This window comes from Mobula birostris, chromosome 9, assembly GCF_030028105.1.
Source record: "Mobula birostris isolate sMobBir1 chromosome 9, sMobBir1.hap1, whole genome shotgun sequence".
Classification (NCBI taxonomy): domain Eukaryota; kingdom Metazoa; phylum Chordata; class Chondrichthyes; order Myliobatiformes; family Myliobatidae; genus Mobula; species Mobula birostris.
This window is the reverse complement of record NC_092378.1, coordinates 146834790-147123147: the sequence shown is the minus strand read 5'-3', so window position 1 is coordinate 147123147 and position 288358 is coordinate 146834790. Positions and strand designations below refer to the sequence as shown.

Sequence of the window (288358 nt, the reverse complement as noted above, 5' to 3'; positions counted from 1 at the left end):
CATCAATGTGTATAGTCACATCCTCAAAAAATTCAATCAGGCTCGTAAGGCACAATCTGCCCTTGACAAAGCCATCCTGACAATTTGCTAATCATATTATACCTCTCCAAATGTTCACAAATTCTCCCTCTCAGGATCTTCTACATCAACTTACCAGCCACTGAAGTAAGACTCACTGGTCTATAATTCTCTGGGCTATCTTACTCCTTTTCTTGAATAAGGGAACAACATATGCAACCTTCCAATCCTCCAGAAACTCTCCTGTCCCTACTGATGATGCAAAGGTCATTAGCACATCCTCTTTCTTGTCTACATGCTCAAGTTTTTCAGTCCACTGCAAATCATCCCTACATTTGCCAAGGTCCTTTTCCATAGTGAGTACTATTGCAAAGTATTCATTAAGTACCTTTGCTATCTCCTCCGGTTCCATACACACTTTTTCCACTGTCACACTTGATTGGTCCTATTCTCTCACATCTTATCCTTTTGCTCTTTACATACTTATAGAATACTTTGGGGTTTTCCTTAATCCAGCTCACCAAGGCCTTCTATTGGCCCCTTCTGGCTCTCCTAATTTCATTCTTAAGCTCCCTCCTGCTCACCTTATAATTTTCTAAATCTCTATCATTACCTAGTTTTTTGAACCTTTCATTAGCTTTTCTTTCCTTGACTAGATTTTCAACAGCCTTTGTACACCATGGTTCCTGTACCCTACCTCACTGAGGTACACCATGACTGGGGAAAGTCCGTCTGTCCCCCTCAAAACCAAACATTGTTTCGTTTGGTTGTATATCTGTTTTCAGATGGTTCTGAAAAGGGTCGACTCGTTGCGTGTTGCTCTGATGGGAATCATCAAATATTCCCATTCAGGACCACTGCAGCTGATATCCGCAGTCAAAGCCATACATACTGCAGAAAGCAACATCGTCTCAAGACAGTTCAAAAATTATCGAAACTCAGAAATGACAGATACCAGACTGTAGGCTGAAGTCGCAAGTGCAGTTCCCCTTTAAGAAATAGGAAGCGAGGGAAGTGTGCTGGGCTGCAGGTAAGCTCGAAATGCACAGGCTTCAGACCCCCACTCCGACAGTCCTGTGAGCGGATGTTCAGTCTCTGGAAAATAAAACTGAAGACATCACAGCAAAATTGCTGTACCAGACAGATACTGGGGACCACTGTGCTTCATGGAAACATAGTTACCCCCGCCATTTCAGATGCAGCACAGTAGTTCGATGGCTTCACCATTAACCATAAAGACAGGACAGCTCAGACTTTTAAAGACAGAGATGGAGTATACTTTATGATTAACTGCACAGACATGGCAGTTCTGTCTCAGTACTGCTCAACTAATCTAGAACATCTAGCAGTCATATGTGGTCCTTTTTATCTGTCAAGGAAGTGTTCTGCCACCATCCTTGTCTGTCTGTTTGTCTAGGTACCATATCTGATGCGGTCGTTGGTGACCATGGTTTTCCAGACAGATCTATCCTTCGTTCTTTGGATAATTTCCATTTCCTCAATGTGTAGCCACCTGGCTAGGTTTTTGATGTACCTAAGCCAAGGTCTTCCTCTAGGTTTGCTCCCCTCGATCGTTCCAGAGAGTATGAGTTTTTCCAGTTCACCTTTCTGCATGATGTGTCCTAGGAATCTGAGTTGTCTTTCTCTCATGGTTGGTATGAGTGATCTAACTGCTTGGGCTCTTCTGAGAACTTCTTCATTTGATGTGTGTGTGGTCCATGATATTTTTAACATTTTCTGGTAGAACCATAATTCAACTGCTGCTCGTCTCTTTTCCATTGCTGGGGAAATAGTCCAACATTCACTTCCATAAGTCAGGATAGAATAAACGTAGCACTGCAGTATTCTGTTTTTGGCGTACATACTCATCTTTCTGTCTGTTAATATGGTCTTCATTTTTTGGAAAGCTTCTTTCGCCATTGCTATTCTGTATTTGATCCGTGTCGCAACTGCCATCACTTGTTATTAGGCTGCCAAGATATCTGAATTTGTTGACTTGTTTGATGCTTGCATTTCCGATCTTGATCACACATGGTGGGATGTTTATCTTTCTGGAGATGACAATACTTTCTGTCCTCCTGGTGTTGATTGAGAGGCCTCTGCGATCACTTTCTGCTGCCACTATAGTGAGTAGTTCTTGAAGTTTTGTTTCTGAGTCAACTATTAACGTCATGGTCCCGTCCGGCAATGCCCCATCTTGCTATTATCTCCTTGATTAGGTCTTAATCCCCTCGTTTGATTTCCAATTATTCCCAGTTTTCATTAATTACAGCACAACTGCTTTCCATCAGCGAACTGAGGATAAGAACCCTGGCGTCACTGTCATGCTTCGCCAGTTCGTTGGTCCATTCCAGTGTGTGTAAACCTCGTTTCCTGATTCCTTCAGACTGTTGGTTCTAAGCTCCGCACCATTCCCTGGATCACCTACATAAACCTGTCTCCGTGTAAAGATTCTCCTGAATACCTGTTCCACGTTCGCGGCTGCGCTAACGCCTCACGACCCTGTCTCCGTGCCTGTGTCCTGCTCTTTGGTTCGTCCCCAGCCACGTGCTTGCAACAGAACGACCTGGCCAGAATGAACCCAGCGGACACGGACCCCGTGCAACAAGCCCTCGCCAGCCAGGGCTACCTACTGGGCGCCCACGACCAACTGCTCAGAGAGGTCACGAAAAACCTTCTTGCGCTGTCCATCAATGTAAGGAAGGACAGTGCGCCGGTCACCGGGTATCCGCTTCCCTTACTCCGTCCCTTCCAAGAGCCCCGTCTGACCAAACCACACAGCCTGGGATGGTTATGCCCCTTCGAGAGCCGTACGTACCCGAACCGGAACCCTACGCTGGGGACCAAGGGTACTGCCGGGCCGCCTTCTTACAATACTCTTTGGTCTTTGAGTAACAGCCACTTATGTACACCTCGGACATATCAAAAATTGCGTACATCATGGGGCTGTTACGAGGGGATGACTTGGCATAGCCCACCGCGATCTGGGACAACCGACCAGAGGTCTGTTCCTCTTTCTCCTCCTTCGTCTCCGAAATGAGGAAGGTCTTTGAACAGCCCATTCACGGTAAGGACACCACTAAGCGCTTGCTCACTCGCTGTCAGGGTTCGCGAAGCGTAGCAAAACACTCCATCGAGTTCCGAACATTAGCGAACGACTCTGGGTGGAATGACGAGGCACAACGGGAAGTGTTTCGGCAGGACCTCTCAGATAAGATAAAAGATGAATGGGCAGCGAGGGATGACGCGGACAGCCTGGACTCTCTGATCTCTCTAGTCAGCAGGCTCGATAATCGACTTCAAGAGCGTCTGAGAGAGAAGACCAGTCGCCCCATTCCTCGGGTCATCCCATGTTAACCTTAACATCTTGAGCCAGCCTCCCTTCCCCGGCCGCTCCAAGTATAGCTCCTGCTCCGACCGTCCCCACTATCCTGGGGGAGGAACCGATGCAGCTGGGATGGAAAAGTCTCTCCGCTGCCGAACGACTTCGGAGGGAGAGCTGGGAATGTTACCATTGCGGCCAGCCTAGACATTTCCGGGATACCTGTCCTCTGCGGCCAAAGGGAGGGCTCACCAGTAGAACGGGGGACCCTGGTGAGCCGGACGACACTCCATTCAATCCCCCAGACACGGATGCAGATCCCGGCTACCGTGAACTATCAACAGCAGTCCCTGTCCCTATCCGCCTTGGTGGATTCTGGTGCCGAGGGAAATCTGCTGGACGAGACCATAGTCTCCCGGGCCGGAATACCTAGGGAGCCATTAAGCACCTTTCTGGAGGCCCAGGCGCTGGATGGAAAACTGCTGGCTTGGGTTACCACTGTACGCACCCCTGACCTTCATTCTGTCCGGAAACCATCGAGAGGAGGTAGGATTTAATCTCATCCACTCTCCTCAAGCTCCTGTAGTTCTAGGATATCCCTGGCTGAACCACAACAACCCCTACATCGACTGGTGTACCGGGAGGATAGCCAGTTGAAGCCCGTGTTGCCACGCCACCAGTCTGCGGTCGGCCCCATCACCTAGGGAGGCTACCGCGACCTCGCCTGCCTTGGAACCCCTCGACTTGTCCGGAGTCCCTGCAGAATACCATGACCTGGGACATGTATTTGGCAAACAACGGGCTCTTTCCCTACCTCCGTACCGACAGTATGATTGCGCTATCGACCTTCTCCCGGGGGCGTCGTTATCTATCAGTTGTCTGTATAACTTGTCCTGACCGGAGAGAGCGGCCATGGAGAAATACATTCGTGAGTCCCTCGCGGTGGGCATTATTCGACCTTCATCCTTCCCGGTGGGCGCCGGTTTCTTCTTTGTAGAGCAAAATGACGGGTCGCTTTGTCCCTGTATTGATTAGAGGCCTAAACAATATAACAGTTAAAAATAAGTACTCACTGCCCCTCATTAACTCGGCATTTGAATCACTTCGCGGAGCCACCACCTCCTTGAAGTTGCACCTTCGAGGCACCTACCATCTAGTCAGGATGAGGGAGGGAGAGGAGTGGAAGACGGCCTTTAATACACCATTGGGCCATTTCGAATACGTGGTCATGCCGTTCGGCCTCGCTAATGCCCCCGCCGTTTCTCAATCCCTAATAAATGATGTGTTGAGGGACTTTATTAACCGCTTCGTGTTCGTCTACCTAGATGATACCTTATTATTGTCTATCAGCCTCCAGAAACACATTCACCATGTCCGTCTAGTCCTCCAGAGACTGCGGGAGAACAAGTTATTTGTGAAGGCGGAGAAGTGTGAGTTCCAGGTTCGCTCGGTCAGCTTCCTGGACAACATCGAGTGCGGGCAAGTGAGGGCAGATCCCGAGACAATCCGGGCGGTGGAAGAATGGCCCAGACCCACGACCCGCAAACAACTTCAGCGGTTTTGGGGACTTGCAAACTTTTACCGCCGATTCATCAGGGATTACAGTCGGGTGGCGGCGCCCCTCACCCGACTTTCTTCTCCCACAACACCTTTTCTTTGGGACTCCGAGGCCGATTCCGCTTTCACGGAACTGAAGAGACATTTCACGACAGCGCCCATCCTGGTCCAACTGGACCCACCCCTCAATTCGTTGTTGAGGTTGACGCCTCCGTCTCTGGGGTGGGAGCAGTCCTGTTCCAACGATCGAGTCCGGTCGAGAAGCTTCATCTTTGTGCCGCCTTTCCTCGCCGGCTGTCCCCCGCCGAGTTGAACTACGACGTGGGGAATCGGGAACTACTGGCGGTCAAGCTAGCATTGGAGGAGTGGAGGCACTGGCTGGAGGGGGCGGAACACCGGTTTCTTGTTTGGACTGATCATAAGAACCTGGGATTTATTCAGACCGCCAAACGTTTGAACTCCCGGCAGGCCCGTTGGTATTATTTTTTGGATGATTCAAGTTTTCTCTCACATACCGTCCAGGGTCCAAGAACGGGAAACCTGACGCGCTCACCCGCCAATACAATTCCAAGGAGGACACTTCCAGTCCAAAGACTATCCTCCCACAATCCTGTGTGGCGGCAACTCTCACCTGGGAAATTGAGTCCATAGTAAAGGAAACCCAAAGGCATGACCGTGACCCCGGCAAAGGACCCGCCGATCACCTTTTTGCGCCTGATTCCGTCAGATCTCAGGTTCTCCAGTGAGGGCGCACATCTCAGTTCGCTTGCCACCCCGGGATTGATCGGACCCTGGCTCTCCTGAAAAGACACTTTTAGTGGCCTTCCATGAAGGCGGATACCCGTTCCTATGTCTTTGGGAGGACACGCACGCCCGACCCTGAGGATTGCCGATCGACACCGGACTCCGCCTGAGTATCGACCTGGGCAGAAGGTGTGGCTCTCATCCAAAGTCATTGCTCTCAAAAACGAGCCAAAGAAACTCGCCCTCGCTTCCTGGGACCTTTCGACGTCGGAAGTATCATCCACTCCACAGCAGTCCGACTTAAACTACCAAGATCTATGCATATCCACCCTACTTTTCAGGTTTCCCAATTAAAACCTCTTTCCGTCAGCCCCTTGTGTCCTCTGATCGAAACCCCTTCACCTGCCCGGATCATCAACAACCATCCGGCATACACCGTCCGGCGGCTTCTAGATGTGCGCCGTCGTGGCAGGGGCCTCCAATACCCGGTCGACTGGGAAGGGTACGTCCCGCTCTTTCATCCTGGACCCCTCCCTCATCCAAGACTTCCATCGGGACCATCCGGACAAGCCTAGACGCTCGCCTGGAGGCTCCCATTGAGGGGTTGTAGTATCATGGTCCCGTCCGGCATTGCCCTATCTTGCTATTATCTCCTTCATGAGGTCTTAATCCCCTCGTCTGATTTCCAATTATTCCCACTTTTAAGGTGACCTTTCCATCTTCAGATCTTTTATTTTCTCAAGAGCCCTAGCCTAATTACAGCAACATCACACACTTCTGGCCTAGAGACTCTCGGATCTCTGCCATACTGCTAGTGCCTTCCACAGTGAAGACTGATGCAAAATACTCAATCAGTTCATTCACCATTTCCTTTTCCCAAAATCACAGGACTTCCTCTCAGCATCATCTTCTAGCGGTCCAATATCTAATCTCGCCTCTCCCCTCACACTTCATAAAGCTGAAGAAACTTCTGGTATCCCCTTTAATATTATTGCCTACTTTACCTTTGTACTCCACTTTCCCTTCATATGACTTTTCAGTTGCCTCCTATTAGCTCTAAAATGCTTCCCACTCATCTGACTTCCCATGAATTGTTGCTCTATTATATGCCCTCTTTGGCTTTTACGACGAGTTTGCCTTCTTTTGGAAGGCACAGTTATGTCATTCTGCCTTTAGAATATTTCTTCCTCTTTGGGATGTATATCTCCTGCACCTTCTGAATTGCCCCCAGATATTACAGCCATTGTTGTTCAGCTTTCATCCCTGATGGTGTTCCTTTCTGATCACTTTTGGATAGTTCCTCTCTCGTACCTCTGTAATTCTCTTTACTCCACTGATACATCCGACTTTAGCTTCTCCTCAAATATCAGGGTGATTTCTATCATAGTATCACTTCTCTCCTCAGGGTTCCTTTACCTTAAGCCAATATATTGCACAACACCCAATCTAGAATAGCTGATCCCGTAGTGGGCTCAACCATGAGCTATTCTAAAAGGCCATCTCATACACAATCTAGAAAATCTCCCTCTTGGGATCCAGCACCAGTCTAATTTTCCTAATCTACCTGCATATTGAAATACCTCCTGACTATCACAATATTTACCTTCTGATATATATTTTCCATTTTCCATTGTAATTTGCAGACAACATCTTTACTACTGTTTAGGGGTCTGTATATATTTCCCATCAGTCTTTTTATCCTTGCAGATCCTTAGCTCTACCCACAATAATGCAACACTTTGCTGTCCTATGTCACCCCTTTCGAACGATTTGATAACATATATTAACACACCACGCCATTCCCTCTTCCTACCAGCCTGTCCTTTAAATACAACATGTACCTGTGATGGTCCGGTCCTTGAAGTCCATGGTCCGGTCCTTGAAGTCCATAGTCCGGTTCACGGTCCGGTCCATCGACCTTGCTCCAGGTTTTCCTAACTATCCTGTTTCTGGCTTGTTGAGCTCTAATTGAGTCAGCTGATGCTCATAGGGGCTGGCTGCATATATACCTCCAGAAACCAGGGTGTGGCTTCTGGAGTGTTCTTGTCCTGACTCCTTGTATCCCTTGCTCTGCCTTCTGTTTCCTCGCCTGAAGCCCTGTCTTGTCTTGCCGGTAACTCTCGCCTCGTTTCACCTGCAGTCTTGTCCTGGAGCCACCCTGTACCTAGCTCCTTTCCTGTCCCTTGCCTCCGCCCAGATAAGCCAGAACGTCATGCTGTTACCTAGGGTTGGTTCTGTCCCTTGCCTCTGTCGGGTGGTGATCTGCGCCCTGCCCAGGAGGAGCCTGCCAAGCCTCGCCTCAAGTCTCCTGCCTCCTGCCAAGCCTTGACTCAGGTCTCCTGCCTGCAGCCTCGCGCCTCAAGTCTCCTGCCTGCAGCCTCGCGCCTCAAGTCTCCTGCCTCCTGCCTCCAGCCTCGCCTCAAGTCTCCTGCCTCCAGCCTCCAGCCTCGCCTCAAGTCTCCTGCCTCCAGCCTCCAGCCTCGCCTCAAGTCTCCTGCCTCCAGCCTCGCCTCGTCTCCAGCCTCCAGCCTCGCCTCAAGTCTCGCCTCAAGTCTCCTGCCTCCAGCCTCCAGCCTCGCAAGTCTCCTGCCTCCAGCCTCCAGCCTCGCCTCAAGTCTCCTGCCTCCAGCCTCCAGCCTCGCCTCAAGTCTCCTGCCTCCAGCCTCCAGCCTCGCCTCAAGTCTCCTGCCTCCAGCCTCCAGCCTCGCCTCAAGTCTCCTGCCTCCAGCCTCGCCTCAAGTCTCCTGCCTCCAGCCTCCAGCCTCGCCTCAAGTCTCCTGCCTCCAGCCTCCAGCCTCGCCTCAAGTCTCCTGCCTCCAGCCTCCAGCCTCGCCTCAAGTCTCCTGCCTCCAGTCTCCAGCCTCGCCTCAAGTCTCCTGCCTCCAGCCTCCAGCCTCGCCTCAAGTCTCCTGCCTCCAGCCTCCAGCCTCGCCTCAAGTCTCCTGCCTCCAGCCTCCAGCCTCGCCTCAAGTCTCCTGCCTCCAGCCTCCAGCCTCGCCTCAAGTCTCCTGCCTCCAGCCTCCAGCCTCGCCTCAAGTCTCCTGCCTCCAGCCTCCAGCCTCGCCTCAAGTCTCCTGCCTCCAGCCTCCAGCCTCGCCTCAAGTCTCCTGCCTCCAGCCTCCAGCCTCGCCTCAAGTCTCCTGCCTCCAGCCTCCAGCCTCGCCTCAAGTCTCCTGCCTCCAGCCTCCAGCCTCGCCTCAAGTCTCCTGCCTCCAGCCTCCAGCCTCGCCTCAAGTCTCCTGCCTCCAGCCTCCAGCCTCTTGCCAAGCGAAGTCTCTAGCCTCTAGCCTCAATCCTGAAGACACTAGCCTCCTGCCTCCTGCCAAGCCTCAAGCCTGAAGACTCCAGCCTCCTGCCAAGCCTCGCCTCTAGCCTCAAGCCTGAAGACTCCAGCCTCCTGCCTCCTGCCAAGCCTCGACCTTGTCCAGTCTCTGGCTCGGAGTCCAAGCCCGGGCTCCTAGCTCTCTTGTCCAGTCCTGTTCCAGGTTCCTGGTTTTCGTGTCCATGCCCTTGCCATCGCCCTGTTTCCTGGTCCTGTCCCTAGTACTTCAGTGTCTGTGTCTTGCACTTGGGTCCGTTCCCAGCCACCGCCCTATGATAGAACGATCCAGCCAATCATGGAGCCAGCGACACAGACACTGTCGTCTTCCTCTTGCGACCCGGGGTTCCCTTCTGTTAAATACCGTCCCACCCGCCATAGTCGTCCATAGTCTGGATTCCCCGTTTGGTAGCCAGGAGTCTCCAGTAGAGGGTGGGGCGGGGGGTACTGTCATGGTCCATGAAGTCCGTGTACGGGGTCTTTCTTTTGTTACATTTAAAATGGCGAATTTGTAATGTTAATCTGGGGAATGCGGCTTTGTTGTGCTTTAACGCTGAAGAGAGTTTGCGCTAGCAGTTATTTATTTTAAATTGAGATAGCAGCCTTCTATTAGCCAATGGGTTGTTATGTATCGTTTTGTTTTCGGATACCATGCTGTATGATATGACTGTGGACTGAGTTTTGGCGGGGAGTCGGAGGAGAGACGAGGAGGACGGCGGACGTGCGGAGAGGCTCCGGTCGATCACTCAGGGTGGTCCCGAGCCGTGAGTCGACGGAATTTGGGTGGTCGTCTGAAGTCGAATTGAGCTCCAACGGTAGCGCGCGAAGAACTTGGACTTTGATAAGTGTTAGCGCCTTTTTTTTCATTACTTTCCTCTCTGTATCAAATGTATATTAATCTCATAGAATTAGTAATATCTATAAACTGTATTTGTTAAAATTTACTGGGTGTGCTGGCTGATGATTGATGTTTGTAATTGATTCGGGCGGCGACCAACCCTGTGGGGAGTGTTGAGGCGGGTGCTGGGCTGGATTTCCCCTAGACATACATGATCCAATATAACGGAACGTTACAAGTGGGGGCTACCGTCCTGGATTTGGACTTTTCGGGAAAGTTGTACTTGTCGTTGCGGTAAGTGGTGTGAAGATGGATCGAGATAAGATTGTAAGTTGGTGTGAATTGGAGGAGGTACTGGTGAATCATGCGTGTGTGGTAAACCGGGTTGATTATCGCATTCCGGTAGAGATACTGGTGCGAGGGTTGAGTTTGATTAAAGGTATCGGGCAGGTAGAACTTGTAGCTGGAAGGGGTGGGAAAGAACTGGAGGCTAGCTGGATGTTGGTCCGGACGAGTGCCGACGTCATGACGTTGGAACTACCAGCGACAGTCCACGTCCCGGGGGAGGCAGGGCCGTGGGGTCTCCACACCCTCACCGGGACGCAAGTGAGGAGGTGCCGGAGGAGGAGGAGCTAGATGAGGCCCCCGGCCGGGTGCCCGTAGCAAGGGGTGGAGGTGTGGAGTGGGAAGGTTTGGCCAGGCCCCGCCCCCATGGGCGGGATGAGACTGCCGAGTTAACGGCTGCCATTACCTCCCTGGCGAGAAGGGTTGAGGGGCCCCGCCCGAAGCTGAGAAATTTCTCGGGAGCCAGGCCCACCCCGGAAGGGGAGGATGACTATGATACCTGGGTTGAAGATACATCCCAACTGTTAGAGGTGTGGCCAGTTTCGGATGAGGAAAAGAGACAGCGATTGGTGGAAAGCTTAAGGGGCGGGGCGGCCCGCGTGGTCCGCGATCTGAGAGCCGCACGCCCCTTGGCTTCCCTATCGGAGTGTTTGGACGCTTTGGAGGAAGTGTTTGGACTGTCAGGAGATCCCTGGCGGCATTTAGCGGAGTTTCAACGGATGGGGCAGAGAAGAGGGGAAAAGCTCTCAGACTGTGCTTTCAGGCTGGAAGGAAAGCTTACGGGGTTGCTGTGATGAGGGGTAGTGAGGGAGGACGAAGTGGCGGAGTGAAGGATGAGCCAGATATGTAGTGGTTCCCGGGAGGATGACAGGGTGGCTTGGAGTGTACGGCAGTCATTTAAGCGGAGCCCCCCTCCCTCATTCGGACAGCTGATCCGAGAGGTACGGGCCGAAGAGTGTGCTTTGGGCCGACCAGGGGGCTCGGACCCTCAGGGACGGTCTTCAGCGGTTCAGGAGGTGGTAGTCGGGGTGAGACCAGAGAAATCCAAGGGGTCTCCGGGGAGCCGTATCGGGAGGAGAGAGGCGGCGAGTAGTGGGTGCTATAACTGTGGGAGAGAGGGGCATTTCTGCCGGGAATGTGAGTGGCCGGGGGCGTGCTACCGCTGTGGGGAAGCTGGCCACTTGCGGAAGGATTGTGAGAGACGAGATGCGCCGAGGGGGGACGGCCCCCGGGCTACCAAGAAGGGAGAGGTGTCGGAAAACTTAGGAGAGGCTCAGTGAGGGAACGGACTGGAGTCTCGGGAGGAACACGTTCCCAGAAAACCGCTATGGAACCCCAGAAAGAACAAGCACAAATTCCTGATGGACTGGTGGGACCCCGTTTCAGCGTGTCCCTACGGATAGAGGGAATCTTTGCGAAAGCCATCCTTGACACCGGGTCGCAGGTTACCTTACTGTACCGGTCGTTCTACAACAAATATCTGAAACATTTGGCAGTAACTCCGTTTAACTCATTGGAGATTTGGGGCATAAGTGATGGTGATTACCCGTACGATGGATACTTGTCAGTGAGATTGGAATTTTCGGAGGGAGATGTGGGAGTATCGGAAGCCTTTGAGACGCTGGTGTTGGTTTGTCCGGACCCGGTGGAGACCGGTGGTGCTGCCTTGTTGGCGGGGACTAACTCCCCTCTGGTGCGACGGCTCTTGAGAGCCTGTAAGAAGAAGGGGGGTGAGAACTTTCTGGAGACCCTCTCGGTACACCCCGTGTTCCGAGCGGTGTACGAAGGAGTGAGTGACCCCCAGGGGCTGGATCCTGAATGCAAACGACGGACGGTGTGGTGCAATCAGGCGAGGCCTAAGGTGATACGGCCAGGGGAGGCGGCATTAGTGATGGGGACCCCCAGATTCCCTAGATTACCGCCGGGCGAGGCCCTGCTAGTAGACGCCCCCGACAACCTGGAAAGGGAGTCCCGGTTCCCGGCTGGGGCGCTCAGCTGTACAGGCACGGCGGATGGGGGTGATGGTAAGGAACATAACGGAGAGGGAGATCACCTTTAAGCGCGGGATACCCCTCGCGCACTTGTTCCCGGTGACGGTGATGTCCAGCGCCCCCGTGAAACCCACTGGAGGAGAACTATTGGGAAACGGGGGGCGGCTGACCGAGGAGGCCTTTAATTTTGAAAACTCCCCTGTACCGCCGGCGTATAAGAGCAGGCTGGTGGAGAAGATGCTGAAGTTAAGGGGTGTTTTTCCTCAGGACGAGTTTGATGTAGGATGTTCCAAGAGCACTCGGCACACTATCCGGGTGACAAATGACACCCCGTTTAGGGAGAGGTCGCGGCAGTTGGCCCCAGCAGATGTGGAAGATGTGCAGCAGCACTTGTGGCCGTTGAAAGACGCAGGGATTATCGCGGAGACCCGAAGCCCCTATGCGTCCCCCATAGTGGTGGCAAGGAAGAAAAATGGGAAGGTACGCATGTGCGTGGAGTATAGGACCCTGAACCGCCGCACTGTTCCCGACCAATATACGGTCCCGAGGGTGGAAGATGCCTTGGCTTCTCTGAGTGGTGCACAGTGGTTCAGTGTGCGGAGTGGGTATTACCAGATTCCGATGAGCGAGACTGATAAGGGGAAGACAGCCTTTATCTGTCCCCTGGGGTTTTTCCAGTTCGAACGAATGCCCCAAGGCATCTCGGGGGCCCCAGCCACCTTCCAGAGGAAAGTGGGGGATAGAGGAGGTATTGGTGTACCTGGACGACCTGATAGTGTTTGGATCTACGTTGGAGGAACATGAGGAGCGGCTGCTGAAGGTGCTGAGTCGGCTGAAGGAGGAAGGATTAAAACTTTCCCTGGATAAATGTCAGTTCTGCAAGACGTCAGTCAGTTATGTCGGCCACATAATCTCGCGAAATGGAGTGGCTACCGATCCGGGTAAGATAGCCGCAGTCACCACCTGGCCGAGACCTCAGAAGGTGAGCGCCTTACGCTGGTTTTTGGGGTTTTGCGGATATTACCGGCGGTTCGTGAAAGGATATGCGAAAATGAGTCATCCATTGAACCAGCTGCTGTGTGGCTATCCACCTGTGGGGAGGAGGAGGAAGGGAGACCGAGGGTCGGAGGTAGGAGGATACTTGAACCCGGGAGAGCCTTTTGGATTGAGGTGAGATGCTCAATGCGAGGAGGCGTTCCAATCTCTAAAAAGGGCGCTGACACAGGCCCCAGTGTTGGCTTTTGCTGATCCCCGGAAGCCGTATGTTCTACACACAGATGCCAGTCACGACGGTCTGGGGGCTGTTCTGTACCAGGAACAGGGAAACGGATTGAGGCCGGTGGCGTTTGTCAGTCGGAGTTTGTCGCCATCTGAGAGAAACTATCCCACTCACAAGGTGGAGTTCTTGGCGTTGAAATGGGCGGTGGTGGACAAGTTGAGTGACTACCTATATGGGGCCCAGTTTGAGGTGAGAACTGATAACAACCCCCTCACTTATATCCTGACCTCGGCGAAGCTGGATGCTACTGGGCACCGGTGGTTAGCAGCCTTGTCTGCCCATGAGTTCAGCCTGAAGTACCGCCCGGGGAGTCGGAACATCGATGCAGATGCCCTGTCTCGTCGGGCGCACGACGAGTCGGGCATGGCCGAGGAGTGGAAGAGTGTCCCTGCCCAGGGAGTAAAGGCTATGTGTCAAGTTGGGAGCGACGGGGAAGTAGGAGCACAGATGGGAACGGATCGGGCAGTAGATCAACTGGGGGCTGACGATGACGCGCTACCCACTGTTTACTGTAATGTGACTGCTCTGAGGAACAGGCAGCTGCCGGAGTTGAGTCCCCAGGAAGTAGAGGCGGCTCAGCGTGATGACCCAAGCATTGGCACTATCTGGTAGGCGGTTAGCCAGGGTGATATGGGGCAGGTGGAGAAGGCGAAACATGCCTCCGTTCCCCTACTACTGAAGAAGTGGCCCCGGTTGAAGCTGAAGAACCACGTCCTGTACTGGGTCACGTCGCCTCCGGACCACCCCCGGCGCTGGCAGCTGGTCATGCCTGAGAAGTATCGGAAGACTGTGCTCCAGGCTCTACATGATGATTCCGGGCACTTAGGGGTAGAAAGAACCTATGGATTAGTCAAGGACCGGTTTTACTGGCCCCGGATGAGGGGGGAGGTGGAAGAATACTGTAAGACCTGTAGCCGTTGCGTCAGGAGGAAGACCTTGCCTGCGCAGGCGGCCCCGTTATCCCACTTGCAGAGTGCAGGACCCATGGACCTGGTGTGTATGGATTTCCTGTCTATTGAGCCAGACATCAGCAATACCGCGAATGTCTTGGTCCTCACGGATCACTGCACTAGATATGCGCAGGCTTTTCCTACTAAGGATCAGAAAGCGACTACAGTGGCGAAGGTGTTACGGGAGAAGTACTTTGTTCATTATGGCCTTCCCCGGCGGATCCACAGTGATCAGGGACGGGACTTCAAGAGCAGGCTTATACATGAATTGCAGGATATGCTTGGGGTTGAGAAATCCAGAACCACCCCCTATCACCCGCAGGGTGATCCTCAACCCGAGAGGTTTAACCGGACCCTGCTGGACATGCTCGGCACCTTGGAGATTGGACAGAAGAGTAAGTGGAGTCGGCACATTGCCCATTTGGTTCATTGTTGCAATTGTACTCGCAATGATGCTACGGGGTACTCGCCCTACTATCTGATGTTCGGACGGGAAGCGAGGTTGCCCATTGACGAAGGGTCTCGGCCTGAAACGTCGACTGCACCTCTTCCTACAGATGCTGCTTGGCCTGCTGCGTTCACCAGCAACTTTGATGTGTGTTGCCCATTGATCTGTGTTTTGGGACTGAAGCGGGGGAAATACCTTCGAAGCCATGTCTGAAGTACGTGTCCGATATGAGGAGAGAGTTGAAAAAGGCGTACGAGGTTGGCTGAGGCGGCAGCCACCAAGCAGAACCAGCGGAATAAAAGGAGGTATGAGCAGAAGGTAAAGTTCGTCCAGCTATTGCCGGGTGACCGAGTCCTTATCCGGAATTTAGGACTACAGGGTAAGCACAAGTTGGCGGACCGTTGGGCAGCCACCCCATATGTGGTGGAGAGTCAGATGCCGAATCTCCCGGTTTACCGGGTGAGACCTGAGGGCGGGCAGGGTCCTGTCAAGGTACTCCATCGGAACCACCTGTTGCCTCTGGGTCGAGAGGTGAAGATGGACCCAGAGCCCGAATGGGAGTTTACTCCTAGTACGAGGATTCTGCGAGGGCGTGGAGCGAGGGAAGAGCCCGTTGCGAAGAAAACGGGGCGGGTCCCCACCTCGGGAAGGGATACGTCGTTGGACGTGTGGTACCTGCTTCTGTTCGCTGATTCCCTGGTGCAGGGAGAAAAGACTCCTGGCCCTTCCATCACTGAGTGAGGGGAACCAAGGGAGGGTGTTGCAGAGCCGCCTGTATTACAGCCAGGATTGGGGGAGGAGAGGGTGGAGTCAGAACCCGAGCCAGAGGGCTCACAGGGGCAGAAGGATCCCGGTGAAGGGGAAGGTCCGACAGATAGGCCCGAGGTGTCAACAGGGGTGTCTCAACAGGGGGAGTCCGCAGAGGAAGTACAGAGGCCTCAGAGGAGTAGGCATCCCCCGGAAAGACTAACTTATATAGCGCCAGGAGAGCAGGGTGTGATCTCTACTGCCCTGCAAAGTTATGTCACTGCTTTATGCACCTGGGTTGGGTTTTGTGTTTTACAAGAAGCACTGGTGAACTCTGTTAACGTCATGAGGGCATGACTTTTTGTGGTGGGGGGAGAGTGCACAGGGTCTTTCTTTTGTTACATTTAAAATGGCGACTTTGTTATGTTAATCTGGGGAATGCGGCTTTGTTGTGCTTTAACGCTGAAGAGAGTTTGCGCTAGCAGTTTGTTTTACTTTAAATTGAGATAGCAGCCTTCTATTAGCCAATGGGTTGTTATGTATCGTTTTGTTTTCGGATACTATGCTGTATGATATGACTGTGGACTGAGTTTTGGCGGGGAGTCGGAGGAGAGACGAGGAGGTCCGCGGACGTGTGGAGAGGCTCCGGTCGATCACTCAGGGTGGTCCCGAGCCGTGAGTCGACAGAATTCGGGTGGTCGTCTGAAGTCGACTGAGCTCCAACGGTAGCGCGCGAAGAACTTGGACTTTGATAAGTGTTGGCGCCTTTTTTTTCATTACTTTCCTCTCTGTATCAAATGTATATTAATGTCATAGAATTAGTAATATCTATAAAGTGTATTTGTTAAAATTTACTGGGTGGGCTGGCTGATGATTGATGTTTGTGATTGATTCGGACGGCGACCAACCCTGTGGGGAGTGTTGAGGCGGGTGCTGGGCTGGATTTCCCCTAGACATACACGAGCCAATATAACGGAACGTTACATCCGTATTCCGGTTCACGGTCCAGTCCATCGACCCATGCTCCAGGTTTTCCTAACTATCCTGTTTCTGGCTTGTTGAGCTCTAATTGAGTCAGCTGATGCTCGTAGGGGCTGGCTGCATATATACCTCCAGAAACCAGGGTGTGGCTTCTGGAGTGTGCTTGTCCTTACTCCTTGTATCCCTTGCTCTGCCTTGTTTCCTCGCCTGAAGCCCTACCTTGTCTTGCCGGTAACTCTCGCCTCACCTGAAGTTCTCGTCTTGCCTTGCATTGCCTGAAGCCTAGACTTGCCTTGCCTTGTCTTGCTGGTAACTCTCGCCTCGTCTCGCCTGCAGTGTTGTCTTGGAGCCACCCTGTATCTATCTCCTATCCTGTCCCTTTCCTCCGCCCAGGTAAGCCAGACCGTCTTGCCGTTCCCTGGGGTTGGTTCTGTCCCTTCCTGTCCCTTGCCTCCGCCCAAGTAAGCCAAGCTGTCTTGCCATTACCTGGGGTTGATTCTGTCCCTTGCCTCTGTCGGGTGGTGATCAGCGCCCTGCCCAGGAGGAGCCTGCCAAGCCTCGCCCCACGTCTCCAGCCTCCCCGGCCGCGCCTCGCCCCACGTCTCCAGCCTCCCCGGCCGCGCCTCGCCCCACGTCTCCAGCCTCCCCGGCCGCGCCTCGCCCCACGTCTCCAGCCTCCCCGGCCGCGCCTCGCCCCACGTCTCCAGCCTCCCCGGCCGCGCCTCGCCCCACGTCTCCAGCCTCCCCGGCCGCGCCTCGCCCCACGTCTCCAGCCTCCCCGGCCGCGCCTCGCCCCACGTCTCCAGCCTCCCCGGCCGCGCCTCGCCCCACGTCTCCAGCCTCCCCGGCCGCGCCTCGCCCCACGTCTCCAGCCTCCCCGGCCGCGCCTCGCCCCACGTCTCCAGCCTCCCCGGCCGCGCCTCGCCCCACGTCTCCAGCCTCCCCGGCCGCGCCTCGCCCCACGTCTCCAGCCTCCCCGGCCGCGCCTCGCCCCACGTCTCCAGCCTCCCCGGCCGCGCCTCGCCCCACGTCTCCAGCCTCCCCGGCCGCGCCTCGCCCCACGTCTCCAGCCTCCCCGGCCGCGCCTCGCCCCACGTCTCCAGCCTCCCCGGCCGCGCCTCGCCCCACGTCTCCAGCCTCCCCGGCCGCGCCTCGCCCCACGTCTCCAGCCTCCCCGGCCGCGCCTCGCCCCACGTCTCCAGCCTCCCCGGCCGCGCCTCGCCCCACGTCTCCAGCCTCCCCGGCCGCGCCTCGCCCCACGTCTCCAGCCTCCCCGGCCGCGCCTCGCCCCACGTCTCCAGCCTCCCCGGCCGCGCCTCGCCCCACGTCTCCAGCCTCCCCGGCCGCGCCTCGCCCCACGTCTCCAGCCTCCCCGGCCGCGCCTCGCCCCACGTCTCCAGCCTCCCCGGCCGCGCCTCGCCCCACGTCTCCAGCCTCCCCGGCCGCGCCTCGCCCCACGTCTCCAGCCTCCCCGGCCGCGCCTCGCCCCACGTCTCCAGCCTCCCCGGCCGCGCCTCGCCCCACGTCTCCAGCCTCCCCGGCCGCGCCTCGCCCCACGTCTCCAGCCTCCCCGGCCGCGCCTCGCCCCACGTCTCCAGCCTCCCCGGCCGCGCCTCGCCCCACGTCTCCAGCCTCCCCGGCCGCGCCTCGCCCCACGTCTCCAGCCTCACCGGCCGCGCCTCGCCCCACGTCTCCAGCCTCACCGGCCGCGCCTCGCCCCACGTCTCCAGCCTCACCGGCCGCGCCTCGCCCCACGTCTCCAGCCTCACCGGCCGCGCCTCGCCCCACGTCTCCAGCCTCACCGGCCGCGCCTCGCCCCACGTCTCCAGCCTCACCGGCCGCGCCTCGCCCCACGTCTCCAGCCTCACCGGCCGCGCCTCGCCCCACGTCTCCAGCCTCCGCTGTAGCAACGAGCGTAGCCACGCCTCCCGCATGCGGGTTAACGTCTCTCCAGTTGCAGAACTAGGCATTACACTGGGTGCGATTCGCTCGGTTTTTGCCCTGGAATCCTGGTCCTGATTGCTGGACGAAGTCGTAAATCAAAAGGTGCCGGGCGATGTCGTTCGCCGGTGTTTTCTCACTGGATACTGTGACTTTGGTACTCCTCTGCGCCCTCACCGTGTTGATTATCGCTTATTTTCGCAATGGGTCTAAATCTCACGTAGAGCTCAACTTCCCCCCGGGACCCACTCCTCTTCCTATCATCGGGAACCTACACCTCCTGGGTCTAAAGAAGTCCCACGTAACTCTCATGGAGGTAAGAGCAGTCGCGATCGAGACCAGCAAAGGCTGGACACTGTGTACCTGTCCTACCGAGTGCCTGGGAGTGTCGTTAGCAATTCAATTCAGTATTCCGGGAAACACGGCAGGAAAGTTACACGCAACACACATTAAAAAAAGTGCTGGTGAACGCAGCAGACCAGGCAGCATCTATTGGAAGAGGTACAGGACTGACGAAGGGTCTCGGCCCGATATATCGACTGCACCTCCTACTATAGATGCTGCCTGGCCTTCGCGTTCACCAGTGATTTTTATGTGTGTTGCTTGAAATTCCAGCATCTTCAGATATCCTTGTGTTTGCGAGGAAAGTTACATAATTCTTTCGCAACTTCCAAAACAACTACCAGTTGGAAATTCCCCTCCAAGTCACTCCCCTTCCTGACTTGGAAGCATATCGCCGTCCCATCATTGTCGCTGGGTCAAAATCATGCAATTCCCATCCTAATAGCACTGTGGGTGTCCCTACACCTCAGGGACTGCAGCGCTTCAAGAAGGCAGCTCAGCGGCACCTTCTCAAGGGCAACTAGGGATGGGCAATAAATGCTGTCTTAGCTGGCGATGTCCACATCCCAAACATTAATAAATAAATAAACTCTTGTTGTAGATACTACCTGTTCTAGATAAAGCTAGTCAGTGTTTCGACAATAGGTCTTCTCGTATTTTTTCTGTAATAGATAAATATTTACAAGAAAAAAACCGTGCAACATCTTAGTCAATGCGTTAAGTCGTGTCAAAATATATTTTTAAATATTGGTATTGTTGTTATTTATGTGCTCCCCCCGGGATGGTATGCTTCCACAATAATTGGGTGGCTTTCTCGCCCGACCCGGCCACTCTCTATCCAGTAGCGGAAGAAGCACAGCTCCAATGCCATACTTAAATTGATTGACGACACCACTGTTATTAGCTGAATCTGAGGTGGTGATGAATCTGCATATATCTGGGAGATTGAAAATCTGGCTAAGTGTGACCTCGACAACAATCTCAGCAAGTTCAAAGAGCTGATTATTGATTTCAGGAGGAAACCAGAGATCCACGAACCAGGTCTTATCGGGGGATCAGAGGTGGCGAGGATCTGCAAATTTAAATTCCTCGCTGTGTTAGATATGTGTGTGTACATTTTATTAGTTTGTCTTTTGTATTTGTAAAGTGTGCTGCCTTTTGCACAACGCCTGTTTGCCCTGTTGGGCATGGTCCTTCTGAGTCGATGTTATGGTTCTTGGATTTACTGTGCCCGAAAGAAAGCAAATCTCAGGGTTGTAAATGGTGATATATATACTTTCAACTTAGAGCTATACTGTAGCTCTTCCCCACCGAGCCTTTGCGGTAGTCACGCCTAGCGTCCTTCAGCACGTACTCCCGCAGGCAGGAATGTGCCAGTCGGTAAGATTCCCCTGCGGACATCTCGATGTGCTGACAGACCAAAGGGCGTCTGGCATCAAGTTGATCTTTCAGCAACACATGTGTCCAGGGGAATAACCCACAGATCAGAAAGTCAAGGTGAACTGTGACGCAGGCTCATGCATCTTTCCCCGCACAAGTGACCAATAGCTAATCAACCTAAGCTCTTCTTCCCATACAATGTCCATGTCCCTCAATTTTTTTCACATTCATGTGCCTATCTTAACGTCTCTTAAAAGTCCCTAATATATCTACCTCCATCATCATCCCAGACAGACCATTACAGGTATCCACTACACCCTGTGTAAAAATTTTGCCTCTCACTTCTTTGAAATTAGCCTACTTCACCTTAAATGCATGTCATCTGGTATTAGAGCTTTCAACTGGAAGAGAAAGATATTGTCTGTCCACTCTATCTGTGCCTCTGATAATCTTATAAAGCTCTATCACGTCTCCCTGCAGCCTCTGGCTCGACAGAGAAAGCAACCCAAATCTGTCCTACCACTCATGATAGTCATGGTCCGGTCCGTGAAATCTGCATTCCAGTTCACAGTCCGGTTCATGTTCCTTATTCCAGGTTTTCCCCAGTTTCTGTTCAAGCAGCTGATTCTCGTTTGTGCTGGCTTCATAAATAGCTTCAGGATTCAGCCTCTGGTGACTGGATTGTTCTGTCATAATAGGTGGCGCTGGTGGTGGACCCAAATGCAAGACACAGACACTGAAGAACAAGGAACAGGACTAGGATGCAGGACCTGGGCTAGGACATGGTTGCAATTTTTTCTTGTAAATATTCAGGTAGTACAGAAAAAAATCCTTGGAGAAGACCTCCTATTGTCGAAACACTGACTAGCTTTATCTGCAACAGGTAGTATCTGCAACAAGAGTTTTTTTTACTTATTAATGTTTGGGATGTGGATATCACCAGCTAAGACAGCATTTATTGCCCATCCCTAGTTACCCTTGAGAAGGTGGCACTGAGCTGCCTTCTTGAAGCGCTGCAGTCCCTGAGGTGTAGGTACACCCACAGTGCTATTACGATTGGAATTGCATGATTTTGACTCGCAAACACGACGTATCGGGCCGAGACCCTTAATCAGTCCTGTACCTCTTCCTATAGATGCAGTCTGGCCTGCTGCGTTCACCAGCATTTTTATGTGTGTTGCTTGAAATTCCAGCATCTGCAGATTTCCTCGTTGTTTTGAACTGTCTCTGTGTCCACGACTGCACTAGGCAGGTCTGGCAGTTTGCCGCTACCTAGTGTTGGGAACCATCTGTACCCATGCCTTCACGGGGTAGGTCTGGCCATTTCCCGCTACCTAGTTTTGGGAACCGTCTGTGTTCATGCCTTCACTAGGAAGGTCCGGCCGTGTGCCGCTACCTTGTGTTGCCAACTGTCTCGTCGTATTCTGCATTCTGTGTAATGAGTCCCGGCCCTCCATCCTGTACCCAATTAGGGGTCCCAGGTCTTTCTTCTGTGTATGAGTCCCGGCCCTACTTCTTGATTCCAAGGACGTTTCCCGGCTCTGTGTTCCATGTTCCTGTCTCACCCTTGACCAAGGCTCTGCGTTCCTGTCTCTCCCTGACCAAGTTAAGGCTTCGGGGTCTTGTCCAGTCCTAGCCACAATCCAAGAAGCTTGTCCTGTCCAAGCCATGACTTTGTGTTCTCGTCTTGTCCATGTGTCTCACCTAGCCCAGGGGTACCTTGCCCAGCCTGGTGCTGGGGTTCCCTCGTCCTGTGCTGGGGTTCCCTTGTCTTGTTCAGGATCCTCACGTCCAGTCCTGTTGACACTCCTTGCCCTATAGCCACGTCTTATCCTCGCCTACTTCTGGCGTCTGAGCCCGAGTCAAGCCCCAGGTTCTGGGTCCTTGCCTAGTCTCTGGCTCTGAGTCCATACCCAAGCCTCGAAGAACCCAAGCCTTCAGGGACCCCAGCCATATCCAGTCTTGTAGCCATGTCATGTCCTTGCCAGGTTCTGGTGTCTGAGCCCGAGGCAAGACCCAGGTTCTAGGTCGTTGTCCAGTCTCTGGCTCAGAGTCCAAGCCCAGGCTCTTAGTTCATACTTCCTTATCTGGGTTCCCTGTTTCTTGTCCATGTCCTAGCCCAGGTCCAGCATCCTAGTCCTGTTCCTTGTTGTTCAGTGTCTGTGTCTTGCACTTCGGTCCACCACCAGCCCCCCCATTATGATAATGATAGCACATGCTCTCTAATCAGGCAACCTTCTGGTAAACCTCGTCTGCACCCTCTCCAAAGGCTCAACATCCTTCCAATAATGAGGCAAGCAGAACTGAATGCAATACAGCCTAACTAGAGTTTTATAAAGCTGCAAATTAACTTCCAGAACTTTGAACTCAATGCCTCGACTTATAAAGGCAAGCATGCCATCTGCCATCTCAACCATCCTGTAGACCTATGTCGCCACTTTCAGGAAGCAATGAACTTGCACCCCAAGATCCTTCTTCTCATCAATACCAATAAGGGTCTTGCCATTCATAGTGTACTCTCTCCTTGCAATTGAAATGTAAAGAAATAATGAAGGTTCCGGTTCTGGTGAAGAAGATGGTGCCAGCATACAACGTGACCAATGGCGTTGTCCTTCAGACAGTTCACAAAACTATTTCTTTTACTACTTCTAGCAAATATGATTATTTTATAAAGCTATGTGCAATTGGAACCAGTGATTTACATTTTGATGGCGTCTTTTTGGGTCGATTAAGCAATCTGCTGCTTTTTCATCTCTGAAGGAGGTCGGTGCGTTTGCAGTGTATGGCCTGGATGCCAAGAAACAGCACGGAGAGTTTAAAAAGGCAGGTTGCTACCAACGGCTGTCTTTTGGATCGGGACTACAGAGCATCGTGGGACCTGAATTCTGAAGGTTTTTTAAAAACTTCTTCGAGTGCAAGGAGGACGAGACTGCGCAGGCGCGTGACGTCAACAGGACAGTGTGGAGAGTTTACAAAGGAGACCACCCTATACAGCGGGCAGCGGAGTGACTGGGAGCAGAGTGTAGGGCTTTGACGGTAAACGGGAAGAGGCGAGAGCGAAGCACCAACTCTTTTTTTTCTCCCCACTCTCTTTCCCCCCCCCCCCCCACTTCGCGAATCGGCCCGGACAGACAGGAACAGCAGGGCTCTCACAGCTAACGGTTTAAAAAGTTCATCTGTTTAGCGAGGTAAGTGGGTGAGTAGAATTATTGTTCCTGTTGAATTCCTGTAGAATTAGACAGCATGCCTGCAGAGTTAGTGCTTTGTTCAGGGTGTCAGATGTGGGAATCCTGGGAGACCTCCAGCCTCCCTGATGGCCACATCTGCGCCAGATGCACCAAGATGCAGCTCCTCAGAGACCGTGTTAGGGATCTGGAGCTGCAGCTTGATGACCTACTGCTTATCAGGGAAAGTGAAGAGCTGATAGACAGGAGCTACAGGGAGGTAGTCATCCCTAGGCAACAGGGGTCAGAGAACTGTGTCACTGTCAAGAGAGGGAAGGGAAATGCCTGGATAGAGGAGAGCACACCTGTGGCTGTCCCCCTCAGCAACAAATATCTTGTTCTGGATGCTGTTGAGAGGGATGGCCTGACAGGAGACACCCACGGTGACCGGGTCTCTGGCACTGAGCCTGGCGCTGTTGTGCAGGACAGAAGGAGGGAGAAGAGAAATCTGGTAGTCGTAGGGGATTCCATAGTCAGGGGAATGGACAGGAGATTCTGTGAGCCTGATAGAGATACCTGCATGGTGTGTTGCCTCCCAGGTGCAGGGTACAGGATGTCTCGGATCGGATCCTGAATATTCTGAAGGGGGAAGGTGAGCAGCCAGTTGTCTTGGTACATGTTGGTATCAATGACATAGAAAGGACAAAGGAGGAGGTCCTGAAGAGAGATTTCCAGAAGTTAGGAAGGAAGCTGAGAAGCAGGACCTCCAGGGTAGTAATCTCGGGATTGCTGCCCGTACCCCATGCTAGCAAGGGCAAGAATAGTAGGATCAGGCAGATGAATGCATGGCTGAGAGACTGGTGCAGGGGACAGGGCTTCAGATTCTTGGATAATTGGGATCTTTTCTGGGGGAAGTATGACCGGTTCAAGAAGGACAGGTTACACCTGAACCCGAAGGGGACCAATATCCTGGCGGGAAAGTTTAATAGAGCTGTTAGGGAGGTTTAAACTAATTTGGCCAAGTCATTGGGTGTATTTAAGGCAGAGATTGATAGGCATCTGAGTAGCCAGGGCATCAAAGGTTATGGTGAGAAGGCGGGAGAGTGGGACTAAATGGGAGAATGGATCAGCTCATGATAAAATGGCGGAGCAGACTCAATGGGCCGAATGGCTGACTTCTGCTCCTTTGTCTTATGGTCTAAACCTGCAGACATGGTACGAGCCTATGATCGACTCCATTTCTGGCAGCTTACAGAGGACCCCGCAGTTCATGTTATATGTATTTCTGGTTTCTGGTTACTTCTCTTGTTTGTGATTTGCCTCCTTTCTTATTGCTATTTTGTGTGATTTTCATCAGGATAGACTGTCTCTGTGGCTTGCAAGCAATGAACTACACAGTGCTACATGGAACTAAACTGAACTTTCCTGAACTGTCTCAAGGATGCTGTGGTTTTCATCTTTCATATTCTGTGTTTTTCCCTTGTTCTTTGCCATTTGATCTTTTGTTCTGCATGGGGTGTTTAATGCTTTCTTTGACCGGGTTCCATGGTGTTTCCTTCTTTCGTGGCTGTCTGTGGGAATACAAATCTCAGGGTTGTATACTGTATACATACTTTGATAATAAATGTACTTTGAACTTTGAACTTTAAAGATTGTAAACATTTGAAATATAAATGTTATAAACTTCGTCAAAAATAAAAAGCCCGGGTATTTCAGGTTTAAGAGGATAGAAATACTCAGAGCCCATGAAGGATATAGAGGTGGCAGAAGTCAGCTGAAGCAGGGAATTTGGAAGAGCAAAGGAGTCACAGAATATCCTTGTTTTAAATCTAATTATAAATACTTTGGGTTGCCATGGTTCATATATCACAGGTCAGGGAATCGGAGTTCAGAGTTCAGTTCCGACACTGTCTATAAGGAGTTTGTATGTCCTCCCCGTGAGGAGCGTGGGATTACTCAGGATGCTCTGCTTTTCTTCCACAGCCCAAAGATGTACAGGTCAGGGCATTCATTGGTCATTACAGATTGTCCTGTGATGAGGCTTGGGTTAACTAGGAGCGTTGCTGAGCAGTGAGGCTTGTTGCACCAGAAGGGCTTGCTCTGCGCTGTATCTCTTAAAAAAAAAAAAAAAAAAAAAAAAAAAAAAAAAAAAAAATGAACAAACAAACAGACAAACAAATAAATAAAATGAAGACCTTCAACTACCCTGAATGGTGGGAGCAAATATAGAGGAGAGTTAGGAATGGATGACGTACACTCAGTGGACACTTTGCCTGGTACAGGAGTGGGACCCAGTGTGATCTTCTGCTGCTGTAGCCCATCCACTTCAAGGTTCAACATGCTGTGCATTCAGAGATGCTTTTCTGCTCACCACTGTTGTAATATGTGGTTATCTGAGTTATTGTCATCTTCTTGTCAGCTTGAATAAGTTTGGCCATTGTCCTCTGTCCTCTCGCATTAACAGTTTGTTTTTATCCACAGAACTGCCACTCACTGGGAGTTTTGTTCACTGTTTGCACCTGCTGTAAACCCTACAGACCTTTGTGCATGAAAATCCCAGAAAATCAGCAGCTTCTGAGATACTCAAACCACCCTGTCTAGTGCCAACAATTATTGCACGGTGAAAGTCACTTATTTCTTCCCCATTCTGATGTTTGGACTGAACAACAAATGTATCTCTTGACTATGTCTGCATGCATTTATGCACTGAGTTGCTGCCACATGATTGGCTGATTAGATGTTTGCATTAATGAGGTGCCTGTGTGTACTTAATATAGTAGCCACTGAGTGTCGTTCCTGGGCTGTACACTAGTGGCCATTTCTGATGAAGTGATAATATAACTGAATATAAAAAACAAGGATTTAATTGTTTAGTTAATTAATTGATGATATAAGTGTGTTCCTCCTATTTCAGCTGTCTGAGAAATATGGTCCAATCTTCACCATCAAGCTTGGAATGATAAGAGTTGTGGTTCTGGCTGGCTACGAGACAGTGAAGGATGCTCTTATCAACCATCCAGATCAGTTTGCAGGAAGAGCCCACATACCGATATTTGATGATTTAACACAGGGTTTCGGTAACTATCGACATCATTATTATCAAACCAATTTACATTTGGTTGCATCCTCATTCTGCTCAATTCAGTTCTTGTTGGAGGCTTGTTACTCTGAAGTGTAAAGCTTGCAATGGTCTCAGACACAACATGAACACACAAGATTATGTAGGTACTGAAACTCCAGAGTAATACACACAAAATACTAGAGGAACTCAGCGGGGCAGGCAGCTCCTACAGAGAGGAATAAAGAGTCAATATTTCAAGCCAAGGCCCTTAATTGTGACCGGAAAGAAAGGGGGCAGAAGCCAAAATAAGAAGCTGGAGTGAGGGGAAGGAGTACAAGATGGAAGGTGACAGGTGAAGTCAATTGAGGGGAAGGTGGGTGGATGGGGAAAAGTGCAGTTGAAGTGAGAAGCTGGGGGGGTAAAAGTGAAAGCAGGTGAGGGGGAGATTTGGTAGGTCGAGGAGAGGTAGGGTGGATGATATGAGAAGCTGGGAGCATCTTCAAATGTCTTTTCAATCATTTGCAAACTCTGCTCAATATGATCTCATTATATCCAGGTAATTTATCCCTGCGGAAATTTTCATTGGTGTACAAAGGGAGTGTGGTACTATTGGGGGGGTGAAATGAGTCACCAAGCTGGACTTCCATCTGGGCACTATAAAAGATTGTGTGGCCATATCTTAAAGAATTTGTTCTACCTGTTATCTTTGCCAGTGTTCATCCCAGTAACAACACATATGCAGGTTATTGGGGTCATAGGCTACCATAATTTACCCTTCGTATAGGCATGTGATTGGACAGTCATGACCTAGAAAGTTATATGGCAATGTAAGGACACAGGTTGTTTCTTGGTGTTTGGTGTAAGTATGTTGTATTGTAGGCCATGAACTAATTAAATATAAAAGAAAACATCTAACTGCAATGAGTCAAAGACAATGGAAAAAGACAAACCAGATGTCTTTGTTCTAGCCATGTGGTAGAAGCAATAGATGCTGCCATTTTGTGAGACTGTTCTGCAACCTCCATTTTGTGAACTGGTTCTGCTCAGATGAGGCTGAATCAAACCACTTAGAAGTGAACAAATAAAGCACCTACTGATAATCTGCTGAACTCGAGATCATTTCCAAATAAGACATTGTTTGTGAGATGCTCATATATAACACCTTTCAGCCTTGTATTCATCAACCGGTCACAGAGGCTCCATGCAGTGGGTTATGCCCCTCAACAGTCTCCAAAGCTATTATTGAGGGTAAAGGTCACAGGGGTACTCTGTGGCTGCCCACTTCCCTTCCTTCTCCTGGCAGTCACCCAGGTACTGTACTCCTGAATCCAAGGGGTGACCAGCTTCCTGCAGCTCCTATCTATGACTCCCATACGAGTCAAAGGTCAGCAAGCTGAAGCTGCGGCTCCAGTTCCTTAACATATTCTATCAGGAGCTTCAACTCAGTGCACCTGGGTGCAGCTATGGTTATCCAGGAGTGGGATGGACTCCCAGAATTCCCACATGTCACACACAGAACAAAACACAGCCCCGGAGCCATTCTTGCCGCACTAACTGGGCCCTAAAAAATCCGGAATGAAGAATAAAGAAATAGGAAAAAAAAACTTATCAGCCTGATAACACATAAGTCCAATGAGCCAATGGCACTCCAACACTGGCCCACTCATACAATGACCACTCTGCTTGCTCCTACCTTATTATTCACCTTCCTAACGAATCCCATTCACTGATCGGATGCAACCAGCTCCGAAATCTGCCATGAAGCTCTACTGTTTCATAAGCTTCAGCCACATACCAAAATGATATCACTGCTTCCTCGCGTGCTCCTCCTCACTGGTTGGGTGCAGTTTTGGGAGGGAGGGAAGAATAAAATTCATGACTTAAACTGTTGGCCTAGGTTACCATTGTTTGTTTAATTAATTATTTGTTGAGCTACATTGTGGAACAGGCTTTTCCGGCCCACGTGATCACAGAGAGAAGTTATAAACTCCTTACAGGCAATGGTGGGAAATAAACCCCGGTCACCTGTTCTGCAAAGCCTTGTGCTAACCATTACACTGCCATGCTGCCCCATTGATACTTGTGTTCAGCAGTTAAAATAAAAGCTCCAAATTAATTAAAAGTTGAGTACTGAATTGCCTAATGTGAGTCTGGTAGCGATAGGCCACCACTATAACTCCATTAGATAGAAAGCACATTTCCTCGTTTTTGATCAGTTTTCATTTGGGTAGCAGGTTGCATTGACAACTTGTCTGAATAATTATAGGCATCATTTTGAGTAACGGGGAATCGTGGAGGCAAATGCGAAGGTTCACCATGTCCACCCTACGGGACTTTGGAATGGGCAAGAAAACTATTGAAGATAAAATCATTGAAGAAGCCCATTTCCTGATAAAAATGTTTGAATCCCATAAAGGTAAGTCCAAGTGAGTAAACTTAAAAAGCATAGAACATAGAACACTGCAGTAAAGGCCCTTCAGCCCACAATACTGTGTTGTCCTTTTCACCTACTGTAAGATTATTAATCTAAACCTTCCCTCTGATATAGCTCTCCATTTTTGATCGTCCATGCTCCTATCTAAGATTTTCCTAAATGTCTCTGATATATCTGCACCACCAGCAATTTTCATGCACTCACCACTCTCTGTGTGAACACTTACTAACATCTCCTCTGTACTTCCATCAATCACCTTAAATTTATCCCCCCTCATATTAGCCATTTCCACACTGGGACAAAGTCTCTGGCTGTGCACTCAATCAACATCTCTTGTAAACCTCCATCAAGTCACCTCCCATCTTCCTTCACTCCAAAAACAAACCCCCTAGCTCATTCAGTCTATCCGCAGTAGAATGGGAAGCAGTGTATTTCATCAGTGTATTAAAAAGTACCAGAAATTCGTATTCCAGAAAAAGCCCTTGGTGTCTCAATGTGTGTTTGCTCAGCCTTTAGCTCACTGGTTACTGACCTGACTGGTGTTTGTCTTTGTACTAAACATTACTGCCAAATTCAAGAGCTAGACATCAACGAAAAGAGTCAATTCAGGGTACTTAATAAAGAGTTGAAAGTTCAGATTTATTGCCCAAGTACATTATGTCAGCAGATAGTACTCTGAGAGTCGTTTTCCTGCAGACATTCACAATAGAAAAATGAAATACAATAGAATCAATGAAAAACAACACTCAAACAAATACTGACAAGCAACCAATGATGCAAATTGTCTAAATATAAACAGATAATAATAATAATAAATAGCCACAACTGGAAAAATAGCAGCAATGATAATATTCAATGATGATTAGTAAAAAAAAATTACTTGGTTTCATCCATGACTATTAATACATCCCAACAATTTTCTGAAATAAGTGCCCAATTTTCAGAAAATACATAAAACATATCCCTTACCTTAAGGAGAAATCACAAATGATGCCCTATTATCAAAATATCATCCTACTAATTGGTTATAAATGAAATATGAAATTGTAACATTGTGCATCTCGAATCTAATTGCCACAAAGATTTAACCACAAAATACAAGGGGAGATTGACAAGTTTGTGGCCTAAGGTAGAAGAAATCAATTTTAGAAAACCTAGCACATTTATTTTTCAGCATAGTCCCCTCCTACATTTACACACTTTGTCCAGCAGTCATGCAGCACACGGATCCCTTCTTTGTAGAAGTCGGCGTCTTCGACCTCCAGAAAGTGGTCCACAGCAGGAGTGATTGATAAGTTTGTGGCCTAATGTAGAAGCAGATGAGCTATTAACTTCAAACTTTCCGCATAATCACACAAAGACTTGAACTGCATGTGCAAGTAACAAGAGCAGTATAACTTGCCGGCTGGTGGCATAGTCGCGTCACTGCCGGACTTCGGAGGAAATGTTCCCGAGTTTGAATCCAGCCGGCTCCCTTGCACACTTTCATTTGTGCTGGGTGGAGCACCGAGCTAGCAACTCGGCCTCGTCAAAATAGGAAAGCCTGCTTAAAAAAAAAACGCGATCATGACTGCTTCCCAATGACTCCAATCAGAGTTAAGGGCTTTCTTCTTCTTCTTCACTGACTCATCATCAGTTGGATCTTACAGGCACAGGTGTATTTTTGCTGCAATCAATTGCAACACCTCGACTGCACAGAGGTCTCCAAACATAGATCTCTATTTAACTAATTATGTGACTTCTAAAACCATTTAGCTGCACCAGTGATGACTTGGTCAGTCATATTAAAAGGGGGGGGGGGGGATACTTATGTAATTAATTATTTTCTTTTTCCTATTTGTAATTAATTTAGGCCACTTTGTAAAGATCTGTTTTCACTTTGACATAAAAGAGTGTTTTGTGTTGATCAGTGTCAAAAAAGCTAAATTAAATCCACTGTGATTCAATGTTGTAAAACAATAAAACATGAAAACTTCCAAGAGGGGGGTGAATAATTTTTATTGGCACTGTACATAACATATAGAAATCAATATGTGAAAATCACCACAAATGTGCTGAATTAAAAGAGGAAACTGAAAGACTATTCAGGATACTTAATAAAGAGTCAAATGGTATTCAGCATTATCAGTAACTTGTGAATGATCTGTGTTTCTGCAGGCCAAGAATTTAATCCAACCATTAAGTTAAATGCTGCTGTGGCCAATATCATCTGTTCCATAGTTTTTGGCGATAGATTTGATTATGATGACCAAACATTCATCATTTTAGTAAAGACAATAAATGAAAGTAATGAGCTTGCTGGTTCTCCAATGGTTCAGGTAAGTAAGACCATAAGACCATAAGACATAGGAGCAGAATTAGGCCATTTGACCCATCAAGTCCGCTCTGCCATTCAATCACAGCTGATCCTTTTTCCCCTCCTCAGCCTCACTCCCCAGTCTTCTCCCCATGACCTTTGATGCCATGGTCAACCAAGAACCTATTAAGCTCTGCCTTAAATACACCCAATGGCCTGGCCTCCACAGCTGCCTGTGGTACTAAATTCCACAAATTCACCATCCTCTGGCTAAAATCTCATTGTTCACCAGAAGTGCAAATACACATTCAGTGCCATTACCTGTATATCTGCTCATTAATGGAAATATCTGATCACCCAGTCATGTGGCAGCAACTCAATGCATAAAGACATGCAGACACGATCAAAGGATTCAGCTGGTGTTCAGACCAAATGTCAGAATGGGGGAAATGTTAGCTTGACTGTGCAATGATCATTGCTGCCATAAGGGGTGAGTTCAGTACCTCAGAAACGGCTGATCTTTTGGGATCTTCACACATAACAGTTTCCAGAGTTTACAGAAAATGATGCAAAAAATAAAAAAGAAACATCTTCTGACATCAGTTCCGTGGGCAAGAATGCCTTGTTAATGAGAGAGGTCAGAGGAGGATTGGCAGACCGGTCCAAGCTGACAGGAAGGCGACAGTAACTCAAACAACCACACATAGCAACAGTGGTGTGCAGAAGAGCATCTCTGAACACACACCACATCGGACTTTGAATTGGAAGTACTGCAACAGCAGAAGACCATGAGCATACGCTTTATTAGGGACGGGAGCTGCCCAATAAAGTGGCTTCTGAGTCTATTTCAATTGTAGTGTATTTGCAAAAAGTCCCAGCAGATACTTTTGGGATTTGCAAATACCTGCCCTTCAATTCATGAACAAAGCTACTTATACAGTCGACTAGTGAGTTTGTGACAGAGAAATGTTCTCCATTGATCTATCAGTAAACCGCCATTGTGTACCATCCAGTGGTTCCACACAGTGGTCAGACATGGCCTTTGGACTCTGTGGATCTGTCCTTTCAGACATACGTTCCTGATCAGAACAACTGTGGTAATAAACGCCTGTCAACAACTGTAATTAACATCAAGGATCAACTTTATTTGCCATACACAGTAGTGTGCTAAAGTCTGACGCTCAAGTATGTAGCTACAGTGCCTAAGACTTTTGCACAGTACTGTATATTGGTTAAAGTAGAAAAGTGACTGGGAATCAGAAATAAGAGCACTTAGTTTTGTTTTAGTTCAGTAATAGTAAGTGTTATTTGAAAACTGGGAAGACATAATATACAGTACTGTGCAAAAGTCTTAGCCCTCTAGCTATAGATATGTTCCTAAGGATTTTGCACAGAACTGTACATTTGCGTATATTAGGAACTTGCTATGGTGTGTTGGTGCGACATGCAACTAAAAGAGCAGCAACATTTAACGAAATAAAGAATAAAAAATATGTAAAGAATAAAGTTAAAGTAAAAATATGAGATAAAATGTTCATAAATGCATAAACACCAGCCTGTATTTACAATTTAAACAGCATTATAAAAAGTGATTTAAGGTGTTTAAGGGGCAGTGCAGTGATAGGGGTAATAGATAGAGGAAGGTCGAGGTGGTCTACAGTAACTTTTACAGCTGATCAGATTAAGTACCTGGGTGAAGAAATGTTTCAGATGGCATGACATTTTTGTTTTACTAGCCTTATAGCACTTTGCTGAAGGGAGTTTTTGGAAAACATTATTTTGCTGAGTGGGTAGTGCCTACGATGATTTTTCTAGCACACCTAATTGAACATTTTTAATGCTTTTTTGCCATTTCTCAAATCCATGCAGGTTTTTGGTATTGATTATGAATTGCTTGTTTTGATGTTGAACTGGTTCTCACAACCAGACTGTGTAACAGTTTATACCCCCAAGCCATTAGACTCCTCAATTCCCTGAGTCTAGTCTCACACACACACACACACACACACACACACAAAACTGAACACCACTCCACTCCCCTTGCAATATTTGCTCATTTCTTTCTCAATTGCTGCTAAAACATTGTTTACATTTACATTTATATCATTTATTATTATATTGTAATTTGACCTTTCCTGTACCTATAGTCTTGTTTATTAATTAACGGGCTATCTTGCACTGTTCTGTGCACTTTATGTAGTCCCGTGTAGGTCTAAAGTCTAATTTAGTTTTGTGTTGTTTCATGTAGCACCACGGTTCTGGAGGAACGTTGTTTTGTTAGGGCTCCCCAAACTTCTTTGCACCGCGGACCTGTTTAACATTGACAATATTCTTGTGGACATGCCGACGGCGGGGGGGGGGGGGGGGGGAGTTTTAAGTTCAACAATGGGCGTGACAAGGGATGAAGAAAGGTGCAGCTGATTCATATTGTTTCATATCGCCAAATCATATTGTTTCCTCACCGCCCAGTAGCACATCTTTGCGGCCTGGTACCGGTGCGCCAGCCAGTGGTTGGGAACCAGTGTACCAGCAGTTATGATTGAGATGACAATAAAAGCAACTTCACTTGACTTGACATAAAATGGAACTTCATTGCCATTGCTCAAAACAACGAGATTACAGTGCTACACCAGCCCATGCAAAACAAATATTTACAATGAATGTGATATGGCTTAATTTGTTAAGAAAACCCATATTTACATGCAATAAGTGACTTTGATAGTCCATAACAGTCAAATGCCATTGTTAAGCTGGGGTAGAGTATTATTCAGCTGCAGAAAACCCTCGGGAAGAAGTCATTTTTCAGTCTTACTGTCTTGCCTCAGAGTTTCTGTATCTCCTACCAGATGGCAGGACATTGAACAGACAGTGTTCAGGATGGGTTGGCTCTTTAATAAGGTTATGAGCATGCCGTTGGCATTTAGAGTTGTAGATTGTCTCCAAGTCCAGTAGTTGAGTCCCAGTGATGTGCTGAGCCACACTAATCACTTGTTGGAGTGGTGTGTGATCAGTTTTACTGCAGCTTGAGTACAACACTGCAATTCCGTATGTCAGTATGCTCTCTATCGCACTTTGATAAAAGTTGGCCAGCAATGTTTGGAGCAGATTAGCTCTCCAGAAGCACCTCAGGTAGTATAGTCATTATGATAGATTCATAGAAAAGTACAGGGTCAGCAACAGGCCCTTTGGCCCATCTAGTCCATGCCGAGCCATTTAAACAGCCTACCATGTTCCTCAGTGCCCTACCATTCACCATGCAAGACCTACCCTGGTTGGTTCTACCGAAGTGCAACACCTCGCTCCTCTGTCGTTTCTCATTGGATTTTTTTCCATTTGGTCCAGATTCCCCTGCAAGCCATGGTAGTCTTCCTCACTAATCACCGTGCCTTCCCTATTATCATAGTTGTGTTGACGGACCAAGAGAGCTTCTCAGTGATGTTCATCGACAAAAACCTGAAGCTGGAATCCCTTTCCACTAGCTCACCATTTATGAATAACAGGGCTTGTTTGACAAGGACCTCTTGCCCTCCTGAAGTCAATTATCATTTTTTGTTTTCTTGATGTTGAGTGATCGGTTGTCATTCCTGCACCAATCAGACAGAGTTTCAGCACCTCCTCTCTGTTTGGTATTGCTTGTGATTAGGCCAATCACAGTCATGTCATCTACAAATTTGGTGATTGACTTTGTAGCATGAGCGGGAGTGCAGGGATAGATGAAGAGAGAGTGGAGAAGGGGATTCAGGGCACACCTCTGTGGGGCACTGGTATTCAGGGTTGGGGGTGGAGTGTTGATGTGCACTTGCCTAGTATCACCATCTGGGAAAGATTAGTGAAGAAGTTCAAGATCTAGATACAGATTGATATGCAAAGACCTACATTGTGGAGCTTGACAATGCTTGTTCGGTAGTGTTTTGTTAAAGGCTGAGTTGTAATTAACCAAAACCAGCCTGATGTAGGTGTCTTTGTGATCTTAGTGTTCCAACACAGTCTGAAGGGTGATCAAATTGGCATCTTTAGTTGACCTATTGACCTTGTAGCCAAACTGGTGCTAGTTCAAGCTAGCCGGCATGATATCCTTGATGTGGGGCATGACCAATCTTCCCAAGCACTTGGCAACTATGGGAGTGAGTGCCCCTGGTCTGTGGTCATTAGGACATGTTGCCACTGATGCCCCAGGGATTAGTATGATGGTGGCTGCTTTGAAGCATGCTGCAACTAGAGCCAGGGACAGCGAGAAGTTGTAAATATCCATCGGCATTTCCCTCTATTTCAGAACAGTACTACTGATAGCAATGTTTTTATTTACAGCTTTATAATGCTCTTCCTATATTGGGATTTCTACCCGGTTCACACAAGAAAATGCAAAAAAAGGAAAGATTGGTTTGGCGGTTTATCAAAGACTTCATAACCAAGAGCTACCAGACACTGGATGCAAATGATCCAAGGAGCTTTATTGATGTGTTCATGTTGAAACAGCAGCAGGTATGGTCATAGTTTGCATGTTACCCTTTTTATAAAATTCCAGAGTTAATGAAATATTTTGAATTCAATCCCTCGAGACTATGGTGGGTTTCAAATTCCTGTCTCTAAGCTCCTGTATTCTAAAGGGAGGATGAGGTAATCATGGCTGACATGGAAGTCAAAGACACCAGCAGCATGGAAAGTGTCAGGGGGTAGAAGTGAGCTTTAATAAAGAGAAGGCTCTTGGGAAGGTGAAAGATCTGAAGATAGATAAGTCACCTGGATCTGATGGATGGCATCTCAAGGTTCAGGAAGAGCTAACTGAGGAGTTTATGGAGGCATTACTAGTGATATTTCAAAAGTCACTAGATTCTGAAATGGTTCTGGCGGACTGAAAAATTGCAAAAATCACTCCAATATTTAAGAAGGGTGAGAGGCAAAAGACAAGAAATTATAGGCCAGTTAGCCTGAGTACAGAGGTTGGTAAGGTGCCAGAGTCCATTACTAAAAGTAAGACTGCTTAAAAAGATAAGATCCCATGGTATTAAATGATTGATACGAGCATGGATAAACAACAGGAGGCAAGGAGTGGGAATAAAAAGGGTGTTTTCTCTTTGGCTGCTGGTGACTCGTGGAGTTCCATGGGGGATGGTGTTGGGAACACTTATTTCACATTATACATCAATGATCTGGATGATGGAATTGATGGCTTTATTCCCAAATATGCATACAATATTAAGATATGTGGAGGGACATGTAGTGTTGATGAAGCTGGGAGCCTTCAGAAGGATTTGGGCATATTAGGAAAATGGGCAAAGAAGTGGCAGATGGAATACAGTGTAGGAAAATGTATGGTCATGTACTTTGTTAGAAGAAATAAAAGCATATACTCTTTTCTAAATGTGGAGAAAATTCAGAAATCAGAGGTGCAAAGTAACTTGGGAGTCCTTGTACAGGATTCCTCAAATGTTAACTTGCAGGTTGAGCTGGTAGTAAGGAAGGCCAATGCAATGTTAGCATTCACTTCTTGAGGGCTAAAGTATAAGTGCAAGAATATAATGCTGAAGTTTTATAAGGCATTGCTCAGACTGCACTTGGAGCATTGTGAGCAGTTTTATTCCATTATCCAAGAAAGGATGCTCTGGAATTGAAGAACGCTCCAGAAGACATTCACAAGAATTATTCTGAGAATGAAAGGGTTCACACATGAGGAGCATTTGATGGCTCCAGGCCTGTATTTTTTGGAAGAATGAGGGGATCTCATTGAAATCTGTTGAATATTTGGAAGTGTGAATATTGAGAGTGTGGTTGTAAAGAGGATGATTCCTGTAGTTCCTACATTGGGGGGGGGGGAGGGGTCTAGGACCGGAGGGCACAGCTTCAGAACACAAATAACAGTGATGAAGAGTAACTTATTTAACCAGAGGGTGGTGAATTTGTGGAATTCTTTACCACAGTTAGTTGTGGTTGCCACGTCATTTAGTATATTTGAAGTATAGGTTAATAGCTTCTTGATTAAGGAGAGTGTCAAAGGTTATAGAGAGAAAGTAGCAGAATGGGGTTGACACTGTTAATAAATTCATCATGATGGAATGGTGGAGAAAACTTTGTGTCAAATGGCCTAATTCTGCACATGTATCTTATGATCGTATCATCTTTTACAGGAATCAGGTAACCCAAATACATATTTCCATGAAAACAACCTCATATACACAGTAGCTGACCTGTTTGCTGCTGGAATGGAGACAACTTCGACCACCCTTCGTTGGGTTATGCTATTGATGATGAAATATCCACAGATTCAGGGTAAGAAGTATCTGATTGATGACTGTTTTCCCTCATGTGAGACTCTGTGCTCTAACCCTGCTGCTGAGTGTATTCACTATTTTCTTGTGTTCCAGAAAAAGTCCACGATGAAATCAACACCGTGATTGGTTCACAGCGGTTCCCCAGAACTGAAGATCGGAAAAATTTGCCATACACCAATGCAGTGATCCACGAAATCCAGAGATTTGCTAACATTTTGCCACTGAACCTCATGCACTCAACAACAGAGGACTTGAACTTCAAAGGATATTTCCTTCCAAAGGTATGTGAGGTGAAATGAGTGACTGATTGCCAGCAATTTTTCTTTGAAAGTGCAAATGGATTGTTTGTGTCTAAATACTTAAAATTCCTGTGTGTAATTTTATATAACACATAAAACTGACATATTCAAATTTTTGGAAGCATCAAGCATGGGTCAGGGGAGGGCAACTTGCAATAAAATGGACTTTGTTTTTTGTTCTAATTGTGTCGCACTTGTATCATTTTTTATCATGAACATTTTTGTTGTGAACATTCTATCTCTGGAAATCTCACTCCACTCTTTCAGAAGGGAGGGAGGTAAAGACAGGAAATTGTAGACCAGTTAGCCTGACCTCAGTGATTGGGAAGGTGCTTGAGTCCATTATGAAGGATGATGTTTTGCGGTACATGGAGGCCCATGATATTAGAAATGGCCAAAGTCAACATGGTTTCCTTCAGAGGAAATCTTGCCTGACAAACCTTTTGGAATTCATTGAGGAAACAACAAGCAGGATAGACTAAGGAGAGTCAGTCAATGATGTTTACTAGGATTTTCAGAAGGCCTTTCACAAGGTAGCGCACATGAGGCTTCTAAACAAGATATGATGATGGTGAAAATCTTGTGATGCTATGTGCCTGCAATGTTTCACCCATGCATACACATATTTGGACATCTGATGATAAAGCCCTCCTCACTGTTGACCGGATCTATATGGAATGCTAGCAGAAGAAAGTAGCATCCATCATCAAAGGCCCCCATCATCCAGGCCATGCACTCATCTCTCTACCACCATCAGGCAGGATGTTCAGAAGCCACAGGTCCCACACTACACAGTGCAGGAGCAGTTATTACCCTTCAGGAACCAAGCTCCTCAACTGGCGTGAATAACTTCAATCACCACTGTTCAGAACTGATTCCACAACCTACAGACTCACTTTCAAGGATTCTTTACAACTAATGTTTTCTGCATTACCTTCATCTGCAGTGTTTTTCTTCTTGTTTGTCAGACTTTCACTGTGTATAGTTTTTTCCATAAAATTCTGTTATATTTCTTTTTTCCTGTAATGTGTGCAAAAAAATGAATCTCAAGGTAGTTAATTGCAGCATATGTGCATTACAGAGCACATCAAAATGACCCCACGTCGCTAGCCAAGAAAGATGCCTTTACCAACGCAAGATGAAAGGTGTAGAAAAAACTTCGCGAGATGCAGGACAGCTGGTTCAACAAGAAGGCCGATGAAATCCAGGGCTATGCAGACAGCCACGACATAAAGCGCTTCTACGATGCACTTAAGGCTGTATACGGACCCCAGTCCTCCGGCTCCTCACCTCTCCTCAACGCAGATGAGACGCAGCTGCTGACAGAGAAGAAGCAGATTCTGGATCGGTGGGCTGAGCACATTAACAACGTCCTTAACCGCCCTGCTGACATCAACGACGAGGCCATTGCCCGCCTGCCCCAGGTAGAGATCAACAAGAACCTCGACACCCTCCCCACAGTAGATGAAGTCAGAAAGGCAGTGAGGCAACTCTCCTGTGGCAAAGTGCCAGGACCCGATGCAATCCCTGCTGAGGTATACAAAGCAGGAGACCCTGTCATGATGCAAAAGCTGACTGTTCTCTTCCAGTCCATGTGGAAAAAGGGACAGGTCCTGCAACAGCTGAAAGATGCCAGCATAGTCCACATCTACAAGAGGAAAGGCAACCGCCAGTCTTGTGACAACCACCGAGGCATCTCCCTCTTGTCCATTGCGGGGAAGATTCTGGCCCGCGTCCTGCTCAACCGCCTTCTCCAACATCTTGAGCAAGGTCTGCTCCCAGAAAGCCAGTGCGGCTTCCGTGCTGAACGTGGGACCGCGGACATGATTTTTGCTGCGTGACAACTCCAGGAAAAATGCCAGGAGCAACACAGTGACCTCTTCGTGACCTTTGTCGATCTAACCAAGGCTTTCGATACGGTCAGCAGAGAAGGCTTGTGGAAGATCATGGAGAACTTTGGCTGCCCCAGCAAGTTCATCACAATCGTCCGGCAGTTCCATGACGATATGATGGTGAAAGTTCTGGATGACGGCGATGAGTCAGAGGCCTTCCCAGTGACAAATGGCGTCAAACAAGGCTGCGTTCTTGCCCCGACTCTGTTCAGTATGGTATTCTCTGCCATGCTGACAGATGCCTTCCGTAACTACGAAGAAGGAATCCACATCAGGTACAGGACTGATGGCAGGTTGTTCAACCTTAGGCACCTGCAGGCAGTTACAAAGGTGCAAGAGACTGTCATCAGAGACTTCTTGTTTGCTGATGACTGCGCACTCAACGCCAGCACAGAGCAGGAGATGCAGCGTGAAATGGACTGCTTCTCACAAGCCTGCGACAACTTTGGACTCACTATCAGCACCAAAAAGACCAAAGTTATGTACCAGCCTGCCCCAGGAAAGCCATACCAGGAGCCGCGCATCACGGTGAAGGGCCAGAACCTCCAGGCAGTCGACAACTTCACCTACCTAGGCAGCATACTCTCTCGCGCAGTGAACATAGACTCTGAGGTCAACAACAGGATTGCCAAAGCCAGCGCCGCCTTTGGGAGACTCCGTGAGAACGTCTGGGAGCAGAGGGGACTCAGCCTTACCACCAAGCTGAAGCTCTACTGTGCAGTGGTCCTTACCACCCTCCTTTACGCCAGCGAGACCTGGACTGTCTACAGCAGGCACGCCAAACAGCTCAACCATTTTCACCTGAGCTGTCTCCGCAGACTCCTCCACATCAGGTGGCAGGACAAAGTCCCCGACACAGAAATTCTGGAACGAGCTGAGCTCTGCAGCGTCTACACCCTCCTGATTAAAAGCCCAAGCCAGATGGGCTGGACATGTGGTCAGAATGCCAGACAGCCGATTACCTAAGCAGCTGCTGTACGGAGAACTGTGTCAGGGCAAGCGCTCAGTCGGGGGGCAGAAGAAACGTTACAAAGACTGCCTCAAAGCATCCCTCAAAGGCCTGGGTGTTGACATCAACACGTGGGAGACGCTTGCCCTCGACCGTCCAGCTTGGCGCAGCAAGATCCCCACAGGAGCCCGTGCAGCTGAAGTCAGGCGCATCATCGAGATGCAACAAAAGCGTGCTGTGCGCAAGGCCCGAGCAGCATCCACTGCCACGACAGCACATACCCACTTGTGTCCCACATGTGGGTGAGCCTTCAGGGCCCTTGGCCTCATCAGTCACCTCCGGACCCACAGCCACCAATCTCCCATTTGACTTTGAAGCCATGGTCATCTTCGACTACGAAGGACGAACAACAACAACATGTGTAACACCCTGGTAAAGGTTTCACTGCTAATGCTGTAGGGCATTCATCTAATGGTCTTCCTGTAGAAGCAGAGTTAGTGTTATTGTTAAAGATAACGGGTACTTAGAAATGCTAGCCATGCAATCAGGAGAGAAGGCTGGGGGAGCAGGTTTTTTTTGTGCCTGACACCGGTGTGAGCTTTGCTTTTTGTTGGGCGGGAGGTGAAGACAGAAGACGCTGGAGAGAACCAATTGTAGGATTCAATCCGGTGGGGAGCATTTTTCAATGGAGCAAGGTGCAGGAATCTGATGAGGATCGGTGACTGTGAATTTTGGATGAGTTGAGCTCCCACCTGTGCATATTTGACTGTTTAATTATAATGGGCACTTTTTGTATTTTTTTCTTTGCTTTACTAACTCTTTAGTTAATCTTCATAAATATACTTCCTTTAATTATATGGGATACGCAGTCTGTTATTTCCTGGAAACGAGCTGTAACAGGGCAGGAAATCACACAACATTCACACAAACTGAGCCACGTGTGTGAGAGACATCCCAATCTCACGGATTTGGCAGGGTGTACACCCAAACGCACACAACCGAAGAATGGTGGGTTTGTTGGTACTGAGTCGGGAGACTGCCAGCAATGGATAAGGAGCTGTTTCCTGAGACATCCAGGAATAAAGGGGGTTCATCCTTCGATACCAAATTGACTTCGAACTTTGAACTTTTGCATTAAGGCTGAGAGATATAAATGGTATCTGAGGGAGACCTCTCTCACCCAGAGATGGTAAGAACCTGGAATAAGTGTATGTTGAACCTACTCATATATTGGAGTAAGCTTGATTAAGCAGTGATACTTTAAGAAGCTGTGTTACTCAGGACTGACAGTAGAGGTCTGAGCACCTCTGAGAGACTGGTACTGTATGCTGCCTTCAGACACAACAACATGAGTCTCAACGTGGACAAGACCAAAATGATGATTGTGGACTTCAGTGAGGTGGAATCCGACCACTTCTCACTGCAGATAAACATCTCTGCTGTAGAGTTAGGAGCACCAAGTTTCTGGGAGTGCACATAACTGACAACCCAACCTGGTCCCTCAACACCACATCAGCGTTTCCACTTCCTGAAGAGATTGAGGCCAGTAAGGCTTCTCCTCTATTCTAGTGAATTTTTACAGAAGCGCCATTGAGGTTGCCCTAACCAACTCCATCACTGTCTGCTACAGCAATTGCAAGGCATCTGACTGCAACTCCCTGCAGAGGGCTGCGAGAACTGCAGAGAAGATAGTCGGGGTCTCTCTTGCATTCATCAGAGATATTTATCAGGAGTGATATGTCTGCAGGGGTCCACGCATTGCTACTGATCCCTCTCACTTATCCAGCAATCTCTGACCTTCGACCATCAGGCAGGAGGTACAGTGGTATTAGGAGAATATCTATCTGGATCTGAAACTACTGAACACCCCGTCACAACCCAGGACTCATCACACATGAAGCGCCAGCAGCGTTATACTTTTTAACTTGTGTCATAACTGTACCTTATTATTTCTTAATTTAATCATGGAAATATAATTTGTGCTATGTGTGCGAGTTTTCTGTACTGAGTTGTGCAGCTTGGCCCAGAAGAACATTATTTCGTTTGGTTAAATGACAATAAACTGAACTTGAATTTGAAACTTCAGATAAGTGAGTGACAGAGAGGGAATTTCAGAGGTCAATGCACTGCTGGTTCCGTAAGGTTTCATAGCCAGGAAAGGTGTTGGGGATAAGCTCCCACTACCTATTAAATGCTCCCCACAGCATGCATCTCAAATAGGCTCTAACAATCAAGTCCAGCTCCTGGCCTTCAAGTGTTGCTCAGCAACTGACCCTGGTGAAAATGTTTCCACTGGCAGCAGAAAGGGAAAAGGTGGGTTTCTGGTGTTACGTACCCCGTAACTGGTTTGCCAAACCAGCAGAAATGGATCACTCAGTTGGAGTCTGGATTACTGGAACTAAGGAAGTTTTATTAAAGAAATAAACAATACAGTACTCTAATAGTAAGGATATAAATGCAACAGGTTAGCAATGAATAAACACACATGTACACAGAACTAGGATAATAGGATCAATCAAGCTCTATCGCAGTCTAGGGGTAAAATGATCAATCACAAGTGACAGAGTTCAATTTAGTTCAGTTCGCAGTAATCGTTGTTGTGCCGCTGAAGAGAGAGAGAGCGAATGCTGATATTCAAATCGGATTCAACAGACCTTTGATATTCCTCGCAGTTAGCTTTCGGACGAGCCCTTTGTAATGTCTTCTGAGGTCACCGACTGTGACCCCTCCGTTTCAGATACGATCGTTCCTCAGCGGTGAACCCGGCACCCAGGCAAGGGTGGACACACACATCAGGTTCCCGCCGACCGTATCTTTCCACCCTGTGCGTCTATGGCTGGTCCCGCGACCAGCCCTCCAAAAACTTCCACTGACTTGTGGGGGCACACCGCTTCCAGGGTCTCGTTACCTCGTGGTGTCGTGTGTGGTGTCTGTTGCCTTAGCGAACCTGTCTCTTTTTATCCCCCTGTTGGGGTATCGCCTGTCCATCACTTCAAACAGTTCAGGATCAAAGGAGCCGGTCTTGACAATCCTCAGACCAGTGTCTCCTTCCGTTAAACTCTCTCGTCTCTTCATTAATATTTCCAAATGCTGCTCCATTGTCTTACTTATCTCTCTCTCCTGAAGACAGGTGGCAGATCAACTGATGATCCCACTGGTGATAGCACAGGACAGTTAACATCTTAGTCTATGTGTACTTTTGTCACACTGGCACCTATAACCCAGCCAGTTCAAGAAGATGGGGCTCATCAGACATGCTTGGCAGCTCATCTAGGAGAAGAAAACATCGAATTTCAAACCTTCACTACCTAGGAGCTATGCCCACTCGGGGAAGGGTTGAAATCCATAAGGCAGTTATACATTGAGTTCAACACTGACTGACAACTCCTGCGATGCCACTGGTGCCAAACTGAATTGGTGTTTGTCATTCCTTTGGATTTTGTGGTGTATTGTGTAGTGAGGAGAGGCTGTTGATAGGCAAACTTGCAGTCAACAGGATGAATTGCAATGTAAAAGGTGGACAAAATCAAAAGGTGGACGGCAGAGCATCAATGGCTGAAATTTCTGGAAGCAATATGGAAGGCACAGGATATATACATCTCAAAGGGGAAGAAGCATTCTAGGGCCAAAATTACACAATCCTGGCTAACAAGAGAAGTCAAAACCAACAGAAAAGCCAAAGAAAGGACATATAATAGAGCAAAAATTACTGGTTAGAGGGTTGGGAAAGTTTTTAAAAACCAACAGAATGCAACTAAAACAAGTCGTTAGAAAGATAAAGATGGAATACAAAAGTGAGCTAGCCAATAATATTAAAGAGGATACCAAAAGATTCTTCAGATACATAAAGTGTCAAACAGAGCTGAGAGTGGATATGGGTCCCTGGAAAATTATGCTGGAGAGGTAGTAACAGTGAACAAGGAAATGGCAGAGGAACTAATTAAGTATTTTGCATCAGTCTTCACTCTGGAAGATACTGTCAGAATGGTGGAAGTTCCAGCTGTCAGGGGTCATGAACTGTGTGGTTGCCATTACGAAATGGAAGGTTCTTGGGAAACTGAAATGTCTGAAGGTAGCTAAGTCACCTGGACCAGATGGTGAACACCCCAGAGTACAGAAAAGCTGGCTGAACAGATCGTGGAGGCATTAGTAATGATCTTCCAAGAATCACTATATCATATGGTCTTATGGTCTTTGGATTGATCAGCTGTGAGGATCATGAGAGCATGCTACATGGGCAATAGCTATCCCTCCATATCATACTGTCCTGACCAGCGTATCACATAGTCAGCTAGGATACAACATCCATGGTTGACCTTGACCAATGGAGGGCCTCAGAATGCACTGAAGATGGGGACACAGTTGATCTTGGCTGATTAAAGGACATTGGAGATCTGTTAGAGGTACAAATGTACCGGAAGTGTGGAATAGTTGCCAGGTTTGTTAATTCTGTTCTAGTGAAAATACTCCCAGTGATAATTCTCGAAGGGAATAACAACCTAATTTGTAAATTACATTCTTAGGGCACACCAGTGATCCCTTTGCTAACCTCGGTGCTGTATGACAAAACTCAATGGAAATCCCCAAATGACTTCAACCCTTCCAACTTTCTGGATGCTGAAGGGAAGTTTGTGAAGAGAGATGCCTTTACTCCTTTTTCAATGGGTAAGAAGTTTAAATTACTGGATTGTAGGTTAGTGGGATTTCTCCTCTGACCTTGGCCCATTTGTCGGAAGGATTGTTTATATCCGATGGTAAAGTAAACATATGTAGATGGTGGAAAATAAGTCATAGTCATTGAGCATGGAAACAGGCCATTCTGCCCACTATTCTATGCTAACCATTGTGCACCAATCAGTATCAATCACATCTTCCAGAACTTGGAACTGCTATTTTCTATTCTATTTCAGTGATTATCCACATGTTTCCTAAATGTTGTCAACAACTCTGCTTCTGCTACTGTCTCAGGCAGTGATCCTGTCTATACCCCTCAGTTTTATAACTGCAATCAAACACTCCGTGGCCACTTTATTAGGTACACATGCTCATCAATTCAAAATTCTAATTAACCAATCATGTGGCAGCAACTCAATGCGTAGAAGCAAACAGACATGGTCAAGAGGTTCAGTGTTGTCCAGAGCAAATATCAGAATGGGGAAGAAATGTGACCTCAGTGACTTTGTCAGAGGAATGATTGTTGGCACCAGACAGGGTGGTTTGGATATCTCAGAATCGACTGACCTCCTAGGATTTCATGCACAACAGTCTCTAGCGTTTGCAAAGAATGGTGTGATAAACAAAAAGCATCAGTGACTGGCAGTTCAGTGGGAGAAAATGCCTTGTAATTAAAAGGGGTCAGAGAAGAAAGGCCAGACTGGTTTAAGCTGACAGAAAGGCAACAGTAACTCAAATAACCATGTGTTACAACACTGGTGTGCAGAATAGCACCTCTGCATGTACAACATGTTGAACCGTCAAGTGGATGGACTACAACAGCAGAAGACAATGGACATACACACAGTGGTCACTTTATTAGGTACTGGAGCTACTTAATAAAGTGGCCACAGAGTGTAGATTCATGGTGTTACATAGCACAGAAACACATCTCCTCCTATACTGCCTCACTCAAGGGAAAACCATCATAACCTTCCTCATGACCAAAGTGCTTCTTCCAGGGGACATCCCAGAGATGTCCGCAGTCCCCGCTCCAGCACCATCACATTGTGAAAGAAAAACAGGGTATTATGGAAATACTCAGTAGGTCAATCAGCGTCAATAATGGGTTATGAAAGTTAACATTTCAGCTAATGTCTTTTGGTGGAACTAGGAATACTTGGGAAGCAATGGTTGAAGTTGCAGAGAAGTGGGGATCCCTCTGGAAGATGAAGGGAATGTCCATAACAGGGTGAAGATCAAGAGAAACTAAAGATGAAGATGAGGGTGTCGCTGGCTGAGTGAGTGATAAAGACACATGGGGAAGGGAAGATAAGCTGACGAGAGGAGGTGAATAAGGACAGGGGAATATGGCCAGAATGATGGGAAACACACGATGGTTGGAAATCTGAATTGAAAGAGAAAGCAGAGAACTTACAGCAAGCCAGGCAGCATCTATAGAGAGAAAAATACTGTTACCTTGCATTCCCATTATAAAATGTTACTGTTCAGTGTCTTGGGGTGAGGGTGAATAACTCTGGTTTTTGAAAATTGACATTGTTTTGCAGGACGCAGGGCCTGTGTAGGGGAGACCCTGGCCAGGATGGAGCTTTTTCTGTTCTTTACTATCCTGATACAAAGGTTCAGGTTTCAAGTTCCGCCGAATGTTACCAATCTGGAGCTTACATCTGGTGTGGGCTTCATCTCGTTCCCGAAGTACCAGAACGTGTGTGCAGTTCGTCGCTGATGCAAACACATCATTTCATGACTTGTCTTGTTTTATCTCCTTTTCATTATTTTTGTAACCCTCTCATCAGAGCTCGTATACAAACTTAGCTCTTTAGCTCTCTGCTAATAGCCATGTGACTCAGTGATGAGAAGGCCACCTTTCATAAGTAACACACATTTAGGGTTGGTATGATTTGGTGTTCAACCAAACAGAATAGTTTGGATGTTCATAATTAAGGGACATGGGTTGTAGTGAATACTGTGTAAAATACTGCTCAGACACAATTTTTGGTAGCCAAGAATTGACAGATAATGCACTGCGTAAAATTAGAAAGAAAATATATTTATCTCATTGTCAACATTAACAAACAGTTACCAAAAAAGTAAAAGAAAAATAAAAGGGCTAATTCATCTTCAGAAAGATAAAAAGAATGGAGGATTAGCTTTACCAACCTTTAGAGTTTATTATTGGGCACTTAATATAAGAAATCTTACATTTTGGTTATATTACACTAATCATGAGGATTGCCCCGATGTGGGTTTTTTTTAGAAGCTATATTTCTCTTCTTGGATCCTCACTTCTTTTGTCTCTGAGAAAGTTAACTGATAATCTGGTAGTTAAACACACTATGAGAATTTGGATACAATTCTGAAAATACTTTGGCTTATTGAGATTTTCTCTTTTGAGTCCCATTTTTTCTGATTATATTTTTAAACCCTCTATGATTGATATGGCTTTCAAAGAATGGGATAGATTAGGTATTAAATGCTTTCAGGACTTGTTTGTAGAACGAAGTCTCTTTTCATTTGAGCAACTGTCAACTAAATGTAGTTTACCCAAAATTCATTTTTTTCAATACCTACAAATAAGAGATTTTTTACGGTCTCAAATAAGTACGTTTCCTAAAAGTCCTGATAAGAATCTACTAGCTGTAATTTTTAATTTGAAACATTTTTATAATGAATCTATATCTAATATTTATAATATGCTGTTGGGAATGATTAGATTAGATTAGATTATGAGGACACGCAGTCCTCTTTTATTGTCATTTAGTAATGCATGCATTAAGAAATGATATAATTTGTTCCTCCAGAATGATATCACAGAAACACAAGACAAACAAGAATGAGAAGTGTTCCTTTAGATAAAATTAAAAATCTCTGGGACCTGGATTTACAGGCTTCAATTTCTGAGGAAACTTGGAGACAAATTTTTAAATTGGTTAACACTTCATCATTATGTGCCCGCCACTGTCTCCTACAATTTAAGGTGGTCCATAGGGCCCATATGACCAAGGATAAGTTGTCTCGTTTTTATTTAGATATATCTCACTATTGTGATAAATGTAATAATGGAGAAGCTTCACTCATTCATATAGAAGCATAGAAACTACAGCACAGAAACAGGCCTTTTGGCCCTTCTTGGCTGTGCCAAACCATTTTCTGCCTAGTCCCACTGACCTGCACACGGACCATATCCCTCCATACACCTCCCATCCATGTATCTGTCCAATTTATTCTTAAATATTAAAAAAGAACCCGCATTTACCACCTCATCTGGCAGCTCATTCCATACTCCCACCACTCTCTGTGTGAAGAAGCCCCCCCTAATGTTCCCTTTAAACTTTTCCCCCCTCACCCTAAACCCATGTCCTCTGGTTTTTTTCTCTCCTTGCCTCAGTGGAAAAAGCCTGCTTGCATTCACTCTATCTATACCCATCATAATTTTATATACCTCTATCAAATCTCCCCTCATTCTTCGACGCTCCAGGGAATAAAGTCCCAACCTATTCAACCTTTCTCTGTAACTGAGTTTCTCAAGTCCCGGCAACATCCTTGTAAACCTTCTCTGCACTCTTTCAACCTTATTTATATCCTTCCTGTAATTTGGTGACCAAAACTGAACACAATACTCCAGATTCGGCCTCACCAATGCCTTATACAACCTCATCATAACATTCCAGCTCTTATACTCAATACTTTGATTAATAAAGGCCAATGTACCAAAAGCTCTCTTTACGACCCTATCTACCTGTGACGCCACTTTTAGGGAACTTTGTATCTGTATTCCCAGATCCCTCTGTTCCACTGCACTCCTCAGTGCCTTACCATTAACCCTGTATGTTCTACGTTGGTTTGTCCTTCCAACGTGCAATACCTCACACTTGTCAGTATTAAACTCCATCTGCCATTTTTTAGCCCATTTTTCCAGCTGGTCCAAGTCCCTCTGCAGGCTCTGAAAACCTTCCTCACTGTCTACTACACCTCCAATCTTTGTATCATCAGCAAACTTGCTGATCCAATTTACCACATTATCATCCAGATCATTGGTATAGATGACAAATAACAATGGACCCAGCACTGATCCCTGTGGCACACCACTAGTCACAAGCCTCCACTCAGAGAAGCAATTCTCTACCACCACTCTCTGGCTTCTTCCATCGAGTCAATGTCTAATCCAATTTACCACCTCTCCATGTAAACCTAGCGACTGAATTTTCCTAACTAACCTCCCATGTGGGACCTTGTCAAAGGCCTTACTGAAGTCCATGTAGACAATATCCACTGCCTTCCCTTCATCCACTTTCCTGGTAACCTCCTCGAAAAACTCCAATAGATTGATCAAACATGACCTACCACGCACAAAGCCATGTTGACTCTCCCTAATAAGTCCCAGTCTATCCAAATGCTTGTTGATTCTGTCTCTTAGTACTCCCTCCAGTAGCTTACCTACTACCGACATTAAACTTACTGGCCTATAATTTCCCGGATTACTTTTCGATCCTTTTTTAAACAACGGAAGAACATGAGCCACTCTCCAAACCTCCGGCACCTCACCTGTAGACAGCGACATTTAAAATATTTCAGCCAGGGCCCCTGCAATTTCAACACTAGTCTCCTTCAAGGTCTGAGGGAACACCCTGTCAGGTCCCGGGGATTTATCCACTTTAATTTTCCTCAAGACAGCAAGGACCTCCTCCTTTTTGATCTGTACAGTTTCCATGATCTCACTACTTGTTTCCCTTAATTCCATAGACTTCATGCCAGTTTCCCTAGTAAACACAGACGCAAAAAACCTATTTAAGATCTCCCCCATTTCCTTTGGTTCCGCACATAGCCCACCACTCTGATCTTCAAGAGGACCAATTTTATCCCTTACAATCCTTTTGCTCTTAATATACCTGTAAAAGCTCTTTGGATTATCCTTCACTTTGACTGCCAATGCAACCTCATGTCTTCTTTTAGCCCTCCTGATTTCTTTCTTAAGTATTTTCTTGCACTTCTTATACTCCTCAAGCACCTTATTTACTCCCTGTTTCCTATACACATCATACAACTCCCTCTTCTTCTTTATCAGAGTTGCAATATCCCTTGAGAACCAAGGTTCCTTATTCCTATTCACTTTGCCTTTAATCCTGACAGGAACATACAAATTCTGCACTCTCAAAATTTCTGCTTTGAAGGCCTCCCACCTACCGATCACATCCATGCCAGAGAACAACCTGTCCCAATCCACGCTTTTTAGATCCTTTCTCATTTCTTCAAATTTGGCCGCCTTCTGTTCTGGACATGCCAGAGTTTTGGAAAATATTGGAAAGAAGTATTTCAAACTTTTTCGATACTTTTCAAAGTAAACTTTAAGCCTAATCCTTTGACCGCTTTATTTGGTATTGTTGGAGGGAAGGATATTATTTTGGAGTCGTCTGACTTGCACATTTTGGCTTTTTTGTCTCTTATGGCCAGAAGCTCGCTCTTGCTTAAGTGGAAAGATGCGGCCCCTCCTATTCACGTTCAATGGTTACGTGATGTGATGTCATGTTTAAATTTAGAGAAGATTCAATGTTCAGTCTCTGAATCTAGCCAAGACTTTCAAACATTGTTGGGAACTTTTTTGAATTATTTTCAAAACCTTTGATTTGCTGTTAGAGCACTGATAATGACTAATAATTTTTTTTTCCTTTTTTTTCTTTACTAATCAGCTTCAGTATTGGTAGTGGGTTAGGTTTTTTAAATATAATAAAATTACTACATTTCAATGTTACGAATTAATTTGTATGAATATAGGGTAAGGAGTCTTTATATGTGATTTAGTATAATATATTGATATATATTTTTTCTTGTACTCTGCATTCTAGTATGTAAAATTAATAATAAAAATATTGGAAAGAAATAGGAAGTGAGGGAAGTGTGCTGGGCTGCAAGTAAGCTCGAAATGCACAGGCTTCAGACCCCCACTCCGACAGTCCTGTGAGCGGATGTACAGTCTCTAGAAAATAAAACTGAAGACATCAGAGCAAAATTGCTGTACCAGACAGACATTGGGGACTAATTTCCTTCATGGAATCATAGTTACCCCTGCCATTTCAGATGCTGCACTGTAGCTCGATGGCTTCACCATTCACCATGAAGACAGGACAGCTCAGCCTTTTAAAGACAGAGATGGAGTATACTTTATGATTAACTGCACAGACATGGCAGTTCTGTCACAGTACTGCTCACCTGATCTGGAACATCTAGCAGTCATGTGTGGTCCTTTTTATCTACCAAGGGAGTGTTCCGCCATCATCCTTGTAGCGGTGTAAATTCCACTTCAAGCCAACTTCAGGCTTGAACTGGAGAAGCTAAGCTCCATAATCAGCAGGTAACCTGATGCCTTCACTATCTTTGTGGGATTTTCAACCAGGCCAGCTTGAAGAAGTCTCTGAACAACTGCCACCAACATATCACCTGTGGGACCATAGCCTCCAACATATATGACCATGGCTATACCATCATCAAGAGCACTTACCGTGCCATCCCTTGCCCTCACTTTGGAAAGTCCGATACCCTGGTTGCACATCTACCTCCTGTATATAGGCAGAAATTAAAGACCGCAGTACCAGTGGTGAGGACCAAGAAGGTATTATCAGGGGAGGCAGAGGAGTGCTTAAAGCAGCGGTCCCCAACCACCGGGCCGCAAAGCATGCGCTACCGGGCCGCAAGGAGATTTGGCCATATGAGTCAGCTGCACCTTTCCTCATTCCCTGTCACGGCCACTGTTGAGCCATTACGCATGCGAGATCATTACCCGCACATCATCCATTTCAGTGCGGGAAGGAGATCAACTCCTCGAGCTTGCAAATGATGGCGGGTTGGAAAGTATGACATAACATCTCTGCCAGCATTCTGGATCAAAGTCAAGGCTAAAAATCCTGAGTTAGCCACGAAAGCACTGAAAACGTTGCTTCCATTTCCAACGTATCTCTGCAATGAATGCAACGAAAACTAAATTGCGGAATAGACTGTACATAAGGAACCCCCTTCGACTATCGCTGTCTCCTGTCACCCTTCGATAGGACCGTGTTGTTGCAGGAAAACAAGCCCAGGGCTCCTACTGATTCAGCGATATTGGTGTGTTGCAATGATTTTATATGTTCATACGGGGAAAATGTGTGCTGTATGTTTAATATCCAAACGTTACTTAAAATGTTATGATGCTATTGACTTATATAAACATATAGAATTACAGTTCAGAAACAGGCCATCTCTCCCCTTCTAGTCCGTGCTGAATGCTATTCTCACCTAGTCCCACCGACCTGCACTCAGCCCATAACCCTCCATTCCTTTCCTGTCCATATACCTATCCAATTTTTCTTTAAATGATAATATCGAACCTGCCTCTACCACTTCTACTGGAAGTTCGTTCAACACTTACTTCAAGCTTCCCTGTCCTCCCCCGATAATTGACTTATCACTATATTCATGCGAGGAAAATATGCGCTGTGTGTTTAATATTAAATTCGTTAGATAAACCCTTTTAGAAAAGAAATTGAGTGTATTAGCCACTTATCACCGATATTCCGGTCGTGATTAACACCCCCCACCCCCCTCCACCAAGCAGAATCGCCAAAAACGACTTGTAGAGAAAAACCGTACACGCATGCACACTGGTGCCCGCACAAGGCTTCATGGTCATCGTAGTCTTTCTCGGGGTAAACCCAGCGTATTTGACTGCTACTCTTGTCCGTTGGCAACCCTACCCCCCACCCCACCCCGGTCAGCCCGTTTGCAAGAATATTGTCAATATGAAACCGGTCCGCAGTGCAAAAAAGGTTGGGGACCCCTAGCTTAAAGGACTGCTTTCAATCAGTGGACTGGATGATATTCAGGGATTCATTTTCAAGCCTTATTGAATACACCAGAGTTATCACCAACTTCATCAAGACTTGTGTGGATGAGTGTGTGCCTTCAAGAATATACGTGACATGCCAAAAGCAAAGGCCATGGTTGAACCAGGGGATTTGAAGTCTGTTGAGGGCTAGTGAGATTTCCTAATCTCACAGTAGGTCTACAGCAGATGTAACTACACAGGCTCTCCACTTGGCCTTGCATTGCCTGGAAAATACTAATACTTAGGTCAGGCTGCTGTTTATTGTCTACAGCTCAGCGTTTAAGACAATTGTACCATCAGTTCTAATCAAAAACGTCCAAAACTTGGGCCTCTGTACCTCCCTCTGCAACTGGATTCTAGACCTTCTCACCAGGAGACCACAGTCTGTGCAGGTCAGAAATAACATCTCCTGCTCGCTGACAATCAGCAGTGGTGCATCTTAAGCATGCATGCTTAGCCCACTGCTCTACTCTCTCTACAGCTACTGTGTGGCCAGGCACAGCTCAAATGCAACCTATAAATTTGCCGACGACACAACTATTGTTGGCAGAATTTCAGATGGTGATAGGGATGCATACAGGAGCAAAACAGTTCGGCTGTTTCAGTAGTGTCACAACAACAACCTTGCATTCAGTGTCGGTAAAACCAAGGAATTTATTGTGGAATTCAGGAAGGGTAAGTTGGGGGATGACAGACCAGTCTACGTCGAGGCTTCAGAAGTTGTAAGTTAAAGCCCTTTGCTCCGGGCGTCTCTATAGATGCAGCTCGTTAGCCTCTCGCTAACAGCCACCGGACCCAGCTGTGAGAAAGCCACTTTTCGCAGGCTCCATACGTCTAGGGTAGATATGACTTGGGGCCCACCAAACCCGGGAAGTTAGGATATCCTCCACCTGTGCGAGGGAGACCCTGGCCAGAACGGAGCTTTTTCTTTTGTTTACCATCCTGATACAAAGGTTCAGGTTTCAACTTCCACCAAACGTTATCAATCTGGAGCTTGTGTGTGGCGTGGGCTTCACCTCATTCCCAAAGTACCAGAACGTATGTGCAGTCTGTCGCTGAAGCAAACACATCATTCCGTGGCTTGTCATCTTTTTCTCCTTTTCATTATCTTCATAATCACCACAAAAAAATGTGTTCCTTTATGTGGAATGTGGCATTCATCATGGGGCTGAATTATAGAAGAGCAATAAGCAGTAGCTTATTAATCTTAATGCAAATCACCATACACATTCCTGAGATTCGGAATACACCATGAATAGGTAAATGCCTGAATTGAGCAGATGATTTAGATGGTCACATGGCACTGCCCTCCCCATCCTGCCCCCCATCTCACAGGCCATTCACAAAAAATGAATAAAATAACATTCTTTGAACAACATATTTGGCCAGAGGGACATACTCTTCCCATTAGACAAACCCTTGATGAATTTCAGCGCCCCAGCTCTGAGCTATAACTCGGTGTGCTGCAATCTCAGACTCAGAAGATTCAAGGTTTAAGTCTCACACCAGGGATTTCAGCGCAAAGTGGAAGTGGTGGTGGGAGAGATATCCGGTAACGGTGGTAGGAGAGACATCTGGTTATAGAAACATATAAAATCTACAGCACAATCCAGGCCCTTTGGCCCACAAAGCTGTGCTGAACATATCCTTATATTAGAAATTACCTGGGGGTTCCGGTGACGGCGTCGTTCAGCTTAAATCAACAGCTCCTCCGGAAAAAAACGGATATTTTGCCCCGTTAATGCATGAAATCTAAGACCTTTCGAACATATCTGAATTGATAAAGGGAGGGGAGCAAGAATGGAGATTTTAAAAAGCCCCACTGCCGAGCCTGTGGAAGAGAGGGGGGGCAGCGCGCGGCGGCGAGGCTGACGCGGGGCCTCGCGCGGGCGAAGCGGCAAATAGGAAGAAGATTCTAGAAGAGATAAGGGCAGTCCAAACAGATCTAAAACAGCCACTCAATGATATAAAGTCAGAGCTCGCCACCGTCGATCAGAAAATAGCCGTGGCGGAGACTCGAATTGAGAAGGTGGAAGATCGCGTGCAAAACGTGGAACGGATACTAAAGCAAGGCGATAAAAATATTAAATCAACTGGAAAGTAAATTGCTTGACCAGGAGGGAGGATAGCGACAGGAAAATATCGGGATTTATAATGTTCCCGAAGGAGCGGAGGGAGTGCGGATGATGGACTTTGTGGACAAGCTGCTGCGGGAAGCGCCGGAGATTCCCCCGAATATGGAGATGGAAATAGAAAGGGCGCGCCGTTTTCTCGCCCAGCGGCCTGCCGGAGACAAAGTAAACCGCGATCCATTGTGCTAAAATTTCTCCGATTCAAGAGCAAGGCGGAGATTCTACGAAGGGCCTGGGGTTAGAAGAGGGTGTTTTGGAACGGGAAGTTAATATACTTCGATCATGATTTCCCCCCCCCCCCGGCGAAGCGGAACGAATATTAAAGGAAGAGAAGATTAAATTTCAAACCCTATACCCTGCTAAACTGAGAGTATTTTACCAAGAAGGGATACGACTGTACCAGACGGTGGAAGAGGCGACTACAGACATGAACAACCGAGGACTGTCCATTAGCGTGTTCAAACCAAGGGAAAGTATGGCTGAGCACTTGTCCCCAACTGCTTGGGAAATAGTAAGACAATCGAGAACGCAGGGGACGGGAACAGGACGAGAGAAGGATATTAGGAAGAGACTGTGTGTTCTTCGAAGACAACCCTCGCCTCCTCCAGAAGAGCCATAAGGTTTGGCTAACTTTTAAAGTGCTGTTAAACTAAACGGAAGCAAAAATAGACGGTGATATACCTATCTCGAGAAATACGTGTTATAATGTGGTTTTTATATTACTCAATTTTTTTAAAAATTCATTTATTCATTCCTTTTTCCCCCACCTAAATGAGAATATATACATGGGAGGAATACACACGGAAATCATTTCTGTGTAATGGACGTAGTTTTTTTAACTTACTTTCATAGGTACTGCGGCGAGGGCCCTCAACACACAGGTAGGAGGGACTATCCCCCACGGCTAGACTTTTCTACTCGCCCAACCCAGGGTTATCTGGAGACCCCAGCCTTGGAATCACACCTTCTTTACCTTTTTTTATTATTCGCGTTTCTTGGCTGTTATTTGTTCAGGGAGTAGATCGATTAAGTTATATTCTGCAAATTTCAATCATATACTAACGGATAAATACACATGGCTAAGGACAAAGTAAAATTCGTTTCTTTTAATGTCATTGGGCTGTGGAATCCAGTCAAGCACAGTAAAATTCTATCAAAAATAGAAAAAGAACAAGCCCATGTAGTATATTTACAGGAAACTCACTTAAGTGATAATGAGCATGGAAAATTAAAGAGAATGGGCTTCACTAATTTGTTTTTCTCCTCATATAAATCAGGACATAGAAGAGGAGTTGCTATTCTCGTCTCAAGTAAGTTAAATTTTGAGAAAGTATTCGAAATGGGAGATAAGGAGGGCAGATATATTCTGGTAAGGGGGAATATGGATGGCAATCCAGTCACTTTATTGAACATATAGGCACCCCCAGTGTGAACTTAAAAAGGTTGCAGGACCAATAATCGCACCACACAGTTATTACTTTAACCTCTTCACCAGCTTATTGTGCTCAGTTCAGCCAGCGAGGAAAACTCTGAACCAGTTAGACAGAGTCAGTCTGTCTCTGTCTCTCTCTCTCTCTTCTGATTTTAGAACAGAGATGCTACAATATATAGAATGAGCAGACAAAGAGCACTCAGTTACAATGGTATGTCAAGGTCAGTTACAGTGAAACCCAATTACTTTGATAAGAGAGTCCACTAAATAACTGGTTTTAATTACAGACAAATTCTTGCCTTATCAGTAAAACTTGAATAGACAAAGATGGGAATATAGATCAATATGTGAATTCATAAGACATGATGTATGCAGCATCGTTCTCAAAGGGACAGCTGTGAGTTGTTAAAAAAACCACTGAAGGCAGTTTTTTCAGTCAAGAACAGTCTCTCCAACTTTTCACAGAAGAGAGCAAACACAAGCTGGCACCTAATTTTAACCCGCTATTTACCAGAATCAGAGAATCATTTCTTACTTCCCCAACACCCTTAAATTCCATCAAACACCCTTAAACTTCATCATTCCCTCCTTTTTATCATTACATGATAACCTTTCAGACCAGACTGTGGCTTCTACAACATGATACAATACATGGCCATAAGCACCATAGGATCCAGATAATAATCAAAATTAATACAATCAGACTTCTGACATGCATAAACACCACTATCAATCCACACATTTTCCTTAATCCAAGAGAGTCCTTCTACTCGGTTCCTTCTGTAACACTTTTGCAGTCTGTTCGATGTATCCTCTGAGAGTACCCCTCCACAAATGCACTGGGTGGCTTATGGTACACAGGGGCCAGTGTTCCAATATGGCAGATTAATTCATCAAGGAGCATTGGTTCAATAAGATCAGTTTCTTCTGAAATTAGAGGTTTATCTGCCAATACAACTTCTTTTGCTACCACTGGATCTGTAGAACGTAGATGTCAGTATATATAGCCACATGATCCCTGAGGCACACCACTGGTCACCGACCCCCATGCAGAATATGAAGCGTCTACAACCACTCTTTGCCTTCTGTGGGCAAGCCAGTTCTGGATCCACAAAGCAATGTCCCCTTGGATCCCATGCCTCCTTACTTTCTCGATAAGGCTTGCATGGGGTACCTTATCAAATGCCTTGCTGAAATCCATCTACTGCTCTAGCTTCATCAATGTGTTTAGTTACATCCTCAAAAAATTCAATCAAGCTTGTAAGGCACGACCTACCTTTGACAAAGCCACGCTGACTATTCCAACTCATATTATGCCTCTCCAAATGTTCATAAATCCTGCCTCTCAGGATCTTCTCCATCAACTTACCAGCCACTTATGTTGGCAGGAGAGATGTTGGTAAGGGTGTCGGGAAAGATACCAGTAATGTTGGGGAGAGATATTCGGTGATGGTGGCAGGAGAGCTATCCAATAATATTGGTAGGAGATATGTCTGGAAATGATGATAAGTGAAGAGCTGAGTTGGAAGGAAAGGAGGGAGTAAGAGAGAGAGGTCGTGGGGTGGGGGTTGAAGAGAGGCACTGGAGATGAGGGTTCCTTGAAAATGGAAAAAGTTGACTTTCACACCATTACTCAGGTGGAAGATGAAGTATTACTTTTCTAGTTTGATGTTCCTGAGTGTCAAGATCTCTAAAGATCTCCCAACATATTGATGCAGTTATAAAGAAAGCAAGACAGTGTCTATACTTCATTAGGAGTTTGAAGAGATTTGGTATGTCAACAAATACACTCAAAAATTTCTATAGATGTACCGTGGAGAGGACTCTGACAGGCTGCATCACTATCTGGTGTGGAGGGGCTACTGCACAGGACCAAAAGAGGGGTGTAACTTTAGTCGGTTCCATCTTGGGTAGTAACCTACAAAGTACCCAGGACATTTTCAAGGAGTGGTGTCTCAGAAAGGCAGTGTCCATTATTAAGGACCCAGGGCATACCCTTTCTTCACTGCTACCATCATGTAGGAGGTAAAGAAGCTTGCAGGCACACACTCAATGATTCAGGAACAGCTTCTTCCCCTCTGCCATCCAATTCCTAAATGGACATTGAAACCTTGGAGACTAACTCACTTTTTTAAAGATACAGTATTTCTGTATTTGCACATTTTTAATCTATTCAATATACATATACTGTAATTGATTTACTTATTAATTTTCTTTTTTCACTTCTATGTTATGTATTGCATTGAACTGCTGCTGCTAAGTTTACAAATTTCATGACACATGCCGCTGATAATAAACCTGATTCTGATTCTGTTGACCTTAATGGCTTTTTCCATTGAGAGTGGGGAAGATTCAAACAAGAGGACATGAGTTGAGAGTTAGAGGACAAAAGTTTAGGGGTAACATGAGGGGGAACTTCTTTACTCAGAGAGTGGTAGCTGTGTGGAATGAGCTTCCAGCAGAAGTGATTGAGGCGGGTTCTATGTTGTCATTTAAAGTTAAATTGGATAGATATAAGAACAGGAAAGGAATGGAGGGTTATGGGCTGAGTGCAGGTCGGTGGAACTAGATGAGAGTAAGAGTTCGGCACGGACTAGAAGGGCCGAGAAGGCCTGTTTCCGTGCTGTAATTGTTATATGGTTAATGTTGTTAGTGGAGGAGGCCAAGGACACATAGATCAGTGTGGGAGATAATGTGTTATTTAGCAGGGAGCTGGGGATGGACATTGTGGGCAGAGCCAGTTTTCACTTGTTTGTTTCCACTTACCACCTAACTGGCCCTGTCTCAACCCTCCTCTCTTCTCTCTACACTGACATCTGCGGTCTCACATCTTTCACTCAGAAATTGTTTATCACTTCATCATTATTATGTGCCGTGTTGTACGACGTGCGTGATCATGGCCTACGTGACCGTGATTATTTTTGGCTAATTTTTCTACAGAACTAGTTTGCCTTTGTCTTCTTTTGGGCAGTGTCTTTACAAGACGGTTGACCCCAGCTATTATCAATACTCTTCAGAGACTGTCTGTCTGGCATCAGTGGTCACATAACCAGGACTTGTGATATGCATCAGCTGCTCATACGACCATCCACCACCTGCTCCCGTGGCTTTGCATGTGCCTGATCAGGGGCTAAGCAGGTGCTACACTTTGCCCAAGGTTGATCTGCAGGCTCACGGCGGGATGGAGCACTATACACCTCCTTTGGTAGAGATGTATCTCCATCCTGCCACCATTTCACTCTTGTGCCTGCCATAACATTGAAATGTTCTTATTTGTAATTAATTTAGCTGCATCAAATGTGAATCATTAATTATTCAACATTTGCAGATGAACTTTTAATAGGTTACTTACTGTAATATGTTTCAGTATATTTTAACCTGGTCAGCATGGGCATCATACAGTGAAATGCCTGTTTCTGTGTATCCAACTGGGCAGGGGTTAGTGCATCCCGCCTGTCACTTCCCAGCCTCTTTCATTATTCCACCCTTCCCTTCTCCACCTGATTCCATTTACCAATCAGCTCCTTCTCACCTGGAGTCCAGTGAGGATCCAGGTGCAGCTCTTGCCCCACCCCACCCCTCTCACCTCCCCTCTATAGTTTCAGTACAAATGAAGGGTTTCAACCTGAATCACTGTCCATCCCCCTCACCCACAGATGCTGTCTGACCTATTGTGCTCCTCCAGCTGTTTAAAACATAAGACCGTAAGACATGGGAGCAGACCGAGGCCAATTGGCCCATCAAGTCTGCTCCACCATTCTATCATGGCTGACTTATTCTCTCTCTCTCAACTCCATTCTCCTTCCTTTTTCATGTTACCTTTGACACCCTGACTAACCAATACTCTATCAACCTCCACTTTAAATCTACCCAGTGAGTTGGCTTCCACAGCTGTCTATGGCAATCAATTTTGCAGATTCACACCCCCCCCCCACCACCACCACCACCTCTTCTGGTTGAAGAGATTTGCCTCATCTCTGTTCCAAAGGGATGTCCTTTTATTCTGAGGCCCTTTGATCCTAGACTCCTCCACTACTAGAAATATCTTATCCACTCTGCACAAGATTTTTGCACACACAGGTCATCACAAATCAGAAGGAATATTTTTATGACTGTGCTCTAGTGCGAGTTTATGTTTTGTATCAGTGACACGCAATGGATAACATTTAAAAATGTATCAAATTATCGCATGCAATCCTACTTAAACTGCAGACTGCAAGGGACACTCATCAGTAGCATTTAATGCCTAGTGTAAAACAGTGTGTACATCCTGGTGTCACGGTCCCGACCGTTAATTCCTTTTATTATCCTAATTCCCTTTTCCCCATGTTCTCCTGGCTCCTTGATTGTGGCACCTGCTTCTCTTCTAAACCTGCTGCATAAAAACCCCGGCTTTGCATCCACTCGTGGCAAGACAGTTGCTTCAGCCAGTGTGGTAATTCATGTTCCCAGCCATTCAGAATGGTGTATTCTAAGTTATACTTCAGTACTGGGGTTTACCTGTGAAGCTCTGTCTCTCTGTGTCAAGGTAAGTATTCTAAATTTACTTCAGTACTGCGGTTTACCTGTGAAGTTCTGTCTCTCCATGTCAAGATAAGTGTTCTAAGTTCACTTCAGTACCGAGGTTTACCTGTGTAACTCCGTCTCTCCGTGTTTAGAGAAGTATTGTCTCCCATTTGCCTTTCCATGTAACGCTCCATGACAAGATTAGTGTTGCCTGCCACCTGTCTCCTGTTTGCTGTTCAGCTCCAGCAACACCGTGTCACAAAAAGTATTGTCTGCCATTTGCCTTTCCACGTAATGCTCCGTGTCAAGTTAAGTGTTGCTTGCTGCCTGTCTCCTGTTTGCCATTCAGCTCCAGCAACGCCCTGTGTCAAGAAAAGTTTTGCCTGCCTCCTGCTCCTCCGTTCACCCACGCTGTCTTCCTGTATTAATTCTGTCTCTCGACCGCTTAGAATTGTGTATTCTAAGTTTTGTTTCCGCGCTGTTTGCTTGTGTTAATTCTGTCTCTCCGTGTTAATAGGAGCATTGCGTGCCACCTGTCTTCTGGTTCATTCTTCCACCTGCTGTTCTCTTCAAGCCACGCTCGCACCCTGGTCTGCATCCCTGCTCTTCCTCATTCCACTGCCCGCCTGCACTCTCCGTTGACTCGGTGGTTTAATGCCACATTCCCACCTTAGTGACCCGGATTCAATCCCTGGCCAAGCCTTCCTCACTCATTGGCTTTCCTCTGCCTAATCCTTGCTCCCCGGCCTTCGCTGTAACCATTAATAAACACTTTAGATTACTCTACCTCCGTGTCTGTGTCCTGCGTTTGGGTTCACCCATTCCATTACAACACCTGGCATTGAAAGATAATGGACATGTACTAAATTTTCCTTATTTCTTTAAGTTTATTGACATTCCAGCTGTGTTAACATAGAAAAAGCTTTCAGTTTTAGATACAGGATTAAAAGTCCTGATAACCCTGTGGTTATTTTAGTTTACTTGATTTTAGAGAACGTGTTTTTATTTGTGCTTTTAGTCAGGTGCCCAATATGTGTGAAATCACCCAGGTTTCTACATCCAAGGGAGATTTGATAAGTCACTCATAGTAACAGAATACTTGCTGTTAGCTTATTGATAACCAGCCAACCTAACTACAGTTGGGTATCGTTCTCGGTGTTTCAGGCACTTCTCACTGTCAATAAATATACTGTTTGCTTTTATTGCGACTTCCTTCTCGAGGATCATCCGCGTATTCTCCATGTTCTCCAGTGACATCTGGGCTTCCTTGAGTTTCTCCTGAAGGAATGCAATGGACTCCGAGATTTCCCCAACTTCACATATCAGGCTGTGGAAAATTGGGAAATCAAAGGAGTAGATGGTGAGACATTAGGTAATGATGTTTGATAGAAGAGGGATGGTAGAGAATTGAATGTGAAGTGTCAGCTCACACTCCACCATCTCTCAAACTTTCTGGAAACTTACTTCACTTGAGCAGGGTCCCTGGTGAGCTCCACATTCGGTCTGTAGGTCCTCTCATACAGTCTGGTGTGAGCCACTTTGAGTGGAGCTTCCTTGTCCTTTATGGCCTGTTTCAGATTGGCAATGTTTCTCTCCTGACCTGCAATCTGTTCGACTATCTGCTCAAGGCAAATAAAACACAAGGTATCGATGTGCATCTCAACAAATTATTCACTCATTTATCTGACCGCAGTCTCCACAAATCTTTGTGGGGGTGGGGATGAAAATACTCTACAGATTTCCCATCCGCCACAAAAGGCAGAATTTTCCTGACCCATTTCAATTTCAATCCACATTTCACATTCCCAGTCCTAGGCCTCCTCTGCTGTCACAATGAGACCACCCTCAAGTTGGAGGAGCAACACCTCATATTCTGTCTGGGCATGAACAAGGTAACTCAAATGCTGTTTGCGTAGGAGTTGGGACATCATGTTGCAGTTGTATAAGTCATTGGTGAGGCCGAACTTGTTACACTGTTAAACAAAGTAGGCTATTTGGTCCATCAAGTCAATGCTAGCTCCATGTAGAGTGATCCCTTCAGTCCCATTTTCCTACTCTTTCCGCATATCAGTGACCTCATCACTCAGGGCATTGAGTATGGGAGTTGGGATATTGCATTGCAGTTGTATAAGTCATTGGTGAGGCCACACTTGGAGTATTGCCCACAGTTTTGGTCACTCTATTATAGAAAAGGTATGTTTAAACTGGAAAGAGTGTAGAGAACATTCATGGGGATAGTCCCAGGATGAGAAACCCGGAGTTATAGGGAGAGGTTCACCAGACTAGGTCTATATTCCTCGGAGCACACGCTATACAATCAGTGAGTCTCACCAACACGTCTACTCTCTGGGGACGCTGAAGGGAGTTTGACTATACTCACATCGTTCTACAGATCTGCAGTGGGGAGCATCCTAACATGCTGTATCACAGATTTGTACGGAAGCTGCACTGTGGGAGACTGGAAGGCTCCACAACAGGTGGTCAAAATTGCCAACACATCACTGGGATGTGGGCCAAATGCAAAAAATTGGGGCCCAGCTGGGTAGGCTGTGGTCTTCATGGACTGGTTGGGCTGTAAGGCCTGTATCCATGCTGTATTACCCCATGACTCTATGGCACATAACAACAAAACTACACTCAGTGGCCACTTTATTATCTACAACTGTATACCCACATGTTAAAGCAAATATTTAATCAGCTTATCATGTGACGTCAACACAATGCATAAAAGCATGCAGGCATGGTCAAGAGATTCAGTTGTTGTTCAGACCAAACATTAGAATGGGAAGAAATGTGATCTATGTGACTTTGAACATGGAATGATTGTTGGTGCCAGATGGAGTAATTGGAGTATCTCAGAAACTTCTGGGATGTTCACGCACAACAGCCTCCAGAGTTTACAGAGAATGGTGTGGAAAACAAAAATCATCCAGTGAATAGCATTTCTGTGGGAAAAAGACCTTGTAAGTAAGAGAGGTGAGAGAAGAATGGCCAGACTGGTTCAAGCTGACAGAAGGGTGACACTAACTCAAATAATCACACGTTACAACAATGATGTTCGGAAGAGTATCTCTGAGTGCACAACATGTTGAACTTTGAAACAGGTGGGCTACAGCAGCAGAAGACCACAAGCATACACTCAGTGGTCACTTTATTAGATAAAGAAGGTACCTAATAAAGTGGCCACTAAGTGTATAGCTATGTAGTTATATACAATGGACCCCTTTCATTCAACTATTTTAATTTGTTATTTCTGTTTGAGACTGTGCCAAAAAGGTCATTCACATTTTCATTCACCTACATTGAGTTGAACACGCAGTTAGGTTATCGCTTCCTCTATATTTAATAATCCGTGAAAAAGTGAAACTGAACCAACTTCTTGGGACAATAACCTTTCTCAGATGATGGTCTAACTTGGCCTTTGCATCAAAGAGCTCCTCCAAGCGCTTGTTAAAGGCAGCGTTAACTCTATCATACTGCTCACGCAGATCTTTGGAAGTCTCCTGCAGCACATTGTCAACCAGAGCACGGAGGTTAATAGAATTCATTCGCTCCTGTTCAGCTTTGTAGATGTTACAGTGGGTAAACTGGGCCCAGGACTCTGGTGTAGAAGAACTGAGAGATTGAAAAGAAACATCAGTATCAATAGTCAGCGGTATCGGTACCCCCATTTGTGGTATCCACAGGAGGCAACATCCGTCAACAATAATCCCCAGCATCTGGGCTATGCTATCATCTCTCGGCTCCACTGAGCAGGAGGTACAGAACATAGAACATAAATCAGTACAGGCCCTTCAGCCCATAATGTTGTACCAACCCTTTAACCTATGCCAAGATCAATCTAACCCTTCCCTTCCCCCAGGCATCCATTTTCATTTCTTTGATGTGCCTATCTGAGAGCATCTTAAATGTCCCTAATGCTTCTGTCTCTAGCAACACTCCATGCACCGTACACTCTCTGTTTAAAATGCTTACCTCTGATATCCCCCCCCCCCATATTTTCATCCAATCACTTTAAACATATGTCTGCTGGTATTAGTCATTGCCAGTCTGGGAAAAAGTCTCTGGCTATCCACTCCCTATCTATACCTCTTATCATCTTAGACACTTCTATCAAGTCACCTCTCCTCCTTTGCTCTAAAGAGAAAAATCCTATCTCGCACAAGATTTTCTCCTAAGGCATATTCTCCAATCCATTTCCATAGATACTGTGTAACCTACTGAGAATCTCCAGCACTTTGTTGCTTTGGATTTCCAGCATCTCAGAATCTCTTGTGTTCTCCAATCCAGGCAACATCCTGGTAAATCTCCTCTGCCCCCCTCTAGAGCTTCCAGATCCTTCCTTTAATGAGGTGCCCAGAACTGAACCCAATCCTCCCAGTGTGGTCCAGCCTGAAATCCCACACCACCAAGATCAAGATCAGCTACATCCCTTCAACTATCTGGTTCTCGATCCAACTGGGAAAAAACCTCATTGCTACAGTACTGTGACCACTTTAATCACTTTGCATTAATAATGGACTTGGTGTTTTTGTTTATTATTATTGTGTCCTTTCATGTAAAAAAGTGGGAATAAACATTGCATCTGTGCATACATGTACTTGTACATATAGATGAAAAATAGCTTTATGTGTCTATGTATTGTATGCCAAAACATTCAGTGAAATGCATTGAAATGCAATGACCAATGCAGTCCCAGGATGTGCTGGGGCCAGCCCACAAGTGTCACCGCACTTCTAATACCAAAGGTCCAAAGCTCAAATTTAATGTCAGCGAAATGTATACAATATATATCCTGAAATGCTTTTTCTTCCCGAACATCCACGAAAACAGAAGTGCCCCAAAGGATGAACGACTGTTAAACATGAAAACCCAAAAGTCCCTCTGCAGCTCCCCCCTCCCCCCCACCAGCAAAACGACACACATCGATACTATCACCGAGCCCAGGCGTGTAGTAAGCAATAACAAAGACGCAGACCAAAGTTACCATCATAGCATTCCTGACCTTAAGCCCTACATCTTTGGAATGTGGGAGGAAGCCAGAGCACCTGGAAGAAACCCATGAGGTGACAGGATGAATGTACAGACAGCAGCGGGAATTGAACCCTGATCACTGGCACGGTAAAGGATTATGCCAACTACTACACTGCTCTGCCACCCATAACTGGCAAGGACAGAGTCTGTTTCCATGTTGTATAACTCATGACTCTTATCACTTCCAGTTACAACTTTCTTTTTATTTAGTGTTATTTAGAACCCAATTACCGCCCTATCAGCCTACTCTCAACCATCAGCAAAGTAATGGAAGAGATCATCAAGAGTGCTATCAGGCAGCACCTACTCGGCAATAACCTGCTTACGAATGCCCAGTTTGGGTTCTGTCAAGGCCACTCAGCTCCTGACCTCATCACCTCCTTGGTCCAAACATGGACCAAAGAGCTAAATACCAGAGGTGATGTGAGAGTGATAGTCCTCAACATCAAGGCAGCATTTGACCAAGAATGGCATCAAGGTGCCCTAGCTAAAATGGAGTCAATGGAAAATAGGGGGAAAACCCTCCACTGTTTGGAATCATACCTGACACAAAGGAGGATGGTTGTGGTGGTTGGAGGTCAATCATCTCATCCTCAATACATCACTGCAGGGGTTCCCTAAGGAAGTGGCCTAGGACCAACCATCTTCAGCTGCTTCATCAATGGCCTCTCTTCTATCATAAGGTCAGAAGTAGGGGTGTTCACAGATGACTGCACAATGTTCTGCACCATTCGTGACTCCTCAGATAGTGAAGCAGTTCATACCCAAATGCAGCAGGACCTGGACAATATCCAGGCTTGGGCTGACAAGAGGCCAGTAACATTTGAGCCTCACAAGTGCCAGGCAATGACCATCTCCAACAAGAGAGGCTCTAACCATCGCCCCTTGACATTCAGGGGCATCACCATCACTGAATCCCCTACTATCAACATCCTGGGGTTACCATTGACAGGACAGATATTGTCTAGCCATATAAACACCGTGGCTACCACAGCAGGTCAAAGACTAAGAATCCTGCAGTGTGTAACTCACCTCCTGACTCCCCAAAGCCTGTCCATCATCTACAAGGCTCAGTTCAGGAGTGTAATGGAATACTTGCCACTCTCCTGGATGAGTGCAGCTCAATCAACACTCAAGAAGCTTGACACCATCCAGTACAAAGCAGTCCACTTGATTGGTACCCCTTCCACAAGCATCTATTCCCTCCACCATTGACAAACAGTGGCAGCAGTGTGCACAATCTACAAGATGCAGTGCAACAACACACCAAAGTGCCTAAGGCAGCACCTTCCAGACCCATGACCACTACCAGGTAGAGAAGGACAAGAACAGCAGATACCTGGGAACACCACCATCCTGACTTTGAAACATATTGCTGTTCCTTCATTGTCGCTGGATCAAAATCATGGCATTCCCTCCCTAACAGCACTGTGGGTGTACCTACTCCTCAGGGACAGCAGCAGTTCAAGAAGGCAGCTCATCACCACCTTCTCAAGGGCAACTAGGGATGGGCAATAAATGCTGGCTTAGCTGGCGATGCCCACATCCTGTAAATGAAAAAAAGAGTTACAATACCGTAACAGGTTCTTCCGAGCCAATGAGCCTGATGAACGTACTAACCGGTTTGTCTTTGGAACTGGAGCACCTAGAAGAAACCCATGTGTTCATGGCGTGAACATACTAACTCCTTACAGACAGCAGCAGGAATTGAATCCCAATCGTAGGCACTGTGAAACTTACTCGATGACAATAAACTCAACGTTGACTGCATAGTGTGAAAATACCTACTTTTTCTTTTACTGAGCAACACACATTAAAAGTTTAAAATATATAATGGAGATAGAGAGGAGTGGCATGTATGACAAATTATGGCTGTGTATGTTCCCATTCACTGAAATGTCAGCCTTGATTCAGTTACGAGAGGACACTGTTGTTGCTTGGTGTGGAAGGGTATGTTGCAATCCAGAGATGTTTTTTTTTATATTCCAAAGTTCAAAGTAATTTTTAATTATCAAAGTACATATCTGCTACCAAATATTACCCCGAGATTCAATTTTACAGTAGAATAAAGTAGTACAGTAAAATCAAAGAAAAACCACTCGCAAACAAAGACTAACAAATTGTGCAAATATACAAAGAAATAAGTAATAATACTGATAAATAAATATCATTAAATGTAAGTAAGAGACTGTTGGAACAAGCAATATATTAGTATCAGCTCTGGTAGTTTCCTACTCAGTAAACATGACAAGTGGTGTTAAGGCTCCATCTAGTGGAGATTAAGACACCATTCGTAATATCGTTTCCCACTGCAGGTTCGCTGGGTTACTATGGACCCAGACAACGCTTACAAGAGGAACTCAGCAATTCAGACAGCATGTATGGATGGGTGGGTGTAAAAAGTCGACGTTTCGGCCCGATACCCTTCAGCAGGACCATGCACGTACGAGCAAGCGTTTGAGAGATCGGTGGTTTAAATGGGGACCGATTTGCCGGTGCTGCGGGTATCTTCTGCAGGATTGGAATGGGGTGTTTCTGCCTGCTTTCTCTCCTCACCCCGACCTGCGGCAATCAGGGGCTGGTTGGAGCCGAGCAGAGCCGGAAGTGCTGAACAGACTCCCTTGCTCACACACCGAAACTGGTTGGCGACTACTCGTGTCACGCCCGCTCGCTCTCCCGTCACCCTGTTCCTGTGATCATCGCCCACACACCGTTGCTGTTCGTTTTCGAAAAATTCAGGAACAATTCTCAGCAACGGATCAGAAACATAAGAGATTCTGCGGATGCTGGAAATTCAGAGTCTCCACAGATAGTGTCTGGCCTGCTGAGTTGCTCTAATATTCTGTGTGTGTTTCTCAAGAACAGAATCCTTTCGTAACGAGAGGAAATTGCCCGTGTTTCAAAGTTTGCTCCATGTTAAGCTATTTCCTGAACAGCATGCCATTTCTTAATTGCAAAACCAAGTATTTCACGTCGTGTTTTGATATTTCGATGTACATGTGACAAATAAAGTTAATCTTTTCATCTTATCTTTTAAGATTGGACAATTGCTACGGGCCATCGCCAGGGTTCTGTTTTACAGATGTCTATAACTGGATTTTTTCCATAAATTGGAAAATATGCAAAATCACTCAATACGAAGGTGTCTATCTTGTAACCATACCAACAGACTGTTGCATTAAATGGTGTTGATGAGGGTGAATTAATTACTTAAAGTATTCTGTTCAGTCTGGTCACCTCATTATAGGAAGAATATGGAAGCTTTAGAGAGGGTGCAGAGGAGATTTACCAGGATGACGTCTGGGTTAGAAAGCATGCCTTATGAAGAGAGGTTGAGCAAGCTTGGGCTTTTTTTTCTTCCAAGAGAAAGCAGATGAGAGGTGACTTGATAGAGGTGGACAAGATGATAAGAGGCATAGATCAAGTGACCAGCCAGAGGCATTTTCCCAGTTCAGAAATGTCCAATACAAGAAGGCATACCTTTAAAGTATTGGGAGGATGTATAGGAGGGCTGTCAGTCAGGTTATGTACACAGGGTACACATACGTGCATGAAATACACCGCCGGGGTGGTGGGACATTTAAGAGACTCTTAGAGTAGCAGGCACATGGATGAAGGAAAAATGGAGGGTTATTTGGGGGAGAAGGGTTAGATTGATCTTGAAGTAGTTTAAAGGGTCTGTACTATGCTGTACTGTTCTATATTCTATATAAATAACATGGACATCTATTGTGTATATCTGCCAATTTACAATGATACAGAATCAGATGGGCCATGCTTGATGGTTGGTTTTGATGGGTTTGAAGAATCAGTGGATGCTGTATTGTTTAATAGAGCAATATTGCAAAAATATCAATAGAAGCCTGTCAGTTTCCAAAACAAACCTCTTAAGTGGGTTCCCACTATGTAACTGGCAACCTGCATTTTTAAGAGACAACAGTCTCTGTATAGTGTGGAGAAGTTACACCTTAAAAGTTATTACCCTTCAACAACCATGCCTTAAACCAGAGGAACTACTGTAACTTCACTCATTTTCACTTGCCCCATTACTGAAATGTTCTCACAACCTGTGGACTCACTTTCAATGACTCTTCATCTCATATTCTTGACAATTACAGCACGGAAACAGGCCATCTCGGCCCTCCTAGTCCATGCCGAACGCATTACTCTCACCTAGTCCCACCGACCTGCACTCAGCCCATAACCCTCCATTTCTTTCCTGCCCATATATCTATCCAATTTTGCTTTAAATGACAATATCGAACCTGCCTCAACCACTTCTGCTGGAAGCTTGTTCCACACAGCTACCACTCTCTGAGTAAAGAAGTTTCTCCTCGTGTTACCCCTAAACTTTTGCCCTTTAACTCTCAACTCATGTCCTCTTGTTTGAATCTCCCCCACTCTCAATGGAAAAAGCCTATCCATGTCAACTCTATCAATCCCCCTCATAATTTTAAATACCTCTATCAAGTTCCTCCTCAGCCTTCTACGCTCCAAAGAATAAAAACCCAACTTGTTCAACCTTTCTCCGTAACTTAGGTGCTGAAACCCAGGCAACATTCTAGTAAATCTTCTCTGTACTCTCTATTTTGTTGACATCTTTCCTATAATTCGGTGACCAGAACTGTACACAATACTCCAAATTTGGCCTTACCAATGCCTTGTACAATTTTAGCATTATATCCCAACTCCTATACTCAATGCTCTGATTTATAAAGGCCAGCCTACCAAAAGCTTTCTTCACCACCCTATCCACATGAGATTCCACCTTCAGGAAACTATGCACAATTATTCCTAGATTCCTCTGTTCTACTGCATTCTTCAGTGCCCTACCATTTACCATGTATGTCCTATTTTGATTAGTCCTACCAAAATGTGGCACCTCACATTTATCAGCATTAAACTCCATCTGCCATCTTTCAGCCCACTCTTCTAACTGGCCTAAATCTCTCTGCAAGCTTTGAAAGCCTACTTCATTATCCACAACGCCACCTATCTTAGTATCATCTGCATACTTACTAATCCAATTTACCACCCCATCATCCAGATCATTAATGTATATGACAAACAACATTGGAGCCAGTACAGATCCCTGAGGCACACCACCAGTCACCGGCCTCCAACCTGACGAACAGTTATCCACCACTACTTTCTGGCATCTCCCATTCAGCCACTGTTGAATCCATTTTACTACTTCAATATTAATACTGTCATGGTCCGGTCCGTGAAGTCTGTATTCCGGTTCACGGTCCGATCAATCGACCCTTGCTCCAGGTTTTCCTGTCTACCTTGTTTCTGTTCTTGTTGAGCTCTAATTGAGTCAGCTGATGCTTGTTGGGGTTGCTGCATAAATACCTTCAGAGACCAGGGCGTGGCTGCTGGATTGTAATTGTCCTTATTCCTTGTATCCCTTCCTCTGCCTTCTGTTTCCCCGCCTGAAGCCCTGCCTTGTCTTGCTGGTAACTCTCGCCTCACCTGAAGTTCTCGTCTCGCCTTGCATTGCCTGAAGCCTTGCCTTGTCTTGCTGGTAACTCTCGCCTCGTCTCGCCTGCAGTCTTGTCCTGGAGCCACCCTGTACCTAGCTCCTTTCCTGTCCCGTGCCTCCGTCAGCTAAGCCAGGCCGTCTTGCCGTTACCTGCGGTTGGTTCTGTCCCTTCCTGTCCCTTGCCTCCGTCAGCTAAGCCAGGCCGTCTTGCCGTTACCTGTGGTTGGTTCTGTCCCTTCCTGTTCCTTGCCTCCGTCGGGTAAGCCAGGCCGTCTTGCCGTTAGCGATTGGTTCTGTCCCTTCCTGTCCCATGCCTCCGTCGGGTGGTGATCCGCACCCTGCCCAGGAGTACCGCGCCCTGCCCAGGTGAACCGCGCCCTGCCCAGGAGGAGCCTGCCTAGCCTCAAGCCTGAAGACTCCAGCCTCCTGCCTAGCCTCAAGCCTGAATGCTCCAGCCTCCTGCCTAGCCTCAAGCCTGAATGCTCCAGCCTCCTGCCTAGCCTCAAGCCTGAATGCTCCAGCCTCCTGCCTAGCCTCTAGCCTGAAGACTCCAGCCTCCTGCCTAGCTTCTAGCCTGAAGACTCCAGCCTCCTGCCTCCTGCCAAGCCTCGCCTCAAGTCTCTAGCCTCTAGCCTGAAGACTCCAACCTCCTGCCTCCTGCCAAGCCTCGCCTCAAGTCTCTAGCCTCTAGCCTGAAGACTCCAACCTCCTGCCTCCTGCCAAGCCTCGCCTCAAGTCTCTAGCCTCTAGCCTCAAGCCTGAAAACTCCAGCCTCGTCCTGCCTGCCTGCCAAGCATCATCCTTGCCTACTTCTGGGGTCCAAGCCAGAGGCAAGACCCAGGTACTGGGTCCTTGTCTAGTCTCTGGCTCGGAGTCCAAGCCCGGGCTTCTAGCTCTCTTGTCCAGTCCTGTTCCAGGTTCCCAGTTTTCGTGTCCATGTCCTTGCCCTCACCCTGTATCCTAGTCCTGTCCCAAGTCCTTCAGTGTCTGTGTCTTGCACTTGGGTCCATTCCCAGCCACCTCCGTATGACAAATGCCTAACGATTGAACGTTCCTAACTAACCTTCTGTGTGGAACCTTGTCAAAGGCCTTACTGAAGTCCATATAGACAACATCTACTGCTTTACCCTCATCAACTTTCCTAGTAACCTCTTCAAAAAATTCAGTAAGATTTGTCAAACATGACCTTCCACGCACAAATCCATGTTGACTGTTCCTAATCTGACCCTGTCTATCCAAATAATTATATATACCATCTCTAAGAATATTTTCCCTTAATTTTCCCACCACTGATGTCAAACTTACAGGCCAATAATTGCTAGGTTTACTCTTAGAACCTTTTTTAAACAATGGAACAACATGAGCAATACGCCAATCCTCCCGCACCATCCCTGTTTCTAATGACATTTGAAATATTTATGTCAGAGCCCCTGCTATTTCTACACTAACTTCCCTCAAGGTCCTAGGGAATATCCTGTCAGGACCCAGAGACTTATCCACTCTTATATTCCTTAAAAGCGCCAATACTTCCTCTTCTTTAATCATCATAGTTTCCATAACTTCCCTACCTGTTTCCCTTACCTTACACAATTCAATATCCTTCTCCTTAGTGAATACCAAAGAAAAGAAATTGTTCAAAATCTCCCCCATCTCTTTTGGTTCCACACATAGCTGACAACTCTGATTCTCTAAGGGACCAATTTTATCCCTCACTATCCTTTTGCTATTAATATAACTGTAGAAACCCTTTGGATTTATTTTCACCTTACTTGCCAAAACAGCCTCATATCTTCTTTTAGCTTTTCTAATTTCTTTCTTAAGATTCTTTTTACATTCTTTATATTCCTTGAGCACCTCATTTACTCCAGGCTGCCTATATTTATTGTAGATATTTCTCTTTTTCCGAACCAAGTTTCCAATATCCCTTGAAAAACATGGCTCTCTCAAACTTTTAACCTTTCCTTTCAACCTAACAGGAACATAAAAATTCTGTATCCTCAAAATTTCACATTTAAATGACCTCCATTTCTCTATTACATCCTTCCCATAAAACAAATTGTCCCAATGCACTCCTTCTAAATCCTTTCACACCTCCTCAAAGTTAGCCTTTCTCCAATCAAAAATCTCAACCCTGGGTCCAGTCCTATCCTTCTCCATAATTATATTGAAGCTAATGGCATTGTGATCACTGGACCCAAAGTGCTCCCCAACACATACCTCCGTCACCTGACCTATCTCATTCTCTAACAGGAGATTCAACACTGCCCCTTCTCTAGTTGGTACCTCTATGTATTGCTGTAGAATACTCTCCCGCACACATTTTACAAACTCCAAACCATCCAGCCCTTTTACAGTATGGGCTTCCCAGTCTATGTGTGGAAAATTAAAATCTCCCACAATCACAGCCTTGTGCTTACTACAAATATCTGCTATCTCCTTACAAATTTGCTCCTCCAGTTCTCGCTCCCCATTATGTGGTCTATAATACACCACTATAAGTGTTACTACACCTTTCCCATTCCTCAATTTCACCCAAATAGCCTCCCTAGATGAGCCCTCTAATCTATCCTACCAGAGCACCGCTGTAATATTTTCTGTGACAAGCAATGCAACACCTCCCCCGCTTATCGCTCCAATCCTATCACACTTGAAGCAACGAAATCCGGGAATACTTAGTTGCCAATCACACCCCTCCTGCAATCATGTTTCACTAATAGCTACAACTTCATACTTTCGGGTATCAATCCATGCTGTAAGCTCATCCACCCTTCTTATAATGCTCCTAGCATTAAAATAAATGCATTTAAGAAATTTTTCACCTCTTACTCTCTGTTTATCACTAACAGTGCAAACAACTTTACTATCTCCTTTTTCTTCCTTCTCCCCTACATCTGTTCCTACACTTTGGTTCTCCTCCCCCTTGTATCTAGTTTAAATCCACTGGAACCTCTCTAGCAAACCTACCTGCAAGAATATTTGTCCCCCTCCAGTTCGGATGTAAACTGTCCTGCCAGAGCAGGTCCCACCTTCTCTGGAAAGCTGCCCAATTATCTATAAATCTGAAGCCTTCCCTCCTGCACCATGTCTTCAGCCATGTGTTGATCTGCGCTATCTTACTATTTCTAAACTTGCCTGCACATGGCACTGGTATGGAGGTCCTGTCCTTTAACTTGGTGCTTAACTCCCTAAAATCACCTTTCTGAACCTCCTCACTCTTCCTACCCACGTCATTGGTCCCTACATGGACCACGACATCTAGCTGCTCACCCTCCCTCTTGAGAATACTGAGAACTCAATCTGAGATATCGCGAACCTTGGCACCAGGGAGGCAACAGACCATCCGGGATTCTTGATCTCTTCCACAGAACCTCTTATCTGTCCCCCTAACTATCGAATCCCCTATCACTACTGCTCTCCTCTTTTGGTTTATTGGTTTATTATTATTATTTCTTTTTCTTTTTGCATTTGCCTTCAGAGGATGTTTCTGAATATGAAGAACACTATAGGACAGTTTGGCTCAGTTACTCAAGAGTCCCAGGAATAAATGAAGATAATATTGATGGCCCTCTCAAGTCGACTTCCATGGATGGTTTGAAATTAGATGTCGTCCAAATGATGAAACTAACAAGAGCAAATTGGAGTGAAGTTGACATTGGGCTAGATCTTGTTGGCATAAAAAAACAACTTCACCACAAGGTCAACAACAACCTCAACAGCAAGCTCAACACTTTACCTCACAACGGAAGGAAAACATTGATTGAACTGCACAACTTCAGGCTGCAATTGCAGATGCAATGGAGATGGCGTCAATGTTGCAAAAATGACTAGGCTTGGCCCGGCAGATTTTATCTACAGTGGTAGTGCAAAAATCGGACAGCTTGACTATGCAAGAACAATAACATGCCAAGAAGTTGTAAATTGTCATAAAGTAGGGCCTTTATTGAACCCAGATCAGGATCTGTGCACTGTCTCAACCACTGAGGGGGGAATTCGAATGGCTGGTTGGGCTGTTGTCACAGAAAATTGAGTGGTAGCCTCAAGAAGCATGGCTCATTGTACCTCTGCACAGCAGGCAGAACTGAAAGCCTTGATTGAAGCCTGTAAGCAAGCAGAAGGAAGATCAGCTAATATCTGCACAGATTCTTGATATACTTTCGGAGCTGATCATGACTTTGGAAATTTATGGAGGAAAAGAGCATTTCTAACAGCTGTGGGAACTCCAATCAAGATTGATCAACTAGTAAAAGAACCTATGGAAGTCAAGCAACTACCATCAGAAGTTGCAGTATTAAAATTGAAAGGTAATCCAAAATGAACACAATTGAAAGCCGTTGAATTGATTTTGCAGATGAAACCGCAAAAAGGACAGCGAGAGAAGAAATAAAGAAAATTAAAGAAATGGAAGAAAACCCGATAACAGAAACAAAGTTAAACACCATGTCACAGACAAACATGCGAGATATTCAAGAAATCCGAGATCAGTTTTTTTTTTGGCGTGTGCCTGCGTGCGTGCGAGTCTGCGCGTGTGCATCCGTGATGATGTCTTTTTCATGGCTTTTTACAAGGCGCGGAACGAGAGAGAGAGAGAGAGACTGTGTGGCGCGCCACTCCTCACACGGACATTTTCGCAGTATTTTCCCTTTATTTTACGAGGTCGAGTTGCGATCTTGACACTCAACCCGGCAGGGATGGAAAGCGTACTCGGGGGCGGACCCGACTGGTTTCGAACCCGGGACCGATGTCATTGCGCCACTAGCCGGCCCCCAACATCAGCTTTCAAATGAAGCAAGGAAGTACTGGACGGAAAGTGCTGGGCTATTAAACAATAACGGAGTACAGCAATATGGCGCTAGTCACAGACTGGTGGGGCCAGCTGAGCTGCTTCCCTACCTGGCACAGCAGATACAATCCTTAGGACACATTATTAAGTGCAAATTTGCTCAACATATTCTCCCAGTGGTGGTGGAATCTAAAGTGCGGGATACAAGCTCATCAAGCAGTTGAGAGATGTATGACACAAACTCATCCCAGCATCCCAGCCATCCCAGCAAGAAAAGCTACTGCCTCACTCACAGCAAAAACTCTGGTTAAGGACTATATTGCTGGATGTGGAGTGCCATGACACATTGACTCTGACCAGGGAGCACATTTCACTGGAAATGTTTGTCAAGAATTATGCTGACTGATTTTCATTGCCCACCACCCAGAGTCATCAGGACAAACTGAAAGAATAAATTACATTATCAAACAACGGCTTACTAAGTATCACAAGGAAGATGTATCATGGCCTACAGCTCTTTGGTTTTATGCAGCATCAGGGCAGCTCCAAACAGAACAACAAGAGTCCACTTGAAGTAGTGACGGGGCAAACTATGTCACTTCCAGGAACTCTCGATCTCAGAGGCTGGCATACTTCTTATGTCAGATAGTTTAGTACAGTGAATCTGTGGAATTCATTGCCATGGACGCTGCAGAGGCCAATTTACTGGGTATATTTAAAGCAGAGATTGATTGGTTCTTGGTATTAGTCAGAGTGTCAAAAGTTATGGGGAGAAGGAAGGAGAATGGTGTTGAGAGGGAAAATAAATCAGACATGATGCAATGGTGGAGCAGTTTCATTGGGCTAAATGGCCTAATTCTATTCTTATATCTTATGGTCCCAAGAGGGCAATAGGGAAATAGAAGTCGTCAGGAGGCATTCAAGGTTCTTGGTGGGGGGGGCACGGTAAGCAGCACCCTAACTTGAGGCACGAAACATGACCGACCATTAGTAGAGCAGGCACGTCCAAAAAACTTATTTGAGGCTGGAAGACAGGAAGAACAATGGCTGTGCAGGTAGTGAGCACTTGTCGTCACAAAGCATCTGAAACTCGGCAATCTCATCCGACCTTACCGACCAAACAGACCTTATTGGGGATGCACAAACTAGCAACCAGGGTGCCCAACAGTTCCCCTTGATTTGCGGCACGGAACGAGTTCATACTATTTAACAGTTGATAAGTCAAGTACACCCTCTCAACTTTCTCTATGGATCTACAGAAAATAGGTCGCACAATGATACAGCGCTGGCCAGAACCAAATGGTGATATAGAGCAAATCAGTGAACCTGCTGACCCTGAGGGTTCCTCTTAAGGTGTTCAAAGTGACCTTGGCTTCATGTGGGTGGTTAAAAACCATCTTTAGGGTTTATGAGACCTTACGTGATTAGTCAATCATGCTAACTGGAATAGTATAAAGATAGCTTTCTGAACACTGGCTCTATCCTGACCAACATTCAGATTCCAGTCTGAATCCTTGCCAACATAATTTTTGCTGCTGTGATCATCTTCATCTTTGCCTCACTGTCCCTTTATGTGCCACTACCATTGTTCTATCTGTGTCAACTCATTGCCGTCATCAACATCTGATAGGTATTCCCAGTTTGTGTTAATTTTTTAATTTTAATTTACCCCCGTTAATAATGGATAAATATGTATGGCACTATCTCTTGAGTCTTCAGGTGGTGAAGCCTTGAATTCTTATCCTGCTAAGAAACAGAAACTACAGTAAGTGCCTCAGGAAAATGTTACATACCTGCAGTGTGATTTTATTCTTTTCCTGTCAGATCAGCGACGCCCCATGTGTCTTATTTGTAATACTGTAGTGTACTATCTAATCAAGCCGTGAAACCTTCAAGATTGTGGTAGCACTTCTGTAAAAGACAGCCTGAAAAGGCTACTTATGATATCACTCGTTTCCAAAAGATGTAAGAAGCACTTGAAAAGTGTTGCGCACTCAGGTTATTTGCCAAGAAAGCTAAAAATGGCCTTGATATTGGTCTGATTGCTTCTTATAACATTTTCAAAATGATAGCAAATTGTGGAAAATCTTCTACAATTGGTGAAAGATTAATAATGCCTGCAGTATCAAAGTGCTCACCACTGGTCTCAAACTAGATACCAGTATTTTGAAATCAGTTCCTCTGAATAATAACTGTGTAGCTTGTCGTATTGACAAAATGAGTGAAGACATTGAGTATCAACTATGTTCAGAGCTACAAAAAGCAGAACTTGGGATACAAATAGATGAGTCAACTGTGCAAAACAATGAGCATTGCTAATAGCATATGTACAGTTTATCAAAAATGGAAAAGTTTATTATGAAAAGTTTATTTTGTAAAAATTTAAAAACAAATATGAACAGATAATCAATCTATGACAAGCTCAAAATGTATATTGAGAATAAACTATTCCAATTAGAAACATGATTTCTTGTGCAGCAGATGGAGCACCATATATGACAGGTTGCCATGCTGGTTTAGTGGGTTTTATGAAAAAAGAGATTCCAAGTCTGTTTGCAATCCATTGTCAAGATCTCGCAGCCGAAAACCTCAGCCAGTGACTTTTTTCAAGCTTGACTCTTGTAATATCTGCTATCAACAAAATTAAAGCTCCTCCATTAAATAGCAGAATATTTTGACAGTTACGCCAGGATAACAGTGAGAAGTTTGGACACTTGCTTCTTCACACCGAAGTGCATTGGCTGCCAAAAGGCTGCTGTTTAAAATGTTCCTTTGATCTTTTTGACACTGTGGTTGAATTTTTGGTCAAAGTCAACAAGAGCTTGGGAATCAAGATTGAACCTCTACGTTGAGATGAGGCATACCTAGCCGATCTGTATGACAAAATGAACATTCTAAATATGAAACTGCAGGGTGGGAATTTCAATTTAATCCGGGAAAAAAGTGCAGTGTTCACTTTTAACAGAAAATTGGAAATGCATAAGCAAAACATTGGGAGAAGAATGTTCTCACAGTTTCCCTGCATGGAAAGTATGACACTCTCTTTCACAAATGGTGATTTGCAAGAGTACTGCTTACACCTGAAGTCACTGAAGAAGAACTTTCAGGACTGATTCAATGATTTGAACGATCTGGAAATTCTGGACTGGGTAGTTGACCCATTTCTTTGTAAGAAGAAATTCTCAAAATTCAGAATGATGAAGAATCAAAAAATGCTTTTCAAAAATGTTGGCTTGTGTGGTATGTGGCTACACTGTCTTTCAAAATTTCCTGGTCTTTGGAGAAGAGCCAAATTGCTGTTCACTGCATTTCCATCCTCCTATCTCGTTGAAAGAGGCTTCAGTGCAGTAAACCACATACTCACAAGAAACAGACACTGCTTGGACATTGTTGTGCCTGGGGCTTTTGCTGTCACAACTTGAAGTAGATAGTTCAACTTTTGCTAAAAACTATCAAACTCAAGGATCACATTGATATCAAAGCTGCTGTATAGCACGTAGGTACGGTGTAAACTGGGTTTAAAGACAAATAAAAATTTAAGGCAGAATCATTGTTCTCATGTTTGCATATGGTAGATGTGTTTTCACACTATGGGGGTGCCGGAAAGTATATTGTGCCTAAGAAGGGCGTTAGCAAGTATGAAGGTGCTTGAGAAGGATGTTGTCAAGGGCGAAAGTGCTTTAGAGGGGGGCGTTCTGCTAAAAAAGATTGGGAAACATTGGATTAGTTGATTGTGTAAAGCTAACACAAGCTGTTCAGTCTGCTGCTGGGAGTGGTCTGTTAAAAGGAGGACACACCTTGATTCCTGGCAAGTGGGTCCAGGTCAAGAAGTCACATAAGGAACTCTTGGGAGCTCGGTGGGAATATCCTTACCAAGTGCTATTAATTACAGATTCAGCAGTTAAGGTAGAGGCTAAAAGTAAGTGAATACAGGCTAGCCACTGCAAGTTTAGCAAAAGTGACTCTAGTTAAGACAAGTACTGCAGGAAGACTTCAAGCATGAATATAATTATTGGACATTATTTTCATAATCTGTACTTTCTGTGTTTGATTAAAAGTGAATACTCTGAATTTTCAGATGTGATTCTGCCAGGATCCCTTTTAGAATCAAAAGGGTGGACTGTTAGAAACCACCACTTTTTTAAATAATATTTTTTATAAGATTTGTACTTTTTAACAAACTCCAGTATTTTTCAAACTCACTGGCAAAAAGTGGTACAGCAGCTAAACTAACGGTTTATCACTTTTTTCATTTTCCATTGGCTGAGTATTAGCACATTACCCATGTGATATACGTAATTGTTTGAATTATGTAGCCTCTTAACTAATTTATCAGTATCTAAGGAATGTCTTATCTATAAAAGCGATGGATTTTTTAAAGGTTCCATCTTGGCTTTCTTGGCTTTTTTATTCCTTTGCATCCATACATCTCTTAGTATCGATTCTCAGCTCTTTGTTTCGTTTGTTTCATATTTCTCTGTTTGTTTGTACTGTAAAATAAGCTGAAATCTTGGAATTAAGACTCCTGGAAGAACCCTAAGGATCAGAAATTAAACAGACATCCAACAGCTTCTAAAGCTGAGCTTGAATTTGACTTACTTGTCCTCGAACTTGGAAGAGTTTGGATGCATCTGAATGTTGGTGCTCTGGTTATTGAGACCACCAGCCTTCACGTCAATTTTGTAGGTTTCATACTTGTCAGACCAGTCCATCTCCAGGAGTTCCTTGATATCTCTGTTCTTCCTGAAACACACCAAATGAAGACTATTTAAATTAAGAGTTATCTTTATTAAATACATGTGGCAAAAGATAATATGCAGCAACCTTCCCTGGTGACAACCCTTAGACTGCAAAGACAAACACACTTCTAATCACTGTCTAGTCACTAGGTTTCTGGTCACTAGTGCATGCTATGTATTGGCTGTGCCATTGTGCTGCCCTCGTTGTGACTTAATCAATACAACCAGGACACAATGGATCCACAACTTAATTGGAATTGATTTATTATTGTCATGTAGACCAAGATACAGTCAAAATATTCTCTTGCATATTGTTCATAAAGATCAAATCATCACACAGTGCAATGAGGTAGAGCAAGTTAACACGGGCGGTGCAGTAACATGGCAGTTAAGCACAATCATTTTACAGTGCTAGCGATCATTGATTGGGTGTGATTTCTGCCAATGCCTGTAACAAGTTTGTACATTCTTTCCGTGAGCACGTGGGTTTCCTCTCCGTGCTCTGGTTTCCTCCCACATTCCAGGGTTAGTAAATCGTGGGCATGCGATGTTGATACTGGAAGCATGACAACACATGTGGGCTACCCCCAGCATACTCTCAGACCGTGTTGGTATTTGAAGCAAACAGCACATTTCACTGTTTTGATATTTTGATGTACATGTGGCAAATAAAGCTAATCTTATTTTATCTGATCTTTTGAAAAAAGTGTAACAGTTTTAGAGAACATGCAGTACAGATAAATAAGAAAATGAAAAATCATGGCGTAAATTTCCCTTCCACTCCGCTCTTCTACTGTTTCCCACTCTGGCCTCTTACATCTTCTCACCTCCCCCTGGATCTCCTCCTCCTTCCCTTTCTCCTATTGTCCACTCTCATCTCCTATCAGATTTCTTACCCTCCAGGCCTTTATCTTTCCTACCCTCCTGGCTTCACATATCACGTTCGAGCTATTCTGTTCCCCCTTCCCCCACCTTTTCATTCTGGTGTATTCCCCCTTTCTTTCCAGCTCTAATGAAGGGTCTCAGCCAGAAACTTCAACTGTTTGTTCACTTCCGTGACCTGCTGAGTTCCTCCAGTATTTTGTGTGCGTCAATAGGGAAAATTTGCTTGTCTGGCACCACTAAAGCCTTGAGCATGTTGAATAATTGTAAGGTGAGTAAATATGTAAATAATTCAAATGATGGGAGAAAAATGAACAAGTGATAATTCAGTGAGACATCATCTCATTTGCTTACCTGATTTGGGTAATGACTTGATCCAAAGTTCGCTTCAAAACACCTCGTACATTCTGAGTCAGATCAGCCTCCTAAGATAAAAAAAATAAGCCATTTGGTAACTTAGTTCCATATTGATGGAGATTAATTGAGATATGGAGTCCTCCCCACCACTGAGCACATCTACAAAGAGCAATGCCATGAGAAAGCAGCATCCATCAACAAAACCCTTCACCATCCACGCCATACTCTCTTCTCACTGCTTCCATTAGGAAGGAGGTACAGGAGCTTTAGATCCCACGCCAGCAGGTTCAGGAACAATTATTACCCTTCAACCATTAGGCTCCTGAATTAGTGTGGCTAACTTCACTCATCTTAACACGGAACTGATTGTACAACCTATGGACTCACTCTCAAGGACTCTACAACTCATATTCTCAGTATTATTTATTTACTATTTATTTTTATTATTATTGTTTTTTTTGTATTTACAGTTTGACTTCTTTTCACAGTGATTGTTTTGGTGTGTAGTTTTTCGTTGATTCTATTATGTTTCTTTGTTTGACTGTAAATGAATCTCTGGGTAGTTCAAGAGCCTTAGATCGCATATCAGCAGCTTCAGGGACAGCTATTGCCTGTAAAAATCAGGCTCCTGAACCAGAGTGAATAACTTCACTCACTTCAACTCTGAACTGATTCCACAACCTATGGACTCACTTTCAAGGACTCAACAACTCATGTTCTTGGTATTATTTTTTACTATTATTATTATCATTTTGTATTTACAGACTTTGCCTTTTTTTTCCACATTAGAAACATAGAAAATAGGTGCAGGAGTAGGCCATTCAGTATGATCATGGCTGATCATCCAACTCAGAACCCTGTACCAGCCTTCCCTCCATACCCCCGATCCCTTTAGTCACAAGGGCCATATCTAACTCCCTCTTAAATATAGCCAATGAACTGGCCTCAACTGTTTCCTGTGGCAGAGAATTCCACAGATTCACCACTCTCTGTGTGAAGAAGTTTATCCTAATCTTGGTCCTAAAAGGCTTCCCCTTTATCCTTAAACTGTGACCCCTCATTCTGGACTTCCCCAACATCGGGAATAATCTTACTGCATCTAGCCATTGGTTGTTTGTGTGTAGTATTTCATTGATGCTGTTGTATTTCTTTGCTTTACTGTGAACACCCTCAGGAAAATGAATTTCAGTGGAGTATTAGATAACATATACGTACTTTGATAATGAATTAACCTTGAACTTTGGACTTTTTGAACTTTTTGAGTATACTGGTCATTACCAGGCCACACACACAAGGAACCAGTCAGAGTGCAGTGTTCTCGAGGGTCCGGCTTCCTGCCTGTCTCATTCATCTACGGTGTATTTTCTGTTTGCTGTGCAGTGGACACATTGGGCCAAGATCCTGATGAAGGCTCTCAACCTGAAATGTCGACTGTTTATTCTTCTCCCTAGATGCTTCCTGATCTTTTGAGTTCTTCCACTGTCTTGTGTGTGTAGCTCAAGATTTCCAGCATCTGCCGAATCACTTAGGCATAGCAGTGTGCGCAAGACCCTCCGTCTGACTGGGAAGGAGTGGGAAAGAAATCAGAATAAGAAAGTAGGGGAGAAGGAGAAGGATAACAATCTGGTAGGTGATAGGTGAAGCCGGGGAGGGGGAAGTGTAATTTATTTTTCAGGTGCTGTTTGTCAGCATTAAAATATGCCCTCTTGACAAACATAATGCTGGTTGAATGGAACTCATGGTACTAGTGATAAATGTACAACGCAGCACATATGACATTGATGCGCACTGTGACATACAGGGAACGAAGAAAACAGGAGCAGCATTTCAAGCTTACCATCAGCTGAAAATAATTGCTGTGAAAACCCAGCAAAAGGCAGTGAGGCAGAATGTCAAGAACCAGATGTACCTGTCACTTCAGTTATCCCCTTTTACTCTTGAACTAAAAGGGGATAATTTGCCCCATCATTAAGATGCTCCCACAACCTATGCCGCTTTCAGTGACTCTTCATCTCATGTTATCAATATTTCTTTCTTTGCAAACCCAAGGAAATCTGCAGATGCTGGAATTTCAAGCAACTTTTATGAATATTTATTTCTTATTTATTTATCATTATTATTTCTTTCTTTTTGGGTTTGCATAGTTTGTTGCCTTTGAATGCTTAAGTTGGTGCGGTCTTTTGTTCATTCTATTATGGTTATTATTCTATTATGGATTTTAATAGAAAATAAATCTCAGGGCTTTATATCGTTATGTATATGTACTTTGATGTTAAATTTACTTCATCTTGCTTTGCTTTAAAACCTTTTCACTGGCCTAAAGTTTCCTTCAGTCCTATAATTCTCCGAAGTCCTATTCATTCCATCAGTTACAGCCATTTCCAGCACATCCTATTTATTAAATTGCACCGTCTCTGATGGCCATGTCTGCAGCTGTTTCGCACAATTCCACCCCTGAGCTTCAGGAGCCACTGCAGCACTACAGTAGAAATATCAGAGTCACTGATTTTTAAGTGTGTAAACTTGCAGGAGAGTCAAGATCCAGTACAAAGGTTGAAAGAGGTGAATTGAGAATTGGTGACAAATATGACAGCAGTTCCCCCACCCCCCCTGAAAGTAAGCATGCATGTACAGCAGGCAGTGAAGAAAGCTAATGGCATGTTGGCCTTCATAACAAGGGGAGTTGAGTATAGGAGCAAAGAGGTCTTTCTGCAGTTGTACAGGGCCCTGGTGAGACCACACCTGGAGTATTGTGTGCAGTTTTGGTCTCCAAATTTGAGGAAGGACATTCTAGCTATTGAGGGAGTACAGCATAGGTTCACGAGGTTAATTCCCGGGATGGCGGAACTGTCATATGTTGAAAGATTGGAGCAACTGGGGTTGTATACACTGGAATTTAGAAGGATGAGAGGGGATCTGATTGAAACATATAAGATTATTAAGGGATTGGACATGATAGAGGCAGGAAACATGTTCCCGATGTTGGGAGAGTCCAGAACCAGAGGCCACAGTTTAAGAATAAAGGGTAGACAATTTTGAACGGAGTTGAGGAAAAACTTTTTCACACAGAGAGTTGTGGTTCTGTGGAATGCTCTGCCTCAGAAGGCAGTGGAGGCCAATTCTCTGGATTCTTTCAAGAAAGAGTTAGATAGAGCTCTTAAGGATAGCGGAGTGAAGGGATATGGGGAGAAGGCAGGAAAAGGGTACTGATTGTGGATGATCAGCCATGATCACAGTGAATGGTGGTGCTGGCTCGAAGGGCTGAATGGCCTACTCCTGCACCTATTGTCTATTTTTGTGACATTTACCGGGAGCATTTTATACACAGCACCTGAGTTATTGTTAAGAATCTCTACCACCCATCCCACAATCTCTTTGACCCACTATTGTCAGGAAGGGGGCTGCAGGAGCATCAGGACTAGAATTGCCAAACTAGGTAAAAGATTCTTCCCCCAGGCTGCAAGATTACTGAATACCTGCCACCACTGAGGTCTGTTCAATAGAACAGCAAGCTGTTTACTGTTACTGTACTATTTACCTGTGCTGCACATTGCAAGCACTTTGATTGAATTTTACTAACTCGTTTGTGGAAATATTTTGATTTAGTTGCTGTGTGTGACATATGCTTCGTGGATGCACCATTGCCCGAGGAATGCAGTTTCATTTGGTTGGATATATGTCCAGTCAGATGACAATAAATGTGAACTTGAACTTGAATTCCAAGCAGCAAACAAAATGCTGGAGGAGACACCGAGAATACAGATGCTGGAACCTGAAGCAACGCACACAAAATGCTCGAGGAACTTCCGTGTGGCATCTGTGGAGGGAAGAGATGTTTGCTGTTTTGGGTTGAGATTCTTCATCAGGTCTTTGTTCCAGGTTGCAGCATTCATGGTCCCTTCTATCCCTATTTAATATTCCCACCCTCGTTTCTGCAATCCTGCAATCTTATAATTCTCCAAAACCCTGATTTCTTAATCAGTTCCTGCCATTTTCAGTACATTCCCATTTATTAAAATACACTGTCTTTAACTGTTTATTACAATTTCACCCCTATGTCTCTCTGCCTGCCTGCCCCTTTCTCCTCTTCTTTATGTGGGGCAGTATTACTTTCCACCACTGTTGTGCACAGTTTGCAAGGCCAGTATTAATTACCCATCCTTAGCTTGTTGAAGAGATGGTTGAAGAGACACCTTCTTGACCCACTGCTATTGGAGATGCTCCCGGTGTTACAGGAGCTCCAAGATTTGTACCTGCTTTGTTTTATAATTTGCCTGAGCAATCACTCAAGCCGACTATGATGTTCTCGTAAGGGATTGGTGGGTCCTCAGGTGGCTCTAGAGGCCGAATCGGGATCCACATATTCTCCTCAGTGTGGGCAAAAGCATTCTGAGCAGCTGCATCACTGCCTGGTTCGGAAATTGCACCATCTCGGATCGCAAGACCCTGCAGCGGATAGTGAGGTCAGCTGAGAAGATCAGCGAGGTCTCTCTTCCCGCCATTAGAGACATTTACACCACACGCTGCATCCGTAAAGCAAACAGCATTATGAAGGACCCCATGCACCCCTCATACAAACTCTTCTCCCTCCTGCCATCTGGCAAAAGGCACCGAAGCATTCGGGCTCTCACGACCAGACTATGTAACAGTTTCTTCCCCCAAGCCGTCAGACTCCTTAATTCCCAGAGCCTGGACTGACACCAACCTACTGCCCTCTACTGTGCCTATTGTCTTGTTTATTATTTATTGTAATACCTGCACTGTTTTGTGCACTTTATGCAGTCCTGGGTAGGTCTGTAGTCTAGTGTAGTTTTTGTGTTGTTTTACGTCGTTCAGTGTAGTTTTTGTATTGTTTCATGTAGCACCATGGTTCTGAAAAACGTTGTCTCGTTTTTACCGTGTACTGTACCCGCAGTTATGGTCGAAATGACAATAAAAAGTGACTTGACTTGACTTGACTTGAAGTGGTTCAGCCTTTTGGTTGTTCAGTCTCTCCTTTCACTACTGCTTGTTCTCAGCAGCATAGCAGAGGTCGCTCTCATGCAGCGCAGCTCCCTCTTGAACAGATTTCCTCCAGGTGTATCTACTGAGTGCAATGTCTTCCCAAAAAGTTCAAAGTTCAAAGTAAACTTATCATCAAAGTCCATATATGTCATCATATACAACCCTGAGATTCATTTTCTTTTGAGCATTCTCAATAAATCTATAGAATAATAATCATAATAGAATCAATGAAAGACCACCCAACTAGGACGTTCAACCAGAGTTTAGAAGAAAACAAACTGTGCAAACAGAAAAAGAAGAAATAATAATAATAATAAACAAATAAACAACAAATACTGAGAATGTGAGATGAAGTGTCCTTGAAAGAGAGTCCACTGGTTGTAGGAACATTTCAATGATGGGGCAAGTGAAGTTGATTGAAGTTATCCCTTTTGGTTCAAGAGCCTGATGGCTGAGGGGTAGTAACTATTCCTGAACCTGGTGAGTCCTGAGGCTTTCGTACCTTCTTCCTGATGGCAGCAGTGAGAAGAGAGCATGTCTTGGGTGGTGGGGCCTCTGATGATGGATGCTGCTTTTCTGTGACAGTGGTGGGGAGGACTTTACCTGCTATGGACTAGGCTGTATCCATTACTTCTTGTAAGATTTTCCTCTCAAGGGCTTTGGTGCTTCCACGCCAGGCTGTGATGCAACCAGTCAATATACTCTCGACCACACATCTATAGAAGTTAGTTTGATGTAATGCTGACTACCTTCAGGCTGATTTTGGTGTTATCTTTGAAGCTTTTCCTTTGCCTACAAACAGCTCACTTTAGGGTGGCTAGTAGAGCAGCTACCTTGCAGCTCCGGCATCCTGATTCAATCCTTACCTCCAACGCTGTCCATGTGGCATTGGCAGGTTCCCTCTGTGACTACATGGTTTTCTCCTGGGTGCTCCAGTTTCTTCCAAAGATCCTAAATATATGCAACACACAAACTGAAAGCTGGTCAGCCAGCATCTATGCAGAGGAATAAACAGTCAACGTCTCAGACCGACACACTTCACTAGGACTGTCCTGATGAAGGGTCTTGGTCCAAAATGTCAACTCTTTTCAATAGATGCTGCCTGACCTTCTGAGTTCCTCCAGCATTTTGTGTGCATTACCCTGGATTTCCAGCATTTATTTATTTACTTATTTATTGAGATGCCGTTCAGAACAGGCCCTTCCAACCCTTTGAGTCGTGCCACCCAGCAATCTCCCTATTTTTAACCCTACCTGATCATGGGACAATTTACAATGACCAATTATCCTACTAACAGTTATGTCTTTGGACTGTGGGAGGAAACCAAGGTGCCTGGAGGAAACCCCACCATCACAGGAACAACACAGAAACTGCTCACAAGGCAGCGGTGGGAATTGAACTCAGGCTGTCTGTACTGTAAGTCGTTGTGCTAACCATTATGCTACTGTGCTGCCCTTTCCGAGCATCCGCCAGCATCTTGTGTTCATAATGTAAATGGGAACTGAGATTGGAAATGGTTTATTATTGTCACATTGTACATACGGTTCATACACAACAGATCATTGCACAGTGCACTGAGGTAGAAAAAGGTAAGACAATAAGAATGCAGAATAAAGTATAACAGCTCCAGAGAAAATACAGATCAGAAAAAGGATCGTATCAGGGTAGATGATGAGGTCAAGAGTCCAACATATCAAGTCAAGTCAAGTTTATTTGCATATGCATATAAAGTATATAACTGTATAATGTATATAGAAATGGGACAATGTTTCTCCAAACCAGAGTGTAAAGCACAGTACTACACATAACACATGATAACTTATGAAGGTAAGGATAAACTCTACAGATGAATCACAAATAAATAACAAACTGAAGTGCATAAATTTAAAATTGTAAGATAGAGAACAGATTACCAGTAACACTTTGATTGCAATGCGGCAGGGAGTTCAGAAGCCTAATGGCCTGAGGAAAGAAACTGTTTCCCATATCTTATAGCAGTGGGATAGAAGCTGTCCCCGAGCCTAGATGTACGTGCTGTTAGGCTTTTGTATTTTCTGCCCGATGGGATGGTGGAGTCCGGGGTGGGTAGAGTCTTTGATTATGCTGGCTGCTTTACTGAAGTATAGACAGAGTACGGAGAGAGGAGGCTGGTTTCTACGAAATACTGAGCTGTGCCCACAACTCTCTGCAGTTTCTTACAGTCGCAGGCAGAGCCATGGCCATGCATTGAGATAGAGTGCTTTCTGTGGTGCATCAAATGAAGTTGGTGAGGGCTGACTGGGTGCTTGATGGTCAGGGTGAACACAAGGAATGAGGGGCATGCTGTATGACTGCTTCCCACTGCTGTGAGATTCCTTCGGACCTCTAGTGCCTTTGGGATGCTATATAAATTCCGTTGCATTTGTCACAGTGGTTTAAGTGCATTGCCCATGGGCAAGCAGGATGTCAATATGAGTTGGACATGCCCCAGTTCTGTAGGTGCGTCAACTGCATTGCCCCCAACATGCAAACATCACAATAGCTCAGGGTGCCAGGCTCCATGTTCTCACTCTGATTAGTCCCATTTTAATCATAACAAGATTAGTCTAATACAGAACTCCTTAATCCATATTTAACACTTCTCACCTGGCCCGTCACCTCTCTCTGGTGCCCCTCCTCCTTCCCTTTCTCCTGCGGGCCTACTGTCCTCTCCTGTCAGATTTCTTATTCAGTCCTTTACCTCTTTCACCTAATCCCTCCCAGCTCCTCCCTTCATCCCCCTCCCTCACCTATCACCTGCCAGTTTGCACTCCTTCCCCTCCACCCGCCTTCTCATTCGGGCTTCTGCCCCCTTCCTTTCCAGCCCGGATGAAGGGTCTCGCCCTGAAACGCCGACAGTTTATCCCCCTCCATAGATGCTGCTGCCTGGCCTGCTGAGTTCCTCCAGCATTTTGTGTGTGTTCTAGATTTCCAGTACTTGTAGAATGACTTGTGTTTATCAAAAGGGGAGGGTTTCCGCCTAAAAAGAAAAAGACACATTTCAAAAAAAAACCTGATTAAGATTGAAATGAGAGTAACCAGACTCTGAGCGCGAAGCCCGGCACCCAAAGACACCCCATAATTGTGCTCCGCCATTCCATCGTGGCAGATTTATTTTCCCTCTCAAGCGCACGCAGCATGTCCCGAAATCAGAAGGGGAATGGGTGATTCGGCGCCCGCGGGACCTCGTGCCGAGTCTGGCTGCGGGATGGGTGCTAACCCCGGGGATGGCTGGGACGGGCACAGTCCCCGCGGCGTGACCTCACCTTGAGGAGCTCGTCCTCCACGGCATCCTTGACCAGGTCGGGACCCTGCCTCCTTGCCCTGTTCTGCAGGTTGTCGGTGGAGATGAACATTGCCACCTCGGTGGCGTCGAGGGCGACCTCCAGGCGCCTCTGCTTCTCCAACAGCAGCTCAGTCTCGGCCAGGAGGTCCTCGATCTCCCTGGTGAGCTCCGATTTCCAGAAGAAGATATCTTGCAGCCTCTCGCCCAGCCTCTTGGTGGAATTCGCCTGGGTATCTTGGGTCAGCTTCTCCCTCTCCGCGATCAGAGACTTGGCCTCGTTGCGCACGTTCTCCGCCGTATCCCGGTCGGCGAAGGACTGGTAGTACTTGGAATAGTTGTTCTGCATCCATTCCTCGGGGATGTACTTGGCTGTGCGGAATCCGGCTGTGGCCAGACCCGACGACGAGTGCGGCCCCGTGTTCTTGACCATGCAATAAGGTTTGCAGGGCAGTTCCTCCTCGGGAATACACTGCGCAACCTGCGGATGGGTCACCAAAACTTCTGTGGCAGACATGGCTTCTTGGCCTTCTCTCTCTCTCTCTCTTTCTTGTATTTTTTTCCACCAAAAAGTACTATAAATTCATAAATATATTGGTGCGCACAAAGTTGGGTTCGAACCCTTGCTTCGCCGAGCCCGCAGTTTCTCCGGCAAGTTGCGCGGCTTCCCCAACGTGCTTGGGTTTGTTGTGGACATTGCTAGGTGACTCGAAGCCGTTACCATGGGGAGAACGCGTTACTACGAGGCGCATGGAGCTGGCGGATCTGTTCGCCTTTTGTAAATCCCTCCCCCTGACGTTTCAGCGCGGCCTGTCAAGTTATTGTAAAAATCGTCTATTCACCACCCCAGGGCGTCTCAGGTTGGCGGGCAAACAGAAACAAGGGGCCCTGAGGTCAGCTTATTTTGCAGAGGGTTTAAAAGGATGTTGGGAAAAGGGTAAACACGAGGAATTCTTTAGATGCTGGAAATTCAAGCAACACACATCATAGTTGCTGGTGAACGCAGCAGCCAGGCAGCATCTCTAGGAGTAGATGTCTATCCACGGCCTCATCATCATTACAGTAGAGGAGGCCGTGGATAGACATATCAGAATGGGAATGGGATGTGGAATTAAAATGTGTGGCCACTGGGAGATCCTGCTTTCTCTGGCGGACAGAGCGTAACATAACGCTCTGTAAAGATGAAGCCACACTCAGGTTGAAGGAACAACACCTTATATTCCGTCTGGGTAGCCTCCAACCTGATGGCATGAACATTGACTTCTCTAACTTCCGCTAATGCCCCACCTCCCCCCCCACCCCATCCGTTATTTATTTATATACACACATTCTTTCTCTCTCACTCTCCTTTTTCTCCCTCTGGCCCTCTGCCTATACCCCTTGCCCATCCTCTGGGTTTCCCCCCACCACCTTTTCTTACTCCCTAGGCCTCCTGTCCCATGATCCTCTCATATTCCCTTTGCCAATCACCTGTCCAGCTCTTGGCTCCATCCCACCCCCTCCTGTCTTCTCCTATCATTTCAGATCTCCCCCTCCCCTTCCCACTTTCAAATCTCTTACTAGCTCTTCTTTCAGTTAGTCCTGACGAAGGGTCTCGGTCCGAAACATCGACTGTACCTCTTCCTAGAGATGCTGCCTGGCCTGCTGCGTTCACCAGCAACTTTGATGTGTGTTGCTTGGGAAAAGGGTCAACTTGGATCTGGATAGACATTAATGAGAGATTAAATGGGGTCACAAGATTATTTGTACTATACCACCCTGGAAGGGGCCACATGAGTGGCAGCAGTTCTATTGATGATTAGGAATGTAATAGAACAGTACTGAAAGGATTGATTGTGAATGTAAAGGATGTATAATGTATTCTTGAAAATCAGAAACACAAGAGATTCTGCAGATGCTGGAAATCCAGAGCAACACACACAAAATGCTGGAGGAACTCAGCAGGTTGAGACCCTCTGAAGAAAGGTCTTGGCCCAAAACCTCAACTGTTTACTCATTTCCCGAATTGCTGAGTTCAAACAATTCAAAGTACATTTATTTTCAAAGTATGTATGCAATATACACCCCTGAGATTCATCTGACACACAGACAGCCATGAAACAAAGAAAACTATGGAACTCGTTCAAAAAAAACATCAAAACCCCCCAGCGCAAAAAAAAATTGTGGAAATGGTGACAAGAAAGAACGAGCGAAAGCACATAATATAAAGCACAAAATTGAAAGAGTCCAAATTCAGTTCAGCTTAGTGTTCGTTACGTATAGGCCACCCCAACCCAAAATAGCAAGAGAACAAGGAGTGACTTGAAAGATAAACACAAAATAATCTGCAGATGCTGGGGTCAAAGCAACACTCACAACACGCTGGAGGAACTCAGCAGGTCGGGCAGCATCCGTGGAAAAGATCGGTCGACATTTCGGGCCGGAACCCTTCGTCAGGACTGTAGAGGGAAGGGGCAGAGGGCCTATAAAGAAGGTGGGGAGAGGGTGGGAAGAAGAAGGCTGGTAGGTTCCAGGTGAAAAACCAGCAAGGGGAAAGATAAAGGGGTGGGGGAGGGGAAGCAGGGAGGTGAAGAAGGAATAGGGGAAAACACAATGGGTAGTAGAAGGAGGTGGAACCATGAGGGAGGTGATAGACAGCTGGGGGAAGGGGGCAGAGTGACATACGGATAGAGAAAGGCAGGGGGAGGGAATTACCGGAAGTTGGAGAATTCTATGTTCATACCAAGGGGCTGGAGACTACCTAGAAGGTATATGAGGTGTTGCTCCTCCAACCTGAGTTTAGCCTCATCATGGCAGTAGAGGAGGCCATGTATGGACATATCTGAATGGGAGTGGGAAGCAGAGTTGAAGTGGGTGGCACTGGGAGATCCTGTCTGTTTTGGCGGACAGAGCGGAGGTGGCTCCGTCCACCACAACAGTGACTTGAAACATGTCTTTATGTGCACTACAGTCCACAACCTGCAGGCCCAGAACTTCAGTCCTCTGATGGCATCGAGGGAGAGATGAGTCGAACGCAGGAGCAAGTGAGAGAGAGAGAGAGAGACTGTTACACGCAGACACCTTCCTCTGGTAGCAGCAAGCCAGAGGCTGGCAGACGGCACTGAACACTTGTTGGCCTTCTGCGTTCACCTCGAAGATTTCAGTCTTCCTCACTGTTCTAATCAGTGAGAAATTGAGGCAGTCATGGTCTCCAAGTTGCTTGGCCTTGAGGCCACTCACCGCCTGGAACCCTCTCAGAGAGAGCAAACCAGCAGATCACTCAATCCGCCTGAAAGCACACCACCACAATGTAGATCACCATTCCGTGAGCATTTTGTGTTATTCTTGTAAGTATTTTATTATGAATAAAGCTTATTTATTTTGATAAAAAGAGATACCATTCAGCCAATTGTGACGGTACCATGAAGTCATAAAGTATGACTCGGCCCAACTTCAGCCCAACTAGTCCACATGGACCAAGGTGTCCATGTAAGCCAGTCCCATTTGTCTGCATTTGGCCAAAATCCCTCTATATTTTTTCCCATCTTTGTATCTGTCCAAATGCCTATTAGATGTTAATGTTCCTGTCTTAACTACTTCCTCTGGCAGTTCATTCGATACACAGACCACCTTCCAGGTGAAAAAGTTGCCCCTCAGTTTCTGATCAAATCTCTCACCTCTAACTTATACCTATACCCTCTGGATCTTGGTTCTGTAACTCATTACCCCATGATGGCATGAACATCGCTATCTCAAACTTCCGGTACTGCCCACAAACTCCCCTCCACCTTCTCCATTTCCCATCCCCTTTCCCCTCTCTCATCTCATCTCACCAATCAACTTCCGAGCTACTGTATTTACTTCAACCCTCCCACTCCAGGTTTCACCTATCACCTGGCGGTTCTCTCTCCCCTCCCCCCACCTTTTAAATTTACTCCTTGGGTTTTTCCCTCCAGTCCTGCTGATGGGTCGACTGCACTTTTTCCTATAGATGCTGCCTGGCCTGCTGAGTTCCTCCAGCATTTTGTGTGTGAAGATCATATTGAATGGAATTGCAGTGTCTTCTGCAAACCTGTAGATGGAGCTAGAGCAAAATTTAGGCACATAGCTGCGCAGAGGGAGCAATGGATCAGAACACGAAGCTGCTTAATTATCATTGACATATGTTATGATTTTTTTTAATTTTGCGGCAGCAGTACAGTCCAATCCATAATAGGAACTATAAGCAACAATACACAATATTAAAAAATAAATAAGTACTGAAAAAAGAGAGGAAAATAGCGAGGAAGTGTTCATTGACCATTCAGAAATATGATGGCGATGAAGCTGTGTACCTCCTCCCTGATAGTAGTAAAGAGAGGAGGGTATGTCCTGGGCACCTTTTGAAGATGTTCTCGATGGTGAGGAGGCTAGTGCCCATGATGGACCTGGCTGAGTTTACGTCTCTCTACAGATTCTTACGATCCCATGCACTGGCGCCTCCATACCAGACAACAGTGCAACCCGTCAGAATACTCTCCATAGTACATCCGTAGAAATTTGCTAGTCTTTGATGACATACCAAATCTCCTCAAACTCATAAAAATTTCCCACTCAGGATCAATATTTATTATTATTAATGAAATATAGCTGCTGGCATGCCATCTTCACCATTACATCAATATATCGGGCTCAGGATAGATCTTCAGAGATGTTGACGCACAGGGACTTGGAACTGCTCACTCTTTCCATTGCCGACCCCCCAATGAAGACTGGTGTGTGTTTTCCCAATTTCAAAGTACAAGTACATATATGTCACCATATACTGTACAACCCCGAGATTCATTTTCTTTTGGGCATACCCAATAAATATATAGAATAATAACCATAACAGAATCAATGAAAGGCTGCCCAACTTGCATGTTCAACCTAGTGCAGAAGGCAAAAAAACTGCACTCATACAAAAAGGAAGAAATAATGGTTGAATGGTTCAATTTAATATCAGAAAATGTATACAGTATCCAACCTGAAATTCTTAGTCTTTGCAGACATCCACAAAGCAGAAGAAAAACCCCAAAGAACGAATGACAGAAGATAGTAGAACCCCAAAGCCCCCTCCCCCTCCCATGCAGCAAAAAGCATCAACCCTCCCCTTGCCCCCACTTGCTTATTAAATAATAATAATAATAATAAATAAAGGAGCTGGAAGATTATTTTAAAATTGATTAATTCTTCATCATTATGTGCTCGTCATTCTTTATTACAATTCAAAGTGGTACATAGAGTTCATATGTCTAAAGATAAGCTTTCCTGTTTCTACGCAGATATTTCCCCTTACTGTGATAGATGTACTGTACTAATGGAGTGGCCACACTAATTCATATGTTTTGGACATGTCCGAGCCTTGAAAAATTCTGGGAAGATGTATTTCAAACTTTTTCTGCACTTTTCAATGTCAGCTTTAAGCACAATCCTTTGACTGCCATGTTTGGTATTGTTGAGGATAGTGCTACAAAATTGAAGACATCTAATTTGCGGATATTGGCCTTTACGTCTCTTATGGCCAGGAGGGCGATCTTGCTCAAGTGGAAGGAGGCCGCCCCACCCATTCATGTTCAATGGCTATCTGACATAATGTTGTGCCTTGATCTAGAGAAGATTCGTTGTTTGATTTCTGATTCTAAACATGATTTTCTAATGTTATGGGGACCCTTTCTGAATTATTTTCACAATCTTTGAACTGGTATTAAAGTATGGATCTGAGCCATTATTATTATTATATCATATAGTAAGGTATTTTTCTTTTCTCTGCTTTTTTTTACCAATCAGCTCATTTTGGTAGTGGGGTAGACTTTTTAAATAAAATACAATTATTTTATTCTAATTTATTTCATAATTCAATCCTTTTTTAAAAAAGGATAAATACATACATACATCCATACATAAGCAATGAGTATTGAGAACATGAGGTGAAGAGGGGTAGTAAATATTCCTGAACTGGTGGTGTGAGTCCTGAGGCTCCTGGACCTTTGCCAGGTAGGGCATGAATGTTGAGGGATTCCCACTGTCCTTTGAAAAATGTGGATATCTGAGGCAGAAGGAGACATGTTTCTGGTAAGTGAGGTGGTGAGGAGTTGACAATCAGATCAGCCAACATCATACTGAAAGGAAGTTTATGATGGAGATGTTCTCCAGCAGTTCATGAAAGGGTTCCTCTTCCACGTTCTCAAATAAGGTCTACCTCCTGTGTTTACACAACAAATCCCAACTCAGAAATGTGCTTCAGTATTTCATCAATGATCATTTTTTTCAGATGGTCATGTTTTACCTGTTTAGAACAATAAATGGAAGAATTAGCAAACTGGCTAGAGAAATGACAAAATAAATTATTTAAATTCTACTTCCCATTCCAATGTGTCAGTCCATGGCCTCCTCTTCTCCACGATGAGGCCACTCTCAGTTTGGAGAAGCAACACCTCGTATTCAGTCTGGGTAGCCTCCAACTTGATGGCACAAATATTGATTGCTCTAACTTTCAGTAATTCCTCTCCCCTCCCCCATCTCTCTTTTTCCATTCCCAATTCTGGTTCCCCTCTCACCCTTTCTCTTCCCCTCACCTGTCCATCACCTCCCTCTGCTGTCTTTCGTCCTTCCCTTTCTCCCATGGTATTAAGTTCCTTCTTCTTCAGCCCTTCACCTTTTGCAACTATCATCTCGCAGCTTCTCACTTGATTCCCCCTCCCCCACTCATCCACATTTCCCCTCACCTGGTCTCACCGATCACCTTCTAGTTTGTACTCCTTCCCTTCCCCTGCCCCACCCCCCACCCTCTTCATCTGGCTTCTTCTCCACTCCTTTCCAGTCCTGATAAAGGGTCTTGGCACAAGATGTCGATTGTTTATTCCACTCCATAGATCCTGCTTGACCTGCTGAATTTTTCCAGCATCCTGTATGTGTGGCTCTGGATTTTCAGCATTGCTGAATCCCTTGTGCTTAAAAGAAAAGATTTTTGCATTTAACAGAAAATAAAATCTGAAGAATTAAGAGTCTACATTGTACTAGTTAATCAACAAGGCCTTGAAAATTAAGCAATGAAAACTGAATGCAACTTCTAAAACAACACACAAAAAATGCTGGAGGAGCTCAGTAGGTCAGGTAGCATCCATTGAGGGAAACAAACAGCTGATGTTTCAGGCCACGATGAATGTATCAGTTCTGCCAGATGGCAGAGGGTGGTGGTGGAAGAGAACTGGTTAGATCTGTTGTCAAGAACAAAGCAGAGAGCTTACACATTCTTTCTCTCACTCTCCTTTTTCTCCCTCTGTCCCTCTGACTATACCCCTTGCCCATCCTCTGGGTTCCCCCCCCCCCATCTTTCTTCCCGGACCTCCTGTCCCGTGATCCTCTCATATCCCTTTTGCCAATCAGCTGTCCAGCTCTTGGCTCCATCCCTCCCCCTCCTGTCTTCTCCTATCATTTTGGATCTCCCCCTCCCACTCCCACTTTTAAATCTCTTACTAGCTCTTCTTTCAGTTAGTCCTGACGAAGGGTCTCGGCCTGAAACATCGACTGTACCTCTTCCTCGAGATGCAGCCTGACCTGCTGCATTCACCAGCAACCTTGATGTGTGTTGCTTGAATTTCCTGCATCTGTAGAATTCCTTGTGTTTGCAGAGAGCCTTAAGAACTTCTTGATAGCTCATGGTATTATGTTTTGTAACTCCAAAGCATACAAATAGTCAAAAGAAAAACACAAGCTGGGAATAACGTGTCTACTTCGTTCTTATTTTAGTGCGGCGTGCACTTATGATGTGGTAGTGTAATGACATGTGCCATTCACATACTTTTACATATATCCTGAAAGAAATAATGTAAATAACAAAGAATGCTTAATCAAACAATATATTTATAATATTACTCAAATATTACTGAAATATTAAATACACAACAGATAACAAATACATAACAGTTAACAAATTGCACGTCACATGCCGGTGATATTAAACCTAATTCTGATTCTGATGTTCTTGTGAGAAGTAAATCTGTAGAACTAATAACCGAGCATGTGAAGTTTCATGTCTGTAGGTGGGAAGGGACTGAACCAAGAGGGACAAAATGCAGTTGAGATATAAGGACACGAGTTCAGTGGGGCAGACTTGAACATCTTGCAAACTTTTGGAAAAATAATGAAAGAAAAAGTACCATATCTGTCCCAATGAATTAATACTGGTGCCATTATTAATCACCAATCAGGTTGAGTCCAAGGCCTTTTTTTATTCCAATGATGTCAAAATATTATGTCACTTCCTAATAAGATCAAAGAAGGAATCAATGTAATCTTTAGTTCACTGTGGAAAAGAATACTCCTTGCAATGGGTTTGTGGTTTCAAAGAACTACACAATACAAGTCATTAAAATTGTAATTGCAACAACAAGCGAGGAGAAATTGAATTCGGGTAGTCATTCATAGATCAAATTTTCAATATACCAGGCATTATAACAATTTTGTCCCACAGATTAAATATTAATATGTCATGGGAAATTTGAGTACATTGCCATAAATAATACAGTGGCTAGAATATTACATCATGTGCTTTATTAAATATTCTTCATATCACATTGCTACAACTTACAATAACACTGCAGTGAAATGCAGTGAACTTACAGCAGAATTCAAAATGAAAACCATGGACTCTTTTTGTGATAAGTTAGGATCTCTGAAGTCCTCACTTACAAAGTGAAAAGTCACTTAGTGATTGACTTTTAAATGCAGATGATTCAATAACAGTTGCACATTCTCAAAGATCTATTCTATCAGTGATTCATCCTGTATTAATTGTTGGTCTGTGCACTTTTCAACAAAGAGGGTGTTGTATGTAAAAAAACTTATTACGGAGGAGGCTACTCAGCCGACTGTGTCCAAGAATGATCTTTGTAGCTGTGACTGACTAAACTCGAGGTTCCATCCTGGGGTCCATGGATTCTTTGCTGAATGGTATTGGTCCATGGCTTAAAAAAGGTTCAGAACCCCTGGACTAAACTGAGCCTAAACATGGATACTGTAGCGGGGAAATATAAAAGTATTTATGCATGTATCAGGTCTTCTGGAGAGAGTCTAAGAAAACCACACTCTCCTGCCACAATGTTTTATACATTCATAGATGATTAACTTCTAGTACTGAAGTACTGAGTCCTGAAGAAGGGTCTCGGACTGAAATGTCAACTGTTTATTCATTTCCATAGATGTTGCCAGACCTGCTGAGTGTTTCCCATAAACAAGAGTAAATCTGTAGTTGCTGATATTCGGGCAACACACACAAAATGCTGGGGGAGCTCAGCAGGCCAGCAGCATCTATGGAAAAGAGTACAGTTGATGTCTCAGTTCGAGACCCTTTATCATGACTGGAGAAAAAGAGATGAGGAGTCAGAGTAGTGAGGGGAGGGGAGGAAGAAAGACAAGGTGATAGGGGAAACCGGGAATTGGGGGAGGGGGGAAGTAAAGAGCTGGGAAGTTGATTGGTGAAAGAGATACAATGCTGGAGAAGAGGGAATCTGAAAGGAGAGGACAGAAGGCCATGGAAGAAAGAAAAGGGGGAGGAGTACCAGAGGTAAGGAGATAGGGTGAGGGAGGGTAACAGTAATGGGGAATGGTGAAGGGTGGGGGGCAATACCAGAAGTTTGAGAAATCGATGTTCATGCCATCAGGTTGGACGCTACCCAGAGGGAATATAAACTGTTGTTTCTCCAGCCTTTTTGTGGCCTCATCACGAGTGACATGTTGGAGTGGGAATAGGAATTGGAATTAAAGTGGGTGGCCACTAGGAGGTCCCACTTTCTCTGGCAGATGAAGCATAGGCGCTCGGTAAAGTGGTCTCCCAATCTATGTCAGGTCTCACCGATATGCAGGAGGCCATACCAGGAGCATCTGATACAGCAGATGACCCCCAACAGACACACAGGTGAGGTGTCGCCTCACCTGGAAGGACTGTTTGGGGCCCTGAATGGTAGTGAGGGAGGTTGTGTAGGGGCAGGTGTAGCACTTGTTCCACTTGCAAGAATAAGTGCCAGGAGGGAGATCTGCAGGGATGGACGAATGGACAAGGAAGTCGCATAGGGAGTGATCCCTGCGGTAAGCAGAAAGTGGGGGGAAGGGAAAGATGTGCTTGTTGGTGGGATCCCGCAGCAGATGGTGGAAGTTCCCAAGAGTTATGTGCTGGACGTGGAGGCTGGTGGCGAGGTAGGTGAGAACAAGAGGAACCCTATCCCTGATGGGGTGGCAGGAGGATGGGGTGAGGACAAACATGCACAAAATGTTGGAGAAGCAACACCTTAAATTCCTTTTGGGTACCCTCCAACCTGATGGCATGAACATTGATTACTCAAACTTCCGGTCATGCCCACACCACCCTTCACCATTCCCCATTCCCTCTTCCCTCTCTCAACTTATCTCCTTACCCGCCCATCAGCTCCCTCTGGTTCTCCTCCCCCTTTTCTCTCTTCCATGGTCTCCTGTCCTCTCCTGCAAGATTGCCCCTTCTCCAGCCCTGTATCTCTTTCTCAATCAACTTCCCGGCTCTTTACTTTACCCTCCCCAACCCCTCCCAGTTTCACCAGCATTTTGTGTTTCTGCCTCCCTCCCCCCACCTTCTTACTCTGACTCTTCATCTCGTTTTCCCCAGTCCTGATGAAGGGTCTCGGCCTGAAACGTTGCCTGTACTCTTTTCCATAGATGCTGCCTGGCCTGCTGAGTTCCTCTTGCATTGTGCGTGTGCTGCTGAGTTCCTCCAGCATTTTGTGTGTATTGCCTAACTTGCTAAACTCCCCCAGCGCTGTGTGTTGCTCAAGATTTCCAGCATCTGCAGAATCTCTTGTGTTAATACAGTTTAATGGCTATAATCACCTACTTAACTCTAATATTTGAATATAGTCAGCTAATTTGCAGAATTACATATTACAATAGTAACACTTTGCAACTAGCAGAATATCTTTGAATATTCAATATTTGGTGGTGTCTCTTCTGAAAGCACCTGAGCACAAATTCCTGACACCCATTCCCATCTGATATGTCTATCCACGACCTCCTCTATTGTAAAGATGAAGCCACACTCAGGTTGGAGGAACAACACTTTATATTCTGTCTGGGTAGCCTTCAACCTGACGGCATGAACATTGACTTCTCTAACTTCCGTTAATGCCCCACCTCCCCTTCGTACCCCATCCCTTATTTATTTATTTATTATTCTCCCCCCCCACACACACCTTTTCTCTCTTTTTTTGTCCCTCTCACTATACTCCTTGCCCATCCTCTGGGCTTCCCCCCCCCTTTCTTTCTCCCTAGACTTCCCGTCCCAAGATCCTCTCCCTTCTCCAGCCTCGTATCCCTTTTGCCAATCACCTGTCCAGCTCTTAGCTCCATCTCTCCCCCTCCTGTATCCTCCTATCATTTCGGATCTCCCCCTCCCCCTCCCACTTTCAAATCTCTTACTATCTCTTCTTTCAGTTAGTCCTGACAAGGGGTCTCGGCCCGAAACGTCGACTGTACCTCTTCCTATGGATGCTGCCTGGCCTGCTGCGTTCACCAGCATTTTGTGTGTGTTACCCAAATATGTTACAGTGTTGAGAGATGACTCCTTGAATATGCAATTAGCCAGATTGTTAAGCGCCAAGCTTCGTAAATTTCTGTAGATGTACCGTGGAGAGCATTCTGATTGGTTGTATCACTGTCTGATATGGAGGCACCAATGCACAGGACCAGAGGAGGCTCCGGAGGATTGTAAACTCAGCTCCATCATGGGCACTGGCCTCTCTACCGCAGCACGTCATCAGTAGGTGATATCTCAAGGTGGCTGTATGCATCACTAATCTATTTATTTATTCAGATAAAGCGTGGAGAAGGTCCTTCGAGCCACACTGCCCAGCAACTCCTGATTTTAGCGCGGCATAATCACAGGACAATTTACAATGATCAATTAACCTACCCATCTGGTTCATTTTGGACTGTGGGAGGAAACCAGAGCACCTGGAGGAAACCCATGGGATCATGGGGAGAATGTACGAACTCCTTACAGAAGTGCCCTCATCCCATTGCTACTTGATGATGGATGTTGGAGAGGGATTTTCGCGTGATGCCCTGGGCCGTACCCACTACTTTTTGTAGGATTTTCTGTTCAAGGGTATTGGTGTTTCCATACTCGGCTGTGATGCAACCGGTCAATATACTCCCCCAACACACCTACAGAAGTTTGTCAAAGTTTTAGATATCATGCTGAATGTTCACGAACTTCTAAGGAAGTTGAGGTCCTGCCGTGCTTTTTCATTATTGCACTTAATGTGCTGGTCCAGGACGGGTCCTCTGAAATGATAACGGTGAGGAATTTAAAGTTGCTGACTATCTGATCCCCCGATGAGGACTGGCTCATAAACCTTCAGTTTTTTCCTCCTGAAGTCAATAATCAGCTCTTGTTGACATTGAGTTAGAGGTTGTTGTTGTGGCACCACTCAGCCAGATTTTTAATCTTCCTGCTATATGTTGATTCATCACCAACTTTGAGTTGGCCAACAACAGTGGCGTCATCAACAGACTTACATGGCATTGGAGCTGTGTTTAGCCTCATGTTTATGTATGAAGTAAGTAGAGCAGGGGTGTACAGCCTCCCAGAGCACCTGTGCTGATGGAGATTGTGGAGGAGATGCTCTGAAAATCTGAACTGACCAGGGTCTGCAAGTGAGGAAGTCAGGGAACCAACTGCACAAGGAGATATTGAGGCCAAGGCCTTGAAGTTTATTATTGATCAGCTTTGAGGGGAAATTATTATTGAATGCTGAGCTATACAGTAGTTGATAACGAGCATCCTGATGTATGCACATTTGCTGTTCAGATACTCCAGGGTTGAGAGAGGGGCCAATGAAATGGCATCTGCTGTAGACTTGTCTTGTGGGTAGGCAAGTTGGAGCGGATCTAAGTCGCTTCTCAGGCAGGAGTTGATATGTTCCGAGCCCAGCCTCTCAAAGTACTTCATTACAGTGGATCTAAGTGCTACTGGATGGTAGTCATTGAGGCAGGTTACCACATTCTTCTTAGGCACCAGTATAATTGAAGCCTGCTTCATGCAAGTGGGGACCTCAGAATGCCAAAGCAAGAGGTAAAATGGATCAGTGAACACTTCAGCCAGCTGATCAGCGTAAGTCTTTAGTACTCAGCCAGCTACCCTGTCTGGCCCATATGCTTTCTGTGGGTTCACCCTCTTGAATGAGGCTTTCACCTTTTCCCCAGAGACTGAAATCGCAGCATCATTGGGGACTGTGGGAGTCAATGATGGTTCCTCCAGTGTTTTGATGGCCAAAGTGAGCATAAAAGGCATTGAGTTCATCTGGAATTGAACTGTTGTTGCCTCCTATGTCACTGGGTTTCACTTTGTTGGAGATGATAGCACTCAAGCTCTGCCACAGCTGTCCAGCATCTTTCAGTGACTCACATTTGGTCTGGAACTGCCATTTTGCATGTGAGATGGCTTTCTGGAGATCGTACCTGGACCTCTTGTACTTTACTTGGTCGTAGACCTGAATGCCCCGATCAGGCCCTCAGCAGATAGCAGATCTCCAGGGCTTTTGGTTGGGGTTGACTCTGAATGATTTTGTGGGGAACACACACATCCATGACTGCTTTTATAAAGTCAGTGACAACCGTAGTGTATTGAGACGGAACTTCTTCACCTGAGGGTGTTGTAAGGGTAGACCGAACTGTCTGTTGAAGTGGTGGATGTGGGTTTGATTTCAACATTTTAGAAAAGTTCAGGTAAGTACATGGATGGGAGGGTACAGTACTATGATCCAGGTTCGGGTTGATGGGACTAGGCAGAGTAACAGGGTGGCATGGACTAGATGGGCTGGAGGGTCTGTTTCTATTGTAGTGATCTTTGAAGTTAAATTGCAAGCAGGTTTTATTTCCTGAAGACTGGCTTGTTCTCCTCCATTCATGATACCTGACTTGCTGAGTTCCACCAGCACTGTGTGTGTATTGATTCTTGTTTGAACTAATGTCTGCTATATTCACATAATTCCAAAACTCCCGAATCCCTAGCATTCATCCTGGAAATTTAAACCATCTCTCTATACAGCACTTTTCCTACAGCTCTTCCTTGTAATCTGCCTCCTCCCCAGTGGTCCCAATGTACCTCCTCCCCAGTGGTCCCAATGTACCTTCTCCCCGATGGTCCCAATGTACCTCCTCCCGAATGGTCCCAATGTACCTCCTCTCCGACGATCACAAGGTACCTCCGCCCCAATGGTTGAGGGGAACGTGTACTGAGTTATAGTGCAAAGTTTTATTTTGCATTCCATCTGTACAGATCATTTCATCAAATCAGCATAGTTTTTTAGGTAGTACAAGGGAAAGCAGTAACAGAATGCAGAATGAAGTGTTACAGTTGCAGAAAAAATGCAGTGCAGAGTTAGATTAAAATTTAGATTTATTTTTTCACATGGACAGTACTGTGCAGAAGTCTTTGCCACATATGTATACACGTGTTCGTGTTCGTCCATTGTTGTCGTTGAAGACCTCGATGGTGTCGAGACTAGCGCATGATTTGGATTTAAGTGAGGGAGAGTTGCACAGCGTCAGCCTCACTCTCTCTTCCCAATTCCCATCTGGATCCAGCGGCAAGACAAGAGTCGAGACGGCTGGAGATGGGACTAGGCGCAGTGGATGACCAGGTCGTCTTCTGTGTCTAGTCATGCTCTACGCATTCCACGACGCTTGCAGAGACCGCCTTCTTGACCATTGGACCTTCCACTGGTCTCGTCCACTCAGTCTGCCAGAGTCTGTCTTCACATGCTGGGATACACACAGCTAGGGCACCTAAGACTTTTGCACAGTGCTGTATTTGTCAATGTGGAGCAGGGAGCGAGTTTGTAAATCTGGTGGGAGCAGAGGATGTTGGCAATGGCAAGGGTGGAGTGCCATGGGAGGGGTGTGAGACAGGTGGTAGTGAAGAAGTGCCAGAGGTGGGGTGGGGACTGGGGTGTGGATGGTGCGGGTGCAGACATACCCTGCCTTGAGACATCAGGCAAGATAATTTGATTATAAACAATTGGTTTATTGATCATTACGGAATGTCTGTCTGGTGCTTCCCGCCCCCTCCACTCTCCCCTCATTTTTTCCCAACAATTATTCCCCTTTCTCTGCCCACTTCCCAGTCCACAAGGGAGACCCATATCAGAATCAGGTTCATCATCACTCACATGTCATGAAATTTGTCTTTTCTTGCAGCAGCAGTACAGTGCAATACTTATAATTACTACCATACTGTACAAAATTCATAGGCACCCTATCTATAAAATGTGCCTAAGACTATTGCATAGTACGGTACAGTGAAATGCATCAAATGAGTTAACAGCCAGCACAGCCTAAGAATGTGCTGGGGGCAGCCCGCAAGTGTTGCCACACATTCAGGCACCAACACAGTATTCCCACAATGCTCAGAATAACACAAAACACAACAAGCAACAAAACAACAACAGCAAAACAAGCCCCCTTCCACTCCCAATACACCCACTCTAGGATAGGCCTCCAGGCTTCAGCCATTAGGCTGTGAATTCCAATTGACTTTCAGGTTTTGATCTTTGGTATCAACCCCAGGACTAGCCTATGACGGGATGATGGGACCTCGTGGCTCGGGAGGTGGGGGGAGGTGGTCAATATACAATAAGGTGCAATGCCATAACAAGTTAGGTTATGAGCTCAAGAATCCATATTGTAGTAGAGGATCATTTAATTGTCTTATAACAGTGGGGGGGGGGGGGTCGAATCTGTTCCGGAGCCTGTGATTGGTGCTTTCAGGCTTTTGTATCTTCTACCCAATGGGAGAGAGAGATGTCATGGTGGGAGGGGCCCTTGATTATGTTCGCTTCTTTACCCAGGCAGCATGAAATGTAGACAAGATATACAATGCAACACACACAAAATGCTGGAAGAACTCAGCAGGTCAGGCAGCAGCTATGGAAATGAATAAACAGTCAATGTTTCAGGCCGAGACCCTTCCTCAGGACTGAGAAGGAAAGGGGAAGATGCCAGAGTAAAAAGGTGGGGGGAGGGGAAGGAGACGTGATAGTTGAAGTGAGGTGGGTGGGAAAGGTCAAGGGCTGGAAAAGAAAGAATCTGAGAGGACAGGAGAGTGGGCCATAGGAGAAAGGGAAGGGGGAGAGGACCCAGGGGAAGTAACAGGCAGGTGAGAAGAGGTAAAAGGTCAGAGTGTAATGGGGGGGAATTTGTTCACCGGAAGGAGAAATCAATATTCATACCATCAGGTTGGAGGCTACCCAGACAGAATATATGTAGCCAATGACACACTCTTAGCCCAGTGTTTCATGTTATTAACTTCTATTTTTGTTATGGTATGTCATACATATGGTAAATTAATTACTTAAATCATCAACAACAGGAATTCTGCAGATGCTGGAAATTCAAGCAACACACATCAAAGTTGCTGGTGAACGCAGCAGGCCAGGCAGCATCTCTAGGAAGAGGTACAGTCGACTTTTCAGGCCGAGACCCTTCGTCAGGACTAACTGAAGGAAGGGTTAGTAAGAGATTTGAAAGTTGGAGGGGGGGGGGGAGATCCAAAATGATAGGAGAAGACAGGAGGGGAGGGATGGAGCCAAGAGCTGGACAGGTGATTGGCAAAAGGGATACGAGAAGATCATGGGACAGGAGGTCCGGGAAGAAAGACAAGGTGGGGGGGAACCTAGAGGATGGGCAAGGGGTATATTCAGAGGGACAGAGGGAGAAAAGGGAGAGTGAGAGAAAGAATGTGTGTATAAAAATAAATAACATATGGGGTACGAGGGGGAGGTGGGGTATTAGCGGAAGTTAGAGAAGTCGCTGTTCTTGCCATCAGGTTGGAGGCTACCCAGATGGAATATAAGGTGTTGTTCCTCCAACCTGAGTGTGGCTTCATCTTCATGCCATCCTGTACTGTAAAAGTGGCCGCACATTTTAATTCCACATCCCATTCCCATTCTGACATGTCTATCCGCTGCCTCCTCTACTGTAAAGATGAAGCCACACTCAGGTTGGAGGAACAACACCTTATATTCCGTCTGGGTAGCCTCCAACCTGATGGCATGAACATTGACTTCTCAAGCTTCCATTAATGCCCCACCTCCCCCTCGTACCCCATCTGTTATTTATTTTTATACACACATTCTTTCTCTCACTCTTCCTTTTCTCCCTCTGTCCCTCTGAATATACCCCTTGCCCATCCTCTGGGTTCCCCCCCCCCCCGTCTTTCTTCCCGGACCTCCTGTCCCATGATCCTCTCGTATCCCTTTTGCCAATCACCTGTCCAGCTCTTGGCTCCATCCCTCCCCCTCCTGTCTTCTCCTATCATTTCGGATCTCCCCCTACCCCTCCAACTTTCAAATCTCTTACTAACTCTTCCTTCAGTTAGTCCCGACGAAGGGTCTCGGCCTGAAACGTCGACTGTACCTCTTCCTAGAGATGCTGCCTGGCCTGCTGCGTTCACCAGCAACTTTGATGTGTGTTACTTAAATCATCAACTGCAGGAACACACAAGAAATACATTTTAAGGACCAAACACAAAGTGCTGAAGGAACTCAAAGTAAATTTGTTACCTAAGTACATACACACTCAGTGGCCACTTTATTAGGCCTACCTGCACACTTGCTCATTAATGCAAAGATCTAATCAATCAATCAAGAGGCAGTAATTCAATGTGTAAAAAGACATGGTCAGTTGTTGTTCAGACCAGACATCAGAACAGAGAAGAAATGTAATCCAAGTGATTTTGATTGTGGAATAATTGTTGGTGCTGGATGGGGTGGTTTGGGTTTGACTCTTGGCAGAAAAGAACGTTAAAGAAAAAAAACTAGCTTCATTTGTCACACCTGCATTGAAACCTATAGGGAAACGCATCATTTTACTTCAACGACCAAAACACAGTCCAAGGATGTGCTGGGGACAGCCCACAAGTGTCGCCATGCTCCCTGTACCAACATCGCAAGCCCACAACTTACTAACCCTAACCTTTAAGTCTTTGGAATATGGAATGAAACCCGTGGTCATGAGGAGAATGTACAGGCAACCTATCCATTATTGCTGGCACTGTAAAGCGATTGCACTAACCATTATGCTATTGTGCACTGCACAGTTAATCAAGGTTTCTTAGAACAAAAATTCCCCATGGAAAATGGACTAGAGTCCTTTATGAAAGCAGTTAAGATGGCCTTATTTGTCATAATTCTTGCCGATTACAAATGAGAAATTGGATATGTCAACAGAATCCACCTTAACCCATTGGATGTATGTTACGTAGCTACTTTTAAAATGAGGCATGCTTCATGCAAGGCACTGTTTCCCTTGAATATTAAAATGAATTATAACGGTCCTGCAGTTCTCTTAACAACAGCGTTCAAATTGTACATTAGTCTCTGTTAGCATTTATAAGACCATAAGACATAGGAGGAAATTAGGCCATTCAGCCCATCGAGTTTTCTCTGGTATTCCTTCACGGCTGGTTTATTATCCCTCTCAGCCCCATTCACCTGCCTTTACCTGTAACTTCTAATGCCCTTACTAATCATGAACCTATTAACTTCTGCTTTAAACATACATACAGACTTGGCCTCCACAGCCACAGTAGCAATGAATTCCACAGATTCACCATCCTCTGGCTAAAGAAATTCCTCTTCATCTCTGTTCTAAAGGAGTGACCTTCTATTCTGAGGCTGTGCCCTCTGGTCCTAAACTCCCCTACTAAAGGAAACATCCTCTCCACATGTACTTTATCTAGGCCTTTCAATATTCGATAGGTACAATGAGATTCCCCCCCCCCCCCATTCTTATAAACTCCAATGAGTACAGGCACAGGACCATCAAAAGCTGCTCATAAGTGAACCCTTTCTTTCCTGGGATAATTCTTGTAAACCTCCTCTGGACCCTTTGCGGATCGACCTGCGATTTATAACAGCAGATCGCAGTTTGATAATATTGTGGAAGGTATGCCTACAAACAAAACCAAGATGCAGACATTGCTACTTAGAACAACCATCCTGTTAAATGAGTTTCTATTTTATATTGATTTTTCTTTTTTAGATATTGGTAAAATGCATATTTTTGCAACTAATGTAGTCATCCTGGCAGCAATGACTATGTTTTACTTAAACACAACCGCAAAATGATATACTGAAAAATATGTACATCCCCACCCTTGAGTTAAGAACAATAAACTTGTTATTGTCTAACCATCAGATCACAGAGCATTACAGCACAGCACAGGGTCCCTTCAGCCCACAATGTTGTGCCGACTTTCTGACCTACCCTTTCCATCTTACATAGCTGTCACTATGATTGGATCTCCCCAATTCTCATGAGGAATAGAACCTAGAATACCACAGCATTAAAAGCAGGCCTTTCAGCCCACAATTTTGTGCGCCTTTTAACCGACCCTATGATCAATCTAACCCGTCCTTCCTACAGTACATAAAATATCACTATGATTGGATCTCCCCAATTCTCAGGAGGAATAGAACATAGAACATTACTGCATTAAAAACAGGCCTCTCAGCCCACAATTTTACGCCAACATTTTAACCCACTCTAACCCCTTTCCTCCTACATAACCTCCTTTGCTTCTGTCATACGTGTACCTATCTAAGAGTTTCTTGAATACCGTTAATGTATCTGCCCCTGCCACCACCCCTGGCATGGCGTTCCATGAACCCACCACTCCTGCACCATACGTTTGGAGTCTTAGTTCCTCTTATGAAATTGGCTTGCAAATACGATCTACAGTCACGAGATTTAGATTCACTTGAAGGCAACTGTCTCAAAGCTTAAGAGCAGAATTGGTGAACCAATCATCTGGTCCTGCCTGTGTTTGCTGCAGGGGATGACAGAAGGGCCATTACCTTTAATGAGTCTGATTGAAAGGTAAGTGGATAAGAATTGGCTGACAGTGCCCTGTACTTAAACAGGTCCAATTTCACAGCTCCTGGCTACCAGACAAACCACAGAGCACATATGCTGGATGTGACCTGTGCTGGCTCATTAGAAAGAAAGCCTTGTGTTTCTGTGGTGACTTTCACGTCTACGGGTTTCCCAGACAATGAAGTAATTTTACAAAGAGTAGTTGCTCTTGTCATGTGATAAGGAACCAGAAAATTGCATGGACCATCGGAATGAAGGGACTAGTCAGAGGTATCTTTCCTTCAAACTATATTTTTATTTAAGAGTAACAGGCCCTTCTGGCCCACATGCCTTTGCTGTCCAGTTACACCCATGTGACCAATTAACTTGCACGTGAGAGGAAACAAGAGCACTCCGTGGAAACCCATGCTGTCACAGGGATCTTCCCTCCATTGATGACATTCTCAAAAGGCAGTGTCTCATAAGGGTAGCATCAATCACTATGGAACCTCACCATTCAGGATCTGCCGCCTTCTCATTACTACCATCGGGGAGGAGCTACAGGGAGCCTGGAAATGCACACTCAAAATTTTAAGAACAGGTTCTTCTATTCCTTCACCATCAGGTTTCTGAATGGTCCATGAATGGTCCTCACTATTTTGCTCTTTTTTAGCACTATTTATTTCTGACTGTAACTTATAATAATTTGTTTATGTATTACACTATACTGCTGTTGCTAAACAACAAATTTCATGGCATACTGTATGTCAGTGATAATAAACCTGATTCTGTATATGCAACAAGCTACCAGAGGGGGCGGTAGAATTGAGTACAATTACAAGGTTTAAAGGATAGTTATTTTATTGAGATACAGCCTGGAATAGGCCCTTCCCCCTTTGAACCATGCCTCCCAGCAACCTTATTTAACCCTCGCCTAATCATGGGACAACTTACGATGACCAATTAACCTACCAACTGGTACACCTTTGGACTGTGGGAGGAAACCCATGCGGTCACAGAGAGGATGCTTCCTTTGCTGAGAACCGGGGAATCACAGTCACAGAGTTAGAGACAAGCCAATTAAAGTTCAAAGTTAAAAAAAAATAAATGTACTCTCAAAGAATGCATGGTATTATATAGGCCTCCGTCCGTCAGGGTCGACAATGGATGTTGTGTCCCAGCTGTCTAGAGACGCAGGCCAGGGCAGTACAATATGGAGAGCAAGCTGTTGCCCATGTAACAAGCTCCCCCTCTCCACGCATCTGATGATCCCAAAGGAACGGCAGAGGCCGATACAATTTGGCATCAGTGATGTCACAGGAGTTGCCAGTCTGCATTGAACCCATCGTAGGGTTGCCTTAAGGACTCCCAGCTCCAAATTTTCCCATTGGGATTTACTCCCAAAGCCTTCCCCATGAGTGGATATAGCCGCAAGGCAGCGTGGCTTGAAACCAAACTTTTCCTTCTCCGAGATGAACTTTCAACCATGTCTGATGGGTCCCATTTACCCAAAACGACTGGTTTTAAGGTGCCGGTAACCCATTTTAGTAGCTATGCCACACGTGAAGGCCAGGAGTTGGACTTGGATGCCAGAGACTATTTGAAGTGCACGTCATTGGGAACATTTAATAGGTAGTGAGAGCTTATCCCATTACCACCCCTGATATAACTGTTTCAATGAACTAATCAAAGTATGTATATGTCACCATATATTACCTTAAAATTTATTTTCTTTCAGGCATTTACAGGAAAATAAAGAAATACAATGGAATCAATGAAAACTATACACAAACACATAGACTGACAAGCAACCAATGTATAAAAGAAGACAAGTCAGGCAAATAATAAGAAAAGTAAATAAATAATACTGAGCTGTAGAGTCCTTCAAAATGAATCCATTGGCTGTGGAGTCAGTTCAGTGTTGAGGTGAGTGATGTTGTCTACGCTGTTCAGGAGCCTGATGGTTGTAGGGTAATAACTGTTCCTGAACCTGGTGGTACGAAAGAGATGAGATAAATTTCTTCATCAAGTCTTGGAATTTCTCTAGGCCAGTGGGCTGAGGAGACTTGGGGACTGACTGTACTCGAAACAGTGATCAGTAAATGGGTCCTTGTCCATACATCTCTCCCTGGCACTTACCCCACAAGTAGAAGCAGTGCTATCTGTCCAATTACCTCCTCCCTCACCTTCACTGAGGGCTCCAAACAGTCGTTCCAGGTGAGATCACACTTCACCTGCAAACCTTTTGGGATTGTCCGCTGTATCTGGCGCTCCCAATGCAGCTTCCTCTACATTGGAGAGACCCAACGTAGACTGAGGGACCGCTTTGTCGAGCACCTTTGGTCCATCCGCAAAAAGCAGGATTTCCCAGTGGCCACCCATTTTAATTCCAATTCCCAGTCCCATTCTGACATGTCAGTCCATGGGCTCCCCTACTGTCGTGATGAGGTCACTCCCAGGTTGGAGGATAACCATTTGGGTAACCTCCAACCTGATGCATAAACATTGATTTCTCTAACTTACAGTCATTTTTCTCCCTCCACCTTCCCTCTTCTTCCATTCCCTAACCTGGCTCCCTTGTCTCCTCTCCTCTTCTCCTCACTTGCCTTTCACCTCACCTGGTGCCCTTCCTCTTTCCCTTTCTCCCATGGTCCACTATTCTCTCTTTCTTCTCCAGCCCTTTGTCTCTTCTACCTATCACCTCCCTGCTAATTACTTCCTCCCCCACCCACCTGGCTTCACCTATCACCTTCTAGCTTGTACTCCCCCCTCCCCCCACCTTCTTACTCTGTCATCTTCCCCCTTCCTTTCCAATCCTGGTAGGGATCTGGGCTCAAATAGCCAACTGTTCATTCATTTCCACAGATGCTGCCTGACCTGCTGAGTTCCTCCAGTATTTTGTGTAAGTTGCCTTGGACTTTCAGCATCTGCAGAATCTCTTGTGTAGGGGATAGGTGAAGCCAGAAGTGGGTGAGGGAGGGGGAATATGAAGTGAGAAGCTGGGAGTCGATAGGTGGAAAACGTGAAGGCCCGAAGAAGAAGGAATCTGATAGGAGAGGAGTGTGGACCAGTGTAGCTCTGGATTTCCAGCATCCGCCAAATTTCTGGTATTTATGAAGTGTTTTCAGCAACACTCACAACACGCTGGAGGAACTCAGCAGGTTGGGCAGCATCCGTGGAAAAGATCGGTCGAGGTTTCGGGCCAGAACCCTTTGTCAGGACTATTTTGTATTTATGAAGTGTTTTGTTGTGATGCTTTCTAGAACATCAGTTCCCTCACATTTAAACCACCCAAAAGTCAAAGTAATCTAATTATCAGAATATTTGAACTTGATGTGTCACTTTGAGATTCATTTTCTTACTAGAAAATAAATAAATGTAATAGAACTTACAAAAATCTATACATGTATGCATTTTTGTTAAAGATTGACAAATAAAAAGTGTGCACAAAAGACAAACTGTGCAAATGAAAATAAATACTAAGAACGTGAGTTGTGAAAAGTCCCTGAACTGAAAAGTGAATGGGCAGGGCGAGGCTGCTGCAGAAGGAACATTTCGCGGATTCACTTCAGCGATGCACAGACGAGGTGGGCCGAATGGCCTGCTGGCTGACTGTAACAAGTTCAGCCGGAAAGTGGGGAATAATTTGGAGTCAGCCGGCGAATCTGATGCATACTCTGGGCGTTCGGTAGGTGGCAGTCAACTAAAAGCCCAGGGGCTTAGTAACAAAACTTGCACCAGGGGCCAGTGTCATTGTTTATAGCGTCGGCCTCAATGCACTCGGTACGTGCGAGTTAGTCTTATAGAACACATGAACTTACTTCCAATCTTTTTTTTTGAGTATATAGTTGGAAGGAGGACAGAAGACTGGTTTCGGCGGATTGGTTTGATTCTACTTGTCTGGAAGTGGAAGTTTCAAGGAAATTTAAACGAATTGTGCTTCGGTACGACGCCAGCGATGGGAATTTAACTCCGGGTTTTGGTGGGCGCAGTACAGGCGCACAGACTCACCCCCGGCGCCAGTGCAGACACAACCAAAGTTTAACTCGTCCGGACGCACGGAGGCAATAATTTGCCCCGAGCGCAATTCGCTAGAGGTAGCGAGAGATCGGAGCCGCGGTGATGGCAAAGGATCACTTGAAACCGCGCCTGTGCCATATGATAAAAGAGGAAAGTGGTTATGGTTTTCACCTGCACGGGGAGAGGGGGAAACCCGGACAGTACATCCGCAAAGTGGAGCCCGGCTCTCCGGCAGAGGCTGCGGGTCTGTCTGCTGGAGACCGGGTCATTGAAGTTAACGGCCACAATGTGGAGAAGGAGCCCCACCACCAGGTAATGCAGCCACGTCTCTTCGGTTGTAAAGTTTGGCATATTGGATCGGAAAGAGGGGGAGAAAGAGGAGGTGACAGACGATCGATAGAGAAATGGAGGGGTAGGGGGAAAAAAACGGAAAGAGGAACAGAAACAGGGAGAGAAAGAGAGGGACCGAAAGTGTAAGCATAAGTCTTGAATAATCGATTCCCTCTCTCTGTGAACGCAATACAGCTTAATGCAAATCAGATGTGTGTAAGGCTATCCGTGTCTTAAACCATAGCAGCTATTAACTTTACTGTTGTTCAATAACAACAAGACGTTTGTTTAGGTACAGAGATGGGAAGGGTTTATGGGGCGGAATAGGGGCAAATAAGTCTACAGTTTGATGGGCTTTTAACCTCTTCCTTGCCAGCCCTGAGGAAGGGTCTTGCCTGGAGCAACTCTTCAGTCGCCTTCGTGGATGCTGCCTGACCTGCTGAGTTCGTCCAGCGTTTTGTGTGTGGCTCGCTCAAGATTTCCAACATCTGTTAAATCCCTTGTGTCTCAGTTTGGCCTGTTTCCGCACTGTATTGCTTAGTAAGAGACCTGCATTTCTTTAGCCTCTTTCCCATCCTTTTAGGGTTCCAGATGTACTGGGCGGGCTATTGCATTGAGGTCAGTGAACTGCCACGGGCGGGAATCTAACGGTGATCAGAGGGTCGGTCTGTGTTATATATGGTGCTTCATGAAACATTTCATTGAGCGTCTCAGTTCCGTCCACCATAACATGCAAGAGTTTCTGGTGACCACCCATTTCAAATTGACTTCCCATTCCCATGCTGACATTTGGCCCATAGCCTCCTGTACTGCCATGATGAGGCCACTGTCAGGTTGGAGGAGCAACGGCTTATATTCCACCCGGATAGCCTCTAACCTGATGACAGTAACATCAATTTCTTCAGCCTCTGGTATTTTCTCTTCCCCCACTCCCTTCTCTCTTCCTTTCCTCATTCTGGTTGCCTTCTCACCTCTCCTCTTCTCCCTGCCTGCCTGCCCAGGAGGATAACTTCTCTCTGGCTACCCTTCTTCCCTTTCTGTTCACTGTCAAATTACTTCAGACCTTTACCTTTTCCACCTATCACTTCCTAGTTTCCTACTTCATCCTCCCTCCCCCACTCACACCCACAACTACCTATCTTCCCTCTCACCTGGCTTCACCTGGCCCTTGCCATCTTCCCCCATCTCCTTATACTGGCTTGTGGTCCCTCCCTTTCTATTCTTGATGAAGAGTCTTTGCCTAAAACATTGACTTTTTATTCTCTCCTCTTCCCCCCCCCCCCCCCCATAGATCCTGCCTGGCTTGCTGAGTTCCTCCTCCAGCATATTTTTTTTCTGTGTGTTGCTCAGGATTTCCAGCATCTGCAGAATCTCTTGTGTTTATCAGTAGTGGTTTATTGCAGTAGGGTTTTGAGTACAGGTGTAGGAGGTCTGGTTGCACATCCTGTAGAGTGTTGGTGAGATCCATGTGGAGCAGTTTGGTTTCTGTCCCTAAAGTAAATAGGATCATCCCTCAGCCTCTTTTGCTCCAGGGAAAAATAAGCCCCAGCCTTTCTAGTCTCTCCTTTGAGTTCAAGCCTTCCCAGTCCCAGTAATGTTCTGGCAAAACTTGAGGGAGAGTTCATTGCTGATAACAACTTTTGTCTTCAAAATGATCCTTTGTTAACCTAGGAGATTTAACCGAAGAAAATTGCCATTCCGATGTAATCTTATTACTGCCCTTCAAACAGAATGTCAGTATTTTTAAATCTGGATGTGAACCCGGAGTGCAACTTAGAAAGATAAAAGAGAAAGATTGGTAACACTCACAAAATGCTGGAGGAACCCAGCAGGCCAGGCAGCGTATATAGATTATGAGAACACTCAGTCCTCGTTTATTGTAATTTAGAAATGCATGCATTAAGAAATGATACAATATTCCTCCTGAGTAATATCATAGAAAAACAGGACAAACCAAAGACTAACACTGACAGAACCACATAATTATAACATATAGTTATGGCAGTGCAAAGCAATACCATAATTTGATAAAGAGCAGACCATGGGCACAATAAAAAGTCTCAAAGTCCCGATCGACTCCCGAGTCCCTGATAGCAGGCGGCAAAAGGGAGAAACTCCCTGCTATAAACCTCCAGGCACCGACAACTGCCAATGCATTGGAAGCACCCGATCACAGCCGACACTGAGTCCATCCGTCCAAAAACTTCGAGCCTCCAGCCAGCCCCTCCGATACAGCCTCCCGAGCGCCATTCTCTGCCGAGCGCCTTTGACCTCGCCCCAGCCGCCAAAACAGGCAAAGCCGAGGATTCGGGGCCTACTCCGGAGATTCTGGATCACACAGTAGCAGCGGCAGCGAAGAGTATATGGAGAAGATTAACGAGTTGACGGCTTGGGCTTAGACCCTTCTGAGTCCTGATGAAGGGTCTCATCCTGAACCTGGGAAACTTCTTCACTCAGAGGGTCATGAAAGTGTGGAACGAGCTGCCAGGACAAGTTCTGCATGCGAGCTCGATTTCCACATTTAAGAGAAGTTTGGTGAGGTACATGGATGGTAGGAGTATGGAGGGCTATGGTCTGGGTGCAAGTGGATGGGAGTAGGCAGTTTAAATGGTCCAGCATGGACTAGATGGGCTGAAAGGCCTGTTTCTGTGCTGTACTTTCCTATGACTCTATGCCTCTAAATCAAATGAAGTATTTTGACTATATATTAGAATTAAATTCCTCAATAGCAGAAATACACTGCAGTCATATCATGAGTCCCAAATTATCAAGACATCTTTCTCCATACTAAGTTTATCGCAATGCAGTAAGATTTCTCTTGGAATTGATGCAATTTTTGGATTCGTACTGTGAAATGTATTGAAATACTGTGTACTGCAGTAAATCCCTAGGACTGATGTTTTTTAGTACACTTTAGTTACATTCATGGGACTGCCCAGTTGTCTGAACTTTTAGCCCTGTCATCAGGGCTTTTAACATGCTGTGATTTAGTGTAGAGGTGGTTGAGTAGGTAGGATTCGGAGTGTCTTTATATTCAATCATATTTTCTTAAAACAAAATGTGTTCTTCAATAACATAGTGGGCTGTCTGCTGAAAGGTGTCTTTGGGAGGTTTGGTGAATAGGAACATGAGATGCTTTGTAGTGTGATTCCCATATACAAGGATTCTCTCAAGATATTTTTCAATTCCATTTTATTTAAGCTTTTAACCACAAGAAAGTACGATAGCATAAATGACCTACAGACTGCTTGCTGATGTTAAAAAGGCACTTCTGGGCCCATACGTTCAGATTCATTTATTTATCAAAGTTTCAAAATACATTTATTATCAAAGTATGTATGCACTATACAACCCTGAGATTTGTCTTCCCACAGACAGCCAAGAAACAAAGAAACACCATGGAACCTGTTCAAAGAAAATATCAAATGCCCAACGTGCAAAAAAAAGAACAAATTGTGCAACAGCAAAAAAAATAATTGAGTGAATAACAGAGAGAATATTAAATATCAAACTGCAGAGTCCTAGAAACAGTCTAGGAACGTTTCAATTTAGCACTGTGTTGTTCGTTGGCTGCAAAGCTGGTCCTCCCTGATGGATATCACACTAAATAATAATAAGAGTATCACATGTACATCGCAAAATACAGTAAAATACATACATTAATGACCAGAGCATCCTAAGGAATACCTGCAAGTGCCGCCACACTTTCCAACGCCAACTTAGCATGTGCACAGTTCTTGGCAGAACAACACAGAACACAACAAGCAACAAAACAACATCGAAACAAGCCCAGTTCCTTCTTCCCACCCACCCACATACACTCTTACATAGTTCTCCAGCCCCAGGACCTGCTGTCTTTGGCCTCCAGCTGACTCCCAAAAGGTTAACATACAGGTTGAATCAGTGGTATGGAAGACAAATGCAGTGTTAGGATTCATTTGAGAGGACTAGAATATAGGAGCAAGGATGTGATGCTGAGGCTTTATAAGACACTGGTCAGACGACAGTTGGTGTACTGTGAGCAGTTTTGGGCCCTATATTTAAAAGGTGTGCTGGTATTGGAGAGGTTTTCTGAGGAGGTTTGCCAGAATGATCCCAGGATTGAAAGCGTTAACACATTAGGTGTATTTGATGAATCTGGGTCTGCACTCGCTAGAGTTCAGAAGAATGAGGGGAGATCTCATTGAAAGGCCTTGATGGAGTGGGTATGGAGAGGATGTTGCGTATAGTGGGAGAGTCGAGCCTCTGAATAGAGGAGTGCCCATTTACAACAGAGGTGAGGAATTTCTTCAGCCAGAAGGTGGTGAATCTGTAGACGCCGTGGAGGCCAAGACATTCGGTATATTTAAAGCTCTTGTTTAGTCAAGGCAAGAAAGGTTGCAGTGGTGGGGTTAGGCAGGTGAATGGGGTTGAGAGGGATAATAAATCAGCCTTGATGGAATGGCAGAGCAAACTCAATAGGCAGAAGTGCCTAATTCTGCTCATATGTCTTATGAAGAGCCTATTGACTGCCTGCCAATGTGAAAAGGACCTTTCTTAACCCATGTGCTCAGATTCAGATTAACTTAATTATCATGTACATTGAAATGCATCGTTTTTGTTAACAACCCACGCAATGTAAAAATATGATGGGAGCAGCCCGCAAATGCCATCACACATTCCGTTGCCAACGTGCTGTAGCTTGCCCACCATGCTCAGCATCGTAACACAGAGGAAGAACAACACACACACACACACACACACACACACACACCCCGACGACAGGGTGCTTTTGGCCTCCAGCAGATTCACAGAGACCGCAGGGTTCTGTAGGTTTATAACTAGAAACAGTTAAAATTCTGTTGGTACCAACCTCTGAGTCTAGGTGATACTGTTGGTCAGTGTCACTCTGTGAGAAGAAGCATTGGTTATAGATGCAACAATCCTAGTCTTGGTTCTGCTGACTACTCCTCTCCCACTTTGAGAGTCAATAATTCTTCTCCATTAGCCTATTGGAATATTCAGTTCTGGTCTCATTATGAGAATGAGGTGGCTGCTTTAGAGAAGGTGCAGAGGAGATTTACCAGGCTGCTGCCTAGATGAGAGAGCACGTCTAATGATGAAAATTTGAGTGAACTAGGGATTTTTCCTTTGGAGTGAAGGATGATAAAAGGTAATTTGATAGAGGTAAACAAGATGATAAAAGGAATAGATTGAATGGATAGCCAGATAAATTTTTCCTGGGGCAGGAATGACTAATACTAGGAGACGTAATTTTAAGATGATTGGAGGAAAGTACAGGGGTGATGTCAGAGGTAGTTTTTATTTTACACAGAGTGGTGAGTGTTTGGAACACTGTACCAGGGGTGATGGTACAGGCAGATATATTAGGGGCATTTAAGAACTCTTTGATAGGCTTATGGATGATTAAAAAATAGATCGCAAATGTAGGAACAAAGGGATAGTTTGACCTTAGAGTAGATTAAAAAGTTGGCACAACATCATGGGCCAAAAGGCCTGTACTGTGCTGGAGTGTTCTGTGTTCTGTAGCTCAGGAGAATTGGGAAGAGCCAATCACAATGATAACCCACATCTCTGAAATAATTCTGTACATTTACCCAAGAGAGTCAACGTCTTCAAAAACTTGTTGTCTCACGTGCTGTGCAGTGATCTCTCAGTAGGGCTGCTCCAATTGTCCATTGCAGTCCTGGTGACGATGAATCTTCCAGTTCTAGAACCTTCTGCTGTGCCCTGTCACAGCTAATATTGAGCATTTATTGTACTCACCTTCACCAGGTTGTGCAGCGGATCAAAGCAATGGAGCACGAGACACGGCTGCTGGTAGTGGACAAGGAGACGGATGAGTATTTGCGCAGTCAGCACCTTGCTGGTACAGGGGGCTACGACCAGAATCTCGCTCCGGAAAACTCCAAGGACAATGGCCAAGTGTGGAAGCAGCAAGGAGTAATAAGCCGCGGAGAGCCCACCAGGTTATCCAACAGGTCCATTGATGGGAACAAGAAGGTAGGGCATTCATTGAAAGATCACTGTGATACTGTGTAATTATGGATTGTGTTTATCTATACCCTTCTTGGCGATGTTGAACCTCTGGGTGGTTTTTGAATGTATTTAAAGAAACTTTTCATTCTTAAATGCTCGTGCTGTAATTGTGTCGCCATATTATGTCAAAACCCAAGGATTAACAAGACAACAAGTGGTATTGTACTGTATCGATGCCATGAATGCTGGGTACAAAGGAGTGCCACGATTGCAACTTGGGGCATTCCAGAGCTTTGAGGTCAATCCCAGCTCCCTCTATAAGAAGTTTGTATGTTCTCCCTGTGACCATTTGGGTTTACAGTGTGCTCTGGTTTTCTTCCGAAATCCAAAGACTTTGTGAGTAGGGTTAATTGGTAATTGTACATTGGCTAGGGTTACATGGGTGAGTTGCTGAGCAATATGGCTCCCTGGGCTAGAAGGGCTGGTCCCACAGTCTAACCCTTTATAAATAAATTGCAGCTTTCAAAGTGAATGGTTTGCATTGTGTAGTCAAAGTAAAATGGGACAAGTTTTGTGACTGTGATCTAAGTCGCTGGAGAGACACAGATGCTGGTGTTATAAAGGTCTTTAATCATTACGCCAAGCAGTCATTCTCAAGAAGATGCTCTTGGTAGAGCCTCAGAAACCCAAATGTACTTCACTTTTTAAAACCATAAGATCCAATGAAATTTCAGTAATTACAGTGACATCATTTATTTCCAATGTCTTGGTTTGATAATGCTTCCAATGAATTACATATTGACAGAGGGAGATTTCTTTGAATGTTGCTGGGACAAAGTAATTCATGTAGATGGTCTAAGTGTTTCTGGGGACAGAGACCCCAGATACCCAACATGAATGTTGTTGGGGCTGACTTTGAGTACACAAATATTCCAAGTATTATCATTCCTAGTATTATTTATTGTTTATTAATTTTTAGTTTTATGCATGATTTGTCTTTTGTACATTGGTTGTTTGTCAGTCTTTGTTATTTATACTTTTTCATAAAGTTGATTGTAGCTCTGTATGTTCCTGTAAATGTCTGCAAGAAAATGAATTTCAGGGTTGTATATGGCGACTATATACAACCCTGAGATTTATTATCATATATGTACACATTTATTATCATATATGTACTTTGATAATAAATTTACTTTGAACTTTGACCTGTATACCTGCCCATGCTTGATTTGGTAGATAGGAAAATCAGTCTGGTCTGCAAGCTTCCTTGAGATCAGTCACAATGGTGCAAATCATTTAGCTTTGATGCAGGTTTCTCAATTCTGCCCCTTCACCTGATGATCGCCACAGGAATTAATCCTGTATGTTAGGGTAGATTCCTTTAAGGGAGAGCAGCTGATGAACAGGGAGCCAGTTTCACCAATGAGATCTTGGTTGAATTGCTCTTTGTCTAGATCCTCCCCTTGACGTTATCATCACGGGTGACCCGCCCAGGAGCTAAACTAACTTCTGATAACATTGCTCTCGGGATCCGAGCAACTCACAAGCCTCGCCACTATGGCAAGGTGATAATGCTCAGAGAAGGTTAACCTACAAGTTAAGGGTGAAAAGCGAAATGTCTAAAAGGGAACATGAGAGGGAATTCCTTCACTCAGAGGGTGGAATGAGCTGCCAGTGGAAATGGTGGACATGGGTTCGATCTCAACATTTAAGACAAGCTTGGACGAGTACATGGAGGAGAGGGGTTTGGAGGTTTACAGTTCAGCTGCAGGTTGGTGGGACTAGGCAGAATAATAATTTGGCATGGACTAGATGGGCCGAAAGACCTCAGAAGTAATTTCTCCAAATATAGAGCAAGTTGGAGTGAAAAGGGAGAGCATCTATGCAGCGAGAGAAATGCATGCACTATATAATTAAACCTTGCTATTGTAAAATCGATGCTCAGAGTCAATAATCCACCAGCGTACTTCCTTAGTGATAAAATGTGAGCTCCTTTCACTGATTTGTAGCTCTTGGTGACTGAGGTATGTTCAGAACAATAGTGACCTTGAGTTGCAGGTGTCCTGTGGCACAAGTGCAAGAAACTGGTAATTTTGTACAGGTGCACATTCCTTTATCTGAAATTCTGAAATCCAAAAAGCTCCGAAAACCAAAGATTTTTCGCCAACAGCTGACATCACTCAGGTGTGACGTGGCAGCACGAGCAGAGGCCGCCAGACATCAGTTGTGGCTCAGTGTTCGTACTGGTTAAACGTGCATTTGCTGTTGGCTGATATTTTGTGTTCACTGTTGACTTTGTGTTTAATTTCACTGTGAAAATGTCAAAAAGAGCTGCAGATAACCCTATGGGTAACAACGAGAAGAAGAGAAGGAATCTTCTCTATCAATAACACAGAAAGTGGAGTTATTGCAGAAGCTTGATCGTGGTTGTCTGTGCGGAGTCTTAACTGAAGAAAATAGTGGCGGAACTACCACTGTATATGATTTAAATAAACAAAGACAGGTTACTGAAGTTTTATAGTGACAGTGACATTCTACATTTATTCCAATAAGTCATTTACCATGTGTTTGTTTCGGTTCGTTTGAAGATGTATATTTTTATGTTTTATTGAATGTTTTCGTTGGAAATAATTTTTTTCCTGTCATTATTCCCTAAACAATACAGTATAACAACTATTTACATAGCATTTACATTGTATTAGGTATTATAAGTAATCTAGAGATGATTTAAAGTACAAGGGAGGATGTGCGTAGGTTTGGTGCGCCGCTGCGTCCTCAAGTCCACCGCATTGAGTCAGGTCAAATAAGGGACTTGAGCATACGTGTTTTTTGGTATGGGGGGTGGGGTCTGAAATCCGAAAAATTCGGAATTCTGAAATGCAACTGGCCCCAAGGATGTCGGATAAGGGATTGCGGACCTGTACCATGTTGACAGCCAGACAAGCCTAGAGAGGAGTGAGGTGTGTGCATGCATGTAGCTGTCTCTTGTACAGATACCATGACATTTACCTTCAGGAACCCAGGTGGGTGTACAACCACTGTTGGTACCATCCATGGCTGTACTGCTTATAATATAGAGGGTGAACTTGAAGATGTCCTTTTCTTATGAATTTTATACTTAAATTGAGGGAAAAAATGGGTGTGGCCCCATGATGGATACATAGTTGACGCAAGCTGTTTTACCAGTTTTTCAGTGGACATGGAGAGTTGGTGAGGGATCTGGTATAATAGATGAGAAGCTATGGCAAGGAAGGATAAGTTACAAACCAGACATGACTTGTGCAGCCCCTTACTGTTGGTATTGTCCCTTTTGAAAGGAAACATCTACTGTTTTAAGACCATAACACACAGGAGCAGAATTAAGCCATTGAGCCTATCAAATCTGCTCCGCCATTAATCATGGCTGATTTATTATCCCTCTCAACCCCATTCTTCTGCCTTCTCCCCTGTATCTTTCGACATCCTTATTACTCAAGAACCTATCAAGTTCTGTTTGAAATGTATCCATTGATTTGGCCTCCAAAGCAGTCCCTGGTAATAAATTCCACAGGTTCACCATCTCCTGGCTATAAAAATTTCTCCTCACGTCAGTTCTAAAGGGATGTCCTTGTATCCTGAGTTTGTGCCCTTTGGTCTAAGACTCCCCCCTCCCCAACTATGTGAAATATCCTCTCCACATGCACTCTGTCTAGGTGTTTCAATATTCAATAGGTTTCAGTGAGACCACCCCTCCCCCCATTGTTCTAAACTCCAGCGAGTACAGACCCAGAGCCATCAAGCGCTCTTCATACTTTAACAAAACACTTTCATTCTTGGAATCATTCTCGTGAACTTCTTCTGGACCCTCTCCAGTGCTAGCATATCCTGTCTTAGATAAGCGGCCATAAGCTGCTGCTTTCCATTTATGAATGTTGGAACTGGTCTTCGTATTTTAATTACATTTTTAGCATGACATACAATGAAGTAAGAATCGCATTCTCTGTCTGGTACATTCACAGGAATGGAATTTAAAGATTCTAATTGCTTTGTCCCTTCAAGTTCCTTCAGCCTTAACCCCACAAAGTCTAGCTCAGTAGAAAAATGGAGGGCTTTGTAGGAGGGGAAGGGTTAGATTGAATTTGGAATAGTTTAGAAGATTGGCAGACTATCGTGGGCTGAGTGGCCAGTTCCGTCCTGTAATATTCTATGTTCAATCACCCTGGAAGTTAATTGCATTAATTGTTAATTTTCATCTACCCAAGGACCAATATCTACATTCAATTCTACATTCTTCACCAATTCTACATTCTACCTTCCTTCGTTAAGATAGAACCAACATTTTGGGCTTCCACTCTTTCCTAGAACTCCCTGATCTTTTAGGTAAAAACATGGATGTAGAGGGATATAGATCATGTACAGGCAGGAGGGTTTTAGTTTAGTTTGGCATCATATCTGGCAGAGATATTATGGGCTGAAGGTCCTATTGCCGTGTTGTACTGTACTACATTCTACATAACCGGCTCTCTACCGTAGATGGCACAGGGGCATTGCAGTTAGTATGGCACTATTACAGCTTTGGGCACCAGAGACCAAGAGTTCAATCCAGGCACCCTCTATGAGGAGTCTATACATCCTCCCCGTGGAATGCACGGGTTCTCCCCGGGTGCTGCGGTTTCCTCCCACAGTCCAAAGACATACCGGGTAAGTTAATTGATCATTGTAAGTTGCCCTGTGGGGGCGGGGAGGGCGTGGCTCGAAGGCAGTACTCTGCGCTGTATCACTAACTAAAGGGTTAACTGTTTCTACTTGCACAGCTCTGAACATTTTCAGCTATTTTATTAAGATTTTGAAGTGTCGGCTGTTTTTTTCCCTCCATGTTCATTCTTTAACCAAGTTATTGAAGGTAAAGATTAGCTTTATTAGTCACATATACACCGAAACATTAATTGAAAAGCATTGCTTAGCGTCAGCGGCTGAAACAGCCCGCAAGTGTCACCTTGCTTTCGGCACAAACACAGAATATCCACAACTCCCTAAGCCTAACCGTCTGTCTTCGGAATGTGGGAGGAAACCGGAGCACCCAGAGGAAAGCCAAGTGATCACGGGGAGAACATACAAACTCCTTACAGAGCACGCCAGGAATCGAACCTCAGTCTGCGATTACTGATGCTGTGGAGATTGCGCTAACCAGCACCAGCAAGCATCTGTTCTAAAATTAGTCAGTTCAGGGTGTCATCCACTGTCCTGGGATATTTTGCGGCATTAAAGGTGTCAAATAAATATCAGTTTAAACATTCACAGTGTGCAAATCTCAAGGTTTTTCTTCTTCTTCAACCCATTGGCCCTACTGAGGCATAGGCTGCCAGCGGCAGATCACCAGAGTCCTCTGTCCTGGGCTGATAGCTCATGATAAAATGGCAGAGCGGACTCGATGGGCTGAATGGCTGACCTCGGCTCCTTTGTCTTATGGTCTTATGATAGAGGGCTAATCAGTCCTGTGGCTTCCGCTTTCACCACACGACTACACGCATTTTCTAGGTGAAGATCCTTTCTTTCCCTGTGGGATGAGATCTTTGGAGCTTCTGTCGGCATTTCTGTAGCTGTGGGTTTTTACAGGATGAGGTTGCTAGCCCATGCCCAACCCTCTTCCTTTCACAGCCGGGCTTGGGACTGTGCATGGCAGAATTAACTCTCAAGGTTATTTCTATTTTATTTTTCTTTGCATAGACGTATGGTAAGCATCAGTGTTGCTAATCATTCTGGCATTATCTTCAGGATGTTGCAAATCTGGGACTGAAGGCTTTTTTTGTGGAATTTTGAATTTTAGTTGGAGCAGGCCCAGAGGAAATTTACACTTTCCAAGTTTCCAGTACTGTGTATTTTGATCCATTTGTGTTCGTATTGTGTTCCATAAGCTGATTATTGTTAAAGAATGTTGTCACATGGTCTCTGAGCTTCTGAAACACATTTACAAAAGAGAGAGAGAGAACCGAGTCATGTTATCATTAACACCAAGGATTTTTGCATTGTAGGTCTTTAATCTTGTATAATTGCAACATAATGGCTTTTAAACATCCAGAAAAGAATCTAGCTGGCTTCTTCGCTTGGTAATTTTAATAGTCTTTCTGCATTTATTCATTGTTCTGCTGTGCACCATTTATGTTGTAAAGGTCGGCATGGTAGCGTAGTGGTTAGAACGATGCTTTACGGTACCAGTGACCCAGGTTCAATCCCTCCGCTGCCTGTAAGGAGTTTGTATGTTCTCCCCATGACCGTGTGGATTTCCTCCAGGTGCTCGGTTTCCTCCCACAGATGTACCAGTTGGTAGGTTAATTGGTCATTGTAAATTGTCCCATGATTATGCGAGGGTTAAATCGGTGGTTGCCTGGTGGCACGGCTAGAAGAGTGCTATATCTCAATACAATAAAAAGGACAAACTGTTGGAGAAACACAGTAGGTCAGGCAGCATTTGTGTAGAGAAATGGACAGTTAAAGTTTTGTCCCTCTCCACAGATACTGCCTGACCTGCTGAGTTCTTCCTGTACTTTGTGTGTGTGTGTGTGTGTGTGTGTGTGTTGCTCAAGCTTTCCAGCATGTGCAGAATCCCAGTGTTTAAAAGCATTTTCTTGTAAGAGTGCATCTGAGTTTGAACTCACCATGGCTTTCAATAAGCGAATTCATGAAATTGTTCATTTATATAAACCAGGAGTTCCCAGCCTGGAGGATCTTGGATCTCTCAGTTAATGGTCCGTGACATGGAAAAGGTTGGGAGCCCCTGACATAAGCATTTTGTAAGTAGAAAAGATGGATGAGGTAGTAAATTGAATTCAATATCGTCTTTGTGGGAGAAGCCAGAGAGTGGTAGTGGAGGGTTGCCTCTCTGACTGGAGGCCTTTGACTAGTGGAGTGCTGCATGGTTCATTGTTCTTTGCCATCTGTATTAATGATTTGGATGATAATGCAGTAAACTGTATCAGCAAACATGTGGATGAGACCAAGATTGGTAGTGGAAGGGGGAGTTCATAGTGGACAAGAAGAAAGGCTATCAAAGCTTCCAGCGAGATATGGACAAACTGGAAAAATGGGCTAAAAAATGGCGGGTGGAATTTAATGCAGGCACGTGTAAGGCGATGCAATTTGGGAAGGTACACTTACTTTATACTTTATTGTTGCCAAACAATTGATACCAGAACGTACAATCATCACAGTGATATTTGATTCTGTGCTTCCCGCTCCCTGGATTACAAATCGATAGTAAATATTAAAAATTTAAATTATAAATCATAAATAGAAAATAGAAAAATGGAAAGTAAGGTAGTGCAAAAAAAACTGAGAGGCAGGTCCGGATATTTGGAGGGTACGGCTCAGATCTGGTTCAGGATCCGTTCAGCAGTCTTACCACAGTTGGAAAGAAGCTGTTCCCAAATCTGGCCATACAAGTCTTCAAGCTCCTGCGCCTTCTCCCAGAAGGAAGAGGGACGAAAGGTGTGTTGGCTGGGTGAGTCGTGTCCTTGATTATCCTAGCAGCACTGCTCTGACAGTGTGCGGTGTAAAGTGAGTCCAAGGACGGAAGATTGGTTTGTGTGATGTGCTGCGCTGTGTTCACGATCTTCTGCAGCTTCTTTCGGTCCTGGACAGGACAACTTTCATACCAGGTTGTGATGCACCCTAGAAGAGTGCTTTCTACAGTGCATCTATAAAAATTAGTGAGGGTCTTAGGGGACCGGCCAAATTTCTTTAGTTTTCTCAGGAAGTAAAGGCGCTGGTGGGCCTTCTTGGCAGTGGACTCTGCTTGGTTGGACCAAATCAGGTCATTTGTGAAATTGACCCCGAGGAACACCAGGGTTGGATATAGGACACAGAAGAGTGGGGTAGAACAGAGGGATCTGGGATCTCCTTCAAAGTGGCGTCACAGATAGATAAGGTCATAAAGAGAAATTTTGGCATATTGGCTTTCATAGATTAGAGTACTGAGTATGGGAGCTGGGATGTTATTTGTTATTGTATAAGACATTGGTGAGGCCAAGTTTGGGGAGAGATCACCAAGATTGAAAAAGTACAGGGAAAATTTCTAAAGATGTTACCGCGACTTGAGGACCTGAGTTATAGGGAAAGATTGAATAGATTAGGACTGTTTCCCCTGGAGTGTAGGAAAATGTGTGATTTGATAGAGGCTGACAATGTTATGAGGGGTGTAGATGGAATAAGTGTAAGCAGGCTTTTTCCGCTGAGGTCGGGTGAGTGGGAGTGGTGGTTGCAGGTTTGATTGCAACATTGGAGGGAGTTGGATTGGAGGGGTGTGGAGGGCTATGGCCCAGGTCCAGATGGGACTAGGCAGAATAATAGCTTGGCACTTTCTAGATGGGCCATAGGGCCTGCTTTTGTGCTCGAGTGCTCTATGACTCTCAGTCAGTTGTGGAGTGCAAAGTTAAGATGATGAAATTATTGAAATAATGTTTAATTTTCACAACCCCACCTGGTTTACTAACATCCTACGGGGAAGGAAGTCCGTTGTCCTTGCCCAGTCTGGTCTCTGTATGGCATGAGTGTTGGCTCCTCGCTGTCTTCTCAGCCCAGTGATCATGAGGGAGGGGCGGTAAGTTTTCAACAATGCCGCTGATGACAGCATCCTGTGAGAGAACCCTTTTAAAAAGAATTTATTTAAAGCAGTCTCTATACTTCGGCATCCTTCCATGGCAGAGGAGTACTTTGGGGTGAACGGCATTGTCGAAATGCGCGTCCTTTCGGTAAGTCATTTCTTTTAATTTGTTAATGTTTTGTTGAGTCCAACAATGTTCTGCTGTACTAACTAGTGTTTGGGTTCTTGAAGAGTGAAGAATTCCCTGCTCTTATGTCTCATGGTACAACTTGGATGAGATTGGAACAAGCTGGGGATTAGCTTGCCTCTCAACTACTCAACTGAATTATTTGACTTGCTGTCTATCACTTTCAAAGTTCAAAGTAAATTTATTATCATAGTACATATATAGCACCATATGCAACCTTAAGATTCGTTTTCTTGTGGGCAGACTGAATAAATCCAATAAACATAATAGATTTTATGGAAGGACCACATCAACAGGTCGGACAACCACTGAGCAAAAAATCGCGAAGGGAAATTAGATGCTGTAGATAAAGTGAGGGTAATTCAAAAGAGGTATATTTGGAAATATTATATGTAACCTGCAGAACGTCACCGTGGTTCACTGGTGCCGTGCAATGATCAAATGTATTGTTATGTCAAAGCATAATCATTTCAGTCTCCCCCATGCGGCTTGTCCATGATGTAACGTGAAGGACCACTGTGATTTTGATTCTATAGAGACTAGTTAAGTGCGCTACTTTTTCGGGCACGTTTCCTTATCTGTGACATGTACTTGCCTTGGTTACATTTTTAAGCATCCTATTAACATACTGTTGCATCTGTAAATACCGGTAAAAGTCTTGTTTTTCTAATAAGTGTTTCTCTTTGAGCATTTCAAAACCGACCAGTGTTCCTTCTTTCATTATATTGCAAATAGCTGTTATTCCTTTAGCTGTCCAGACCTTAAATCTAGCATCCAGTTTATTCAGGTAAAATCCCAGTCATATGCACACCATTTAAGAATTGCAATGTCTTTCTCTAGTTTATATTCTTTTATAATAGTTTTCCATATTTTAAGAGTCCATTTCACCACGAGTTGCAAACAAATCATTTCAATATGTGTTTCAGATCAAGACAATCTTTTTAAAAGTTTGTTTTGCATTCTGTTCACAGCAACTAGTTGCAGTAATGCAGAGTAGGTTAATACTTAAATGAACCTTGTTTCTTTTATTTAGTATTTATTCAGATACAACAGGTCTTTCCGGCCCTTCGAGCCATGCCTCCCATCACCCCTCCCCCCCCAGTTTAACCCACGCCTAATCACAGGATAATTTACAATGACCAGTTAACCTACTAGCCAGTACGTCTTTGGACTGTGAAAGGAAACTGGAGCACTCGGAGGAAATCTACCCGGTCACAGGGAGATGGTTCAAACTCCTGACAGAGCAGCGGGAATTAAACTCAGGTAGCTGGTACTGTAAAGCGTTGTGTTAACCATTACGCCACCATGCTGTCCCTTGTGCTCATTATGTTCTTTCTTGTAAAATAGTGTATAATTTATGTTTACTGCTATTGGTTTACTATTATCACACGTACCAAGATACAGTGAAAAGCTTGCTTGCATATTGCTCATACAGATCAATTCATTACACAGTGTATTGAGCTAGAATAAAATAAAATAATAACCATACAGAAGAAAGTGTAAAAGTGATCGAAAATGTGCAGTACAGGTAAATGATAAAAGTGCAAGATTATAATGAAGTAGATTTCGAGGCTGAGTCCATCTTATCGTACAGGAATCTGATAACAGTGGGATAGAAACTGCCCTTGAACCTGGTGCTTTTTTGTATCTCTGCCCCAGAGCAATTCCCTTGCCTTTCTTGATTTCACTGAACCCTTGCAAACTTGCTCTCCTCCCTCATTTCTCCGTAGTGTGGATGTTGAGGGAGGTGGAGATGGGGAGTAGACTCCGTACACAGAAAGGATCTGTTTCCCTCAGTGGGACATAGTGGGGCAAGGAGGCTGTAGAGGCTGGAACATTTAGAGACATGCAAGAGACTCTTAGATGGGCAGAAAGATAGAAGAATGGAGGGCTTTGCGGGAGGGAAGTGTTAGATTGATCTTGGAGTAGGTTAAAAGGCTGGCACAACATTGTGGGCCGAAGGGCCTGTACTCTGCTGTATTGTTCCATGGAATGGCAGAGAATACTCAATGGGCCAAATGGCGTAATTCTGCTCCTGTCTTCTGCTTTATAACGACACCAGGTCTCACCCTTGCCTTATCTAAATGGGAATAGCATTCCCACTTTTACCTCCAATTCCATGATAACATTTTGTCAGTTTTCCTAACTACTTGCTGTACGTCTGTACTGGCCTGTATTGAGTGAAAAGGGAGGGGGCTGTCTCTGATATCATAAGCTGATAACCATACCTTATTCCAGACCACAGGAAAATTTGCCACAGTGATGTTACTGTACATGGCAGCTTTCTGCACACAACATGAGTGCTGCATTTTCTGTTTTACAGCAGTGATTGCATTTCTGAAGTGCTTCATTGGCAATAAAGTGCTGTGTTTGGAATAACACTTGCTATGTAAATGCAGGTCTCTTTTTCTGTCTCGTTATTATGTCTGAGGTCTGGAGGCCCAGAGATGACTTCCCCTGGGGTTGAAGACCTGCCTGTGTGGGAGAGGGTTGGGAAAGGGGCTTGTTTTTCTTCTGTTTAATCTTTTCCGTAGATGCTGCCTAGCCTGCTGAGCTACTCCAGCATTTCTTGTGTGTTGCTTGGATTTCCAGCATCTGCAGATTTTGTCACTTGGGTGAAGATGAGAACTGTGTAGCAACCTTGACTTGTTTGCTCCCTGCTATTCTCTACACTGATATGATAGACATGACCATCACTTTCCTCTGGTTCACTTCCTCCTTCCCTTTCTCCCATGGTCCTCTCTCCTGTCCTATCAGATTCCTCCTTCTTCAGCCCTTTACCATTTCCACTTATCACCTCCCAGCTTCTCACTTCCTCCCTTCTCACCCACCCACCCACCTTCCCCTTTACCTGGCTTCACCAATCACCTTCTAGTTTGTAATCCTTCCACTCCCTCCACCTTATTCTGGCTTCTACCACCTTCCTGTCCAGTCCTGATGAAGTATCTCAGCCCAAAGCTCTTTTATCCTTTCCATGGACGCTGCCTGAACTGCTGAGTTCCTACAGCATCTCTGGATTTCCAGCATCTGTAGAATTTCTTGTGTTGCAGATGCAACAGGTCCTGGCTCTGACCCCAGCCCAGCTGTGGTTCCAACTATCTCACGGCCCTGGCTACTGTCTTTCCCTATCCTCATTACATCCTGCCTGTACGAACATCAATAACCCCTGCTCTGGCCCAGCTAAAGGGCCAGGTTTTGTTCTTTCCCAACACATACATGCACACGCAGTCAGTCTTACTTCATCCATCATTATCTGAGACATGTTCACTTCTCAATACTCCCACCATGGAGGAGATACAGAAACCTGATGACCCACACTCAACGATTCAGGAGCAGCTGCTTCCCTTCCACCATCAGATTTTTGAACAATCAATGAACACGACTTTACTATTCACCTTTCGTGCTATTTTTAATTTTTTAGAATATGTTAATTTTTGTCTTGCACTGGGCAGTGCAGGCTCATTATGCTGAAAGGGCCTGTTGCTGCTTAACTCTAAATAAACTAATTGATTAATTTAAATAAATACAACTATATAATATTTAAATAAAATATATAAAACAATTTTTAAAAAATTAAAGTTTGTTTGTTAAGTGCTGTGTCGTGTGACGTAGGCAATTATGGTCTTTCCATGACTATGATTGTGCTTAGCAAATTTTTCCGCAGAAGTGGTTTGCCATTGCCTTCTTCTGGTCAGTGTCTTTACAAGCTGGGTGACCCCAGTTATTATTAATACCCTTCAGAGATTGTCTGCCTGGCATCAGTGGTTGCATAACCAGGACTTGTGATATGCAGCAGCTGCTTGTACGACCGTCCACTACTTGCTCCCACGGCTTCACGTGACCCTGACTGGTGCTTTGGTGCTAGACCTTGCCCAAGGGTGACCTGCAGGCTAGTGGAGCGAAGGAGTGCCTTACACCTCCTTTGGTAGAGCTGCATCTCAACAGCACCCCCCCAAAAAAAAAATTAAATATATTATGTTTATATATACTCATTCACCCACTCGCTCAACATATGCCAGTGATTTAAAAGTCTTATCTGATTCTCAGATGTGGAGCTCTTTCAGGTAGCTACGGTTGAAGATTGATCATCTCTCTGCCGTAGAGTATGGATCATTTGGGGTAGGGCATGGTGGTGGGGAGGAGAAGGGGCAGGTCATGCAACAACTTTATTCCATGTATTAGGAACTAGCTGTGATGTGTTGGTCAGGGCACGACAGGGAGCAAAATACAACATTCAACAATTAAAAATAATGAAAAGAAGCTCATAAAGTTTGAGGTTAAAGGACGGATGAGGAATAAAATGTGTATAAATAATGCATTGAAAAAATACATTAAAGTGGTGGTGTTTGGTAAAAAGTAGCCAATGTTATGTTTGTGGTACACAGTACCGTACTAGTTAGAGATTTACCAGGAAGAAGTTTGTGTGTAGAATGTTTTTCAAGATAAACCAAGTACAGTACAGTGGAAGAGACCAGACTTTTAGTGAGGTAATTAGCTTTAGGTAATAATGAGCCAATTGGGATAAATGGCCTTTTCTCCCACGCTGTGTTTACAATGCTTATTGTGTTCACATGCATCTGCTTCGAAATGCAGATGTTTCTGTGAAAGTTATGTAATCTTTGGGTCTAAAGGGCATTTTCACAGATTGTAGCTTCTGCCTGGCCTTTGATTGAGTGATCTGTTTTCCATAATGTCGTTGGACAAGATATTTTGTTTTAAATGATTCCTTCGTGGGATGTGGGTGTTGTTGGCAAGGCTGACATTTGTCACTCACCCTTAGTTTCCCTTGAAATAAGCAATTTTTTTTCTTCTGGAGCATTTGGAGTCATTTGTAGGGCAGACTGGCTGAAGGTAGCATTTTTATTAGTTGGACGTTGGATAAGTACTGATATTAGGTTTTTAATTTCCTGTTTAATTAATGGTTGAAATTCTACAGTTACCTTGGGAGGATTGAACTCCTGCAGCGACTTTATTAAGACCATCAGACATGGGAGCAGAATTAGGCCATTCAGTTCATTTGGCTGTTGAACCAAAGGGGATAACTTCTCTCCATCATTAAAATGTTTCCACAGCCAATGGGCTTGCTTTCAAGGACTCTTCATCTCATAGAACACAGAATAGTACAGCATAGAACACAGTACAGGCCCTTCGGCCCACAATGTTGTGCCGACCCTCAAACCCTGCCTCCCATATACCCCCCCCCCACCTTAAGTTCCTCCATATACCTGTCTAGTAGTCTCTTAAACTTCACTAGTGTATCTGCCTCCACCACTGACTCAGGCAGTGCATTCCATGAACCAACCACTCTCTGAGTAAAAAACCTTCCTCTAATATTGCTCTTGAACTTCCCACCCCTTACCTTAAAGCCATGTCCTCTTGTATTGAGCAGTGGTGCCCTGGGGAAGAGGCGCTGGCTGTCCACTCTAGCTATTTCTCTTATTATCTTGTACACCTCTATCATGTCTCCTCTCATCCTCCTTCTCTCCAGAGAGTAAACCCCTGGCTCCCTTAATCTCTGATCATAATGCATACTCTCTAAACCAGACAGCCTCCTGGTAAATCTCCTCTGTATCCTTTCCAGTGCTTCCACAGCCTTCCTATAGTGAGGCGACCAGAAATGGACACAGTACTCCAAGTGTGGCCTAACCAGAGTTTTATAGAGCTGCATCATTACATCGCGGCTCTTAAACTCTACCCCTCGACTTATGAAAGCTACCACCCCATAAGCTTTCTTAACTACCCTATCCACCTGTGAGGCAACTTTCAGGGATCTGTGGACATGTATCCCCCGATCCCTCTGCTCCTCCACACTACCAAGTATCTTGCCATTTACTTTGTACTCTGCCTTGGAGTTTGTCCTTCATGTTCTCAATATTTTTTGTATAACTAATTATTATTAGTTATTATTATTAGCATAGTTTGTTGTCTTTTGCATTCTGGTTGAACAGCCTAGTTTTTTCATGATTCTGTTATGGTTATTATTCTATAGATTTGAATATGTCCACAAGAAAATGAATTTCAGGAATGTACAGGGTGATAATAAATTTACTTAGAACTTTGACATTTTGAACTTTGAGCCCACTCTGTCATTCTATCATAGCTGATTTATTAGCTGAATTCTACGGCTGCCTTGGTAAGAATAAACTCGTAGAATGACCTTACAAAGGTTTATAGAATAATGGTTTTTATTGATGGCCCATCTCTAACACCCTCAGTCCAAAGTTTTAGCATTGTTATTACATTTGTCTACCCTCTTTGTGTGTGTGTGTAGTCTTCTCAAGCGGGTAATGAATAAGACTTCACCAACTTTATTTGACAGCCAGGAACATCCAATCAGGCAACACTTAAGTTAATTTTTATTCTAGTAAATAAAGGCATTGAAAGGAAATGCCCTTAGGCATTTCCATCAGGGAGGAGGCTCCATAGCATTGACACCAGGACCACCAGACCCAAAGACAGTTACTTTCCCCAAGCAGTAAGGCTGATCAACATCTCCACCCACTGATCTACCCCGCCACCACTACTTTATCATTTCATGTCAGTCACCTTACGTACAGACTCTCCTGTGCTCAGTGTCACATTCACCACCATCATCATCATTATGTGCCAATGTCTTTTGGTCTTCACGACCACGATTGTTCTCGGCAGATCTTTCTACAGAAGTAGTTTGCCGTTGCTTTCTTCTGGGCAGTGTCTTTACAAGACGGGTGACCCCAACCATTGTCAGTATTCTTCAGAGATCGCCTGGCGTCAGTGGTCACATAACCAGGACTAGTGATGTGCACCAGCAGCCACGACCATCCACCACCTGACTCTGATTGGGTGGGGGGGGTTGTGGATAAGCAGCTACTGCACCTTGCCCAAGGGTGACCTGCAGCCTGCTTGCAATTACGCTATCTACACCCTTCAGTTTTGTGTACTTTTACCAAATTTCCCATCATTCTCCTCTGCTCCATTTTCTACCCTTGCTTAGTCAAGCCTCTGGTGTAACTAAAGGCCCGTTGATATGGTATCAGAAGGAGATACTGATGGAAATGGGCCCTTTGGCTCATCTAGACCATGATGATTAACAAACACCCAATTAAGGCTGATTTATACTTGTGCGTCAAGTGTACACCGTATGTACGGCATAGTCGCGAACCCTATGCTGTATCTATGCTGAACCCCATGCCGTAGCCTAACGCGCACCTCTCCCAAAATGTAACTGCGCGTCGTGGCGCCGCAGACCGAACAACTGTGATTGGGCCACTTGGTAGCATCACATTTCCTCCGACACTGCAATAGCTTGCCATTGGGCGACTGAAGGGCAGGGAAGGAACTCTGGCTGCAATGCTTTCCATAAAGCTTTACAGACCTCCGGAATTATGGAGGATCCTGTGCTTGACGCCAGTTTGTAGCTGGCTGCTACAGCCTGTTGACTTCCACCTGAAGCTGAAACTCGAATGGTGATTGCCAGTCTCTGAGTATACTGTGTGTACACTGATGCGAAATAAATGTTGGAGACGATGAACCAAATCATCAAATCTACCTGCCGACATCCGAAAATATTTGAAATGCATTTCCTCGTCCATGTCTCACAGTGGCTGGACAAGCACAGAAAATTCACCCTCCTTCAGTTTCAGTCGGCATTATTTGAAGTTTGAGTTTCTTCGTGTTGAGTTTCAAAACATGAAGAAACTCAACACAGTGGCATAGAAACCCCACCACCAACTAGCGTTTTGGCGGTGAATTGCAGAGCGATGCAGATACACCAACGCACAAGTATAGATGCTCACAATGGCGTAGCCCACTTGTGTAGACTGTGGCATAAGATAGTACGCACAAGTATAAATCAGTCTCTACACTAGTCCCAGTTTATTCTCGCTGCATTCCCATGAACACCCCCAGGCACCGCCACTCTGCCGCATTCCAGTGGCCAGTTAACCTAACAACCGACACATATTTGGGTTGTGGGGAAGCAACCAGAGCACCAGGAAAAAAACCACAACGTGGCAGGGAGAACATGCAAACTCGACACGGATATCACCCAAAGTTGGGATTGAATCCCGATCTCTGGAGCCGGGAGGTAGTGGTATACTTCCTGTTGATGTCGGATCTGACCACTGTTCCTTAGGATAGTCTTCAAGTGCCAAAGCTTGAGTGGTTGGCCAAACCGATCAATGACTTGAGCCTTTACTGGGGTGTGAGTGGATTACATTGGATGCAGAAGCAAGGCTGAGAAAGATAAGCTGCAGCAGTTTTGCATTAAGGTAATGAAATAGAACCACAGGGCTTGGAGACTGAGAATAAAGCTTCACTCCACTGGAAGCCTTTGCTGCCATCTGCACAGGAAATGGGACTCATTTGAGCGACTAATACAGAAATCGTTCCAGATTCTCTTGTGAGAGTGCGAAACATGTTCATTTTTTTTTTCTCTTGCCAAATGCGCTTCTGGTCTCTTCATAATAAAATAGATTGAAGTCTTATTTGTAAATGAGCATTCTTATTAGCCAACAGTGTTTGCAAATAATCTATTTATTTTCCATGTTAACAAAATGTTTGATAATTCTTGTGTTTAATTTCTGTGATCTTGTGCTTTCCTTACCATGCACTTGGAATATATAATTTGTAGTTAAGCGGGGTGGGGGGGAATGTAGCAATTGTCTTTTTGCTGGGAAAGGTTAGTTGAGTGGGGGGGGGGAGATTTTTTTTTGTTGGGGTGGGGGTTAAACTGTGTGGCTGAGCTGAGAAAGTATTGCTTTGTGGTTCTGTCTGAAATTCCCATTTGTTGCTTCAGATAAATGGGTTTAATGCCTTCCTCTGACACTAGAGCTTCAATCTCTGGTTCATCTCTGTTTCCTTACAGACTAACTCGTCTTCATTTACTCTTCCTTTGGAGTTGGGGAGAGGCTTGTTTGTGTACAAGGCTATAAGTAGTGTTTTGCATTTTGCTTTTTAAAAAAAACCGTTATAGGATGATGTCATCTATGGTGATGGCAGTGAGATGATCATAGAAGACTACTGCACAGAAACAGGCCCTTTGGCCCATCTAGTCCATGCTGAACTGCTATTCTGCCAAGTCACATCAGCCTGTAGCTAGAACGTAGCCCTCGGAATTTCACCTTTCACCCTTAACCTGTCGCCTCTAGTTCTAGGCTCACCCAACCTCAGTGGAAAAAACACGAGGAAATCTGCAGATGCTGGTAATTCAAGCAACACACACAAAAAATGCTGGTGAACGCAGCAGGCCAGGCAGCATCTATATGAAGAGGTACAGTTGACGTTTTGGGCCAAGACCCTTCGTCCTGACGTGTGTGTGTCGCTCAGTGAAAAAAGCCTGTTTGCATTTACCCTGTCTATCAATCTATCAACGTTATTTGCCTTGTCACATGACGTAGGTGATCACGGTCCCATGCCCATGATTGTTCTTGGCAAATTTTTCTACAGAAGTGGTTTGCCATTGTCTTCTTCTGGGCAGTGTCTTTACAAGGTGGGTGACCCCAACCATTATCATTACTCTTCAGAGATTATCTGCCTGGCGTCAGTGGTCGCATAACCAGGATTTGTGATATGCACCGGCTGCTCGTACAACCATCCACCACCTCCTCCCATGGCTTCCCGTGACCCTGATCCAGTGGGGGGGGGGGGGAGGGGAGGAGCTAGGCAGGTGCTACGGGTGCCCTGCAGGCTTGTGAATGGAAGGATTGCCTTACACCTCTTTTGGTAGAGATGTATCTCCTCCCTGCCATCCTAACCCTATCTATGCCCCTCATAATTTTGGAAACATAGGAGAAAGAGGGGAGATTTCATAGAGGTATACATAATTGAGGGTTAACGAGCCTGTGCCGCCCAGCTACACCCACAAAACCAATCAACTCCCCCATACATCTTTGGAGTGCGAGCGGAAACTGGAGCACCCGGAGGAAACCTCTGCAGTCACGGGAAAAACGTACCAACTCCGATTTTGCAGGTGGCTGATGTGAAGCATTGTGCTAACCGCTACATTTGGAACTCGCCAAGCCACATTTGACCCCAGACTGGACAGTCTTAAACATGTGGATTGATGGTAGCTTGTCCTGGGACCAAGGTGCAGCCCAAGTGGATGATCAAGAGGTTAGTTCTGGCTAGTATCTCGAAGGAGAAGAGTGAGTCAGCTGGAGAGGTCACTGGTGGCTCGGCAACTGAGAGTAAGGTTGCGAAGGTAGGGCAAATATATTGCAAGATTGTGGGGTTTAAAGGTCTCAGATGCTTGTCAGACAGAAGTAAGAACATGAACAGGAGATTCTGCTGATGCTGGAAATCCTGAGTAACTTACAAAATGCTGGAGGAGCTCAGCAGGTTATGCAGTATCCATGGAGAGGAATAAACTGTCGATGTTTCAGGTTGAGACCCTCGGGACTGGAAAGGAAGGGGGAAGAAGCCAGAATAAGAAGGTAGGTTTGGAGTACAAGGTGAAGCGGGGTGCAAAGGAGGGAATGAATTGAGAAGCTGGGATGTGATAGGTGGAAAAGGAAAAGGATTGAAGGAGGAACTTGATAGGACAGGAGAGCGGAAGGGAATTTTAATTGATAGATACTTGATTTTCTTCCCTTCTGGGTTGAAGATCCACTCTCTCCTGCCACATGTTTTTGATTTTGTGGAATGTGCGGGGTGTAATTTGGTGTAAAGGGAGTGGTTCAGGGAGGCACCGCAGCATAGCGGTTGACATTATGCTTTACAGGAGTTCAATTCCCGCCATTCTGTAAGGAGTTTGAACGTTCTCCCTGTAGGTGCTCTGATTTCCTCGCACATTCCAAGCACGTATGGGTTTGTGCCAGAAAGTCGCGGGCATGCTGTGTTTGTACCAGAAGCACACCGACATTTGCGGGCTGCCCCCGGCACAAGCCACGGACGCTGTTGCCTGCTGACGCAAACGATGCGTTTCACTGCATGTTTCAATGTACGTGCGGCAAAGAAAGCTAATCTTTGAAAGCAAATCAGAATCAGGTTTAATATCACTATATGTGTCTTGAAATTTACTGTTATGCGGCAGTACATTGCAGACGGTGATGCAGCCAGTTAGAACGCTCTCCATCGTACATCTGTAGAAATCTGCGAGTGTCTTTGTTGACATGTCAAATCTCCTCAAACCCCTAATGACATTTAGCTGCCAGAGGGGGGGACTCAGTGGGAGGAGCAGCTTCTGAGGAGGCGTAGAGACGGTCGATGCTTTCAACTGAGATCCTTCCTCAGGACTGAGTGTAGAGGGAGGGATTGCTGGTATAAAGCGGTGAGACGGAGGGGTGAGACACAATAGAACTTAGTTTTCTTTCTTTCCCCAGTGTGTTTCCTCAGAGTTCCAGCAATCCAATGGAATTGCAGGGATGTGAAACCCGAGGTTCTAGCAACGCCATCAGATCAAAAGCACCAGATTCTTATCTTAGCAAAGGAGAGATTTCTCAGCTCTCATAAACGAGAGAAAATCTGCAGATGCTGGAAATCCAAGCAGCACACACAAAATGCGGGAGGAACTCAGCATCCAGGCAGCACCTATTGAGGGGGTGGTGGGGGGAAGGTACAGTCGACTTTCTGGGCCAAGACCCTTCAGCAGCACCGGAGAAGAAAAGATGAGTAGATTTGAAGGGTGGGGGAGGGGAGAGAGAAACACAAGGTGGCAGGTGAGACGGGGGAGGGATGAAGTAAAGAGCTGAGAAGTTGATTTGTGAAAGATATACAGGGCTGGAGGAAGGGGAGTCAGATAAGAGGAAACAGAAGGCTGTGGAAGAAAGGAAGGGGGGAGTTGCACTGGAGGCGGGTGATGGGCAGGCAAGGAGATAAGATGAGGGAGGAAAAAGGGGATGGGAAATGCTGAAGGGGAGGGGCATTACTGGAAGTTTGAGAAATCGATGTTCATGCCATCAGGTTGGAGGCTACCCAGGTGGAATATCAGGTGTTGTTCCTCCAACCTGAGTGTGGCCTCATCACAACTGTGGATAAGATTATTAAGGGATTGGACACGCTGGAGGCAGGAAGCATGTTCCCGCTGATGGGTGAGTCCAGAACCAGAGGCCACAGTTTAAGAATAAGGGGTAGGCCATGTAGAGCGGAGCTGAGGGAAAAGCTGTTTCACCCAGAGAGTGGTGGATATCTGGAATGCTCTGCCCCAGAAGGCTGTGGAGGCCAGGTCTCTGGACGCTTTCAAGAAAGAGATGGATAGAGCTCTTAAAGATAGCGGAATCAAAGGTTATGGGGATAAGGCAGGAACTGGATACTGATTGTGGATGATCAGCCATGATCACAGTGAATGGTGGTGCTGGCTCGAAGGGCCGAATGGCCTACTCCTGCACCTATTGTCTATTGTCTATTGACATATCGGAATGGGAAGGGGAATTAAAATGGGTGGCCACTGGGAGACCCTGCTTCTTCTGGCGGACGGAGTGTAGGTGCTCAGTGAAACGGTTTCCAAATCTATGTATACCCTCATCGACATACAGGAGGCCGAACTACCATCCTCCCTCACTACCATTCAGGACCGCAGACAGTCCTCCAGCTGAGGCGACACTTCACCTATGAGTCGGTTGGGGCCATACGCTGTGTCCAGTGCTTCTGGGGTGGCCTCCTGTATATCGCCGAGACCCGGCGTAGATTGGGAGACCGTTTCGCCAAGCACCTACGCTCCGTCCACCAGAAGAAACAGGATCTCCTAGTGGCCACCCATTTTAATTCCACTTCCCATTCCCATTCTGATATATCAATCCATGGCCTTCACTACTGTCGTGATGAGGCTACACTCAAGTTGGAGGAACAACACCTTGTATCCCACCTGGGTAGCCTCCAACCTGATGGCATGAACATCAATTTCTTGAACTTTCAGTAATGCCCTCCCCTTCACCATTTCCCTCCGCTTTTCCCTCTCTCATCTTATCTCTCTGCCTACCTATAATTTTCCTCTGGTGCTCCTCCCTCCTTTTCTTTCTTTCATGGCCTTATGTTCCCTCCAGTCAGACTCCCACTTCTCCAGCTCTGTATCTCTTGCACCAATCAACTTTCCAGCTCTTTACTTCATCCCTCCCCCTCCCAGTTTCGTCTACCACCTTGTGCTTCTCTCTCCCCTCCCCCATCTTTCAAACCTACCCTTCATCTTTTTTTTCTCCAGTCCTGCCGAAAGAGCTCAGCCACATTTTTTCCAGTGGTGCTGCCTGGCCTGCTAAGTTCCTCCAGCATTTTGTGTGTGTTTCTCAGCTTTCATATCTCTTTTGTACTGCTGTTATAAAGAGCTGTACTATCTGGAAAAAGGGAAGCTGCAAGATGGAGAGCTACAAGCCTTTCATTGTGGCCTTCTGAAGGAAAGTGGGTGTGCACAGTCGTGTTGAGAATAACTCGTCATTGTCACCGCCTGAATTTTCTATTCAAGCACTTCAGAAGGCAGCACAGAGAAAACCCGCTGAAAATACAGGGACGGGGGTGGAAGAGATGTGATCTGTGTAAGAGGCCGAGTTTAGTTACTGGAGCACTATGAATTAAACCAACATCAGAGTGGTTCTGACTGGAGTGTGATATTAGAGTTGATGTGCCTGTATTTAAAACCATAAAACATGGGAACAGCATTAATCCGTCGAGTCTGCACTGCCATTTAATTGTGGCTGATTTATCATCCTTATTCCTTCTCCTCAAAGCCTTTGGCACCCTTACTAATCAAGAATCTATCAACCTCTGCTTTAAACATACCCAGTGATTTGTCCTCCATGGCCGTATGTGGCAATGAATTCCACAGGTTCACCACTCGCTGGCTGGAGAGCTTGCAGTGAGTCTGTTGTAGCAAGTGCAGTCGTCTTTGCTGCTATATGTTGGGGGAGCAGCATCGGTGCTGGTGATGCAAAAAGACTAAATAAACTCATAAAGGTTGGATCCAGCCTCAGCTACAATCCGAACTCTTTTGAGTGGCGGCGGAGAGGAGGTCACTAAACAAGCTGTTGTCCATTATAGACAATCTGGCACATCCTCACCATGACCTACTGAATAAGCAGTGGAGCACCCTTTCAAAGACTCATTCAGCTCCACTGTTACAAGGATCGTTACAGAAAATCTTTCCTACCGAATGCAATAAGCATATACAACAGTTCATCTCTGTGCGACAGGAGAACACACATCATAGTACAATAGTCTCTGCTTTATTATTTCATACATTACTGCACATTGGTACATTGTTATTGTGCATGTTATTATTTTGTATGTTTTTATTAGTTTGGTTCACACACTGCTAAGCGTGTTTTTAAATGTTGCTGCTGTAGCAAAATAATTTCTCACTCAGGATCAATAAAGTACTTATTATTATTATTAGTAAAGAAGTTCCTCCCATCTTTGCCCTAAAGGACTGTCCTTGTATTCTGACATTGTGCCCTCTAGTCCTAGACTCTCCCACTTTGGAAACATCCTCTCCACATCCACTCTAAATAGGCCTGTCAGTATCCGATAGGTTTTCATGAATACTCATTCTTCTAAACTCCAGCCCAGAGTCGTCAGACATCCTGTCCACATCTATGTTATCCTGGCCTTTAAAAGCCAATTGGTATTGTTGCCGTTCCTTTGGGAGGGTGAGCTGGAATATTACCAGTTTGGTTCTGATGTTAATCTTTAGGGGGCATTCTAATTTACCAAAGGTTCCAATGCTCCAGAAATTTTACTGCTCAAATGGGAGCTTGTATACTGAAGAATGTTTGTGTGTTTTATACATTGCTGTGCAAATGAAATCTCCGAATGATAAGCTCTTAGTAGCCACTTTACTAGGTATATCTGTACACCTCATTAGTCTAATATCTAATCAGCCAATCATGTGGAGGCAACTGAATGCACAAAAGCATGCAGACATGGTCAAGAGGTTCATTTGTCATTCAGACCGAACAGCACAATGGGGAAGAAATGTGATCTGAGTGACTTTGACCATGGAATGATTGTTGATGTTAAATGGCATGGCTGGAGCACCTCAGAAGCTGCTGATCACCTGGGATTTTCACAACAGTCTGTAGCAGAGAATGATGCAAAAACAGTGAGAGACAGTTCTGTGGGCAAAAAGGCTTCGTAATGACAGGAAGGCGACAGTAACTCAAATAATCACGCATTACAACAGCGGTGTGCAGAAGAGTATCTCTGAACACAGAATGTGTCGAGCCTTGAAGTTGCTGGACTACAGCAGCCAAAGGCCACAAAGTTACCCTCAGTGGCCACTTTATTACGTACAAGAAGAACCTAATAAAGTGGTCACTGAGTGTACTAAGGAGCGTTTGTGTTTTATACACTGCTGCTCAAATTAAATTGGAGCGCCATGATAATGTAGCAGTTAATGACATTATTAGCTGACTGGTGGCACAGTGGCATCAGTGCCGGACTTCGGAGCGAAGGCTCCCGAGTTCGAATCCAGCCGGCTCCCTTGCACGCTTTCCATCCATGCTGGGTTGAGTGTCGAACTAGCAACTCGGCCTTGTAAAAATAAGAAAGCCTACTAAAAAAAAACCGCCGTCATGACAGCGTCCCGATGACTCCAGTCGGAGTTGAGGGCTTTCTTCTTCAGTGACATTATTACAGCTCGGGGCATTCCAGAGTTCGGATTTCAATTCTGGCACCGTTCTGTATGTCTTCCTGTGGAACGTGTGGGTTTTGTCTTGGTCCTCTGGTTTCCTCCCACAGTCCAACGACACATTGGGTAGGTTAATTGGTCATTGTAGGTTGTCCCATGTATGTTGGCGTTAATCGGGTTTTGTTGTGGGTTGTTGGGCTGGCATGACTCACATGACAGAAAGGCCTACTCCGCAGTGCATCACTAAATAAATAGATAGATAAATCCCCAGTGATATAAGATGGCCTGTGTGGGAACATTATTCTACTACAAGTCCTGTAGAACCCAAATTTTCAACAGTGAAATGAGAAGGATCTAATACATTGATTCATTATAACAGTCAAGTCTAATTACTGCCCTTACTTTAGCAATCTCAGTGGATATAGAAGGTGAGGGCTTCTGTGTAAATTTATTCAGGCTTAATTGCAGGCAAAAGCTTCCAGAATTAAACATACATTAAGTGTGTGTGTGGTTTCTGACCGAAGTTCACCTCTCCCTCCCATTCCTGACCACTCACAATTTCCTTCTTACTGAATATGATTTAATAAATCAACGTTTTGAACGCTTTGTTCTGAGACACAAATGAATATTTCAAAACTATCCTAGCCTCTACAAACATCAAGAGTCGTAGAGTGATACAGCGTGGAATTGTGCCCTTCAGTTCACCTTGTCCACTCTGGAAAAAGTTGCCTAACAGAATAAGTTTCATTTGCCTGTATTATCCCTGGAAACCAGGGGTTCTCAACCTTTTTTATGCCATGGACCAATATCATTAACCAGGGGGTCCGTGGGTCCTAGGTTGGGAACTCTACTCTAGAACTTTCCTATCCGTGTAATAATCCAAATACCCTATATAAATAAAAATACAGCATCCATCAGCAGGGACCCCCACCACCCAGTTCATGCTCTCTTCTCGCTGCTGCCGTCAGGAAGAAGGTACAGGAGCCTCAGGACTTGCACCACCAGGTTCGGGAACAGTTACTACCCCTCAGCCATCAGGCTCTTGAACCAGAGGGGATAACTTCACTCGCCCCAATACTGAACTGTTCCCACAAACTATGAACTTACTTTCATGGACTCTTCTTCTCATCTCCTCGATATTTGTTTATTCATTTATTATTGTTATGTCCTTTTTGTACTTGCACGGTTTGTTTTCTTACACAGGTTGATTGCCCAGTTGATGAAAACTTTCAAAAACTTATGGTTTTTGGAGTTACTGAGTATGCCTGCAAGAAAATCAATCTTACGATTGTATATCTTAACATGTATGTACTTAGATAATAAATTTACTTTGAACTTTGTAAATTTTACTCACTTCTACCACTTCCTCTGGCAGCTCGTTCTTTCTACCAACCAACCCCTCTGTGGAAAAAGTTGCCTCCAGGTCCCCTTGAAAATTTTCCCCTCACTTTTAAACCATTGTCCTTTAGTTTTAGACTCCCCCACTCAGGGGGAAAACCTTATCTATCCCTTGCCTGACTTTCTTAACCTCTACAAGGTCTCCCCTCAGCTTCCTACGCGCCGGGGAAAATGATTGTCAGAATGTCTGTCATTCAGTTAGACTCTCACCACCCCATTCACCTAACACCTCAATCCCTCCGTACATGTGGACCCATGTTAGCTCTACCTCTCTGCCTCTTAGTTTCATTCATTACTTTCATTCAAGGCCAAAGTCAAGTTTATTGTCATATATGTCATGCATGCACAGGCAATGAATTATTTGCAGAGGCATCACAGGCTGACTCATTGGGCCGAATGGCCTGATTACACTCTGTCTCAAGGCACATAGCATTGGATGCTCAACAATCACAAGAAAAATATAAATTATGTGTAATTTTTTAAAAGAAAAACACAATTAGAAGAAAAATAAAGTCCTTTTTAACATGAAGAGGTCATGGTGGTGTTATACCGATATAGTGATTAGAGTTTTGCCAATTGTTTCACGAGTTTAGTTGAAGAAGGGAAGTAGCTGTTCTTGAACCTGGTGGTGTGGGACCTCAGGCCTTTGAACCTCCTGTCCTATAATCCTGAAATTCCTGTTGTTTTTTTTTAAAAAATCAACTGAGGCACCACAGTATTGTCGCATTTAGTGTAATGCTATTAGAGCTTGGGGCATCCCGGAGCTCAAGAGTTCAATTCCAGTGCCATCTGTAAGGAATTTGTACCTTCTGTCCGTGAACCAAATGGGTTTCCTCCGGGTTTGGTTTCCTTCCACAGTCCAAAGACCTAGCAGTTGGCAGGTTAATTGATCGTTGTAACTTGCCTTGTGATGAGGATAATGTTAAATATATAAGATGCTGGGTGGTGTGGCTCGTTGGGCCATGAGGGTCTGTTCCGTACTGTCTCTCTAAATAAATAAATTCCGGCCCCAAGCTCTGGAATTTCTGCACTCAGTTCATCTGGTCCTCAGCCAGCCTTGCCCCATCTTAGGCGCTCCATTAAAGCTGCTCCTTTGAACAGTATTTTTTTCTCTTCCCTTGTCCATAATATCTCTTTTGGGGTTTCGCCAGAATCTGAATCAGAGTCAGGTTTAATATCACTGGCATATGTAGTGAAATTTGTTAACTTTGTGGCACCAATACATTATAAAAACTATAAATTACATTACGTGTGTGTGCGTATATGTGTACGTATTAATACATATGTATATTTTAAATAAATAGTGTAAAAAGAGGGAAAATTACTGAGGAAGTGTTCATGGGTTTATTGACTGTTCAGAAATCTGATGGCGGAGGCAAAGAAGCTGTTCCTGAAACATTGAGTTTGTGTCTTCACCCTCCTGTACCTCCTCCCTGATGGCCACAATGAGAAGAGGTCAAGTGCTGAGTGATGGGGGTCCGTTATGATGGACGTTATCTTTTTGAGGCATCACCCTTTGAAGATGTCGTGGATGATGGGGAGGCTGGTGCCCTCAATGGAGCTGGCTGAGGTTGCAACTTTCTGGAGCTTTGACCGGCACCGTTTATTCCATGCCCCTGTGAAGATATTGAAGTGTTGTCTACGGTGTTATGCAATAGTATAGATATATTGTGGAGAGCACCTGACTGGTTGCATTGCAGTCTGGTGTGGAGGCTCCAAAGCTACAGATCGCAAGAGGCGGTGGAGTGTTGCAGACTCAACTCACTCCATCACAGGCACGACCCTCCTCACCATCAAGGACATCTTGAGGAGGTGGTTCCTCAAGAAGCCAGTCTTCATTACTAAGGACCCTCACCATCCAGGATGTGCCCCTTCCTCGTTACTATCATTGGGAAGGAGGTACAGGACCCAATACTTGCATTCAGCAATTCAATGCCAGCCTCCTTCCCTCAGCTATTAGATTTCTGACTTGCTTGTTTCTTGTTACGTACATCTGTTAGGGTGCATTCTCCAGTTACCTTATAAGGTAACCGTAGCCATCAGCCAGGAGCAGATGTCATCAGGTGGTTCCCAACCTTCACCGAGTGTTTCACCCCTTAACCACGACACTCTCCAGTTGGTGGGCTGGCAGGGGTGGCCAAATCACTGCCTACCTGCTCCTGGCTTCCAGCTTCCCTCCTCTCGCCTACTCCAAATCCAACAAGAGGCTCGTTCTGCATCTTCCCCTATCCTACGAGCTGCTTGTTTTTTGCTCCTTTCGTCCAGGCCCAGATCTGACAACAACCGCCATGCTGATTTGGCTGGGAAACCTCTGCAGCCAATCTCCACAGGGAACAACCATGCCTGCCATCCCTTGTCTTTACTACCATTGGGAAGGAGGTACAGGACCCAATACTCGCATTCAGCAATTCAATGCCAGCCTCCTTCCCTCAGCTATTAGATTTCTGACTTGCAAACACTACCTCGTTATTTCCTTTGCACAATTTATTTTGCAATTTGTGGTAATTTTATATCCTTGCGTTGTATTGCTGCCCCAAAATGTCAGATTTCATATTGTAGAAGTTAGTGTTAATAAACCTGATTCTACTTGGTTGCTGTGTTAATAGCTAATTGGCACATGGATGATAGGAAAATGGAGGGTTTCACGTCACATGCCGGTGATCATAAACCTGATTCTGATTCTGGGTTATGAGGGAGGGAAGAGTCAGATTGATCTCAGAGCAGGTTTAAAGGTCGGCACAACATTGTGGGCTGAAGGGCCTGTATTGTGCAGCAGTGTTCTATTTGTAAATCTCCCACCCTGTGTGACCAGCTAATATTGGATGGATAGTTGATTTTGGTGCCAGGAGCTAAAGCAGAGGAGGAAATTTTGTCCATGTTCTAATTCCCGTTGGGTATAGCTGAAAATGTAATCCCACCCAGCCATTTGGGACAAGGGTACAATTGAATTTCATTTAAAATGTGTCCCCATTGTTGGTTAGCTCAAGGTCTGGTTCCCAAAGGACTAAGGCTGTTTGTTTAAAAGCTGGTCTATGCGGAGTCATTGGCTCTCGAACATAAAGATACAGGCTCTTGTTTGTTGGTTTTCTTGTGCTTGTTTCCCTCCCTCCCTCCTTCCATTCCATAAGGTTACTCGTATCAATGTTCTAAGGTGAAAGTTCAAAGTAAATTTATAATCAAAGTACAAATGTGTCACCATACACAACCCTGAGATTCGTTTTCTTGTGGGCATTCACAGTAAATAGAAAGAAACGCAATAGAATTGTTGAACAAGGTCAGTCAGGCTTTAGATGATCTGAGCAATGGGATCAACATGCACAAAACAGCGCACCCTAACGCCTTCACCATCGTTTTGGGGTATTTTAGTCAGGCCAGTCTAAAAAATTCACTAACCAATTACCATCAGCAGATCACTGGCAATACCAGAGGAAACAACACACTGGACCATTGCTGTATCACCGTCAAGAACGCCTACCGTGCTATTCCGCGCCCTCACTTCAGGAAGTCTGATCACCTGGCTGTTCTTCTACTCCCTGAGTATAGGCAGAGACTGAAGACTGCAGCACCAGCAGTGAGGACCAAGAAGGTATGGACAAGCGAAGCACAGGAGCGCCTGCAGGACTGCTTTGAATCGGTGGACTGTATTGTATTCAGGGATTCATCTTTGAATCTGGATGAGTATGCTGCAGATGCTATCCTGTGTGGATGAGTGTGTGCCTACAAAGACTTACCGTACATTCCCAAACCAAAAGCTATGGATGAACCAGGAGGTACATCGTCTGCTGAGGGCTAGATCTGTGGCATTCAAGTCTGGCAACCCAGGCCTGTACCAGGGCTATTTCAAGAGCAAAGAGACAATTTTGAACAAGGTTGGAGGCGCCATCGGATGCACGACAACTCTGGCAGGGTCTGCAAGACATTACTTTCTACAAAGTGAAATCCAATAGCATGAATGGCAGCGATGCTTCACTACCAGATGAACTCAACGCCTTCTATGCCCGCTTTGGAAGGGAGAATATAACTACAGCTGTGAAGAGCCCTGCTGCACCTGATGACTCTGTGATCTCCGTCTCGGAGGCCGATGTTAGGCTGTCTTTAAAGAGAGTGAACCCTCGCAGGGTGGAAGGTCCCGATGGAATACCTGGTAAGGCTCTAGACATGGATTAAGAACAGTCATCATGGCCTTGTGCGTGGTAGGTCATGTCTAACCAATCTTAGAGTTTTTCGAGGAAGTTACCATGAAAGTTGATGAAGGCAAGGCTGTGGATATTGTCTACATGGACTTTAGTAAGGCATTTGACAAGGTCTTGCATGGCATGCTGGTCAAGAAGGTTCAGTCGCTTGGTATTTAGGAGGTAGTAAATTGGATTAGGCATTGGCTTTGCGGGAGAAGCCAGAGAGTGTAGTAGATGGATGCCTCGCTGACTGGAGGTCTGTGACTAGTGGATTGGTGCTGGGCCCTTTGTCGTTTGTCATCTATATCAGTAACTTGGCTGATAATTGTATGTGAAGGATGTAAGAAATAAAGTCAATTCAATAATGTGGATAACTGGATCAGCAAATTTGTGGATGACTCCAAGATTGGGGGTGTAGTGGACAGTGAGGAAGGCTATCATGGCTTGCACAGGGATCTGCATCAGCTGGAAAAATGGGCTGAAAATGGCAGATGGAATTTAATGCAAACAAGTTTGAGGAGTTGCACAATGGTAGGTCCAACCAGGCTGGGTCTTGCACAGTGAAAGGTAAGGCATGGAGGAGTGTGGTAGAACAAGGGATCTGGGAATACAGGTCCATAATTCATTGAAAGTGGTATCACAGGTAGATTGGGTCATAAAGAAAGCTTTGGGCCTTCATAAATCAATGTATTGAACACAGAAGGTGGGATGTTATGTTGGAGTTGTATAAGATTCGGTGAGGCCTAATTTGGGGTATTGTGTACAGTTTTTGTCACCTACCTGCAGGAAAGATGTAAGCAAGGTTGACAGAGTACAGAGAAGATTTACAAGGATGTTGCTGGGTCTGGAGGACCTGAGTTATAAGGGAAGATTGAATAGATTAGGACTGTATTCATTAGAACATAGAAGACTGGGAGGAGATTTGATTGAGGTATACAAAATTATAAGTGGTACTGATAGGGTAAATAAAAGCAAGCAAGCTTTTTCCACTGAGGTTGGATGCGACTATAATCATAGGTCATGGGTTAAGGGTGAAAGGAAAGAAGTTTAAGGGGAACATGATAGGAATCTTCAGAGGGTCGTGAGAGAGTGGAATGAACTGCCAGCACAAGTGGTGCAAGCGAGCTTGATTTCAACGTTTAAGAGAAGTTTGGATGGTTACATGAATATTATGGATATGGAGGGCTGTGGTCTGGGAGCAGGTCATTGGGACTAGACAGATTAAATGGTTTCAGCATGGACTAGATGGGCCAATGGACTTGCTTTTGTGTTGTACTTTTCTATGACTCTATAGCTACTATATTAGGTACAGAAGGTACCTACTTAATAAGCCACTGAGTGTAAGAAGCTTTTCCAACTGTTTGCTGCTCCACATTCCAGCATCTGCAGTCTCGTGTGTGTCTTCTCTCAAGAATTGTGTTTGTTTTTAAATCCTTCTGCGCACCTTGGGATAGCTCTTAACAATAGCTTGTATCTTTAACAGAGTGAAACATTCTCAGGTGCTTTACTTTGGTGCCTTCCAACAGACACAGAAAGGAAATAACAGTGTGTTATTAAACCAGCTACCCCTGTGCTATGTGGTGGCACGGTACCATAGTGGTTAGCACATTTATAGAGTACCAGCAGTGGAGGGTTCAATTCCCTCCACTGCCAAAGGAGTTTGTACATTTTTCTCCGTCTCTGCATGGGTTTCCTCTGAGTGCTCCAGTCATTGTAAATTGTCCCGTGATTAGGCTAGGGTTAAACCAGTGGTTACTGGGCAGCGCAGCTCGAAACATCAGGAAAGCCTATTCTGCCCTGTATTGCAGTAAATAAATAAATAAACAACTCAGGGGTTCCCAATCCTTCTTATGCCATGGACCAATACCAGTGAGCAAGGGATCCGTAGACCCTAGGTTAGCAATCCATCCTCTAAACCTTCCCAAAATGTGTCAAGTTTATTGTTATTGGCATTCATACATTCATTCATCATGTCACATAAGAGACCATGATCTTGCCCATTGGCATACATATCCAGGGTATAAATGCCATTTAAAGAGTAGCTTTTAGCAGACATAGCACATTACAACTAGGACAAATGTAGGTTGAAATAAAACTAAATTACCATAAATACAGTTGCACAAAAATAAAATAAATACACGCTAGCGTAAGTCCAGAGAGATAAAAAGAGATATATTCTGATATAGTGTTAGGGAAGTGTCTTTTGAATGATACTTCAACCAGTTTCTCTGGCTGCTCATTCCATCATACAGATCATCCTCTAGGTCAGAGGCTTCCACCCATTTTTAGCCTTGGACCAATGCCATTAAGCAAGGGGTCCATGGATCCCAAGTTGGGAAGTATAGGATGCACAAGTGGGCTGAGAAATGGCAGATGGAGTTCAACCCGGAGAAGTGTGAGATGGTACACTTTGGAAGGACAAACTCCAAGGCTGGGTACAAAGTAAATGGCAGGATATTTGGTAGTGTGGAGGAGCAGAGGGATCTGGGGGTACATGTCCATAGATATCTGAAAGTTGCCTCACAGGTAGCTAGGGTAGTTAAGAAAGCTTATGGGGTGTTAGCTTTCGTAAGTCGAGGGACAGAGTTTAAGAGTCGCGAGGTAATGATGCAGCTCTATAAAACTCTGGTTAGGCCACACTTGGAGTACTGTGTCCAGTTCTGGTCCCCTCACTATAGGAAGGATGTGGAAGCATTGGAAAGGGTACAGAGGAGATTTACCATGATGCTGCCTGGTTTAGAGAGTATGAATTATGATCAGAGATTAAGGGAGCTAGGGCTTTACTTGGAGAGAAGGAGGATGAGAGGAGACATGATATTATATGATACAAGATATTAAGAGGAATAGATAGAGTGAACAGCCAGCGCCTCTTCCCCAGGGCACCACTGCTCAGTACAAGAGGACATGGCTTTAAGGTAAGGGGTGGGAAGTTCAAGGGGGATATTAGAGGAAGGTTTTTTACTCAGAGAGTGGTTGGTTTGTGGAATGCACTGCCTGAGTTAGTGGTGGAGGCAGATACACTAGTGAAATTTAAGAGACTGCTAGACAGGTATATGGAGGGATTTAAGGTGGGGGGTTTTATGGGAGGTAGAGTTTAAGGGTCGGCACAACATTGTGGGACGAAGGGCCTGTACTGTGCTGTACTATTCTATGTTCTATGTTCTAACCCCTTTTCTAGGTGGAAAACTTGCCCCAAGTTTTATAAATACTTCCCATTTCACCTTTAACCGGTACTCCTAGTTCTTGATTTTTCCCCAGTGCTGGTGGAAAAACAAATATATAATGACCCTCTCTTTGCCTCCCTATAAGATCACCCGTCATTCTGCTATGCGGCACAGCACTACCTGCTCTATCTCTTGCCATGGCTCAGTCCCTCAGCTCTTGGCAATGTCCTCATATAGTTGCTGTAATGTTCCATGCAAAAAAAAAACTAGAGCTATTCCAGCAAAGTTTCATGCAGGATCTCGTTTATCTCCTTTAATTGGCTGGTATTTTAAGCAGATTATGATGGTTTGTAATAATTCTGCTTGTCTGGCTGACTAAAGACGAGGTGTTTTTATTGTGGCCATTGTTAATGTGTGGTGCATTAGTAAATGGAAGAGTGCAGAAGCTGCCTGCCAAAGTGGTTTCACTTGGCTCCGTCTCCGTGAGAGCTCACTGCACAGCCCTTGGGATGGTAGCTTTCCTTCACGTCCGCCAATTTCTCTGAATTTTGGCATCTGAGCAGATTGCCTTTTCATTACTGTTGTATTTTATTACAGAATTTGTTCCCTTTTGCATGGTTTCAGAGGGATATTTTAAAATTTCAGTATTCGGACTAATAGGACATAGGAGAAGAATGGGGCCATTTGGCCCCTCGCGTCTGCTGTTCCATTCCATCATGGTTGGATTATTATCTCTCACAACCCCATTCTCCTGCCTTCTCCCTGTAACCTTTGACACCCTTACTAATCAAAAAGCTTTCTTATGTTTTGTAACTCCAAAACATGAAAATTAATTGAAAGATACTGTAGAGCTGGGAGCACGTGCACTCTAGTTTTGTTTTTACTTTAGTGAGGTGTGCACGCATGGTGTGGTGGCGTAATAACATATGCCATTCACATCCTTTTACATATAACCCATATTGAATGGTTAATCAAACAATATAATTAAAATATTACTCAATTATTACTGAATTATTAAATACATAACACTCTTCATCCTCACTTTAAATATACTCAGTGAATTGGCTTCCAGCCATCTGTGGCAATGAGTTCCACAGATTCACTACCCTCTGGCTAAAGAAATTCTTGCTTGTCTCTTTTCTCAAGGGATATCCTATCCCGAGGCTGTGGCTCTCTGGTCTTGACTTTCCTATTAAGCGAAGCTGTTAGACAGATTATTTTAATACTTCACATTGAATTATTAAAAATCATAACTAAGTGGGTTATGCACATGGTGAATAAGCCTGCAAGTGCTATGAATTAGTCTGTGAAGAAAATTAAGACCAGCAATTTACTGAGTTTAGAATTGGCAAGTTTTCATAAAGGATATGATTCGGACTGCATTAGGAAAGCAGCTGCCAATTGAATGCTGAGAGGTGATCCTTTCTAAGGCATTGCAAGTTCAGATTCAGGCTTATTATTACCGATGTTGTGAAATTGTGTATGTTTGGTGGTAACGGTACAGTGTAATTCATAAAAAAAATTCAGATCAAGTCATTATACGGTGCTTTGAGGTAAAGCAATAACAATTCAGAACAAAGTGTAACAGCTACAGGGAAAGTGCACTGCTGGTAAACAATAAAGTGGAAGATCCTAACGAGGTAGATGGTGAGGTCAAGAGTCCATCTTATCGAATAAGAGTTCTGTTCAATAGTCTGATAACTGCGGGATAGAAGCTGTCATTGAGCCTGGTGGTACGTGCGTTCAGGCATCTTCTGTCTGATGGGAAAGGGGAGAAGAGAGAATGTCTGGGGTGGGCGCGGTCTTTGATAATGCAGGTTGCTTTACCAAGCCAGTGAGAAGTACAGACCTGCTCAGTTCCTCCAGCAGCTTTATTTGATCTTCTGCATCTGCAGTCTCTCCAGGTTCAAGTTTATTCTCAATTCAACTGTATACATTATACCACCAAACAAAACTATGTCCTCCAGATCAAGCTGCACAGCACAGTATTATTAATGTTCAAAGTAAATTTTATTATCAAAGTATATGTATGTCACCATGAATGTCAGAAATAATTACCACAAATAAATTAACAAATAATAACGTGCATTTGAAAATGGAACAGAATAACGCTACTGGCACTCCATTACGCGATGAGACCTGGGTGGTGGCAGGGAGTTCCAGTAGTCTCACGGCCTGGGGGAAGAAGCTTCTTCCCATCCTAACACTCCATGTCCTAATGCTGTGGTACCTCTTGCCTGATAGTTGGGGGTAAAAAGAATTGTTGGACAGATGGAAGGGATTAGTGACGATGCTAAGGGCTCTGCGTATACAGCACTCCTGATGGGTGGAAGGGAGATTGCAATGATCCTCTCCGCAGTTCTTACAATCCTTTGCAGGGTCTTGGCTACAAAGGATTGTCTCTGAGCTCTATCTGGAGTGTAAGCTTTACTGAACCAGGTGTGGTGTTTACTTTTTCTCTGCCTACTATTGTGGGCCTTCAGAAATGGCGTATTTTGTTAATCTTGCTCTTAGCTTCATCTGAATTGCTGACCTCTGCTGATTGGTGTCTGTCACAATATAGTAGTAATTTTATGTATTGTAATGTACTGTTGCTGTAACAAAGAACAAATTTCATGACATGTGAATGATGTGGGTCTCTATTGTGGGCTGAGTGGGAAGCGGGTGGGGAGAGGGGAATCATGGTTGGGAACAGGGGAAGGCAGAGGGCAGAGAGGAGGAAGCACCAGAGAGACATTGTGTAATGATCTATAAACCAATTATTTGCAATCAAATGATTTTGCCAAGTGACTTGATGCTGGGGGTGTCTGCACCAGCACCACCCCCACCCCCAAGCTTCTGGCACTCATTTTCTGCCATCTGTCCCACACCCCTTCTGCTGCACCCCACCCTCGCTATTCCCAACATCCTTTGTTCCCACTAGATTTACAAGTTAGCTCTCTGCTCCACATTGACAAATACAGTACTGTGCAAAAGTCTTAGGCACCCTAGCTAGATATATATGCCTAAGACTTTTGCACAATACTTTAGTTAACACCAGTTTACTGAGGAGTTTGAAAGACATGGGCTCCTGTTTCTTGTTGGAGATTCAAATGCAAAGTCTGTATTGACAATCCGGACATTCTTCTTTACTACTTCCTGCTCAAACTCAATCCTGACGTTCATTTTTCACCATGTCCTGCTCAAATTCAGAGAGTGGGCTTCAAATCCCATGGTGGCATCTGGGGAACTGGAATAAGTCTGCGACGCTTGAATAAATCTAGGAATGAAGCTAGTTTTAGTGTTTGAACCATTATATTTAGAACATAGATCAGAGATAAGTGCAGTACAGGCCCTTTGGCCCACGATGTTGTGCCAACCCTATACCCTACTCTGGAATCAATCTAACCCTTCCATCCCACATAAATCTATATTTTTAAATTATCCATTGCCTATTTGAGTTTCATAAATGCCCCAAATGCATCTGACTCTACCCCGACCCCTGGCAGGGTGTTCTACGCACCCAACACTCTCTGTGTAAAAAAAAAACACGTACCTCTGAAATCCCTCTATACAATTAGTTTAAAATTATGCCCCCTTGTATTAGCTATGTTTGCCCTGGGGTGGGGGGGGGTGGAAGAAGCTCTGGCTGTCCACTCAGTCTATACCTCCTATCATCTTATCAAGTGATCTCTCATCCTCCTCCACTCTAAAGAGTAAAGCCCTAGCTCGCTCAACCTTTCCTCATAAGACACACTCTCTAATCCAGGCTGCATCCTGATAAATCTCCTCTGCACTGTTTCTAAAGCTAAATATTTACTGGATTATCACAAGGAACCTACTTGGTTTACAAATGTCAGGCAAAGGAATTTCTCATCTGGATCGAATTGGGATACTGAGCAGTGTAGGAACTTCTTCTCGTACCGGTCTCTGGAACTCCCTACCTCCAGGAGGTGGTGGAAGCTGGATTGTTTGACTTAAGATGGAGGTAGATATGTTACTGAGGGCAGTGAGGGCAGGCACAGAGAGATGTGGCCTGGTGTAGTTCAACTAGAGTCATTATAAATGGCAGGGTAACCCATAAAATATGCTGGAGGATCTCAGTACGTCAAGCAGTATCTATACAAAGCGATAAAGAGTTACGTTTTGGGTCGAAACCCTGCATCAGGACTGTAATCTGGGTAGTCCTTGCTCGGAGGGGAATGCTGATGTGGGTTGCAGTCAGGAAGACTCCATCTGCTGCAGAACCAGTGACTCGCTTCAACAGATTGTAGAATGATTAGAGTGGAATTTTGCTGTGCACACGTTGGCCGCCGAGTACTGTACAGCATCAAAAAGTGCTCCGCTTGGAATGTTCGGAAGTTGCGAAATGCCCTGTGGAATGTTGTCCCTCACCTGGTCTCACCTGTTACCTGCCAGCCTGTACTCTTACCCCTTCCCCCCCACATCACCTTATTCTGCCTCCTGCCCTCATTCCTTTCCAGTCTTGAGAAAGGGTCTCGGCCTGAAATGTCGACTGCTTATTCATTTCTATAGATGCTGCCTGGCCTGCTGAGTTCCTCCAGCATTTTGTGTGTGTTACTGTGAAACTTCCTCAGTTTTGTGGAAGTGTATTTTCTGTGAATGCCCAGCAGGTTAGTCTCCTCTGCCCATGAGAAAATCTCTGCTACAGTTTTCTTGCTTTTCTACCCAGTGTATTGCTCTACCTCATTCTCTCCTCCCCTTTCCTTAGTTGCAGCTTACTTGTGCGGAGACCCATCTAAAAGCTGCCAAAAATTCATCTGTTAGCTGATTGGATTTGTTGTTCCATGAGGCTATTTCCTTCAAGAAACCAAAATCACCCTCCTGCGGGCTAATTAAACGTGATCTCCTCTTCCTGAGCCCATGTGTGCCTCACTTTGCTGAATTAAGCTGCTCCGCGCTTGCACGTTAAGTCCCCAAAGTTAATTTTCAGAGGCTTTCCCTCGCGACACACGCAAGACCTGCATTTAACTGCCTCCCAGTCCTTGCAAGTTGTTGTGGAGTTTAATGAACTTACCAAAAGAAATCTCAATCAGAACAGCTCTACTCAGTGTAATTTGTCCGCTTTGCACACTTCGTCTAAGAGCATCCAGCCTTTTCACATCCTGTGCCCGAGTCTTCTATCCTTAATGGAAATCTGATATCTCTACCCACTAACCCCCCTCCCCAACCCACCCCCCTGGTAAGTAGGAACAGATGTGAGGTAACTATTTAATAAATCAGAATTTTTTTTTGCTCCGAATAAGAGTTCCCTGTGAGTTTGGCTACATTTGTAAAATTTCACTGGGACACGTTTTGACTTCAGCATCAATGAGTTATCAGCCTGTTTTTAAAGCTCTCAGCATTTTAATGTTAAGCTTACAGCAGATGAATGGAATTTAAAATAAAGATGAATCTTTAGTTCAAAATGTTCAAAGTACCAAGAGTGTGTGTGTGTGTGTGTGTGTGTGTGTGTGTGTATATATATCATTTTTTATATAGGAGCAGAATTTGGCCCATTGAGTCTGCTCCGCTATTTCATCATGGCTGATCCATTTTTCCTCTCAGCCCCAAATCTTCTGCCTTCTCCCCGAATCCCTTCATGTCCTGACTAATCAAGAATCTATTAACCTCTCTATGAAATATATATAAAGGCTTGGCCTTCACAGCCACCTGTGGCAACGATTTCGACAGCTTCATCACTCTGGCTAAAGAAATTCCTCCTCGTCTCCATTCTAAATGGATGTTCCTCTATTCTGAGGCTCTGTTCTCTGGTCTTGTTGCCTTCTCAGTTGCCTTGGGGTTATAGGTATGAGCCAGGATGTGAACAGCAAGGTATAAGATAAAACAAAATACTGTACAGCAATAATTCAAGTCAAGTATAATGTTCTCGTAAGGGGTTGTCTATTGGTGTGTCTTTAGTTGGCTGTGGAGGCCAATCAAGATCCATATAGCCAGGATGCTGCGTGGATTCCCTTAATGGAAAGGCTGATACATGGGCAGCCACCACGCGGTCCTTGACAGATCGGGGTCAGGGTCCAGTGACATGGAATGCAAGATGACTGGGGACCTTTCACTGTTGCTGCCTTCCTCCTCCTTCACTACCGTTGGGATGTGTCATCATCTCCCGCCAGCTTCACTGATGAAGGCTTGGTTGGATCGCTCTTTGGCTAGATCCTCCCTCTTGACCTTACCACCATGGGTGGCCCCAGCAGGAGCTACGTTTCAGGTGAATGAACTTCAGTCAGCATCACCCTCAGGATCACAGGATCTCACAAGCCTCTCCAGCACGACAAGGTGGCAATCCTCAGAGAAGGAAACAAAATTCAGTTCCGCCATCCTCTGTCAGGAGTTTGTATGTCCTCCCGTGCATGTGTGGGTTTGGAATTCAGAACTTATTTAAATCTTGCATCCATCCCACAACGTGAGGGAGTAAAAATCTTTGACTCCGTGGCAATGTACAGACATGTGAATTTAAGTCTAATGGCTTGTAGAAAGAAGCTGTCCCATAGCCTGTTGGTCCTGGCTTAATGTTGCAGTACCGTTTGCCAGACGGAAGTAGCTGAAACAGTTTAGGCTTGGGGTGACTGATGTCCCTGATGATCTTCCAGGCCTTCTTTCTACACCTGCTGCTACAAATGTCCTCGATGGAGGGAAGTTCACATCCACAGATGCGCTGGGCTGCCCATACCACTGTTCTGGTTTCTTGCCACAGGACAAAGGTGTACTGATTGTGAGGTCATTGTAAATTGTCCTGTGGTTAGTTTAGCGTTAAAGAGGTGGGTTGCTGGGTGGTGCGGTTCATTGGGCTGGAAGGGCCTGTTCTGTGCTGTATCTCTAAATTAGTAAATAAAAATCAGAGAGCGCCACACATGTTTGTGTCAGCAGCATCTGCCGAGAGGGGAAAAACTAGACCAGTATTTCAGACCATCAGAAATAATCAGGAAACGAGAGAAGGGTGAAATGTTAATTCTTGCTCATTCTCCACAGATGTTGCCTGACCTTTTAAATGTTTCCAGAATTCTCTGGGTTTTTTTTCAACTACACCTCCTGTTTTTTAAATTTTTGCTGGGATGAGCTCATTCTGATGCCTCGTTCAGGGAGGGGCATTTTTTAACATTTTGATGACGGTATAAAATTTGGAAGTAGCTGTTAGACTGCCCTTTATACAACCCCCTCAGTATCTCCACTTGAAGTCAGTGCATTGAGGGCTTCAAACCTGAGTCCGTGCTGTTTTACTTGTGACCTTACTCCACTAAAGGTTCTGCCTACCGTTGCCCCGTTGCTTTGAAGAAGTTTGCAAGAAAAATTGCCGGGATTGCTCCTAATTTAAGCAGGAAGGAATTTGCTGATACCTTTTTTCCTACTGAAATGTTTTTTTTTCTGAATTTCTTTTGCATCAGTTCAATAGTTGATTGGCCACACCCAAGAGCTTGCACGGACAGATAAGATAAGCTTGTGTCTGGTTGGCCGCCTACGTGCTGACTGGCTTGGATAAAGATGATGTTGCAGGTCTGATGCGACTTTGTGTCCAGAGTCCCACTGGTGGCTGTTGGAGTGTCCAGAAAGGATTCCTTTTCAAATGCAAAGGTTTGATTGGCAGCTGGCCACATGAATCGCGAACACTTAAAGAGATATTTAAAGATTAGTTTTATTTATCATGTATACATTGAAACATACCGTGAAGGGCATCATTTACATCAAATCAAATCTGCGAGGATTATATTGGGTAGCCCGCAAGTGTCACCATGTAGTAATATGAGTTGTTTCTTTATTTTACAAAACAAATTTATGTCCTAGTGTTAGTTGACTTGGTATGTACAAAGATCAAAATAGTTACAGAATATTTACAGTATCAACAGATCATGAACGTTGATTTCTCGAATTTCCAGTATTTGCCCCCCACTCCTCTCCACCATTCCCCATTCCTGTTTCCCCCTCTCACCTTCTCTTCTTGCCTGCGCATCACCTCCATCTGGTGCTTCTCCCTCTTCCCTTTCATCCATGGTCTTCTGTCCTCTCCTATCAGATTCCCCCTTCTCCAGCCCTTTTTCCCTTTCACCAATCAACTCCCCAGCTCTTTACTTCACCCCTCCCCTTCCCTGTTTCACGCACCACCTACTACCTTCTGCTACTTTCTCCCCTCTCCCCATCTTCTTAGTCTGAATCCTTCTCCCCCTTCCTTTCCAGTCTTGATGAAGGCTCTTGGCCCAAGACGTCGACACTACTCTTCCATAGATGCTACCTGACCTGCTGAGTTCCTCCAGCATTCTGTGTGTCTTTCTTCACATTTCCAGAATCTGCAGATTTTCTCATGCCATTGAACATTCCTGCTGTTTAATATTTGTACGAATATCCTGCCATCCTTTGCCCCTGAGCAGAATACATCTTATTCTCTTACTTGGTTTTCTGTTTTCGCATTGAGTTGAAATCTGGTATTTGTCTTGACCAGTCTCTTGCAGTGCATTCCATATTCTCATTGCTCTATGTTGGGAATTTTTTTTCTCGTGCTCCCTCCTGGATTAATTAGTGACCTCTATGACCCCTTGTGTTAGTTTCCCCCACCAACGCGCCCCCCCCCCCCTTACACAAGTGATAATATCTTCTCTACATCTGTGCTATTGAAGCTTTTGGAATGCCCTCAACTTTAACCTTGTCTTTCACGGAGAAAGGAATCCCTGTCTAAGTAGACTTCACAAGGAAACCAATTCGTCCAGAGTAAATACGTGGAATCCTTTGCATAGAGCAGGGGTCCCCAACCTTTTTTGCACCGCGGACCGGTTTAATATTGACAATATTCTTGTGCACCGGCTGACCGGGTTGGGCGGGGGGGGTGTTCAAGCAGGGTTAAACTCACCTCAACATGTCTCTTACAGTTAGGGTTGCCAACTTTTCTCACTCCCAAATAAGGAACAAAAGTAGCAGTCACATCCCAGGACACCTTACCCCAAGAAAGACTACCATGACCATGAAGCCTTGCCTGGGCACCTGTGTGCGCAACTGCACATATATGTACGTGCCGATTTTTCTCCCCACAAATCGGCTTTGCCTTCATCTTCCCGACTATACTGTACATACATTATTTCTACTTCATATAGGCTGTGTATTTATCATATCATTCCTGCTTTTACTATATGTTAGTGTTATATATTTTTGGTTTTATGTGTTATTTGGTATGATTTGTTAGGTTATTTTTTAGGTCTGGGACACTCAAAAATTTTTCCCATACAAATCAATAGTAATTGCTTTTCGCTTCACACCATTTCGGCACGAAAGGTTTCATAGGAACGCTCTACCTTAGCGGGGGAAATACGAGACAAACCAATTTAGCCCAGTCAATATACGGGATATCCCAGCAAGTACGGGACAGTTGGCAACCCTATGTTCAGGTTCAACAGTGCGTGACAGGAAATGAGGAAAGGTGCAACTGACTCATATCATTTCCTCACGGCCTGGTAGCACATGTTTTGTGGCCCGGTGGTTGGGGACCGCTGGCATAGAGTAAGTCTTAGTTCTGTGTTACATCAGAACTGTTGTGTTTCTTTGCCTTCCCTCTCCAATCAATATTTTCTTTTGATTATCCCTTGAACTAACTAAATAGTTGATGGCCTCGGACAGACCCCTGAATCAATTAAACTCTTGGGTCCCAAAGCACTATGGTCAGGAACGTATTGACCCTAGAACCATCAGATACCTGAACCAACATGAATAACTTCACTCACCCTAACACTGAAGCGACTCTTGAGTAAAAGGGGGATAACTACACTCACTTGCCCCATCATTGAAATGTTCCCACAATCAATTATCTCACTTTAAGGATTCTTTATCTCATTATTTCATGTTCTTGTCACTCATTGCTATTTGCCTTTGCACAGTTCGTTGTCTTCTGCGCTCTGGTTGATCTTTTATTGATCCTGTTATAGTTACTATTCTATAGATTTGTGGTGTATGCCTACAGGAAGATGAATCTCAGGGTTGTATGGGGTGATTTGTGTGCGCTTTGATAATAGATTTGCTTTGAGCATTGTCGGTATGAGCTCATTGGGCTCATTTAAATTCTTTTAATTTAAATTTAAAAAGATTTAATTTGCACAATTTGTCTTCTTTTGCGCATTGATTGTCTGTCTTTGTTTATGTATAGTTTTTTTTCAAAATTCTATTGTATTTCTTTATTTTCCTGTAAATGCCCTCAAGAAAATGAATATCAAGGTAGTAAATAATGACATACACGTACTTTGATAGTAAACTTATTTTGAACTTTAGAAAGAAGCTCAGGGTGCCTGATGCTAGGTGTGTCTGTTCTTCACCCCATGTGGCTGTGGATGTTTATGTCAGCGGAAATAAACAGAAATTGCCCTAAAGGAGATGCCGGATTTCATTTTCCGATTTTTTTTATATATATATATATATATATATATAAAAACACACACACACACACACACATATATATATATATATATATATATATATATATATATATATATATATATATATATATATATATATATATATATATATATATATATATATATATATATGTATGTGTGTGTGTGTTGTTTCCTGGATTCCTGCAGTCTGTGGGAGACTGGATGTTGACCTGTCATAAAGACATGGGTCTTGAAGGAGTATTTGGCTGGGGAGTTGACAGAGGCTACGACTAAACGTTAGTTCAGACTCTTCCCACTCTTTATCAGGGCACCGAGGAAAGCATTCTGACTGGATGCATGACAGATTGGCATGGCAGTTCATTAACACACGAGATTCTGCAAAGGCTGAAAATCCAGAATATGTATATTCTTGTATCTATAATCTTGTTTACCTGCACTGCACCTGTTCATTAGCTTTTACACTTTTTATTCTGCACTGTTATCAGACATCCTACCCTGCAAAAACTCATTTCAGGGAGGTAGCACCATCAATTTGCGGGAGACTTCCAGGAGAGGTGGGACGTCTGCAGTAGAGTAGCTCCTGAGCAGCTAGCCAGCTAGTTTAAATAATGTTAGCTATGCTAATGAACGAATGACACCTGTTAAACTCACCTCAGCACGTCTTTTACAGTCATTTAACCCACCATGGGCAATGGAAAAGTCACTGTTGCAAACAGTGCAGCGAGCAACACTGTCATTATTTTGACCTCTGTTAGGCAGGGGTACACTTTAGTGTTGTCTGGGGTGACGTACGTTTATATTGTTTTTTGGAACACTCTGCCATGGCGCGCTCTTGCTCACGCTGTCTCTCATGGTCGCTCTTGCTTGCTTTCACTCTCGCGTTCTCGCTTACTTTCACTCTCACTCGCTCTCTCTCGCTCTCGCTTTTTTGCGCGCACGTGCTCTCTCGTGGTCGCTCTCGCGCTCTCTCTTGCTTTCTCTCGCTCGCTGGCTCTCAAAAAAATTGATTTCCATGATATTGTATATGATTTGCGGGCATCAAGGAGCCACTATTAGTATGCGGGAGACCCCGGAACTTCCGGGAGAGGTGAGATCTCTGTGTTATTGTTTTACCTTATTCTACTCAGGGGCTCCCAACCTTTTTAACCAAGCACTAAACAACGGGTCCTTGGGCCCCAGCTTGGGAACTCCTAGCTCAAAGCATTGTGTCATGACTTGAGGTGTATGAACACTAGGCAAGATGCATTTTCCACTGTATCTTTGTATGTCGGATAATAATAAACCAGTACTACTGTGTTTCTTCCACAGCTGGCGGCCACTGTTGGAGCCTCAATCAGCGAGCAGTACAGTACTGTGCAGAAGTCTTTTTCTTATATATATTATATAACAGTATAAGAACTGTTTTCATACCGCCCATGCAGATCATTGCTTTACAACTGTACATTGAGGTAGTACAAGGGAAAACAATAACAGAACACAGATTAAAGTGTTACAGTTACAGGGAAAGCTCAGTGCAGACAAATAGGCATCCATTAGTCTCATGAGACCATGGATTTGTGCCTTGGAAGGTTTCCAGGTCACAGACCTGGGCAAGGTTGTATGGAAAACCAGCAGTTGCCCATGCTGCAAGTCTCCCCTCTCCACGCCACCGATGTTGTCCAAGGGAAGGGCATTAGGACCCATACAGCTTGGCACCGGTGTCATCGCAGAGCAATGTGCGGTTAAGTGCCTTGCTCAAGGACACAACACGCTGCCTCAGCCAAGGCTTGAACTAGCCACCTTCAAATCACTAGACGAACGCCTTAACCATTTGGCCACACATCGACACGTGCAGACAATAAGGTGCAAGGTTATAACAGTGACCTTGTTACGGACCTTCACATACCTTGATCTCCAACAAGTTGAGGTCAAGAGGACTTAAAGGGGCTTTTGACTGGTCTTGCAACATCTAGATAGAATCTGCCCTTGAGATTGTGGTACATTCTTTTAGGCTTTTTGCATCTTGGTCTCACTATGTATGTGTATGTATCTATGTATCCATCCATCCTTCACTCAGTCACTCCATCCCTCCTGGTCCTTTTCGCCCACTGAGGCTAACGCTGATTCAATTCAGCCTCTGATTGTAAGGAGTTTGTACATTCTCAGTAGAGGATGGTTTTATAATGTAGGGAAGTGCACAGAAATGCACTTTGATCGAAGGAATAAAAGTGTGGACTATTTTGTAAACGGAAGAAAATTTAAAACATCAGAGATCCAAAAGGGTCTTGAGGGTCCTAGAGTAGAATTTCATAAGGGTTGACTTGCAGTTTCAGTCAGTGGTAAGGACGGCAAATGCAATGCCAGCATTCGTTTCCAGAGAACTAGAATACAAAAGCAAAGATGTAGTGCTGAGGCTTTGTAACGCATTGGCCAGACTACACTTGGAGTATTGTGAGCAGTTTTGGGCCCCTTATCTAAGAAAAGATGTGTTGGGATTGGAGAGGGTCCAGACGAGAATGATCACAAGATTGAAAGTGTTAAGAAACACACATAAAATGTTGGAGGAAATCAGGAGGCCAGGCAGCATCTGTGAAAAAGAGTATAGTCAACGTTTCGGGCCAAGACACTTCATCAGGACAACATATGAGGAGTAATTGATGGGTCTGGGCCTGTACTTGCTGAGATTAGAAGTTTAGTCTTGATTAATTAAGGTGTCAAAGGTAACGGGGAGAAGGCAGGAGAATGGGGATGAGAGGGTTAATAAGTCAGTCATGATGGAATGGCAGTGCTGACTCGAAGGGCTGAATGGCCTAATTCTGCTCCTGTGTCTTATGGTCTTGTGAGGTACGATGAAAAGCTTTTGTTTGCTTGCTGTGCATGTGGATCATTATACGCAGGCATCCACTGATTGAGTACAGAGGAGAGACAAAAAAACAAAAATATACTGCTAAGTTACTGAGAAAGGGCAGCAGAGCATTTAGAGAATATTCAAAGGCCATCTTGAGGTAATTTGAGAGTTCATCTTTATCATACAAGAAGTTTATAACAGCAAGGTGGACTCTGTCCTTGAACTTGGTGGTACGTGTTATCAGGCTTTTGTATTTTCTGCCCAGTGGGAGAGGAGAGAAGAGAGAATGTCCGGCGTGGGAGAGGTCCTTGATTATGATGGCTGCATTCCTAAGGTAGTGGGAAGTAAGAGGGCGTAGATGGAGAGGAAGCTGACTTGCGTGATGGATTGTACGAACATGCAACTCTTTTAGTTTTGTGTGGATGACTACATGAAATAGCGCCACTGAATTACCAAGCCCAGAATGGTGTATACACATTGGGTAATCACGTAAGTTATTATTTTGGCAGAAGAGGTAATTAGAGGGAGCAGAGGAGATTTGCCAGGATGCTGGCTGGATTAAAGAACGTGCCTTATGAGGGAAGGTTGAGCGAGCTAGGGCTTTTCTCTTTCGAGCAAAGGAGGATTAGAAGTGCAAAAAACAATAAGAGGCTTAGAGTGGCCGGCCAGCACCTTTCTCCCCTGAGTGGCATTGACCAATACCAGAGGACATCTGTTGAGGGTGAATGGAGGAAGTTTAGCAGAGATAGGGATTTTATTTTGAGTTTCTTTTATGCCTGCAGAGGGAGTGATGGATGCCTGGACCACACTGCTGGAGATGGTGGTAAAGGTTGATACAATGGGGGATTCAAGAGACTTAGACACAAGAGATACTGCCGATGCTGGAAATCCAGAACAGCACACACAAAATGCTGGAGGAGCTCAGAAGGTCAGGCAGCATCTATGGATGTGGATAAAAGGTCGATGTTCTGGGCCGAGACACTTCTTCAGGACAAGAGACTTAGGCACATGAATGTAAGAAAAATGTCAGGATGTGGGCAACACAGAATTAGATTGAGTTCATATGGCTTAGCACAACATTGTGGGCCAAAGGGCCTGTACTGTGCTGCATTTAAGATTCAGGGTTGTTTATTATTAACAAATCCAATGCAGCATAAAAACACACAATAAATGTAAAGAACAGAATTAAAAAAAACAAAAATAGCCCACAATAAATATGAATATAAAAGCAATCCTGTAAAACACAATGTACAAGTAGTTGTTATACGTAGACTGTAAAGTGAGGCTGGGTGATGTGTATACAGTGACGGTGTTGGTGGGGTGGGGTGGCTTACTGGGTGGAGGTGTTGATCAGCCTGATGGCTTAGGGACAGTAACTGTTTTTGAGTCTAGTGGTCCTGGCGTGGATGCTACGTGGCCTCTTCCCTGATGGACGTACAACAGTGCAAGAGTAGGTTGGGTGAGATCCTTCATGATATTGCTGGCCCCTTTCGGGCACCTTTCTGTACATCTGTACTTGATGGCGGATAGGCTGGTGCCCGTGATGCGTTGGGCAGTTTTAACGATTCGTTATGGAGACCTCCTGTCCACCACAGAGCAGTTTTCGTTCCATGCAACGATGCAGCTTGTTAGGATGCTCTCTACTGTTGATGTACCAAATTTTATTTATTTATTTTTTTAATTTCAAGTGTGATAACAGGCCCTTCTGGCCCCCACACTGCCCAGCAATTTGCCTTTAACACTAACCCAATCACAGGACAATTTACAATGACCAATTAACCTACTAATTGTATGTCTTTGGATTGTGGGAGGAAACTGGAGCATCTGGTGGAAACCCACACGGTCACAGGGAGAATGTACAAACACCTTATAGACAGTGCCAAAATTGAACTCCATACTCCAATGTGCCTAGCTGTAATAGTGTCACGCTAACCTCGGCGCTGTGAGGCAGCAGATTCGCAGCTTTGCTGCTGAGAAATTTAACAGGAAAATGCCTCTGGAAGTCCATGTTCTCTCCGTAAAAAAAAACTGTGCGTGTAGACAGTTCACTATGTTCTCTTGGAGTCCGATCCTGTTTTGTGATTCTATGTGGTTACTTTCTGAAGCACGCAGTGCCAAGCATTATCCGACAGCCAAGCTGTTGTATGACATAATGTGAATGCTGGAATAAAGCCCAAGTGGGTGTCATTGACAGCCTGAAATGTGCCCATTGGCTTGATTGGTGACCGTGACCTCTGACTCATTGTTGTTATGATATCTTATGGGGTGGTTGCTATAGTAAAGGAAAGGGTTGTCGCTGTGAAAGGCCATTGTTCAATCTGTTGTGTGTTAAGAAAAGCAAAAGGGAGAAAGTCAATAGATCTCATTGGTGATTCACTCCTTGAACTTCGTAGCCCTCTGTCCACTTCAAAGGAGGGCAAGGAAATTTGAAAACCAAAGAGACAGCAGATGCTGCAAATCTGAAATAAAATCTAGGATATAAAAGCAAGGATGTAACGTTGAGGCTATATAATACACTGGTGAAACCTCACTTGGAATATTGTGAGCAGTTTTGACCCCTTATGTAAGAAAAGAAGTGCTGACATTGGAGAGGACTCCACGAAAATGATTCTGGGGTTGAATGGCTTGTCATATGGAGTGTTTGATGGCTCTGGGCATTTACTCACTGGAATTCAGCAGAATGAGGGGTCACCTCAATGAAACGTATTGAATGTCGAAAGGCCTCAGTAGAGTGGATGTGGAGAGGATGTTTTTCTGTCGATTTCCATTTTGAATGGAGATGAGGAATTTCTTTGGCAGAGACTGGTGAATCTGTGGAATTCTGTGCCACGGAGGAGGCGGGAGAAGTTGAGATAGAAAATAAATCAGCTGTGATCAAATGGTGGAGCATACTCGATGGGCCGAATACCCCAGCTCTGCTTTAGTGTTTTATGGAAGTATAAAGGAAATATCTCTTGGGGCAAAACCAAAGAGTTAATGTGGCGGTGAGAATTAGATTCTTTGTCCGTATGGTGCGCTGAAGGGCTGGGGCTGCTGAGAGAAAAGCTGATTTGAAATAGATGGATAGATATACTTTATTAACCCCGAGGGAAATTTGGTTTCATTGTAGCCGCACCAACCAAGAATAGAGCGTAAATATAGCAATACAAAAAACCCCAACAATCAAACAACAAAATGCAAACTATGCCAGATGGAAAATAAGTCCAGGACCAGTCTATTGGCTCAGGGTGTCTGACCCCCCAAATCACAGGTAGGTAACAGAAAGGAGTTTGTGCGTTCTCCCCGTGACTCCACGAGTTTCCTCATGGTGCTCCTGTTTGCACCCACAGTCCAAATCTTTACAAGTTAGTAGGTTAATTGGTCATTGTAAATCGTCCTGTGATTAGATTAGACGAGTGCCAAATAGTTAGGTTGTTGGGCAACACGGCTCGTTGGGTTGGAAGAGCCTGTTCCGCACCGTATCTCTAAATAAGTAAAGGATTGACCATTCCTGATACAGACGGGAAGAAAGAACGAGCTACCTAAAATCTGGGAAATTCAGTACCGAGTCTGAATTGCTGCAGAGTGCCTAGGGAGGTAAGGGTGTTCCTTTGGCTTGTGTTGGACTTGGTTGTACAGACAGGGAAGCCACAGAGAGAGAGGTTAAAGTGGGGTCGTAACTTCACTTCCCAGCCTCAGGATCACCCCTGTGACTTACGCTACTCTGTGACTGAGTGGGACGAAGACTTCGCGCGCCAGCCTCGTGATCACTTGAACTGCTCTGAAAGGTGATCACCCGATCTGCGTTTTGTTCCACCAGCAGAGAGGAGACTGCATTGTGAAGGACCTTAATGGGCTGAATGGCCTAATTCTGCTCCTAGGTCTTATTCAAGATTATTTAATGTCATTTCTAGTACGCAAGTGTAAGGAGAACAAAATAATTGTTACTCTGAATCTGATGCAGCACAAAAGGAGGCAGAATAAGATAAAGAACAGAAAATAATAAAAAACAATAAATATAGATACATATGATCACTTACATACGTACATTGATTGTATGTCCATATAGTGATGCCAGACATGCAAGTGTCTGTACATAAGGTGACTGACAGGAAATGATAAAGTAGTGGTGGTTGGGGGTGTGGAAGGTTGGGTTAGTGTTGATCAGCCTTGCTGCTTGGGGGTAGTAACTGTTTTTGTGTTTGTTGGTCCTGGTGTGGATGCTTACATAGCTTCCTCCCTGATGGAAGTGGGACGAACAGTCCATGAGCAGAGTAGGTGGGATCCTTCATGATGTTACTGGGCCTTTACTGGTACCTTTCTGTTATACATGTCCTTGATGCCGGATAGGCTGGTGCCAATCTTGCGTTGGGCAGTTTTGACAACCCGTTGTAGAGCTTTCCTGTCCATCACAGTGGAGTTTCCACATCAAGCCATGATGCAGCATGTTAGGATGCTCTCTACGGTAGAATGATGTGGGTACAGATGTGCAAAGTCCAGATCTCATCAACCTCCTCAGAAAGCAGAGATGTTGGTGAGCTTTCTTGACTGTGTAGGATATGTTCAGGCGCAATAAGAGGTTGTATGTGATGTGCATTCCCAGGAGTTTGAAACTGCTCAGCTTCTACTGCTGTGCCGCCAGTGTAAAGAGGGGTGTGAGTGGTGCAAGTCCTCCTTTATGGTCTTAAGGTGAACAGCAAATGCAGTACATTAGACTGGAAGAGGTGCAGGTGAATCACCAAAGTATATGTTTGCATCACAGAACATAAAACAGTACAAGCCCTTTGCCATATCATGTCCACTCCGCGATCAATCTATCCCTTAAACACAAGATACTGCAGATGTCGGGAATCCAGAGTAACACACAAAAAGCTGGAGGAACTCAAAGGTCAAGCAGCATCTATGGAGAGGAAATGACAGTGAATTGTTTATTCCCCTCTGTAGATGCTGAGTTCCTCTAGCATTTTGTGTGTTAATCTAACCCTTCCCTCCTACACAGCCTATGACCTTCCATTTAACTACCAAACTTATTTGTCACATCCATCAAAACAGAAGGTGAAATGCATCATTTGTGTCAGCGACCAACACAGTCTGAGGATGTGCAGGTGGCAGCCAGCAAGTGCCGCCATGCTTCCGGCACTGACGTAGCATGTCCCGAACCTACTAACGTGAAAACCTTTGGAATGTGGGAGGAAAGTGGAGCCCCGGGAAGAATACCCCGCACTCACAGGAAGAACATATAAACCCCTCACAGATAGCGACAAGAAACGAACCTCAATCTCCGAGCTGGTGCTGTAAAGCGTTACGCTGACCGCTATGCCACAGCGCCGTAGCACGTTAGGATCTCAGGAGATAACGAGGACCGGTGGAGAACCTGAGAGGGTGATTGTTTAGTGAGCTGGCTTGATAGACTGAATGGCCGATGTCATCAGGAAGTTCCAGACTTCACATTAGCCATGATGACAGCATACTAGTTATCACTCTCCGTGTTTAATGTGCAAGTTCCAAAGTTGGTGTTGGTTATTCAAAGGTAAATTTACTGTCAGAGAAATGTATACAATATACATCCTGAAATGCTTTTTCTTCGCAACCATCCATGAAAACAGAGAAGTGACCCTAAACAATGAATGACAGTTAAATGTTAGAACCCCAAAGTCCCCCCCCCAGTTCCCTTCCTTCCCATGCATAAGTGGCAGCAAGCAACGATTCCCCCTGCCCCCACTGGCAAAATAAAGCATTGGCACCTGCCACGGAGCACTCAAGCGTGAGCAAAGCAACAGCAAAGACACAGACTTGCCCTACTCCAAAGACTACTTGTTCACCCGGTGTTCGACATACCACAGGCTCTCTCTCTCCCTAAAAAGGGAGAAAGGGGTGTCTCCATTTGCACAGCGAGAGGGGGGATATAACAAACAACTCGCTGGTTTACGATGTTAAAAGTCCGTTGCATTGCTTTTTCTGAGCTCTGTGTCCAAAGATCTCAGGTCTCTGGGCACACAGCCAGAGGTCTTCCTTCTCCAATGACACACCGATCTCCTGCAGAGGCACTGACCTCCGACCCCCACCCCCATCTCCAGAGCCACGAAATCTCGGTCCTCTGAAGGCAAACGAAGCTTTTAGGCTGTGCCCTTGGCATGTCAGATAACGGCCAGTCATGACACCCCAAGAGCAGGTCCCATTCCTGCAAAGAGCCAAAGTCAGCGTGTAACTCCAGATCAGCGTCTACAAAAGAACCCTGAAAGAGAAAAATAGAGATATTAAAGATGGAAATAGAGCTGTTTCCAAAGATGCAAGTAAAGGAGTCGCCATCAGGTGCCATCATTCTTCCTAAGCTCGTCCCCCTATGAGTTCCCTTCTGCAGACTGCATCAGAGTCATTACCACCATCACTGGCATATGTCATGAAATTTCTTGCTTTGCAGAACCAGTACCTTGCAATACTCAATAATTTTTTAAAAACTATAAATTACAACAGGAAGTGTGTGTGTGTGTGTGTGTATGTATGTATGTGTGTGTGTATGTATATGTGTGTGTGTGTGTGTATATATATTATGTGTGTGTGTGTGTGTATATATTTTTTAAGTTAAATTAAGTAAATAGTGCAAAAAGAGAAGTAAAAGTTGTGAAATCTGATGGTGGAGGAGGAGAAGCTGTTCCTGAATCATTGAATATGTGCCTTCAGGCTCCTGTACCACCTCCTTGATAGTAGTAATGAGAAGAGGGCACGTCCTGGGTAATGGGGGTACTTATTGATGGATGCCACCTTCTTAAGGTATCGCTCCTTGAAAGATGTCCTGGATGCTGGAGAAGCTAGTGTCCATGATGGAGCTGACTGAGTTTACAACTATCTGTAGCTTATTTCAATCCAGTACAGTGGGACCCCACTCCCCCCCCCCATACCAGTTGATGATGCAACCAGTTAGAACGCTCTCCACAGTACATCTGTGGAAATTTGCAAGTCTCTTTGGTGATGTACCAAATCTCCTCAAACTCCTGGGTGCCAACATCTCCTCAAAGAAGGGTGTCATATCTTCTTTGTTGCTGCATCGATATGTTGGGACCAGGATAGATCCTCAAGTGATGTTGACACCCAGGAGCATGAAATTGCTCACCCTTTCAACTTCTGATCCCTCAATGAGGACTGGTGTGTGCTCCGTCATCTTGCCCTTTCTGACGTCCACAATCAGTTTTTTGGTCTTGCTGACGTTGAGTTACTCAGTGCGTGCATCACCATAATCAAGAAAAACCAGTAGAATTCACAAGAAATTCAGGTAGTTGATTATCAGGTTTTCTGTCCAATGGCTTAAGTATCTGGAATGAAATCTAACTTAATTTTTAATTGTGCATTGGTGGAGTAGTGGTTAATATGATGGTATTACGCCTTGAAGCATTGGCATTCTGAAGCCATCAATAAGAAGCTTGTAAATCCTTCCCATCGTTTAAGTGATTCCTCCAGGTGCTCCGGTTTCTTCCCACAGTCCAAAGATGTACTGGTTAGTAGGTTAATTGGTCATTGTAAGTTGCCCTCTGATTAGGCGAGGGTTAAATCCATGGGTTGCTGGGTGGCGCAGCCTGGTGGGCCGGAATTTCCTGTTCTGCACGGTATCTCCAAATAAGCAAATAAATAAACAACTTCAATCACAGCTTGGCAAACTCTCCAGAACTAATTTTAAAACCATAAGGTATAGGAGGAAGATTAGGCCATTTGGACCATTGTGTCTGCTGTGCCATTCCATCATGGCTATTTATTATCCCTCTCAACAACTTCTCCCCGTAACCTTTGAATGCCTTTACTAATCAAGAACCTATCAACCTCCATTTTAAATATACCCAATGTCTTGGCCTCCTCAGCCGTCTGCAGCAATGAATTCTAAAGATTTACCACCCCCAGCTAAAGAAATTCCTCCTCATCTCTGTTTTAAAGAGATGATTATATTCTGAGGCTGTACCCCCTTGTCCTAGACTCCCCAGCTACTGGAAACATCCTCTCCACGTCCACTTTGTCTAGGTCTTTCAATATTTGATGGATTTCAATGAAATCCCCTCTCATTCTTCTAAGCTCCAGTGGGAGCAGGACCAGAGCCATCTCACACTCTCAATTTGATGGTAACACATGAATTTTGAGTGTTTTGTCTTCTTCCATAAATTGTGCCTGCTTTAATATTTAGCACTTTGCTAATGCTAAAGAAATTAATTAAAGTTTGCGTTCTGGTTTCTTAACTGTGAGAGTTCTTTAATATGATTGGTTGCTTAGCTAGCTTGATGAAACCCAGCTGTGGGACTCCAGAGATCTCTTGAACTGATATTGGACATCTGGTGTGGGTAAGTGGGGAGGGTCTTGGTGCAGCAACTCTTGGGTCTTAGTGGGGAGCTGTCTTTGAGGCTGGGGGCAAGCCTTCCTGCTTTGCTCACTGCGTGTTCCGGTCCACATTGATTTCTCCTCTACTTGATGAATCAGGCAAAGCAGCTGCAGGCACCCATGACTTGGAAATGATTACCAAGCCAAATGTACGGCACAGAAGTAGGTCATTCAATGCAACCAGCCCTTTCTGGGCATTCATGCTCCACTACAACTTCTTCCTGTGCTTTGTTAGCCAAATTTGCTGTCATGACCTCTTATTCTCTCCCCTCTGCCCCCGCCCCCTCCTCCTTGTGTGAATTTATTTTATTCAGCTATTCCCTTTGCTATTTGCCTCGACCATTCCCTATCGGAGTGTCAACTTTGTAAGAATCAGCTTCCTTCCTGTTGGGTTTTTTTAAACCATAAAACATAGGAGTAGAATCAGGCCATTCAGCCCATTGAGTCTGCTCTGCCATTTCATCATGATTGATCCATTTTCCTCTCAACCCAATTCTCCTGCCTTCTCCCCGTAACCTTTCACGCCCTGACCAATCAAGAAACTACCAACCTCTGCCTTAAATATACCCGATAGCCTGGCCTCCACAGCCGCCTGTGGCAATGAATTCCACAGACTCACCAACCTCTGGATAAAGAAATTCCTCATCGTCTCTATTCTAAATGGATATGGCTCTATTCTGAGGCTGTGGCCTCTGTTCCTAGACTTGCCCACTATAGGAAACATCCTCTCCACATCCACTCTGTTGAAGCCTTTCAACATTCTATCGGTTTCAATGAGATCCTCCCTCACTTTTCTAAATTCGTGAGTAATGGCACAGACCCATCAATATTTCCTCATACGATAACCCTTCTATTCTTGGAATCATTCTTGTGAACTTCCTCTGAAACTTCTCCAATGTCAGCACGTCCTTCCTCAGATGCTCACAATATTCCAAGTGGGGCCTCACCAGTGCTTTATAAACCCTCAGCATTGCATCCTTGCTTTTATATTCTAGTTCTTTAGAGGAATAAATGCTAACATGGTATTTGCCTTCCTCACTACCAACTGAACGTGCGAATTATCCCTTAGGGATCCTGCCCAATGACTCCCAAGTCCCTTTGCACCTTGGATTTTTGAATTTTCTCCCTGTTTAGAAAATAGTCCACACTTTTATTCCTAATACCAAAGTGCATGACCATACACTTCCTGACACTGTATTCCATTTGCTTCTTCTTGGCCCATTCTCCTAATGTGTCTAAGTCTTTCTGCAGCCTCCTTGCTTCCTCAACACCTGATGATCCTGTATTGATGGCCTCTCATTACGCTGTTCCACCCCGGGAACATTCTCTATCATCGCTCTGGCAATCTCTTAAGTCATCTCTTGGGTTTCTCTTAAAACTGAGGCAGAAGTTCTCAAATGTCGGATTGGCTTTGTCTTTCCACGGTTGCCCCCGGCCCTTCGGACTTTTCCAGCAGTCTTTCCTCCTTTTTAATTGTTCTGATCTGCATTTCAGTTTTTATATCTCCCTCTCCCCTTTCAACTGTACTCATTCATATATCGACTAATCAGCTGTGGACAGCAGGGTCACCTCAGCAACTCTGACCTTATCAGAGAGACTCCCTTTGTTCTATTTACTCCTCCCCCACCAGCCCTGAAGCCCAAAACCAGTTTTATCTGTGTTCCGTTCTGAAGACCCTTGTCCAGAAATGTTAGCTTGATTTCCCTTGCGCCTTTAGTCTACCAGCATTGCTAATGGAGGTTGGAGGTGCAGCCTGTCTTGGGAGGACAGCCTGCGTTTGTGTGTGTCCGTCTGATGGGAGGGAGAAAAAGGCGGTTGTTTTGTTGTTGTTCTGCTGAACGTTATTTACTGGCCTGTTGTGCCACTGGCGTTCAGGGCAACAATGAAGGCTCCTCCATCTCTGCCTGTCCAGGCGATGCTTCACTGCTGTTTCCATAACAGTTTTGTTTTGCCTGTCAGGGCCATTAGCCCTGAGCTGAACCCCTGATCCTGGAGGACCTCTGAGCTACTCTTAATATGGCCTCTGACCTTTGACCCATTTAGCATGGGTGTCCCTGACATGAGCCGAAGCATGAAGCCCTGACTCCAGCCAGCATAGCTCTCTGGAGGTCTGCTGAACGTTGTGGGCATGCTATGGTGGCGCTGGAATATGTGGCGACAATGGTGGGCTGCCCACAGCACATCCTTGGGTTGTGTTGGCCATTAATGCAAGTGACACATTTCACTGAGTGTATCGATGTACACGTGAGAAATAAATGAATCTGAATCTGACTTCTTCTGTAGCTATTACACTTTATTCTGCGTTCTGATATAGTTTTACCTTGTGCTACCTCAATGCAGTGTGTGATGAATTGATGTGTATAGACCGAATGCAAGGTAGGTTCTCCCACTGAAACACATCAAAGTTGCTGGTGAACGCAGCAAGCCAGGCAGCATCTCTAGGAAGAGGTACAGTTGACATTTTGGACCAAGACTCTTCGTCAGGACTAACTGAAGGAAGAGCTAGTAAGAGATTTGAAAGTGAGAGGGGGAGGGGAGATCCGAAATGATAGAAGAAGACGGGAGGGAGAGGGATGGAGCCGAAAGCTCCTCTCATATCCCTTTTGCCAATCAACTGTCCAGCTCTTGGCTCTATCCGCTCCCCTCCTGTTTTCTTCTATCATTTTGGATCCCCCCCCCCCCGCCCACTTTCAAATCTTAACTCTTCCTTCAGTTAGTCCTGACGAAGGGTCTCGGCCCGAAACGTCGACTGTACCTCTTCCTACAGATTCTGCCTGGCCTGCTGAGAGTTTCCACCACTTAGGTTCAATGAACTTTACTCTGTTACCAAGTATGAACATGATGAGTCTAAATATAAAGATCAGCTTCATCATTGAAACATCGAAACTCAGAGTTGTGGATGCCTGCAATGCACTGGTGGCAGAGGCAAATACATTAGATTAGATTAGATTCAACTTTATTTTCATTGTGCCAAGTACAGATACAAAGCCAATGAAATGCTGTTAGCATCTGACCAGAAATGGTGTTTTTTACAAAATAACTGCGAATAAAACGTAAGTGCTACAGCACACAAATATAAAAGTAATGAGACAGTACAGTATGGGTGCAATACTGCTTAGCGCTGTGATGTGAGGTTCAGCAGTGTCACAGCCTCAGGGAAGAAGCTCTTCCTGTGCCTGCTGGTGCGGGAGCGGAGGCTCCTGTAGCGCCTACCGGATGGGAGGAGAGTAAAAAAAGACATCAGAGACTTTTAAGAGAGATTTAGATAGACACAGGGATATGCGTATATGGAATATACACAGGGTGACACAGGGATATGGAATAGTGCAAGTAGGAGGGATTAGTGTTTGGGTGTTTTTGATTTGCCTTTTAGCTGGATCAGCACAACATTATGGGCCGAATGGCCTGTTCCTGTATTGTACTGTTCTATACAGTGAAATGCATCATTTTCGTAAATGACCAACACAGTCAGAGGATGTGCTGGGGGCAGCCAGGAAGTGTCGCCCTGCTTCTGGCATCAACATAGCACGCCCACAACTTACTAACCCTAACCCAAATATCTTTGGACTGTGGGTGGAAACCAGAGCACCCGGAGGAAACCCACGAGGTCACGGGGAGGACGTACAAACTCAATGCAGGCAGCGGTGGGAATTGAACCTGGGTCGTTAGCACTGCAAAGCGTTGTGCTAACAACTATGCAACTGTGTCGCCCCCTATTTACCCATTTCTCCATCGCAGAAGTATCTAAAAGTAAAAGGAATGGGTTTGAGGATAAGGCGTTTAGAGAGGATCTGATCTCATCCAGAAGGGGGGCAGGATGGGGAACTTACTGCCTGAGAGGAGTTGTGGAGACAAAGCCTATCTAGACCAGCACTTGAATTGCCAGTGTGTGGAAGGTTACGGACCAAATACTGGTAAATAGGATTACTGTAGATAAATACTTGATGGTTATCACGGGCATGATGGGCCAAAGGGCCTGTTTCTCTGTGTTACGACTCTGACTCCATAAAAAGGAAGGTTTGCAGCAATGTCTGAAGAAAAATGAGATTTGGCACAGAAATTCAGATCTTAGATATGTCATTATTTCCCAGTTTGGAATCAGAATCGGGTTGAATACCACCATGTTACTTTTATTTAGCAGTACCAGCCCTTCCAGCCACGCCGCCCCAGCAACCCCACATAAACCCTGACCTAATCACGGGGCAATTTACAATGGCCAGTTAACCTACCCCGTACGCCTTGAGGAATCTGGAGCACCTGGGGAAAACCCACACATTCCACGGGAGGACGTAGAGAGACATCTTACAGAATGGCACCGGAATTGAACTCCAAACTCCAGGAGGCCCCATGCTGTGATAACGTCACACTAACCCTGGGTACTTGTGTAAAAAGGATGGAAGGGAGTAAAAGGGGCTGAATAAGTATCAGAAAAGTGCAATAGAAAACTTTGCATTGGAGTCGCCTCTTGTGGAAAATTCATTGTAAATATTTTCCCCTCCACTTCCCCTCTTCTTCTATACCACACTTTGGCCTGTTACCAATTCTCACTTGCGTATCACCTCCTTCCCTTTCTCCTACAGTTCACTCTCCTCTACTTTCTGATTCCTTCCCTTCCAGCCCTTTACCTTTCCCAGCCACCTGGCTTCACCCATCACCTAGCTGTTCTCCTTCCCCTCTCCACTTTATATGGCATCAAATTTGTTGCTTTGCAACAGCAGTACTGCACCAAAACATAAAATTGCTGTAAGTTAGAAGATAAATAAATGGTGCAAAATAAAATGCCATACAACCACAGCATGTTAACTTAGTTCCAAACTTAAAGGAGTAATCAAGAGTTTCTGAAATCTAATCTGATTCATTGCCTTCGTGCTTTGGTCTGTTCTGTTTTGCAAAATCTCTTCAAATTGAGTGTAATCAACTTTTGGCAAAATGCAGTTCATTTTTACCAAAGGTATTGAGCATTTATGCATTTAGTCTGTATATGTAAAGAATGAAATATGCGGCCCTGCCCATTTTGTGTTGTTGAGAATTTGGGTTGGACCACTAATGTGGAGGATGTTGCCTGATAGAATGCCTCAAATGAAGATAGGTAGGGTGAGTATGACACTATTATGCTCCAGCTTTATATTTACTAGAATAACACGCGCAAAGTGCTGCAAGAACTCAGCAAGCCAACAGTGTTAACTATTGTGACTTCAAAGCATCAAACTTATTCAAAGGAAGACATAGGAATCCGAAATGTGAGTCAAACTTCGTGTTTATTTTAAGTGAGTCACATGTATTGCGTGGTAGCATGATGACATATGCAATTCACGTATTTATACATATAACATATAGGAGCAGAATCAGGCCATTTGGCCCATCAGGTCTGCTGCACCATTGCATCATGACTGATCCATTTTACCTCGCAGCCCTTATAACCCATAATTAATTATTTAAACAAACTAGAATGCATAATTAAACAATATATACACAAGATTGCTCAAATATTACTGAAATATTCAATACACAACAAGCGTCATCAATGGAAGGGAATAAACAGTCGATGTTTCGTTCTGAGATCCTTCAATGGGTTAATCTATTTCTTTTGTAATTATAGGAATTCTTATGTCTTGTTCTGTACAGCTGCTGCAAAGCAAATTTCAGGACATAGGCCAGTGCCAATAAACCTGATTCTGATTCTTTGTAACTGATTTAATTTCTCTGAATTGGCACTCAGAGCGCAGAAGCTAAAATGCGTGGCAATCCTGTTTTCAGTTCACTATCTAAAAGTTAAATATTTGCCATTCCATTCCATTCCATTCCATTCATTGAAAACGTAGCACAAGTGTGCGTGCTTCGAAGCAACGATAAGGACTGTATTGACCTGGCATTCCATCATCGAGGACCCCTACCACCCGGGCCGTTCTCTTTTCTCACTGCCACAATTGAACGGGAGATACAGGAGCCTTAGACCGCGCACCACCAGTTTCAAAAGCAGTCATCACCCTACAACTGTCAGGCTCCTGAACCGATAGGGAGAACTTCACTCACCACAACTCTGAACTGATTCCACAACCTACAGACTCACTTTCAAGGACTCATACTCTCAGTATTATTTTTTTTAATTTGCACAATTCGTTTTTTGGTATTTTGGTTGTTTGTCAGTCTTTATTGTTTTTCATAAGTTCTATTGTATTTCTTTATTTTCCTGTAAATGCCTGCAAGGAAATGAATCTCAAGGTAGTGAGTAGTGACATACACGTACTTTGGTAATAAATTTACCAAGACTTAGTAAATTCTGAGGTCAAATTCTTAGGTCAACTAGCCCTGGCTATGAACAAACCCATGAACACTACCTCACTATTTTTAGCACTGCTTATTGAATGTAATTTTTATATATCTATTGGTATACTTATTGCAATTTATGATTTTTTGATGTATTGCAATGTCCTGCTGCCACAAACAACAAATATTACAACATGTACAACCAGATTCTGACTCGATGTCTCCTTTTCCTCAATAACCAATTTCCCCCCGGGGTTAATGAAGTATGACTATGACTATGACTATAACATTACATTTATGACGGGGGCTTGCTGCTTGGAATATCACCGTCTGCCGACGACTCTTAAGCGTTGAAGCTTGTGGTATGAATTTCGGAGGCATAGCGTACTATGTTGATGACTGTAGAGTTATCAACCAGTCACGGACTTCTAGGCAAATGACTCGCTGGCAAGCTTGTTGCTCTGAATGTTCAGTTCCAGCTCATTCTACAGGTGCTGTGACCGCACTTGCATTGGCAGGCGCGGGGGTGACAGATCACAGCGGGTGGATGGGAATGCAGTGTGAGATTACAGTTCATGATCTTCATGATACCTACCTTGCCGTGGCCATTCTACTTCGTTTACCTGCTCTGCACCTTTTGATGCACTTGTACAGAGTTTATTCTGAGTAGATGGTATGCAAACTACAGCTTTTTGATGCCAGCTCAGTTACTGTCAAAGTCGAGGTTATTGTCGTGTGCACCAGTACATATGCGCAAAGTTCAACGTAAGTTTATTATTCAAGTACAGAACTGTGCAAAAGTCTTGGGCACATACAGTATATTGGAATCGGGTTTAATATCACTGGCATATGTGAAATTTATTGTTTTTTTGACAGCAGCACAATCTGATACATTTTAATAGAGGAAAAACCGTGAATAACAGTAAGTATATATATTAAACGGTTGAATAAATAGTGCAAAAATAAAAATAAAAAAGTAGTGAGGTGGTGTTCATGGGTTCAATGTTCATTCAGAAATTGGACGGCACTACTACTACTCCGTCGACTCAGGCCTAGGGGGCCGGCGTCAGGCACGATGACAGACTCTCCACTTCTCCCTCTCCCTCATCAGTGTGTTCAGTTCATCTACATTAGCCACACCGCTGTCTTCTAGGAGTGTGTTGACCGTCGTCTTGGGAGGGCACCCAGGGTTCATCCTCCCACGCTTGGGCTCCCATATGATGACTAGGCTCGGGTGGCAGAGGGGAAGAAACTGTTCTTGATTCGCTGAGTTGTGTGCCTTCAGGCTTCTGTACCTTCTTCCTGATGGTAACAATGAGAAAAGGGCATGCCCTGGCTGATGGAGGTCCTTAATGATGGATACCTCCTTTTTGAGGCAACATTCCTTGAAGTGTCCTGGATACGACAGAGGCTAGTGCCCATAATATAGTTGACTAAACTTGCAACTTCTTTCGATCCTATATAGCTCGGGTGCCCAAGATGTTTGCACAGTACCGTACTTGTCAACGTGGAGCAGAGAGCGAATTTGTAAATCTGGTGAGTGCAGGTGACAGAGAAGGAGTGTTGGGGCGGGAGGATGGCATGGGTAAAACTCAGCTAGCCCTTAAATCATTTGATTCCAAACAATTAGTTTATTGATCCGTACAGAATGCCTTTCTGGTGCATCCCACTCCCTCCCCTCTCCCTTCCCCTCTCCCTGCCCCCTTCCCACTCTCAGTCCACAATAGGGACCCATATCAGAATCAGGTTTATCATCAATCGCATACAGTGCATGTAAAAAGTATTCACCCCCTTGGAAGTTTTCATGTTTTATTGTTTTACAACATTGAATCAGGGTGGATTTAATTTGGCTTTTTTTTGGGCACAGATCAACTGAAAAAGACTCCTTTGCGTCAGTGGAAAATATACAGTATATCCTTAAGGCTCTTGCACAGTATTGAACATCTACACTCGGTGGATGCTTTATTAGGTACACCTAATTCTCCCTTAATTCAATTTTCTAATCCACCAGTCAGGTGGCAACAGCACATATAGATGTGGTCAAGAGGTTCAGTTGTTGTTCAGACCAAGCATCTGAATGGGGAAGAAATATGATCTACGTGACTTTGACTGTGGAATGATTGTTGGTGCCAGATGGGGTGGTTTGAGTAACTCAGAAACTGCTAATCTCCTGGCATTTTCACACACAACAATCTCTAAGGTTTACAGAGAATGGTGTGAGAAACAAAAACATCCAATGAGTGGCAGTTCTGTGGGCAAAAACATATTGTTAATGAGAGAGGTCAGAGGAAAATGTCCAGACGGGTTGAAGCTGACAGGCATTGATCACGTGGATAGCCACAGGCTTTTTCCCAGGGCTGAAATGCTTAACAGAGGGCATTATTTTAAGGTGCTTGGAAGTAGGTACAAGGGGGATGTCAGAGGTAAGTTTTTCACACAGAGGGCCGGCTGGTGGCGCAACGACATTGGCGCCGGACCCGGGAGCGGAGGCTCCCGAGTTTGAAACTAGTCTGGTCCGCTCCCGAGTACGCTGTCCATCCGTGCCAGGTTGAGTGTTGAGATCGCAACTTGACCTCATAAAACAAAGGGAAAATACTGCAAAAAGTGTCTGTGTGAGTGGCGTGCCACACAGTCTGTCTCTGTCTCGCTCAGCACCTTGTGAAAAAGCCATGAAAAATCCATCATCACGGACGCATGCACGCACACGCACCGACACGCATGCACACACAGACGCACACACACAGACTCGCACGCACGCAGGCACATGCCAAAAAAAAAATTCACACAGAGGGTGGTGGGCGCGTGGAATGCACTGCCAGCGAAGGTGGATACAATAGTGTCTTTTAAGAGACTCTTAAATAGGTACATGGAGCTTAGAAAAATGGAGGGCTATGCGGTAGGGAAAATCTAGGCAGTTTCTAGAGTAGGTTACATGGTCGGCACAACATTGTGGGCCGAAGGGCTTGTAATGTGCTGTAGATTTCTGTTTCTGTCTTTCTATGGAAGCAGATAAATAATCAGATAGCCACCCGTTACCACAGTGCTGTGTTAGATAAGTGTCTCTGAACACACAGCACATTGAGCCTTGAAGTGGAGGGCTACATCAGTAAAAGACCATGAACACACACCCAGTGGCCACTTTATTTGGTAAGAGGCCTTTAAGATGCTTAAGGCTCTACCTAGGCCCATACTTCTACTGGGAGGCAGACTGTTCAGAATTGAAACCATTGGGATGCCGTTCAGCCATTCATGCCCACAGTATCTCCTTCAGAATGGATTTCCAACTACTGCAATTTTCCCTCTCTTTCTCCACAGCCCTTCACATGTCTTCCTTTCCGTTCTCTGCCCAGTACATTACGGTCTTGGAATTAGTTTATTGTTGTCACAGGTACAAAGGTAGAGTGAAACTCTTGTCTTGCATACTGCTTATAAAGATAAAATCATTATAGAGTGCATTGAACAAGAATGGGGTAATACCAATGCAGAATAAATTGTAAAAGCATTGAAAGTGTGCAGTGTTAAAGGATAAAGTGCAAGATCATAACGATGTAGATGGTGAGGTCAAGAGCCCGTCTTATAAGAGATCTGATAAGTGGGATAGAAGCTCTCCTTGAGCCTGACCATGTGCATTTTCAGGCATTTGTATCTTCTGCCTGATAGAGGGGAGAAGAGAGTTTCCTGGATGGTTGGGGTCTTTGGCAGTGCTGGTTGCTGTACTGAGGCAGCGAGAAGTATCAGAGACCAAAGTCCACAGAGGGATGCCTATTCTTATTCTGTGCGACATGGTGTCCAGGTGGACTGCTTCCTGTGGTGCATCGATAAAAATTGTTAACAAAAGATTTAGCAGGGACTTGCCGAATTTCTTTAGTCTCCTGAGGTAGTAGAGGCATCGGTGAGCTTTCTTGGCCATGACATCAAAGTTGTTGGACAAGGACCAGATATTGGTGATGTTCAGTCCCAGGAACTTGAAGTTCTCAACCTCAACATTGATGATATAGACAGGAGCATGTGCACCGCCCCTCTCTTTCCGAAGCCAATGACCAGCTCTTTTGTTGACACAAGGGTAAAGGTTGTTGTCGTGACACCAAGTTCTCCATTTCTGTTTCCTGTGCTCTGTGTCGTTACTTGAGATGCGGCCCAGTGAATTGAAGCCACAATTGACTGCTTGTCCAAAATAGAAGGGATGCATTCTCCGATATTTTCACCACATCATTGATCGACAAAATGGTAGTGCTCTCTACCACTCTACTGGTAATCTGTTTTTTTTTAGTTTTATCAATTTTAGAAGAAATGTTGTCTTGTTTAAACAACGTTGAGTGTGTATCATCTTGAATTTACAATATGGACCAGTTGGGCCTCTGAAAGCTTTTTTAAAAAAAAACACAACATATTTACACAAGAACGTTTGGAGATGCAGGAAATCCAAAGCAACACACGCAAAAAAAAAACTGGAGGAACTCAGCAGGTCAGGCAGCATCTATGAAAATGAATAAACAGTCAATGTTTTGGGCCAAGAACTTTCTTCAGGACTGGAAAGGAAGGGGGAAAATGCCAGAATAAAAACATGGGGGGTGGGGGGGTGGGAGGAGACTAGCTAGAAGGTGATAGGTGAAGTCAGGTGGGTAGGAAAGGTAAAGGGCTGGAGAGCAAGGAATCTGATGAGAGAGGAGAGTGGACCATAGAAGAAAGGGGAGGAGGAGGAGATCCAGGGGGAGGTGAGAAGGAGGTAAGAGGCCAGAGTGGGAAATAGTAGAAGAGTGGAGGGGAAGGGAAATTACTTACAGTAAATTTTCTCCTAGAGTCATTTCCGATGCAAAGTTCTCCATTGTGCCTTTCTGATATTTGTTCAGCCCCTTCTTCCACTATTTTTTACTCCCTTCATCTCTTTTGACACAAATACTCATGGTATGGAACAGCTGTTCTCTTTGAATCCTGTTGGGCCTCTGTAACAACACGACGCCATTACAGCGCGGGGCATTCCGGAGTTCAGAGTTCAAATCCGGCGCTGTTCTGTAAGGAGTCTGTACATCCTCCCCGTGGAATGAGTGGGCTTTCCCCAGGTGCTCTGGTTTCCTCCCACAGGCCAAAGACATACTGGATAGGTTAATTGGTCATTGTAAATTGTCCCACGACTAGGTTAGGGTTGATTGGGCTTGTGGATTCGCTGGGCGGCATGGCTCAAAGGGCCGGGAGGGCCTACTCTGCTCCATATGGCTAAAGAAATAAATAAACGTTTTCTCATATAAAGAAAAGGGCCGGCTGCTGGTCTTACGGCATCAGCACTGGACTTCAAGGCGGAAGGTTCTGAGTTCAAATCCGGCCGAGTCCCAACCTGGGCAGCATCTGCGTAGAAGAAAGGCCTGGCAATCTTCTGTATCCCCGAGCTGTAATAGTGTTGCGTTAACTGCTGCACTACCCTGGCGCCCACGGCAGTGCAGTGTTTAGAAGCTGGAGCTGACGGAAAAGTGGGGAGAATTAATAGTTGAAAAGAGCTATGGGCAGAGTAAACTCAGTGTGCCACAGGGTCCGTTTCTATGGTCTTTAATAAGCTCCACTCTGTGGTCTTTTAAGTCCCAGTATTCGGCATTGCAAGCTGAGGCTCAGCAGTATAAACCATAAACAGATGGCTTAAATGACAGCCTTCTTGCTCTTGACTATAATTACGTACGTAGATCTCTGCAAGCACAACATGGAGTGCAGGTGAGATCTCTTTTTTTTTAAAAAAACATTTTAAGACTGGACCACCCTGTCAGTCCACAACAACCGTTATATCTGCAGCTCTGTTTAGGATCATTTTAAAGCCGCAGAATGTGAAGCAGCTGCGCATTTGATGTTGCCCCAATGTATAAACAGGTACTCGAGTGTTTGGATTACACTCTTAAGTTTTGTTATATTTTTCCCCCTCTCAGTTTCCTGCAATAAAACTTAAAATTAATCCAACACGCAGGGTCAGTGGACTTCAGTCTGTGGTATGTACTTCCCTGGGGTACGTGGAGACTCTGGGAAGTGTGTGGGAGAAATTGGACAATAGCAGACTTGTGCGGTTAACTTGTATTTAATGTGGGTCAGCGGTGGAGAGGGGTAGGGGGTAGGTGGCAGATGATCAGGGGCAGATCATGGGGGTTTGACTGGACTGAGAGTAGCAGGGACAGATCGGGGTGGTGTTTATTAAGGAGGCATTTCATGATATATTGGGTCTCATTTTGGTTTGGAAAAGCACGCTGTGACTATGGGGAGAGATCAGCCTGATATAGTGAGAAATGGTGATATGTCAAGAAAGCAACGCCCATCATCAGCGAACCCCACTATCCAGGCCATTCTCCCTTCTCAGTGCCACTATTGGGCAGGAAGTACAGGAACCTTGGGTCCTACAGCATTAGGTTTAGGAAAAGTTATTATCCTACAACTATTCAGCTCCTGAACTGGCATGGATAACTTCACTCACTACAGCTCCGAGCTAATTCTACGACCTACAGATTCACTTTCAAGGACTCTTTATAACCTCATGATCTCAGTATTTTTCTTATTTGCATAGTTTGTCTTCCTTGGTTATTTATGATATGATTTTTTTTTTGGAAATTCTAAGATATTTCTATACTTTTCTGTAAAAGCCTGCAAGAAAATAAATCTAGGAAGTAAATGGTGACATGTACATACTTTGAAATTAAATTTACTTTGACTTTGAGTGGTGAAGGGGAAAATTAGATAAGTAATTTGCGTGGTTGAATGTGGATGGTGACGAGGGGAGGGGAAGATATATTTGGGTCAATGACTTGGTTAAGATGAGGGATAGTGGGCAAATTATTATTGGTGGGTGGGGAGGCCATCAATGCTGAAGAGATTAAAGAGGGGTGTCTTGATATTCTCGGGCATTTTGACATTAGGAAGCAGGAGGTGTTGGGCTTTTTGGAAAATATTACGACAAATGGGCCCCCAGAGCATGATAGTATCAAGCCCAGGATACTGAGGGAAGGGTGGAGATGACTTAAGCCTTGATAGAGATCTTTGTCTCTCCTTTTAACCAAGGGTGTGGTAGCCAAAGACTGGAGCATAACCAGCCTTGTTCCTTTGTTTAAAAAAGGGCAGGAAGCTAGGAAAATATAGACCCATGAGCCTTGCATGAGTGGTAGGGAAATTATTGAAATATTTGGAGAGGATTGTCAGGAAATATATTAGGGATAGTCAACATGTTTTTGTACTGTAGAGGTCCTACCTCTCAAATTTAATCAAGGTTTTTGAAGAAGTGAAGAAAATGATTAAAGGTAGAGCAGTAGATATTGTTTATATGGACTTCAGTAAAGAATTTGACAAGAACCTTCATTAGGGTTGCCAACTGTCCCATATTAGCCGGGACCGCCCTTGTCCTGTATTCCCCCCGCTAAGGTAGAGCGTTCCTGTGAAACAGTTCGTAAGCCAAAATGGCATAAAGCGAAGAAGCAATTGCCATTAATTTATAAGCGAAAATTTTTTGAGCGTTCCCAGACCCAAAAAATAACCTACCACATCATACCAATAACACATAAAAGCTAAGATAACGCTAACATATAGTAAAAGCAGGAATGATATGATAAATACATAGCCTATATAAAGTAGAAATAATGTATGTACAGTGTAGTTTCACTTAACAGAATTGGGAAAATTAAGCCAAAACCGATTTGTAGAAAAAAATCGGCACGTACACGCACGCACACATCACATATGCACACATCACGCATGCGCGCACAGGTGCCTTTGCAAGGCTTCATGGTCATGGTTGTCTTTTCCCGGGGTAAAGTATCCCGTATTTGACTGCTACTTTTGTCCCTTATTTGGGAGTGAGAAAGTTGGCAACCCTAGCCTTCATAGCAGGCTGAGCCAGAAGATTAAGTCACACTTTAGTACATTTGTCTTCATAAATCAGTATTGACAGGAGTGGGATGTTGTGTTGAAGTTGTACAAGATGTTGGTGAGCCTGAATTTGGAGTATTGTGTGCAGTTTTTGTCCGCTACTTATAGGAATGATAGTTAATAAGATTGAAGGAGTACAGAGAAAATTTGCACACATGTTGTCGGGACAGGTTAGGTAAAACAAGCAAGTTTTTTTCTTTTCTTTTGGCGCGTGTCTGCGTGCGTGCAAGTCTGCGCATGTGCATCTGCGTGTGTGCGTCCGTGATGATGTCTTTTTCATGGCTTTTTACAAGGCACGGAACGAGAGAGAGAGATTGTGTGGCACGCCACTACTCACACGGACATTTTCGCAGTATTTTCTCTTTATTTTATGAGGTCGAGTTGCGATCTCGACACTCAACGCGGCATGGATGGAAAGCGTACTCGGGGGCGGACCCGACTGGTTTCGAACCCAGGAACCTCCGCTCCCGAGTCCAGCGCCGATGTCGTTGCGCCACCAGCCAGCCCAAGCAAGTTTTTTTCTACTGCGGTAGTGTGAGATTTGAACCAGAGGTCATAGGTTAAGGGTGAAAGGAGAAATATTGAAGGGAAAACTGAAAGGTAACTTCTTCACTCAATGAGTGGTGTGAGTGTGGAACAAGCTGCCAGTGGAAGTGGTAGATGCAAGTTTGGTAAAGTACATGGTTGGGAGGGATATGGAGGGCTATGGTCCAGCTGCACATTGATTGGACGAGGCAGAATAACAATTCAGCATGGACTAGATGGGGTGAAGGGCCTGTTTCTGTGCTGTAGTGCTCTGTGACTCTGTGATCCACGGTGAGTTGGTAGATTGGATTAAAAGTTGGCTTCAGCAAAGAAGAGTATTTGTCACTCTGGGTCTCTGACTTGTGGGGATTTGCAAAGATTTGTGTAGGAGTCTGGATGAAATGCAAGGGGGCTAATTAGAAAATTTTCTGATGACACAGAAAGTGGAGTTGGGGATAGCAAGGCAGGTTGTCAAAGGATTCAGCAAGATATAAATCAGTTGAAAATTTGAGCGGAGAAATGACAGATGAGGTGTAATCAGGACAAGTGTGAGGTGTTGCATCATTTCAATTACTAGAGGACATAAAGTTAAGGTGAGAGGGGGAAAGTTTAAGAGGTTAAGTTTTTTTTAAACACAGAGTGATATGTGCTGCCGGGAAAGCAGATATGAAAGCAATGTCCGAGATATTTTGGCAGAAATGTGAACGGACAGAGTATATTGACCATATGAAGGCGGATGGCGTTAATTTCCATCATAGTCAGCACAGGCATGGTGGGACGAGCAGCCTGTTCCTGTACTATACTGGCCAGAAGTAGGGACCTGTCATGGAAAAGACCTTGTCACTGACCCCACAGAAACAGCTCCAACTAGGCAAGTTAGAGTGGTTAACAACGCGCATGGTGTATTGGCCTTCATTAATCAAGAACCACGAGGTAATGTTGCAGTTCTATAAAACCCTTGTAGAGCACACATGGAAGGAAAATTGTGTTCATTTCTGTTCCCCTTATTATACAAAGGATGTGGAAACTTTAGTGAGGGTGCAGAGGAGATTTACCAGGATGCTGCTTGGGTTAGAGAGCTTGTCTTTTGAGGAAAGGTTGAGCGAGCTAGGCCTTTTCTCTTTGGTGTGAAGGAGGATGAAAAGTGACTTGATAGAGTTATACAAGACAATAAGAGGTATAGATCAAGTGGAGAGCCCGAGTCTTTTTCCCCAGGGTAGAAATGGCTAATCCTAGGGGTTATAATTTTAAGGTAATCAGAGGAAGGTACAGGGGGATATCAGAGGTAGGTTGTTCACACAGAGAGTGGTGGGTGCGTGAAATGCCCTGCCAGGGGTGATGGTAGAGGCAGTCACACATTAGGGGCATCTAAGAAAGTCTTAGATTGGCACTTGAATAATAAAAAAATGGAGGGCTATATTGGAATGACGGGTTTGATTGATCTTAGTGTAGGTTAAATGTCAGCAGAACATTGTGGGCCGAAGGGCCTGTATGATATAGTGTTTTAGGTTCTAAAACTGTGGCAATTCTTAAAGCAATGGATTCTGTCCTGGTTATGACTATAGCAAAGAAGCTTGAGCAATGGATCCTAGTGTGGAAATTTGCCGCCTTCCCCAACTCTATAATCTGCTTCCAGTATCTAGATTTTGATGAAGACATTGCTTCCAACATACAGTAAGATAATTGCAGCAGTACGCTCTCGTAAAATTTAAGTATTGAATGCGCATTTGCATTGCCAAGGACTGGTAAATGAAGTTAGTATGAACAGGGTGCTTGATAATCAGCATAGAGTTTGTGGGCTGAAGGGCCTGTTTTTGGCTATATCAATGTTTGACTCTATTTCCTGGCTCTTTTCACCACTTCTCTTGATCTGACTAATACAGGCGACCCCTGTATTACAGGGTAGTTTTGTTCCTAAAACATGAAAACACCCTCCCCCCCACCATGTCCTCTGCTGCTCTCCGATTTTTCACCTGCCCTTAGAGCTTGTCCACCTTCCCCTCCCCCACCACTTTATCGTGGCTTCTTCCCACCCCCCCCCCCACCCCCCGGCCCTGATAAAGGGTCTTGCCTAAAACAACAACTTTATTCCTCTCCACAGATGCTGCCTGACCAGCTGAGTTCCTCCAGCATTTTGTGTGTGTTGCTCTGGATTTCCAGCATCTGCAGAATCTTTGTCTTTTTGTTCTTTATTTTCTGCCCCACCACCATCCCCAACCCTCGGTCGTCTGTACACACATGTAGAAATGAGAGTGAGGAAAATATTGATTATTTATTGTGTAAAGTATTGGTTGTTTATTGTCACATGTGCCAAGATGAAGTGAAAAATCTGACATGCACTCTGTACATACAGATCAAATCATTACATAGTGCATTGAGCAAGAATGACGTAAAACAATAATGATGCAGAATAAAGTGTAACAACTACCAAAGTTCAAAGTTTATTATCAAAGTACATGTATGTCACCATATTGAGATTCATTTTCTTGCATTCATACTCAATAAATCCAATAACCATAATAGAATCAATGAAAGGTTGCACTAAAAGGACGGACAACCAGTGTGCAGGGAGCTAGGACTTTACTCTTTGGAGAGAAGGAGGATGAGAGGAGACATGATAGAGGTGTACAAGATAATAAGAGGAATAGATGGAGTGGATAGCCAGTGCCTCTTCCCCAGGGCACCACTGCTCAATACAAGAGAACATGGCTTTAAGGTAAGGAGTGGGAAGTTCAAGGGGGATATCAGAGGAAGGTTTTTTACTCAGAGAGTGGTTGGTTCGTGGAATGCACTGCCTGAGTCAGTGGTGGAGGCAGGTACACTAGTGAAATTTAAGAGACTACTAGACAGGTACATGGAGGAATTTAAGGTGGGGGCTTATATGGGAGGCAGGGTTTGAGGGTCGGCACAACATTGTGGGCCGAAGGGCCTGTACAGTGCTGTACTATTCTATGTTCTGTAAAAGACAACAAACTGTGCAAATACAAAAAGAAAGAAAAAATAATAATTAATAATAAATAGTGCGGAGCAGGTAAACGATAAAGTGCAAGGTCATAATGAGGTACTGTATATTGTGAGGCCAAGAGTTCACCTTATCGTACAAGAAGTCTGTTCTAGGGTCTGATAACAGCGGGATAGAAGCTCGTATTGATTTGTTTCACAAATTCAGTGAGAGCAAACGCTGTTTCTTATCTCAAGTTTGTGGGTAGTGATTTGTGAATAGTGCAAGGGCAATTTCCATTGCCCAGGCGACCGTAACACGGGGTTGGTCATGCTCACTGTGAGACAAACCATCTGGGTTCTCTGAGGAACGAATTTGACGGAGGCTGAAGACTTATTGCACAGATGGAACTTGTCATCCTGTTGGAAGATTTTGAGGGGTGATTGATGAGGTGTTTAAAGGTTCATTGAAAGAGATTTTTAAAAATTCTTTCCCCAAGACAATCTACAGCGAGGGAGACGGCCTTCACATTAGGACTTCAGATAAAGCTGTATGACATAGGAGCAGAATTAGGCTACTCAGCCCATTGAGACTTCTCCGCCATTCAATCATGGCTGATTTATTTTCCCTCTCAACCTCCATTCTCATGCCTTCTCTCTATAACCTTTGAAATAAATTGGTATTAAACACACACATTTCAACATCTGACCCAGAATCAAATGCTATAGAGAAGGAATTAAAGAGAATGGTCAAAGAACCACTGAAGAATCTAATCTTGAATGTCTTTAAAACTTTGATAAACTCTTATAGATGCACGGCAGGCTGAGGGTAGCAGGCACCAACAGAATCAACAAACTCATTCGTAAGGCCAGTGATGTTGTGGGGATGGAACTGGACTCTCTGACGGTGGTGTCTGAAAAGAGGATGCTGTCCAAGTTGCATGCCATCTTGGACAATGTCTCCCATCCACTACATAATGTACTGGGTGGGCACAGGAGTACATTCAGCCAGAGACTCATTCCACCGAGATTCAACACAGAGCGTCATAGGAAGTCATTCCTGCCTGTGGCCATCAAACTTTACAGCTCCTCCCTTGGAGGGTCAGTCACCCTGAGCCAATAGGCTGGTCCTGATTTCATAATTTACTGACATAATTTACATATTGCTATTTAACTATTTATGGTTCTATTACTATTTATTATTTATGGTGCAACTGTAACGAAAACCAATTTCCCCCGGGATCAATAAAGTATGACTATGACTAACACTGCCAGAGATGGAGAGCATTCTGATTGGATGCATGGAGCCTCTGTTGCACAGGATCGCAAGAGGCTGCAGAGGGTTGTACACAACCCTCCCCACCATCAAGGACATCTTTAAGAGGTGGTGCCTCAAGGCTCAATAGGGTTGGTTATGCTGGAGTAAGATGCAACGTCAGTTTGGGCTACGCCCTAATCAGTGCAGCTCTCACCCGCATCTTTTCCATTTTACGCACTTCTGCTCTCACCCCATCCTGTATATCGGTGAGACCTGATGTCGATGAAGAGACCACTTAGCTGAACACCTATGCTCCGTCTGCTAGTAAAAGAGTAATCTCCCAGTGCCCACCCACTTCAATTGTACTTCCTGTTCCCATTCTGACATGTCAGTCCATGGCCCCTTCAACTATCGCGATGAGGCCACACTCAGGTTGAAGGAGCAACACTTTATATTCCATCTGGGTAGCCTCCAACCTAATGGCATGAACATCAATTTCTCAAACTTCCATTAACTGCCCCCCTTTCACCATTTCCATTCCCATTTCCCTCTCTTACCTTATCTCCTTACCTGCCTATCACTTCCTCCTGGTGCTCCTCCCCGTTCCCTTTCTTCCAAGGTCTTCTACCCTCTCCTATCAGATTCCCCCTTTCTCTAGCCATTTATCTATTTCACCTATCAGTTTCCCAGCTCTTTACTTCAGCCCTCTCCCTGTCCCAGTTTCACTATTAACTCCCACCTTGTACTTCTCCCTCCCCTCCCCCCACTTTCTTGTTCTAACTTTTATCTTTTTTTTCCCCAGTCCTGATGAAGGGTTTCGGCCTGAAAAGTCGACTGCTTACTCTTTTCCATTGATGCTGTCTGGCCTGTTGAGTTCCTCCAGCATTCTGTGTGCGTTGTTTAGGGCTATGCCTGATGTTTTGAGAACAAAATGGCTGTTCTTGAACCTGGATAAGTGGAGCTTCAGGCTGCCTCAATGGTAGCTGTGAGAAGATGGCATGGGCTGGATGCTGGAGATCCTTGATGGATAGATGCTGTCACCTTGAAGCAGTGCTTCAAGTTGATAATTCCGATTGTGTGGAGGGACGTGCCTTAGATGCCTTGGGTCAAGTTCGCTCTCTAGAGCTTCTTGCGCTCCTGTGCACTGGAACTGTTGCACCGGGCCAGATCTACTCCCCTTTCACGGCACAAAATGTTCTTCTGCAAACCTGTGTGCCTTATAAAGATAAAGTGCATGATATTACCACGTCCCTGAATTGAAACATTATCCATGCAGTCTGCCCGGGCTACAATTCAAAAGCTGCTGCTCTTAAACCAATAAACTTATAAATGTTTCAGCTGCAAAGCGATATTGTACAAAATAAACCGTTCAATTGTTCTTTAATAAGTTTAGGCTTTTGTGACTGATCCTTCACTTTACCCAGCAGTTTCCCGTTTGACCTACCCCACCAGCAGTCCTAGTGTTGTGTTTTGACAGAAAACGTTCAACGTATAGCTCATTCTTTCAAAGTTCAAAGAGCAATCTCTGAACCATCTGGAATGTTCTGCACTCCCCCCACAGGGATACAGCGGGCAGGGGATGTCAAACAACACTGGAAGTACTATGGGAGGCCAAGCCTGTGTGAAAAGTACTACAGAAATGCAAGTTTATTTTTCTTCGTTGTGTTTCTTCCTCTCTTCCACAGAACCACCAGGCGATTAAAATTTTATTGCCATATATTAAACAGGGTGATTTGGATTAAAATTCCCTGGCTTGATTATTCCCCTATCCATACTGTGCTACCAACAACACACTTTTTATTTCCAAAAATAGCCCGGCAAGCTGCAGGAAATCTAAAACTTTACAATTTTTATGACTGGTGTAATGTGGACCAATTCAAAAACAAATCTGAAGTGCTTTTCAAACACATGCACTCAGTGGCCACTTTATTAGGTACACCTGTACATCTGGTCATTAATGCAAATATCCAATCAGCCAATCATGTGGCAGCAACTCAATGCATAAGAGCATGCAGACATGGTCAAGAGGTTCAGTTGTTGTTCAGACCAAACATTAGAATGAGAAGGAAATGCCATCTAAGTGGCATTAACCATGGAATGATTGTTGGTGCCAGACAGGGTGGTTTGAGTACCTTGGAAACTGCTGATCTCCTGGGATTTCCATGCACAGCAGTCTCTGGTTTACTGAAAATGATACAAAAAAAAAACAAAATCATCTCGTGAGCAGCAGTTCAGTGATTAAAAATGCCTCATTAATGAGAGAGGTTGGGGAGAATGGCCAGACTGGTTTAAGCTGACAGGAAGATGACAGTAACTCAAATAACCACACATTACAACAGAGATGTGCAGAAGAGCATCTCTGAACACACAACATATCGAACCGTAAGGTGGATGGGCTCCAGCAGGAACTTCTGGTTGCCACTGAGTGGATGTTGCCAGATACTACCTTGAGACTCATTTGCTTGCAGGCGTTTGCAGAAAAATAAATAAAATAGAATTTATGAAAAATAATACATAAGCAAAGACTGACAAACAACCAAAGTGCAAAGTACAAATTATGCAAATAAAGAAAATACCGAGAACATGATTCATTCAAAAAACTCCTTGAGAAGGGCGGTTGAGTATGGTCCAGTCCTTTTTCTGTAAAGATTAAACATCTTAATCCAATTTAAACTCTTGAGTGATTACCAAACTGATGAACATCTCTGATTTAAATTCAGTTAAATGGATTATTGCACTTTCAGTGTTCTTACATATGCCAAGCTAAACTAATCCAGCTGGTCTGGCCCCGGTATTGTGTGCAGAAAGGTTCTGGCTTTGGAGAAGTGTTGCTGATGCTGTGCAGACACACTAATGTGGTCCATGGAATTGCATTGTGTGGTTTCAAATGGTGCCGAGTTGTATACGTGCATAATTCATGAAAGTGTCGGGGAATTTAGACTGCCTGGAGATCACTGTCCATTTTTGTTCTCAAATTGTGCACCATAAAGAGAGAGGGACAGTCTCCCCTGCACGGTCTCACAGACTTGCACACTCACACACACTCTCACACACTCTTGTCTCTCGTGCACCTGCACTCTAACACATAGGTCACACGCATGTACACACACTCACATGCTGTCTCTCGTGCACCTGCACTCTAACACATAGGTCATACACACTCACTTGTGTGCATGTGTTAGTGTTGGAGGGGGCCCGGGGAGATCATACACGCACGTACGGATTGTCCACTTCTGTTCTCAGGTTCGTGACCGATAGAGGGATAGGGACAGTCTCCCTTGCACTGTCACACAGATCACGCTCTCACACACTCGCCTCTAACACGTAGGTCACGCACATTCACATACATACATACACACACACACACACACACGCGCACTCTTGTCCATGGGCAGGCGTTGGAGGGGTGTAGGTGAGGTGATACCAGGATTGGCGCTGACCCTGTGCTCAGTGGGGTTAGGAGGTATGAAGGGAGGGATGTCATTGGGTAGTGGAAGTTGTGGTTGTGGTGCAGGTGGCAAGAATGTTTTAAATAGTTGGAGGATCTGGAACCAGACAATGCAGCCTTGGAATGGAAGGAACATCCCTTCTGAAAAGGGAGGGGTTTCTTTGGTGAGAAAGTGGTGAATCTGTGGAATTCAGTGCCACAGATACTGTGCAGGCCAAGTCACTGGGTGTATTTAAAGCCAAGGTTGATAAATTCTTGATTAGTAAGGGCACCAAAGGTTACAGGGAGATAAGGCAGGAGAATTGGGTTTGGGGGGTGGAATTAAATCAGCGATTGTGAAATGGCAAAATAGATTCAATGGGTTAAACATAGAAGAGTACAGCAGATGAACAGGGCATTCACCCCACATTGTTGTGCCAAACCAGTTAAAAAGCACATCAGAAACACCCAAACACTGATCCCTCATGCCTACACCATGTCCATTATCCCTCCACCTTCCTTACATCCATGTGCCTATCCAGATGTCTCTTAAAATCCTCTAATGTATTTCCCTCTACTAATATACCAGGCATCCACAACTCTGAGTAAAAAAAACCTTGCCCCTCACATTCACCTTGAACCTACACCTTTTCACCTACAATGTGTGCTCTGTGCTATTAGCATTTCAACCCTGGGAAACAGATACAACAGGAACTCTGCAGATGCTGGAAATTCAAGCAACACACATAAAAGTTGCTGGTGAACGCAGCAGGCCAGGCAACATCTCTAGGAAGAGGTGCAGTCGACGTTTCAGGCCTGAAGGGTCTCGGCCTGAAACGTCGACTGCACCTCTTCCTAGAGATGCTGCCTGGCCTGCTGCGTTCACCAGCAACCTTTATGTGTGTTGCTGGGAAACAGATACTCTCTCTCCACTCTATCAATGCCTCTCATAATCTTGTAAACCTCGACAAGATGTAAAAGATTGGCCTTAATTCTGCTCCTGCATTTTACGATCCCCCTCGCTCCCCCTCGCTCCACCGCTCCCCATCGCTTCCCCGCTCTTGCACTTGTGCACTCGAAGATGGAGAGTCACAAAGGACATTGAAGCTGAGTTTGTTTGGTTAAAACATGACTTTATTGTGTGTGTATGTGTGTCTGGGATGTTTTACCAAAGGGACAATTGACTGGCAGTGACTGGGTTAAGTTGAGTTGAATCGGTTTGCTCTTTAGCAGTTGTAAAGTTTGAAACTCTGGTCCTGTTTGGCATGCAACTGTGACTTCTAATTCTAATATCCTTGAAAGTTGGTGTTGAGATTTACAATCTCTTCCAATCCTTGTGGTTTCTGCCTTCTCCTGAAATGTAGTAGGTGAAATCTGAACGGGTTGTTTTTTTTTTTAGCTCATACCTGCATTGCATTTATATTGAATTGAAACGCTATATCATGACTGCATCCAGTTGACTAATTCATGCGCCTGTGTAACTCTCTCACGGGCTTCAATGTCTTGGTCACTTCATGGACTTTGGCTGCAAACCAGGAGCCAACAAACAGCATTGTGTACCGTGGCCTGTAATAAATCTAGGTTATCCTCAACAGGCCTGCCTTCATGATTCTCTTGTGATGAAGTGGCAGTTCTTTTACTAAACCTGCTGCCTTGTTTTATAGCACAAAACATAACCTGAATAAATGATCTGTTCTGATCTCCTGATCTGTTTTGAACATTAATAATGCTGTCTTCTCAATTACCAAAGAAGTATTGAATAAACCCAGCACCTTTCACAAAAGGAATGGCTTCATAACCAGGAAGGTATCCCTGATGAAGTCACCATTACCATGTGGGTTAAGGGTGAAAGATGAAATGTTTAAGGGGAACATGAGGGGGAATTTGATCACTGGAACGAGTTGCCAGCACAAGGGCTGGATGTGGGCTTGATTTCAACATTCAAGAGACATTTTGATAAGTACATGATTGGGAAGGGTATGAAGGGCTATGGTCTGGGAGTGGGTCGGTGGTGGAGCTAGGCAGACTAATGGTTTGGCATGGAATAGATGGGCTGAAGGGCCTGTTTCTGTGTTGTAGTATTCTGTGATCCTCTGTGTGGGAGAGGCCTCTGGGCACATTGGAATACATGCTGGGTTGAGGCCAGGTACTTCCTATCTGTGCTGCCCCCCGGTGTTCATTTGGAGGAAGAACAAGCTGGACCAGGACTACAGTCATGCCACTCGGACTTGGGGTTATATCATTTTTTACTTCTTTGTGACTATGTTTTGTCTGACATCATAACCATATGCGCTATGTGCTGTTGGTAATGTGTGTCGCACCTTGGCCTCAGGAATATTGCTTCGTTTGGCTATGGTGGTGGAATGATGACTTGAATTTATGGTGGATGGTTTATGGTGGAATGATGACTTGAACTTGCTGGTAATCGTGGTAATACATTTCAGTGGCTGAGATGAGGAAAAAAGTTTGGCTACAGGACACTGTGTCAGCTGCAGTACCCCTCAGCTAGTGATGATTTCTCAGATAGTTCTGTGCCTTGTCGGGTACACTTGAGCAAATAAGCGTGACCATGATTTAATGTAGCATTGGACAGCCAGTAAGATACTCCCTCAGGCAGTTAGTGTCACAGTGAGTTATGTTCTCATGTCACTACAGTTGGGCTTGAACCTAATCTTCCCTTGACCTGTAGTGCTATTGGATCAGTAGTTGTGTTAATTGGAAGGCTAATTTAGCTTGACTACTAATTACGTCTAGTATTAGTTATATCGCTTATTAGAACACTTAGTTATGCTGCTTTGAATGCTAAGACCACTATATCGATAGTTCAGTTTTGTTAGTTTTTCATCGCCACAAGATCATTTGTCTTTGCTGGTTTTGTGTATAAGGGGTTTCTTCTTTTATGTTACTGCTAAGGCTAATAAAATGGCTTCCTTGTTATGTTAAAAGTAAAACAGCTTCTCTGCGATGTTAACTGCTGAGACAGTGGTTCTCTCTAGCAACTTATTTGGGTTATATTACTGATAATGAGAATTGTATTCATTTGCTAACCAATTGGGATAGATGTTATTCTTTCTTGTGTGTCTGTAAGCTATTGTTTCTCATGGGCTTTGGGGCAGAAGGCGGATGGGGACAGAGAGAGGAGACGCGATGCTGTAAGCTGGGTGACGGAACGGACCCCGAGCGGGAGTCGGAGGCCCAGGGTTTTCAGGAGAAGAACCGAAGAGGAAGGATGTGCTGGACGCGCTCTGGTCGACCAGCGTGGTTGGTCCCAGGTGGCGGGTCAAGGGGGTTGGAGGAGATCGCATGGTGGAAAGAAGACCCCGTTCATTGAGCTTCAACAGTTGTGCATGAAGTGGTTGAACTCTGATAAGTTTGGCGCCTTTTTCTTTTCTTTTATATTGTATCCCTACTAATTACATAGTTCCAGTAAGATCTATAAATTGTATTCTGTAAATCGCATATGGTGTACTGTCTGTTATTTGGCAGGGTGGGGTAAATCACACAGCATCTACACAAACTCGGTTACTGAGTTTGGAGGGGCCGAAGGCTGCTCCCCCTAGACAGAAGCGAGCTGAGCGAGCCTGAGGCTTACCGAGGGGTTACATGTGATGAAGGATCAAATGTAAGTTTTTTAGATTTGAAAATTTGTTATTTGGAAGAGCGTCATACAGGGTTGAGTGCCTGGTTTAGTCTCTCAGCGGTTTTGGTTTGCTTTCAAGTAACTGCCACATTTTGTCAACAAGAACATCATCATTCCTGTGGCTTATCCCCTCACCATTAACAACTAAACTAAACAACCAAGTGATAATATTTCTTTTCCCTTCCTCCCTGAATTAGAATCATAAAAACTTGCTGCACAGGGGAGGCTATTTGTCCCATCTTGTCCATGTTGGCCAAGACATTGAACTGAAAATCTTCAATGCTTTGTGCTGTAAGACCATAAGAGGTAGGAGTAGGAGTAGGCCATTTAGCCCATCAAGTGTTCCACCATTCCATTATGACTGCTTTACTTTCCCCCTCAACTCCATTCTCCTGCCTTCTCCATATAACCTTTGATACCGTTACTATTCAAGAGCCTCCACTTTAAAAATACCCAATAACTGGCCCTCCACAGCCATCTGTGGCACAATGAATTCCCAGTGCATGTCCATAATTCAATGGCTACAATTGGTAATTATTCTTTCTACCGGCAGGGAAATGAATCTCAGGGTTGTTTATGGTGATATATATGTACTTTGATAAATTAAATTTGAACTTTGGTAGTATGTCAAGTTTTCACAGTATTTTACCTGTTGCTTGGCAATACACAATGAATGGCAAGTTCTGGGGTGTCTTTTTTTTTCAATCTAAGGTTATAGTCAGAGATAATGAGAAGCAAGAAGAGAATTTTTCTCAAGCAGTATATTTAGATTTGCGTGATTGGAAAGGATAATACAAGTAAGAAGTACTTCAAAAAGGCACTCAAGCAATCTATAAATTGAAGCAGACATGAGATTCTGCAGTTACTGGAAATCCAAAGTACAACACACAAAATGCTGGAGGAACTCAGCAGGTCAGGCAGCATTTAAGGAGAAAAATAATGTTTCTAGCCAAGACCCTCCATCAGGACTGAAGGGTTTGCTGGGTCATAGTGCATATTAAACTGGGCCACAACTTCCTCAGGGGGCTGTCATGCAAGTGACTGACCGAATGGCCTCTTGTTCCAGTGATTTCTGATCCTCACTCTTTCCTATCCATGCAATGCCTGCATCTGGCTATTTGGAAAAACATTTTTATAGACACACATACAGACGAGGGGAAAAAATTGCAATCCAGTTAATTATGAAATCAGTTGTGTTTACTTGAAAATTGAATATGTAACAATTTAAATTCCACACATCTTTTTGTTGCACTTGGAACAAATAAAATTGTCCCCTTCAAAGATCTGTTCTGACTCACTTTTGAGTTTACTTAACCTTGGAATAGGTGGATTAACCATTCCATATTTTATGGAGAGGCATGTACTCTGTTTATTATAACATCTATAAAATGTCTCTGAATCCCAGTCCTCATTTCTCTGAGCTGTGAATTTACATTAACTTTTTTAGTAAATTGCACTTCCTATCTTATTGTTCATCTGTTTGTTATGTGTCATGTCGTATGACATTGGCAATAATGGTCTTTCCATGACTATGATTGTTCTTGGCAAGTTTTACAGAAGTGGTTTGCCATTGCCGCCTTCTGGGCAGTGTCTTTACAAGACGGGTGACCCCAGCCATCATCAATACTCTTCAGAGATTGTCTGCCTGGCATCAGTAGTCACATAACCAGGACTTGTGATGGCATGGTAGCGTAGTGGTTAGCACAATGCTTTGTAGTATCTGCGACCCAGGTTCAATTCCCGCCGTCGTCTATAAAGAGTTTGTACATTCCCTCTGTGACCGCGTGGGTTTCCTGCCACAGTCCCAAGTCATATCAATTGATAGAGTAACTGGTGATTGTAAATTGTCCTGAGATTAGGCAAGGATTAACTCGGGGATTGCTAGGCAGTGCAACTCAAAGAGCCAGTAGGACTATATCTCAGTAAATATATGTGCACCAGCTGCTCATACGACCATCCACCACCTGCTCCCAAGGGTTCACGTGACTCTGATCAGGGGGCTAAGCAGGTGCTACACCTTGCCCAAGGGTGACCTACAGGCTAGAGGAGGGAAGGAGTGTCTTACATCTCTAGCCTTTGGTAGAGATGAATCTCTACTTCGCCTCCCAATCTTATTGTAGATCTGCTTACGATTAAGCTGATTGAACTTGTAAATATTGCCTTTGCCTTGTACAATCTCAATGAACTGTATGGACAGCATGCAAAGCAAGCCTTTTCACTGTACCTCTGTGTATGTAACAATATAAACCAATTTACCAATTTGGCTACATACAAGTGATTGTTTGATGACAGGAGGTGATAAAAAATTTCACTTAGTACGTTTCACTTGTTAACCTTCAACTAAGTTTTTTTTTGAAGAGAATTTGCATGTCAGTTTCCTCCCTGGAAGTTCCATTGATCCGACCTCTGCAGCACGTCAGTGACATTTGTGGTTTGTATCCTTCGCAAATTCAATGACATCATAGCCAATTGGACAATAGACTCAACTCCACTTCATGTAGACCTCCACCATCTTTGTACTCCCCCTCACAGTCCGAATCAATTTGCCTATCTGGGCCTTGAGCCTGTTCAATGAATCTTTCTCCACAGCTCTCTGCGGGGGAGGGACACAACCTGCTTGGGAGGGGCTTTTGGGTGAGCAGATGAGGGAGGAGAGGACAACAGGGTGGGATCCTGGATGAAGAAAGTTCTGTGGCCGCTGTGGTAGAGCATAGTGACTGACAGGAACCAAAAACAAAATGCTGGAAGAACTCAGCGAGTCAGGCAGCATCTGTAGAGAGAAATGGACAGTTGCTGTTTTGGGTGGAGACCTTTTATCCGCACAGAGAGAGTAGCAGGGAAATGGCCAAAGAAGGGAGGGATGGGGCTGGCACTGGCAAGTGTTAGTTGAGTCCACTTGAGGAGGGCTGATTGGTAGATGGAGCCGGTCAGAGAGGGATGGGGATTAGAGGCTGGCAGGTGATAGGTGGAGGCACCAGAGAGCTGCAGATGATGGAAAGGGAAGGTGCAGCCTAGAAGCAAGTAAGGGAGGTAGTGTGGTTGACAGGAAATGGCTGTGCCGAACGACCAGATGTCCGGTGAAACTTCATCCCAGTTTTAAATGATAGATTGTCGCAATTAGTGAGTGATCCTCACAGAATGCAACTTCAGTCTTGAAAAGATCACCCCTCATACTATTGAACTCTAGAAACGATCCGAGATGATCCTTAAATCTTTCATTTCAAGACATACATTTTTTTTTGTGAGGCAACTCAAAGTTCAAAGTAAATTTGTTATCAAAGTACATGTATGTCACAATATACAACCCTGAAATTCATTTTCTTACAAGCATACTCAATAAATCCATAATAGAATTAGAACTATAATAGAATCAATGACAGACCGCACCAACTTGGGTGTTCAACCAATGTGCAAAAGACAACAAACTGTGCAAATACAAAAAAAAAGGAAAAACATTAATAAATAAGCAATAAATATCAAGAGCATGAGAGGAAGAGTCCTTGAAAGTGAGTCCTTTGGTTGTGGGAACAGTTCAATAATGGGGCAAGTGAAGTTATCCCCTTTGGTTCAAGAGCCTGATGGTTGAGGGGTAATACCTGTTCCTGAACATGGTGATGTGAGTCCTGAAGCTTTTGTTGCTTCTTCCTGATGGCAGCAGCGAGAAGAGAGCATGTCCTTGATTGTGGGGTCCCACAGGGCAGGATCCACCATTTTTGTAGGATTTTCCGTTCAAGGCCATTGGTGTTTCCATACCTGGCTGTGATGCAACTGGTCAATATACTCTCCAGCACACATCTATAGAAGTTTGGCAAAGTTTTACATGTCATGCAGAATCTTTGAAAACTCCTAAGGAAGTAGAGGTGCTGCCCTGCTTTCCTCATAATTGCACTTGCGTGCTGGGCCCAAGACAGGTCCTCTGAAATGATAACACAGAGGAATTTAACTCAAAGACAATTTATTATCAAAGTACGTGTACTATATGTCACTATATGCTACCTTGAGATTCATTTCCTTGCAGGCATTTACAGGAAAATAAAGAAATACAATAGAATTTATGAAATATTATAAATAACGAAGACTGACGAACAACCAATATGCAAAAGAGCACAAATCATGGCTGTAAAATAAGTAATTCTGAGAACGCGTTGTAGAGGCCTTGAAAATAACAAAGCTTCTGATAATTCTAAATATTTATTTTCCTTCTTCCTGTTCTTTCCCTTACCCTTTAATTCCTGTTCCCCTCTACTTCCCCATCCAACCACCTCCCCTGCCCACCACCCCACCTTTCCTTCCTTCTGCAGCCCATCCCTATTTACTGCACCATGACATTGGATACAAGTGACATTCAAAACCTCACTAAGTGTCTCCATGGAAATCTGAAGTGCATTGTTTGATTAAATCCATCCCAAATTTGCATTCGCAATATTTGAATCCTGAATCTCCAGGAAGGTGTGAAATTATTCTCTGACATCTGTGCTTTATGTAAATGATACTGTCGGTCATGGTGAGAGGATTGGGTTGGCTGTACAGATGTGCAGAGAGGCTTCTGCCGACAAAGACCATTTTGAGGCAGCTTACATCAACAATAGAAAATAACTTGTGGAATGTCCGTTGTAGCAAGCACACATCACTATTAACAAAGCACAGCACAGCAAAAGGCCTGTGCGCCTACAGTAGAAACGTAGAAAACCTACAGCACAATACAGGCCCTTCGGCCCACAAAGCTGTGTCGTACATGTCCTTACTTGAGAAATTACCTAGCGTTACCCATAGCCCTCTATTTTTCTGAGCTCTATGTACCCGTCCAGGAGTCTCTTAAAAGACCCTATCATATCCACCTCCACCACCGTCGCCGGCAGCCCATTCCACGCACTCACCACTTTCTGCGTAAAAAAAAACTTATCCCTGATATCTGCTCAGTACCTACTACCAAGCACCTTAAAACTGTGCCTTCTCGTGCTACATCTGCCTTCTCGCCATATCCTTTGATGCCCTGGCCGGTGAGGAAACAATCAACTTCCGCCTTAAATATACATACGGATATGTCAAACACCACAGTCTGTGGCAGAGCATCCCACAGATTCAGTACTTTCTGGCTAAAAAAAAAATTCATCCTTACCTCTGTTCTAAAAAGTCACCTCTCAATTTTGAGGCTGTGTCCTCCAGTTCTGGATAACCCCACCATAGGAAACATCCTTCCTTTCAACGTTCGGTAGGTTTCAATGAGATCCCCCTGCATTCTTCTAAATTCTAGTGAGTACAGGCCCAAAGTTACCAAACGCTCCTCATATGTTAACCCTTTCATTTCCCAAAATCATCTTCGCAAACCTTCTCTGGACTCTCTGCAATGACAACGCACCCTGTCTGAGATATGGGGCCCAAAACTGTTGACAATACTCCAGCAGACCTCGTGCACATCCACTCATCTTGCTAAGTAAGCCTCACCTAAAGAAGATGCACCTGGAGGCACGAGCAGATCCTCGGATGTTTTGAGGTGCCAAACTGCTATTGGCAAGGAAGCGCAGCAGTAGCGCGAGACTATTACAGTGCGGAGCGTCGGAATTCAAAGTTAAATTCTGGCGTCCTCTGTATGTCCTCCCTGTGAACGTGTGGGTTTCCTCAGGGTTCTGCAGATTCCTCTCGCGTTTCAGATATACCAGTTAGTAGATTAGTTGGTCATTGTAAATTGTCCCGTGATTAGGCAAGGGTTAAATTGGTGGGTTGCTGTGCGGTGCGGTTCCTCAGGCTGGAGGGTCTATCCTGCAGTATTTATTTATTATAAATTATAAATAAATACCACCAAACTAAGTGGTAGAAATACTTGTTGGAGTTGATTTGTGTGGAGGAAGTGCAAGTTGAGGGAGGTCTGAGGGCAAAAGAGAAAGATATACAAAGGTGCAAACACGTATCCCTTTTGCCAATCAACTTTTCAGCTCTTGGCTCCATCCCTCCCCCTCCTGTCTTCTCCTATCATTTTGGATCTCCCCATCCCCCTCCCACTTTCAAATCTCTTACTATCTCTTCTTTCAGTTAGTCCTGACGAAGGGCCTCGGCCCGAAACGTCAACTGTACCTCTTCCTAGAGGTGCTGCCTGGCCTGCTGCATTCACCAGCATTTTGTGTGTGTTACTTGAAGATATATAAAGGTTAGCTTTATTTGTCATATTGAAATATCAAAACGTACAGTGAAAAGCATCGTTTGCATCAAATCAAAGCAGCAAGGACTGTGCTGGGGGTAGCCCAGAAGTATTGCCAACATATCGTGCCCACAGTTTACTGACCCTAACCGAATGTCCTTGGCACGTGGGAGGGAACCCACGTGGTCACAGGGAGAACACGCGACTATTTGCAGACAGCAGCAGGAATTGAACTTGGGTCGCTGGCACTGGAAAGCTCTACGCCGACTGCTGCACTACCGTGCTGCTGGTTAGTGAACAGAGAGCCTCTTGTATGGCTTCATGCAAAGTAGCTTCTGTATCTGCAAGGAGATTAGAGGACACAGGAGAGAAGAAGTGAACCATTGCGCTACTGTGAGTTGGCCTTAAACACATCTGCGAGGAACTCTGCCACAAGGAAGCAGCATCCATCATCAGGGTTCCCTACCATCCAGGCCAGGCTCTCTACTTGCTGCTGCCATTAGGTAGGAGGTACAGGAGCCTCAGGACCCACACTATCAGGTTCAGAAACAGTTTGACCATCAGGCTCCTGAACCAGCATTGCTAATTTCACTCACCTCAACTCTGATCTGATTCCACAACCTACAGACTCACTTCCAAGAACTCTGCAACTTATGTTCTCAATATTTATTTATTTACTTGTTTAGTTTTTTAATTTGCATGCCGGGATTCTTCTGCACATCGGTTGTTCATCAGTCTTTGTGTGTGTGTCGTTTTTCATTGATTCTATTGTATTTCTCCAACATTCTACTATAAATACCTGAGACAAAATGAATCTCAGGGTTGTATCTGGTGTCACATACGTACTTTGACAATAAATTTACTTTGAACTTTTCTGTGCTTGCTGGAAAGCCAAAATAAAATTGAATGCTGAAAATACCCAGCAGTCGATTTGACCTTGTATTGGAAGTGGCTAATTCTGATAAGCTGGAAAGCCTAGCTTTCTAAAGTTATTGAATTGTGTGTTTGTAATGCTTTGGGGAAAGATTATTCTGGTGTTGGGGGAGAGAGTAACTGTTCTGTTGCAGCGTGACCAGAATCAGGTTTATTATCACTGATATACTGTACTATGTGAAATGTCTTAGTTTGTGGCAGCAGTACAGTGCAATCCATAAAATATTGCTATTAAGTTGCAATAAGAAATATATACAGTGGATTCTGGTAAATTGGGACAGACGCTTATTTGGGACAACTCAGAAAGAACGAAAGCTAATCGAGAAAGTAGCTGGGATTCCTTTTGTTTATTTGGGACATGATGCACCATCAATAACTCCAAAAGACTGGAAGTAGAGTAACTACTGAAAGGCTTTTATTAGCAGTAAAATGTGACCTCCATCATGCTGAGTGTCTGCCCCTGGACTGAGGAGGAGGAGCAATGGCGCAATCACCTTTATTCAGGGGTCTGTGGGAGGAGCCACAGGAGCAGTCAGCAGAGGGGCGTGTCCAGACAGGTAACCCAGTTACAACATACATATATATATATATATATATGGTTTACCACAGGACACCATGCTGTTCTGTTGGGACAGGGGACTATGGCGGACAATTCCAGCCGTGTGCACTTAGGCGGCCGTTAGACATACACTTTGCTTCGAGTGAACAGTTTTTAAATACCACCAGTCTGTTTGTTTATTGAGATATAGCATGGAATAAGCTGTAGGCCCTGCCGGCCCTACGAGCCACGCCACTCAGCAACCCCTGATTTAATCCGAGCCTAATTACGGGACAACTTACAATCACCAATTAACCTGCCAACTGTAGGAAACTCACACAGTCACAGGGAGACCGTACAAACCCCTTACAGGCAGCAGCGTGAATTGAACCCTGTTCGCCTGTACTGTAAAGCATTGTGCTAACCACCGTGCCACTCAGCTGTTGTGTGCTTGTGTTATGTTATCCAGTTGGCCCAACAGACGAACACTCAAAAAGCAGAGGTCTTTGATAATTTTGCTTTTTATATTTTAAGCTTATACAATTTCAGACCCTTGCCAAAATGCCACGAAAAGATTTGACACTAACTGAAAAATTGACTGTGCTGGACCAAATTAAAAGCCATCCGTCCAACACCACTCATCATCAGCTGCCAAAATCTGCAATTCCATGTTTGACGCATCAGTAGATTACCTGTGAGAAGAATGGGCATAACACGGGGATAACAGGGAACTGGTGAGAATCAGCAGTAAGATAATTCAGAACTGTTTTGATCAGGCTTGGAAATGCCACAAAGGGCTGGGAGTGAAAATGAAACAATTTCACTGCTTCATCAAGAGAGGAGCTTTGAGGAATTCGAAGATATCGACAATCATTTTGAATGTTACAATGAAAATGAAGATTTGGAGGATGCGACAAGGGATGGGCAGGCAAAAGGTTTGAGGAGTTTATTAGAACTTCTCAGGTTAAAGGCAGATAGAAGACCATGATCACCCACGTCATACAACACAGTGCACAATGATAATGATGATAAATCATCAAAAGCATTGTATCAAAACATCAAGGCAGAAAATATGAAATATGAAGACAAGGAAAGTGATAAAGATGACTCTACTGAACATGATAACTGCACGTGGTGCCAGCAAATTTATTGTTAGATTATAATACTTATTTCATACAGCAAGGAATGAAGGCAGTCCATTAGGTGTCTGTATTGATTTTGTTCATTTGTAGTCAATCAAAAGAACACGGCAGCATTCACTGGATGAATTCCTCCATCAATAACCATTAGGAACCAACACACAGTTTTATAGTACTGTAGTAGTGTTGTTAGTGTTCTAATTTGTCCTCTATTTCATTTAAATAATAATTTGTTACTCAGTTAAATGATAATTTGTCTTTTTTTATGCCTTTTTAATTATTTCCATGAAACTTCAGCTAAATCAGACAGCTGCTTAATTGGGCCAAAATGTACTGGTCCTGATGTGTCCCATGTAACAGGAGTTTGCTGTATTTTTTGCTTATTGTGTTTATTTGTGTGCTACATCAGATCCGGAGTAACAATTATTTTGTTTCCCTTTACCTTTGTGTTCTGGAAAATTGGGTCAACTGCTTATTTGAGCTAAAATGTTCTGGACCCAACCCATTGTATCCCAACTAACCGGAATCCCCGTGTGTGTGTGTGTGTGTGTGTGTGTGTGTGTGTGTGTGTGTGTGTTAACTTTATTTATTTATGTGTTTTCTTAAAACTAAGTAGTGCAAAAAGAGAGCAAAAATGATAAGGTAGGGTTCATGGGTTCATTGTCCATTCAGAAAACTGATGGCAGAGGGGGAGAAGCTGTTCCCAAACCATTGTGCCAGAGTCCTGGATCATAGGCAAGGTTTAATTGATGCAGTTTGTGGATTGGACTCTGTTGTTCACGTTATGATGTGTCTCTGGTTTCTGGTCGCTCCTTTTGTTTTGTTGCTATTTTGTGCCGATAATGAACAACAGAGTGCTAGATTGAACTGAACTGAATGTGCCTGGACTCTCTTGATGACTTAATGAGTTGGTGTTTTATATTCTGTGTTTTTTTCCTTTTTTGCCATTTTCACGATTTTTTATGCATGTGGGGGGAAGGGGTGTTTGATAGTTTTCTTTGAGTGGGACCCATGGTGTTTCTTTGTTTTGTGGTTGTCTGTGAGGTAGATGAATATCAGGGTTGTCTACTGCATACATACTTCGACAATAAATGTATTTTGAATCTTTGAATGTTTGTCTTCAGGCTCCTGTATGTCCTCCCTGATGGTAGTAATAAGACAGCATGTCAAGGGTGATGGGGGCCCTTAATGATGGATGCCATACTTTTGAGCATCGCCTCTTGGAAGTGAAATGTTAACTGTTCCTCTCCATCCGTATGCTGCTCGACTTTTAGAGAGTTTTTAGCACGTTCTGTTTTCACATTTACCACCATCCACAGGAATGTGCCTTTATTTCACTCAGCTTTATTTAGAAAGACTCAAAATAATCGGTTTGTTTAAGTAAATGGCTAGGTTGGGTTTTGCGGGAACATAGCTGAAATTAACTTATATTTGTGAAGATGTTTCTATTCTGCTCAAGTGGCTATTCTCGGGATCGACAGTACACAGTGTTTCGTACAGTTAGGACACATACTCAAGGCTTGAGACAGCTCCCTGATTGACTGACACTCTTCATCCAGTCTCTGAACTTGAAGAAGTTATGTTGGACGCTGGTTAGATGTAACTGGAGGACATCTAGCCAATCTACATTAAAAGGGATGTTAAGGTCCTGGAGAGGGAGCTGGTTCAGTTGTGGAATCATGGATTTTCAATGGAGAAGCTGAACTTGTTTTCCTTGATTAGAGAGGAGTTGATATTGGATGGAGTCATGACTGGCTTGGCTCGAGTTAGCAGATGGAAGCTGTATCCATTTGTGGATAGTACAACAGCCAGCCAACACAGATTTAGGATTCTGGTGAAGGTAAGGAAGACAGTGGAGCACCCAGCCAAGTTCCTGGGACGGCTTCAGTGACCCAGGTCCAATCCTGACCGCGTGTGTGTGTGTGTGTGTAGCTTATACCTTCTCCCTGTAACAGTGTGGGTTTCCTCTGGGTGCTGCAGTTCCCTCTCGCATCCTAAATATGTACACACTCCTATGTAAATTGCCCCCGCTGTCTAGGTGCATGAACGTCCCTTTGGGAAGCTATTAAATTAAATTGATTTTAATGCCATCCATACAGATCAATTCAGTGCTTTAAAGTGCAAGAGAAAATGATAAAAGTGTTACTGTTACAGAGAGTGCATTTAGGCAGATAATAATGTGCAAGAGCTGAATTGGACTGTATAATTGGTACTTTTCTTACAGTTTAACTTTAACTTTAATGCTGGTTTGTATTTTTATGTAATGACATATATAGTTGTGATATATACTTGTGAGTTTTTGTAGTGGTTGCAGTTGAGGCTGTTGCATGACTTGAATAGGGGCTATCTCATTGGTGAACTGTTGTCCATATAAATGGAATGGAATTAGCAAACTAGTATATGAAGACCGGATCAAATTGGATCAGTCTAGAAACATAGAAAAACTACAGCACAATACAGGCCATTCGGCCCACAGTGCTGTGCCGAACATGTACTTACTTTAGAAATTACCTAGGGTTACCCACAGCCCTCTCTTTTGCTCTTCATCACTTCGTCTCTCTCTCTTCTTTGTTCTTTTCCCTGCCACGATGGTCTCTTTCTCTCCCTTGCTCTCTCTTCCTCTCTCCTGCATTCCTCATCTCCTTCCCTCGTTCTTTGTTCCTGTCAGCTTGATAAACAAGCGAGCAACAATTTTCATGCCTCATTCTTAACTTCTGAAGAACCTTGCATCAAAAACACTAGAATCCAACACAAGGCTAGATTGAGAGGTCAGGAGTCTATTTTATCATGAAAGGGAACCACTCAATGTTATAACAGTGGGATAGAAGCTGTCTTTGCCGGGGATGGGTGGCATGGCAGTGTAGTGATTAGCATAACCCTTTACAGTGTCGGCGACACGGGTTCAGATCCTGCCGCTCTCTCTAGCCCTTTGTACATTCTTCCCTTGACTGCGTGGGTTTCCAAAGCCGTACGGGTTAGGGTTAGTAAGTTTTGAGTACACTGTATTGGTGCCAGAGGCATAGCAACTCTTGCAGGCTGCCCCCAGCACATCCTCGTTCTGGGTTGCTTGTTGACACAAACAATGCGTCTCACTGTATGTTTTGTACGTGTGACAAGTAAAGCTCATCTTTAAGTTTTTAGAGCTTGATGGTACGTGCTTTCAGGATTTTGAATCTTCTGCTTTATGGGAGGGAGGAGACAACACATCCCACTACTGTCAGGAAGGAGGTACAGGAGCATCAGGATTAGGACTGCCAGACTGGGTAACAGCTTCTTCCCTCAGGCTGTGAAACTAATGAATCCCCTGCCAACACCAAGGTCTTGTTGCTAGGAGAGCGAACTGTTTACTGTTTATCTATTCTGCACACTCCATACATTTTTGGATTTTAATTCATTAACTGATTGATAATTTTTTTTTCTTTTCGGCGTGTGCCTGCATGTGTGCGAGTCTGTGCGTCTGCGTGTCCGTGCGCGCGTCCGTGATGTCTTTTTCATGGCTTTTTCCAAGGCGCGGAGCAAGAGGGAGACTGTGTGGCACGCCACTCCTCACGCAGACATTTTCACAGTATTTTCCCCATATTTCACGAGGTCGAGCTGCGATCTCGACACTGAACCCAGCAAGAATGGAAAGCGTACTCGGGAGCGGACCCGACTAGTTTTGAACCCTGGAACCTCCGCTCCCGGGTCCGCGGCCAACATCATTGCACCACCAGTTGGCCGGATGATAATATTTTTTATGCGTAGTGTGTGATATGTTTTTATGTGCAGTGTGTGATATGTTCCGGAGGAACACTGTTTTGTCTGGTTGTATATATGTTTAATCAGATGATAATGAATTTGAGCTTGAGAAGTGAGAGTGGCTGTGGTATGTGAGGACAATAAAATGGGTTTGGGTAGGACTACTATAAATAGGTGGTTCATGGTGAGTATGGATTCAATGGGCCGAAGGGCCTGTTTCCTTGCTGTACCTCTAAGCTTCTAACTTAATACTGGATGAGGAACCCACTGTGTGGTAATGATAGAAACAGGGCCGGCACAGACACATAACGGTTTACAGCACCAATGACCCGAGCTCAGCTCCTGCCACTGCCTGTATGGAGTTCGTACGCTCTCCCTGTGATCGTGTAGCTTTCTTCCAGGTGCTTCGGTTTCCTCCCACGTTCCAAAGACATACCGGTTTGTAGGGATAATTGGGAGGCGTTAGCTAGCTGGGCTCGAAGGGCCTGTTACTATGCTGTATCTCCTTTTTACAAAAAAAATTACATTGCAACAGGTAGTCAAAACTGCCCAATGCATCACTGGCTCCAGCCTACCTGCCATCAAGGACATGTATGTACAGAAAGGTGCTGGAAAAGGGCCAGTAACATAATGAAGGATCCCACCCATCCTGCTCGTGGATTGCTTATCCCACTTCCTTCAAGGAGGAGGCTACGTAGCATCCACGACTCAAAAACAGTTACTTTCTCCACCCACTGACCCACCCCTCCACTCTCGCCTCTACCATGACTTTATCAGTGTCACCTTATGTACACACTCATGTGCCCAGCGTCACTTTATGGATGTACGATGAATCTATCCACATAAGCGACCTTACGTATTTATATTTATTTGTGTGCCTTTCCGTGCCTTATGGCACATCGGGCGACAAGCTTGCCGTTTCTTTAGCATTTTTGTCTGTTTTTTTTAACGAGGCCGAGTTGCTAGCGCAACACTCAACTCATCATGGACAGAAAGCATGCGAGGAGCCAGCCGGATTCGAACCCGAGGCCACCCGCCTCAAATCCGGTCCTGATTCCACTACATCAACGGCCGGCTTTTTATTTATAGTGTCTTGCGCTGCATCAGATCCGGAGTAACAATTATTTCATTCTCCTTCACACTCACGTACTGGAAATGACACTAAACAATCTTGAATCTTAGAAGTAACTGCATGGTTATTTGGGGGAGAATTTGTAGGACCATGGGACTGAAAGAGTTGGCATAGATCCACAAGCTGAGCAGATTCCTTCTCTGGAACAATTCTGAGTGAAACTGTTGTTGGCTCCTATAAATGTCAGGGTTCTTGCCACAGATTGGTTGTAGTGTGCTTCTCTGCTGTACATTAGCAGAGAGCAGTCATTGTGATGTAATCACAGCCCTTGATTAGGAATTAGGACCAACACTCAGGAAATGCATCCACATATGGGCTCTGAAAGCTTGAAATAAACATATGTTATATGTGCCCAAATGAGAGCACTGATTAAATCCATTCTCGTATATTGGCTAATTACTCATTACAAAAGCCTGTACTTGCTGGAGTTTACAAGAATGAGGGGGGGGATCTCATTGAAACAACTCAAATATTGAAAGACCAAGATAGAGTGGACATAAAAGAGGATGTTTCCTGTAGTGGGGCAGTCTAGGAGCAGAGGGCACTGCCTCAGAATAGGGGGACATTCATTCAGAACAGAGATGAGGAGGAATTCTTCAGTAAGAGGGTGGTGAATCTGTGGGATTCATTGCCACAGACAGCTGTGGCGGCCAAGTCATTTGGTATATCCAAAGTGGAGGTTAATATGTTTTTGATTAATAAGGGCATCAAAGGTTACAGGGAGAAGGTAGGAGAATGGGGTTGGGAGGATAATAAATCAGCCATTATGGAATAGTGGGGCAGACTTGATGGGCTAAATGGACTAATTCTGCCCCATGACTTTAATACTCTTTCTTCTATAATGTATCAAAGTCTGTCCCGAGCCTTGTGGCCCAACAGGCCAGTGCTTATGCTGGTTTCTGTGGCGCGAAGTGACTGAGAGTACGAGACATCCCCCCCCCCCCCGGATAGGACACCAGTCTATCGCGAGGTTAACCCCCAGCATTTTTACCGGTACCCATTTTCATTTGGGTGGACTGGAGCATTGTGTGGTTGAGTGCCTTGCTCAAAGACACAACACGCTGCCCTTGGCCGAGACTCAAGCCCACGACCTTCAGATCGTGAACCCAACGCCCTAACCACTTGGCCACGTGCCACTCTTTATAATATATAGATGGGCAAAAATTCCCTTCCTAATCCGTAGGGCATGGTGCTGTCCAGTACATCATTACAGATTAGGTATGCGGAGAGGTCGAGAGTTGTGGAATCATAGCACAACACAGCATGGAAATCAGCCCTTCGGCCCATCTGGTCAGTGCCGAACTATTTTTCTAGCTCATCTCATCGACCTGAACCTGGACCATAGCCTTCCTATTGATGTACTCGTCCAGATTTCTCTTAAATGCTGAAATTGACCCTTGCGCTGGCAGCTCGATCCACACTCCCACCACCCTCTGAGTGAAGAAGCTTGTGTGTTGGATTCCAGGTTAAAATGTCATACATGTATGACCGAGAAATCCTGCAGATGCTGGAAATCCAAGCAGCAACACACACACACAAAATGCTGGAGGATCTCAGCAGGCCAGGCAGCATCTATAGAATAGAGTACAGTCGATGTTTCGGACTGAGACCCTTCATCAGGTGCTGCCTGGCCTGCTGAGTTCCTCCAGCACCTTGTGTCATATATATACATACGTTTTGAGGAGAGTAATCTGTGGCAGAGTATGTAACAGTGTGGGCTTCCTGTTGCCCCTTACATTTGCTCTGTGTCTGCCTTTCTGTCTGGTCGTGCAGGAAATGGCCTGGGGAAACTCGCAATTGCTGGTCAGGGAATATATCACATGCCAAAAGGCAATTTTAGTATAATGAAGTGTCATTTTTCTTGTGTGAAATATATAGCAAATTTGCAGTGTGGTGAGGGCTGTTTGTTACATTAGTTTGAAAATTAGTTTACCTAGAACATTACCGCACAGTACAGCCCTTCGGTCCGTAGTGTTGTGCTGACCTTTTAACTATTTTATGATATTTGCCAGGAGTGTTGTAGATGAAGGGCTCAAAGCAGTATTGATGATCCCTAATGCCCAACCCACAATCTCGTTGACCAACTACCATCAGGAAGAAGGTACAGAGGCATCAGGACCAGGGCTACCAGACTGGGTAACAGCTTCTTCCCTCAGGCTGTGCAACTAGTGAATACCCTGCCACCACTGCTGTCTCATCACCAAGACAGCCAGCTGTTTACTGTACTGTTTACCTGTGCTGCACGCTACATGCATTTAGAATTATGTTTGTTAATTTACTTTAATATTTTGGTTTATGTGTGAGTGGTGTATGTTTTGTGGGTGCACTGCGGTCTGGAGGAACGTTGTTTTGTTTGGTTGTATATATGTACAGTCAGATGACATCAAACTTGAACTATGTCGGAGGGAAAGGTGAAGATCAGTTTAACCCTTCCCTTCCACAGAGTCCTTTGTTTTTCTTTCATCTGTTTGTCTCTATCCGGACCTGCCTTTTGGTTTTTTTGCACTACCTTACTTCCCATTTTTCTATTTTCTATTTATGATTTATAATTTAAAATTTTAATATTTACTAATTTTAACTATTTTTAATATTTGTAATCCAGGGAAGCGCAGAAACAAATATTGCTGTGATGATTGTACATTCTAGTACCAATTGTTTGGCGACAATAAAGTATAAAGTACCTACCTCCACCACCGCCCCTGGCAGAGTGATCCATGCACCCACTACTCTCTGTGTAAAAAGAAAACGTGCTGTGCTTATTTAATCCCTAACACTGCCTTGGTGTACATTTTTCTTTATCTTATCTTAGACCGGTATCTTTATTTTGTTGTGGAAGTTCTGAGTAAATTATTTAATTAAGTTTGTTAACTTGTGTTTGTAATGTTCTACAGTGCTGATTTGACGAGCTGATTTTTGTACCAGGTGCATGTATGCCCATGACAATAAACGTAAAGCTTAAAAATTCTTAATTTATCAAGCATTGTGCATCTTTCAATGTGTTAATGACCCTTTACAGCTCCGGGCATTCCAGAGATTGGGGTTCATTTCCGGTGGCATTCTGTAAGAAGTCGCTACACATTTTCCCCAGGGGTGCACGGGTTTTCCAAAGACGACCCGGGTAGGTGAATTGGTCATTGTAAATTGTCCCATGAATAGGTTAGGGTTAATCAGGTTTTGTCGGGGTGGGGGGGTGGTTCTGGGGTGGCATGGCTGGAAGGGTCAGAAGGGTACTCCGCGCTGTATCTCTAAATAAATGAATGTATTCATTAATTATCACTTGCTCCTTGGGTTAATTCCCCCATCTTTTTGAACTAAACTGTTTTATTCAACTTTTTCTGTCACATGTACATTGAAACATCCAGTGAACTGTGTCCTTTGCATCAAATCATCGAGGTTGAGCTGGGCTGCTCACAGGCGTTGCCACACTTGCGCGTGCCCAGAGCTACTACCACCGGGCATGAGGTACAGGAGCCTTAGGTCCCTCACCACCCTGTTCAGGAACAATTATTACGCTTCAACCATCAAGCTCCTGAACCACACACAAAATATGGCCTGAAACATGACTGTACTCTTTTCCATAGATGCTACCTGGCCTGCTGAGTTCTTCCTGCATTTTGTGTGTGCAAAATTTCCAGCATCTGCAGAATTGAGACTCCTGAACCAAGGTGGATAACTTGATATAGGAGCAGATTTAGACAATTCAGCCCATCGAGTCCGCTCCGCCAGTTCATCATTTTCCCCTCTCAGCCCCAATCTTCTCCCCATATTCCTTCATGCCCTGACTACTCAAGAATCTATCAACCTCTGCCTTAAATATACATTAAAAACTTGGCCTCCACAGCTGCTTGTGTACTGAATTCCACAGATTCACCACTCTCTGGCTCACAAAATTCCTCCTCATCTTCATTCTCTGTTTAATTTTTCATAAATTCTATTGTTTACTGTAATTGCTGGAAGAAAATGAATCTCAAGGCAAAATATGGTGACATATAGTCATAGAAAATCACTTCCAAATCCCCCACAGAGTATTGGCATAGATAGCGCAAGGGAGCAGCTGAACTTTCTGTCCGGGCATCGAGCTTGGATGCATTTTTGAATAATAAATTTGCTTTGAGTGACACATTTTTGAATAATAAATTTGCTTTCAGTAATCCTAACTGTAGATCTTTAGAACATGGGAGGAAACCAGAGCACTCGGAGGAAACCCACTTGGTGACATGGTAGCATCACTGTTAGCAGAATGCTTTACAGTACCAGGGACCCGGGTTCAATTCCTGCTGCTGCCTGTCAGGAGTTTGTACGTTTCCCCCCCCCACACCCCCCGTAACTGTGAGGGTTTCCTCCGGGTGCTCCGGTTTCCTCCCACAGTCCAAAGACGTACCAGTTGGTGGGTTAATTGGTCATTGTAAATTGTCCCGTGATTAGGCCAGGGTTAAATCGCGGGTTTCTGCGAGTTGTGGCTTGGAGGGCCAGAAAGACCTATTCCACACTGCATCTCCATGAATGAATAAACCCACACAGTCATGGCGAGAATGGACAAGTCACCTTACAGACTGCAGTGGCAGTCAAACCCAGATCTTACAGCTGGTGAAGATGAAAAGTTGAATGACCTGTTGTTTTCCTCCGTTCTGTGTTTGCCGTTGTACAAGTTCTTATTTACTGCAGTGTTTACGCCCGGGCCTTTTGCAGGCCGCAGGATGGTATTTCATTGAACTGAAGATGTGTAGCACACGGCCCTCGCTGGACTAGTGACCTTTCCCGACTGGAATCCTGGAGCACATCCAGAGTTTTGACCAAACAAAATGAATGGCTGAAGGCCGCTGTTGAAGGAACAACAACAGTCTTTGAGTGTAACATTTAACTTTCTGCGGAAGACCAGATTGTTTCCATTCTCCATTTTCTTAAGCATTTACATTTTTATCACTTAATCTTTCTCCCTAATCGCCTTGAATCACTTTTGCCAAATGTGATGTTCCAAGTATTTTGGACAATCATTGATACATTCCAGTTTGATGATTGGAGTCATTGTGTGTGTCTTTTAGCACATGAAGAGCCAAGCCATCTTCCCACAGCTGCCATCGGGTGGGATGGGAGGGTAGTGGTTAGCGTAACATTTTACAGTGCCAGCAACCCAGGTTCAAATCCCGCTGCTGTCTGTAAGGAGTTTGTATGTTCTCTCTGTGACTTTACGGGTTTCCTTCAGGTACTCCAAAGACACATTGTACAGTGTAGAAGGTTAATTGGTCACATGGGTGTAACTGGGCATTGCTTCTTGTTGGGTTTGGTTAGCTCCTTCCCTTCAACCATTTGCTTCTTAAACCAGGCAACACAACCTTGATCACTACAGTTTGGTAAAATTATGATCACTTTCATCGCTTTGTATAAAATTAACTTTTCATGATTTCTGCTTTTCTTTTGAGCACTGCTTATCTGATGCTAGGTGTTGTCGATGATGCTGCAACTAAGTTTTTGCAAGTATGGGTGGCGCTGTAATGTAGCAGTTAGCGTAACGGTGTACACTGCCAGTTGTAAGATTGAGGTTCAATTCCTGCCTCCGTCTGTAAGGAATTTGGATATTCTCTCTGTGACAGGGTGGGTTTCTTCCGGGTGTTCTGGTTTCCCTCACTTTATTTATTTCATTATTTTTTTAAATTACACTTTTGCATTTGATAGTAAACTCAATTTTGGTAGGAATTGGTTGCTTAGCTGTAGAGAAGATGTCATTAAACTGGAAAGGGTACAGAAAGAATTCGTGAGGATGTTATCGGGACAAGGACTTGAATGCAGAGGAGATTTACAGGGATGTTGCCTGGATTGGGGAGCATGTCTTTTGAGAATCGGTTGAGTGAACTCGGCCTTTTCTCCTTGGAGCGACAGAGGATGAGAGGTAACCTGATAGAGGTGTATAAGATGATGAGAGGCATTGATCATGTGGATAGTCAGAGGCTTTCTCAGGGCTGAAATGGCTAGCACAAGAGGGCATAGTTTTAAGGTGCTTGGAAGTAGGTACAGAGGAGATGTCAGGGGTAAGTTTTTTATGCCTCTTTTAAGAGACTCCTGGATGGGTATATGGAGCTTAGAAAAATAGAGGGCTATGGGTAAAGCCTAGGTAGTTCTAAGATAGGGACATGTTCGGCACAGCTTTGTGGGCCGAAGGGCCTGTATCATGCTGTAGGTTTTCTATGTTTCTATGAATTCTAAGTGAGACTGGGTAGGCTGGGGCTCTTTTCCCTGGAATGTAAGAGCCTGTGGGATTGACCTTACGGAGGTATATAAGATCATGAGGGGCATAGAGGAGGTGAATGATTGGTCTTTTTCTACGTGGGGTGGATTGTCTAAAACCAGAGGGCGTGGGTTCAGGAAGAGATGAGAAAATTTACAGAGAACCTGAAGGGCAACTTTATCCAGACAGAGGGTAGGGGAAATGTAGAACAAGGTGGTAGAGACTGGTACAATTTCAAGGCGAGGAAAGGTTTAAGAGTGGAATGGGCCAAAAACCAGCAAATGGGGCTAACTCGGTTAGATAAGTCTTACAGCTCTCCATCATAAAGGACCCCCACCAAACAGGCCTTGTTCTCTTCTCATCAGAGGGGAGGTACAGGAACCTGAGTTTCGCACCACCAGGTTCGGAAACAGTTATTATCCTACCACCATCAGTGTGTTGAACCAGCGTGGATAACAACACTCGCCTCAACACTGAACTGATTCCACAATCTATGGACTCACTTTCAAGAACTCTACAACTCACGTTCTCAGTATGATTTATTTATCTGTTTGCTTGTATTTGCGTAGTTTACCTTCTTTTGCACGTTAGTTGCCACTCTTCTTGTGTAATTTTTCATTGATTCTATTGTGTTTCTTTATTCTATTGTGAATGACTGCAAGAAAATGAATCTCGGGGTAGTATATGGTGACATCTACGTACTTTGATACTAAATTTACTTTGAGCTTGGTCAGCACGGACAAGTTGGGCTGAAGGGCCTGTTGCCTTGCTATGTTGTTCTCCTTCTAAATGAAGGAAGCACTGTAATCAATCTTCACACAACAAGCTCCTACAACCAGCAATAAGGTACTGACCAGATCAGTGCTCTGAGGTAGTGATTTAAGGTAAACATTGATCAGGACACTAAAGCGATATCTCCTCTTGCGAACTTTTACCCTTCAACTCAGAGAGCAGATACCCAAAGATAAAAAGAATGGAGGATTAGCCTTACCAAACTATAGATTTTATTATTGGGCAGTTAATATAAGAAATCTTACATTTTGGTTATATTACATAAATCGTGAGGATTGCCCAATGTGGGTTTTTTTTTAGAAGCTAACTCTGTTAATAAATTCTCTATTATTTCTCTTCTTGGATCCTCACTCCCTTTGTCTGTGAGAAAGTTAACTGATAATGTGGTAGTTAAACACACTATGAGAATTTGGGTACAATTCCGAAAATACTTTGGCTTATTGAGATTTTCTCTTTCAAGTCCCATTTTTTCTAATTTTTTTTTAAAAACCCTCTATGATTGATGTGACTTTTAAAGAATGGGATAGATTAGGTATTAAATGCTTTCAGGACTTGTTTGTAGAAAGAAGTCTCTTTTCATTTGAACAACTGTCAACTAAATATAGTTTATCCAAAACTCAATTTTTTCGATACCTACAAATAAGAGATTTTTTACGGTCTCAAATAAGTACATTTCCTAAAAGTCCTGATAAGAATCTACTAGATGTAATTTTTAATTTGAAACCTTTTTATAATGGATCTATATCTAATATTTATAATATGCTGCTGGGAATGAGAAGTGTTCCTTGAGATAAAATTAAAAATCTTTGGGAACAAGATTTACAGACTTCAATTTCTGAGGAAACTTGGAATCAAATTTTTAAACTGGTTAACATTTCATCGTTATGCGCTCACCACTCTCTCCTACAATTTAAAGTGGGCCATAGGGCCCATATGACCAAGGACAAGTTGTCTCGTTTTTATTTAGATATATCTCCATATTGTAATAAATATAATAATGGAGAAGCTTCACTCGTTCATATGTTTTGGACATGTCCAAGTCTTGGAAAATATTGGAAAGAAGTATTTCAAACTTTCTCAATACTTTTCAAAGTAAACTTTAAGCCTAATCCTTTAACCTCTTTATTTGGTATTGTTGGAGGGAAGGATATTATTTTGGAGAAATCTGAATTGCACATTTTGGCTTTTATTTCTCTTATGGGCAGAAGGTCGCTCTTGCTTAAGTGGAAAGATGCGGTCCCTCCTATTCACACCCAATGATTACGTGATGTGATGTCATGTTTAAATTTAGAGAAGATTCAATGTTCAATCTCTGAATCTAGTCAAGACTTTCGAACATTGTGGGGACCTTTTCTGAATTATTTTCAAAACCTTTGATTTGCTGTTAAAGCATAGATGATGACTAATAATTTTTTTTTCTTTTTTCTCTTTACTAATCAGCTTCAGTCTTGGTAGTGGGTTAGATATTTTTCTATATAATAAAATTACTATATTTTAATGTTACGAATTAATTAACCTGTATGAATATAGGGTAAGGAGTCTTTATATGCGATTTAGTATAATGTATTCATATTTTTTTCCTGTACTCTGTATTCTTATATGTAAGTTAATTAATAAAAATATTGGAAAAGAAAGCAGATACCCGTGGTTTGACATCCTGTTCAAAGGAAGGCTCCTGTAATACATCAGCACTCCTGCAGTAATGCACTGTAGTGTCAGCTGATGCTTTTCAGATCCTGTATCATAGTGAGATCCACGATCACAACCCATAGATTTGGTTCATAGAGCATGGCAGCACAGACCACACTGATTGGCCCCTCGAGTCCATGCGGAGTTGATAATCCCATTGACCCACACCTGGATGATAACCCTTCATACTCCTGCCATCCATGTAGTGATCTAAACTTCTAAATATTAAACTTGCACCCACATCCACCACTTCCACTGGCAGCTCGTTCTGCACTCTCACCACCCTCTGAGTGAAGAAGTTCCTCTCCTGTTCCCCTTAAATATTTCACATTTTAACCTTCAACCTATGAGTTCTAGTTCTAGTCTCACCCGACCTCAGTGGAAAAAAGCCTGCATGCATTTACCTTATCTATACCCCTCATAATTTTGTAAACCTTATCAGAACTCCCCTTTGTTCTAGGCAATTAAGTCCTGACCTCTTCAACCTTTCCCTATAACTTAGGTTCTCAAATCCTGGCAACATCCTCATTAATTTTCTCTATACTCTTTTAATGTTATTGATATCTTCCCTGTAAGTAAGTGACCGGAATTGCACAAACTACTCCAAATTAGGCCTCACCAACGTCTTGCACAGCTTTAACATCGCATCCCAACTCCTACACTCAATATTTTGATTTATGAAGGCCAATATGCTAAAAACTCTCTTTACGACCCTAATCTACCTGTGATGCCACTTTCAGTGAGTTATGGACCTATATTCCCAGATCCATTCGTTCTACCACATTCCTCAGTGCCCTACTGTTCACTGTGTAAGACCTTACCCTGGTTAGTCCTCCCAAAGTGCATCACCTCACACTTCTCTACAATACTTGAAACTCTGAGTCAAAAAACAAAAATTCCCATTTTAAAAAAATGTTTTGTTCACTTTTAATTAACTCTGCCTTTCAATAGTAAATATAACTTTCGTTCACTCCAGGTGGATCAGTACTCAATCCTCTGAGTTCCTCCAGCACATTGTTGCTTCAGATTGCAGTATCTGCAATCCCTTGACTCGGTAGATCTCTGCTGTCAGTGGATGAGTATAGTGTTACAGTAATGATATTGGAACATAAACTGTTGCTGGTTTTTTGCTCTTCCTGAAGCCTTGCGTCCTTGGCTGTCACAGCTTTGTTGCTATGTTTCATGATTTAACCCTTTCTATATCTAAAAAATATGTTTTCCTTGACACAGAACCAAAGAGAGAGCAAACGGTCAGAGTGCAGATAAAAGCCAGATGCTGGGAAGATGAAATAAAATTCAAAAGCACTCAGCGCTCAGCAGGACAGTCTGCGGAGAGGGAAACATTTAATGTTTCAAGCTGATGTTAGAGAAGGAAAATAATTTGGCTCAAAAGTGCAATGGATGCAAATACCTTTTGCCTATTAACTTGACCTTCATCCTCCTACTTGGGGGAGACATTTTAACTTGAGTGCAGATGTTGCTGGGACTTGAGGACCTGAGTTGTAGGGAAAGGTTGAACAGGTTAGGACTTAATTCAGTGGAGTGTAGGAGAATGAGGGGAGATTTGACAGAGGCAGAGGTGTACAAAAATTATGAGGGATATAAACAGAGTGAATGTTTGTATCCTCTCCCCCCCTCCTTCCAGTTGGGTGAGCCTGAACAAGAGGTCATGGGTTTTGGATGTTTCAGGGGAACCTGAGAGGGAAATTCTTCACTCAGAGGGTGGTGCGAGTATGGAATGAGTTGCCGGTAGAAGTGGATGACGTGGGTTCAATTCAAACATTTAAGAAGTTTGAATAGGTAGGTGGATGAGAGCGGTATGAGGGCTGTGGTCCGGGTGTGGGTCGTGGGTCGAGGCAGACAAACAGGCTGACTCGCACTGGATGGGCCAGAGGGGCTGTTTTAGCATTAGTTCTGTATGATTCCATGTACTGAGGTACAGTGAAGAGCTGGTCTTGCATACTGTTTCTACAGATCAAATCCAAAGTACATATCAATGTACCTATGAAGGTGCATTGGCCTTTGTAAGTCAAAGTATCGAATGCAGGAGATGGAATGTTATGTTGAAGTTGTATAAGAGGTCTAACTTGGAGTATTGTGAGCAGTTCTGGTCACCCTACAGGAAAGATGCAAGTAAGTTTGAAAGAGTACAGAGATAATTTACACGGATGTTGCCCGGACTGGAGGACCTGAGTTGTATGGAAAGTTCAACAGGTTAGGACTTTAGTCCTTGGAGGGTGAAGATTGAAGGGAGATTTGATAGAGGTACCAAAATTATGAGGGGTATAGATTGGACTAATGCAAGCTGGCTTTTTCCACTGAGGTTAGGTGAGAATGCAGCTAGTGGTCATGGGTTAAGGGTGAAAGGTGAACTATTTAAGGGGGGACATGAGGGGGAAGACCTTCACTCTGGAGGTGGTGAGAGTGTGGAACAAGCTGCTTGTGCACGTGGATGTGATTTTGATTTCAAAGTTTTAAGGGAAGTTTGGAGAGGTACATGGATGGGAGGGCTGTGGCCCAGGTGCAGGTCGAGGCAGATTAAATGGGTCAGGATGGACTAGGTGGGCTGAAGGGCCCAAACCTGTACTGTTATTTTCTATGACACTGAATGATTAGATAGTGCATTCAGGTAGAACAAGGTAAAAACAATAACACTGCAGAATAGTGTTCCATTTACAGAGAAAGTACAGTGTGGATAGACAGTAAGGTGCAAGATTGTAATGAGGTTGAATGTGAGGTCGAGGGTCATCTAATGAATCCTGTTTCCCAACTCTTGGCCTGTTGCTTCAGAATGGTGACACATCGGGGGGGTGGGCTGGTTGTTGGCATATTAAGGGTTTCTGCCTCCACCATGCTTCCAGACAATGAGTTCCAGTGTTCTTGGGTGAAAACTTCTTCCCTCAGTTGTCCTCTCCATTTCTCCAACCGTTTCCCTTAAGATGAAACATAGAATCATAGAAAAACTGCAGCATAATACAGGCCCTTCAGCCCACAATGCTGTGCTGAACATGTATTTACTTTAGAAATTACCTAGGGTTACCCATAGCCCTCTCTTTTTTCTAAGCTCCATGTACCTATCAAGGAATCTCTTAAAAGACCCTATTGTATCCGCCTCCACCACTGCTGCCAGCAGCCCATTCCACACACTCACCACTCTCTGCATAAAAAACCTTACCCCTGACATCTCCTCTGTACCTGCTTCCAAGCTCCTTAAAACTGTGTCCTCTCGTGTTAGCCATTTCAGCCTGGGGAAATCTGGCTATCTGCACGATCATCAGTTGCACTGGCAGCTCGTTCCATACTCTCACCAACCCCTTAGTGAAGAAGTTTTTAAAAATGTATTTACTGAGATTTAGCGCAGAATAGACCTTTCCGGCCCTTTGAGCCACGCTGCCCGGCGGTCTTCCGATTTAATCCTAGCCTAATTACGGGACAACTTACAATGACCACTTAACCTACCAACTGATGGCTACTGACCTCTCTATTCAGGGTAGCTAGATCATTTTATTCACCCTCTTTGGGCCTCTGGGAACCTTGTACCTCTGGATTACGTCTCTCGTTGGCCTCCTTCCTTCCAAAAGTAAACATCATGAGCCAAGCCAATATCTTGTCAGAGCTGCTCTGATCCTGGCAACATATTTAAGAATCTCCTCTGAAAATTGTCAAACTCTGTTACATTATTCCTGTAATGTGAAAACAGCGATTAAATTGGCAATGCCAACAATGGTGCACAGGTTTCTGATTTCAACTGTTTTCAGAATCTGTACATTCTCCGATCTTGGTGGTACGCAAGATAGGGCCAATATTGAAATGTACATCAGCAACATAGGAGAGTGCTTTCAATTTTCCATTCCAACCAGTTATTTAAGATTGTGTTTTTTTACTGTAGCGAAAAAGCAAGGTTACTGGTAACAGCCAAACCAGCACATGTTCATAGAGCACTACAGTACCAAACTGGCCCTTTGGCCCACCTGACCCCTGCCAGCCTGGATTTCTGTCCAGTCCTATCTTCTTGCATCTGAACCATAGCCCACCCATTCATGTACCTATCCAAACTTTCCTTAAATTTTATAATTGAATCTGCATCCATCAACTTGCACTGGCGGCTCGTTCCATACTCTCACCAACCTCTAAGTGAAGAAGTTTTTAAAAATTTGTTCACTGAGATTTAGTGCGGAATAGACATTTCCAACCCTTTCAAGCCAAGCTGCCCACAGTCTTCCGATTTAATCCTAGCCTAATCACGGGACAACTTACAATGACCAATTAACCTACCAACTGGTCCATCTTTGGACTGTGGGAAGAAACCAGAACATTGGAGGAAACCCATGCGATCATAGAGAGAATGTACAAACTCCCTGCAGGCAGAGGCAGGAACGGAACCCGCGTCGCCTGTATTCTAAACCGTTCTGCTAACCGTTATGCTACCGTGCTGCCCTACCGTTCTCTCTCAGACTCCCCTTAAATATCTCACCTTTCACCTTAAACCTATGACCTCTTGTTCTTGTCTCACACAGCCTGAGGGGAGAAAGCTTGCTTGCAACCACTCTGTCAGTACCCCTCATAATTTTGTATATCTCCATCAAATCTCCACTCATTCTGCTGTGCTCCAAGGGATAACGTCCTAACCTAGTCAACCTTTCCCTATAGGTCAGGGCTATGAGTCACATATAGAGCATGAAGGAATTATGAGGAGAAGGTAAGTCCATTGACTGATCATGTTGGAATTCCACAACGTTTCTATTTTTCTTATTTAGAGATACAGCATGTTAACCGGTCTTTCTGGCCCAAAGAGCCCCTGTTACATCCATGTGACCTAACTTGTACGTCTTTGGAACGTGGGAGGAAACACAGACATGGGAGAACGCACAAACTATTCAAAGACAGTTGCAGAACCCAGCTCAATTGTGCTGTAATCACGTTACGCTAACTGCTACACTACTGTGTCAGAGGACCTGGGCAGATCAGAAGGAAAAGGAGAGGGACGGGGAGGAAAAGGTTAACAGAAAATGGAGAATTCAGTGTTTGTGCCATTGAGTTATTGACTTGAAGGTTTGCTTACCGTGGCGTGGATTTTGGAAGCCTGTTGTAGAGCTGATAACTATATGGATTTAGCAGTGGGCCAGGTTATGCTCGAACCTGACCGCTCCTTGTTCTCTCCTCTTCCTGCAACCACACTAAGCTGGGTGAAACTGAGCTCCAGGCCTTGTTGCTAAGGTCTTTCCACAATGTGGAGAGCTCAGTCATCTGAGGCCTCAGGTAGTGGATCCTTAGTATGAATTGTCACAGGTACCAAGGTGCAACCAGTGAGAGGATCATCGCTGGTAAATTCTGCCGAATGGATCACTGGGGTCTCCCTCCCCCCTATTTGTAACATTTACCAGGACTGTTGCAGGCAAAGAGCCTAAAGCATTGTTGAGGATCCCTACCACCCATTCCATAATCTCTTTGACCCACTACCATCAGGATGGAGGTACAGGAGCATCAGGACTTGGACTGTCAGACTGGGTAACGGCTTCTCCCCTCAGGCTGTGAGACTAATGAATACCCTGCCACCACCGAGGTCTCGTCACTACTACAGCGAGCAGTTTACTGTTTACCTGTGCTGCACTCTACTACATGCATTTTGAATTTTATTTTACTAACTTATTTATAGTGTTGTTGCGTGGCCAAGTGGTTAAGGCGTCGGTCTAGTGATCTGAAGGTCGCTAGTTCGAGCCTGATCTGAGGCAGCGTGTTGTGTCCTTGAGCAAGGCACTTAACCACACATTGCTCTGTGACGACAGTGGTGCCAAGCTGTATCGGCCCTAATGCCCTTCCCTTGGACAACATCGGTGGCGTGGAGAGGGGAGACTTGCAGCATGGGCAACTGCCGGTCTTCCATACAACCTTGCCCAGGCCTGCGCCCTGGAAATCTTCCAAGGTGCAAATCCGTGGTCTCACGAGACTAACGGATGCCTATATTTATAGTATGATATTTTTGGTTTATGTTCCACGTGTGATGTATGTTGTGTGGATGCACTATGGTCCAAAGGAACGTTGTTTTGTTTGGTTGTATACGTGTACAGTCTGATGACAATAAACTTGATGGAGCGAAAAGTTTGTCTTGCATATGGTTCATGCAGATCCAGTGCATGGAGGTAGAGCAAGGCAAAACAACGCAGAATAAAGTGTAAACATAGATTTTAAAAAAGATGATTATAATATAAGTAATGGATAGCGGTGCAGGATGGACCTTTCAGTGAGTCACCACACTCCAATGTCCAACCACTCCAGAAATCAGGAAGAATCAGGTTTATTATCACTGACGTATGTTGTGAAATTTGTTGTTTAGTGGCAGCAGTACAGTGCAATACATTAAAAAAAATACTGTAAGTTACAATAAGATGTATATAAAATAAGAGTGTAGCTGGTTGTGGTGTAGTGGCATCGACATTGGACTTGGAGGTGACTGGTCCCAGGTTTGAATGCAGCCAGCTCCCTGCACGCTTCCCACCTGTGCTGGGCTGAGTGTTAAGTTAGCAACTTGGCCTCTTTTTAAAAAAAAAACGCTAAAGAAGCGGCAAGGTTACCACCCGATGCGCCACAAGGTGCAGAAAGGAACAAAAAGCAGTAGTGCTAAAAGAGGGCAAGAAGTAACATAGTGTTCATGATAGCTAATGGTCTCGAAGTAGCTCCTTATAGTTAATGATCTCGAAGTACCATCCCAGTGAACCTCTTCTGCACTTTCTACAAAGCCTCCATGTCCTTCCTGAAATGAGGTGAACAAAACTGCTTATTAATGCTCCAAATGAAGTCAAACCAAAGTTTTTTTTTTACAGCTGCATCATGACTTCCTGTCTGTTCCTGTAAAACCGTCTGGTTTTTGACAGCTTACTCCTGCTGAAGACCCATCTGCCTATTGCTACATGCCTCTGGTAATCAGAGACAAAAAAAGTTCAGTAGATTTAAATATTTTTAAAAATATAAGTGAACTGTAAGCTATGGAATACAGGATAGTAATTGATTTTTTGTATGTTGCATATTACTGAGTCAGTTGTCCAGTCTGCCCTTCCCCGTGATTGAGATACAGCGGGAAATGCTTGGCAGAACTAGTTATAGAAAGATAGAAATTATTGCCTCCTTAATATTTATAGTTGAGTAGAAGGACGTGTTAAGCTTGATTCTGGTCATGATGACCCAGCTTTGAGGGCAGCTTAAGGTTGCAGTTGTTTTGTCATCAGAGCGGTGTTTGCCACCAAAATCTTCTGCAGTCCAGCGTTTCTCCAGCTGTGGTCTTTCGAGCATCTCCCATGTCCTGCTCTGCATCAATGATGGCCCTGCCATTAACCCTAACTTCCCTGAGCTCTGGAATTCCTTCTGAAACCTTCTGTATCTTTACCCGAAGTTGAGTTTATTCTCATATGCACAAGAACATGCATACATTTTTATAAATATTGAGATACAGCATGGGATAGGCCCTTCGAGCCCCGCCGCCTAGCAACCCCTGGTTTGACCCTAGCTCAATCATGGGACAACTTACAATGACCAATTAACCTACCAACTGGTATGTCCTTGGATGGTGGGAGGAAACCAGAGCACCCGGAGGAAACCCACGCGGTCACAGAGAGAACGTACAAACTCCTTACAGGCAGTGGCGGGAATTTTTAATGTATTATAGTCTTGTGGTTTTATGGCACTAAGTGTGTCTTTTTTTTTACATTGCTGAGCAGTATTTAAGAAGCAAAACAGAACTAAAATCACGAGAGCTTCATGTCCTCTCCTGATCTCGTTCTCTCTGTTACTAAGGACCTGGCGTCTGGCAGAACGAGCACTTCTGCCTAACTGATTGTGATAATGGGAAATTATGCAAATCCAGCATTTGAAAAGCAGTTTCAGTTGAAGCAATTTCAGTCAGAGGCTCGGCTGTTTTGTATGAAAACTGCATGGTAATTGTGCACAGTGTGAATAAAGCAACTTGTCTGTTGCTGAGACCAGAAAACACAGGAGCAAATTAGGCCATTCGGCCCTACAAGTGTTCTGATTTAATATCCCTCTAAACCCCATTTTACTGCCTTCTTCCCGTAATCTTTGACACCCTGACTGATCTATTAAACTCTACTTTAAGTATACCCAATGACTTGGCCTGCACAGCCACCTGTGGCAATAAATTCCACAGATTCACCATCCAATGGTTGAAGTAATTGCTCCCCATCTCTGTTCTAAAGGGATGTCCTTCTATTCTGAGGCTGTGCCCTCTGCTCTTAGACTCCCCCTCTACAGGAAACATGCTCTCCATATCCGCTCTATCTAGGCCTTTCGATATTTGATTGGTGTCAATCAGATCACCCGCCCCCCCCCCCCGCACTGAAGTTCAAGCTTATTGTTATCTGACTGCACATACACAAACCAAACGAAACAACATTCCTCAGGACCATGGTGCACCCACACAACATGCACCGCACACAGCACATAAACCAAAATATTACCATAAAAAATTAATAAAATATCGTTCAAAATGCATGCAGCACAGATTAACAGTAAACAGCTCACTGTCCCAGTAACGAGACCTCGGTGGTGGCAGAGTATTCAGTAGTCTCACAGCATGAGGGAAGAAACTGTTACAGATTCTGGCGGTCATAATCTTGATGCTTCTGTACATCCTTTCTGATGGTAGTGGGTCAGAGATTGTGGGATGAATGGCAGGGATCCTCAGCAATGTTTTGTCACATTTGTCTGCAATGCTGCTGGTACATGTCACAAATAGTGGGTAGAGAGACCCCAGTTACCCTCTCGGTGTTTTTAACTATCATCTGTAGGTTCTTATGTAAACATAACTTTGCTAGATCAAATAACAACAACACAAAAAGATCGTTACTTATCTTTCCACCTGTTTATTTCTTCGAGCTCAGCTGGCGAGTGAACTTGGACCCGACATCAGGGAAAGAACCTTTCTCATCTCCCCGGCTGTTCAACAAGTTCAGTGCCCGATGTCAGAATTGTCAGAGGTTATAAGGCCACCGATACAAAAGAACAATCAGTTTGACAACCATTCCGGTCAAGTCAATGGACTATTGATACAAAAGAACAATCAATTTGTTCGACACTCCAACCACCTTAATTAAATAAAAGAATGTCCTACCTGGTTTGCTGGAGCCACAACTCAATTACAAAGATAAGATCATCCGTCAGATTTATGCTTTAACTAAGAAAGGAATGTTCTGTCTGATTTCCATCAGGTACTGCTTTTTGTCAAAATCAAAAGGTATGAAAAGCCCAGAGACATCTGATGTGGATCTGGGCAAACTTTAATCATCTTGCTCCAAAGAAGGCAGCTGTGAGACATTATTCAAACACACTGCAGTCACAGACATAGTACTGAATCCATTGTTTACAGGAATCTTGAGAATCCCCCTTCCCTTAAACTTTATCACTTACAGTCAAATGCCTTGTGGTGTCAGTCCCACACAACGATGCAGCCAAATGGGACTCTCTCGATGGTGCTCCTGCAGAAAGTTGTTAGAATGGGGACAAGGAGCCTTGCACACCTCAATCTCCGTAGAAAATGTAGATGCTGCTGTTCCTTTTTGTCTAGTGAAGAGGTGTTGCGGGTCCCGGTTAGATTATCTGTTATGTGCACACCAAGGAACTTTGTGGTCTTCACTCTCTCCACAGCAAAGCCATTGATGTGCAATGGAGAGTGGTCAACTTGTGCCTTCCTGAAGTCCACGATCATCTCTTCTGTCTTGTCCACATTGAGACTCAGGTTGTTGTTCTCACACCATTTGGCGAGTCTCTCTACCTTCTCTCGGTATGCTGACTCTTTGTTGCTGACGGGGACACCCACTGTGGTATCATCAGCGAGCTTTAATGATGCAGTTTGAGTTGAACCTGGTAGTGCATTCTCGAAACTCCAGCGAATTCAGTGGATTTAACACTCCCTATTCCCCAAAAGCAAATAATACAAGAAGTTAGACGGCCACACTTGCTGGACAAATGTTACTGTGGTAATTCATGTAAATAGCTTTAACTTGCTCTGTCAAAGTCAATGATACGCAAGATGTGTGCATTTGTTTCTCTGGCTGGGATGGTGAAGAGAACAATCTCTAGCCAAAGAAAAAGTCGCTAAACCTGTTACTGTGGCTTCATTGTTGTTTCTTTCGAAGTCAAAGACAAGGCAAAGTCAAAGTCAGTTTATTATCAAAGTACATATCTTTCCATAACGGCATCCCAAAAGGCGACATCCATCATTAAGGAGCGCCATCACCCAGGACATGCCCTCTTCTCATTGCTACCATCAGAAAGGAGGTGCAAGAGCATGAAGGCATGCACTCAACGATTCACACTTCTTCCCCTCTGCCATCAGATGTCTGAATGGACCTTGAACCCATGAACACTACCTCACTACTTTTTTTCCTCTTTGCATTACTTACTTAATCTAACTTTTTAAATATATATACTAACTATAAATTTACAGTTTTTTAATATACTGTTGCCATATAACAACAAACATCACAACATAGGTCAGTGATAATAAAATTGATTTTGATTCATGTTCTTTATTAGTAACCTCCGGTACCGAATGGAGTGGCCACTGAGTGGATGTGCATGGTCCTCTACTGCTGCAGCCTAACCACTTCAAGGTTCAACATGTGTGTTCAGAGATGCTCTTCTGCACACCGCTGTTGTAAAGCGTGGTTATCTGAGTTATTGTCGCCTTCCTGTCAGCTTGAACCAGTTTGGCCATTCTCCCTTGACCTCTCTCATTAACAAGGCATTTTTGTCCATCGAACTACCAATTGCTGAATGTTTTTTGTTTTTTGCACCATCCTCTGTAAACCCCAGGAGACTGTTGTGTGTTAAAATTGCAGAAGATCAGCAATTTCTGAGATACTTAAACCACCCTATCTGGCACCAACATTCCACGGTCAAAATCACTTAGATCTCATTTCTTCCCCATTCTGAAATTTGGTCTGAACAACTGAACCTCTTGACCAGGCCTGTATGCTTTTATGCATTGAATTGCTGTCATGTGATTGGCTGATTATTTTTTACTCGTTTACGGGATGTGGATATCGTCAGCTAAACAAGCATTTATTGCCCATCCCTAGTTGCCCTTGAGAAAGTGGTGATGACCTACCTCTTGAACCGCTGCAGTCCCTGAGGTGTAGGTACACCCACAGTGCTGTTAAGGAGGGAATGCCATGATTTTGATCCAGCGACAATGAAGGAACGGCGATCTGTTTCCAAGTCAGGATGGTGGTGTTACCAGGTATCTGCTGTCTTGTCCTTCTAGATGGTAGTGGTCGTGGGTCTCGAAGATGCTGCCTTAGGAACTTTGGTATGTTGTTGCAGTGCATCTTGTAGATAGTACACACTGCTGTAACTGTTTGTCGATGGTGGAGGGATTGGATGCTTGTGGAAGGGGTACCAATCAAGTGGGCTGCCTTGTACTGGATGTTGTCAAGCTTCTTGAGTGTTGATCAAGCTGCACTCACCCAGGAGAGTGGCGAGTATTCCATTACACTCCTGACCTGAGACTTGTAGATGATGGACAGGCTTTAGGGAGTCAGGAGGTGAGTTACACACTGCAGGATTCCTAGCCTTTGACCTGCTCTGGTAGCCACGGTGCCTATATGGCTAGACCAGTTCAGTTTCCTGTCAATGGTAACCCTTAGGATGTTGATAGTAGGAGATTCAGTGATGGTGATGCCACTGAATGTCAAGGGGCGATGGTTTGAGCCTCTCTTGTTGGAGATGGTCATTGCCTGGCTCGAATATTGTTTGTCACTTGTCAACCTCCCAAGCTTGGATATTGTCCAGGTTCCTGCTGCATTTGGGTATGAACTGCTTCACTATCTGAGGAGTCATGAATGGTGTAGAACATTGTGCAGTCATCTGCGGACATTCCCACTTCTGACCTTATGACGGAAGGAAGGTCATTGATGAAGCAGCTGAAGATGGTTGGTCCTAGGACACTTTCTTGAGAAACTCCTGCAGTGATGTCCAGAGGATGAGATGAATAGCCTCCAACCACCCCAACCATCTTCCTTTGTGTCAGGTAGGAGTTCCCCCTAATTCCCATTGACTGTATCTTAGCTAGGGTAGCTTGATGCCATACTCGGTCAAATGCTGCCTTGATGTCGAAGACTATCACTCTCACCTCACCTCTGGTATTTAGCTCTTTGGTCCATGTTTGGACCAAGGAGGTGATGAGGTCAGGAGCTGAGTGGCCTTGACAGAACCCAAACTGGGCATTCGTAAGCAGGTTATTGCTGAGTAGGTGCTGCCTGATAGCACTGTTGATGATCTCTTCCATTACTTTGCTGATGGTTGAGAGTAGGCTGATAGGGTGATAATTGGCTGGATTGGACTTGTTCTGTTTCCTAAGTACAGGACATACCTGGGCAATTTTCCACATTGCCAGGTAGATGCTGGTGTTGTAGCTGTACTGGAACAGCTTGGCTAGTGGCACAGCGAGTTCTGGAGCACAAGTCTTCAGGACTATTGCCAGGATTTTTTTCCGGGCCCATAGCCTTTGCAGTATCCAGTGCCTTCGGCCGTTTCGTGATATCCCATGGAGTGAATTGGATTTGCTGCATACTGACATCTAGGATGCTGGGGCTCTTCTGATTGAAGATTGTTGGAAATGCCTCAGCCTTACCTTTTGCACAGTTGTGCTGGGCTCCTCTATCATTGAGGATGGGGATATTGGTGGAGCCACCTCCTCCAGTGAGCTGTTTGTTATTTGCATTAACGAGCAGGTGTACCTAATAAAGTGGCCACTGAGTGAATGTCACCGTATACTATCCTGAGGTTCATTTTCTTATGGTCATTTACAGAAAAATAAAGCAATACAATAGAATGTATGAAAAATAATATATAAATAAAGACTGACAATCAATGTGCAAGAGATGACAAACTGGGCAAGTATTAAAAACAAATAATACTGAGGACATGAGTTGTAAAGTCCTTTAAAGTGAGTCTGTAGTGTGTGCAGTCAGTTCAGAGTTGAGTAAAGTTATTCACACTAGTTCGGGGGACTGATGGTTGTAGGATAATAACTGTTCCTGAACCGGGCAGTAATAACAGTTCCTGGGATCTTTCATTAGCTACTTTCTCTCTCTAAGCTAACTGCTTCGAAATGGGATTCATACAACTTTACTAGAGAGGAAGTACAGGAGACTGAGAATGCACACGTTTAGTAACAGCTTTTCCCCCTCCGTCGCCATATTTCTGAATGGCTCATGAACCCTACCTCACTAATCCTCTTTTGTTCTATTTATTTTATTTTTAGGTTGAAAATTCAAAGTAAATTTATTATCAAAGTACATATATGTCACCATATACAACCCTGAGATTCATTTACTTGTGGCCATACTCAATAAATCTGTAGAATAATAACCATAACGCAATCAGTGCCACACCGCCCAACCAGAGTGCAGAAGGTAACAAACTATGCAAATACAAAAGAAGAAATAATAAAAATGATGATAAATAAACAAGAAATATTGAGAACATGAGATGAAGAGTCCTTGAAAGTGAGTCCATTGGTTGTGGGAACATTTCAATAAGGGAGCAAATGAAGTTGTCCCCTTTGGTTCAAGAGCCTGATGGTAATAGTATTTTTTTAGATCTTGTAGCGTACTGCCTGCACAAAACAGCAAATTTCATGACATACGTCAATGATAATAAAGCTAATTCTGATTGTTCTCTTTCCCTCAGGCCTGTCCTACCCTTTAGCAATGCCATGTCTGCACTGCTAAAAAAAACTGACTTCAAGACTGATCTTTGATGGTTTGTTTTGAAAGCTCGCACTGTTCCCCAAAGTACTCTCAGAATGTTGAGTCTATCATTTTGGTTTGTGGTGGAAACTTTTGGCCTCATTGTCATTGGCTGGAATGGGAGTTGCTAGCAGCTGGTTGGTAGTCTGATCCCATTCCCTTCCTGATCAGAAATGCAGCGTATCTCTATGCGCAGCAAGACCTTTAAAATTCAGACATGGGCTCTTGGTGCAAGTAATTTATTTAGTGATGCAGTGCGGAGAGATGGGAGCAGAATTAAGCCATTCAGCCCATCAAGTCTGCTCCGCCATTCAATCGTAGCTGATTCATTTTCCTTCCAGACCACAGTCCTTCTGCCTTTTCCCCATGACCTGCTGGATGCTGGAATCTGGAGCAAGAATAAGCGAACTGCAGGCAGAACTTCGTGGGTCAGTTAGCATCTATAGAGGAGGTATGAATAGTTTTTACGTTGAGACTTGTCATCTGGACTGAAAGAGTAGACCAGTGTAAAGAGATGAGGAGAAGAGCTGGTATCGGATCGAATCTGTCTGCTGAAATAGCTCAGAATGTTGGTTACTTTAGAAGATTAGATTTACTTGTGGCATGTATATCGAAACATAACGGTGAAATGTGTCAAATCAAATCAGTGAGGATTGTTCTAGAGGCTTCAAGCACCAACAGAGCATGCCCATAACTCACTAACCCTAACCGGTAAGCCTTTGGGAGGTGGGAGGAAACAGGAACCCTGGAGAAAACCCACACGGTCATGGGGAAAGCATGCAAACTCCTCGCGGACAGCACTCCAGTCTCATAGCATCAAGCGAACTGCTGCACTTTCATAAGAACGGTTGAGGGCAGATAGTAAATGCTGGTCTTAACAGCCTGTAAGTAAACATACAACAGATCTGAATGGTCTTCATCTGTCTATTGTTTATTCTGAAAATTGTTTGTTCTTTATTCCGGGCAACCCCCTTCCTTTCCAGACCTGAAGAAGGGTCATTGACTGTCTATTCATAAAAATATATAAATTACAACGAGAGAGTGTATGTGTGTGTGTGTGTGTGTGTGTGTGTGTGTGTGTGTGTATGTATGTGTGTGTATATATATATATAATGTGTGTGTGTATATATATTTTTTTATCTGTAAACAAAATGACAGCAAAAAAAGAAAAAGTTAGTGAGGTAGTGTACAGGGATTAATTGTGCATTCAGAAATCTGATGGTGGAGAGGAAGAAGCTGTTCCTAAAATGTTGATTTTGTGTGTCTGTGCGTATATACCTCCTTTTTGATGGTGGCAAGGAGAACAGGCCGAGTCCTGGGTGGTGGGGGTCCTTAATAATGGATGCTGCCTTTTTGAAATTTGTTGTGGCTGCAGTACAGTGCAAGACATAAGTTACAAGATAATGCAAAAGAGAAATAGTGAGGTGGTACTCATGGACTGTTCGGAAACCTGCTGGCAGAGGGGAAGAGTGGGATTGAGAAGGAGAATAAAAGTTTACTCAACCTCTTCTTACGGCTGATACTCTCAAATCCATGCAACATCCTAGTGAACCTCTTCTACACTCTCTCCAATTGTTTTGTGGTTGTGTAGGTAATTTTGAATAAAATATGCAAGACTCATTTTATGTGCTTAACAAAAGCGCAGCTTTTTACTTCTACTGCGAACAAACCAAAAGCAGTCACCTTACACTGTCGTCGTTACGTCAGTTGCCGTCTCTTAAAGTGAACACAATTCAATGACAGTGTTTATGAATTATGTAGAGCAGTTTCTATTATGAACAGTATGTGTCATCTGTCACCCATTACATTACCCTACAGACAAGGTACCATTTTTTTTTAGTTTTTTTGACCATTACACTGCTGGTGTTCCAGACAGCTATGAAGATCCTCAGTTTCTGATGGTGTTCGTGGCTTCCTTCGTCATGCCAGTAGCTTCTTCTCGGACATATGTCAGTCATGCAAGTCCCAGGTGGAGACTCAGGAATACCGTCACACTCCGATGTAGACATAACAATTGCTGTTTCTGTAACAGTTTTGTTTTACCAGTCAGGGTTGTTAGCCCCGAGCTGAACCCCCAAACCTGGAGGACCGGTGGGCTGCTCATACTCTGCCCTCTACCCTTTCAGTTGTTTGGCATGGGTGGCACTACCAAGAGCCATAGCATAAAGCCCTGACCATTGGTCCCTCTAAGGTAGGCATACACACACATCTCTTGCTACTAGCACACAAAGGAATTTAAACTGCACAGAAAAGGTTATCACCCTGTACCGTGTTGGCATGTTAAGTATGTTTGATGATTGTACACAATTACACTTCCTTTTCCGGTTTCAGTTGCAGATGGTGTTGATAACATGGAGTTTGCAATGATTATCTGCAGGTTTTAGAACCGGCTTATTTATACTTTTTTTACCGAAGAAATTATTCATTGCGCACATATTGTTGCCACTGGGCAAAAAACTGCACAACGTAAGATTTTTGCACACATGGGTCATTACAACTTGGAGGGAACATTGGCCCTGACTCCAACCAAAATAGCTCTCCCGTTCATTGAGGCATGCAAGCCTCCAAACCACAAGTTTGTGGTCCTCTTGGAGGAGGAAGACCTTAAAAGAAATACCATTGGTTACAATAAAAAAAAGTAAGGTAAAAAAGAATATTTGGACTGAAGGGCCTGTTTCTATGCTGTATATCTCTGACTCTGTGACTCCATTTGCGGATGGACAGTGATTCCTGAGTGCAGAGAACATGAGGGTTATAATGCCACAATCAGAAGGTTTGAAAGCATAGGAATTTTAAAATCAAGTCTTTGCTTAACATAGAATAGTACAACACAGTACAAGCCCTTTGACCCACAATATTGTGCCGACCCTTAAACCCTGCCTCCCATATAACCCCCCCACCTTAAATTCCTCCATATACCTGTCTAGTAGTCTTACATTTCACTAGTGTATCTGCCTCCACCACTGACTCAGGCAGTGCATTCCATGCACCAACCACTCTCTGGGTAAAAAAAACCTTCCTCTAATATCCCCCTTGAACTTCCCACCCCTTACCTTAAAGCTTGGTGTGGTGCAGGGGTGATGGGTTCCTAGAGATTCCAGTGCAAATCTGTGGGCTGTTCTGCCAGAGTTACGGGTGCTGTGCAAGTGGAACTTACTGCTAGAAATATCGGCATTATTTACACGACGGGGTTTCTGGTGATGAATTGAGTAAACAGAATCACGTTCACCCATTAGAGAGAACTGGAAGAGATAAGGTCAGCTGTCGGAAAACAAAATAAAATCTCCCTGTTCAAAAAAAAAACCAGGCCATTTTCCAATGAACCTTCATTTTCCCTGTCTTCATGCACCCCCCCCCCATCTTCTCTCTCCCCCGTCTTCTCTCTCCCCCGTCTTCTCTCTCCCCCGTCTTCTCTCTCCCCCGTCTTCTCTCTCCCCGTCTTCTCTCTCCCCGTCTTCCCCTCATCTTCCCCATCTTTCTCCTCCCCTTCTTCCTCCATTCCCCATCTGCTCCATTTCTCCATCTTTTCCCCTGCCCCCTTCAACATCTCAACATCTTCCCCCTCTATTTCCTTCCTTTCCTTCGCCCTTTCCAAACCCTCACAATGCTTGGTGACCTCACACGATCAGGGAGTAGAAGAAGCTCGGGCTTCATCTTTTGCTTTGCCTTCCCTCCCAGTTGAAGTGAAGCTCTGTTGAGTGTCGCAAATGCAAATCAAAATAATAAATGATGCATCCTGTGGCCAAAAAAAAACAGAACTGGATGCCAACTTTATTGAGAAAAAGGAAAGAAAGGGAACGGAATTGGGGTCAGTCCAGTTAACTCAGCAATGTTTTGTGTGTGGGTAGGATGGTACCATAAATCACTGTCAGAAAAACTCAAAGGTTCCAGTCCGGAATCATCAAGCAGTGAGGGCAATGATGACAGTATAGCCCTGGGCGCACTCTACGTTTCAATAAAGAGTTGTCACTAATAATAAGCAGCCCAGATTTATACTTCAGCCGCAGAATACTACACTATTGAACGCTGTCGAAGACCAAATTAAGTTCTTTAGGAGGAGGAAAAACACAAACAGATACACCTCCCAAAATTTTAAGTAAATTTCTATTTTGTACCAACTTCATCAGTTAGAAAAGGTGGCGTGAGACAGCTTGGAGTTGGGCCCTTTGGCCTATTGAATTCATGCCAACTATCAATCATCCACCTGAAACCCATCGAATGGCATAGATAGAGTGCATGTGGAGAGGATATATTCTATGGTGGGGGAGTCTAAGGGGTTAACATATGAGGGGCATTTGGAAGCTTTGGGCTTGTACTCACTGAAATTTAGAAGATTGCGGGGGGATCGCACTGAAATCTACCAAAATGTCAGAAGGACTAGATAGGGCGAATGTGGAGAGGATGTTTCCGATGGTGGAGTATCCAGAACTAGAGGGCACATCCTCAAAATTGAGGGCTGACCTTTTAGAACAGAGGTAAGGAGGATTTTTTTTTTTTTAGCCAGGGAGTAGTATATCTGTGGAATGTCTGCCACAGTTTGCAGTGGAGGCCAAGTCCGTGGGTATGTGTAGGGTGGAAGTTGATGGTTTCCTAATCAGTCAGGGCATCAAAGCAGCTGTATGGGCTTGAGTGGGGTCTGGGATCAGCCATGATGGAATGGTGGAGCAGACTCGATGGGCTGAATGGCCTAATTCTGCTCCAGTGTCTTGTGGTCTTATGGTCTAGGACCAGAGGGCACAGCCTCAGGATGGATAGACGTCCATCTAGAATGGGGTTGAGGAGGCATTTCTGTAGTCAGATGGTGGTGAATCTATGGAATTTGTTGCCATAGGCAACTGTGGAGGTCGTCATTGGATATATTTAAGGCAGAGGTTGATAGATTCTTGATTTTTTAAAATTCATCGCCAGCTAATCCAGCATTTATTGCCCATCCGTAGTTGCCCTTGAGAAGGTGGTGATGAGCTGCCTTCTTGAACTGCTGCAGTCCCTGAGGTGTAGGTACACCCACAGTGCTGTTAGGGAGGGAATGCCATGATTTTAACCCAGCGACAATGAAGGAACGGCGTTATGTTTCCAAGTCAGGATGTTGAGTGACTTGAAGGGGGATTTCCAAGTGGTAGTGTTCCCAGGTATTTGCTGTTCTCATCCTTCTGCTTGGTAGTGGTCGTGGGTCTGGAAGGTGCTGCCTTGGGAACTTTGGTGTGTTGTTACAGTGCATCTTGTTGATAGTACACACTGCGGCAACTGTTTGTCGATGGTGGAGGGATTGGATGCTTGTGGAAGGGGTACCAATCAAGTGGGCTGCCTTGTACTGGACGATGTCAAGCTTCTTGAGTGTTGATGGAGCTGCACGCATCCAGGAGAGTGGCGAGTATTCCATTCCACTTCTGACCTGAGCCTTGTAGATGGTGGACAGGCTTTGGGGAGTCAGGAGGTGAGTTACACACCGCAGGATTCCTAGCCTTTGGGATCACCTAGCTCTGGTAGCCATAGTGTTTATATGGCTAAACCAGTTCAGTTTCCTGTCGATAGTAACCTGTAGGACATTGATAGTAGGAGATTCAGTGAAGGTGATGCAACTGAGTGTCAAGGGACGATGGTTAGAGCCTCTCTTGTTGGAGATGGTCATTGCCTGGCACTTGTGTGGCTCAAATGTTACTTGCCATTTGTAACCCAAGCCTGGATATTGTCCAGGACCTGCTACAGTTGGGTGTGAACTGCTTCACTATCTGAGGAGTCACGAATGGTGCAGAACATTGTGCAGTCATCTGTGAACATCCCCACTTCTGACTTTATGACTGAAGAAAGGTTATTGATGAAGCGGCTGAAGATGGCTGGTCCTCGGACACTTCCCTGAGGAACTCCTGCAGTGATGTCCTGAGGATGAGATGATAGACCACAAACCACCACAACCATCTTCCAGGGTATGAAGGGATACAGAGAGAAGGCAGGAGATTGGGGCTGAGAGAGAAATGGATCAGCCTTGATGAATTTGCAGAGCAGACTCAGTTGGCCAAATGGCCTAATTCCGCTTCTTTATCTAATGTTCTTATTTCTTTCGCTACCATACACTAACTCATTTTTTAAAATTCTGGAGCACTGAGAGAGGTCATTTGGTTCATTCTGCCTGCCCTGACTCTTTGAGAGAAGACAGTCTCCTTGCACTTATTTGCCTTTTGATTATTGGCAAAGATTGGAGCATAAATAAAACTGCTGGAGCAGCATCTATGAAGGAAAACAGACAGTTGACTCTTCTGGTGGAGGCCCTTCATCTCGTCTAGAATTGTAGGAAAGCATTTTCAAGTTCAGTTCATTTTATTGACATTCAACCGTACACATGTATACCACCGAATGAAGCAACGTTCCTCCAAGCTAAGGTGAACAACACAGTACGGAAAACTTGCACACAAAGTAATATTAGCACAAATAAATTAACAAATGATAAGGTGCATTTGCCACTTCGTACGTGATGAGACCTGAGTGATGGCAGAGAGCTCAGTAGTCTCAGGACTTGGGGGAAGAAGCTGTTTCATATCCTTACAGTCTTTGTTCCAATGCTACAGTACAACCTGCCTGATAGTAGGAGGTTCAAGGAGACCATTTACGATACGTCAAGGAACCATTTACAACGCAAATCGAGGAACCAAAGTCAAAAAGTAAGCAGTATAACATTACAGGTGCTTTGTACGTGATGAGACCAAAGTGGTGGCAGGGAGCACAGTAGTCCAATGACTTGGAGGAAGAAGCTGTTTCCCATCCCAACAGTTCTTGTCCTAATGCCACAGTGCATACGCCGGGGTCAAACAGATTGTTGGATGGATGGGAGGGATCATTGACAATGCTAAGGGCCCTGCATACGCAGCTCCTGATAATAAATATCTGTGATGGGTGGAAGAGAGACCTCAATGATCTTCTCAGCAAGCTTCACAATCCTTTGTGGTGACAAAGAATTTTTTCTCCACAGGTGCTGCCTGACGCATCAAGTTCCTTCAGCATAAACACCAGATGTTGGAAATTCAGAGTAATGCACACAAAATACTGGAGGAGCTCAGCAGGTCAGACAGCATCTATGAAAAGTTTCTACTCTGTCTTCTTCCCCCACCTTCTTATTCTGCCTTCTTCCCCCTTCCTCTCCAGTCCTGATGAAAGGTCTCAGCCCGAAACGTCGACTCTTTATTCCTCGCCAGAGATGCTGCTCGACCTGCTGATTCTTCCAGCAGACTGTGTGTTACTCCAGATTCCAGCATCTGCAGTCTATTAAGTGTCTGTCATCCACAGAGCGGTCCTGTTGGAAAGGGTGGCCTCTTTGCACCACAATAACAAGATTGTCAAGGTCTTGTTTTTGTTGGAAGATGAACTTTCCAATGCTGAATGTTTCCAACCCTGCACAATTCTCCAGGAAATGCAGATGGGTGTGGAGAAAGTTCTCGACTATCAGTCAATTGGTTACCGGAGACCAGCTGATGGAGGAAGATGGTATCTGTTAAGGGTTGGAAAGTTAAGCCTCAGATGGGGGAGAAGGGATCATTTTTGTTTTATTTGTTCACAGGACATTAAAGTCAGAATCAGGTTTATTATCATTCAACTAGACTCAGCAGCCACATTATTAGCCACACCTATACACCTTGTTAATGCAAGTATCTATTCAGCCAATCATTTGGCAGCAGCTCAATGCATAAAAGCGTGCAGACACGGTCAAGAGGTTCAGTTGTTGTTCAGACCAAATATCAGAATGGGGAATAAATGTGATCTAAGTGACTTTGATTGTGGAATGATTGTTGGTGCCACACGGGGTGGTTTGAGTATCTCAGAAACTGCTGATCTCCTGGCATTTTCACGTACAACAGTCTCTAAAGTTTACAAAAAATGGTGTGAAAAGCAAAAGCACCCAGTGCGTTCTGCGGGCGAAAGTGCTGTGTAATGAGAGAGGTCAAAGGAGAATGACCAAACTGGTTCAAGATGACAGGAAGGCAACAGTAACTCGAACAACCACATGTTACAACAGTGGTGTGTTGAAGAGCATCTCTGAATGCACAAAATCTGGAACCTTGAAGTGAATGGGCTACAGCAGCAGAAGATCAGGAACGTACACTCAGTAACCACTTTATTAGGTACAGGAGATACAGTTGCAAGAAAAAGTTTGCGAACCCTTTGCAATTACCTGGAAAGTCTTGCTTCAATCTGTGTTGGTAGAGCAGCGTCTGTTGTGACTGTAGAGGTCCACACAGGAGTGACAGTCTCGGCTGCAGCAACTGCACTTGAAGGTGCTAACCTCCAGTGTTGTCTTGGTGCTTTGTTTTGGCGAGTGCACTTTTCTTCAGCAGCAAGCCTCAGCTTCTCTTCTTGTCTTTTTAGACCTCTGTGTAGTTCCAGCCTCCAGTGAGAGCGATCGCTTGTAATGTCCTCCCACCTCTCGACTCATTTTACTCATAAAATGTGGTCTGATCTTCATCTAAGTCAGACATCCCACCTCTCCTGGAAGTTCCAAGAGTCTCCCGCAATTTGATAGTGGCTCCCTGGTGCCCGCAAATAAGATACAATATCCCAGAAATCGATTTTTTTTGAAAGCGAGTGAGAGATCGAGAGAGAGATTGCGAGAGAGAAAGAGAAGGAGAGAGAGAGAGAGAGAGAGAGAGAGAACGAACGAGAACGCGCGCGCGCCATGGCAGAGTGTTCCAAAAAAAAAGAAAATATAAAATGTACATGATCCCAGACTACACTAAATTGTACCCCTGCCTAATAGGGGTCAAAAATAATGACAGTGTTGCTCGTTGCACTGTTTGCAACAGTGACTTTTCTATTGCCCATGGTGGGTTAAGACTGTAAAAGACATGTTGAGGTGAGTTTAACAGGTGTCATTCATTCATTAGCATAGCTAATGTTATTTAAACTAGCTGGCTAGCTGCTAAGGAGCTACTCTATTGGAGACATCCCACCTCCCGCAAACTGATGGTGCTACCTCCCTGAAATGAGTTTTTGCAGGGTGGGATGCCTGTCTAAGTCACAATAATATTCAAACACAACCTGCCTGAACTAATAACAGAAAGCCTTTGGACTGTGGGAGGAAACCAGAGGAAACCCACGTGGTTACGGGGAGAATGTATTATCAAAATGATTTGGCTATGTAAAAGAGGGTGTTGGCAGGTTGAATAAATGCACAAGAACATGGCAGAGTGTTGTACACAGAGAGGCCACTTTATTAGGTACCTCCTATCCCTAATTAGGGTGATGGGGTAGAGATACATCTCCAGCAAAGGAGGTGTAAGGCACTTCTTCCCTCCACTAGCCTGTAGGTCACACTTGGGCAAGGTGTAGTACCTGTTTAGTCCCCCTCGCCTGCCCAATCAGGGTCATGCGAAGCCATAGATGGTAGTATGAGCAGCTGGGGCATATCACGAGTCCTGGTGATGCGACCATTGACGCCAGGCAGACAATCTCTGAAAAGTATTACTAATGGTTGGGGTCACCCATCTTGTAAAGACACTGCCCAGAGGAAGGTAATGGTAAACCACTTCTGCAGAAAAATTTGCCAAGAACTATCATGGTCATGGAAAGCCCATGACCGCCGACATCATATGACACGGCACATGAGGAGCGAACAAACCCAATATAGTGACCTCTGAGTGTGTACTCATGGCATTCTGCTGCTGTTCACATCAACTTCAAGGTTCAACGTGTTGTGCATTCAGAAATGATGTCTGTTCAGAAATCTGATGGCAGATGGGGATGTATGTTGTACGTTGAGTGTAAGTCTTCAGGCTCCTGTACGTCCCTGATGGTAGCAATGAGAAGAGGTGACATTTGAGTAAACTGAACTTCAGTGAAGGTCAGTGTGTGGGGGGTGAAAGAAAACCTATCTTTTAGATGATGACACTGGAACACATTGCTGTAGTGATCCAGATCAGAATTAGATTGGGTATTATTTGTGAAAGTAGTTTATTTTAATCTACTGCGCTTACATAAGGTGCTGTACATCTAAGCTCTGCCTGACCTAGAAGAGCAGTCATCTGGCTGGTAGTTTCCCTGCCAGCTTGTCTCTGTAGCGCTTGGTGATTTTGGTCACATCCTCCGCTGCAGAATGTTGATGCTGCCTTGCTTCAGTTTAACAGATACATTATTTCGTGTGTTCTTTCTGAAGATTCCACCATTAAATAAACCAATCAAAAAATTACAATGTTTAAAAAAAGAATTTTATAAGCAGGAAGGCACGCTCATATTTGGAAGTATTCTCGGAACGGATTTTTAAAATGAGACGCCCTCAGGCTGGTTAAGTGAATTATTTCTGAAGTAGAATCTAATTTAAAAAAAATATTTTTAGTTTTTATTTAGAGATAGAGCATCGTAACAGTCCCTTCTGGCTTAACAAGCCTGCGTCACCCAACTCCACCCATGTGACCAATTAACCTACTAACCCGTATGTCCTTGGAGATGGGAGGAAACCAGAGCACCCGGAGGAAACCCTCGCAGTCACAAACTCCTGTGCCTTGACAGGAATTGAACCTGGGTCGCCGGCACCGTGAAGTGTTACACTAACCAATACACTACCATACCGTTTCTAACTTTTCAATGATCATATCCAATTGTGCTTCGTGCTAGGTTTAACGGCATCTAGTCACCTTTACAATTTACTTCTGTGTAAATGTTTGTCAAATTACATCTGTTTCATTCTGTAAAAGCTAACAGTGATTCAAAAATATGCATATTTAAAACAGAAAGTATGATTATGTTTGCTGGTGACACTACTGTAGTGGGCCATATAATATCTCAAATAATGATGAGTAGGAGTACAGGAAGGAGATGGGTTGCTTAGTGACACGGTGCCATGGCAACGACCTTTTCCACAATGTCGGCAAAACAAAAAAGCTGGTCATTGCCTTCAGGAAGAGGAGGGGGTGGTGCACATGGTACTATTTACATCAACGGTGCTGAGGTCAAGAGTGCTGAGAGCTTCAAGCTCGTAGGAGTGAACATGAGCACCTCCACATCCTCGGGAGGCTAAAGAAATTTGGCCCGTTCCCTTTGACCCTCACCAACTTTTATCGATGCACCAAAGAAAGCTTCCTTTCTGGATGCACCGCGGACAGGTGTGGCAACTGCGTTACCTGTGACCAATGGAAATCTTGAGCAACGTATACGGAGGGAGTTGAACGGTCGGCATCTTGTGCCGAAACCCTTCATCCTAGATGTTATATGTTCCTTTCCCTCCAGGTGATGCCTCTCTGCTGAGGTAGAACATAGAACACTACAGCACCCAAGAGTACCTTCAGCCGATGATGCTGTGCCGATCTTTTACCTACTCTTAAGATCAATCTAACCTTTCCCTCCCACAGAGCCCTCCATTTTTCCATCATCCATGTGCCTACCTAACGGTCTCTTAAATGTCCCTAATGTTTCTGCCTCTACCACCACTTCTGGCAGGGCGTTCCACGCAGCCACCATTCTCTGTCTTTAAAAAAAACTTGCCTCTGACATCCCCCCCCCCACCTTTTTCTTACCTCCAGTCACATTTTAATTATGCCCCCCACATATCAGTCATAATTAAATTAGAGCCAAAAATTGGCCATTCAGATATCTGATGGTGGAGGGGAAGAAGCTGTTCCTAAAATGCTGAGTGTGTATCCTCAGGCTCCTGTACCACCTCCTTGATAGGGGTAAGGGGAAGGCAGCATGTCCTGGGTGATGGGGGTCCTTAATGATGGATGCCACCTTTCAGAGGCACCAACTTTTTGAAGGTGTCCTTGATGCTGGGGAGGCTAGTAGCCATGATGGAGCTGACTGAGTTTGCAACTGTCTGCAGCTTTTCCTGATCCTGTGCAAGAAAACGGAAGCTATGTACCTGTTCTGTGCTGTACAAATCCATGACTCAATTTACCGGACTGTCACTGTGACCCTTTTGAATGCAAGAGATTAAATTCCAGTGAGAGCAATTCTCTTCTTTGACCACTAGTTGAACTGCAAGGTGTGATACTAATAAAGCATCGTCTGAATTTTGTTTTAAAGCTTGCCTTATGTAATTTGCATTGAGATTTTTCTCAGATGTTTAAAAACATAATCAAGAAAGATTCTGAGGCAGGGACCTCTGACTGCAGCTGAGAGAGATCGGAGTTATCCTTGAACACTCCCTCCAGTTGGTTGTCACAGGTTTTCAGGGCCTGATGCTTTGCAAGGGTTCACCCTCTTGAAAGGTGGTCTGACCGGCTTCTGAGACCGATGTCACAGGGTGGCCAGGAACTCGCACGGCTATAGTTTAATTCTCCCTTTTGAAGCGGGGATAAAAGGCATTCGGCTCATCAGGGAATGAAGCCTCACGGCCATTTATAATGCTTCTGGTGCTTTCGTAGCATGCCGACAACTTACCTGTGCATCTTTGGAAAGTATGTAGGAGGAAACCCAGATGGTCACTGGGAGGATTTACAATCTCCTTACAGACAGCAGAAGGAACTGAACCCTGATTGATGGTGCTTTAAGCGTTACGCTCACTGCTAAGCTACTGTGCCTCCCTATAATGAATCAAAATGGAGGAACTCAGCCAGTCAGGCAGCATCTATGGAGAAGAATAAACAGTCAACGTCTCAGGACTTACTGATGAAGGATCTTGGCCCAAAATGTCCACTGTTTATTCCTCTCCATAGATGGTACCTGACCTAGTGAGTTCCTCCAGCATTTTGCGTGTGTTGCTCTGGATGACCAGCATCTGCAGAATCTCTTGTGCTAATAATAAACCAGCTCCAGCATATTTACTCTGACTGGGAATTGCCACTAAAGGCATCTCTTGTGTTTCATTATGTTGCAGGAACTCAATGGACAAGCCAAGGAGCTGTGCCCTCGCCTCTGCTGCATGAAGAAGAGTCCAAATGGCTATGGCTTTAACCTACACAGCGAGAAAGCAAAGCCCGGCCAGTATATCCGGTCTGTAGACCCGGACTCCTGCGCAGATAAAGCTGGTCTTCGTCCTCAGGATAGAGTTGTGGAGGTAATAAAACCACTTCCCAGGCAATGAATGCACTGTGACTATTTCAATGGAAAAATTTAATTGTTGGCATTCCTACTTTTTTCTACCAGACTTATTTGAATCATTCAGGTAACACTGTCCTGCTATGTGGATAATGCTTCAATGGGCCAAATGGCCTAATTCTGCTTTTACAATCTTATGCAGAAGACTTAATCCTCCCTTTATTAACCTGTTTCCTTCTGGTATCTTATTTATTTAGAGATGCAACACAGAACAGGCCCCTCCAGCCCAACGAGCCACTATTTAACCCTAGCCTAATAACAGGACAATTTACAATGACCGATTAACCTACTATCTGGTACATCTTTGGAACATGGGAGGAAACCAGAGCACCCGGAGGAAATCGATGCAGTCACAGGAAGCACATCACAGACTTCACACAGGAAATGAATCCACATATGGGCTGTGAAAGCTTGAAATAAACATATGTTAATTGTGCCTAAATGGGAGCACTAATTAAATCCATTCTTGTATTACTTATTCATTATTCATTACAAAAGCCCATACTTGCTGGAGTTTAGAAGAATGAGGGGAGGGATCTCATTGAAACCTTGAATATTGAGAGACCTAGATGGAGTGGACGTGGAGAGGGGGTTTACTGTAGTGGGGGAGTCTAGGGCCCGAGGACACATGGACAAACATTTAGAACAGAGATGAGGAGGAATTTCTTTAGCCAGTGGATGGTGAATCGGTAGAATTCATTGTCACAGGTACCCAAGCCATTGGGTACATTTAAAGCAGAGGTTAATAGGTTCTTGATTAGTCAGGGGGAGGTCAAAGGTTATGGGGAGAAGGCAGGGGAGTGGGGTTGAAGGGGATAATAAATCATCCATGAAAGAATGGCAGAGCATACTGATGGGCTGAATGGCCTAATTCTCCTATATGGATGGTCTTATGAAAACACAAAACTTTTTACAGATGGTGTCAGAATTTAAGACAGCACAGTAGAGTAGTGATTAGCACAACAGTTTACCGTACCAGCAACCTTGGTTCAATTCCTACCATTGCCTACAAGGAGTTTGCATGCTTTCCCTGTTGACAGCATGGGTTTCCTCCGGGTGCTCTGGTTTCCTCCCACAGTCCAACGGCATACCAGTTAGTAGGTTAATTGGTCACTGGAAAATCGTCTTGTCGTTACAGTTCTGGTCACCGAATTATAGGAAAGATGTCAATAAAATTGAGAGAGTACAGGAGAGGTTTACTAAAATGTTGCCTGGGTTTCATCTCCTAAGTTACAGAGAAAGGTTGAACAAGTTGGGTCTTTATTCTTTGGAGCGTAGAAGGTTGAGGGAGGACTTGATAGAGGTGTTTAAAATTATGAGGGGGATTGATAGAGTTGACGTGGATAGGCTTTTTCCATTGAGAGTGGGGAAACAAGAGGAAATGAGTTGAGAGTTAAAAGGCAAAAGTTTAGGGGTAACATGAGGGGGAACTTCTTTACTCAGAGAGTGGTAGTTGTGTGGAACGAGCTTCCAGCAGAAGTGGTTGAGGCAGGTTCGATGTTGTTGTTTAAAGTTAAATTAGATAGATATACGGACAGGAAAGGAATGGAGGGTTATGGGCCGAGTGCAGGTCGGTGGGACTCGGTGAGAGTAAGAGTTCGGCATGGACTAGAAGGGCCGAGATGGCCTGTTTCCATGCTGTAATTGTTATGTGCTTATATGTTATATATTAGGCTAGGGTTAAGTCAGGGGTTGCTGGGCCATGAAGCTCGAAGGGCCTATTCCGCATTGTATCTCAGTAAAATAAAATTTTAGAAGTTCAGCTCTGCACTCTGACGCCCAGAACTGTAATAGCGTCACGCTAACTGCTACTCTACCGTGGCAACCCAAGAAAGTCAAAGGCATGTGGAATATTTTGTTCTCTGTTCCTTTTGTGAGCTTCCTTTTCTTCCAGTGATCTTTCATAAAACCACAAGACACAAGGTCATAATTAGGCCATTTAGCCCATCGAGTCTGTTCCATCATTCCACCATGGCTGATTTATTTTCCCTCTCAATCCTCTTCTCCCTCTAACCTTTGACACCCTTACTAATCAAGAACCTACCAACTTTCCCATTAAACATGCCCTGCAGGAATGAATTCCACTGATTCATCACCCTCTGGTTAAAGAAATTCCTCATACTGATTTAATTTAAATGTTTTCTTTGACATTTAATGTTATCTGTAACACTAAACTTTTATTTACTCTCACTGTTATATTCTTTCTGGATCAAGTTTATTATCACTGACATATACAGTACCATGCAAAAGTCTTGCGCACATACATATAGTTAGGGTGCCTAAGACTTTTGCACGGTACTGTAGTAATTTTATGTATTGCTCTGTACTGCTGCTGCAAAAAAAAACAAATTTCATGACATATGTGAGTGATGATAAACCTGATTCTGATGTAGGTCTCTATTGTGGACTGAGAGTGGGAATGGGGCAGGGAGAGGGGAATCATAGTTGAGACAAGGGAGAGGGGAGGGAGTGAGAAACACCAGAGGGATATTCTGTAATGAACAATAAACCATTTGGAAGCAAACAAACTTACATGATGTCTCAGGGCTGGGTGTGTCTGCATCCGCGCCAACCACCCCCCCCAACCCCCGACACTCCTCCTCTGCCAGCTGTCCCACAGCCCTCACCATTCCCAACTTGCTTTGTTCCCGACAGATGTACAAATTTTCTTTCTGCTCCACGCTGACAAATACATGTTGCAAAACACTTAGGCACCCCGAACTATATATAAGCCAAAGACTTTTGCACAGTACTGCATGTCATGAAATTTTTTATTTTGTGCCAACAGTACAGTGCAAGACAGTAAAAGTTATAAAAATATAAGGAATACTAAAATGGTGTTAATAGACAATAGACAATAGGTGCAGGAGTAGGCTATTCAGCCCTTTGAGCCAGCATCACCATTCACTGTGATCATGGCTGATCATCCACAATCAGTACCCTTTTCCTGCCTTCTCCCCATATCCCTTCACTCCGCTATCTTTAAGAGCTCTATCTAACTCTTTCTTGAAAGAATCCAGAGAATTGGCCTCCACTGCCTTCTGAGGCAGAGCATTCCACAGAACCACAACCCTCTTGTGTGAAAAAGTTTTTCCTCAACTCCATTCTAAATTGTCTACCCCTTATTCTTAAACTGTGGCCTCTGGTTCTGGACTCCCCCAACATCGGGAACATGTTTCCTGCCTCTGGACTGTTCAGAAGGCTGATTGCAGAGGGGAAGATGGGATTGAGAGGGAAAATAAAATTTTATTCAACCTCTCCTTATTGTTTGATGCTCTCAAATCCAGACAACATCCTGGTGAGCCTCTTCTACACCCCCTCCATGTTATTCTGTAATGCAGCAACCAGAAACGCACACAATACTCCAAATGTGGCCTAACTAAAGATTTCTACAGTTGCAACATGATATCCTGACCTTTATAGAGTCATAGAGCATCACAGCACAGAAACAGAGCCTTCGGCCCGTCTAGTCTGTACCGAAATATTATTCTACCTAGTCCCATCGACCTGTACCTGGACTATAGCAACCCCCATCCATGTACCAATCCAAATGTCTCTTAAATGCTAAAATCTCAAGGTTGAAGATGAATCTCAAGCTTGTATATGCCATACATACTTTGATAATAAATATACTTTGAACTTTGTAATCAAATCCACATCTGTCACTTGCACTGACAGCTTAATCCACTCTCTCACCACTCTCTAAGTGAAGAAGTTCCCCTTCATATTCCCCTTGAACATTTCAGCTTTCACCCTTAACCCTTGACCTCTAGGTCTAGTCTCACCCATACTCAGTGGGAGAAAAAGCCTGCTTGCATTTACCCTATCTATACCCCTCAGCATTTTGTACATCTCTCTCAAATCTTCCCTCATTCCTACACTCCAGGGAAAAACATCTCAACCTAGCTTACCTTTTCCTGGAATTCGACCCTCAAGTCCTGACTGTGTGCTTGTAAGTTGTCTCTAAGCCCTCCCCACCGTTGAAGGCAAGCATACCATCCATTGTCTTCATCATCCTATCTGGTTGTGTTGTCACTTCCAGGGACCCTATGGACTTGCATCCCAGGCTCCCTCTGTACATCCATACTCCTGGGGGTAAATTAGTAAATTGGTTTATTATTGTTAAGTGTCGTGAGACGCAGTAAAGGGCATGCCAACTGTACAGGTCGCTTCATTACAACAAAGCATTACGTTTGCACGAGGGAAAAGCAATGACAGTAGACAATAGGTGCAGAAGTAGACTGTTCAGCCCTTCAAGCCTGCACCGCCATTCTGAGATCATGGCTGATCATCTACTATTAATACCCGGTTCCTGCCTTGTCCCCATAACCCTTCATTCCCCTATCCATAAGATACCTATCTAGCTCCTTCTTGAAAGCATCCAGAGAATTGGCCTCCACTGCCTTCTGAGGCAGCGCGTTCCACACCTCCACAACTCTCTAGGAGAAGAAGTTCCTCCTCAACTCTGTCCTAAATGACCTACCCCTTGTTCTTAAACCATGCCCTCTGGTACTGGACTCTCCCAGCATCTGGAACATATTTCCTGCCTCTATCTTGTCCAATCCCTTAATAATCTTATATGTCTCAATCAGATCCCCCCTCAATCTCCTTAATTCCAGCGTGTACAAGCCCAGTCTCTCTAACCTCTCTGCGTAAGACAGTCCGGACATCCCAGGAATTAACCTAGTGAACCTACGCTGCACCTTCTCCACAGCCAGGATGTCCTTCCTTAACCCTGGAGACCAAAACTGCACACAATACTCCAGGTGTGGTCTCACCAGGGCCCTGTACAAATGCAAAAGGATTTCCTTCCTCTTGTACTCAATTCCCTTTGTAATAAAGGCCAACATTCCATTAGCCTTCTTCACTGCCTGCTGCACTTGCTCATTCACCTTCAGAGACTGATGAACAAGTACTCCTGGATCTCTTTGTATTTCACCCTTACCTAACTCCACATCGTTCAGATAATAATCTGCCTTCCTGTTCTTGCTCCCAAAATGAATAACCTCACACTTATTCACATTAAACGCCATCTGCCAAGTTTCTGCCCACTCACCCAGCCTATCCAAGTCACCTTGAATTCTCCTAACATCCTCATCACATGTCACACTGCCACCCAGCTTAGTATCATCAGCAAACTTGCTGATGTTATTCACAATGCCTTCCTCTAAATCATTGACATAAATCGTAAACAGCTATGGTCCCAATACCGAGCCCTGTGGCACCCCACTAGTCACCACCTGCCATTCCGAGAAACAACCATTCACTGCTACCCTTTGCTTTCTATCTGCCAACCAGTTTCCTTTCCATGTCAATATCCTCCCCCCAATGCCATGAGCTCTGATTTTACCCACCAATCTCCTATGTGGTACCTTGTCAAATGCCTTCTGAAAGTCAAGGTACACCACATCCACTGGATCTCCTGCGTCTATCTTCCTGGTTACATCCTCGTAAATCTCCAGTAGATTAGTCAAGCATGATTTGCCCTTGGTAAATCCACGTTGGCTCGGTCCAATCCTGTCACTGCTATCAAGATATGCCGCTATTTCATCTTTAATAATGGATTCTAGCATCTTCCCCACTACTGATGGAGGATAAATGTGTATCAAAAACAGGAGGGAATCTGCAGATGCTGGAAATCCAGAGCAACCCACACAAAATGCTGGAGGAACTCAGCAGGTCAGGCAGCATCTCTGGAAACGAATAAAGAGTCAACGTTTCGGGCCCGAGACCCTCCCTCAGGACTGAGAAGTAAGGGGGAAGATGCCAGGATAAAAAGGTGGGGGAGGGGAAGAAGGCTAGCTGGAAGTGGGTAGGTGAAGCCAGGTGGGTGGGAAAGGTAAAGGGCTGGAGAAGAAGGAATCTGATAGGAGAGGAGAGTGGACCGTGGGAGAAAGGGAAGGAGGAGGGGACCCAGGTGAGAGGCAGGTGAGAAGGAGGTAAAAGATTGGAGTGGAGAATACAGGAAGTGGGGGGCAGGGGGAGAAATGTGTGTTTACGGGAAGGAGAAATCGATATTCATGCCATCTGTTTATTTTCACTGCTGTTCGCCATGAAATGTGTTGTTTTGTGACAGTAGTGCAGTGCAGGCACAACATGTTACTATAGTAATTTGTTTAAAATAAAGTGCAGAAGAGGAAGTGTTCACAGGTTCATGGACCGTCCAAAAATGTGATGGTAAAGGGCAAGACACTATAATTAAAACACTGAGTGTGCATCTTCAAGTTCCTGTACCTCATCCCTGAGAAGTGGGCATGTCCCAGATGAGGGAGGGTCCTTAATCATGGATGCCGCTGCCTTCAAGCATCTTTGAAGATGTTCTTGGGGGTGGGAGGCTTGTGCCTATGATAGAGCTGGCTGCGTCTACAACCATTTGAAGCCTCTTATGATCCTCCTGCCTACTGGAGCCTCCGTACCAGACTGAGATATAGTCAATCAGAATGCTTACCACGGGGTATGGAGTTAAATGGTACACGGCACAGGGAAAGAGACAGACAGATGCAAGAGATGCCAAGGGTCCAACTTAACATAGCAAAAGAGAAGATGGCAACGCAGCGCGCAGCGGCCACTCCGGAATGAATATTTGTTATTCGTTAAGTAGGATGCCATGCACAATCCTGATTTGATGGAGACGAACGTGAGAAGCACAGAGGAATATCTGGTGAAACTTCTGAAATGCCTGTTTTGCTGCTGCTGCTGCTACTGTGCAATCCAGAATCTCCGGAGGGGAAGGCCCCAAGTCCTCTGCCTGTTGCTTGGCGGCCAGGGCCGGGGTCGAAGCGCTCGGCAGAGATGGTGCTCGGTGTCGGAGGGCTGGTCGGAGGCTTGAAGTTTTCGGAGGGACTCAGGCGTCGGCTGTGGTCGGGTGCTTCCAGGGTGCTGCATCAGCAAGTTGCGGCGCTGGAGGTTCATGGCAGGGAGAGTTTTTCTTCCTTCTACTGTCTGCGTGAGATGATGGGGCTATCGGGACTTTGAGACTTTTTTTACCGTGCCCATGGTCTGCTCTTTATCAAATTACGGTATTGCTTTGCACTGTTGTAACTATATGTTATAATTATGTGGTTTTTGTCAGTTTTGGTCTTGGTCTGTCTTGTGTTTCTGTGATATCATACTGGAGGAACATTGTATCATTTCTTAATGCGTGCATTACCTAATGACAATAAACGAGGACTGAGTATCCTCGTAATCTAATCTAATCTAGCCTATTGGACCATTCAATAGTCTTAAAACAAATTAGCTGTCCTTGAGCCTTGTAGTACAAACTTTCAAGCTTTTGCACTTTCTTTCCAATAGGAGGGGTAGAAGAGATAATGTCCAGGGTTGGTGAGGTCTTTAACTATTGGGCAAATTACTGAGGCTGCGAGAAGTGTAGATAGCCTTGTTCGTACCACAAGGCTCATGGAGAAGGAAACTGGTTTCTGTGATGTGCTATAACACTGCATTTTCTTGCAGTCTTGGGCAGAGCAGTTGCCATACCGAAGCTGTGATGTATCTGAACAGGATGCTGTCCAGGTTCTGCTTCCCATTCACTTATCACATGTACGGTGAAACGCGTCATCTGCATTAACAACCAACACTCTCAAGGATGTGCTGGGAGCAGCCCGCCAATGTCACCACACCTTCTGATGCCAGCATTGCCTGTCCACAGGGCCCAGCAGAATGACACAAGCAAGAATAAAACAAAACAACAGGAAAGCAAGCCATTCTCCTCCCACTCATCCCCCTCAGACAGGTCTCTAGTACCAGGATAGGCTGCCTCAGGGTCTCCAGTCCCTGGCCCCGAGCTTCATGTGCTTCAATAGAACTTGGTGAGGGTCAAAGGGAGCATGCCAAATTTCTTTAGCCTGCTGCCAATGTGAAGAAGAGTTGTCAAAAATCATCTTCTGCTAATCCCACCATTCCCTCCCCAGAGTATGAAGCCCTTTAGTGTTCTGGAAAAATAATACACCCGTCTTCTCGTTGCTTGTAGGTGAATGGGGTCAACATTGAAGGGAAGAAACACAGCGAGGTTGTGGCCTGTATCAAAGCCAGTGAAGAGGAGGCCAGGCTTCTGGTGGTGGACCCGGAGACAGATCAGTACTTCAAGAAACTGGGAATAACTCCAACTGAATCGCATCTGAGAGGTGGGAACTAGTATTGATGTGGTTTGGTGTAGTGGGTGAGGAACAGGCAATGCCCCTGCCCCCCCCCCCCAAATCTCCTGATATATTTGTAGCCTATTCCTCCACATCTGCCTCAACTCTAGTTCTCCCAGCTCCTATCTTTGGCCAGTGGGTGGTTGGGGTTCCAAAGTGGAACATTTGGAGATACAACACATTAACAGGCCATTACGGGCCAACCAGCCCACGCTGCTCAATTACACCCATGTGACCAATTAGCTTCCAAACCCGTACATCTTCAGACTGTGGGAGGAAATCGGAGCGCCTGGAGGAAACCACACAGTCAAGGGGAGAATGTACAAACTCCTTACAGACAGCGGCAGGAAGTTGAACCTGAGTCGCTGGCACCCTAATGGTGTTACACCAGCCATTACACAACCATGCCACCCCAATCTTTGGTCGTGGGTTGCTGGGGTTCCAATGAGAGGAGTCTTTTGTGGTTCTAAACACAGAACATACAGTAGATGAGCACAGCACAGGAGCAAGCCTTTGGTCCACAATACTGTGTCAAGCTAATTAAGGATTTGACCCATAATCCCTCTGCCTGCGCACGGTCAATTTCCCACCATTCCCTGCACGGTTTTGTGCCCATCTAAATGCCTCTATTGTATCTGCCACCATCTCTGCCTCTAGCCACACATTCCAGGCAACCACCACTCTGTGGTTAAAATAAGAACCTGCCCTCACCCAGATCTGCCCGTCGCCCCCCTCACTTGGGTCCCACCTATCACTCACACCCCTCCATTCCTCCAACCCAACTCCACTTGGCCCCTTTCTTTCCAGTCCAGGTGGGAGCCAATCCACAACACCTGTTGTCCATTTCCCTCCACGGATGCTGAGTTCCTCCAGCACCTTCTGCGCTCTGCCAGCCCTATGACAGCAGGCTGAATCTGTTCCCATGCTGTGGCCACGGGAGCGGCATGGCTGTTGGAGCCGCTGCCTCATGGTGTCAATGACCTGTGTCAGATTCTGACTTCTGGTGGTCTACGTGGAGTTTGCATGTTCTCCCTGTGATGGTGTGGGTTTCCCCTGGGTATTCTGAATTCCGCCCATGCTCGAGGACGTGGAGATAGGTTAATCAACCACTGTAAATCGACCCTTGTGTACAGGGGTGTGGTAGAACCTGGGGGTGGTGGGGTTTGGGATTCGATTGGACTACAGGGAGAATGAAATGGGATGAGTGTAAGTGGTGGGATGGAGATGCGTCTCGACCAAAGGAGGTGAGAGGCACCATTTCCTTCACTCCCTCCTTTGGCCATCTCCCTTCTACCCTCTGTGAGGATAAAGGGTCTTGACCCAAATTGCAACTGTCATAGAGTCACAGAAAAGTGCACCACAGGAGCAGGCCCCTTGGCCCATCTAGTCTGTGCTGAACCATTTAAACTGCATATTCCCATCAGCATGCACCAGAAAAATAGCCCTCTGACCCACCATCTATGTACCTAACCAAACTTCTCTTAAACATTGAAATTGAGCTCACATGCACTATTTGTGCCAGCAGCTTGTTCCACACTCTCATGACCCTCTGGGTGAAGAAGTTTCCCCTCATGTTCCAATTAAACTTTTCACCTTTCACCCTTAACCCACGACCTCTGGTTATAGTCCCACCCAGCCTCAGTGGAAAAACCCTGCTTGCATTTACCCTATCTATCTCCTTCAAATCTCCTCAAGATCTTCTACATTTCAAGGAATAAGGTCCTAACCTATTCAACCTTTCCTTATAACCCAGGTCCTCCAGACCCAGCAACATCCTTGCAAATTTTCTCTGTACTCTTTCAACCATATTTACATCTTTCCTGTAGGCAGGTGACCATTTCCCTCTACAGATGCTGCCTGACCTGCTGAGTTCTTCCAGCATTTTGTCTTTGGCTCATGTCATTCATTATGGCCTACTTCAGTGGCCGCAGAACTTTATTCATTCACCAGTTTGCCTCGCTGTCTTCTGCTCTCTCATATGTTCACCTAGGCTCCCCTAACCCAAGAATCTCTCCCAGAGGGTTGGAACTCTCTTCCTCAGAGAGCTGTGGGGACAGATTCATGGAACAGGTTCAAGGCCCAGATAGCCAAATTGAGGGGGGGGGGGGATACAAAGATCATGGGGATCTACGTGAAGTGGAGTTGAGTCTGCTGTCCAATTCGCTATGATTTAATTGAATTTGCGGAGGAGACAAACCATAAACGTCACTGATATGCTGCAAAGGCCACATCAGTGGAACTTCCAGGGAGAAAACCGACATGCAAGTTCTCTTCAAAGAACTTAGTTGATATTAACAAGCAGTACACACTAAGTGAAATTTGTTATTACTTTCTGTCATCAAACAATCACTTGTATGTAGCCAAATTGGTAAATTGGTTTATTATTATCACATACACATAGATACAGTGAAAAAGCTTACTTTGCATGCCGTCCATATAGTTGAGGTTGTACGGGGCAAAGGCAATATTTACAAGTTAAATCAGCTTAATCATAAGCAGATCTACAATAAGATATGGTGGTGGGGTGGAGATACGTCTCTACCAAAGAGGGTGTAAGGCACTCCTTTCCTCTGCAAGCCTGCAGGTCACCCTTGGGCAAGGTGTAGCATCTGCGTAGCTCCTGATTAGGGTCACGTGAAGCCATAGATGGTACATACCACGAGTCCTGGTTATGTGACTGCTAGTGCCAGGAAGACAATCTCTGAAGAGTATTGATAATGGCTGGGGTCACCCGTCTTATAAAGGCACTGCCCAGCAGAAGGCAATGGCAAACCACTTTTGTAGAAAAATTTGCCAAGAATAATCACGATGATGGAGAGACCATGATCGACCACGTCATAGGACAAGGCACATAATGATGATGAGTGTACATGTGTGCTTGATTGCGAGCATGGACTTGAGGAGCCTAAGAGCCTTATTCCATGTTCTATAACTTGCCAGAATGGAGTTTTGTTAGTTCTCCCGTTAAAGATACAGGAGATAAATTTTGATCTTCTGACCTCCAGGTTGCTGATTGAACACTATAATTACTCATGTGTGCTATAGAACCACTGTAATTACTCTGTCAAGAGTTCACTGCGCTTTCTGCACTTGTTTAGAAACATTTTCATTTCCCTTTCTATATATTAGCATTTCAACAACAAAATAATGATTCAGGGACACTTAGGGCAAGCTTCAGAAAATCATTGAAGTGATTTTCTATGCATCCATTTTATTTTGTCTTTTTTATTTTAGGGCCCTTGCCACTGCCACTTGCAAATGGATCTCCGCGGACACAGGTGAGTGACTGAAAGCGTTTACACCGAATAATGGAGTAGTCTTAATGGCACCACTTTCGGGAAAACTTCTGACTGGAAAATGCTCCTCTGGTTCTGGATCCCCAGCTTCCTTTGTAATTATCTCCAGTCCTGATCTTAATCTGTACATATCTGACCTTTGATGGTCGTGCCCAGGACTTCTTAGCACCAATCATTCGGTTACAGGAAGTTGGATACACGTTTGCCCATAGTGAGACGGCCTTTGCAACTGAACACCTTTGCTCTATCAGCCAAAATAGTCAGGATCTCCCAGCAGCCACACACTTTGATTCAGCTTCCCATTGCCGCACCAAAATATCAGTCTGTGGCTTCCTCTACTGCCACAGGGAGGTCAAACACAGGCTGGAGGAGTAACACCTCTGTCCGGACAGTCTCCAATCTCAAGTCAAGTCAAGTCACTTTTTTATTGTCATTTCGACCATAACTGCTGGTACGGTACACAGTAAAAACGAGACAGTGTTTTTCAGGACCATGGTACTACATGAAACAATACAAAAACTACACTGATTTACACTGGCATGAACATTGATTTCTTTAAATTTTAGTAACCACTCCAGCCTGTTTCTCCACAATTCACCCAGCACCATTTTGTTGTTCCCCCATTCTGGTGGCCCTCTCACCCCCGTCTGTCTCACACCGTTCCTCTACTTGTAACATCAGTGCTATTGCCACAATAAAGCTAATTTTCACAACATTTTTACCGTGTGCACGCATGCCCATGATAAGAAATTTGAAATTAAAAATTCTTAATCATTCCAACATTGTGTACATCCCCTAATTTCAATGCATTAGATTAACTTTTTTCATTCCCCATTCTGGTATGGCTCTTCCCTTTTCTCTTCTCCTACCACTTTCCTCACCAGCCCATCACTTCCCTCTGGTTCCTTTCTTCTTTCCCTTTCTCCCATGGTCCACTGTCCACACTTGTCAGATTCTTTCTTCTTCTTCAGGTCTTTACCTTTTCCACCTATCACCTCCCAACTTATCCCCCGTCCCTCTCTCACCCACCTTCCCCCCTCACCTGGTCTCACATCACCTTCTAGCTTATACTTCTTCTGTTGTGTATTTAATATTTCAATAATATTTGAGTAATCGTGTGTGTGTGTGTATATATATATTTGACTAAACATTATTTGTTTAAATAATTTATTTCAGGTTATACATGAATTGCATACATCATCATATTACCACATGATACATGCACAACTCAATTAAAGTAAAAACAAAGTTAGACTCATATTACACCCTCCTGTGTCTTCCTTTGAATTAGTTTAATGTTTTGAAGTTAATAAACCTAATGTTGTCCCCTCTCCCCCACTTTCTTATTCTGGTTTCTGCCCCCTTCCTGAGGAAGGGGCTCGGCCTAAATGTTAACTGTTTATTCATCTCCATGGACGCTGCCTGGCCTGCTGAGTTCCTCCAGCAGTTTGTGTGTTTTGCTCTGGGTTTCCAGCATCTGTAGCATCTCTTGTCTTTGCCTTGTGATCAGTTTGCAGATGTTTGGATGATGGAGGGAGTTGAGCTCCCAGCACGCTTGACATTGACGCCCATGCTTCAGATTGTCGGCAAACCTATAGGCTGCATTTGGCTCGAGCTAATTTGCAAATGGTTTGGGAACTGACACTATTCAGATAGGTGCCACACAAATGCGAATTACTGGACCACATCAGAGGTGTTCACAGCACAAGAAGAGGCCATTTGGCTCCCAGTCAGAGAGAAATTGAATTTAGGTTAATCTCACGATGGAGCTTTTAAACCTTGACCCTGTAGGTAACAGCTGTTTATATGGGTGATGACCATCTTTCTTCCTGCTCCATGATACTGTGCAGACAAGAGCATTCTCAAGACTGCAAATCAAATTCCATTTACATTTTAGATTGCTGACTAATTGCATAGAGTAGATTACTTCCTGTTTGTTTTTTTTGAGTATAACCATATAACAATTACAGCACAGAAACAGGCCATCTCGGCCCTTCTAGTCCGTGCCGAACTCTTACTCTCACCTAGTCTCACCGACCTGCACTCAGCCCAGAACCCTCCATTCCTTTCCTGTCCATATATCTATCCAATTTAACTTTAAATGACAGCATCGAACCTGCCTCAATCACTTCTGCTGGAAGCTCATTCTACACAGCTACCACTCTCTGAGTAAAGAAGTTCCCCCTCATGTTACCCCTAAACTTTTGCCCTTTAACTCTCAACTCATGTCCTCTTGTTTGAATCTCCCCCACTCTCAATGGAAAAAGCCTATCCACGTCAACTCTATCTATCCCCCTCATAATTTTAAATACCTCTATCAAGTCGCCCCCTCAACCTTCTATGCTCCAAAGAATAAAGACCCAACTTGTTCAACCTTTCTCTGTAACTTAGGAGATGAAACCCAGACAACATTCTAGTAAATCTCCTCTGTACTCTCTCAATTTTATTGACATCTTTCCTATAATTCGGTGACCAGAACTATACACAATACTCCAAATTTGGCCTTACTAATGGCTTATACAATTTCAACATTACATCCCAACTCCTATACTCAGTGCTCTGATTTATAAAGGCCAGCATACCAAAAGCTTTCTTCACCACCCTATCCACATGAGATTCCACCTTCAGGGAACTATGCACCATTATTCCTAGATCCCTCTGTTCTACTGCATTCTTCAGTGCCCTACCACTTACCATGTATGTCCTATTTTGATTAGTCCTACCAAAATGTGGCACCTCACACTTATCAGCATTAAATTCCATCTGCCATCTTTCAGCCCACTCTTCTAACTGGCCTAAATCTCTCTGCAAGCTTTGAAAACCTACTTCATTATCCACAACGCCGCTTATCTTAGTATCATCTGCATACTTACTAATCCAATTTTACCAACCTATCATCCGGATCATTAATGTATATGACAAACAACATTGGACCCAGTACAGATCCCTGAGGCACACCACTAGTCACCGGCCTCCAATCCGACACTCAGTTATCCACCACTACTCTCTGGCGTCTCCCATCCAGCCACTGCTGAATCCATTTTACTACTTCAATATTAATACCTAACGATTGAACCTTCCTAACTAACCTTCCGTGTAGAACCTTGTCAAAGGCCTTACTGAAGTCCATATAGACAATACCCACTGCTTTACCCTTGTCAACTTTCCTGGCAACCTTATCAAAAAATTCAATAAGATTTGTCAAACATGTCCTTCCACGCACAAATCCATGTTGACTGTTCCTAATCAGACCCTGTCTATCCAGATAATTATATATACCATCTCTAAGAATACTTTCCATCAATTTACCCACCACTGACATCAAACTTACAGGCCGATAATTGCTAGGTTTACTCTTAGAACCCTTTTTAAACAATGGACAACATGAGCAATATGCCAATCCTCCGGCACCATCCCCGTTTCTAATGACATTTGAAATATTTCTGTCAGAGCCCCTGCTGTTTCCACACTAACTTCCCTCAAGGTCCTAGGGAATATCCTGTCCGGACACGGAGACTTATCCACTTTTATATTCCTTAAATGCGCCAGTACTTCCTCTTCTTTAATCATCATACTTTCCATAACTACCCTTCTTGTTTCCCTTACCTTACACAATTCAATATCCTTCTCCTTAGTGAATACCGAAGAAAAGAAATTGTTCAAAATCTCCCCCATCTCTTTTGGCTCCGCACATAGCAGTCCAGTCTGATTCTGTAAGGGACCAATTTTATCCCTCACTAACCTTTTGCTATTAATATAACTGTAGAAACCCTTTGGATTTATTTTCACCTTACTTGCCAAAGCAGCCTCATATCTTCTTTCAGCTTTTCTAATTTCTTTCTTAAGATTCTTTTTACATTCTTTATATTCCTCGAGCACCTCATTTACTCCAAGTTGCCTATATTTATTGTAGGTCCCTCTCCTTTTCCAAACCAAGTTTCCAATATCCCTTGAAAACCATGGCTGTCTCAAACTTTTAACCTTTCCTTTCAACCTAACAGGAACATAAAGATCCTGTACCCTCAAAATTTCACCTTTAAATGACCTCCATTTCTCCATTACATCCTTCCCATAAAACAAATTGTCCCAATCCACTCCTTCTAAATCCTTTCGCATCTCCTCAAAGTTAGCCTTTCTCCAATCAAAAATCTCAACCCTGGGTCCAGTCCTATCCTTCTCCATAATTATATTGAAACTAATGCCATTGTGATCGCTGGACCCGAAGTGCTCCCCAACACATACCTCCGTCACCTGCCCTATCTCATTCCCTAACAGGAGATCCAACACTGCCCCTTCTCTAGTTGGTACCACTATGTATTGCTGCAAAAAAGTATCTTGCGCACATTTTACAAACTCCAAACCATCCAGCCATTTTACAGAATGGGCTTCCCAGTCTATGTGTGGAAAATTAAAATCTCCCACAATCACAACCTTGTGCTTACTACAGATATCTGTTATCTTCTTACAAATTTGCTCCTCCAATTCTCGCTCCCCATTAGGTGGTCTATAATACACCCCTATAAGCATCTCTACACCTTTCCCATTCCTCAATTCCACCCAAATAGCCTCCCTAGAACGGTCCTCTAATCTATCCTGCCAAAGCGCTGCTGTTATATTTTATCTGACAAGCAATGCAACAACTCCCCCTCTTGCCCCTCCGATTCTATCACACCTGAAGCAACGAAATCCAGGAATATTTAGTTGCCAATCACACCCCTCCTGCAACCATGTTTCACTAATAGCTACAACATCATATTTCCAGGTATTAATCCGTGCTCTAAGCTCATCCACCTTTCTTACAATGCTCCTAGCATTAAAATAGATGCATTTAAGAAACTCTCCACCTCTTACTCTCTGTTTATCCCTAATGGAGCAAACCACTTTGTTATCTTTTTCTTCCTTCTCCCCTACATCTTCGGCCTGAGTGCTCCCATTCTCTGTCCCTTGCCTATCCTATGTCACACACTGTCTACTAGCTTTCTCTATTTGTGAACTAACCTCCTCTCTCTGCTAGTCTCTTCAATGTGATTCCCACCCCCCAACCATTCTAGTTTAAAGTCTCCCCAGGAGCTTTCGTAAATCTCCCCGCCAGGATATTAGTTCCCCTAGGATTCAAGTGCAACCTGTCCTTTTTGTACAGGTCACACCTGCGCCAAAAGAGTTCCCAGTGATCCAAAAACTTGAATCCCTGCCCCATGCTCCAATCCCTCAGTCACACATTTATCCTCCACCTCATTCCATTCCTACTTTCACTGTCGCGTGGCACAGGCAGTAATCCTGAGATTACTACCTTTGCGGTCCTTTTTTCTCAACTCCCTTCCTAACTCCCTATATTCTCCTTTCAGGACTTCTTCCCTTTTCCTACCTATGTCATTGGTACCTATATGTACCACGGCCTCTGGCTCCTCACCCTCCCACTTCAGGATATCTTGGACGTGATTAGAAACGTCCCGGACCCTGGCACCAGGGAGGCAAACTACCATCCATGTCTCCAGACTGCGTCCACAGAATTGCCTATCTGACCCCCTGACTATCGAGTGCCCTATTACTACTGCCCTCCTCTTCCTTTCCCTGCCCTTCTGAGCTACAGGGCCGGACTCTGTGACGGTGGCACAGCCACTGTTGCTTCCCCCAAGTAAGCTGTTCTTCTCTTCCCCCGCCCCCCAACAGTACTCAAACAGCAGTACTTATTGTCAAGGGGCACAGCCACTGGGGTACTCTCTAGTACCTGACTCTTCCCCTTCCCCTTCCTAACTGTGACCCACTTGTCTGCCTCCCATGGCCCCGGTGTGACCACCTGCCTGTAACTCCTCTCTATCAACTCCTTTCTCTCCCTGACCAGACGAAGGTCATCGAGCTGCAGCTCCAGTTCCCTAACGCGGTCTCTTAGGAGCTGCATCTCGGTGCACCTGGCGCAGATATGGATGTCCAGGAGGCTGGGAGACTCCAAAACCTCCCACATCCGACATCGAGGACAACAAGCTGCCCTCACACTCATACTTCCCCCTTTCCTCAAATAACAGGAAAAATTGAAAACCAAGCCTTCCTCGCCTCGCCCGTTTCCGCCTAAGCCCGTTGAGCCAAAGCACCTAGGCCTTCACTCTGCTCCCGTCTCACTCCGCTGCCCACTGAATAAGGCTGTGTTCCTTTTAAATCTTCCACACTTCACTGCTCGATGTCACACACCTGTGCAGTCCCGCCTCTCTTAACTCCGATGAAAAAACGAAAAATTCAAAATGGCTTCTGCCGCACTCCCGCTCCCATTCTCAGACTTCCTTCTCCGAATCACCGGTTCCAAGTTTCAACACAGATTCATTATTGTTGATGTTATTCAGGCAGTTGGTTTCTAAGGAAAGGGACTGGGTCTACTGTTACATATTTAGAGCAGGGGTTCCCAACCTCTCTTTATGCCATGGACCAATACTATTAAGTAAGGGATCCGTAGACTCCAGGTTGCAATACAGTAACAGGTCCTTCCAGCTCAAACGAGCCCGCCCCATCCAATTACAACCATGTGACCAATTAACCCACCAGCTCACAGGTCTTTGGAATGTGGGAGGAAACTGGAGCACCTGGAAGAAAGCCACACAAGCACAGGGAGAATGTACAAACTCTTTACAGAGAGTGGCGAGAATTGAATCTGGGTCGCTGGCACTGTAATAACATTACACTAAACTCTGCGCTGCCGTGCTGCCCCATCGTATTTTGATTTGGGAACATTAGAGAAAATAAACAAATTTATCCATTTCATTTGACTAGAATATTCTGTTTTTTTCCCCCTTCCTTTCCACTCTTGAAGAAGGGGTTTGCCAGAAATGTCGACTGTTTACTCCCCTCCATGGATGCTGCCTGACCTGCTGAATTCCTGCTCCATTTTGTGTGTGCTGTTCAAGTTTCTTCTCCCCCCTCTCCCCCTCGCCCCCTCTCCCCCCCCGTTCCCCGAACATTTGTTTACTGCCTTCTCTGGAAGGGAATAAGGAGATCAAAGAGTGGTGTTCTCTGCTCTACCATGGTTGTGACCTAGATATTTCGGCAGTCAGTCAGTGATCTTGCCCACCCAGCCCCTCCTTGTCTATAGTAAAATGTGATTGCAGTGAGTTTCTCAGATTGGCTGACTGCTGGTCCATCCATTTGGAAGGACAAACTCCAAGGAAGAATACAAAGTAAATGGCAGGATACTTGGTAGTGTGGAGGAGCAGAGGGATCTGGGGGTACATGTCCACAGATCCCTGAAAGTTGCCTCACAGGTAGATAGGGTAGTTAAGAAAGCTTATGGGCTGTTAGCTTTCAGAAGTCGAGGGATAGAGTTTAAGAGTCGTGATGTAATGATGCAGCTCTATAAAACTCTGGTTAGGCCACACTTGGAGTACTGTGTCCAGTTCTGGTCGCCTCACTATAGGAAGGATGTGGAAGCATTGGAAAGGGTACAGAGGAGATTTACCAGGATGCTGCCTGGTTTAGAAAGTATGCATTATGATCAGAGATTAAGGGAGCTAGGGCTTTACTCTTTGGAGAGAAGGAGGATGAGAGGAGACATGATAGAGGTGTAAAAGATAATAAGAGAAATAGATAGAGTGGATAGCCAGCGCCTCTTCCCCAGGGCACCACTGCTCAGTACAAGAGGTAAGGGGTGGGAAGTTCAAGGGGGATATTAGAGGAAGATTTTTTACTCAGGGAGTGATTGGTGTGTGGAATGCACTGCCTGAGTCAGTGGTGGAGGCAGATACACTAGTGAAGTTTAAGAGACTACTAGACAGGTATATAGAGGAATTTAAGGTAGGGGGTGATATGGGAGGCAGGGTTTGAGGGTCAGCACAACATTGTGGGCCAAAGGGCCTGTAATGTGCTGTACTATTCTTTGTTCTATGTTCTAATACTCCTGAGGAAAAATAGACTTAAAATAAATTCATTCCACATACCCAATGGGGTCAGTTGGGTCCTGGTGTTCTTGCAGTCTAGGGATTCTTCGTAAGTCAAGAATGAGACATAAAACTTGGACCATGATATAGGAGCAGGATTGGGCCATTTGGCCCATCAAGTTTGCCCCACCATTTCATCATACTGATCCATTTCCCTCTCAGCCTCACTCTCCTGCCTTCTCCTTTCATGCCCTAACCAATCAAGAACCTACCAACTTGTTGCTTATGGTCATTTTGTTAAGTGTTACAGGAATGAAGAGCAAAGAAAGAAAAACTAAGATCAAGTTATGGTCATCTGATAGTCAGACTAGAGATAAACCAAGTTCCAGTGATAGTCATTAACCAATAAAATAGCCAGATTCATGATACCTGCTCCAGAAAAACTGAGAAGCTTCTAGAAAATAACAGAAGCAACTCCCATAATTACTGAAAAATTCACTGAACAATTACATGTATATAGACGATTATATAAAAATACAAACAAACATAGGAAAGTTAAACTACAAGAAAAGTACGAGAAAAATAACAATTCTACACCCTAATCTAACAGGTCTGAATGTTGATGTGAAGGATATTGGTTCGGAATGCTTGAAGCAAGATGTCTGATGTCTCTTGGACCGTTCATCCAAATGACACCTGTGGCGCATACAGTTGCAAGAAAAAGTTTGTGAACCTTTTGCAATTAGCTGGTTTTCTGCATTAATTACTCATAAAATCTGATCTGATCTTCATCTAAGTCACACTAATAGACGGATATGGTCTGCCTAAACTAATAACACAGAAACAATAGTACTTTTCATGTCTTTATTGAACGTATTGTTTAATCATTCACAATCCAGGGTGGAAAATGTATGTGAATCCTTGTATTTAATTACTGGTAGAACATCTGTTAGCAGCAATAACCTCCACCAAATGTTTCCTGTAGCTGCTGGTCAGACTTGCACAATGGCAAGGAGGCATTTCAGATCATTCCTCCATACAAAACCATTTCATTTCATCAGTATTTCTAGGATACCTTGCATCAACAGCCCTCTTTACGTCATGCCACAGATTCTCAATTGGATTAAGGTCTGGGCTCTGACTTGGTCATTCTAAAACACATTTTTTAAAAAAAATATCCTGTTGTTGATTTACTCATGTTTCAGATCATTGTCTCATTGCATCATCGAACTTCTATTAAACTTCATGTGATAGACTGCTACCTCGACATTCCTCTGTAAAATGTCTTGATACAATTTTGAATTTATTGTTCCCTCAACGACTGTAAGCTGTCCAGGCCCTGAGGCAGCAAAGCAGCCCTAAGCCATGATGCTCCTTCCTCCATGCTTCACAGTTGGGTTGAGGTTTTGGTGTTGGTGTGCAAGTGCCTTTTCTGTTAAACATAGCGATGTGCTTTTCTGCCACAAAGTTCAGTTTTGGTCTTACCTCTCCATAATTCTGGAACATCCAGATGGTCATTTGCAAACTTGAGACATTCAGCAATGTATTTTTTGGGGAGTAGAGGATTCGTCTGTGGTGTCCTTCTGTGAACTCCATTCTTGTTCAATGTTTTTCTTACAGCGGATACATGAACAGAGACTTGAGCAAGTTCTAGAGGTGTAGCCAGATTGTGTTTGTCTATTATTGTGACTTAGATGAAGATCAGACTAGATTTTATGAGCAATTAATGCAGAAAATCAGGTAATTGCAAAAAGATTCACAAACTTTTTCTTGCAACTGTATATCTGTCTGTACAAAGATTAGCAGCGCCAGAAGCAGGCCACCTCTTTAAAGGATAAAACTGGCACATGGCATGTATAAATTGATTTTATTTATTCCTCAACAGATTAATGGAGAATCTCTCACATCCCTTAACCCAACCTTTAACTTTGAGATGCAGAGAAATTATTTTAGAGGGTGGTAAATCTGTGGAACTTGTTGCCACGAGCAGCTATGGAGGCCAAGTCATTGGGTGCATTTAAGGCAGAGATAGATAGGTTCTTGATTAGCCAGGGCATCAAAGGGTATGGGGAGAAGGCAGAGGAGTGTGGATGACTAGAAGAATTGGATCAGCCCATGATTGAATGGTGGAGCAGACTCAATGGGCCAAATGGCCTGCTTCTGCTCCTGTGTCTACCACAGCCCTAATGAGGGAACAGAGATAAATACTTGATCTTCTCTTCTGTCAGCAAGGAGTGGTTTCCTTTTGATGAAAGAAATGATTTATTGTAAACCTTCCTTTGTAGTTAATGCTGATCTTGCACAATGACCTTTTAGTGTCTCTCCTTTCTTCATTGGAGAGAGACGAGATCAAAGGCGGGTCTCCCATTATCAAAGAAAGATGTTACAAGTTGTTGGATTGGTCGCCCTGAAGGCAGGAGCAATTGTCTGAATGGATATTTCTGTGTGTCTTTGTATTTGGAACATTTTAAAGTTAATTCATTTATTGATTTTGAAATACAGTGCGGAATAGGCCCTTCCAGACCTAGAGCCTCGCCACCAGGAACCCCGACAACCTCAAATTTAACCTTAACCTAACCAAAGGGACACTTAACAATGAGCAATTAACCTACTAACGGATATCTTGAAAATCTTGTTCTCTGTATCTGAGAACATAAGAAATAGGAGGAGAGTTGGGCCAGACTCCAGCCAACATAGCTCTCTGGGTCATCGAGGCAAGCTTTCAAACCCTATGACAAGGTTGTGGTCCTCTCGGAGGGTGCGGACTCCAGTGCTACAGTTGCACAGTGAGTGCAGTGCAGGTAGACAATGAGGTGCAAGGTAGATTGTGAAATGAGGAGACCGTCTTGTACAAGAGTTTAATAAAAGTTGTCCTTTTATTTTAATAAAAGAACTGCCCTTTAGGCTGGTGGTCCACATTTTTAAGCTTCTGTCCAAAGGAAGAGAGGTGATGTGGAGAGACAGTGACCAGGATGGACATGTTGATAAAGCCATGGGTGTTGTCAACTGTTTTCCAGAGTGGTTGGCATGATTTGGAGATCATATTGGAAATGAGGAGGTTGGTATTGCTTCTTGTGTTTTATTTCCTACCATCTCTGACTGATTCGACGGGAGGAGAGACAGCAGCGCGCTGCGCGTGTGCAGCCCTCTGGTGAAAAATGATATCGTATCTGTTAAATAGGGGGCGTGGACAATTCTGATTTGATAGAGACGGACATGAAAGCACAGAGGAAAATCTGGAGAAATTTCTGAAACGCTCGTTCACTGCTGCCGTTACTGCGCTGTCAGGAATCTTCCGGACGGAAGGCCTCAAAATCCCAGGCTTTGCCTGCTGTTGGCGACCGAGATTGAGGCCGAATCATTCGGACAGAGATGGCGCTCAGTACTCGGTGTCGGAGAGCTGATTCGGAGGCTCGAAGTTTTCGGATGACTCAGAGACGGATTGTGGTCGGGCATGGCAGGGAGAGTTTGTCTTCCTTCTCCCGTCTGTGTGAGATGTGGGACATTTGAGAGACTTTGAACTTTTTACTGTGCTCATGGACTTCTTCATCAAGTTATGATATTGTTGCACTGTTGTAACTATATGTTATAATTATGTAGTTTTGTCAGTTTTTTCAGTCTTGGTCTGTCCTGTGTTTTGTGATATCACACCGGAGGAAATATTGCATCATTTCTTAATGCATGCATTACTAAAAGACAGTAAAAGAGGACTGTGTGTCCTCATAATCTAAATCTAAATTCTTCCTCTTTATCCTCCCTATAACGAAAGGAACAGTCTGATTGACAGTTTTCACCTAGAGTGCTCCTTGAGTTTTCCTGCATTTACCCACTGTAGACACAGTTGTCACCAGCAACACACACTAGATGCTGGAGGTTCTCAGCAGATCAGGCAGCATCCACTGTGAGACCCTCCGTTGGTGGGGGTCAACGATGGATATTGTGTCCCAGCTGTCTACGTGATACACAAACCAGGGCAATATCGACAGCAAGCTGATGACTGTACGGCAGGCTCCCCCTCTCCACACAGAGACTGATACACTTCGGCACCGGGAGTTCCCAGTCAGCATTGAACTCGATGTAGGGATGCCTTAAGGATTCCAGCTGCAGATTTCTGCTCAGGGTTTTACACCTGAAGCCTTCCCCGTGAGTCAGTAGAGACACAGGGCAGCAGAGGTTTGAGCTCAGCGTTTCTTTTTTTTTTCCTGGATGAGCTGCCAACCACGGCTGACAAGCTCCATCTGCCGGAAGTGACTGGTTTTAAGTCACTAGTAACCCACCTTTGCCCCTTCTCCTGTCAGTAGAAATGGTTCCACCAGGCTTAGTAGCTAAGCCACGTGTGAAGGCCTGGAGCTGGACTTGGTTGTCAGAAGCCATTTGAGATGCATGCTAATGGGAGCATTTAATAGGTAGACAGAGCTTATCCAATTACCAGCCCTGGCTATAACAACTTTAAGGAACCAGGCAGTATCCATGGAGTGGAATAGACAGTTGATGTTTCAAGCCAAGACCCTTCATCAAGACTGGAAAGGAATGGGCCAGAAGCCAGAATAAGAAGTTGGGAAAGCTAACAAACTAGCTGGCATAAGTTTGGTACGTAAGCTGGGGTACATCTCATTCGGATCGGATGAGATGTACCTCAGGCTACTGTGGGAGGCATGGGAGGAGATTGCTGAGCCTCTGGCGATGATTTTTGCATCATCAGTGGGGATGGGAGAGGTTCCGGAGGATTGGAGGGTTGCGGATGTTGTTCCTTTATTCAAGAAAGGAAGTAGAGGTAGCCCAGGAAATTATAGACCAGTGAGTCTTACTTCAGTGGTTGGTTAGTTAATGGAAAAGATCCTAAGATGCAGGATTTATGAACATTTGGAGAGGCATAATATGATTAGGAATAGTCAGCATAGCTTTGTGAAAGGCAAGTCGGACCTTATGAGCCTGATTGAATTTCTTGAGGATGTGACTAAACACATTGATTAAGGTAGAGCAGTAGATGTAGTGTATATGGATTTCAGCAGACATTTGACAAGGTACCCCATGCAAGGTCTATTGAGACCGTGGGATTGAGTTTAAGAGCCGAGAGGTAATGTTACAGCTTTATAGGACCCTGGTCAGACCCCACTTGGAGTACTGTGCTCAGTTCTGGTCACCTCACTACAGGAAGGACGTGGAAACCATTAAAAGGGTGCAGAGGAGATTTACAAGGATGTTACCTGGATTGGGGAGCATGCCTTATGAGAATAGGTTGTGTGAACTTGGCCTTTCCTCCTTGGAGTGACGGAGGATGAGAAGTGACCTGATAGAGGTGTACAAGATGATGAGAGGCATTGATCGTGTGGATAGTGAGAGGCTTTTTCCCAGGGCTGAAATGGCTAGCACGAGAGGGCACAGTTTTAAGGTGCTTGGAAGTAGGTACAGAGGAGATGTCAGGGGTAAATTTTTTACGCAGAGAGTGGTGATTGCATGGAATGGTGTGGAGGCATTGCCAGCAACAGTGGTGGAGGCGGTCTTTTAAGAGACTCTTGGATAGGTACATGGAGCTTAGAAAAATAGAGGCCAGTGGGTAATTTCTAAGTACATACATGTTCGGCACAGCATTGTGGGCCGAAAGGCCTGTATTGTGCTGTAGGTTCTTTATGTTTCTAAGTGGTAAATCATCTCTAGTGATATCCGAATGCTTTCAGAGGTTACTCCACGAAAACTTACAGAGCACAGAAGCAGCTCACTGCATCCATGGCAACCTTTTTGCCCATCAATAATACCGTGCAAAAGTCTTAGGCCACATATATATAGCTGGGTTGTTTCAGACTTTTGCACAGTACTGTGGTAATTTTATGTATTGCACTGTACTGCTCCCACAAAAAAAATGATGTATGTGAGTGATGATAAACCTGATTCTGATATGGGTCTCTATTGTGGACTGAGAGTGGGAAGGGGGCCAGGAGAGGGGAATCATGGTTGCAAAAATGGGAAGAGAGAGTGGAGGGAGCAGGAAGCACCAGAGAGACATTCTATAATGATCAGTAAACCAATCATTTGGAATCAAATGGCCTTGCCCAGTGTCTCAGGGCTGGGTGTGTCTGCACCTGCACCACCCCCCACCCCCCCGGCACTCCGTCTCTGCCACCTGCCCCACACCCGTCCCGTGGCGCTCCTCCCTCTCCATTCCCAACTTCCTTTGCTCCTGCCAGATCTACAAACATGCTCTCCCATCCACATTAACAAATACTGCATTATGCATAAAGGGCACGGTAGTGTAGTGGTTAGCACAGCGCTTTACACTACAGGAGATCTGGGTTCAATTCCCGCTGCTGCCTGCAAGGAGTATGTCTTGTCTGTTTAAGTATCTAAGTGTCTGTTAAACATATTATTTCATCCTGTGTGGTGGTGAGAGAAAGAGATGGGTAAAACAGTTAACTTGCCCCTCAGATCCCCAGTAAAACTCATTCCTCTTGTTTCTGATAACCCTACCATGGGGAAAAAAAGACTAGCTATCTACACCGTCTATGCTTCTCATAATCTTGTTTACATCTTACTGATCACTCCACCTCCCTTTGCTCCAGGGAAAGCAAGCCCAGTCTGTCCAATCTCTCCCTATGACTGAAGTCCTCCATTTCAGGGCAACAGCCAGCTAAATCTTCTCTGTCCTCTCGCCAGTACAGTTGCATCCTTAATATACACTCACTGGTCACTTTATCAGTTACTGGTCACTTTATCAGTTACAGGAGCGGAACCTAGTGTGGTCTTCTGCTGCTGTGGCCCAAGGTTTGATATCTTGTGCGTTCAGAGGTGTTCTTCTGCCCACCACTGTTGTAACATTAGGTTATTTCAGTTACTGTCGCCTTTCTGTCAGCTTGAATCAGTCTGGAAATTCTCCTCTGACCTCTATCATTAATAAGGTGTTTTTGCCCTCAGAACTGCCACTCACTGGATGTTTTTTGCTCTATTCTTTATAAGCTCTAGAGACTGCTGTGCATGAAAATCTCAAGAGATCAGCAGTCTCTGAGATACTCAAACCACCCCATCTGGCACCAACAATCATTCCACGGTCAAAAGTCACTCAGACCACATTTCTTCCCCATTCTGGACAACAACTGAACCTCTTGACCATGTCTGCATGCTTTTATGCATTGAGTTGCTGCCACATGATTGGCTGATTAGATATTTGCATTAATGAGAAGGACCACAGGTGTACCTAATAAAGTGGCCACTGAGTGTGTTTTCTTAAGATGTCAGAAAGTGTCTCCATGAGAAGGAACATCCTGTCGAGCAGGTCAACGTAAAATTAGGCTATTTTATAAAGCAAAAATCTGCACTGCAGATAAAAAAGGAAAGACTGACAGTTTCTGAGAGGAAGTTCTGTTCCAGTGGAAGCAATCTTGATCTAATTTGCATAACTGTGAACATTTGGTCAGCAGTTTCACACGATTCCCTCCGTCAGTAATTTTTATCTGACATTCTGGAATTCACAAGCGGCAATTGTTTTGAAATACTCAAAAGTCAAATTAAATTTATTATCAAGTGCAAATACATCACCATATACTACATTGAGATTCATTTTGTTGCAGGTATTCACGGAAAAATAGAGAAATACGATAGAATTTCTAAAAAGCTTATCATAAATGGACTGATAAAAATAATGAATATGCTAAAGAAGGCATTGTTCAAATATATATAAATATATACTAAATATTTGTATATATAAATATATACAAATATATACTCTCTGACGGTGATGTCTGAAAAGAGGATGCTGTCCAAGTTGCATGCCGTCTTGGACAATGTCTCCCATCCACTACATAATGTACTGGTTGGGCACAGGAGTACATTCAGCCAGAGATTCATTCCACCGAGATGCAACACTAAGCGTCATAGAAAGTCATTCCTGCCTGTGGCCATCAAACTTTACAACTCCTCCCTTGGAGGGTCAGACACCCTGAGCCAATAGGCTGGTCCTGGACTTATTTCCTGGCATAATTTACATGTTACTATTTAATTATTTATGGTTTTATATTGCTTTATTTATACTCTATTCTTGGTTGGTGAAACTGGAACGAAAAACAATTCTCCTCAGGATCAATAAAGTATGACTATGACTATAAACATATAAAAAACACACATATACGAGTCACACCGCCCAGTAATCTCCCCATTTAATCCTAGCCTAATCACAGGACAATTCATAATTACCTATCAGCCTACCAACAGGTACATCTTTGGACATGGGGGCACCCGGAGGAAACTCATGTAGTCACAGGGAGAACCCCTTACAGGCAGCGTCAGGAACTGAACCAGAGCCGTCTGTACTGTAAAGTGTTGTGCTAACCACTGTGCTAACAGGCTGCCCTATATACTGTGTATATATATATACACACACACACCAATATTTGCTATATATATGACATAGGGCAGCACAGTAGTGTGTGTGTGTGTGTGTATATGTAATGTCTATAGGTTGTGGAATCAGTATTATGGAACACTTTAATGAAGTTTAGCGAGTGGGAAAGATCCCAAGCTTTATCATAAGATGAGGTGCAAGAATGGGTGTATGTTTGCAGAGACAAGACTATAATTAAAAGCCCTGTTCTCTTTGAATCAGAACATATATAATTGCAACCCTTGACATCTTCCTGATCTTTGAAGGCGTTCTATATTGTATGGGGAACATTGGTAGGTTTTGAGTGTATTTTCATTTTCTTCATATAGCTGCGGGAAAAGATCTAATCAGATGGTTAAGTGAAACTTATTTGGTTCAATTATAGCAATTATAATGTAAAGAAATGTTAATAATAAGAATTGGATTGCTGAAGTGCCTTAATTAAAAACATAATATACTTGTGATCTGAATACAAATGCAGTAGTGTCCTAATTATAGCTGCAAAGCCAGCTTCTGTTTTAAGGCAGTTTGTTCTATGAATAGTGTCACAACTGGAAACTTTGATCTTTGAACATTTCAAATTCTAATTTGCAATTATGCTTGGAATGAAGCCTTTTTTATAAACTGCACATCGGAGAATTTTCAACACTCAAGGCAGACAAAATTAGGAGGAACCTAGAGCTGGTAGGAAGGTTGGTGGGAGCTGCACGGTGGATAACGTTATTACAGTGCCTGTGAGCTGGCTTTAGTTACAGCTGCCATCCTGTCATACCCAGTCCAACACAGGAAAAGCACTCCCCATCATTGACCACGTGTGCATGAAAATTTGCCGCAGAAAAGTGGCATCCATCATCATGGACCCTCATCACCCAGGACATCGTCTCTTCTCGCTGTTGCCAAGAGGAAGAGGGCACAAGAGCCTCAGGACTTGCTGCACTAGGTTCAAGAACAGTCACTACCCCTCATCCATCAGTCTCTTGAACCAAAGGGGATAACGTCACTCATTTTCCCTTGCACCATCACTGAAATTTTCCCATGACCAAGGGACTCGCTTTCTTCATGTCATGTCCTCAATATTTATTGCTTATTTATTTATTATTATTATTTACTTCTTTTCGTACTTTCACAGTTTGTTGTCTTTTGCACTCTGGTTGAACTCCAAGTTGGGCAGACTTTCAATTGATTGTGTTACAGTTATTATTCTATAGATTTACTGAGTATGCTCACAAGAAAATGAATCTCAGGGTTGTATATGGTGACATCTATGTACTTTCATAATAAATTTAGAGATAGATAGATATACTTTATTAATCCCGAGGGAAATTTGGTTACTTTGAGCTTTATTGCCTGTAAGGAGTTTGTACATTCCCCTGTGATTGCACGGATATCCTCCAGTGCTTTAGTTATATCCCACATTCCAAAGACGTACAGGTTAGTAGGTTAATTGGCTGCATGGCTCGTTGGGGCCGCAAGGGCCTGTTACCGAGCTGTATCTCTAAATAGAATAAAATAAATAAAATATTTCCCTTGGCAGAGAGGTCAATAGGCAGAGGGCAGAAACATAAATTGATTTATTATTGCCCAATGTGCCGGAGTGCAATGAAAAACTTTTATATGCCATCCATACAGATGGTTTTCATCGCATCAGTGCACTGAGGGAAAAGCAACAGCAAAGTGTTACAGTTACAGAGAAAGTGCAGGCAGACAGTAATGTGCAAGGCCATAACGAGGCAGAGTGAGATGTCAAGAGTCCATCTTGGTCATACCGACTTAGAGTATCATTCAGTAGTCTAATAACAACAGGATAGAAGCCGTCTTTGAGCCTGGTGATACATGCTTTCAGAACTTTGTATTCTCTGCCCGACGGGAGAGGGAAGAAGAGAGAATGTCGGGGTGGGGAGGGTCTTGATTATGTTGGCTGTTTTACTGGGGCTGAGAAAAGTGTAGATGAAGTTCTTGGTGTGGGGGAAGGAAACTGGTTTCTATGATGTGCTATATTTCTGAACGGATTAGCAGGGAGATCAGGAAGTTGTTTTTCAGCGAAGTGGCAGTGGGGATGTGGAAACTGCTGTCTAAATGGATGATAGCAGCAGAGACCATCTCTGTATTTAAGCACTGTTTGGATATGGACTTTAAGAGCTATGACCAGCAAGATTACTGACCAAACTCAGGAAACTGAGTGGCTCTCTTTTGATTGGCACACTCTCAATAAGATCATAAGACATAGGAGCAGAATTAGGCCCATTGAGTCTGCTCTTCCATTCCATCATGGCAGAGTATCCCTCTCAACTCCATTCTCCTGCCTTCTCCCCATAACCTTTTACATTCTGAACAAATCAAGAATCTAACGTCCTCTGCTTTTAATATGCCCAACAACTGGACCTCTACAGCCGTTTGTGGTAATGAATTCCATTGATTCACCACCCTCTAGCTAAAGAAATTTCTCCTTCTGTGTCCTAAGCTTGTTAAGATTCGCTTAAACAATCTAGTCTCTGCCCCACATGAGTCCCTCCCACCCAATTCATGGAATCAAGACAAATTCCGGCATGGAAGGAGGCCACTTTGGCCCATCAAGATCAGACTGGTTTAACCCAAGAGCAGTGCAGCTCATCCCATTCTCCTGCCTTTTCTTGCGAGTGTTTATGCGGCTCCCTTCTGAATGCCAAAATTGAAACTGCCTTCTCCACCACTTCTGGCAATAATTTCCAGACATTAACCGCTTGCTGCCTTTAAAACATGGAGGAGTACAACACAGGAACGAGCCCTTACGCTCCAAGCATGATGCCATCTGCCTGTACATGGTCCGTAAGGCATAGAAGTAGAATGAGGCCACTCGACCCATTCAGTCTGCTCCACCAATCTGTCATGGCTGATTTATTATCTCTCTCAACCCAATTCTCTGCCTCCTCCCCATAACCTTTGACACTCTTAATAATGAAGAACCTTTCAACTTCTGCTTTAAATATATTCAATGGCTTGGCCTTCACAGATGTCTGCAGTAGTGAATTCTACAGATTCACAACCCTCTGGATAAAGAAATTTCTTCTCATCTCCATTCTAAAAGGGGGTCCTTTTATTCTAGGCTGTGCCCTCTGGTCCTAGACTCCCCCACTATTTAGAAATATGCTGTCCAAATCCACTCTATCTAGAGCTTCCAATATTCGATAGTTTCAGTGAGATCCCACCCCCCAAACTTCTAAACTCCACCGAGTACAGGCCCAGAGCCATCAAATGCTCCTCGTACATGAATCCTTTCGTTCCTGGGATTGCTCTTTTAAACCTCCTCTGGACCTTCTCCAATTCAAAGTGTTCCACCATTTCTCACTGCAGTCAATGTTTCGGGTGGAACCCTTCATCGGGACTGAAAGATAGAATGGAGATGTTATGTATAAAGAGATGAAGGGTAGGGGCAAGTGATGGATGAATCTGGGGGAGGAGGGTGAGTGAGAATAGGGACAGAAGCTGGGAGGTGGTAGGTGGATGCAACTGTATGAAACCAATGGAGAGGAAGCTGGAGCGTGGATTCAAGTGAGGAAGGGTGGGCAGGGCAGATGGGAGCATCAGAGAGGGGAACCACTGGGAAGGGGTGCATAGCTGATAGGCAGAGGAGGGAAAAGAAATAGGTGGGGGTTGAGGAGTGTCAGAAGAGCTGGGTAGATCAGGAAGAGACCAGGACAGAGCAGGTTACTGGAAGTCGAAGAATTCAATGTTCATACTGTCAGATTGAAGACTACCCTGGTAGAATTATGATGTTCTGTTCCTCTGGTAAGTCCATCCTATCTTCAAGTACTCTCATTAGTTGAAGCATCCTCCTTGCAGTCACCTTGCTGAGCCATGTCACCAACTTGTCTTATACACTGAATGGCCACTCTATTATGTACCTCCTATACCTAATAAAGTGGCCACTGAGTGTCTGTTTGTGATCTTCTGCTGCTGCAGCCCGTCCACTTCAAAGGTCGACATGTTGTGCATTCAGAGATGCTTTCCTAAACACTGCTGTTGTAAGACGTGGTTATTTGAGGTACTGTCGTCTTCCTGTCAGTTTGAACTATTCTCCTCTGACCTCTCTCATTAACAAGGCATTTTCACCCACTGGATGCTTTTTTTTTTGTTTCTCACACCATCCTGTGTAAACTCTTGAGACTGTTGTGCGTGAAAGCCCCAGGAGATCAGCAGTTTCCGAAACACTCAAACCACACCGTTTGGCACCAATATTCATTCCAAGGTCAAAGTCACAGATCATACTTGTTCCCCCATTCTGATGTTTGGTCTGAACAATCACTTAACCATGTCAGCACGCATTTATGCATTGAGTTGCTGCCACGCGATTGGCTGATTAGATATTTGCATTAATGAGCGGGTGTACCTAATGAAATGTCCACTGAGTGTATATCACGACTCAACCTGATGGATTTTTTTTGTTTTATTTACATTTTTCCCCTTTCTCTCCACCCTGCCCCCCAACCCTTTGATCTTGTAGGTGAAAGGAGACATGGACAATGATCCATTTGTAGAGAGTGGATTGAATTTGAGTCCCACAGCAGCAGAAACCCGAGAGAAGATGCAGGCTAACCGCAAGAACAAGCGGGCACCTCAGATGGATTGGAACAAGAAGCATGAAATCTTCAGCAACTTTTAACGGACTGTCCCGTTGAACTCTTCACTGAGCCCGACCTTTGGCATCTTCAGTTAATTAATCTTCACTTATCTACTTGCTGTCATGGCAGAGTAAAAAAAAATCGCCTGTTAACGTGATTGTTAGAAGACTGTGACCAAAGCTTTCCTTTCTTTTTTCAAGCTAGCTATTTGCTTTTAGCTTAGGATATACCTTGAACAGATCTACGGTAGTGTGGTTCTAACCCTGCTCGTGATCTGACGTATGTCTTTCACTGACTGGTTTCCCATTTGTGCTTGTGACCCAAATTTTTGATGCTCCAAATGGGGCTAGAATGATTGGGGCCACAGTCATTTTGCAAAGCAGAATTAGCCTTTTATGCTATCCCCTGTGCAAGGTTCTTGTTTGATGTCATTAACCTGCAGGCGATGAAACCATTCACTAAAATCGTCTGTGACTACTTCTTCAGTGTTTTCAGAGATGTCTGGCTAGAAATGTCTCACCATACCTGGTCTTGTCTTATATTGTCACAGTTCCATTTCACCAGACAGTGGTTTAATTGCAAAGTCTTATTAAATTTAATGACAACTTAGATAACGTGAGGTGGGTGGAAGGAGAGATGAGCGTTCCTAAGCATTACAGCCTTAATGTAATACACTATTATAAAGGGACCAGATTACTGCACATAAGACATGTATTAACTCTTTTTGTATGCTAACTGCTGTTTTAAGCAGCACTGAAAATATTTTTTACGTTTTTCCCTTCAGAATATTTTCATGAGGTTTTTAATTGATAGTAATCCGTTATGAACTGTGTTATTTCAAGGGAGTGCACATTAGAGAGTCTATGGAGATGAAATAATGGCAGAGTACCATTTCAGATTTGTAACATGCATTTAATTCTTTCACTCATTATCTCATAATCAACAGACACATTTTATAATGAATCGAGATCAATAGAAAATTCAGAAATATGCTTAATTTGACCACACTTTAATTGAACGTAGTAACTCAAAGTGTAAAGTCGTTGGTACTAACTAGATATAACATTCATCAATGTGCAAGCTGTTCCCTATTGAATAGAATAGCGACATTTATTTACACTATATTCTAAGCATCCCTGTGGGTCTGTGGTCATTTAAGATGGGTAGAATGTAGAGAAAAAAACAAGTTTGTGGTCGATGATGATGGATTTGCTGCAATTGTTGAAAATTGTAAAGAGAATAGTTTTGGTAAGAGAGAGGATACTTTAGTGACTAACCTGCACCTGCTTTCTGGTAATTTCTAACGATCCATGTTCAAATTTCATTAACTTTACTCTGCGCCTGTACATTTCTGCTGAAAATGAATCTCTTTCGCTGCAGTCTGCATCATCTGGACTAACAATTCCTCCCTGTTTCAGAGCTTCATTCTTAATTTTTGTCTTTTAACCAATCCCAAGCCGATATTTTGAACCGAAGGCCAAACTTGGGTGCCACTTTAGGAATAGTCTTTACTCACTCCTGCTATTGACTACCTAGAAACATTTCACAAGAGACTTGGGTACACAAGTTTAACATGACCTTCGGTATTTTGTGCTGGAAAAAATCAGAAGCTCCTTTGACAAATTGGTGGGGATACTCAGCAGGACAGAAACAGTTAAATTCCACTGAACCTCTCTGATAAGCTAACCCTGACGTATCAACTCTATCTCTCCACGGACCATGCCGACTGATTGAGTATTCACAGCTTTTTTTGTGTGTATTTTCTATTTTGAGAATCTACTAGTTTTTTTTTTATTATTTGCTTTAGTTTTAATACTTGTTTGAAAATACTGAAAATCCACTCCTGGAAAGTACAGCAGGTTAGGGAAGGGTTGTTTAAAGGGTGGAGAATCGTGGAGGGTGGTAGTGTTGAAATGTTTAAATTGATGTCTCAGCCAACTCTGCAAAATTATCTTTGCTTCATTGCTGAATACTTTGCAGTTAATAACATGAGTCGGACATCTATTTAAATGAAGTTAGTACAAATACGCAGACTTCTGATTCCATTGATTTGTGCCCTCATTATGCCTTAGTTTGGAAAACTCAAATAAGCACATTTCAGTAACTTGTATTATAGACTGTGCTATGTGCATACTGTATATGGTTAATAAATATATTTCAGCATGACAGAGGTGACTGCTTTTGATTCGTTGAACCAAAGTCTTTATAATTGTCCATTGTCAACGGGGGACGGGGGCAAGGCATGGCAGTATACACGGAGTATAAATTCTTTAAAGCACCAGAAGTTAATTCCCAGCGCTGTCGGTGAGGAGTTTGTACACCCTTCATGTGAACGTGTGGGCTTCCCTCCACATTCCAAAGGTTAAAGAGGACTTTTTAAGAAGTCAGTGGAAGTGTTAGATGCAGGTCCAATTGCAATGTTTAAGAGAAGTTTGGATAGGTACGTGGATGAGAGAGGTATGGAGGGCTATGGTATGGATGCAGTTAGGTGGGACTAGGCGGAAGACCAGGCCAGCATGGATTAGATGAGCCGAAGGGCCTGTTTCTGTACTCTGGTGCCCTATGACTACGTACAGGTGAGTGTTAGTAAGCTGTGGGCATTCCATATTGGCGACATTTGTGAGCTGTCCCCAGCACGTCCTCGGACTGCGTTGATCGTTGACGCAAACGTTGGACTTTGTTGTGTGCTTCGATGTACATGTGTCAAATAAAGCCGATCCTTCACCCTAAACTACCCGAGTTAAAGTTGCCGATTGCTCTGATAGGCTTTGAACTCGCAGTGCGTCGGCAAGTTAGCCTCTATGGAGAAGGAGGAGACGCTGAAAGGAAAGTTTTGCGATGTAATTCCACTGCTTAGGACTGAAGGTATGACTGACAACAATCGGAGCTGTTGAGGAGGCCAGGATGTGAGTGCAGTGGGGAGCTCGGAGGGTTCCACTCAAGAACCCTACAGATCATGTCCTCAGTATTATTTTATTATTTATTTACAATTTTTAAAAATCTATTATTGGTACAATGTTCCCTCTTTTGTACATTGGATGTTTGCCAGCCTTTTTTATGTATAACTTTTCAAAAGCTCTATTATATTTCTTTCTTTTGTTCGTTTATTACTGCCTGTTATGCTGCTGGTGCTTAGGGCAGCAATGAAGGTCCTCCATCTCTATCTGTCCTTGGCCAATACCATCTCACACACACACAGAAGTCCATTGCAGTTTCCACGGCAAATTTTTTTCGACTAGTCAGGTTTGTTAGCCCTGAGCTGAAGCCCCGAAACTGGAGGACCGGCGGACCTCTTAGTCTGGCCTCTACCCTTTGACCTGTTTGGCATGGGTGACCCTACCAAGAATCAGGGCACAAGGCCCTGACTCCAGCCAACATAGCTCTCCAAGTCATGGAATCACACAAGCCTCCAAACCCTAGGACGAAGGTGTGGTCCTCCTGGAGGACTGTATCTCTTTATTTTTCTATAAATGCCTGGAAGAAAATGAATCTCGTGTGCTGACATAAACTCAGTGGCCACTTTATTAGGTATAGGACGTACCTAATAAAGTGGCCACTGAGTGTATCTTTGTGGTCTTCTGCTTCAAGTTTCAATGTTCTGTGCTTTTAGAGATGCCCTTCTGCACACCACTGTTGTAACACATGGTAATTTGAGTTACTGTCGCCTTCCTGTCAGCCTGAACCAGTCTGGCCATTGATGTCTCTCATTAACAAGGCATTTTCACCCATAGAACTGCTGCTTAAGGAATGCTTTTTTATTTTTTGCACCACTCTCTGGAAACCTGTAAGATTGTTGTGTGTGAAGATTCCAGGAGATCAGCAGTTTCTGAGAAACTTAAACCACCCTGTCTGGCACCAACAATCATTCCACGGTCAAAGTCATTTGGATCGCATTTTTTCCCCCATTCTGATGTTTAGTCTGAGCGACAAATGAACCTCTTGGCCATTTCTGCATGTGTTTATGCATTGGGTTGCTGTCACGTGATTGGCTGATTAGATATTTGCATTAACAAGCAGGTGTACCTGATAAAGTGGCCACGGAGTATATATGTACTTAAGATAATAAACTTACTTTGAACTTTGGGTTGTTGAGATGCATGTTGGAGTTTGGGAAGGAAGAATGTTGGGTGACCTTTGACCTGTGCTTTTCTTGGGTGACTGTCAGTAATTGAGTTACACTGAGCCTAGGCAAGTTAAATTACCTACCCCTGCTTCTATTTCTTGCATTCTTACGAGATGTCTACTGTAGAGAACAATGCCAGAATTCCATTGGCTGGCTGCCTGGGAATTTTATTTACCAAGCTCTTATTGAGTTCTCCTTGCGGCCTGTGAACTGTTTGCCAGCAGCCAGCATCTCTTTAAAACAGAAACAGGTTAGGTCCAAGTTGCCCTCATTCATAAACCATCAGGGACTCCGGGTGATCCTGTGATTTCAGACACCAAGACCAATGTGTGATCAGCCTTCACAAGGGCGAACCTGGCCCAGAAAGGGTATCTGGCCAAGTACCGGATCTCCTTTGCACACTGGCTGAACACCCAATTACGGTTATTGGATTTACTGAGCATGCCTGCAAGAAATCAAATCTCTTGGTAGTATATGGTGACATATATGTACTTCAATAATCAATTTACTTTGAATTCTGAATTTATCAATTCTCAATCCTTTGGGAAATCCATCATGTTGTGAAAATAAAGTACATTTTCCAAGGCACTCTTAAAAAGACTGTCAAATTATTGCATCTGCAGAGTCAAAGACAACGCACAAGTACATGTAAGATTAGATGCATTGAAAAACTTGTAACAACATCACAAACACATCAAAGTCAAAATAAATTTATTATCAAAGTACATGTATGTCATCATTTACAAACCAGGGATTCATTTTCTTGCAGGCATCTACAGGAAAATAAAGAGATACTGTAAAATTTATATTAAAAAAAGATTGACAACAGTGCAAAGGAAGACAAATCATGAAAATAATACTAATTAAAAGTAAATAATACTGAGAACATGAGTTGTAGAGTCCTTGAGAGTGAGGGTATAAGATAAGGAGTTAACTCAGTGCTGAAGTTCACCTCACTGAAGTTATCCTGATGGTGGTTAGAAGCCTGATGTTTTGAGAAGGAGAAGCTAAAGTCAGATGTATCAGCATTACACTGGCATAAAGAGAATTACAGAGCCATGAGAGAGGATCTCACCAAAATTGATTGGTAAAGAACACTGGCAGGGATGATAGCAGAGCAGCAATGGCTGGAATTTCTGGAAGCAATTCAGAAGGCACAGGATGTATACATCCCAAAGAAGGAAGACGTATTCTAAAGGAAAGATGACACAACTGTCGTTAACAAGAGAAGGCAAAGCCAACATAAAAACCAAAGAGAGGACATATAATAGAGGGAAAATTAGCAGGAAGTTAGAGGACTGGGAAGCTGTTAAAAACCAACAAAAGGCAACTAAAAAAGTCATTAGGAAGGTAAAGATGGAATACAAAAGTAAGCTAGACAATAGTATTAAAGAGGATACCAAAAGTTTC

At 44.5% G+C, this 288358-nt stretch overlaps 3 protein-coding genes across 4 annotated transcripts; 2 read left to right on the top strand and 1 right to left on the bottom strand.

The window, feature by feature from the left end:
• Positions 1 to 18487: 18487 nt before the first annotated feature.
• On the top strand, positions 18488 to 48777 carry LOC140203172 (cytochrome P450 2K1-like). Of its 2 annotated transcripts, XM_072269083.1 has the most exons (9): positions 18488 to 18796; positions 26281 to 26443; positions 28694 to 28843; positions 31019 to 31179; positions 35466 to 35639; positions 37283 to 37424; positions 37520 to 37707; positions 45090 to 45231; positions 46788 to 48777. In XM_072269083.1, the coding sequence occupies exons 1-9, from the start codon at positions 18596 to 18598 to the stop codon at positions 46964 to 46966; spliced, it is 1500 nt and encodes a 499-aa protein (XP_072125184.1). In that variant the 5' UTR covers positions 18488 to 18595; the 3' UTR covers positions 46967 to 48777. The 2 variants fall into 2 exon arrangements, with proteins under 2 accessions (XP_072125184.1, XP_072125186.1); XM_072269085.1 differs by lacking the exons at positions 45090 to 45231; positions 46788 to 48777 and adding an exon at positions 38807 to 39224.
• A 13268-nt stretch (positions 48778 to 62045) lies between these two features.
• Positions 62046 to 91449, bottom strand: tekt4 (tektin 4). Its single transcript, XM_072269072.1, has 6 exons — positions 90734 to 91449; positions 82443 to 82513; positions 81067 to 81210; positions 64561 to 64783; positions 62633 to 62787; positions 62046 to 62495 (listed from the first exon to the last, which is right to left on the bottom strand). The coding sequence occupies exons 1-6, from the start codon at positions 91265 to 91267 to the stop codon at positions 62279 to 62281; spliced, it is 1344 nt and encodes a 447-aa protein (XP_072125173.1). The 5' UTR covers positions 91268 to 91449; the 3' UTR covers positions 62046 to 62278.
• A 22939-nt stretch (positions 91450 to 114388) lies between these two features.
• On the top strand, positions 114389 to 284991 carry LOC140203166 (Na(+)/H(+) exchange regulatory cofactor NHE-RF2). The gene is made up of 6 exons (XM_072269071.1): positions 114389 to 114963; positions 120757 to 120984; positions 250346 to 250525; positions 258536 to 258689; positions 261936 to 261979; positions 282708 to 284991. The coding sequence occupies exons 1-6, from the start codon at positions 114754 to 114756 to the stop codon at positions 282864 to 282866; spliced, it is 975 nt and encodes a 324-aa protein (XP_072125172.1). The 5' UTR covers positions 114389 to 114753; the 3' UTR covers positions 282867 to 284991.
• The last annotated feature ends 3367 nt before the right edge of the window (positions 284992 to 288358 follow it).

Bases quoted from the DNA above. Each gene is read 5' to 3' on its own strand.
- LOC140203172 (XM_072269083.1), top strand. From the start codon at position 18,596: ATGTCGTTCGCCGGTGTTTTCTCACTGGATACTGTGACTTTGGTACTC. The intron at 18,797-26,280 runs GTAAGAGCAGTC...CTCCTATTTCAG, and splicing joins CCCACGTAACTCTCATGGAG to CTGTCTGAGAAATATGGTCC. The intron at 37,708-45,089 runs GTATGTGAGGTG...TTACATTCTTAG, and splicing joins AAGGATATTTCCTTCCAAAG to GGCACACCAGTGATCCCTTT.
- tekt4 (XM_072269072.1), bottom strand. From the start codon at position 91,267: ATGTCTGCCACAGAAGTTTTGGTGACCCATCCGCAGGTTGCGCAGTGT. The intron at 82,514-90,733 runs GTGAGGTCACGC...TTTTTATCTTAG, and splicing joins TGGAGGACGAGCTCCTCAAG to GAGGCTGATCTGACTCAGAA. The intron at 62,496-62,632 runs GTAAGTTTCCAG...AATTTTCCACAG, and splicing joins AGGGACCCTGCTCAAGTGAA to CCTGATATGTGAAGTTGGGG.
- LOC140203166 (XM_072269071.1), top strand. From the start codon at position 114,754: ATGGCAAAGGATCACTTGAAACCGCGCCTGTGCCATATGATAAAAGAG. The intron at 114,964-120,756 runs GTAATGCAGCCA...CACCTTCACCAG, and splicing joins AGAAGGAGCCCCACCACCAG to GTTGTGCAGCGGATCAAAGC. The intron at 258,690-261,935 runs GTGGGAACTAGT...TTTTTATTTTAG, and splicing joins AACTGAATCGCATCTGAGAG to GGCCCTTGCCACTGCCACTT.